Below are 288,358 nucleotides of genomic sequence, written 5' to 3'. Positions count from 1 at the left end.
TAAAATCATCCACATGCATTGCCAGAATACTAATAAAGTTCTCAGATAATTCATGTTAAAGAAACAGTGCATATTCATATGCACTCATAATTCTTTTTGGTTCAGCTAATTCTTGAGTAACTCTCTTGTACCATGAACAAGGCACATCATTCACTCCATAAATACATCTTTTCAACTTCCACACTTAGACTTTGGACATGGTGGTCTGAGAAATACAAAAATGCAGAGGTGAAATCAAGATTCTCCACCTGCCAATTCTTAATGGTGGCTGTTAACATTACAAGACGCATAGCTTCACGGTTGCTTGTTAGAGAGTCTGTTTTTAGGTTGTGTGAATTTTGTTCACATCCACCTGCTACAAGACGAGCCTTCGTTATCTTTTGACAGAATTTTGGGGTTGTCATCAAAATCTGGTTTTTAGGGTAACAAAATAAAGGGCAAAAAAAGGAAAAAATAAACAAGCAAAGTAAAGAAAAATGAGCAAATGAAATAACTACGCAAAATGAATCCAGATTTATTCAAAGAAAATAGTTATGGTTGCTAATATTTTCCTAAGCTCAGGTTTTCAAAACCTGTAAGTAACATATGGAATAAAAAATAAAACAAATACAAAACACAAATCTTACTTGACAGAAAGGCTGAAATAAAAGCACATAAAAAATAGAAAATATTCTTTTTTCAAATTTTCTCAAATTCAGTCAAATTCAACAAAGGTTCTTTTCTCTTTTTTCATGAAAAGAAAAACATGCAAGTTGCAAGGTTCTTCCTAAGTTTTCTTTTTTTCTTCTCTTTCTCTTTTTTTTTAAACAAACAAAACCTTCAAAGGGTTTAAAGGTATAGCTCTCTGAAAAAGGGGGTTATCTTTTCTTCAGATTCTCCAGAAATAATTTTTCCTTTCTCTGAAAGGATAGGATTCTTTTTCTTTCTTTCCTTTTGTTTTCCCCTCTCTCTGAAAAGGTTGAGGTTTCTTTTTCTTCTCCGAAATAATTGTCCTTTTCACTGAAAATTGTAGTCTTGCTATTTCTTCTTAGTGACAAGCTCTGTCACGCTCCTTACGTTGGTCTCCTTTCTCTGAACACCAATTTCAACCTCTCAAAGGCCTTCCACCCTTAAGGACGGTTGTGTATTTTACGTCGATGGGTCCGACGGAATTCCAAAAAACACGACTTCACTGTCCGATGTCTTCTTTGGAACTGATTAGAAAAGGTTCTCACAAAGTTGATTGGAATTATCCAGCCAATCAGCGTTAAGCAATGCTGATGGCTACCCAAAAAAAGGGAAAGGCATTAACAGAGAGAGGGGTAGAGAAAAATGTGAGGACTTAAATGAAAATGACATAAAAGGGAGGGAATGAGAGAGAGAGAGAGAGTGTGTGTGTATGTGAGTGAGTGACAGAGACGCACCCACCTTCACCCGCTGAAAGGTCCTTCAGTTCACTGACTGCTAGAGGCGGTCAAGATGAGGAGAAGGGAGGGGTTAAGTGAATTTTACAAGTAGGTTAAAATGCTGACACTCTCACCCTTTCCCTTTGCACTGTTAATTGCGAAAAAATAAAATTCCAACACTCTCCCGACAAGAAAAAAAAAAAAATTCCTGCAACAAAAATGTCTTTAAATCTAGATCAAGTTAAAATTTAAAGGGGCTTAATTTTTTACTTCTTTTATTTTAACTAAGGATGGTTGAAATTTAATCAAAGATTTAATAAAAAAAACCCTTAAAATTTCGAAAATTATTCATTTTCTATTTGTTTTTAGGGAGGTTTTAAATTTGAGAACCATGGCAGGCATGCTGGCGTTATTTCACGAAGCCATAACAAGCCAGTCATATTTACTCCATAAACAGGAGCACAATAAAAGTAGTCTGTCAATATGTAAATCGACAGTGTATTTCCTGCATAAACTGCACAGGGAAAATGTAACATTAAATGTCTGTCGAGCTTGATGTGTGCACACATCAAGCTCGACAAACTAAGACTGACAAGTCTTTTACAAACACCCAAGTTCTTGGTGCTAAGAGACTGTTCAGAAATCTCCTGGGTAAAATCCAAAGTTTCAGGTTCCAGCATCAGGAACTTCACCTCACACTTATAAAATCTTCCTAAAAACATTACTTTTGCTCCGGGGGAAGAATCCAGTAGCAAAATAAATTGGGCTATAAAAACCCAAATAATGTTGCAAGAAGCAACGTAGAGGCATATCCTCAAATACTCCATGAGGCATGAAATAGCTTTAATTAAAACAGTAAAGGTCATCCTGAAAGGAGAAACTTCATCTTCATACCGACAAAATTCTACAGAAGGCTGCTGCAGAACAAAATATGCACCCTCACAGATCTTCGGAGGGGCTGCACTACACATCATGTAGCTAACAAATATTTCAGATCTTACTGCCGAGTAACACTCGACAGTAAATATCCAGTCAAGCTTAGGATTGGCAAAGTCTCGCTTGAATAATTTCCCCTTGATCCCAACATGAAGACAGGTGATAAAGGACCAGAAGTCCTGAAACTTTTGGAGTGACATTCGCTCCGAAGGTGCATGCTTGCACCGAATGCAGTATTTACAGTAAGTACTTTAAAAGTACTAGTGTCTTCCAGTACTTGTTCTGGAAAGGAGATGCAACAAGCTAAACTCCAGTTCCTCTTCGGAATAACATGCGCATCAAGGCATGCAGATACCATGGCCTTGCCATCTAGGATACTGCCCAAATTCAAACAGTCTCCCTGACTATCATTGGATTGCTTCGAAAACTGCCTTCCATTATCAATAGGCACAATGCCTCTATCCACCTCACACCTAAATTTTCCAATAAATTCCAACAAATTCCAGTTGTCTACATTCAACAAATCCGGGACAAGACTGGAATCCCTACAGACGCCTAACAAATGCAATTGTTTCTTAACAATACTGACAGCAAGCTGCCATTTATGAAAATCAAACTTAACCCTAATCGACACTTTCACTAAGCCAAGCTTTCCAGTACTTAGTTGATAGGTCTCAACAATCTGATCTACTGGCTCAGGAACAGTAACCTTCACAGGCATAACCTGAGAGGTCTTAAAGGATACTGGGATGTCATAGCAATTGCCAGGCTTACCACTGGTTAAAAAGGTTAGACATTTCATAACACCTGCTACAAAAACTCTTACATTAGCAGAGTCCTCTTTCATAAAAGGAGGGTCTGCGTTCTTAGCCGAGAAGCAACCATAAATCTGGTCGGATAGAACCGAAACAGAAGTAAACCATTCATTAATCTTTGGTTTCATGCCATGGAACATAGGCCTTAGTCTCAGACTTCAACGTGGTTAGCACGAGGACAATGTTGTCAATAGCAAGCTGTCTCAAAGTCACAAGCATGCTGAATGATGACACGCCTGACATGATGAAGCTTCTTAAAATTTCAGCTAAAAGGAATTAAGCCAACTAATGGCAAAGAACATCACAGAGCAGTGCTTGCCAAAACTGCTAACCAACTAGGTCACACAGCAAACTACTTAAATATGCGTGAAAACTAATGTTTGCACTTGACAAAAATTTTAAAATTAGTCAATAAATTAAATATTATCTACTTGTCCACCCACGAGACACACTAGGCCGTATTGATGTAGGAGAGAATCCAGTTCCTAAAGTAACACTCTAGATTGGACAAATGAACTATATCACAGAAAAATTTATCATTCAAGACTAAGGACAAATATATTTATCTAATAAATTATCTAAAACCAAAAAGCTACATGAGAATTTATCTTTCCCCGACTACAAGCAGAATTTTTCTACTCTGAAAACTACAAAAATAATTAATCTTTCTCTGACTGAGGACTGAAGAAATATTTCTTTACACAAAAAGAAAAAAAATGCAGCATAAATATTTTTTTTAACTACGGAACCAATGTTAGGTAAAACTAAAATAATTAAATACCAACCTTAATTTCCTCGTTGGGAAAAATAAACTAACCTCAAGTCCGGGGGTGCGACTATCCCATATGGAGGACCGAAATATAGTTTTAAGTTCTAACCGAAAAGATGTAGAAGAATTTATTTATTTTTCTTCTCACCAAAACAAAAAACTATTAATAAAATTTTCCTTCAATAAATAGAACAGAAGGACAAATATGAATTAACAAGTTATAAATAAATTCCTTGTTAATTCTAAATATAAATGTGCCGGGTAAAGTATCTTATAGTAAACCTATTTACCCTCTAACTTACATTCAAGTTATAAGGCATTAACTTATAGTTGGGGTACAATAAAGAATTCGAAATTTTAAACAAAATTACCAGGATGAAAATTATCTCCCGAGAAACTCACAATTTAGACCTAACGGAGATAATGTTTTTAATTCTCGTTCAACTTACAAGGCAAAAGAGGTAATATAATTTTTCTGTATATCTGGGCTTCTTCAGAATAACAATAAATAAATAACGTATGCACTCTCAACGGACGCAATAAGTAGAGAATATTGATAAATTATTCAATATCCTATTTATTTATAATGATATCAAATAAAATTAATTCCAAAAATAGGTAAATTATTTGATAGAAATGAAAAACTAATATTTGGGGAATATTAATTTACGGTAGAATGTCGGAATTTATCCTGCTTCCAGATAAACTCGACGCTAAAATAACTAAGCTAAAAAAAAAAGCATGAAACAAAAGAGGGGGAGGGGGTAAAGAATAAAATATAAATGTCTTGCTTTGAAATGAAGAAGAAACTTTATTTACAATAAGTTGCAAATTTTTCCCTTTGCAGGCATTAAACTTAAGAAACGCCAAGGTAACATGTAATGAAAAGAACAACAACACTGGTTCTTATAAAGAAGTTGTGTGTATCCATTAACGAATACAATAATAAAATACAAAATGGTATCTCCTAATCACACTCGCATATGAAATTAATTTTAGGAGCGTACTCACAATTGAAAGCCTGTCAGGCAATTGCCTTTTTCCTTTTTTTTGTTTAAAGTTCTTTTAGAATTTTCTTCCCCTCCATGTTGCATGCAAACCGTAGACACACAAGTGAATTTCAGGAGCAAGACCTCGTCGCTTGTCCAGATAGGAAATTCCAAAATTCCTTGTCACGTAAAAAGATATTTTCTTTAAAACAATTTCACTCCCTGTAAAATACGTGCAACACTGTAGCCACATAGTTAATTTCCAGAAGTACGTCTCGTCACATAACAGGGCATTAATTTCTTGCCGGGTTTTCTTCTTTGAAGGAGGGTTCGTCAAAATTCCATTTTCAGCGCCGGGCAATTAACAACACGTTCACTCTCCATGTCAGCAGAATTTCAAAAGAGGACGAAATATGCGCTGGGCTCGTGACGTCATCACAGAGCTAGCATTTCCCTTTTCTCCAAATTAAAGGAAGTTTCGTACAAACCCAAAATATACGAAACTAAAAATCATAATGGATACAAAATACAAAAAATCATATAAAAAAAATTCCAACATTCTCCCCCAACAAGAAATGGCAGTCAACCTACAGTTGGATGACACCTGTAAAATTTATAATACAAAAATTTTTTCTTTATATATACATATACCTCAATGTATGGTCAGAAGAACTCCAGGAAACACATATTAGAACAAAAAGCAGAAAAATTCAAATAGTCTTTTTTTATACAAATTCACATGAAAACCTTCATGTTTTAGGTTAGAACAGAGGAGTACATAACCAAATTCATAAATTTAAAACTAATGCTACGATGCTAGGTTGCAACAGAAGTTTGAACTGAGAATATTATGCCAGGTAATTTACTATTTGCATATAAAAGCATAAAGATTTGAGAAGTTCACTTACCATCCAACCTCCTCATCCTTCTATTATCTCTGGTGAACACCAAAATATCTCAGCTCTCTCGTAACCACAAGGGCCCAGTGAGATCAACACCGGTGCTACAAGAGGGACGAATCCAATCAACCCTATGCTTTGATAAGTTCTTCAACTTGGTGGAACGAAGTAAAACTGAATCCCTCATCCTGCACAAATTATGCAAGACAATTGCAGTTTTAAACGTTTGAATAGCTATATACATATAGCTAAACAAACAAAGTTGAGTATAGGTGTCAGAAACACCTAAGTAGCTGGAGATGTAATACTTATGGAAGACTCCTATCAAGGAGAGATCCAATCTTCTTGTGTTCAGCACTGAAACAAACATCTCAGCATTAGAAAAATCACTTCTAACTAAGTATAGGATGGTTCTGAGCGCCTCAGAAACACCCCTGGACAAATCAAGCTTGACTTCGATAGCTCTTGCAATACTGCAGTAAGCTACGTCAAGGCAGATCATCACAAAATATTCAAAAACAAAAACACCTGCATGTGACTCCCAAGCAGATCATCACAAAATATTCAAAAACTCCCAAGCAGGAATCGTTCTACTTAAAGGAGCGACTTCATAGAATGAGAGTTCTGCAAGTGATCTCTGCACAACATATCCTACATTCTCGTAGGAACTCAGAGAAGCTGAACTACACACCATGTAGTCAGCAAATTCAACATGATCCATCGTGGGATTCTTCATGGAGTTACACTCAACCTGAATCTGGACGCCCCAGTCCAACTTGAGTTCCCGTAACTCTTCAAAAACCATTCTCCTCTTGGTTTTTACACATTCACAGGTGGATATAGTGCTTTCTACCCTATACCCTTGATGGAGAATTTCTCTCCCAGTGCTAACATTAGCACTTAAAGAAGTGCACAAAGCTTGTACTTCCACACAGGATAGACCCCTGTCCTTTAACCACTGACCATTGTCAGAACCACATGACCGGAGTAATATCCCACCATCATGATTAAGTTCCTCGGTATTCTGACAAGGCTGTGGAAAATAACCACACATGCGAGTTTTTGAACTCACATGGTTAGAGGGCAAAACAATTCCAACATCCCATGGAAATCCCTCCATAAATTTCATGATATTCATGCCCACACTTACCAAGTCGTGGACACGAGTGGTATCATTCATGATACCTGGGAATCTCATTCCCAATACCTTTTTCTTTAGAATACTACAGGCAAACTGCCCATCAGAACAATCAAACTTCAGCACCTGACTACGCAGATCCTCTGAAGTGGCACTTGTAACACTGCCTTCAGACCATGATGCAACATCTTCCAAGCCAAACTTGCCAGCACTCAGCAAACAGTTTTCAGAGTTTGGACATTCGGGCTTAGTAGTTGGTAACTCGCTAAGCATCTCCCTAGGGGTTTCAAATATCTCAGGGTTGCACAAGGAATCACACTCTACACCATCTGCCAACCTCGAAAGAATGAATCGAACCTGGGACAAGAACACTACAACATTAACAGCATCCGCTTCTACTAACGAACAGTCCACGTCCTCACGTAAGGAACGATCACCCAACAACTCAGTTATATCATCCACCGATGCTAACCATTCATCAGCATCGGCCTTCATCGTTATAAAATAAGGCTTAGGTAATTCCTCCTGCAACCGCAACAAATCCAAGACGGCGATAATTTTCCCTAAATAAAACTTTCGTTTCCTTACAAGGAATCCGGAAGAACGAGTGACCAACATCGTGCAGCGTTTTTTTTCTTTCAAAAATATGGAATAAATCCAAACAAATACAAAAAATAGGCGTTCAAGAATTATACACAAAAAATGCACACACAAAGGTCACAAGGGTATTTGCATAAAATTCCTTCCTCATAGCACAAACAAAACAAGACCTATATAGCATATGGAGCTGTGAAAATATCAAGGGATACAATCCCCAGTTACAAATTAAAAGAGTCACTATGATTCAAAATTAAAATTAAGTGAATTTAAAGTTCCCTCACTAGGGAGCCAAGACAATTCCTTCATGGACAGCAAACACTCTTATAGCAATATTCTCACTGAAATACGACCTAGGGAAAGAGTGGGAATAGTTTAAATATACAACTACGTCGGGCACATGCCACTATGTCACATGTGTATCTTCAAAGGAATCCAAATAACCAAATGCAAATACGGGCTAAGAAAGAAAGGGGGGGGGCTTGTCTTTTCACAAACTCTTAGAATAACACAGTCCGCAAAGCAAATGGGTATAAACTCGCTATAGAAAATTATAATAAATATCTTCAACGAATAATATAATATTTCTAATAATGTTGTCCGGTTAATTCACAATCCGGAAACATTTAACACATGTGAGAGAACGCAACGCACGTGTTCATTAAATCAAAATAATGGCGTATATACTTATTCCTTTTTTTCTAATATATTGAGGAAAAATATCAACATATAACTAACACCGGTTTCGGACACAGCGTCTCTATTTACTAGTCTCCCCATGAGGGTATAGTTAGATAAAAAGTCGCCTCTTAAAGTGAGGAAAATCCAGCTTCCAAAAAATATCGAACACGCTGGATTGGGACGAAAAATAAAATTACCTCAGTCTAGTAGGATTTCTTATTCGCTGACTAGGGACAGAAAATGCTATAGTTTCTCCCAACGTAAATCGCAATACCCGTGGAAATTCAACTAAAAGTAAAATGTAAATTATTTCGAAGGAGGGTTACGAAAGTTACAACTTCAATTCTAAAGGATAGAAAAAAGGAAAGTGTATACTTATCGCTTAATCTTTTTATTAAGAAAAATATTTATGAAGTTAGTCAGATATAAATAAAGACACTAGACATACATAAATGCTAAATTCAGGAATTTTTATGAAGCGAAAGTCGAATGCGCTAAGTTACAAGTGGGAAGGGAAAGCAGGTAAAGGAATTAATTAGACAGTCGTTGTAGACGAGGAAGTAACAGAAACGTGTCTCGAAATAGAAAGGGGGGGTCACGCTTCGTATCATACAAGGCGTATAGTACCTATTAACTATGCCTCCCCACGAGACAGAGTTAGACACCAGGGTCGTTTTTTAACGTGGAGATAAGGTACAAAAATAAAAATTGTCTCAGTAGTGAAGGATTTCTCCTCCACCGAAAGAGAACAAGAAATAGAAGTGCAGCATCTGAAGAACAGATACTACACTTTGAGATATTAAATCTTTTATTCATGTTAAAAAAAAATACAGAAAAAAAATCAACGATGAACAAAAAACTTAGGCACATGGCCAACTCAAAAGGGGGGATTTTGGGGGTCGTTGGTCATCCTTGTCACTCCAGAACTAAACAAAGTCGAAAGTTTCTCCCAGCTAGTATCTTCTTTCACCATAATACCGCATTCACCCTTTCATATTGGGGGACGTCCTAGTAACTCCCAATTTTTAAAACATTTTTTTTTTTTTTTTATTGACGTGTAAAAACAAAAAAGATAACAATAAAATGGTAACAATAATTCATTTGTGTCGAGGGAGGGGGAAGAAAAAACAAAAGGTGATTAGTAGGACCCTCCCAACCCCGTCTAGTTGATAGACTGCCCGTTCCACTAGGTTTGTAAAAGGAACCTCGCTTCTGCGGGTCAGTCTCTAGGTGGGGATGCCCTCTAGATGGGGGTGAATGGAGAAAAGAAAATTTTGTGGGTAAGGGATGGAGGTTAGTTTGTATTTCTTTTTCTCCAACATGGGTAAAATTTAGAGGAAGGGGTGAAAACAAAAATTGCAGGTAAGAGGGGATGGGGATCTTGGAGGCTTCCTAATCGGGGAGGGATGGAACACACACTCAGCTAGCTGAGAGACTACTTGTTTAATTTAACTTTACAGAACTGCGCGTTCCACACCTAGGCGGGGAACACGTATTCAAATTTGGCTCCTCTTCGTACACACAGACTTGCCACATGTATCCATCTTCTGTCAAATGCCGCGCGATGCAGCCTTCTTCTATCACATCTGATCTTCACCCGTGGTTGGTGTTTAAAGAACGCGATCAGATCTTGATCAGAAAAAGACAACACCCCCCCGGCAACCTTGCAGACGCGACGTCCAAATCACCATTCTCGCCACGGCCAGAATCGTAACGTAGACCATTTGTCTTTCCCGGTCCCACGGCGGCCTCACGTTGTCCACAACATTGGATACAGTAATTGGGCGAGGATGCTCAGGATCGATGCGAGCCGTCACCCCACTGACATACGACCAGTACTGGTGGAGTTCGCGGCAATCGAAGAAAGCGTGATCCGTAGTTTCCACAGCCGTTGTCCCACAACGGGGACAATCAGGCGACTCCAGAAACCCAGAACTGCATTGTATGTTGTTGAGTGGAAGTGCATTTCGGGCCAATCGCCAGGTCAGAGAGAACTCCGAATTGTTCAGATGACTCGAACCTGGCGCCCAGCTCCACGCGGAGCGGATCTCACTCTGCTGCCACCCCAAACGCGCGCATAGCGGGTCGTCAGCGGCCCCCTTCACTAGATCCCTACGGGTAGCAGTCACAAGGTCACTGGACCTTGGTAGTCGTTTTAGCGCGGCTCGGCACTCTTTCATGTAGGCAGATTCTCCCCGCGGCCTGCGACGGCTCTCGATGGAAGGGTCGAGAACGAGGTCGGGGAAGGCGGCAGTAACCACGGGGTGCCACGGTTGGTCCTCCTGCATATAGTGGCTCAGGAAGGCCAGCCTCTCAGCATCTCGATGACACTTCAAGTCCGGCATTCCCAAGCCTCCCTCACACGGACGTTGAATACAGACCTGTCTGCTCACCCAGTGTCTTCCTCTGTCCCAAAGGAGTGAGGACAAGAGTTCGACAAGAGCTTTTAGGTGTTGTGCAGGCAGGGGAAGTACGGCCAGTCGGTAAAGGATGAGAGGAAAGACGTAAGTGGCGCACGCCTCAGCTCTACCCTTTAAGGAAAGTTTCCTAGGAAGCCACGAATTGACTGCAGCCTCCACCTTTGACCGTACCTCCAACCAATTCTTGTCAAGCTGGAGACCCGGTCCGAACCACACGCCGAGGATCCGGACCGGGCCATCTGTCCAGCTGAAGGGCGCAGGGAGGTTTGCGTTGCCACTCCATGCGCCCAACCGCAGTCCTACCGACTTGTTGCGGTTTATCTTGGCCCCTGTAATTCTTTCGTACTGTGTGAGTGCCTCCGACACGACCTCAATGTCTCTGAAGCCCGACACGAAGATCGTGACATCATCGGCGAACACGGATACCTTGGCAGCTGAGCCGCCAGGCAGAGCCATTCCGCGCAGGGCCGAATTTGCCTCCCCATGTCTCAGCTTGCGGAGAAGAGGCTCCAAAGCCAGGACATAGAGCAGGGGCGACAGCGGACAACCCTGACGAACCGACCGAGAGATAACAAAGGGTTTCGAGCGCTTTCCGTTGACTTGCACGACAGCCATGGGCTGTCGATACATTATGGAGATCCACTTGCAAAAGTCCGGTTTAAAACCGGCGGCCTCTAAGACAGATGCCAGGAAACGATGGTCGACCCTATCGAAAGCTTTGGACTGATCTAAGTTTATCAGCGCGGCTTCCGTGTCGTCATCTATTCCCCCCTCTAGGATCATGCGGATCAGGTGCAAGTTGTTCTGAATCGATCTCCCACAGCGTAGTTCTGTTCCGGTTCAACCAACTCGTCGATAACAACCTGCAGCCGATTCGACAGGACCTTGGCCAAAATCTTCAACTCTGTGTTTAGCAGAGTTATGGGCCTGTAGTCGTCTAACTCTTCCCCTCCATGCCCGTCACCTTTCTTCAGCAATGTGATCACTCCCTTGGTCACCTGCCCTGGGATGTATCCCTGAGCAAACCAATGGTTGAACATATCCGTCAGAAGAGGCAGAAACATGGGCGACAGCCTCAAGTACAATTCGTATGGCAGACCATCAAGTCCTGGCGATCTGTCACAGCTGACCTGCTTCAGCGCAGTAAAGACCTCCTGCTCCGTCACCCGGCCCTTGCAACCAGCCGCTCTAGCCGCCTCGAGGCGGGGAGAGTCGGCCAAATAGTCGCTAAACTCAAGGACCGGAAGATCGGGCTGCTGCGTAAAACGCTCCTCGAAATGTTCTCGAAACCCCTCGCAGATCTTCCGAGTCGATTCCAGGGTGCGTCCATTCGGATGTTTGATTTTTGCAATGTATTTGTCCGAGCCACGCCTAGAAACCTCACGGCGCACGTCTGCATCAGAATTGACTGCTTCGTTGCCTATCTTTCTAAGCCTAGCTCTAACTACTTGGCCTTCATAACGCTCGCTAGTCTCGCGTAGAAGGTCCTGCTTAGCTAGTTCCTGACTAACCCTATCACCCTCCCCCGTAGCCTGGGCTAGTTTCTGCTCTAGCTTCTTCTTCGTCTTGGCCTTATCTAGTGCGAGGCGCTGGGCATACTTGACGGAGAAGCTTCTGATCTTGGCTTTGAGACCTAACCACCACTTACTCCCGGTAACCGCCCCCACTAGTGCCTTTTTAATCAATTCTCTTAACTGATCTTGGAAGTCTTGTATCTCCAGAAGGGAGGTGTTTAACTTCCAGTACCCCGCTAACTTAGGCCTATTTCCTAGCTTCAGCCGGGCCATAACTAATTTATGGTCCGTCTGGCCTAGCCAAATGAACGTGGGACAAGATAAGAAGTCTACTTCGCCTCTCCTAACTAACATCCTGTCCAAATAAGTATTTGGATAGGAGGAAACACTATTGGTCCACGTCCACATCTCCCGCCCTGGATGCTCGAACCGAAACCTGTCGACCAGACCGCATCTAGCCATCAGATCAGCATGGCTGGACTCGCACCTCTCCGATCCTCTAGCTCCGCCTCCTACCTTATCTATGTCGGGGTCTAAGATGGAATTCCAATCCCCCATTAGCACTACCCGCTTCCGACAATCTACAAACGCGTCAAGCTGACTTAAGAATGAGACCCTCTCACGAGCGGTGCTGGGCGCATGAACCGCAATCACCCGAAACACAGAATCTTTTACGGCAACATCGGCCACAACCAGCCTACCCACCGCATCTCTATGGACAACGTCGACCGTCGCCGACAGGGTACGTTTAACCAACACGGAAACTCCCTTCCCCCGCGGGCTGCCATATGCTGAGAAAACCTCAAAGTCTCGGGCCAGCACCTGACAGTCCACAGAGGAAACGAAATGCGTCTCCTGAATCGCAGCAACATCCATTCCCAGGGACAAGAGGTCGTGCCGGAGGCGAGCCGCCCGGCCCGATGATCTCAAGCCCCTCGCATTCAGACTAGCCAAATTCAAAGCCATGGTACCTACCTTAAGGTGTGTTACACTCAGCTCCGAAGTCAGCCGGGGAAAGGACACCGACGTTGTGTGCAATGCTCAAGGTGGTCAGGTTTTTCATGTCCTGACCTTCTCTCACAATGCCGCCGACATCCAAAGGGTAAGTCAATTTAAGGGCCCTATAGAGTGACGGATGGACCAACACTGGGACCCTTCCCTTGCATTGTTTTGCGAGTTCCTCAAGGGAAGGGTCATTTTTCCTAATCAGTTCAATTCCCGGACCAGCCCCTTCAGCGGCTTCCAGCATTGTCCACACGTTGGTTTTGCAGGCCTCAGGAAGCCTGACGAAAGTTGTTAGCCGTGGGGCGTCCGGGAAATTAGAGGGGACATTAACGTCTTTTCCCCCTATCTGTTGAAAGTCCAGCAGAGGTTTTAAATTTTTTCTCTGCCGGTGTGGTAAGCCCATTGCCACAGACAGGGGGTCTACAAAACAAAGTTCCTCTCTCGTTTCGAGGGCGAGAGTCCCTGTTGGAGTGAGTCCGTAAGTGGGAGAATCTGAAGGGTCTCTCCCCCTCCCGGGTTCATTCTTTTCTTTCTGGGATGGCGGCTCAATTTGCATTGGTGTGGGGATGAGTGTCTGTGTGGTGTCTGGTGTTGGTGTTGGTGCGGTGTCTGGTGTTGGTGTGGTGTCTGGTGTTGGTGTTGGTGTTGGTGCGGTGTCTGGTGTTGGTGTGGTGTCTGGTGTTGGTGTTGGTGCGGTGTCTGGTGTTGGTGTTGGTGCAGTTTCTGGTGTTGGTGCAGTGTCTGGTGTTGGTGCGGTGTCTGATGTTGGTGTTGGTGTTAGTGCGGTGTCTAGTGTTGGTGCAGTATGTGGTATAGGGGTGGAAGTGGGTTGTGTTGTTGTTAGAGGTGATGTATGCTCACAGGGAGTGGGGGCTGCCTTTTCTTCCCCTTTCCTTTTCTTTTTTATTCTTTTGAATGAACTGGGGAGTGGTGAGGTTGAGTTCCTCTCCCTCTCACTAGCAGATTCATCCTCAGAGGAGCAGTGTTTTCTTCGCTTGATCCCCGTCTCAATTGGTGTGGGGACCGTTGGTTGTTGCTGCTCCTCTAGTTGTTGTTTCTCCGGTTGGTGCTGTTGCTTTTCTGGTTGCTGCAGCCGTTTTTGTTGTTGCTGCTGCTGTTCTGGCTGTTGCTGCTGCTGCTGTTTTTGTTGTTGCCGCTGTTTTCGTGGCATTGGTTGTGGCATTGGCCGCGGCAGCTGATGTTGTTGCTGCAGCTGGTTCAATGGCTGGTTTGGCTGCTGCTGCTGTGTCTGCTGCCATGGCTGTTGCTGCGGCTGTTGTGGAGGCTGCTGTTGTTGTTGCTGCCTCAGTTGTTGGGTTGGTTGTGGGACGGTGGCAGATGGGATTGTGGGCTTCCATTTCCGCCTCATTACCGTGATCCATTCCTCCCCTTTGGCCTCCTGCACAGTTTTGGGTTTCCTCGGTGCTGGGGTTGGTGCTCCGGTTGCAGGAGTTGTGACAGCCTGTTTGGACACTGGTGCTGTCTCAGAGGTTGGGACCGCCTTTAGTGTCACTTGAGTAGGAGTTGACCTTTGAGGCCAGCTCTTGGCCATGTGACCCTGTTTTTGGCAGAACCAGCAGTGCGGACGACGCCCCTCCACTACTACTGTCATAGTTGCCTCCTTAAATGTCAGCTGTGCTAGTATCGCCTGGAAGCCTTCTTTCTTTAGCCTCATGGCCACAGTGTAGCTGCCCAAGTGCATGCCGGTTTTCGACCGCACTGGGGTTATTTTTTCCACCTCGCCGAACTGTGTGAAGAAGGATCCCAGGATTTCTGCTGATATTTGCATAGGTACATTGAATACCTGCACCCGGGTCCTTGTCCTGCCCTGGTATTCGGGCTTTAGTTTTATTCTCCCATACTTAATTTCCTGTAGGGAGAGTCTCTCCGCATCTTCCTTGGTGGGTAGGAGGATGTCCCACATGGCGTAGCTCCTCTGGTACAGGTATAATACCGGGATGTTTAGCTTGTGTAGGAGCCCTGCCATATCTTCCTTTTTCATCCCTAGGAGGCGGTTTTCCGGCATATCCGAGATGATGAGGGAGAGCACTCTGTCTTCGATTGCCTCCCAAGCGCCTGGCACTGGTTTAATTTCTGCCCCCTCTATGTATTGTCTGTACTTGGTCAAGTACAAGTCTCTATACTCTTGAGGGGACAGTTGCTTCTCTACAGTCTTCCCCCATGCCGACCCTCTTGTTGGTGTTGGATCTTTGGTGAGGTTGGACTGTTTTTGCTGTTCCTTTGCGGAAGGGTTGCTATTTTGAGGGGCATTTCCCTTTCCGCTTTCCTTTGGGACCGACTCTCCCTGCTCTATACTTCTTCCAGGAAATACTTCCCTTTTTGGGGAGTCGGCCTCCTGGGGAGCATTGTCCTCTTTATTGTCCTTGGGAGCTTTTGCCCCTTTTGTTTTGGGGAGGTTTAGGCTGTATGCCCCCTCGTTTTCTTGATTTGCTCCCCTTTTCGGGCAGTAGCCCTCCTGGGGAGCACTGTCTCTCTTATCGTCCTTTGGGGCTACTGCCTCTTGATTTTTGTTGTCAGAGCGGGATGCCCTGTCCAACATTGTTTTTTCTCCCCTTTGTGGGGAGTCGCCCTCTTGGGGAGCACTGTCTCCCTTATCGTCCTTTGGGGCTACTGCCTCTTGATTTTTGTTGTCGGAACGGGATGCCCCGTCCAACATTGTTTTTTCTCCCCTTTGTGGGGAGTCGCCCTCTTGGGGAGCTGCTGGTGAGTTTTCTCCCTTCTGGGGGGCGTCCTTCGGTTTAGTGTCCGGGCGGTATGCCCCGTTGCTTTTTGCTTCCCCTGTTGGGGAGTCGTCCTCTTGGGGAGCAGTTTTTCTTGTGGTAGCCCCCTGGCTAGGGGTATCGGTATTGGTGGTCCCCGGGCTGGGGGTGTCCATTTTTGAAAAAAGCTCTCTCTTCCCTGTATAATTCACCAAAATGAGTGACGTGGAGTCGGCGTCCAAAGTGGGAGCCGACTTTGGCGCCAAAAAGAAGTGGCGCCAAAGGCGGCAAGAGGGGAGATAGAACTGAGAGAGGGAGTGGGAAGTTAGTGGAGGGAAGAGAGAAAGTGTTTCCGACCCTCCCTCGCGGGAAGGTCGTAAATTATCAGCTCGGATTCCCCCGTGAGGGGGGAGAGCAGAGAAAGACAGACCAAGTGGGGGTGCGGACAGAACGCTACCCAACAAGCTCGCCGGGCACGAGAATGTGTCGCCAGAACAACACTGCCTATCGCTGTGTATGTATCAGAGAACAGATACTACACTTTGATCTTGTCCCGAAGGCGTATAGTAACTTAGTTCGCTAAATTATTTGAAATAACGGACCATTTAATTTGAAAAGTATTCTGAAATAAGGGAACACGAATTCACAAAATGCCTTCAAATAAAAGCAGTAAACTTACAAAATGCTTCTAAATAAGGGAAAATAAATTAGGAAAATGCCTTTAACTAATGCAAGAAATTCACGGTAGTTGAACGAATCTAAGTGACGTTGATAGTTTCAGGTAGCGGAGTTAACAGAAATTTAAAGAGGTTAAATTCAATCCTAACTTGAAAGAAAATGAATTAAAGCATATCTCGATGAAAAGGGTATATACTTTACTTTCAAAGCGTTCCGAAAAAAGGGAATAATAAATTTGCCTAATGCATTTAATATGGGACAAAATTTGCCTAATGCTTTCAAATAAAAGCAGAAATTTTCCAATTACCTTTACATAAACGGGAGAAATTTGCAAAATGTCGGAAAACAATTTGCAAAATGCCCACAAATAAAAGCAGAAATTTCCCAAACTACTTTTAAACAAAGAAAAATTTGCAAATGTCGGAAAACAATTTGCAAAATGCCCACAAATAAAAGCAGAAGTTTCCCAAACTACTTTTAAATAAACGGAAAAATTTGCAAAATGTCGGAATTTATCCTGCTTCCAGATAAATTCGACGCTAAAATAACTAAGCTAAAAAAAAAAGTATGAAACAAAAGAGATGGAGGGAGTAATAAATAAAATATAAATGTCTTGCTTTGAAACGAAGAAGAAACTTTATTTAAATAAGTTGCAAATTTTCCCCTTTGCAGGCATTAAACTTAAGAAACGCCAAGGTAACATGTAATGAAAAGAACAACAACACTGGTTCTTATAAAGAAGTTGTGTGTATCCATTAACGAATACAATAATAAAATACAAAATGGTATCTCCTAATCACACTCGCATATGAAATTAATTTTAGGAGCGTACTCACAATTGAAAGCCTGTCAGGCAATTGCCTTTTTCCTTTTTTTTGTTTAAAGTTCTTTTAGAATTTTCTTCCCCTCCATGTTGCATGCAAACCGTAGACACACAGATGAATTTCAGGAGCAAGACCTCGTCGCTTGTCCAGATAAGAAATTCCAAAATTCCTTGTCACGTAAAAGGGTATTTTCTTTAAAACAATTTCACTCCCTGTAAAATATGTGCAACACCGTAGCCACGTAGTTAACTTCCAGAAGTACGTCTCGTCACGTAACAGGGCATTAATTTCTTGCCGGGTTTTCTTCTTTGAAGGAGGGTTCGTCAAAATTCCATTTTCAGCGCCGGGCAATTAACAACACGTTCACTCTCCATGTCAGCAGAATTTCAAAAGAGGACGAAATATGCGCTGGGCTCGTGACGTCATCACAGAGCTAGCATTTCCCTTTTCTCCAAATTAAAGGGAGTTTCGTACAAACCCAAAATATACGAAACTAAAATTCATAATGGATACAAAATACAAAAAATCATATATAAGAACCAGATAAACAATAATAAATGTAAACAGGGGGGATGCACTATTATTGGTACAAAAAAAAAAATCCAACAAGAAGAATAAATTTACCGGGAATTTAAAACTGTCTGGGAGAAAATGTCTTTCAAGAAACCTACAGTTTAAACGAAGCTAACTGACGGTTAATAAAAAATTTTAAATCTCGTAAAACGCACGTGCTATAAACCAATATACGTATTCACTTAAATACGGAAATGTTATGTATATTTAACGAACCCAAAATATGTTAAAATTAATAATAAAATAATATTCTAACATAAGCAATAGTTACAAAATAAACTTAATTCAATTTTAAAATTAAATTAAAAATATATTGAAGCGAGGTGCTCGCTGGGCAAACAACGAACAGTGCACTTACGATTAATTTTTCAAAACATTAATACGAAAGTAAGTATCTGGAAAAATCAATTAAAAACAAATCATCAGACTTAGCTCTTTATAATATATGTGAATTTATTTGCCTGGTGTATCTCACTCGTGTTATTTTTAGTCCGAAGATAAAGAAGAAGAAATCCTTCCCGACTGGTCTAATGTTTTTGACGTTATGTTGGGAATTAATTCTTTTAGAAAATTTGTCGAGTAAGGAGCGGAGGGAATAGATAAGAATGTTTTTCTTTCTTTTTGTGTGTTGTTTCACCAATGGAATCGGCACAGGGTGTGTCGCGCACGAGCAACAGAGCATGGCAGTAACGCGTCTTACCTTTTTGGGTGCGCGAGCAAAAAGAGAGCGAGAGAGTCCTTGAATTTGGCGCCACGACTTTTTTGTCTTTTTTTCTGGAGCTCTCCGGAAACGGTGAATGTTCAATGTCCTGCCAAAATAAATTCCCGGGTAGACGCTACATACCCCCCTACTAGACAGTATGTTGAACAAAAGAAAGTGGAAAAGTCACTGGGTATACACAGCAAATCGGTGAGGACGTTGCACTAATCTGCCCGATTTGGTAGAAGTTGTAATTACTGGTGAATCGAAGTTTCCGTTCTGAACTGCAGTGTTTTGTGTCCGTTTGCATGCTAGCACATCGTCATCCAGAATAGCTTTCTTCAGGCGATCAACACTGACTGAATCTCGTCTTCCGTCAATGTCGGTAACGAAAAACTTTGAGTAGCATTTCAATACCTTAAAGGGACCGGAATACAGTGTTTGCAGTCGAGCTGTGCCTCCATCGTTCCGAACAAACACATGAGTCCACGATTGTATGTCTTTGGGGATGTGAGTGCATGTGTTCTGTGTTCTCGGGGCAACGTTAAAAGGTTTCGCCAAGTATTCCCTCACACGAGAGGTATAACTTGTTGTAGGAGTGGTCGGTGCGACCATCTGTCCAGGGAGAGTCAGCGTTGTTCCGTAAATCATTTCGGCAGGCGTAAAGCCAATATCTGCTTTTATGGTGGATCTGATGCCTAATAGAATGAAGGGGAGGTACTCTGTCCACCTGTTAGGGTCGGAATGCGCTCTAATAGCTGCTTTCAACTGACGGTGCAGACGCTCGATCATGCTGTTTGCCGCCGGGTGGTACGAGGTAGTCCTTATGTGTTTGATTCCCAGTAGGCGAGACAACTCAGAAAAAAGATAGGAATCGAATTGTCTGCCCCTATCGGTTGTGATGGTGTGAGGCACACCATAACGCGATATCCAATGTGTAACCAGGGCTCGGGCAACAGTTTCTGCAGAAATATCTGCGATGGGGATGGCTTCAGGCCATCTAGAAAATCTGTCGATGCAAGTCAATAAGTATGTACAGTTTCTCGAATGTGGGAGTGGACCCACTAAATCTATGTGAACATGTTGAAATCGTGCCTCAGGGGTTGCGAAGGTAGCAAGGGGACTTTTAATATGCCTCTGTACTTTCGATTTCTGGCAAGGGACGCAACTCTTGGTCCATTTGCGAACGTCTCGGTTAATGGCTGTCCAGATGAAACGAGAATCACCAGCTTCTGTGTGGAACGAATGCCAGGATGTGACAAGTTGTGTAATTGAAAGAAGACAGCTTGCCTATGCTTAAGGGGTACATAGGGGCGTTCATGATCGTTCGAAACATCGCACCATATTGTCTCGTTGGAACAAGGTACTAGGACTTGCTTGAAAGTTAGATTTTCGGAGTGACGTAAGCGATTTAGTTCTTCATCATCCTGTTGATTGATGGCGATCTGGTGGAGGTTGATCTCGTCAATCGCTTGAATGGCATCGATGTGCATTCTCGACAATGCATCTGCAACTACGTTCTCCTTCCCTCTGATATACTTGATATCCGCAGTAAATTGTGATATGAAATCCAAATGGCGAGCTTCCCTGGGTGAGTGTTTTCCGGGCTTGGCAAGCAAAGCAAACGATAACGGCTTCTGATCCGTAAAAAGTGTGAAAGTGGATCCTTCCAACATATAACGAAAGTGTTTAACTGCGCAGTATGCGGCCAAAAGTTCCCTGCTGAAAGTGCTGTATTTGGTTTCAGCGTACTGAAGACACCTTGAGAAAAAAGAAAAGTGGTTGCCAAGTATTATCCACTAATTGTTGCAGTACACCTCCAATGCCAACGTCGGATGCATCGACGAATAAAGCTAGGGGTGCATCTGGACGGGGAAAAACCAACATTGTCGCTTCTGTTAATCCCTGCTTGACCCTATCGAAGGAACATAATTCCGTTTTGCTTAATGTAATCGTCTCATGTTTTTTGTTTTTATTTCTGAGTACGTCAGTTAATGGCTGAGCGATTTCAGCACAATGGGGCACGAAACGTCGATAGAAATTAATTAAACCGAGGAACTCTCGAAGTTTACGAAGTGAAGTGGGAGCTTGGTAATCGACTATAGATTGGACTTTCTCTGGAAGGGGACGGATACCTTCTTTGTCGATTAAATGGCCGAGAAACGAAAGTGAGAAAACTTCAAACTCGCATTTTTGGGGGTTAATAATAACGCCATAATCTGTCAATCTGTGAAATAACTGCTGCAGATGCTGTAAGTGTTCACGTTCTGGAACACTTGTCACAAGGAGATCGTCGATATATGCATAGACGAACGGTAGTCCTCGCAAAACTGCGTCGATAAAGCGTTGAAAAGATTGCCTTGCATTACGTAATCCAAAGGGCATGCGCAAGAATTCGAAAAGGCCGAAAGGAGTTGTGATCGCAGTCTTAGAAATATCCTCTGGGTGTATGGAAATCTGGTTGTACGCGCGAACAAGGTCGATTTTGGAGAACACTGTTTTTCCATGAAGCGAGTTAGAAAAGTCTTGCAAATGTGGAATAGGGTAATTGTCCGGAGTAGTGCGACTGTTAAGTGCGCAGTAATCCCCACAAGGGCGCCATTCGCCGGCTGATTTTTTTGGCACCATGTGGAGTGGCAATGACCAGTTGCTATTAGAGGGTCGAATAATGCCTAAATCCAACATGTGCTGAAATTCTTGTTTAGCCGCCCTTAAACGATCGGGTTTAAGTCTGCGCGGGCGCGCGCTCACAGGCGGTCCCCTTGTTTGGATATGATGAGTGACATCGTGTTTAACTTTGTCACCGTTAAATGTAGGACGAGTTAATTCCGGGAAACCTCGCAGCAAATCTGTATACGGATCCGTGGTGTCTTTACGTATAACTGGGCTGATCTCGGTCGACCCACTGATTATGCCTTGCACGGAATGTCCAGTGTTATTATCAATGAGTTTGCCGCATTTGACATCTACAAGGATGCCGAAATGGTGCAGAAAATCCGCCCCTAAAATCGGAACGGGTAGCTTTGCGACGATGAAGACCCAACATAGTGCGCGCTGTAATCCAAATTTAATGTTATCGATGTCTCTCCGTAAGTAGGAATGGAGGAGTGATTCACTGTGTGTAGAAATAAGTTTGATTGAGGACGCTTCTCTTTCACGAACTTCTTAGGGATGATACTGACTTCCGCACCAGTATCAACGAGAAATCGTATACCAGTGGTCCTATCAATCACGTACAGGGTGCGACGAATGTTGTTCTTGCCAGGAGTGTCTGCCGCTCCTACTGCCTGGCCTGGGCGTTTCCCGAGAGACGTTTCTCCGTATATGAACATGGCTGGTGGCATCGGTAAGCTCTTTCACCGAAACGCGCGTGGTATTTGCAGAGCCCACCGCTGTTCTGAGTGCTGCTAAATCGCCGGGAACGGACTCGCTCAGCGGGGTGCTTATGCATTTTTGGTTTGAGCTTGAGGTCACATAACTGTTCACTCAGGTCGTGAATCATTTGAGCCTGTCGCTCTAGTTCCTCGCGTATATCCGTGGAGGGGTTTGCGACGTTAGGCAGGGCATCATTGCTATATTCCGGCAATGGCAGTAATTTTCAGTTGATTTTGGTTGTGCCATCCTTTATAATTTTGTCTTCTATAATAAACAAATTTTGTCTTCTATAATAAAACAAATTTTGTCTTCTTTAATAAACAAATTTTGTCTTCTATAATAAAATAAATTTTGTCTGCTATAATAAACAAATTTTGTCTTCTATAATAAAACAAATTTTGTCTTCTATAATAAAACAAATTTTGTCTTCTTTAATAAACAAATTTTGTCTTCTATAATAAAACAAATTTTGTCTTCTTTAATAAACAAATTTTGTCTTCTATAATAAAATAAATTTTGTCTTCTTTAATAAACAAATTTTGTCTTCTTTAATAAACAAATTTTGTCTTCTATAATAAAATAAATTTTGTCTTCTTTAATAAACAAATTTTGTCTTCTTTAATAAACAAATTTTGTCTTCTTTAATAAACAAATTTTGTCTTCTATAATAAAACAAATTTTGTCTTCTTTAATAAACAAATTTTGTCTTCTATAATAAAATAAATTTTGTCTTCTTTAATTAACAAATTTTGTCTTCTATAATAAAACAAATTTTGTCTTCTTTAATAAACAAATTTTGTCTTCTATAATAAAACAAATTTTGTCTTCTTTAATAAACAAATTTTGTCTTCTATAATAAAATAAATTTTGTCTGCTATAATAAACAAATTTTGTCTTCTATAATAAATAAATTTTGTCTTCTAAAATAAACAAATTTTGTCTTCTATAATAAAACAAATTTTGTCTTCTTTAATAAACAAATTTTGTCTTCTATAATAAAACAAATTTTGTCTTCTTTAATAAAATAAATTTTGTCTTCTTTAATAAACAAATTTTGTCTTCTATAATAAAACAAATTTTGTCTTCTTTAATAAACAAATTTTGTCTTCTATAATAAAACAAATTTTGTCTTCTTTAATAAACAAATTTTGTCTTCTTTAATAAACAAATTTTGTCTTCTTTAATAAACAAATTTTGTCTTCTATAATAAAACAAATTTTGTCTTCTTTAATAAACAAATTTTGTCTTCTTTAATAAACAAATTTTGTCTTCTATAATAAAATAAATTTTGTCTTCTTTAATAAAACAAATTTTGTCTTCTTTAATAAACAAATTTTGTCTTCTTTAATAAAATAAATTTTGTCTTCTTTAATAAACAAATTTTGTCTTCTTTAATAAAATAAATTTTGTCTTCTTTAATAAACAAATTTTGTCTTCTTTAATAAAACAAATTTTGTCTTCTTTAATAAACAAATTTTTTCTTGTTTAATAAAACAAATTTTGTCTTCTTTAATAAACAAATTTTGTCTTCTATAATAAAATAAATTTTGTCTGCTATAATAAACAAATTTTGTCTTCTATAATAAAACAAATTTTGTCTTCTATAATAAAATAAATTTTGTCTTCTTTAATAAAATAAATTTTGTCTTCTATAATAAAATAAATTTTGTCTTCTATAATAAACAAATTTTTTCTTCTATAATAAAATAAATTTTGTCTTCTATAATAAAATAAATTTTGTCTTCTATAATAAATAAATTTTGTCTTCTATAATAAATAAATTTTTTCTTCTATAATAAAATAAATTTTGTCTTCTATAATAAAATAAATTTTGTCTTCTATAATAAACAAATTTTTTCTTCTATAATGCAATAAATTTTTTCTTCTATAATAAAATAAATTTTGTCTTCTATAATAAAATAAATGTTGTCTTCTATAATAAAATAAATTTTGTCTTCTATAATAAACAAATTTTGTCTTCTATAATAAAATAAATTTTGTCTTCTATAATAAAATAAATTTTGTCTTCTATAATAAACAAATTTTTTCTTCTATAATGAAATAAATTTTGTCTTCTATAATAAAATAAATTTTGTCTTCTATAATAAACAAATTTTTTCTTCTATAATGAAATAAATTTTGTCTTCTATAATAAACAAATTTTGTCTTCTATAATAAACAAAGTTTTTCTTCTATAATGAAATAAATTTTGTCTTCTATAATAAACAAATTTTTTCTTCTATAATAAAATAAATTTTGTCTTCTATAATAAAAAAATTTTGTCTTCTATAATAAACAAATTTTGTCTTCTATAATAAAATAAATTTTGTCTTCTATAATAAACAAATTTTATCTTCTATAATGAAACAAATTTTGTCTTCTATAATAAACAAATTTTGTCTTCTATAATAAAATAAATTTTGTCTTCTATAATAAAATAAATTTTGTCTTCTATAATGAAATAAATTTTTTCTTCTATAATGAAATAAATTTTGTCTTCTATAATAAACAAATTTTGTCTTCTATAATAAACAAAAAACAAATTTTGTCTTCTTTAATAAACAAATTTTGTCTTCTATAATAAACAAAAAACAAATTTTGTCTTCTTTAATAAACAAATTTTGTCTTCTATAATAAAATAAATTTTGTCTTCTATAATAAAATAAATTTTGTCTTCTATAATAAAACAAATTTTTTCTTCTATAATGAAATAAATTTTGTCTTCTATAATAAAATAAATTTTGTCTTCTATAATAAAATAAATTTTGTCTTCTATAATGAAATAAATTTTGTCTTCTATAATAAAAAAAATTTTGTCTTCTATAATAAAATAAATTTTGTCTTCTATAATGAAATAAATTTTTTCTTCTATAATGAAATAAATTTTGTCTTCTATAATAAACAAATTTTGTCTTCTATAATAAACAAAAAACAAATTTTGTCTTCTTTAATAAACAAATTTTGTCTTCTATAATAAACAAAAAACAAATTTTGTCTTCTTTAATAAACAAATTTTGTCTTCTATAATAAAATAAATTTTGTCTTCTATAATAAAATAAATTTTGTCTTCTATAATAAAACAAATTTTTTCTTCTATAATGAAATAAATTTTGTCTTCTATAATAAACAAATTTTGTCTTCTATAATAAACAAAAAACAAATTTTGTCTTCTTTAATAAACAAATTTTGTCTTCTATAATAAACAAAAAACTAATTTTGTCTTCTTTAATAAACAAATTTTGTCTTTTATAATAAACAAAAAACAAATTTTGTCTTCTTTAATAAACAAATTTTGTCTTCTATAATAAACAAAAAACAAATTTTGTCTTCTTTAATAAACAAATTTTGTCTTCTATAATAAACAAAAAACAAATTTTGTCTTCTATAATAAACAAATTTTGTCTTCTATAATAAACAAATTTTGTCTTCTATAATAAAATAAATTTTGTCTTCTATAATAAAATAAATTTTGTCTTCTATAATAAAATAAATTTTGTCTTCTATAATAAAATAAATTTTGTCTTCTATAATAAAATAAATTTTGTCTTCTATAATAAACAAATTTTTTCTTCTATAATAAAATAAATTTTGTCTTCTATAATAAACAAATTTTGTCTTCTATAATAAACAAAAAACAAATTTTGTCTTCTTTAATGAACAAATTTTGTCTTCTATAATAAAACAAATTTTGTCTTCTATAATAAAATAAATGTTGTCTTCTATAATAAACAAAGTTTTTCTTCTATAATAAAATAAATTTTGTCTTCTATAATAAACAAATTTTGTCTTCTATAATAAAATAAATTTTGTCTTCTATAATAAAATAAATTTTGTCTTCTATAATAAACAAATTTTTTCTTCTATAATAAAATAAATTTTGTCTTCTATAATAAAATAAATTTTGTCTTCTATAATAAACAAATTTTGTCTTCTATAATAAACAAAGTTTGTCTTCTATAATAAAATAAATTTTGTCTTCTATAATAAACAAATTTTGTCTTCTATAATAAAATAAATTTTGTCTTCTATAATAAAATAAATTTTGTCTTCTATAATAAAATAAGTTTTGTCTTCTATAATAAAATAAATTTTTTCTTCGATAATAAAGAAATTTTGTCTCCTATAATAAACAAATTTTTCATCTGCATAATGTCTTATATTAAATCGCAGTGCTCTCTGAATTTTCTCACTTGATTCAGCCTCCATAAACGTTTTTCTCACAAAATGTAAAGCATTTAAATTGATTCTAACAATATGACTGGTTGTTGCAGTATCTAATGCGGGTAACTAGTCTATTAAAACTGGTGGCGTATTTATATTAGATCCCAAAACAAGCTCATTTGGGCTATGTCCAAAATAATTTTGAAGAGCACTTTTGGCACTAACAGCGCAAGCCAAAGCTATTTCTGGTTCACATTTCCCATCTTCCAATGTTTTTCTATTGCTGCAATCAACATTAAATTATGACGTTCCACAGTGCATTACAAAATGGACTTTCAGCGGCTGTTGTGCAAGTTTTGATATTCATTTTTTCGTTCACCTCTCTACAACCATCATTATTGAATTTTCCTCCAGTATCAGTCAAGAAGCGTTAGGAACTCAAAAATATGCTATCCGCATTAAAAATGTTGCGAATAATTTCTTCACTCTTCTTGGTTTTAATCAGCCTGGCAGCAGAGTACCTTGTGGGTGTGTCAATTAAGTGTAAAATCCAACATTGGTAATGTCCGAATTCTTTTAAGTCCATACATACAGCGTCATTAAACCGGTTTCCAAGAGCCAATCTCACTACCAGATGAAGAGGGGGGGGGGGCTTTCTAAGCCTTAAACAAACTGAACATAAATCACAGACATCCTTAATAAGAGTCAGAAACTCCTAATCTTTAAAGGCCTTACTGCCTCTCACCAATGATACCAATTTCTCTTTTGATGCATGAGCAAACTCTTTATGTAATTTCTCAACATTCGTTCTTTTCTCCATTCTCGAGCATTTTTTTAAGGCTTCATTGATTTATGACTTAGTAACAAGCGTAAATCCAACGTCAGCCTCTATGTATGCTCTGACACCTTTTACGCCGCCCATAGTTACCGGAAATTTAAGTGCTTTAATTGCCTTTACCTCCTCTCTATCACTAAAACAAAATGTCCTTTGGATTTAAAAGTCTTCACTAACCACTTATCTCGGTCATTAAACCAAAGTTCAGTAACAGTTCTAGAACGGACAGAATCGAACCCAGTGTCTCTTTTACAAGATTGTATATTTTTTATATTGGAATCATTTATCGATGTTTGATAACAGGACTCGGAATTAATTAATGAAAGATGTACGTGGTCTGAATCCATAACAGTGTTAACGTTTCTAGGACTAAAACCAGTACAGTCTTTGGCAAAATGCCTAATAGAACCACATTTAAAACAACGCAATGTCCTACCTTGTCTGTCCATCGGATTTGTTTTATTTCCTCGATAGAATTTTTGTTCTCTTTTACTTCTGTTCCGATTGAAATTTATAGTTTCAATTTCTTCCTTGATAGCGGGAACTGTTTTGCATTCCAATGAAGAAATATCAAAAAATAATTTTTTTAAAGTATTCTTTATGGCTGTGTAAGTTAAACTTCCACGTGTTGTCCTCACTAATTTTTCGTTTTCTCCCTGCATTTAAAATAAAAAATGCTTGGATTTCTTCCGGCAGAAAAATTTGGTATTTACATAATTTCTGGTACAAGAATTCATAATGCAGTAAAAAGTCGTTAATGTAATGTTTTTGTAAGAGTATAATTCCTTGAATGACATGTATGCCATTGTGTTTTCGTCCCTTAAATATATTTCGTCCAACTTGTCTAATTATTTTTAATCCACCAGTCCGGCAGATATCTGTGATGTCTAAGTGTTGAACGCATTCTTGTATGTTTTGTGGCAACGACAAAAATTCTGCTGGGCCCCGTTTTTCCTTAGGTAAATCCATGAAAATCGACCATATACTTATGTCTTGTTTCCACTCGGTGCACATTTCTTCACTCTGCAAAATAGGTGGCTGTTTCGTAAATGACGCCATCTTTCTTTCAATTGTGTTTCAACATAAGTTGAACAGATATGATATCTGTCATACGAAAAAATCACAATCTGCTACCAATGTTAGTTCACTTAGTGCATCCCACGACATTGGATGAACATATGTTACTGATAGCCGGACGCCATATTGAAAATACACTCAAGACGAGGGAAATAACCAAATATATAGAAGAAGGCCACAAAATTCGATAACTAACTTTAACAATAAGGTCATTTGATATAAAGTTGTTTAAAAATGGTAAAACATGTATAGTAATGTGCTTAAAAAAAATTGGAGGGGGGGGGTCAGGAGATTTTACAGATTTTAAGTGAAAAATAAAAGTAAGGATTTTGGTGTTTGCGAAAAAGGATTGCAACTTCATCAGTGAACCATTTACACTGACTTTAACAACGCTTTGAAATCTGAAACAGATGCGTCTAGACCTATTTTCTGTGATATGAAACCTAAAATTAATGCATCGTTTTCTTCTGTTTCGGTTCTATCCAATCAGATTTAGGATTGCTTCGTTGCTGAGAACGCAGGCCCTTCTTTTATGATGAGGACTCTGCTAATGTAAGTGTATTCGTGACAGGAGTTTTGGGTTGTTTAGCCTTTTTAAATAGTGCTAAGCCAGCCAATTATTACGACATCCCTGTAGCCTTTGGACCTCTGGAATTTTAGGCAATTTATCAAGGGATTTTGGGAATCTGATAGAAGCATTGTGCCTATTATTAATGGGAGACAGCTAGAGGTTTTGAAGCAGTCCACCTGTTTAGATTTGGATAGTTGCCAAGATGGCAAAGCCCTGTTTTCTGCATGCGTTGCTACGCATATTAATTCTAATGGGTACCGACCATTTAACGTACCCTTATCAAACTGATAATAGTTTCGGGCCAGATGTAAGCCCATTGCACCGAGAAAATAGTTCTGAAAAAGGTCAGTGGAAGGACAAGAGTTTGAAATGTTACAACTCCTTTCAAGGAAAAGTACTGCATTCAGTACTTCATTCGGTGCAAGTATGCACCTTAGGACGGAAAGTCTCTCCAAAGTTTTCAGGATCTCGGGTCCTATATCCCTTGTCTCCATGTGAGGGTCATTGAGAGAGCATTCAAGCGAGAGTTTAGCAAACAAGCTTGGCTGGATATTTACAGGAGAATGTCACCTGGCTGTAAAATCTGGAGTGTTTATTGGCTGTGAGGGTGCAGATTATGTTCTGCAGAAGCCTTCTGCTGAATCATGTCTGTATGTGATTGAAACTTCTCCTTTCCGGTTAACCTTTCCAGCATTGTAGTTAGTTACAGTAATTAAGGCCTTTTCATACCTTAAGTATTTGAGGATATGCCTCAACATTGTCTTCTGTTGTATTGATAGCCCAATTGCTTCTTGGAGCAAAATTGCAATTAAAAGTGAGATGAAGTCGCCAACACTAGAACCTGAAGCTTTGGATCTCACCCTGGAGATTTTTGAAGGACCTTTAAGCACCAGCGGCTTGGGTGTTTTTAACAAATTTGTCAATCTTAGTTTGTCGAGCTTGATGTGCACTGTTTATGCAGGATATATACTTTACCTTTATGTGGATCGAGAGCCTGTGGTAGTTTCCTCAATCAAAAGAAAAGCTATGTTCGTCCCACTCCGATTTTTGGAATAAATATGATCAGCTTGTTATGGATACGCGAAATAGTTTGAACTTTCAATTAAAAATTCAGAATTAGTTTATGAATAAAATGAATGATTTTCAATTCCATAATTGTATATTTAAAATTTCTTAATTATAAACAAAACTTTAGCCTATCTTAAGATTCATTATATTTTTTTATTTTCTTGTTAGAAAAGTGTCGGAAATTTATTTATTTTTAATCCTACAGCCAGCAAGCGGTGTCGGGAGGCGAGGTGGGACGCGACTCCTTTTCACTTTTGTTAAGTGGAGCGCCTGTACTTCTTGACCTAGAGTGACCTGGCATCATCATCATCATCATTATCTTTTTTAGCAGTCACCTCCTCTGCCCCTTTCAGCAGCGGGGACAGGGTGAGGGAGAAAGTCTTCAGTTTCGAGTTAGCCGGCGTTGGCAGGAGACTCCGTTGAAAACCCTTTTTTTTTTTTTTTCCTTTTTTTTACGTTAAACATAACACTGATGTTACAGTTTAATTTCCAGTTAATTAAAAAGCAACAAGGTTTTATCATCTGGGAAATTATTAATTTCAAAAAATCACGGAAAAAGCAGTGGGTTTGAGATATTTTTCTGTAAGTAAAAAGAGGAAATTTGAATTTGCCAGCTTAGAAAACAACGCCGCAAATGTTTTTCAAGAAAGGAATTAACTGAAATTCTCCTCTTCAGGATATTTTTATTAAAAAATTTTAGTTACACATAGATTCGAAAAAGTTGTCAAAAAACAAATATATAACAAATAAATGTTATCAAAGGCAAGATAAGTTACTTTTCTACCAAACTGGATATATTTTTCGTGTTTTTATTCAATGTAACATGTTTATTCAGCTCGAAAAGCATACAGTGTTTACCGATGTATTGGAAAATTCAAAATGGCGCCCGACTCTCTCTTTAACACGGTAAGTTTGGGAAAAGATGTTATAAATAATAAACTAGACAAAATACTGTTAGAAACACGCTCAATATATGTTACCGTAACATAGATTGATATATATTCCGTGGTTTTTTTCTTACATTCTCTTTTTGTTGCAAAATGACAAAAAAAAAAATAATAATTCTCTTTTGTGCAAACGTTTAGATTCTCATTTTTTTGTTTGTTTTTTTTTTTTGTAAAGCGTAATATCATTTTAGTTATAATTTGTGTAAACTCTTGTTTTAAGACGAGCAGAATTTCTTTTCATAATTTGAGCAGATTAAAAAATAAAATATCTTTCTGTTTCGTTGATCAGAAATGTGTTGCGGACCAGGATATAAATATCCTAACTCGCTACAAAAGAAAATAATGAAACGAATGGAATGAAGGAAACAAAAACTCAATTGCTGGATAAAATAAACGTGTCGTTTATTTTCTGTTGAAAAGTGTTCATATCCGCGTTCGGGTGTCACCATCGTTGGTTGCGGGACTGGTGGTATAGAGAGAAAAGGAAATGCGTGTTCATCTCACGTTTGGGTCACCATCGTTTGTTCGCACATGGCAAGAAAAGGAAATCGAGTAGAGAAACGAGAAATTGCAGTCCGGCATGTAGAAAGAGAAAGAGACAGGGTTGACATCAGTAAAGTTGCACGCCATGTTAGCAGTCAGCTACTCGGAGATGTTCTCAGGCACGAGTTGTCTGGTTGATGGACCAAAGCAAAAGGGAAAAAAGAGTGAGAAAGTCAATCCAGTTCATGGAGAGAGAAAGCGTATAAAGTGTACGTACTGTCTGTTAGCTTTTGCCCTACATAGTAGCAGGTGGCGTGAGGCGTGCGTGCGCCACAAGGGAGGCGACTGGTCCGCCGACCACTCGGCTCGGAAGGCGAGTCGGAAAAGGGCAGGAAACAGCTTGTCTCTTGCTTTTTTGTTGTTTCCAGTGGTCTTTTGCGCATGTGTGGATTTCCTTTGAAAGGGGAAGTGACGTTGCCCATGTGTGCATACGTGTGTGCATATGTGGGTACCTGTGTGTACGTTAGCGTGTGTATACACGTGAATGTGAGTGTATATACGCGAACGTGAATATATGTACGTGTGTGGACGTGTGCGCGTATGTTTGTGTGAGCGTATGCATATGACAAGTAATATAGCTTGAGATGTGAATGTGTGTTTTTGTGTGAGACTAGAAAAGGCTCGCGCAAATGTAATTATTTCGTTAATGTAACTTATGTCGCAAAAACTAAGAAGACTTAGTAAGTTTTGATTGACGATATGTTTGCACTCTTAAATAAAAAAAATAAAAAAATAAGTAAAGAAAATTTGGAATTCTTCTTAGGTTTAAAATTGCGTTAGATAATAATTTAATTCGACCTTGAAATTGGGGTCGTAAGTTACTAGCATATTATAGTTGCATTTTTTCGAATTAAGATCCCACGTGGATCATTTGTACGTGACTAAATTGAGAAAAAAAAAACGAACTCTGGTTCAAATTCTGTAGACGTAAAAACAAAGAATAGGAAGTAAGAAACCGTTAATGATTTTTTTTTTTTTTTTTTTTGCAATTTAAATGTTAATTGTAAAAGTCACACTTTGAATGTGTTTATTGCATGCATTAAATATTAATTTAATTTTAAATCATTGATTAATTTAAACTGAGATTAATCGCTAGCGGCCATTTCGTTAGCGTGTTTAAATTGAGATTGCTAATGTTGATTGTAATTGTGATGCCATGTTTTAATGTTTCATTTTATTTTGTGCTGCTGTTGTCAGTTTTCAGAAATGTGAGTTGAAACTTTATTTAAAAAATAGTGGGAAAGGGAAAGTGTTTAATTCCCCCCCCCCCCAAGTATTTTCAGGTATCATTGATAGCTCGGGAATTTCGAATTCGGTTATAAATGTGTAACTCGATCATATTCGTTAGAGCGTTGCCCAAATTTAGCTTTATTAATCGCTCGCGGCCATTTCATTAGCGTGTTTATTTGTGATTACATAATTCCGTTTTGGAATAATATTGGCGGTTTTCGCAACCTTAATAGTTGGAGATAATTATATCTCTGTTTTTTTTTTATTAATTGTACTCTCAGGTGACACGTCCTTCTGAAAATACCTTCCCGTTGGATATTACAAGGTATTCCAGCTTATCTAAGGCAATCAGCGTCTTAGAAAAAGTGTTGAAATTTTATGATTTGTTACGTCACCGTAGTGCTGACAATTTTAATAGGGCCAAATTATTCTATTTGCTAACATGCAAATGGAGGCCTTCTCTCATGAACTAGGTTACTTGAAACAACCATCCGGGAAAATGCCTCCCCCTAGGGTAACTGCCTTAGGGTTATTCCTTGATAAATATGGGTTAATTAGAACCAAAGATAGGATACAGAATTCTGATATTCTGCCCTTCAAGGTCAAGTTTCCCCTTTTGTTGGGAAAAAATCATTATTTAACAAAACTAGCAATTAAGGAAGCTCATTTTAACTGTTGCCACATGGGGGTTAAATTCAACCCTCAGTAAGTTAAGGCTGTCTGAAGTTTGGATCCCTCAGGGGAGACAAGCCATAAAAGCCTTCGTGCGTACTTGCACCGTACGTAAAAAAATAAATGCTCTGCCTTGTAAGGCACCCGCAGAGTCATTATTGCCTGCTCATAGGATGAACTTTGTTCGCCCATTCAAACAAATCAGTGTGGATTTCCTTGGTCAATTTTCCATAAAAGTTAGACGAGTAGAAGTTAAAATGTACATATACTCTTTACATGCATGAGTTTGCATGCAATTAACTTGGAATTATTGCCGGATATGAGCACCCGCTCTTTTATGCTGGCCTTTGTTAGGTTTACCAACTTATTTGGTATCCCTACACATGTATATTCCGATAACGCAAAATCTTTTGTTGCGTCCGGAATATTGTTATTGGATGTGTTGAAGGAACAATTTAAATCCATACTCTGCCTGGGGAAGACTATGTTTGAGGAAACTGTTGGGCAGAAGAAAGTTGGATTATTTTGAATTTCTGACTGCACTTTCTGTTTCTGATGTGCAAAAGGCAATGAATGACAGACCGCTCACTTATATTGTTTCTGCCGACAAAGACTTTAGTATTTTAACTCCAAATCATTTTCTTCAAACAGGATATCAGCCTCGTTTGCTTATTAATAATTATGATTCTGAATTATGTCCTGACCCTCCAAATAGGACTTCCTTATTACATTCCCTCAAAATGAGGAATGAATTTGTTGAAAAATTCAATCGTATCTGACATAATGATTACCTCTTGTCATTAAGAGAAGTTGATGCCAAAATCAGAAACAATTATGCGTTCAAGTTATCTGTTGGAGAGATAGTACTTATTAAGACTCCCAACAAAACCAGACAATTTTGAAATCTTGGTAAAATAATCAAATTAATTACTGGAAGCAACAATAATGTTCGTTCCGCGGTTGTTCTTAAGGATGAGTGCGAACAGGTCCATTCCTTAAAAAACCTTGTGCCCTTGGAAATTAAGAGTAATGATGATTTTTTTTTTTTTTTTTTTTACAAAGGCATCACCACATTATCAAGGCCTAGAGGCCACTCAAGGATAAGGGTTAAAGAGTGTACAGTAGAAATTGGTCAATATAGTAATCATTAGTAATGAAAATTTGGTAAATTTGATAACTTATATGGAACGGCTCATCAAGAACTTATTTACTTTAGACTTGAACACAACCATATTGTAGTCAGCCGGAAAGCAGGAAAATGGAAGACAATTCCACAGGCGTGCAGTTCTAAGAAAGAAGCTTTGTTCATGGAATCTACGTTTAGGTTTAGGCACAGATAAAGAGTGGGGGAAATTATTGATAGTGTTTACAGCTAGACGAGTGTTTCTTGTGAAAGTTTGGCAAGGGGGGACCATAGATTGAAGCTCAGTCGAACACTTTCCATGAAAATAACGATACATCAGAGACAAACTCGCAACATCTCTTCTGTGAGATAGAGGTTGCAAGGAGGAGAAAAGGACATCTCCTACGAGGCTACGAAGTCTATTTTGAACTCTATCAAAGCAGGACAAGTCCTTTCTAGCAGCTCCTGCCCAGATGTGGCAACAGTATTCCATCCTTGAACGTACCTAGCTCTTATATAGATAGAGAATAGCATCAGCAGTGAGATATCTACCGGATCGATAGAAAGATCCCACCATTTTTCCAGCGGCCTTGGCAACAGATTTGATATACGTGTTCCATTTAAGATCAGGAGTAATGGTCAAGCCAAGAAGCTTGTCAAAACTAGAGGCCTCCTGAAGACGAGAGCCATTCATTTCAATTGATGACAAATGTGGATTAGAATGTTGATGATGTAAAGAGAGAAGCTTGGTTTTAGATGCATTAAAAGTAACCAGCCACTCCTTTCCCCATTGTACTACGTGATCAAGATCAGAGGAGAGAGAATTGGAGAGAACTTGGTCGTTTACTGTCTTAGATGTGGTACCATAAATGGTAGTGTCGTCAGCATAAATGTCTACAAATGATGTAAGGATATGATTTGGAAGATCGTTAATGTAGATCAGGAAAAGAGTTGGGCCCAGGATGGATCCCTGAGGGACACCGGCATTAATACTGTGAGCTTCTGATTTTTGCCTCTCAACTACTACTCTTATGAACCTATCAGAAAGAAATGATTTAATAATTGAGAAGACTTTTCCAGCTATACCATAGCTAGCGATCTTATGAAGTAAACCTTTATGCCATACCCTATCAAAGGCTTTAGATATGTCAAGAGCAATTGCCCTAGAAAGATTGCCACCGTCGAGAGATTTGCTAATCCTATGCGATATAACTGTAAGGACATCTGCTGTAGATCTAGCAGAACGGAAACCATATTGAGTGTCACTAAGAAGGTTATTTTTGTTGAGATGGTTGATTACTTCTGTATTTAACACAGATTCTAGCAACTTACTCATGACGCACAGGAGACTTATTGGCCTGTACTGAGAGGGGGATGAGCGATCACCTGAATTCTTAAATACAGGGCATACTGATGAGATTTTCCAGGGAGATGGGAAACTATTCTCCTTAAGACAACGTTTAAACAGTTTTGTAAGTATGGGCGCTAGTTCAGCTTGAAGTTTTTTGAGTACTATAATTGGAATACCATCAGGGCCAGTTGCTTTACTGGAATCAAGGTTTTTGATTAGCTTGGCAACATCACGTACAGATATACGTATATCAGATAGCATGTTTTCTGATACAGGAGGAAATATTGGGGGTTGGCGGTCTTGGTTGCAAAGGGTAGAATTAGCTGCAAAGTTCTTGACAAAGAGTTTGGCTTTGTCTGATGCTGACGAGATTTCCTCAGGTCCATTGATAATAGTTGGGATGGAGCACACGCTTCTGTTCAGGATTCTGTTTGCTATTTGCCAAAACTGGTGGGAACCAAGCCGCTGCTCAGCTACTTTGGACTTAACAAATTGAGCATACAACTCTCTTGCGTTCCTTATTACTTTCTTACAATGGTTGCTGGCAGTCCTGAAAACGGCTTTAGTTTCCATACATCTATTACGTTTGAAGCAGTGGAAAAAGTGATATCTGTGCGCAATGGCAGCAGCACATTCTGGAGAGAACCATGGCTGGCTGTTAGGTTTTTGCTGAAACTTTTTAGAGGGTATGAAATGGTCAATACCTACAATTAACCATTCAGTCAGGTCTAATACTATAAAGGACACATCCTTTTTAAACATGGAATGCAGAGGTAGATCAGATATAAATGTACGGAAGCTATCTCAGTCAGCCTTAGTGTATCGATATACTGTATGATGAAGAGGTACGTCTGGGGACTTATTACATTTCATTTTTATCTTAATTGATACAACAGAGTGGTCGGAAGATCCAAGAGGCGACAGAACAGAAACTGAACATAGTTCAGGGCAAGTTGTGAGAAAAAGGTCTAGTAGGCTCGCATACTGGCCATCATTGTCGGGCACACGGGTAGGTTCCTGAACAATCTGAGTGAGGTCATAGGCAATGGAGAAATCATGACAGAACCTCCCCTCATCATCGGTCTTGTTTGAGTGGGTCAACCATTCGACATTGTGAACATTGAAGTCTCCACATACGTGAATGTTAGCTGAAGGATAAGTAGAAAGGACTTGGTCAATTTTCTCAGATATGCTTTGAAAGATAGTAACTCCGCTGTTGTGGGGGCGATAGAGAGTAAATATAAATGCAGTAGTGTGAGCTAAAGCAACCCGGAAGCACATATAGGGTAAGTTAGGATCTTCCCTGGAGATGTCCCTCCCACATGGAAAGCTATCTTTAATATAGGCACATATTCCATGCCCATGGCGATCTTGGGGGTCAGATTTAGAAGTTAAGTTAGAGTATCCTGTAATTGCAAACTCATCTAGGGAAATAGCCTGTCCAATGCCAGTTTCACTTAAAAATAAAAGGTCTGGTTTAGTCTCCTGTAATTGGGTTTCAACCTCTGGAAGGTTAGAACGAAGACCCCTGATGTTGGAGAAGGAGACATGGTAGTAGGGGTCTACGTTGGAAGTTGGAGAACCGGGTTTAATCGTGTATTTTTTCTTGAAACTTGTCATGATGAAATTTTGGAATTTGTGGACTAGGTCGTCAGATTTACTTAGAGCAGGACAGAGAGGGGAAATTAAGAGAGAAAAAGAAACAAAGAATTTTTTTTTTTTTTTTTTTGTAGCACATGATAAGGTAAATCCGTAACAATTACCCACAAGTATGGCATCGAGAGGCCCCACCAGAAGCTACTGCATGGTCCAGATTCCATTCACCAAATGGCAATACAGCAGCCCCAGTACTTTGCACCTGCTGATAGGACAGCCTCCTTAGTGGTTAATTCAAGGTTCGGGTCCCTGACTATCAGGCGGATAACGTCAGCCCAGACAAAACGTTTACCTCCAGCACCCTTACTAGTGACATGGCTACAAGGATAGACATAGAAACAGAAAATTTCGACCAACTCTGCCAACTGTTCGCGCAAAATACTGCCAACCTAGAAAACAGCTTTTTCTTCTCCCTTTGTCAGAAAAATCACTCATTACAAAATGAGGACTGAGGGACAAATAAGAAGAAGATATTGCATCAACTGAGTTTATAGAAGAAGGAGGTCTCTTTTTCTGTCCAACCTGTTCTGTTCCTAATGATGGAACATCACCCATGGTGTGCTGCGATTCCTGTGACAGCTGGTACTATTTCAGCTGCGTAGGAGTTAATCAGCAAGATACCTTAGGGGAGTGGCTTTGTTCTAATTGTAAGGATGAAGCTCCTCAGGTCAGTCCATATAGTGGAAATTAGCTAATGTCTGGATGCATGAGAATTTTGAAGTTTAAACTGAAAATTAACAGCAGACAGTAGCACACATATATTAATATTAAAAAAGTTTAATTGAATTAAAGTTGTAATTAACTTGTATTGTGAAAAAGTAATGATAATCCATTACTTTTTCCTCTCCTCCGTGGCAGTGTAATATTAAGAAAGTTTAACTGAATTAAGTTATAATTATTAAAGCTCAATTTTGAATTGTCAACAAATAACCATATTAAAGTTAAGAAATTTAACTGAATTAAAACATTGAAATTATAAAATTGTCCAAGTTAAGACTTATGTTTATTGGATTAACTTGCTATCCGTTATTTATCCAACCGTTTTATAAATTAATTGCATTGGGAGAAAAGTAATGATTATCCATTACTTTTTCCTCTCCTCCTTGGCAGTCTGTGAGGAATTTTCCACGTACAACCGCCATATTGTTTTTCGCCGGCCATACTGTTCTAGTAGCCAGTCTGTGATTGGTTTAAATTTGAATGTGTCAGGTGATTTGACTTGGCGCCTTTTTTGTATTTATGCGTTTATTTTTCAGTCTGAGAAAGAACACATAACGATACAGACTCAAACTAGCAGTTCCCTCACTAGGGAGCCAAGACAATTCCTTCATGGACACGAAACTGTCGGTGAATGAAGGACATATCTCTACAAGCAAAGACAACTTATTTTGCTGAATCTATTCAAATCAAGGAAGACATTCTACTACTGTTCGGCATGTTATTATCCGATCATTGGATTTTATCTTATTTCTTCTTGAGTCCCAAGGGGCTCACATTATGCCTGATTATAGGCGCCATCATTCCCGCCATGTTCTCCATGATTTTCATGGATCCTTCCAAAGGAACAATGAACTAACATTCCAACAATAGGAATTCATACTAAAGGCTCCATGCGTATGATAGCCAATCGATCCACCATTTTGCAAAAGGACTTACCAGATCCAAAGAACTTTCATTGCTGTTATTTGTGAATTAATTTTAAGTTTAAAGGTATGGCTTTTGTTTGTGGAATTCATTTGTTTCTGCAGGGAGGAAATTGAGTGTGTAGAAAAGAAATTTCTTACATAATTTCTGAATTTAGTTTCTCCTTTTTGTATGTTCTCCTTTTTTTATCTTTGCAAATTATTTCTTTTTGTATTTTAAATGTTTTGATTTTATGTTCTCTAAGGGTTTTTTTAAACCCTTAGGGAACATTGCCGTAAAATTTACTTTGTATGTTTTTTTTTTTAGCTTTGGAAAACAAAATCAACCCATAATTTTCGTTTTCTTAATAAAATTTGGATCATTTTAATTACATTTCGGGTCTATCATTTATTTGCCATTTTTTTAATCTCCCATTGCCGTAAAATTTGCTTTGTATGTTTTTTTTTTCCCTTTTTTTTCTTTCAATTTGTTACCAAGGAAAACGAATTTTAATAACGACTCCAAAATTCCGTTAAAGAGTGTTGACTGTATGGAGAGGCTATGTGATAAGCAATCATGGCTGTCATGTGCCTGTTGTAAAGAGGCAAACTTGTTGGATTTCAAGAATGGTTGAAGTCATGTAAAGTAGTCTGCATTTTCAATAGTCAAGAAAAAAAATGCAACATTATTAGTGTTGTTCGTGTTTCATTCTGTTGACAAGTTTTGTTTAGCATCATTTTTTTATTGCAAAGTAATGTCTTGTTTTATCTGGTGCATTATTAGGTGCATCAGAATTTGTGTAGGAATTTTGACACCCCTAACACAAAACTGCGAATAAAATATTAAAAAAATCGTAATTTCTCTTTTTAAAATGGGTTGTTTATTTTCTTTATGGAATATACTTCCAAAATAAACTATTAAAGTTGTTTAAAAAATAATAGAAATATTATTTTTTATTAAAAAAAAACAGTGTTTACAAAGTGCCGGCGCGCGTTCATGCAGCCAGTTTTTTTTTACGTATGAAATCAATTGAATTTTACGAGTTAAATTTTTTTCAATTTTTAAACTTTAAAAATCTATCAAAATTTTTGTAATGATTCAATTTTTACGATATTTTCAGGGTCAATGTGAAATTTTATGCTATTTTCAATAAACAGAATATAATATTTTAGATGAACTTTTTTTTTATTCACCCTCCCCATTTTGAAATGTCTATGACAATTTTTTCTATTTCATTCAATGTTTTCTTTTTTTAGATATTTAAAAAAAATTCACTCGCACAGTGAAAAACATCTGAGTTCGCATTTTTTTTTTTAATTCTTGTTTAAAAAAGTATTTTATTTAAAAAGGACATGGAATATGATTATAAATATGGATAAATTCTTTACAATGAAAATATGGATAAATATGGATAAATATGAAAATATGGATAAATGAAAATAAATATGAAAATATGGATAAATGAAAATGTGGATAAATATGGATAAATATGAAAATATGGATAAATATGGATACAATTCTTTACAATGAAAATATGGATAAATTCTTTACAATAAAGTACCCATTTAATAGTATTTTTATAGGTAAGTGATTTTTTGGAATATATATATATATTTTATAATCAAAGTAAGTAAAATTTAGTTGATTTTCTTTAAATCTTTTTTAAAGAAAACCGATTAAAAAAACAACTATAGCAAAATTTGCTATTAAACCTGTTATTTTTTTAAAAATTTGATCTTTACTCCTTTAATTGAAAAAAAATTAGGGTTTGAATTACATTTTTCAAGTAGTTATAAGCTTCGAAAAATAGTAAGTTGAATTATTCAAGTTCTTATCACGCATATTTAATGGTGGCTTCCAATACACCTGCTGGTGTATGTACCACAACAAAATTTGGGGGGAATTTTTGACACCCCTAGCACAAAACTGCGAATAAAATATAAAAAAGCTTGTAATTTCTCTTTTTAAACTGATTTGTTTATTTTCTTTATGGAATATACTTCCAAAATAAAGTTGTTTAAAAAATAATAGAAATATTATTTAAAAAAAAAAAATGTTTACAAAGTGCCTGCGTTCATGCAGCTATTTCTTTTACGTAATGAAATCAATTTAATTTTATGGGTTAAATATTTTTCAGTTTTTAAACTTTAAAAATCTATCAAAATTAACTCGTAAAATTCAATTGATTTCATACATAAAAAAACTGGCTGCATGAACGCACGCCGGCACTTTGTAAACACTGTTTTTTTTTAAATAAAAAATAATATTTCTATTATTTTTTAAACAACTAATAAACAAATAGTTTATTTTGGAAGTATATTCCATAAAGAAAATAAACAACTCACTTTAAAAAGAGAAATTACGAGTTTTTCTAATGGTTCAATTTTTACGATATTTTCAAGTTCAATGTGAAATTTCATGCTCTTTCCAATGAACTAAATATAATATTCTAGACAAGCGTTTTTTTTTTAATTCAACCCCATTTTGAAATGTCTATTAAAATGAAAATAATTAATTTTTTCACCTCAAATTTATATATCACAAATTGAAGATAAAAGATCAATAAATAAAATAAGCTAATTTAAAACAAGAAAAAGAAGAGTTTTATTTGCAAATTTACTTGTAAAGTCCAGTTTAAAACCTTTTTTTAAACCATGTTGAATTTTTTTTTTTTTTTTTTTTAAATCTTGTTATATTGTCCAGAAAAGTTCGTACAATTACGACAATTTTTTCTATTTCATTCAATGGGTTTTTTTTTTAGATATTTAAAAAAAAAAAAAAATTCACTCCATAAAAAAGAAATAAAATATATTACATCAAAAACTCATGCATTTCTTTGAGAGAAGAAAATCGAAAAGTTTAAAAGGTAAAATCTGATAAGTAAAATTCTTAAGCTACGGTGACATTTTTCTCGCACGAGGCTTCACGGCTTACGCGTATGTGCGCAAGACTTTTCTAGTCTCACACAAAAACGCATGTTCATATTTCAAGCTATATTACTTGTCACACACATACGCGCCCACGTCCACACACGAACATATACTCACATTCACGTGTATACACACACATGCTAACGCACACACATGTACTCACATACGCGCACACGTACGCACACAAGGACAACATCACTTCCCCTTTCAAAGGAAATCCACACATGCGCAAAAGACCACTATAAAAGGAAGAGACAAGCTGTTTCCAACTCTTTTCGACTTAGTTCTCGAGCTGAGCGGTCGTTGGACCATTCGGCCCCCTTTTGGGGTGCCCGCGCACATCACACCCTCTAGAAGTGTAAGCCATTTTGAGTTTCAGATGGTTCACTGTTACACACAAGTCCTGAGAGGTGACTTGTTTGTAGTAGACAGTTCCACAGAACAAAACATTCTTACCGTGTCGAAACCCGGGAAAAGAACATGTGAAATTGCTCCAGAAAAGGTTTAATATTTATGAAGCAATTCTGGTTTCTGATTGGTTGGTAGCAGAACGTGAATTAATTTGATTCGTCAGTTCTTAGCAGCATCGTTTATAAATAGAATCGTCCGACTGTGTGGGATAATACCCCATTAAAAACATTACTAGCGGCTTCGGCTGCAGGGAGACAGGGTAGTACATGTCAAGGATTCCTCACTTGACACTCAGCCCAACAGGTGAGGGGCCGGGAACCGGCCCAGCACCTGTTGGACTGAGGTACACCGCCTGGGTAATACCTAGGAGATCCACCCTCCCAGGCCTTGCCACCGAGCTTTCCGGTGGGACAAGTTTATTGCTTGCTGCCTGAGGCGCCCCGACCGGGGAATGCCGACGGGGTTACTCAGGCAATTTTTAAAATTGCAGGAGTGCCCCTCCTTTAGGGGAGCCTGTGGGGTTCCCACTTTCCAGGCCTTGTGCCAAATATTGCCGATGTGGGCGGCAATTAAATAGCTACCTCATTAAAAACACCAAAATATTGCAACATCCTCCCTATTTTTGTAATGGGGAAGTCCCTTGTGTTTGTTCTGCTCAAAAATAAATATATATTTTTATATTCACTTAGACATAACAAAAATTAGAAATCATTTGGATCTTAGAATTTTAGCATTTAAAAAGACGCCATTTTTAATTGTGTTTAAATGTCAAAAAGGAAAATTACAAAGATTTTTTTTTTTTTTTTTTAAGCAAAAGTATTAGTTACACAGTAGTAGGTTAAAGTGTTAATGCAAATAAAATGGATACAGTTTAACGTCTTGTCCAGGACTATTTTTTTTTTTTTGATATATAGAAATCTATATACTCTGAGCATTACCCCTAGGGTTTTCCGCTGATATTCATGCAAAAAAGTAAGAGCCTTCTCATAAGTGGAACTTCGCTGGTCTGTATTTTTAATATATAGAAATCTATATACATACAGGGTAGTGAAAGAAAAAAAAAATTATTCAGTCGAATTCCCCAACAAGTTTTGAGAAAAAATGTTGCAGCTTTATCCTTGTCGCGGGTTTCGTAAATACATCAGCGATATTTTGTTCTGATGATATGTAATTCAAAATAATGGATTCCTTTTTATTTCGTTTTTTATGAAATGGTATTTTATATCTATATGCTTAGATCTTTCGTTGATTATCGTGTTCTGTGCCAAGACTATACTGGCTTGATTATCACAATTAATTACTACGGGGCTTGTAATCAATTCTGGCTCTAAAATAGTCTTTAGGATATTTTTAAGGTAGAGTGCTTCCTGGGTCGTGTGTGTGATCGCGATAAATTCTGCTTCACATGTAGAGAGAGATACAATCTGTTGCTTTTTAGATTTCCATGAAATAATAGGTCCATTTTCTGAGAGTCTGAAACAATATCCAGATACATTCTTGCGATCTTCGTCGTTTGCCCAGTCTGAATCCGAAAAACCTTCTAATTTTAGGGGATTTCTTGATTTTCTAAATACTAACTTCTGTTCTTTAGTTCCTTTTAAATAACATAGGACTTGTTTAGCTCTGTTTAAATCCTTCATTGTCGGTCGTGATAATTTTTGTGACAGTTTTGTTACTCTATAGCATATGTCGGGCCTTGTTGCAGTCATACAAGACTACCTATAATTTCGCGATATTGTGTGTCATTTATTATTTCAGATTATGTGTGTATATTTTTATTAATATCATTTTCGACCGGTGTAGAGCGTTTCTTGCACTCTCCCATTCCAAATTTTAATAGTATTTTGTCGATGTATCTCGATTGATTCATCGTAACAAGTCCTTTGTTTTGAGTAAATTCTATCCCCAGAAACCAGGATATTTTGCCAAGATCGGTCATTTTGAATCTTTTACTTAATTTGTTCTTAACATCAGTTAACATTATGTCACAATTTAATGCGATTAAAATATCATCGACCCACAAAACCAAAATCAGTAGTTTATCGTCTTTGTGTTGGGTCTACAGCGCATTGTCTAAATTGTTGTTTAATAATATAATCATGAAATACTGTATTCCAACACTGAGCACTTTGCTTTAGACCATACAATGACTTGTTAAGTCGCCACACGCTATTTTTATTTTTCATTATAAATCCCTCTGGAGGGGTAATATAAATTTCACAGTCTATTGGGGCATTCAAATAAGCATTTTTTACGTCCATTTGATGGATGTTTAGGTCATATTGTGATGTGACTTGCAGTAAAATTCTGATTGTCGTTGGGTTTGTGGTCGGTGAAAACGTAGAAAAGTATTCTTTACCGTAAATCTGAGAGTACCCCTTAGCAACAAATCTTGCTTCTACGCCTGATGCTGCACTCTTTTTTGTAAAGACCCATCTTGTAGAAATAACATGTTTATCTCTTGGAAGAGGCACTACCGTATAGGTATCATTTTCGGTTAAGGCATCTATTTCTTTTTTCATGGCAATTTTCCATTCATCACAATGTTCTGAATTAATTGCTTCGTTGAAGCTTTTTGGCGCATTTTCCATTGAATAGCAATAGTCGATTTGATAATCTTTTATATTGTCGACCACAAAAAAATCGGGTCGTCTTCTATTTTTTGGGGGGATATCTTTCGACTTTATCATCATCATCATCATGGACACTCTCGTCTCCGTCATTTTTATTGTTTTCGTTTGTTCTAATTATTTGAGGTAATATAATTTCATCCTCTTCATATGACGGTCTGTAAAATTAAACGTGTCCGTGAATTTTACACACCGGATTCTTTTTATTTTATTTTTTTCGGGAAAGAATATTAAATTGGCTGGACTGTTTTTATCGTATCCAAGAAATATACCTCTGTCGGCTTTAATATTCAATTTACTCTTTTTCTCTATATATGCGAAGCAAGTTGAACCAAATATATGCATTCTGCTTAAATTTGTTTTTTTATCGCAGAAAGACTCATATGGAGTTTTAGATAGTGTTTTGTTAAAGCACTTGTTGCGTATATAGGCTGCGGCCGTAAGTGCATACATCCAGAGGTTTTTAGGGAGTTTTGATTCAATGAGTAGGCATCTTGCCATTTCAAAAAGTGTCCGCCACGCTCGTTCAGCAGTCCCGTTTTGGTGTGGCAATCTAGAAGCTGATGTTTCATGCCTGATATGATGGTTAATTAGTAAAAGTTCAAAGTCTTTATTGGTGAATTCCGTACCATTGTCAGAGCGAATACATTTGATTTCACCATAGGGGGCCATGTCGGCTAGATATTTCTTAGTTGCTAGCAGGGTATCAGATTTGTTCTTTAAAAAGCAAACCATTACCAAACCTGAACGGTCATCTACGAAATTCAACACATATCTATAATGTTCTCTGGCCATCGGTTCTACGGGACCGTTCAAGTCACAATGCACCATTGATAGGATTTTTTGGCCTTCTTGTCTGGTATCTTGTTTTGATAGTTTGTCATTTTCCCTTGCGTACAGACGTCGCAGTTGAAGGTTTTTGATGTTTGTATTTGCATTCTATCAACTACAGTCGGCAACTTTTTGATATCAGGAATATTGCAGTGTCCAAGAATTTTATGCCATGTCTGTAGATCATGGCAGGCGGTTTTTGATGGGACTACGCTATGTAAATAATATAGTCTTCCATTTTTTTTAATGTCGAATACAGTTCCATTCGGGTATACCAGTTTTGATTTATTGGGGCTAAAGTTTATATTTGCACATTGTTTTGTGGCAGCTTGTACAGAATATATTTTGTTTAAATTTTGGGATTAGAAGAGCGTTTTCTAGAATACAGAAACACAGTTCACCTTTATTGTTCTTTAGCGAGATTTTCGCATTGCCTCTTTTCAAAACGATATTTACTCGACTCCCGTCAGCTAGTTCTACAACATGATTTTGTGGATTAAAGTTGGGATCAAAATAGATAAAATCAGATTCCTTTGTAATCACATGTGCCGTGGCACCACAATCGACAAGAAAATTATTATTGTTTGTTGAAGCATCAAATGTACACGAAAATAAAAATGTATGTTCGCTAACAGAGCTCTCTACATTTTTAATGTAGTCGCCATTTTGAGTCCTGTATCTACATTGGAAACTCTTGTGATTAGGTCGTCCAGCAAATAATTTTTGTACTTTTCTTAGGAAAAAACTTGCTTTTGGCAAAGTTGCGTTTTTTATTCCTGGCATGGGTATAATTTGATTTTGGTGTTTTATCTGTGTATTTTTAAATTTCATGATATTTGTGGATTCGTTTTTTTCTGTGATCATTTTTTCAGTTTCTTCGTAACTTTTGAGTGCTACCTTGAATTGGCTAAAAGTCATGGGTTTTTCTTTCTGGGTTATCACGGTGGTAAATGGCTTGAAATCACTCGGTAATCCCTTAAGGACCATGGAAATTAACAGACTGTCACTTATAACTTCACCAGACATTTTTAAAGAATTTGCAGTTGTCTCGGCTCTTATAATATAATCATAATAGTTTTGGCTTCCATTCGTTTTAGAGAAGTCAGTTCAGTGTATAAAGAAAGAATTTTGGGTTTTCCTTTCGATAAATAATGCTCTCTCAATATGTTTAATGCTCTGCAGCCGTCGTCCAGGGCTTCTCTCATTACCAGTGATAGACTGTATTAATTCCGCAAAGACAGTTGCGTTCTTTTCAATGAAGTCGGGGTCGTTTCTGTTTTCAGGTTGTGTTTCTAGTACTTTGTGTAGCTTTTGGATTCGTAGATATCCTAAAAATTTAACTTGCCACAATTCGAATTTTGATTCGGATCCATCGAAATAAAGACGCACGCTGGGCCCATAACCTCTAGAAGTGTAAGCCATTTTTAGTTTCAGAACAGTTTCAGATGGTTCGCTGTTACACACAAGTCCTGGGAGGTGACTTGTTTGTAGTAGACAGTTCCACAGAACAAAATATTCTTACCATGTCGAGACGGAAAAGATCATGTGAAATTGCTCCAGAAAAGGTTTAATATTTATGAAGCAATTCTGGTTTCTGATTGGTTGATAGCAGAATGTGAATTAATTTGATTCGTCAGTTCTTAGCAGCATCGTTTATAAATAGAATCGTCCGACTGTGTGGAATAATACCCCATTAAAAACATTACTGTTTTGGTGAAGATCGTTGTTACGGCCGCTTCTGACTAGGATCAAGGTGTGGTACCTGTCATTAGTGCTTGCTGCGATCTGTGCCGGAATTGTTTTGCTTGCCACTGCAAGGACCAGCCCCTTCTTTGGAGATAGGACCAGCTGGGACCTATTTGTTATTTTTGTGATTGTTTTCGTTATTGCCCTCGGGCAACTTAACTAATGATTTTTGTTTTAATTTTTGTTGCAGATAGTCCGGGGTCCAGCTAGTGCTTAAGCAGCCAGCAGGACCAAGGGAAACCGATGTGCCTTTTTAGGCGAAGGTCCCCTTGGTTTCCGAATCGGCGGGCTCTAGTTGGGCTCAGGACCATTAACGTAGATGGAGCAGGCCGCTGCTCCAGCCACCTTGGGGGACGCCCCAGGTGTAGGTGCCGAGAAGTGTTTAGGGGGTGCTGTCCCGAAAGGCACCCCCATGTCAAGAAGGGTCTCGGGGGTCGCCACCCCCAGTACGGAAGGGTCGCGGTCGGTTTCGGGGGTTGCCACTCCAAAAGGCACCCCTAGTGCAGCAGCGTCCAGCAGGCTAGCGGACGCTGGGATGGCCTCCCAGAAAGACATCCCCAGATCGGTAGATGCAGGAAGGCCTTGGGTCACACCTGCCACAAGAACGGCATCGTCCAGGGAGGAGGAAGTACAGGCCTGGAAAAAATTTGTTGAGGAAACCCCAGGCGGACCATGGAAGGCGGCGAAAAAGAGGCGTTCTTCTAAGTGTTGGTGGGGGGCGGGACGATAAGGAGACACCGACAGCGTCACAATCAGAAAGAAACAGTCCAAGGAAGTCAGCAGGGGAAAGTCTGCGAAGAGTTAAATCCATGGAGGTCTTTATAGTAGATGGGTGCTCCCCGGGTGTGGGGGGATCGGAGATGGTGGAGCCGGCAAAGGAGGAGTGGCCAGCCCTCGCAATCACAGATTCCCCGGTTCCGGCAGCACAAAGGACCCCAGCAACAACGGTAGTGGTGGAGGTAACAGCTAGAGAGGAGGCCAGAGACAAACGGCAGAGTCGGGGCTCGAAGCAACCATCATCAACAAGGCCCCCAGAGTACTACAAAAGGATATTCGAGGAAGAGTATAAAAGCCTGGTGAATGGAAATCAGATAGAGGTGGGTCCGGAGACGCTGGTCAAGATAAGGGATGCCACCGGAAAGGGCCTTCTGGGGGTGCCAAAGGACCGGATGATGGAGCTGCTGGGGGAACTGAGGATCCCCGCACAGTATGCCATGAAGAGGTTTAACGCCATGTCCTCTTGCCGATAAAGGAGGATGCGGAGAAGCTGGCAAGAGGGGATCTCACATGGAAGAACATTAAAGTGGGGCCGGAGTACCTCTCGAAAAGGAGAACCCTGGTCACGGTCACGGGTGTGCCATGCTTTCTCATGGAAGAACAGCTGGGGGCCATCATGTCCCAATATGGAGAGGTAGAGGGGATCGAGGCCATAAAGGGCCCCCGGAACATCATGACAGGAGAATACAGGCTGAGAATGAGGTTATCTCGCAAAGAGTTCCATAGGATCCCCGCCCAGTTCAACTGCGAGGGCTGGTCAATGGCCGTAATTGTGGAGGGCAGAAGACCCCAGTGTTGGCAGTGCCAAAAAACGGGCCACGTGGCGAGGTTCTGCCCTCAAAGGCAAGCGGGAACAACAGAGACCACTAAATCAGCGGAGACGAAAAGGCCAATAGAGACGAGGAAGGAAAAAGCAGCCCCCAGAAAGGACAAATGGAGCGTAGTAGCAGCAAAAAAGGGGGTGAAGAAGGCAGAGCCGGCTCCACAACCAGTAGGCAGAGCGGTGGCAACGGCCACTAAGAGAAAAGCAAGGGGTAGTTCCTTGGGCTCCGACAGTGAAGGGGGCGAGGAAAAGCAGAAGGAGAAGAGGGAAAAGAAGAGTGACCCGGAGATAGACCAGATTACTGATCTTCAGCCACAAACCCCCCAGGAAGAAGAGCAGCTAACCCCTCCCCTATTCACCACTCCTAACAAGGAAACGGAGCAGATGGAAGTTCCTGTAGAAACAACAAAAAAGCCAGACGTCTAAGAAGTGGAAGATAAGGAAAAAGAGCAGGATCTGAAGTCGGCGGCCCCGAGGGAGGGGAAAACTAGAAAGTTCCCTTTCTTGCCCGGGGATCAGATTTGCAAGGCCGACCTAAGTAATGTGGTCAGTGATCTGAATGGGAGACAGAGGCGGCATCTAAAAGAGTTCGAGAGCCTCCGAAAGGTAGATGGAAAAGAGGTCACTGACCCCAGGAACTTCCAGGATGCTTCATCCATAATAAATTTCGTCCGGGTGAATAGGGGAGGAAGGGCGAAAGCGCTGTGTCGCATGTTGGAGGCAACAAAGACGGCCTTCGAGGGCCTCAAGATCATAGACGGGGAGCATCCATCACTCGGTAAAATAACAACTCAATGTGAGGGGAGGGTCCCTCTTTATGTTCACCACTCCCTCTATTGGGCTTTAAAAATACCGTTCCCCTTGGACATGGGGGGCCTGGCTCGAGACGGACGGCTTACGTTCGACCTGCTCATGGGCAGTCTCAGTCAAGCCTTTGACGTACTGACCCCCGAGGACTTCAGACCCCTAGTAGACGAATACTACTAGTTAGGGAAACATGGCCTTGAACCTAGCTAGTTTGAATGCATGAGATCTCGAAGCAAGGCTGCTCACGTGCTGAGGAATCTCGTGGCCCTTGAGGTAGATGTAGCTGCACTACAGGAGACCCACTTTGTTGGGGCTGGGGACTGTGATGTGCTGGTAAACGATTTTGATGTTTACTCAGCATATGGCAACTTTCAGAGCCGGGGGGTTTCTGTGCTAGTGAGTCGCACTCTGTCTGCGATGGTTACCGTTGTCCACGCGGACGCTCATGGGAGGCTGGTCGTGGTTGATGTTGCCGTTAAAAGTGGCGTGTTTCGGATCGTGGCAGTTTATGCGCCCAACATCCACAGCGAGAGGGTTTCCTTTTTTCGGCGGGTGGAGGTGTTTCTCTCTTCGGGTCCAAAGTGGGTAGTTTTAATGGGGGACTGGAATGCCATCCTGGACCCCAATATAGATAAGGTCGGGGGGTTTAGAGGGTCGGGGCAGGGTGACAACAGCCTGTCTGACCTAATGACCTCGTGTGATCTGGTCGACAGGTTCCGTCTGGATCACCCCGGGAGGGAGATGTGGACGTGGCAGGCTAGTTCGGCCGCCTGTTCGAGTACATGCTTGGACAGGATGTTAATTAGAAGGGGCGACACAGATTTCCTATCTTGTCCCACGTTCCACTGACTAGGTCATTCGGACCACAAACTCGTGTTGGCCCGTCTGAAATTAGGTAATAAGCCTAGGTTGGCTGGCTACTGGAAGTTGAACGTCTCCTTGTTGGAATCGAACAACTTCCGGGAGCAGCTGACATCACTAATTCAGAGGGAGTTAGTGGGGGCGGTTACCGGGAGTAGCTGGTGGGTTAAGCTTAAGGTCACCATTAGGCACTTTTGTGTCCAATACAGCCAAAGCCTCGCATTAACTAGGGCTCGGACCAAAAGGCACTTAGATGATAGACTGACCCGGGCGGTGGCAGGGGGGGATTCCCTAGAACTAGCTCTAGTTAAGGGGGACCTGGATCACTTGGCTAGTGAGCGATACGCAGGTCAGGTAGTTAGAGCTAGGTTAAACAGAATCTCAAACGAAGCCGTGAACGTTGATGCTGTTGAGCGAAAGGCCGCCCTAAGACGTGGCTCGGATGGGTACATTCGGGAGGTGAAAAACCTGGCAGGGCGCTCTCTCATGTCGGCACGGGAGATCTGCAATGTGTTTCGGCAACATTTGGAGGAGCGCTTCACCCAACTACCCAGACTCTGCGGCCAGGAGTTTGGCAGCTATTTAGCTGGCTCGCCCCGCCTTACTGCGGCCCGAGCGGCTAGCTGCGAGGGGATGGTTACGGAGCGTGAGGTCATTACTGCGTTGAAGCAGGTTGGCCGCAACAAATCTCCGGGGCTCGATGGTTTGCCCTACGAACTGTTCTTGAGGCTGTCGCCCATGTTTGTCCCCCTTCTGACGGGCGTGTTTAACCACTGGTTTGCCCAGGGCTCGATCCCGAGGCAGGTTACCAAAGGAGTGATCACGCTTCTGAAGAAGGGGGATCAACATGGAGGGGGGAATCTAGACGACTATAGGCCCATAACTCTGCTTAATGCAGATTTCAAGATTTTGTCCCGCGTTCTTGCGAACCGACTGCAGGTTGATATCTGTGACTTGATCGAACCGGATCAGAACTACGCTGTGAAGGGTCGATCGATTCAGAACAATTTGCACTTGGTTCGCACGATCATAGAGGGGTTAGAAGACAACACTGAAGCCACACTGATCTCTTTCTTCGCAAATTAAGGGACGAAACAGCAAGACCAGTCCTGCGCGGCATAGCTCTACCTGATGGCAAATTTGCCAGGGTGTCCGCATACGCTGATGACGTCACTATGTTCGCTGCAAGGCGTAGCGATATTAGAGCGATGATAGAGGCGATCGCTGAGTACGAAGTTGTCACAGGGGCCGTGATCAATCACAGCATGTCCGTTGGCCTGCGGTTGGGTGCCTGGACCGGGGTAAACTCGCTTCCAGGTGTGTTCGGCTGGACTGATGGCCCGGTAAAGATCCTTGGAGTGTGGTTTGTGCCGGATCTCCAGCTGGACAAGAATTAGTCGGAAGTACAGACGAAGGTCGAGTCGTCAGTAGGGACTTGGATTCATAGGGGATTGTCCTTGAAGGGTCGTGCGGAGGCATGTGCTACATACGTGTTTCCGTTGATCCTTCACCGCTTGTCTGTACTTCCCCTGCCTGCGGATCGCTGTAAGGCTTTAGAGCGCCTTCTTTTCAAACTTCTTTGGATGGGAGGAAAGCCGTATGTCCGCAGACAGGTCTGTACGCAGAAGCTTAGCGAGGGAAGCTTGGGAATGCCGGACTTGAAATGTCACAAGCACGCAGAAAGACTGGTGTTCCTGAGTCGGACACTGATGGAGGAAATGCACTGGGTACCAATCGTGGAATGAGCTTTTCCGCGGCTTTTATCCTGCCGCTGAAGGTCGCAGACGACCAGCGGGGGAACAGTGTTTTCTGACCGAATGCTGAGCCACCCTTGGGGCATTGCCGGGGTCCAGGGACCTCGCACGGCCTAGGAGGAGGCTCTATGAGGAGTTAGTGGTGGGTACCGCAAAAGATCCGCTGGTGGAGCGGCTACATCTGTCGAGGGGGGAAGTTCTCTTGCTGTGGAGTTGGGCACCTGCCAGTAGCTTTATAAATAATGCGGAATATTCCATAACATGGAGGCTAGTCCGGGACGCGCTGCCACTCTTTGGCAGACTAGCCAGGGATTTCAGGGATAGTGAACATTATTATCCCCCGTGCCCACGCTGCAATGACGAAGAGGAGGAGGAGACGAAAGAACACGTGTTCTTTCTTTGCAGCGGGGTGTGGAGTCTCTGGGAGTATGTCGGAGAGGTAACGCCTCGCATCGACCCTGAGCGGTCGGTGCCACTTGATTTAGCGTATGTTGTTGACAATGTGGACCCACTGTTTGACAGGGAGAAATGGGCGGTGTTTCTAGCGATCCTAGCGGTAGCTCGGTTAGTGACGTGGGTTCCACGTCTGGGCATTGTCTATGAGGGGCGATCTGTTTCAGATCAGGATCTGGTCGTTTATTTTAAGCATCAACTTAAAATAAAGATCAGATGTGATTGGAAAAGATTGCACCGCATAGACTTTGATAGGAGATGGGTGCACAACACTAGTTTGTGCATCCGACGAGGCACTAGGTTCGAGTTCGTGTTTCCACCCTAGTGGTATAGGTCCTAAGGTGCTGAGGCTTCATAATTTTCTCGGAACCCAGCCCTTTATGAGTTTAATATAAGGTTCACCTTATAAGATGGGTAGGAGTAGGCTAGATAGGAAAGTAACCACCCAGAGTGGATAGTTTTGTGCTTTATTAGGGCCTAGACTAGGGTAGTATGCGTGTTGATCCTGTTCCTATAGTCTTTTATTTTTTTCGATAGTTGGCAATAGGAGAGCTTCCAAAGATGCCCAATCCACTTGCTTTGTTTTGTCCCGGCCCTGTTTTTGCCCATTATGAAGTTTATCTTGGAAGACGCCATCCATCCCTGTGGACCCCAACCCCAAGTTATTTTTCACACAGTCCCTTACGTCCTCCACTCCCCTCTAGGGAACGACCTCCTTGCTTTCACCTCTTCCTCCCGGGGGGGAGAGGACGGGAAGACAGTGGGCGTTTCACATGACAGACCAGCTGTTAGGTAGGGAGGGCCCCCTTACTAATCCGGCCCCATAGGCATTTTGTTTATTTGTTTTCTTTTTCTTTCTTTTTGGGTGTTTTCTAGTTTGCCCCCCTCCCCATCATCTCACCCCCATTATAAAAAAAAAAAAAAAAATTCTTTAAGTTTGTAAATATGTTTTTCCTTTTTGTTTTGTAAATATGTTATTTTTCTCTTTTTATATAACAGCGTGAATGTCGCCCGCCATCCCGTAAGCTGGGGAGCTGTTATTTTAAGTAGGTCCTGGTAAGAATGTAGGCGGTTTAGTGTGATAGAAACTCTAGTATAAGTTTATTAATAAAGTACTTGCTATCTAACGCAAGTCTAACCTAAGAACATTAGCAAAGACCCCTATTTTTCCCCAGTTCCCCTACTGGCCCTGATGCCTAAGTTGTTTCGGACCCCAAATGAGGCCTTGGCAGTAGATAATGCCAAGGCCGGGGCCGAAACGGCTAAATATCTTAAAAACATTACTGTTTTGATGGGATGTGTCTCCTAGCGGCTTTGGCTGCAGGGAGACAGGGTAGTACACGTCAAGGATTCGTCACTTGACACTCAGTCCAACAGGTGAGGGGCCGGGAACCGGCCCAGTACCTGTTGGACTGAGGTACACCGCCTGGGTAATACCTAGGAGATCCACCCTCCCAGGCCTTGCCACCGGGCTTTCTGGTGGGGCAAGTTTATTGCTTTCTGCCTGAGGCGCCCCGACCGAGGAATGCCGACGGGGTTACTCAGGCAATTTTTTAAATTGCAGGAGTGCCCCTCCTTTAGGGGAGCCTGCGGGGTTCCCACTTTCCAGGCCTTGTGCCAAATATTGCCGATGTGGGCGGCAATTAAATAACTACCCCATTAAAAACACCAAAATATTGACTGCGACTATATATTGGGCACGAGCTAACAAACAGTATGTACACTTTATACGTTTTCTCTCTCCATGGCCTGGATTGACTTTTTCTCATTCTCACTCTTTCTCTCTCTATCTACTACTTGTGCCAGAGAACACCACGCGTAGCTGACGGCTAACATGGCACACAGTCAACCCTCTATCCTTTTCTTTGTCCAGACGATGGACTGCCATTTCTCGTTCCACTACATTACTCATTTCTCTTCCCACGCGCGAACAAACGACAGTGACCTGAACGTGAGATGAAAACACATTTGCTTTTTCCTTCTATGATACCAATCCCACAATAAACGATGGTTACACCCGTGCGGACATGAACACATGTTATATCTAAAACATTCATTCTTTCAACAGTAAATAAACGACACGTTTATCTATTCCAGCAATCGAGTCTTTGTTTCCTTCATTCCATTCGTTTCATTATTTTTCTTTTGTAACAGGATTAGGATTTATGTATCCTAGTCCTCTACATATGTGTTGTTTTTATGTTTTATAGCCCTTTTATCCTCCGTATTTCAAACAGGAAGAAACACAAGAAAACACCAGCTTGCTAACACCGGCTAATGCTTACGTAATGGCGGTCTTTTCAAATGGATGTTTAAAAAAATCTTTTATTTAAAAAATACATGGAATATAAAATATAAATATGGACAAATTCTCATAAATAAAGAATAGAATAGTTGGCCGTTGACCCCGAAAAAGGGTTCATTCGCCCTTTGGAAGGTCTTGTTTTTAATTCTGTATAAAAAAAGTTAAAAGCCAGGCCGTTTATGATTTGACCACTGAGTACTCCAAAAACTGGGGGGGGGGGGGCAGGCAAGTACTTTTTGACGGACCGTCTTTTTAAAAATCTACCAAAAATCAGGTAATTATCCAATCAATACGAAATTTTCAGCGATTATTAAGAGAAGAATGAACTTTATAACAGTGTACTTATTTTTCATAAACGATATTTATATATATATATTTTTTTTTTGCTTACAACCCCCCCCCTTGTTTTGAAGTGGGAACAAATATGTTTAAAATAATCATCTGAAACTAAACAAAGCATATTCCGTTGTTGTAAGGGACAGGATTATAGATTTTAAAAAAAAAACAAACAAAAAAAAAAAACACTTGTTTACATACCTTATTTTGACGTCTGAATATCAGAACTTTGATTGTGTTTAATTTAGGCACCGCCAAAAATGGCTGCAAAATCAAGTTGTTGTTGTTTTTTAAAACTAAATTACATTTATTAAAATCCATTATTTCTGAGTAACTTTTTTTTTTCCAGAAAGATAAACCCCTGAATTTTATCATATAGAAAACAGAATAATGTAAAACTTTTTCTACTATTTTTAATTAAATTTTAAATGTTAAATTTTCCCAAAAAGTTAACAATTGACATTTTTTGTCTTGCACAAAAAACGTACTTATATATTTAAAAAAAAAGGTTTTTGAAATAATTAATTTATTTATTTATTGTCTAACTAAGATTTAGGATGATTTTCTAAGAGAATATGCAAAAATATTATAATATAAGTTCCTGAATTTCAAATAATTCCACTTATTCATATAGGTAACCAGATATTTCGCGTCGATGTAGAGTCTAGATCGACTCTGTTTACGTTTGCGTTTGATAAGGAGAAAACAATGGAAGACCAAACAGGCCAAAAAAACTTATTTTTCAGTGACGAAAATTTCAATGTATTATTAAGCTGAGGCTGGCCAGTACCAGATGGGTGACCATTTGTATGAGTTTGGTTTTTAATGTGTATGTGTGTGGGGGCCAGGCTCCCCAAAATGGGGGGGGGGGAATTTAAAGCAGAATAAAAAAAAATTATTTCAGCGCGTTTGGTCCACCGTAGTCGAAAAGCGGCAAACGTTTTCAAAAAAATGATGCTATTTTTAACACAAAGGGCACAATATTTATCGAATTTTTTTTTTTTTTTTTTGTATCGATTATTCAAAGCATGCCCTTTTTAATAATGGTCATGCATTATTCGGCTCGCTAAAAAAAAATTGTTAATTTATTTATCAAAAATTTTAAAATGGCTTTTTTCGTATAAATATTAAAAAAAAATTTTTTTTGTTGTGCTTAACTTAAATTAATTATTTTACTTAACATATTCACCGAATTTCACACTTCAAAACTCAAAAGCGGGATAATTAAACACAATCGAAGTTCTGATATTCAGACGTCAAAATAAAGTATGCAAACAAGTTTTTTTTTCTTTTTTTAATCTATAATTCTGTCCCTTACAACAACATAATATGTTTTGTTCAGTTTCAGATGATTATTTTAAGCATATTTGTTCCCACTTCAAAACAAGGGGGGGTTGTAAGCAAAAAAAATATATATATATAAATATCGTTTATGAAAAATAAGTACTCTGTTATAAAGTACATTCTTCTAATAATCGCTGAAAATTTCGTATTGATCGGATAATTATCTGATTTTTGGTAGATTTTTAAAAAGACGGTCCGTCAAAAAGTACTGACGACCTGCCCCCCCCCCCCCAGTTTTGGCGGTGCCTAGTTTAATTATTCCGCTTTTGACTTTTGGAGTGTGAAATTCGGTGAATATGTTAAGTAAAATAATTAATTTAAGTTAAGCAAAAAAAAAGCCATTTTAGAATCTTTGATAAATAAATTAATAATTTTTTTTTTAGCGAGCCGAATAATGCATGACCATTATTAAACAGGGAATTCTTTGAAGAATCAATACAAAAAAAAATCGATAAATATTGTGCCCTTTGTGTTAAAAAATATCATCAGTTTTTCGATCCCATTTGATAACGTTTGCCGCCTTTCGACTACGGTGGACCATACGCGCTGAAATAATTTTGTTGAATCTCCATGAGTCATGGAGTCCGACTGCCAAAACCGGTGCAAGCGTGAATTAGTACAATTTATGTTGGTCAACAGTAACACTCACATAGAAACGAGACGTTTCTCTTTTCATTGCGAGACAAAATTATGGATGGTAAATAAAAATTTATTATTTTTATTATTACACGTGTTTATTTTTATTTTACCGAAACTATAGCGGACATTTGTTCGTCCGTCTGCCATAAACGAAACTTTATAGTGAAAAATTTATTTTAAACTAGAAACAGTACTTTTTTTATATACTGCGAAAAATACGCACCGTAAAAAAATGGTTAAACCTTAGGTGAAAGTGCAGAATAGTTGAACCCCCCCCCATGTTAAGAATGGCATTCTAAATAAAGTTATTATTTTAGTATGGCCCGTACACTTGCAGTGACAAAATTACACAAAAGGAAGCTTAGAATAAATTCTTGTCAAATTGCCGATGTTGTCCAACTCCAACGGAACACTTGTTTTTCTAAAGTTGATTTAAATTGGTTTTCGGGTGTGTTATGACTGAATATCACACTTAAAATTGTGAATTATGCGTGAATCTCTTGAAAAACCTGTCAGAAAGAACCCCCCCCCCATTTTGGGGAGCCTGAGCCCCCCACACGCGTACACATTAAAAAGCAAACTCATCAAAATGGTCACCCATCTGGTACTGGCTAGCCTCAGGGTTGCTTATGTAGTTTAGTTTAATTTTTATTCTGCTTTGAATTCCCCCCCCCCATTTGGGGGAGCCTGACCCCCCACACACATACACATTAAAAACCAAACTCATCAAAATGGTCACCCATCTGGTACTGGCCAGCCTCGGGGTGGCTTATGTAGTCAAAAAATCCTACAGTTCTTCCTCGTTCAATGAAGGAGAAATCCTTCTAGACTGGGTCAATTTTAATTTTTATTCTGCTTTACCCCCCCCCACACACACACACATACACATTAAAAACCAAGCTCATCAAAATGGTCACCCATCTGGTACTGGCCAGCCTCAGCGTTAATAATACATTGAAATTTTCGTCACTGAAAAATAAGTTTTTTTTTGGCCTGTTTGGTCCTCCATAGTTTGCTTTTTATTAAACACAAACGTAAATATTCTCGATCTGGAGAAACATAAAATAACGAAAAAGGAAAATAATAAATAAAATAAAAACATTGTTTTTTGTATGCGCATATTTTAGTCGCACACTTGTGCATACAAAAATCAGTGTTTTATTTTGTTCATTATTTTCCTCTTTTTTTTTTCATTTATTTTTAATTCCGCTGTCTTGTAATTTCATTACGTCGTCCCTCCTCCCGTTTCTACATGTGATATAAACAAATATGGCCGCCACTTTACATAGCGACATAACATGTGGAAAACTATGTTTGCAATATCGTGAAAACTAGTTGCCGGCCTCAATTTTAAAGGCGATATTCGTTTTCAACACACCCAAATACCAAATACCCTATAAAACAAGTTTTTACATGTAGGTTGTGTGTTGGTCTACCAGACCACATTTACTAAAAATTAATTCAATTTATCGTGTTATTTTATGTTTCAAATTTAATCCCCCCTCCACAAAAAAACACTCTAAATATTTATCGCTATTTTATGTTTCAAATATAATATCCTTATCTTCACACACACAAAAAAAAATTGACTTTGTCATGTTGTGGGACCCGCTTTGCTTATGAAATTGTTATTTGAAAGTACAGAATGGCCTCATAAATAAAAAATAAATAAATTTATCGTGTTATTTTATGTTTCAAATTTAATCCCCACTCTCCACAAAAAATTTTAATTGATCAAGGTTTCCCCCTTCCCACATCCCCCCTCAATCGCCAAACTTGAAAAAATACTAGGGGTGATATGTCTCATTGAATGCTAGGTGGCCAAAAAGTGGGTGCTCATTTTACGTTAAATAGTCTCCATCCACCCTAAACCTACACCAATCAAAGCTAAAAACAATTATAAGGAATGATAGACAAATATAGGAAGAGGGTATAACCGACAATGACGTAATTCAATTTTGGCGCCCAAAAGACCCAGCAAACACAGCCTCTAACAAGAAAGATAAGATGGTAACGCAAAAGCCTGCCAAACCTAGATCGCTAGCTATGGTATAGCTGGAAAAGTCTTCTCAATTATTAAATCATTTCTTTCTGATAGGTTCATAAGAGTAGTAGTTGAGGGGCAAAAATCAGAAGCTCACAGTATTAATGCCGGTGTCCCTCAGGGATCCATCCTGGGCCCAACTCTTTTCCTGATCTACATTAATGATCTTCCAAATCACATCCTTACATCATTTGTAGACATTTATGCTGACGACATTACCATTTATGGTACCACATCTAAGACAGTAAACGACCAAGTTCTCTCCAATTCTCTCTCCTCTGATCTGGAGCACGTAGTACAATGGGGAAAGGAGTGGCTGGTTACTTTTAATGCATCTAAAACCAAGCTTCTCTCTTTACATCATCAACATTCTAATTCACATTTGTCTTCAATTGAAATGAATGGCTCTCGTCTTCAGGAGGCCTCAAGTTTTGACAAGCTTCTGGGCTTGACCATTACTCCTGATCTTAAATGGAACACGTATATCAAATCTGTTGCCAAGGCCACTGGAAAAATGGTGGGATCTTTCTATCGATCCAGTAGATATCTCACTGCTGATGCTATTCTCTACCTATATAAGAGCCAGGTACGTCCAAGGATGGAATACTGTTGCCACATCTGGGCAGGAGCTGCTAGAAAGGACTTGTCCTGCCTTGATAGAGTTCAAAATAGACTTCGTAGCCTCGTAGGAGATGTCCTTTTCTCCTCCTTGCAACCTCTATCTCACAGAAGAGATGTTGCGAGTTTGTCTCTGATGTATCGTTATTTTCATGGAAAGTGTTCAACTGAGCTTCAATCTATGGTCCCCCCTCGCCAAACTTTCACAAGAAACACTCGTCTAGCTGTAAACACTATCAATAATTTCCCCCACTCTTTATCTGTGCCTAAACCTAAACGTAGATTCCATGAACAAAGCTTCTTTCTTAGAACTGCACGCCTGTGGAATTGTCTTCCGTTTTCCTGCTTTCCGGCTGACTACAATATGGTTGTGTTCAAGTCTAACGTAAATAAGTTCTTGATGAGCCGTTCCATATAAGTTATCAAATTTACCAAATTTTCATTACTAATGATTACTATATTGTCCAATTTCTACTGTACACTCTTTAACCCTTATCCTTGAGTGGCCTCTGGGCCTTGATAATGTGGTGATGCCTTTGTAAAAAAAAAAAAAAAAAAAAAAAAACCTAAACTGAGCAAGAAGACAAGATTGCGACACAAAAAAAGAAAAGCTAGAGAGAAAGAGAGAAGACAGCAGTTACAGAGAGAACGAAAATACACATTCCATACAGAATGCCTGCACAGAATAGTTCCTCAAATTTTATTCCAACAAAGAGCAATTCTACTGACCAAGTTCTCAAGCAGCAGTCGTAGAGGAATGATTCTATTGAAATTCTTTATTCAAGACAGGATTTAAACCATTCAGGTTAGAATTCCACCAGAGTAATGACATCTAGTAGAAATCCATAACTAAATTTAACAGAAAATTTTCCTCTATGTCCAACGACGGTTATCTGCAGGTCATAATTGCCAAGGTACTTAAAAAAATGTAACAATAAAAACAAGAAAGAAACAAGAAATGACCGTCTATAATACAAAATAATTTATTGGAAAAATAAAAGAGTTAAAAAAATAGTAAAATGTTCACTCGTGTCTGTAAGTGCTAAATTTGTCCCTTTAGAAAGGTTAAACAGATGTAAAGTAACTATTAAATATGACCTTCACCTTCACCGAGGTGCACGACTTATATAATCTTCACCGAGGTGCGCGACTTGACACACAAAAAAGCAAAAAAAAAAAAACAGCCTCTTAATCACCTGCTAACGCACGCGTCACTGTAACGTCCAATGACAACAACAACAACCTTCTCACTCGACCTGCCTTTTATACCACTATCTTAATCCCTTCTCTTGCGCATGCGCCTGTAGATTCCTGACAACCTCGAGACTTCTGCTTATAAAACCCCAAGTTTTGTTGTCGCGCATGCCTATACAAGGCACGTGGGTGTTTGTTTTGTTGGTAAGTACTACACTCCCTCCTGATCTGATGATCACATAGAGTGCACTCCGGTGGTAGCCTCTTAGTTCGTTGGCTTCTGCGAAGGGTGGTATTTACAATCTCGGATTCAGGTCCTGGTTCTGGTTCTGGGTGTGGTTCTGGTTCTGGTTCTGATTCTGCCTGATCAGACGAACTACAACTACCACTCTCTTGCTCAGTGACCTCACTCATCAGCAGCTCATCATCTGATGATTCATCGCTCTCTGTAGTTGTGGGATGTACTTCACTAGCTGGGCGAAGATCGCGCACATGGCATGGGGTTCCATCAACAAGGACCGACTGCTGGCTGACCACTCCAGATATTCGTCCTCGCTTGAACTTGGTGGTGCACCGGTTTCCAGGGGGTCTAACCCAAACTGGATCCCCTACCTTGTATTTGTCATGACTGTCCTCGTCGATTGGTTGGACAGTGTCAATGCCCTTTATCCTAACACGGTATTTGTGTATGGCATTGGCCGGTGCTGTTGTTAGTGTCTTCCTATCATTTGGTGTGATGTTATACCAATACGTGGCCTCCGTAATGGTACATTGCTTTCTGGCAGCAATTCTCTTGATGCTGCGATGGCTCCTCTCAGCAATGCCATTTCCTGATGGCACATGAGCACATCGCAGTCGTAGTCGGACACCCCACTCATTCAACAACTGCCGAACTTGGTGGCTACAAAAAGCAGCATTGTTGTCCGTCAATATCTCTTCCGGCGCACCTAGCTCAGAAAAGATAGATGACAGTTGGCGGACAACATTCGCTGAGTCCTGCCTGGTCATTTGCTGCCACACCGCAAAACGAGTGGGTCCACAGTCGATAAGGGTTAGAAAGGGCTTACACTGTAATGGGTAATATCCATCGCTAATCGTTGCCACACATGCTCATGGATTCGTTGTATTTGGCATGAGCTAATTGCGCCAACTGCGCAAGATCGAGCAGCGAACTCCACGCCTGTCTTCACAGCTTCATACCATTTGTGAGGCACATGGGTTAGTTGGTCTGCACGATTACAGTGTGATGCCACGAGCGTTACACTCACCGACAGGTCATACTCTGATACCAGACTCTTCAGGGTGTTTAGCCTCTGCCGGATTAACATCTCACTGGCTGCCTTAGTGCGGACTCTCGTTCGTCCCGAAAGAGTGTCGGACACCCAGTGGTAGATGCAGAGAGAATCCGTGTACAAGTGTAACTTCTTTGACTGCCATTGCAGTGCCAGATTTAAACCCTTCACAACAGCATCCAGTTCCGCCAGGTTGATGTGTTGAGCATCATTCACGGGTCGCAGCCAGCATGCGTCTTCAATTACATTTCCACATTGCTCCAATAACACTCCCAATGCCAAAGAACTAGCGTCAGCCCACACATTCACAGTGTCCCCATCGACACACCATTCTCCATGGGCAGGGTCCTTCTTGTTAACTCTCTCTAGGGTTTCTGTCGTCATCAGAGTTAGAAGAGCATCATCAGATACATCATTCCAACCTGTAGTTACTAAACTTGCCCTGCGTTTGATGACGCCCACAGCTGCTCGGAGCCAGCCACACGCTGGTAAGTGACCAATAAGTTTCCCATACAAGGAAAAAATAGTCCGCCACATAATAACATCAGGGATGTTTGGAATCTCACTACCACGCCTCCATCATAAGGTACCGTCTTTCCCGCAAACGTCCAATCCTAATACCCGTGCTCCATCCTTCAGACGTTCGGGATCCTTGCACTCCAACCCGAATTGAGCTAACTTTTCTTTGACGTGCGACTCAGATTGTACGTCTTCATTGACGTACACATCGTCAATATAGGCCGATGTTGCGTCCTCAGTGGTCTTTTCCTGGAACAACACTGCATTTACGATGGTCTTCATGATTTGCGGTGCCACATTCAGCCCAAAGCCAAGTCGAGTAAGGCAGTATCTCTGACCCCGGAACCACACTGTCTGGAACGGCCACAATGTCTCATCCACTCGCACCTGCAAATAAGCCTTCCGCAAGTCTACTATAGACACATTGGAGCCCTTCTGGCGCCATTCTCTCAGCTTGCTGGCGCACACGTCAGCATCGGCAGTGTACGTCTCAATGTATCTATTGAGTTCATGATAGTCCAGCACCGGACAAACTTTTGATTTGTTATGCTGGACTACCGCCATTAAGGGAATCAGACCCTTCGGTGGTCCCAGCTTGTTGGGGTAGGGGATCAGCCATCCATCCTGGATCCTTGCCTCAAGTTCCTTCTCGTATTCATTACGGGCCTTGTCGGGTATCGAGTACTCTGCAATGCTATTCTTGAGTTCGGTTGGCGCCCTTCCTTCTGTCCACTTCCACGATGCAGTCCATGCTTTTTGGTGAGGGTCGTAGTCCACCTTAAAATCAGGCCGATCAATGTGAACTGCAGCACACACTGGGGTTTCCAAAAATCGCAGTCCCATCTCTTCCGATAACCACTCCCCCCAGTGCCTTAATAGCATCATATCCCAACAGTACATCGAATCCCAGCAAATCTCGCATCACCAGCACATTAATATCTGCGGCCACACCAGAGTCTGTGTGGACTTTGACAGTTCCGGCTCCACAGCAAGCTTGCGTATTGCCACCTATTGTGGTTACTTTGATGTTCTGCTTTGTCCAGTTTCGACACAACTTGGCACTCATGATGGTGTGTGAGCACCCGGAGTCAAGAAGAGCTGAACAAGGCACTTGGTCCACGTACACATTTATTGTCGGTTGCGCCTCAATTAAATCTTGTCCGGGGAACAGGGCGGCGCTGACGTCCTGCCCCCTGATGCATTTCCCGCACAATTTTGGGATAAATGTCCATAACTACCACATTAGAAACAGCGTGGGTGCCCTCGCCCCTTGTTAGTACAATTTCTTGCGAAATGGCCTCGCTGGCCGCAGCAGAAACATCTCCCATTGGTCGTGGGTCCCAAACTGGGACTCTTTTCAGCATTAGTCTTGGCTGTCTGCGCCATCATTACAACCGGTTCCCTCAGGTCCTCCTCATCTCTGATAATGGCTCGAGCGCGTTCTAACAAATGTTCCATGGGCGTTACAGATACGCTGGTGGAAGCCCTCAACAGTTGCTTAACATGGGTGGGAAGGCCGGCCACAAACGCATACGCCAGTGTTTGCTCTGAAACTCCATTGCCAAATAGAACTGCAAGTTTCTTCAGCTCTACGAAGAAGACGTCCATGGTTTCTCCTGGCATAGAGGCAAATGTTTCATAGGCCGTGCAGGGATCCATGGCAAATGCCTTGTACAAAGCATTTTTTATACAGGTAACATCAGCTTTCTCCACGGCACTAAGTTGCTGATATACACTTAGGGCGCCTCCAGCCAATCTCAGGGGAATCACGGTATGCACCCCCTTTACTTCACAGAGGTTGCAGGTCAGCTCAACCCTTTTGACCCAGTCGACAACAGAAGTGGATCCGTCGAATTCGGGTATCAGTTTTAAATCAAACTTTGCCCCAGCCATAGTTGTCCAGGAAAAGAGACAAAACGAAATGGCTGAAATAGCTTATGACCTTCACCTTCACCGAGGTGCACGACTTATATGATCTTCACCGAGGTGGGCGACTTGACACACAAAAAAAACAAACAAAAAACCAGCCTCTTAATCACCTGCTAACGCACGCGTCACTGTAACGTTCAATGACAACAACAACAACCTTCTCACTCGACCTGCCTTTTATACCACTATCTCAATCCCTTCTCTTGCGCATGCGCCTGTAGATTCCTGACAACCTCGAGACTTCCACTTATAAAAACCCAAGTTTTGTTGTCACGCATGCCTATACAAGGCACGTGGGTGTTTGTTTTGTTGGTAAGTACTACATTAAAAACAATAGAGAGAGAGAGAGAGAGAGAGAGAGAGTTTGTGGAATAGAAGGAGGAAAGAGAGAGAGATAGAAAAAAAACACTGAAATACTTTTTACAATGGTTGACCATTTTATCTTTTTAAGTGTGTACGAAAATAAGCCAACAAAAGTAGCTTCCCCTTAACTGTCCTCGGTATCTCTTTTTTTATAAGGGCAAAAAAATTTGTGCAAGTTCTTTGCAGATGACTAAAATGTCCACAAATGTTCATTTGAAGTTTTTTTGGTAATTCTTGTAGATTTGTCTCTTCGACAGTTAAGTCTTCTCCATCGGCGTAATTTTCTTCCTTTCTTGTTCACACCAAAACCGACTCTCCTTTTGTAATCCAGCTATACTTATCCATGCAGCATTATGACCTCGTGTTAGGCCATAACTAATTTCTCCATTGCTAGAAGAAATGTCCTCTCTTTATCTTCCTATACCGGAATATTTCGGATTTTTATGTCTTTACTGACATGTTCTTTGACGTGTTTATAGTCGAGTCACGACATCAGAATAAAACATAATCTTCACTTGTTTTGCTTCTCCAAACTTCCTGATTTCCAACTGTTTTAAAGTCCAGTTAAGACTGTTCTAAGTTTTACATCTTTATTGATGGAGACAAAGTTCACACATCCACACCATCAGACACCGAATCCCCAACTGAAAAAAATAACAAAAATCTTCAAAAAACAAACGGGTACTTCATAAACCAATCAGCAAGTACAATTCAGTCACGTGATATAACAATCATCATCATCATCATCATTAGAAATAGATAAAATGAAGTAAGAAAGAAGAAGTGAAAAAAGAGAGGAAGAAAGAGTAAGCAAGAATAAATTCCAACATATTATCAAGACTTCAAAGACATAAGTGTCCAGTAGCGGTCATTTTTAAAACGTTTTCAAGTGACTAAAAGCAGCAGAGTAACGTGGCTCTTGATAAAATTTATTTGTTAAATAAAATCGACTGTTAATTTTTTTTTTTTTTTTTTGCATTAAAAAGAATTTATTGCATAGCCTAGCCACAATATTTTATTTGTTTTATTCAACTTCGTGTTTGCATACGTAAGTGTCAAGTAGCGGCCATTTTTAAAAAATTTAAAAATGAGTAAAAACACTAAAAACTTATTCAGATAGGTATAGGAGTAACTTCTCTGGCCTTTGATAACATTTATTTGTTATATATAGCGTTTTTTTTTTACACAGGCCTCACCACATTATTAAGGCCAAGAGGCCACTCGAGGATAAGGGTTAAAGAGTGTACAGTAGAAATTGGACATTATAGTAATCATTAGTAATAGAAATTCGGTAAATTTGTTAACTTATATGGAACGGCTCATCAAGAACTTGTTTACGTTTAAAGACAACCATATTGTCCTCAGCCAGAAAGCAGGAAAATGGAAGACAATTCTACAGGCGAGCAGTTCTAAGAAAGAAGTTTTGTTCATGGAATCTACATTTAGGTTTAGGCACAGATAAAGAGTGGGGGAAATTATTGATAGTGTTTTCAGCTAGACGAGTATTTCTTGTGAAAATTTGGCGAGGGGGGACCATAGATTGAAGCTCAGTTGAACACTTTCCATGAAAATAACGATACATCAGAGACAAACTCGCAACATCTCTTCTATGAGATAGAGGTTGCAGGGAAGAGAAAAGGACATCTTCTATGAGGCTACGAAGTCTATTTTGAATTCTATCAAGGCAGGACAAGTCCTTTCTAGCAGTTCCTGCCCAGATGTGGCAACAGTATTCCATCCTTGGACGTACCTGGCTCTTATATAGATAGAGAATTGCATCAGCATCGATAGAAAGATCCCACCATTTTTCCAGCGGCCTTGGCAACAAATTTGATGTACGTGTTCCATTTAAGATCAGGAGTAAAGGTCAAGCCCAGAAGCTTGTCAAAACTTGAGGACTCCTGAAGACGAGAGCCATTCATTTCAATTGATGCCAAATGTGGATCAGAATGTTGATGATGTAAAGAGAGAAGCTTGGTTTTAGATGTATTAAAAGTAACCAGCCACTCCTTTACCAGAGAGAGAGAATTGGAGAGAACTTGGTCGTTTACTGGCGTAGATGTGCTACCATAAATGGTAGTATCATTAGCATAAATGTCTACAAATGATGTAAGGATGTGATTTGGAAGACCATTAATGTAGATCAGGAAAAGAGTTGGGCCCAGGATGGACCCCTGAGGGACACCAGCATTAATACTGTGAGCTTCTGATTTTTGCCCCTCAACTACTACTCTTATGAACCTATCAGAAAGAAATGATTTAATATGTGAGAAGACATTTCCAGCTATATCATAGCTAGAGATCTTGTGAAGTAAACCTTTATGCCATACCCTATCAAAGGCCTTAGATATGTCAAGAGCAATTGCCCTAGAAAGGTTGCCTCCATCGAGAGATTTGCTAATCCTATGCGATATAACTGTAAGCACATCTGCTGTAGATCTAGCAGAACAGAAACCATATTGAGTGTCACTAAGAAGGTTATTTTTGCTGAGATGGTTGATTACTTCTGTATTTAACACAGATTCTAGCAACTTACTCATGACGCACAGGAGACTTATTGGCCTGTACTGAGAGGGGGATGAGCGATCACCTGAATTCTTAAATACAGGGCATACTGATGAGATTTTCCAGGGTGATGGGAAGCTATTCTCCTTAAGGCAATGTTTAAACAGTTTTGTAAGTATGGGCGCTAGTTCTGGTTGAAGTTTTTGAGTACTATAATTGGAATACCGTCCGGGACGGTTGCTTTACTGGAATCAAGGTTTTTGATTAGCTTGGCAACATCACGTACAAATATATGCATATCACATAGTGTGTTTTCTGATACAGGAGGAAATATTGGGGGTTGGTGGCCTTGATCACAAAGGGTAGAATTAGCTGCAAAGTTCTTGGCAAAGAGTTTGGCTTTGTCTGATGCTGACGAGATTACCTCAGGTCCATTGATGATAGTTGGGATAGAGCACACGCTTCTGTTCAGGATTCTGTTTGCTATTTGCTAAAACTGGTGGGAACCAAGCCACTGCTCAGCTACTTTGGACTTGACGGACTGAGCATGCAACTCTCTTGCGTTCTTTATTATTTTCTTACAATGGTTGCTGGCAGTCCTGAAAGCGGCTTTAGTTTCCATACATCTATTACGCTGAAAACAGTGGGAAAAGTGATTTCTGTGCACAATGGCAGCAGCACATTCTGGAGAGAACCATGGCTGGCTGTTAGGTTTTTGCTGAAACTTTTTCGAGGGTATGAAACAGTCAATACCTACAATTAACCATTCCATCAGGTCTAATACTATAGAGGACACATCCTTTTTAAACATGGAATGCAGATGTAGATCAGATATAAATGTACGGAAGCTATCCCAGTCAGCCTTAGTGTATCGATATACTGTACGATGGAGAGGTACGTCTGGGGACTTATTACATTTCATTTTTATCTTAATTGATACAACAGAGTAGTTGGAAGATCCAAGAGGCGACAGAACAGAAACTGAACATAGTTCAGGGCAAGTTGTGAGAAAAAGGTCTAGTAGGCTCGCATACTGGCCATCATTGTCGGGCACACGGGTGGGTTCCTGAACAATCTGAGTGAGGTCATACGCAATGGAGAAATCATGACAGAACCTCCCCCTCATCATCGGTCATGGGTTAACCATTCGACGTTGTGAACATTGAAGTCTCCACATACGTGAATGTTAGCTGAAGGATAAGCAGATAGGAATTGGTCAATTTTCTCAGATATGCTTTTAAAGATAGTAACTCTGCTATTGTGGGGGCGATAGAGAGTAAATATAAATGCAGTAGTGTGAGCAAGTGCAACCCGGAAGCACATATAGAGTAAGTTAGGATCTTCTCTGGAGATGTCCCTACCACATGGAAAGCCATCTTTAATATAGGCACATATTCCATGCCTATGGCGATCTTGGGGGTCAGATTAAGAAGTTAAGTTAGAGTATCCTTTGATTGCGAACTCTTCTAGGGAAATAGCCTGTCCAATGCCAGTTTCTCTTAAAAATAAAAGGTCTGGTTTAGTCTCCTGTAATTGGGTTTCAACATCTGGAAGGTTAGAACGTAGACCCCTGATGTTGGAGAAGGAGACATGGTAATAGGGGTCTACGTTGGAAGTTGGAGAACCGGGTTTAATCGTGTATTTTTTCTTGAAACTTGTCATGATGGAATTTTGGAATTTGTGGACTGGGTCGTCAGATTTGCTTAGAGCAGGACAGAAAGAGAAAAAGAAACAAAGAATTTTTTTTTTTTTTTGTAGAACATGATAAGGTAAATCCGTAACAATTACCCACTAATATAGCATCGAGAGGCCCCACCAGAAACTACTGCATGGTCCAGAATCCATTCACCAAATGGCAATACTACAGCCCCAGTACTTTGCACCTGCTGATAGGACAGCCTCCTTAGTGGTTAATCCAAGGTTCGGTTTCCTGACTATCAGGCAGATAACGTCAGCCCAGATAAAACGTTTACCTCCAGCACCCTTACTAGTGACATGGCTACAAGGATAGACATAGAAACAGAAAATTTCCGCCATCTGTGCCAGCTGTTCGCGCAAAATACTGCCAACCTAGAAAACAGCTTTTTCTTCTCCCTTTGTCAGAAAAATCACTCATTAAAAAATGAGGACTGAGGGACAAATAAGAAGAAGCGAGAGTAACGGGAGCTGCCGATAACGCATCCACGTTTCTACTCTCCATTTAAAAAAAAAAAAAAATTATTAAGTATTATACTTAATAAAAGTCCAATGGACGTGTTTAAGGGAAAGTATGGTGATAGATTCCCCCCTCACAAACTAAAAATGAATACAATTACCTAATCTATTTTTGCAATCAACTTGGTAGATAAATAAACATTTATGGACAAGAAAACGCTAGCATTTAATAAAACAGAAATACATAAATTAAATACTGAAATGAAATATAGTTATTAATATTTGAATCTAAAGATAAAATGTAGGATTAATATAGAAGTCACTTATCTCGAAAAAACACTTCCGTTTCCAAAATGCAAACTGTAGAAAAGAATTTTAGTTTTAATAACATCAGCGTTCAAAAGACTTTTTTTTTAAATTAACCGTTAAAAGAAAAGTGCGATCTTATTCTGGACTTTAGCTAGTCACGTTTTAAGAAACTTGTGATATAAAAGAAAAGCGGTGGGGGGGGGGTCTTCTGAAAGTTAGTTAGTGACGTTATAAGTAATTGCGAGATAAAATGAAAGCAGGATTGAGGGGTGAGTACAGAAAGGATAATATAATGGATTGAGTCCATGCAATATTTAAGATCAACTTGGTAGATAAATAAACATTTATGGACGAGAAAAACGCTAGCATTTAATAAAACAGAAATACATAAATTAAATACTGAAATGAAATGTAGTTATTAATATTTGAATCTAATGATAAAAAGTAGGATTAATATAGAAGTCACTTATCTCGGAAAAACGCTTCCGTCTCTGAAATGCAAACTGTAGGGACATAATTTTAAATGCTGATTTATCATAATTTTTTTGTAGGTTTCTGACTACTTTTTAGATTAGTCGTGCTTTGATGTTACTAATTATGCACGACTAAAAATTAAATACAAGTTTATGTATGTCTAAAAGACTGAGACAATTATTTGGCACACTGTATTGGAAAAAATAATTCTCAGTCGTTAAGGCTCATGAGAAATTCTACAATTATAAGCAGGCCCCTCATTGGTCACCTACTGTCTTTATTTAGACCAATCAGATTGGTCAAGATTTTAACTGCCTAGCGACGGGCTTGGCGGGCTTTTGAATGCCTTTTCTTTTTTCAGGCAGTTCCAGACAAGCAGCTGGAGAAGGAACATGGAACTCAACTTTCTCTGGAATTAAGGTATTTGGGCGCCTCTACCCTTTGTCTTCTTGAGTGTAACAGTGTAAATTCATAATTCGTTTAGTTAGTTTTAATTTTATAGTAAGATAATTACTTTTTTAAAATTTGCCTATTAATAGCAAAAAAAAAAGAAGAAAGTGTTAAACTTAGTGGCTTATCGCACCATTTTTGAAATAACCTCAATTTGAATACAATATTTACTTAATTTAAAATTTGTTCAAAGAAAAAAAATCACAACAAAAAGAAGAGGCAATTTTCCAGATTAAAATTGTAGTTCTCGTTACAAACTAGGATATATTCCTACTGTGGTTAATTTAATTTAATATTAGTTCTTTGGCGAAACATGTTTGATAAAACTTCGTTTTAAGTCAACATCAGAATTTTTATTCCATCTTGTGGCTTTAAGTGCCATCTTGAAATTTGAGATTTTCCTTATTCGCAGACATTTACTGTGATTTGAATATTTGGAGAAAAGGGATTATTTTCTCTTAAAAAACAAAAGAAAATATTTGTTTTTTTGTTTTATTTTTCAATTATTAATTAATAGCCTTGCTTATTTGAAATTGAAATAATTGTTCATTTCAGGGGGATTAAATTTTATTCCCTCCTTTAATTTTCTTGTTTGTTGTATCTTGCTTATTGTTTGTTATATCTTGCTTATTGTCTGTTATATCTTGCTCATTGTTTGTTATATCTTGCTTATTGTTTGTTATATCTTGCTTATTGTTTGTTATATCTTGCTCATTGTTTGTTATATCTTGCTCATTGTTTGTTATATCTTGCTCATTGTTTGTTATATCTTGCTTATTGTTTGTTATATCTTGCTTATTGTTTGTTATATCTTGCTTATTGTTTGTTATATCTTGCTCATTGTTTGTTATATCTTGCTTATTGTTTGTTATATCTTGCTTATTGTTTGTTATATCTTGCTCATTGTTTGTTATATCTTGCTCATTGTTTGTTATATCTTGCTCATTGTTTGTTATATCTTGCTTATTGTTTGTTATATCTTGCTCATTGTTTGTTATATCTTGCTTATTGTTTGTTATATCTTGCTTATTGTTTGTTATATCTTGCTCATTGTTTGTTATATCTTGCTTATTGTTTGTTATATCTTGCTTATTGTTTGTTATATCTTGCTCATTGTTTGTTATATCTTGCTTATTGTTTGTTATATCTTGCTTATTGTTTGTTATATCTTGCTCATTGTTTGTTATATCTTGCTTATTGTTTGTTATATCTTGCTCATTGTTTGTTATATCTTGCTTATTGTTTGTTATATCTTGCTCATTGTTTGTTATATCTTGCTTATTGTTTGTTATATCTTGCTCATTGTTTGTTATATCTTGCTTATTGTTTGTTATATCTTGCTTATTGTTTGTTATATCTTGCTTATTGTTTGTTATATCTTGCTCATTGTTTGTTATATCTTGCTCATTGTTTGTTATATCTTGCTCATTGTTTGTTATATCTTGCTTATTGTTTGTTATATCTTGCTTATTGTTTGTTATATCTTGCTTATTGTTTGTTATATCTTGCTCATTGTTTGTTATATCTTGCTTATTGTTTGTTATATCTTGCTTATTGTTTGTTATATCTTGCTTATTGTTTGTTATATCTTGCTCATTGTTTGTTATATCTTGCTTATTGTTTGTTATATCTTGCTCATTGTTTGTTATATCTTGCTTATTGTTTGTTATATCTTGCTTATTGTTTGTTATATCTTGCTCATTGTTTGTTATATCTTGCTAATTGTTTGTTATATCTTGCTTATTGTTTGTTATATCTTGCTTATTGTTTGTTATATCTTGCTTATTGTTTGTTATATCTTGCTTATTGTTTGTTATATCTTGCTCATTGTTTGTTATATCTTGCTTATTGTTTGTTATATCTTGCTCATTGTTTGTTATATCTTGCTCATTGTTTGTTATATCTTGCTTATTGTTTGTTATATCTTGCTTATTGTTTGTTATATCTTGCTTATTGTTTGTTATATCTTGCTTATTGTTTGTTATATCTTGCTTATTTTTTGTTATATCTTGCTTATTGTTTGTTATATCTTGCTTATTGTTTGTTATATCTTGCTCATTGTTTGTTATATCTTGCTTATTGTTTTTTATATCTTGCTCATTGTTTGTTATATCTTGCTCATTGTTTGCTATATCTTGCTTATTGTTTGTTATATCTTGCTTATTGTTTGTTATATCTTGCTTATTGTTTGTTATATCTTGCTTATTGTTTGTTATATCTTGCTTATTGTTTGTTATATCTTGCTTATTGTTTGTTATATCTTGCTCATTGTTTGTTATATCTTGCTCATTGTTTGTTATATCTTGCTCATTGTTTGTTATATCTTGCTTATTGTTTGTTATATCTTGCTTATTGTTTGTTATATCTTGCTCATTGTTTGTTATATCTTGCTCATTGTTTGTTATATCTTGCTCATTGTTTGTTATATCTTGCTTATTGTTTGTTATATCTTGCTTATTGTTTGTTATATCTTGCTTATTGTTTGTTATATCTTGCTCATTGTTTGTTATATCTTGCTTATTGTTTGTTATATCTTGCTTATTGTTTGTTATATCTTGCTCATTGTTTGTTATATCTTGCTCATTGTTTGTTATATCTTGCTCATTGTTTGTTATATCTTGCTTATTGTTTGTTATATCTTGCTCATTGTTTGTTATATCTTGCTCATTGTTTGTTATATCTTGCTTATTGTTTGTTATATCTTGCTCATTGTTTGTTATATCTTGCTTATTGTTTGTTATATCTTGCTTATTGTTTGTTATATCTTGCTCATTGTTTGTTATATCTTGCTCATTGTTTGTTATATCTTGCTTATTGTTTGTTATATCTTGCTTATTGTTTGTTATATCTTGCTCATTGTTTGTTATATCTTGCTTATTGTTTGTTATATCTTGCTCATTGTTTGTTATATCTTGCTTATTGTTTGTTATATCTTGCTCATTGTTTGTTATATCTTGCTTATTGTTTGTTATATCTTGCTCATTGTTTGTTATATCTTGCTTATTGTTTGTTATATCTTGCTTATTGTTTGTTATATCTTGCTTATTGTTTGTTATATCTTGCTCATTGTTTGTTATATCTTGCTTATTGTTTGTTATATCTTGCTTATTGTTTGTTATATCTTGCTCATTGTTTGTTATATCTTGCTTATTGTTTGTTATATCTTGCTCATTGTTTGTTATATCTTGCTTATTGTTTGTTATATCTTGATAATTGTTTGTTATATCTTGCTTATTGTTTGTTATATCTTGCTTATTGTTTGTTATATCTTGCTCATTGTTTGTTATATCTTGCTCATTGTTTGTTATATCTTGCTCATTGTTTGTTATATCTTGCTTATTGTTTGTTATATCTTGCTTATTGTTTGTTATATCTTGCTTATTGTTTGTTATATCTTGCTTATTGTTTGTTATATCTTGCTCATTGTTTGTTATATCTTGCTTATTGTTTGTTATATCTTGCTCATTGTTTGTTATATCTTGCTTATTGTTTGTTATATCTTGCTTATTGTTTGTTATATCTTGCTCATTGTTTGTTATATCTTGCTCATTGTTTGTTATATCTTGCTCATTGTTTGTTATATCTTGCTTATTGTTTGTTATATCTTGCTTATTGTTTGTTATATCTTGCTTATTGTTTGTTATATCTTGCTTATTGTTTGTTATATCTTGCTTATTGTTTGTTATATCTTGCTTATTGTTTGTTATATCTTGCTTATTGTTTGTTATATCTTGCTTATTGTTTGTTATATCTTGCTTATTGTTTGTTATATCTTGCTCATTGTTTGTTATATCTTGCTCATTGTTTGTTATATCTTGCTCATTGTTTGTTATATCTTGCTCATTGTTTGTTATATCTTGCTTATTGTTTGTTATATCTTGCTTATTGTTTGTTATATCTTGCTTATTGTTTGTTATATCTTGCTTATTGTTTGTTATATCTTGCTTATTGTTTGTTATATCTTGCTCATTGTTTGTTATATCTTGCTTATTGTTTGTTATATCTTGCTCATTGTTTGTTATATCTTGCTCATTGTTTGTTATATCTTGCTTATTGTTTGTTATATCTTGCTTATTGTTTGTTATATCTTGCTTATTGTTTGTTATATCTTGCTCATTGTTTGTTATATCTTGCTTATTGTTTGTTATATCTTGCTCATTGTTTGTTATATCTTGCTCATTGTTTGTTATATCTTGCTTATTGTTTGTTATATCTTGCTTATTGTTTGTTATATCTTGCTTATTGTTTGTTATATCTTGCTTATTGTTTGTTATATCTTGCTTATTGTTTGTTATATCTTGCTTATTGTTTGTTATATCTTGCTTATTGTTTGTTATATCTTGCTCATTGTTTGTTATATCTTGCTTATTGCTTGTTATATCTTGCTCATTGTTTGTTATATATTGCTTATTGTTTGTTATATCTTGCTTATTGTTTGTTATATCTTGCTTATTGTTTGTTATATCTTGCTTATTGTTTGTTATATCTTGCTTATTGTTTGTTATATCTTGCTTATTGTTTGTTATATCTTGCTTATTGTTTGTTATATCTTGCTCATTGTTTGTTATATCTTGCTCATTGTTTGTTATATCTTGCTCATTGTTTGTTATATCTTGCTTATTGTTTGTTATATCTTGCTTATTGTTTGTTATATCTTGCTCATTGTTTGTTATATCTTGCTCATTGTTTGTTATATCTTGCTCATTGTTTGTTATATCTTGCGTATTGTTTGTTATATCTTGCTTATTGTTTGTTATATCTTGCTTATTGTTTGTTATATCTTGCTTATTGTTTGTTATATCTTGCTTATTGTTTGTTATATCTTGCTTATTGTTTGTTATATCTTGCTTATTGTTTGTTATATCTTGCTTATTGTTTGTTATATCTTGCTCATTGTTTGTTATATCTTGCTCATTGTTTGTTATATCTTGCTCATTGTTTGTTATATCTTGCTTATTGTTTGTTATATCTTGCTTATTGTTTGTTATATCTTGCTCATTGTTTGTTATATCTTGTTTATTGTTTGTTATATCTTGCTCATTGTTTGTTATATCTTGCTTATTGTTTGTTATATCTTGCTCATTGTTTGTTATATCTTGCTCATTGTTTGTTATATCTTGTTTATTGTTTGTTATATCTTGCTCATTGTTTGTTATATCTTGCTCATTGTTTGTTATATCTTGCTCATTGTTTGTTATATCTTGCTTATTGTTTGTTATATCTTGCTCATTGTTTGTTATATCTTGCTTATTGTTTGTTATATCTTGCTCATTGTTTGTTATATCTTGCTCATTGTTTGTTATATCTTGCTTATTGTTTGTTATATCTTGCTTATTGTTTGTTATATCTTGCTTATTGTTTGTTATATCTTGCTCATTGTTTGTTATATCTTGCTTATTGTTTGTTATATCTTGCTCATTGTTTGTTATATCTTGCTCATTGTTTGTTATATCTTGCTTATTGTTTGTTATATCTTGCTTATTGTTTGTTATATCTTGCTTATTGTTTGTTATATCTTGCTTATTGTTTGTTATATCTTGCTTATTGTTTGTTATATCTTGCTTATTGTTTGTTATATCTTGCTTATTGTTTGTTATATCTTGCTCATTGTTTGTTATATCTTGCTTATTGCTTGTTATATCTTGCTCATTGTTTGTTATATATTGCTTATTGTTTGTTATATCTTGCTTATTGTTTGTTATATCTTGCTTATTGTTTGTTATATCTTGCTTATTGTTTGTTATATCTTGCTTATTGTTTGTTATATCTTGCTTATTGTTTGTTATATCTTGCTTATTGTTTGTTATATCTTGCTCATTGTTTGTTATATCTTGCTCATTGTTTGTTATATCTTGCTCATTGTTTGTTATATCTTGCTTATTGTTTGTTATATCTTGCTTATTGTTTGTTATATCTTGCTCATTGTTTGTTATATCTTGCTCATTGTTTGTTATATCTTGCTCATTGTTTGTTATATCTTGCTTATTGTTTGTTATATCTTGCTTATTGTTTGTTATATCTTGCTTATTGTTTGTTATATCTTGCTTATTGTTTGTTATATCTTGCTTATTGTTTGTTATATCTTGCTTATTGTTTGTTATATCTTGCTTATTGTTTGTTATATCTTGCTTATTGTTTGTTATATCTTGCTCATTGTTTGTTATATCTTGCTCATTGTTTGTTATATCTTGCTCATTGTTTGTTATATCTTGCTTATTGTTTGTTATATCTTGCTTATTGTTTGTTATATCTTGCTCATTGTTTGTTATATCTTGTTTATTGTTTGTTATATCTTGCTCATTGTTTGTTATATCTTGCTTATTGTTTGTTATATCTTGCTCATTGTTTGTTATATCTTGCTCATTGTTTGTTATATCTTGTTTATTGTTTGTTATATCTTGCTCATTGTTTGTTATATCTTGCTCATTGTTTGTTATATCTTGCTCATTGTTTGTTATATCTTGCTCATTGTTTGTTATATCTTGCTTATTGTTTGTTATATCTTGCTTATTGTTTGTTATATCTTGCTCATTGTTTGTTATATCTTGCTCATTGTTTGTTATATCTTGCTCATTGTTTGTTATATCTTGTTTATTGTTTGTTATATCTTGCTCATTGTTTGTTATATCTTGCTTATTGTTTGTTATATCTTGCTTATTGTTTGTTATATCTTGTTTATTGTTTGTTATATCTTGCTCATTGTTTGTTATATCTTGCTCATTGTTTGTTATATCTTGTTTATTGTTTGTTATATCTTGCTCATTGTTTGTTATATCTTGTTTATTGTTTGTTATATCTTGCTCATTGTTTGTTATATCTTGCTCATTGTTTGTTATATCTTGTTTATTGTTTGTTATATCTTGCTCATTGTTTGTTATATCTTGTTTATTGTTTGTTATATCTTGCTTATTGTTTGTTATATCTTGCTTATTGTTTGTTATATCTTGCTCATTGTTTGTTATATCTTGTTTATTGTATGTTATATCTTGCTTATTGTTTGTTATATCTTGCTTATTGTTTGTTATATCTTGTTTATTGTTTGTTATATCTTGCTCATTGTTTGTTATATCTTGTTTATTGTTTGTTATATCTTGCTTATTGTTTGTTATATCTTGCTTATTGTTTGTTATATCTTGCTCATTGTTTGTTATATCTTGTTTATTGTTTGTTATATCTTGCTCATTGTTTGTTATATCTTGCTTATTGTTTGTTATATCTTGCTTATTGTTTGTTATATCTTGTTTATTGTTTGTTATATCTTGCTCATTGTTTGTTATATCTTGCTCATTGTTTGTTATATCTTGTTTATTGTTTGTTATATCTTGCTCATTGTTTGTTATATCTTGTTTATTGTTTGTTATATCTTGCTCATTGTTTGTTATATCTTGCTCATTTTTTGTTATATCTTGTTTATTGTTTGTTATATCTTGCTCATTGTTTGTTATATCTTGTTTATTGTTTGTTATATCTTGCTCATTGTTTGTTATATCTTGCTCATTGTTTGTTATATCTTGCTCATTGTTTGTTATATCTTGCTCATTGTTTGTTATATCTTGCTTATTGTTTGTTATATCTTGCTCATTGTTTGTTATATCTTGCTTATTGTTTGTTATATCTTGCTTATTGTTTGTTATATCTTGCTCATTGTTTGTTATATCTTGCTTATTGTTTGTTATATCTTGCTTATTGTTTGTTATATCTTGCTTATTGTTTGTTATATCTTGCTTATTGTTTGTTATATCTTGCTTATTGTTTGTTATATCTTGCTTATTGTTTGTTATATCTTGCTTATTGTTTGTTATATCTTGCTCATTGTTTGTTATATCTTGCTCATTGTTTGTTATATCTTGCTTATTGTTTGTTATATCTTGCTTATTGTTTGTTATATCTTGCTCATTGTTTGTTATATCTTGCTCATTGTTTGTTATATCTTGTTTATTGTTTGTTATATCTTGCTTATTGTTTGTTATATCTTGCTTATTGTTTGTTATATCTTGCTCATTGTTTGTTATATCTTGCTCATTGTTTGTTATATCTTGTTTATTGTTTGTTATATCTTGCTCATTGTTTGTTATATCTTGCTCATTGTTTGTTATATCTTGCTCATTGTTTGTTATATCTTGCTCATTGTTTGTTATATCTTGTTTATTGTTTGTTATATCTTGCTTATTGTTTGTTATATCTTGCTTATTGTTTGTTATATCTTGTTTATTGTTTGTTATATCTTGCTCATTGTTTGTTATATCTTGCTTATTGTTTGTTATATCTTGCTCATTGTTTGTTATATCTTGCTTATTGTTTGTTATATCTTGCTTATTGTTTGTTATATCTTGCTCATTGTTTGTTATATCTTGTTTATTGTTTGTTATATCTTGTTTATTGTTTGTTATATCTTGCTTATTGTTTGTTATATCTTGTTTATTGTTTGTTATATCTTGCTCATTGTTTGTTATATCTTGCTCATTGTTTGTTATATCTTGCTCATTGTTTGTTATATCTTGTTTATTGTTTGTTATATCTTGCTCATTGTTTGTTATATCTTGCTCATTGTTTGTTATATCTTGCTCATTGTTTGTTATATCTTGCTCATTGTTTGTTATATCTTGCTTATTGTTTGTTATATCTTGCTCATTGTTTGTTATATCTTGCTCATTGTTTGTTATATCTTGCTCATTGTTTGTTATATCTTCTTTATTGTTTGTTATATCTTGCTCATTGTTTGTTATATCTTGTTTATTGTTTGTTATATCTTGCTCATTGTTTGTTATATCTTGCTCATTGTTTGTTATATCTTGCTCATTGTTTGTTATATCTTGCTCATTGTTTGTTATATCTTGCTTATTGTTTGTTATATCTTGCTCATTGTTTGTTATATCTTGCTTATTGTTTGTTATATCTTGCTTATTGTTTGTTATATCTTGCTCATTGTTTGTTATATCTTGCTTATTGTTTGTTATATCTTGCTTATTGTTTGTTATATCTTGCTTATTGTTTGTTATATCTTGCTTATTGTTTGTTATATCTTGCTTATTGTTTGTTATATCTTGCTTATTGTTTGTTATATCTTGCTTATTGTTTGTTATATCTTGCTTATTGTTTGTTATATCTTGCTTATTGTTTGTTATATCTTGCTCATTGTTTGTTATATCTTGCTTATTGTTTGTTATATCTTGCTTATTGTTTGTTATATCTTGCTTATTGTTTGTTATATCTTGCTCATTGTTTGTTATATCTTGTTTATTGTTTGTTATATCTTGCTTATTGTTTGTTATATCTTGCTTATTGTTTGTTATATCTTGCTTATTGTTTGTTATATCTTGTTTATTGTTTGTTATATCTTGCTTATTGTTTGTTATATCTTGCTTATTGTTTGTTATATCTTGGTTATTGTTTGTTATATCTTGCTTATTGTTTGTTATATCTTGCTTATTGTTTGTTATATCTTGCTTATTGTTTGTTATATCTTGCTTATTGATGTGTTTTGTTTCATGAAGTTCCTTTTATTACCCTTATTCCTTTAACATTAATTTAGTTGTCGGTAATTTGCATTTGTTCTCAGCCTATGTGACATTTTTAATTTCACAATGGCAGCCTCTATGGACTTATTGACCAAAATAGAGGCCAAGAAATATCATATTTTGAACACAGTGATGTGGTTGAAAGACATCCTTCTCTGACTGATATCAGGTCGAGTCCAACGAATGTAGAAAAATTGCTAAATGAATTGGACGACTTTCTTGACCAGTTTATTTTAAAATCCTCCTAGGAGGAAAAACTCATAATTTGTCATGATTCCGCACAATATTAGGGAAGAATTGCACGAACTGAAGTCTGGTTGTAAGGTTAAAAAAACAGTATCTCTTCAGCTTTTAAGGTTGAATTTGGAATGGCCAAGCTTTAGTGGGTTTCCATCAGTTGACAAATTTGAATTTAGAACCTTCCTCAGAAGATTTGAATTCTGCACCTCTACCTTAAGGGAAGCGGATAAATTGCTTCTCCTTAAATCTAAGTTGAAGGGGAAAGCCCATGACTTAATCTCAAATATGGACGTTTCCTCGGACAATTATATTGTGGCATTGGATTGAAAAAATATATAAAAAATGAATAAAAGCTAAAAAAAAAAAAAATCTGAAATTTTATACCGAAATGGTTGTAAAAAAATCTGAACTTTTGGAGTTATCAGAATCGGAAAAATGTGTCTCTAATTTACAATTCCAAAACCGATTGTTTTAAATTGTTAATTTAATTTTTTGTTATTGGCACTACTGATAAATATTTATTATTTTTAAATTACCACTTAAAACGAAAATGATAATAATATCAAAATACAGTGTCAATTTATTTTATTTGTAAAACAAAGTTTTAAAAAAGTTACATAAATTCTCTAGGTAACCTTTCAAAGAAAGCAGTTGATTTACATGTTCCAAAAAATGTTGAAAAATTAAACAAAACATTTTTGTCAAGAAAAATACTTCCAAACATCACTGATAATTAAATGATACAACGGAAAATTAGCAACACGTAATTTTGGAACTGTAGAAACATTAAGCAAGTACGGAATAAAAATCGACTGGAAACAGATATTATGATCGTCATATCAGGGGATATAATTTTAAATGGGAACTAAGAGCTACACCTCAAATACTATTTAAGTGGCTTTCTATTTGATAGTTTAAATACTGCAGAATTTCTGTCAAGTTTCGAACAATCATGGAGTAATTGATTTTTTTCAAACTATTAATAAAACTTTATAATCACTGACGTATTTATGATTAAACCGAAATTTATTATGATGAATTAATTCTGGTAGTAGGATTTTAATTATTCTTTGGGGATTGATTTACAATACAGAGAGCTTCGAAAAAATGGTAAAAAAAATCAAATATACAACAAATAAATGTTCCCGTTTGGTTATAAAAGTTACTTTGCAACCTACCTGAATCATTTATTAGCATTTTAAAGTAGTTTTAAATGCTCTTTATATCACTTTGAATATCAACTTTTCAAGAGTCGTAAGAATTCAAAAAGGCGAAACATGCCCCCCTCTTCATCTTCGTGAGGTATGAGCGAGGAGCTTCATTTTCAGATTTGTTTTCACGCACATGTTTGAAAACTGAACTGCTCCAAAATAGAAAATAAAATACTAAACAGAATAGGAAAGTGGTCAAAAACATATATAAAATTTAAAATAGAAAATAAAATGAAAGACTCTTTCCCCGTAAGTTTCTTGTTTTAGCGGGGGGAAGAGTAGTGACAGTCTCTCTCTCTATATGTATATGTATATATATGCTTTTAGGGTTGAACATCTCAGAAAAATGATTTTATGTAGGGATATCTCACCTTTTGTGGTACTAGTATGGAACAACACAAGATGATGCTTATGCAGAGAAATGCCGTGCTATTATTAAAAATAGAATTTTAAATTTTTTTCAGAATATTTGCATGAATTTTCAAAGAAAATACCATAATGAAGAGAATGAAGGAGAGTGGTGCAGCATTCCGTAAAAAGCGAAAAGCAAAAGAAGAGGAAAAAAAAAGAAGAATAAAGGCTGTTGAAATTCAGGGAAAAAACTTCGATGGCTGAAACAAAAGTTGAAATTTATGCTGAAACCGAAGATTAACTTGATATTACTAACATTGATACTGTTACTTTGGAAATTGACATTGACAGTGTTGATACATCAAAAACTGTCAATGATGATAATGATGATGATGATGCGCCTGAAATTGAAGAACTGAAATTGAACTAGTTGGCAGGAAAACATACATTTCAACCGATTTTACAGATGTTGGTTTATGGCCAGTTGAGATTAATCGTAAAATTCGTGCTATGCTTGTTCGGTAGGGATCTGCCGCTGTGCAGCACCTTGATCCTGAATTCAAGGAAGTAGTCCGACCAGAAACAAAAACAAAAAGCGACATAAGACAGCTAACTAAAAATGGTTCTATCGGGAATTGTGCAACGATAAGAAAATTTTGAGATGGTGTATTCTCCTTCCAGAGAAGCCTTATTTTGCTTCTGCTGCAGACTGTTTTCAACTGGACTGTCGAGTTTTTCTGCTGATGTGGGTTTTACAAATTGGTGGAAATTAAACCCAAAAGTATGAAGCTAGCATATCTCATGCTTCAAGCGTTTCTCAACTGGAAGGATCTAGAGATCCAACTTGCTGAAGGAAAGGTAGTTGACAAAGTAGAGTAACATCTTATTAAGAAGGAAACTAAAAAGTGGTGGAAAATTCTAGCTAGATTGCTGGACATCATCAGGTTTCTCGCCAAGCAGAATCTGGCACTACGGGATCACTGGGAAGACATCCATAATGATGAAAGCGGTCAAGAAAATAAAGGGAATTTTTTAGAATTGGTAAAGTTATTGGCCAAATATGACTCTGTGCTCCGTGAACATTTGGTGAAAGTTAACCTGGGAAAGAAAACTGCTACTTCTTATCTGCTACCAGAAATTCAAAATGAATTTGTGAGCATTTTGGCAAAGCAGGTGAGAAAGAAAATCATTGATCAGATCAAGGAAATCAAATACTTTTACATAATTTTTGATAGCACTCCTGATGTATCTCACAAAATACCAAATGAGTGAGATGTTGCACTACATAAAAATTGATGAAAATAAAGTGACAGTGGAGGAGTCGTTTCTCTGCTTCATTGAGACAAAAGGTAAAAGCACGGAGAACATTTCAAACTGATTTTGAGAGAACTGGAGATGGGATTCGGATTGGTGATGGTATTGGCCAGACAATGCTGCTATTATGGCAGGCTACCGATTGGGTGTGCAAAAACAAATCTCCGAAACCAACCCAAAAGTTCTATTTGTGCCATGCACTAACCATTCATTAAATTTGGCTTGTTTACATGCCGCTGCTGTAGCAGTTCACTCTGTTACATTTTTTTTGGCATACTGGACCAGAAGAAGGAGAAAATGCAACCACAAGATCAGATGCATCTTTAATTCTCAACTCGGTATTGTTGTTTCTGTTTATTTTGTTTCTGAGCCTTTGGAAAACCATTCTCCCAGAAATCAATGATGCCTAGAAGTATCTTCAAAAAAGGGGCTGGATCTGCAACAAAATTCTGTCAGACTGATGGCGTTGAGAGATTGCCTTCTTCAGAATAGAGAAAAGATAGTGGACACTGCAATGGATAAGTAAAAAAAAACTCTGCTCTGAAATGCAGATAACATGGAGCATCGTATCCGCAAAAAGAAACGAATGGGTGGTGACCGATTGATTGATGCAGCACTGGGGTTTGATACTGAGTTGAGCCAAGAAATGCTGTTTGTTATAGACAAGTTGACGGAAGAAATATCTTGCAGATTTCCACAAGTTCACAATCTTGCAAGTAAATACACTTTTCTTACACCATCAAATCTACTTGATGATAATTATGATTGTCAGCTTGGTGAAGTTGACGAAGATATAGATAAAGATAAATTTTTTGCCGAAAGGAAGAGATTACAGTATTTTGTGAAAGCTTCAGGAAAAGATAAAATCAATGAAACTTTTACAGAGATACCACCTTGAGGTTTCCGTCCCTAATATTGTGATCTTGCTGCACTTACCCGGGCCATTAGCGTTGCCAGCTGTAAATGCTCTTTCTCAAAACTGAAGTTCATGAAAACTATCTTCGATCAAAAATGAGCCAGACAAGGCTTACAGACTTGGCAATCCCCTCCATAGAAAGGGAACTTGTCGATAGAGTGAATTTTGATAGAATTATTGATAACTTTGCCCAAAAAAAAGCGCAAAAAGTATGTTTGTAAATTTTCAAATGATTTGATGCCTTGCGATAGTTCTCTCACAAAAAATAAATTTATAGCCTTACTTTCAATTCATAAATACATTTATTGAAAAAAGATTTAGACTATTTTAAAAACATTATTAACAACAAAATTTAGACTATTTTAAAAATATTATTAACAACAACAAATTTCCTAAATTTCGCACTTAAATCGAGTGACTACACACACGGATTTCAAAAAGCACAGATACAAGATGTCTATTTCTCTTCAGGAAGCTCGACCTCTTAATAATAACATTGATTAAAAAGAAAAGAAAACTACATCAGACTATCCTCTCCTTGATGCATTCATGTTTTTTGTGTGAAAATTCGGAAATAACAACAATAAAAAAGTGTTTTCATGCTTTTAAATGTTCTCATTTAAATTTATAAATTCAAATTTCAAATATTCTCATTTAAATTTGTAAAAAAAATGTTTTCTAAAATGTGTGACTTTCCATTTCTTAAATTGTGTGCTTACACCAAACGATTACACACAAGGATTTCAAAAAGTGCTGATACAAAACGTTTTTTTCTTTTCGAGAGGCCCGACCTCTTAATAATAACATTATGAAGAAAAAGAAAAGAAAACTACATCGGACTATCCTCTCTTTGATACAGCCATGTTATTCGGACTTTAACAAAAACAAAAAAGTAAATAAAAATGATTTTATTATTTCATAACATTTTCAGGTGTCCAAATGTTCTCATTTAAATTTACTATTATATTTGTTTGTGTAGCCAATTAATTTAATTTAACATTTTTTTATAATTTGAGTTTTGTTTTGAAAAAATATTTGGTTTCATTTGCTTCATATTAACGTTTACATAATTCCTTTCAGATTAATGTTTAGATACTTATTATTATTCAAATTATTGAAAAGAATTGTTAAATTAAATTAAAATTTAAAAAAAGGGAAATTGTGTAAACATTAATCTAAAAGGAATTGTAAATAAATATTTTCAGAGCTTTTTGGAATTTTGAAGGTTTTAACAGGTTGTCATATCCCAGCAGTGAGGGGGGGGGGCGGCAAAACAGGTAATCATATGCCAGCAGAGGTGGGGGGGGGCAAGACATGTAATTATATGCCACGGAGCGAGGAAAAACAGGTAATTATATGCCAGTGGGGGAAGGGCAAAATAGGTAATTATATGCCCTCGGGCCTGGGCAGCAAAAACTGATGCTACACCATTGCATGAACCCCTCCAAACTTCTTAATAATACTGGTAATCAGTATAAAACTTGTAAATTATGTAAATTAGCAGACCATACTATTAAGGACTGCTACCAATATTCTTCCTATGACTCAAAAGATTTCAATTATGTATTAATTATCTTGGCAGTTACTCGGATCAAGAATGTAAAGGGAATGTGTTGCCTGTGGGTAAAGGGCTCATTTTTCTGTAATGTGCCCCAAAACATTAAAATCCTTTGTAGGAAGGACTACCTTATCTGATGGGGATAATTGTATATTTCCTGCTATCATAGTGTCCTTGAAAGGAAAAGAACCCCCTAGTGTTTTTCTATTGCATTTTGGACACTGGGAGTCAAAAACCTTTTTTTTCCCCAGACTATTTTACAGGAACTGAAATCTAGGGAAAATTAGTACCTAGACCTGTTATAATGCCTGTTAATACATTTATTCAAACGAGGTCCATGGCCTTCCATAAAATTGTGTTCTTAGAAACTCTTTCTTTTTCCTGCCCCTTTCACAGTCTTAACTTGAAATTTCAAGTTGACAAGATTACATCTAACATAACTGAGGCAAGTTTTTGTCTCTGTCATGGATTTAAATGGCAAAATGCTGCATGGTCTTGTCGGTCTGGATTTAATCCAGTGAATAAAAAATTTCCCTGTGGTTAAATGTCTTGATGAGACAGCTTGGAAAATTTTGAATAGAATTATCGCATTTGGGGATGGGCGTAATTTTTTGAAGGCCAAATCATATAAGGAAACTCAGATTGAGTTGCCTCCCCTTGATTAAGTTTGCTGATCATTATCTGCTTGTTCTTCATATTTGGTGGAAAGTGTATTACATATTATGCCCTCTTTTTTGGACACTCTTGGTCCATTTTGAAGAATTTTCTGTAGAACGCAGTACAGAGAATTTTCTTTTTCTTGATTTTCTTGGAATCAATGAAAATGCTAAACTGTATGATGAAGCGATAAAAGCTAAATTAAAAAAAATCAAGATGGGAAATATTATGTGGATCTGCTCTGAGACTTTGAAAAGTTGGCTTAGGTAGATTCTAATTATGTGCCTTCCCTTAAGATTATGCAAAGATTGACAGTTTCTTTAGAGAAACAAGGTTTATACAACGAATATTTACAAGTATTCTTAGATTATAAACAAATGGGTATCATTGAATCTTTCTCTGTAACTCCTGGAGAGTAGAATAAATATTGTTGGATTTCTGATAAACTTGTTATTAAGGAGGGCCTCAGAGTTACCACAAAAATTTGTTCCGTTTTTAATTGTTCTTTGAAAAGGCGGGGGAGAGGTTTCATTAATGACACAGCGTATGCAGGTGTGAACACAGCTGCTTGATCTTCTGTTGGCCTTTAGAAAAAATAACTGTCTTTTTGTGAGACCTCTGTAAGGCTTTCTTACAAATACACCTGCAAACTGAGCAGGATAAAAACCACCACTGGTCGTGAATACGACTTGATCCTTTGTGTTTATAATACCGTCTGTGACAGCTGGATTCAAACTTCGGTCCTGTAACTCCAACTGTACAGACTTGCAGAACAGGATGATTAAAGATGGGCCTATTACTTCCCCTCTTTTGACCTTGAAAAGATCCTGGGGTACCGTTATTCCCCTAGTCTAGATACGGTTAAACTGGCCCCTACCATAATAGACTCTAAAGTCAACACAAAGCATGGGCTTCTTTCTCAAATTTCTAGTATATATGATCCTTTATCTTTATTGTTCCCAGTTACCATTCAAGGTAAGATCCTTGTTAGCCAACTCTGGAAAAGCAAACTGTCCTGGGATCAAGAGATTTCTGAAAATGTTACTGCCTCTTGGCAAACTCTTGCAAAAGAGTTAAATAAATTAAGTGATTTTGAGTTCCCCTGATGTGTGATGATGGAGGACACCCGGTGGAGTTTATATGCTTCTGTGATGCATCTAAACTTGCATAATTATGTAAAACAAGGAACACAATGCTCCCTGTTATTCACTAAGGCAAAGGTAGCGTCGATTGAATGAAAGACTCTTCCTACCTTAGAACTTATGACTATCTATCTGGCTCTTAAAGTTGTTTCTAATGTGCTGAAGGCTTTGGAGCCTATCAATATTCATTCCATTTTTCTTGTATCTGACGCCTAAGTAGCCCTATCTTGGGTGTTAAATGGAAAAGGGACTAAGAACCGTGTACTGGACATTAAAAAAATGCTGGATGATTTTAATCCAAAATTCAAAATTCTCCCTCAGTTCAAATATGTTCCTTCGTCCGAAAATCCTCTAAGTTTGAGCAATTATACAATTCTTGGGTACATGGCCTCGATTGGTTAAATCAACATATCATACACTGGCCCTATGTCTCCTTTACCTTGTCTTAATGACGCGAGTAAGAAAATCATATTGTGTATGTTCTGCAATTGTTCTTGTACCGATGAGAATGGCTTACTTATAAATATCGCTGAATTTCCATCTTTGATTAAGGCAAACACCTTGAAAAGGTGCTAAGGTTTTATGATAAGTTGAAGCACTGGAACACAGATACGAATCATAGAGCTAAATTTTTGCTCTTTTCTTTTATGCAAAGAGAAGAATTTCCTTATCAGTTGGAATACTTGAGCCAATCCACTAATATGGCTGTTCCTTCAAAGGTATCAGCTCTTGGTTTGTTTATCAATCGAACTAAAGGATGTATACAAAATTCTAACATCCACCCCTTTGATGTTAAATTTCCTATACTGTTAGGGAAACATCATCGTTTAACCGAACTGGCAATTAAAGAGTCACATTTAAATTGTTGCCATTTAGAAACCAATTCAACTCTTTCCAAGTTGAAGTTACCTGGGTTTGGGATTTCCAAGGGAGGCAATCGATGAAAAAAATTTGATACTATTGTAAAAAAAATAGTTTCATGCCGTATAAAGCCCCCTCGGGTTCTCAACTGCTCACTCATCGGGCAAATTTTGTTCACCCATTTCAACAAGTGGGTATTGACTTTACTGGTGATTTTTTGATAAAATACAACAATGAAGACATGAAAATGTACATATCGTTGTTCACCTGCATGAGTCTACATGCTGCATATATGGAGCTATTACCAGATATGGATTTACTAATCTGTTTGGTGTCCCTACACATGATTATTCGGACAATGCAAAGACCTATCTTGTTATCTTAGTTTCAGATGAATTCAAAGAAAAATTCAGGTCAACTTCCATTACTCATCTCTTTATTTGGCTTGGCATGAAGGTGCATGATAGAGGATGATAAAAACAATCAAACAATGTTTGAAAAAATTAATAGGTAGAAAGAAAATCAACTATTTTGACTTCTTAACTATCTTTTTCGATGTGGAAAAAGTGTTGCGGTGCGCTTACATAATGGTTCGTATTTTTGCTATGCCAGCCATTTTTTCATTTGTGAACAATCTTATATATGCCGCCTGGCAGTAAATAACACTTTCTCATGTTGAACTGAGGTGAAAGAAATCCAAGTTCAACTCTTTCTCCATGAAAATGAATAGTAGAGACTTTGATTCCGAGCTGAATTGAACAAAAACACAATCGATTTACGCGTGGAATTCTTTTGAGTGTATTCGATTCAGCAGAGAATTAATTCTATTTATTTGTTTTCTTTCTAAGACCGGCACTTGTTGTAATAATACCTTCTCATAAATATAATGTGTTAGTAGCCAGCCCGTTCAAGCAGGTGAAGGAGCAGGAAGTCTCCTGAGATGCAACTTTGACCTTCCTAGGCAGGTCGACCCCAGCAGCCAAAGAGTCTTCAGCAGTAGCAGTAATTCAAACACCCCTTCTCAGGGCTACTTTTTTCCACATTAATATGCAATTCTCAAACCATTCTTATGCGATTCTCAAACCATTCTTATGCGATTCTCAAACCATTCTTATGCGATTCTCAAACCATTCTTATGCGACTACTACTACTTGTCTGCTTCCTGACTCTAACCCTAACCTCCCCTCTTCAACCAGCGGCCCCCAGCTCACTCCTGCAGTCATCCAGCACCTGCCGCATCCTCCTGTACACTTCCAGCCCCTGCCGCATCCTCCTTAACTCTTCCAGCCCCTGCCACATCCTCCTGCACTCTTCCAGCGTCAGCTGCACCTTCCTACAGCCTTCCAGCATCACTTGCAACCCTCAGCAGGTTACTTTTCTTACCTCGTTTTTGTAAATAAAGGCGATTCATCATCTTTAAACTGACTTCAGCCTTTTTATCATTCTTCCTTTTGCTTTGCTGTTTTTTCTTTTTGCCTCTTTTTACAGTCTGGTTAATCACTGGTTGCTCCTCTCTGCAACAAAAGTAATCAATGATCATCCGCTTACATATATTACTGCTTCTGAAAGGAGTCTCAATATTTTAACCACTAATCATTTTTTACAGACTGGTTATAATCCATGATGATCAATAATTATGGATTAGACAATTTTTCTCCTGATCCTCCCAGCTGAACAAAACTTGTGCAATCTCTGGAATTGAGACACAGATATATTGAAAAATTCCAAAATATATGGCGCAATGATTACTTTTTGTCCTTGAGAGAGGTTATTGCCCTCAGAAGGTGGGAGAAATCGTCCTAATTAAATCTCCAAAGAAAACTCGACCTTTTTGGAGTCTAGGCAAAGTACTTAGACTCATCAATGGGAACAATGGTAAAGTTCGCTCAACCTGTGTATTAAGGGACAGCTGCAAACAGATTCATTCTTTTAAACGTTTATTTCCCCTGAAGTTAAAGGCAGTTTATGCGCCACCTTCACCAGAATTTGTGGAGGAAGGTGGCCCCCTTGTCTGTCTGACTTGTTCTATCGCAAATAACGGATCATCTCCTATGGTGTGCTGTGGAGTCTGTGACAGTTGGCACGATTTTGACTGTGTTGGGTGAATCAGCAGGATACTCTCGGGGAGTGGAATTGTCCAAATTGTTTTTTTTGGGGTTTTTTTTTTTACACAGGTATCACCACATTATCAAGGCCAAGAGGCCACTCAAGGATAAGGGTTAAAGAGTGTACAGTAGAAATTGGACATTATAGTAATCATTAGTAATGAAAATTCGGTGAATTTGTTAACTTATATGGAACGGTTCATCAAGAACTTATTTACGTTAGACTTGAAGACAACCATATTGTACTCAGCCGGAAAGCAGGAAAACGGAAGACAATTCCACAGGCATGCAGTTCTAAGAAAGAAGCTTTGTTCATGGAATCTACGTTTAGGTTTAGGCACAGATAAAAAGTGGGGGAATTATTGATAGCGTTTTCAGCTAGACGAGTGTTTCTTGTGAAAGTTTGGCGAGGGGGGGACCATAGACTGAAGCTCAGTTGAACATTTTCCATAAAAATAACGATACATCAGAGACAAACTCGCAACATCTCTTCTGTGAGATAGAGGTTGCAAGGAAGAGTAAAGGACATCTCCTACGAGGCTACGAAGTCTATTTTGAACTCTATCAAGGCAGGACAAGTCCTTTCTAGCAGCTCCTGCCCAGATGTGGCAACAGTATTCCATCCTTGGACGTACCTGGCTCTTATATAGATAGAGAATTGCATCGGCAGTGAGATATCTACTGGATCGATAGAAAGATCCCACCATTTTTCCAACGGCCCTGGCAACAGATTTGATGCACGTGAAGATCAGGAATAATTGTCAAGCCCAGAAGCTTGTCAAAACTTGAGGACTCCTGAAGACAAGAGCCATTCATTTCATTTCAATTGATGTCAGATGTGGATCAGAATGTTGATGATGTAAAGAGAGAAGCTTGGTTTTAGATGCATTAAAAGTAACCAGCCACTCCTTTCCCCATTGTACCACGTGCTGAAGATCAGAGGAGAGAGAATCAGAGAGAACTTGGTCGTTTACTGTCTTAGATGTGCTACCATAAATGGTAGTGTCATCAGCATAAATGTCTACAAATAATGTAAGGATGTGATTTGGAAGACCATTAATGTAGATCAGGAAAAGAGTTGGGGCCAGGATGGACCCCTGAGGGACACCAGCATTAATACTGTGATCTTCTGATTTTTGCCCCTCAACTACTACTCTTATGAACCTATCAGAAAGAAATGATTTGATATTTGAGAAGACATTTCCAGCTATACCATAGCTAGCGATCTTATGAAGTAAACCTTTATGCCATACCCTGTCAAAGGCCTTAGATATGTCAAGAGCAATTACCCTAGAAAGGTTGCCTCCATCGAGAGATTTGCTAATCCTATGAGATATAACTGTAAGCACATCTGCTGTAGATCTAGCCAAACGGAAACCATATTGAAAAAGTTTTGGAAAAAGTAAAACACTAAACTCTTCTCATTCATTCTTTTTTTGTTTTTTTGTTTTTTATTACATTTTCTCCCCAAACAAGGCACATTGCCACTTTGGTGTAGGGGGCTACTATCAGGGGCAACAACTACTGGGGTACTATGTAGGGATTTGGGCAGCAAGATGTCGGTTCACGTTGCACTTGAACTTCTGCAAGTCAGTACAGTTGGAATTCCAAAGTCTAGCGGTTCTGGGGAAGAAACTATTGGAGTAGAAAGATCTTTTACATCTAGGGATCTCTACAGTGTGGGGGTGGAATGCAGCACCTGTCGGGTTTGTCGAGGGTGTTCATGTGGTGGAGGCACAAATGCTTGCAGTTCGTCAGAGCATTCACCATTAAAATACTTGTAGAACAGGCAGAGGGATGCAATGTTTCGTCGATGGGACAGAGGCTGAAGTTTAGATGCCAGTTCAGGGCCTATCAGATTGGCGACTCTCTTTTGAACCTTGTCAAGAAGCGAGAGACTAGTAGCAGATGCACCAGCCCAAATATGACAGCAATACTCCATACATGGGCAAATGGTGGCCTTATAGAGGTACAAGATACTTTCGGGTGTTAGTAGTTTTCTAGCACAGTAGAGAGAACCCACTTTCCTTGCAGCGGCCCTGGCGATGCCTTCAATGTAATTGTTCCAACTCATGTTTCCTGTGAACGTTAAGCCAAGGAGTCTGAAAGATGTACTCTCAGATAAAGAGTCGTTGGCCATTGCTATAGGTGGTAGAGAAGGTTTCTTGTAATTATTGAATGAAACTAGTTTAGTCTTGGCGGCATTGAACGTGACCATCCATTTTTGTCCCCATTCCACTACAGATTGGAGGTCATCTTCCAGTGTTTCTGCTATTTCTATAGATATGTGTTCATATTTTTCCTGTCGTGCCTGTTATAGAGTGTGGTGTCATCAGCATATATACCCATCTCAGAGGAAATTTTGTGGGGGAGGTCATTATGAATATCAGGAACAGTAGAGGTCCAAGAATAGACCCCTGGGGCACTCCCGCATTTATATCATGTTGTTTAGATGTATGGCCGTCGAGGACAACCTAGATTTTTCTCTTATCTAAGAAGGATTTAATTATGTTAAGTATTCTACCAGTAATACCATATGATCTAATTTTCCTGAGGAGACCCTCTTGCCATACCCTGTCAAAAGCCTTAGATATATCTAGAGTTACCGCTCTGCCCTCCCCCGCTTTGTCCAGTGAATGGTATATACATTCAGAGATTACAGTTAGGATGTCTACTGTGGAACGGGCTTGTCTAAATCCATATTGTTGATCATCTGTAAGGTGATAGACTAGAGCATGGTTAATTAAGGTCTCAAATATTTTGGCAAAAAGTGGGAGGAGGCTAATGGGGCGATAATTTAATGGGTCAGTTCTTTCACCAGAATTGTTGAATATTGGTATCGCAGAAGCAGTTTTCCAACAGCCCGGAAAGCAAGATTCATTAAGGCATTTGTTGTAGAGTTTGGAGACAACTGGAGCTACTTCGGCTGAGCACTTTTTTAATAGCACAGCTGGTATGAGATCGGGTCCACATGCTTTTGAAGTGTCAAGGTTTTTTAAGATCTTTAAACTCAGAATTTATTAAGCTGACTTATGTTCAAGTTATCGTTCTTGTTATTATTAATATATTGGTAATCTAGACAAGAATTTATAACCAATAAATCTAGTTATCATAAACATAGTTACTGTAAAATAAAATAAAAAAAATAATAAAACTTACGATGTTTCTGACAAATAGAATTATTTACTTGTCATTTAATTGACAGCCTAATACATAATCACCTTGTATTCAATATTTGGAAAAAAGTAATGGATACCAATTACCTTTTTCTTTCCTCTTTTGGCAGTGTGTGAGAAATTGCATAACTTGAAATGTGAATATTCATTGGTTGATATGAATTGATGTCTTGTTTATTACAGCCTTTCTGATTGGTTTCTGATTCCCTGTGTGTGCATGGGGTTAAAATTTAAAATTTAAAATTTTAACCCCATGCACACGCAAGGAATTCAAACAGACAAAATGTCAGTTCCTGACTAGCTTCCTAACATGATGGACGTTAGTTTGTGTTTTTCGTCAAAGCTTTTTGGACTCATTAATTTAAGGGTGAATTAATCCCTACTTGTCTCAGCACCATGAGACAAATTAACGTAACTCATTAGGTTTTCCTTCCAGATGAAATATCGTCTTTTAAATCTGCAACTATGCTGACATTGGGATTCACACTTCTATGAAATATCGGCGCCTTGAAAGAACGTGGGAATTTTGAGCTCTAAATTTCTCACACTTTTTAGTGTAGTATCTTAAAAAGATATTTGCCATTAATTACCTCTCGAAACTTCTGAGTAAATTCATTTTATTGTTTATTACAAGATTGTTTTACGATATTTTATGTTGACGGACTCAACCAATCGCCTGTGTTGAAGTTGTTTTAATCAGCAGGAACGGCAATTGATCGAACATAATTTTTAGTCATACATTTTTAGTAAAACTACTAATTTATCGTTCGTTTTAAAAATTATTGTTGGTTTTGATTTAAAAAATATTGTCGTCTGTTTTGATTTTGTAGCAACCGATATGCCCGGCAGGAACATTTCACAGCAATCACCACTTTGATACACCCTCATGTATGAAGAATTGCATAGGAATGGCATTGTGATGCGACCACCGCACACATAAAACAAAAGGAACTATGCTATGCTCCCTCATGTAGAAATACAGTGAACAGGCTGGAATGTTCGAAAAGGCCTGTGTATAAAGATTTGCCAGCCAAAAATCAAATCAGTTTTCTCTTTGATTTCTCAAGTGTCAACACATGTTCGAGTAAACTCCGTCTCGGGAGACGTACAAACACCCCTTATGATTTTGCATGCGACAGGAAATGCGACATGGAAACTTGAGCGAGGACATAAATTTTCTTTTAAACAATTTTATTTCAAACTACTGTTCTTATGATATGAACACACACAGACACCCATGTATTCAGTTACATGATTTATGGACTGTTCGTAACGACTGCTACAAATGACCGAAATAAATCTTCAATGGGAACATTTTCATAGCGATCACACATGCATATGAAGAACGTGTGATAGTGGTAATTTTCCATGATGAAAATTAAGGTTCATGTACATGGTGCACAAATTCCAGACAGGGGATTTTAATGCCTCCCAGTGGCAGGGCTATCCTGACATCCAGTCTTGGGGAAGACAAGAGAAAAACTGGAATAAACTGCTTTGATTTTGTGGTATTCTTGGCGATGCTGTTTATGTCTAAATAGATGGAGTTCGGCATATGTGATAAGCACAGACAGCAGTGGTAGTTACTTGTAGAAATGCATTCTGGACTGTTTGAATTTTAGCAGTTAAATAGAGATGTTCTTGAAGGTTCCAGCCAGTTTGCTGTATCTCTACATGGGGAAACATAACAGAGATCCTTTGTTCCATGTGCGGGTGGTTATATCACGAGGTTGTGTGCTTGCACATTCTTCATATGTATGTGTTGAATCCGGCATGATTTCGCATGACTTCCACCAGAGCACACCTTTTAAAACTATAGGCACCATCTTGATTTCTCTCTTTCTCTTTCGCCCAACCTTAGCCGACACACACGCGGTAAGACCTCTGTTCGTTTGATCTGTTTTTCCCTTTCTTTTTCTCCTTTCCTTCTGCTAACTTTAAACAACATGCTTCCCTGATCTCTAGATCACACTTCGTAATCCCTCATCCACTGTGATGGTCGTCTTTCCCTACTTGGTCTCTGGGGTGTCTCGCCATCCTCCCGCTGCACATCGCTTTCCACCATTTCATTTTCCACTGGCCTGATATCAAGAATATGTCTCGGTACTCCATCTACCACAACGTTGTTGCTGGTATTATTCCCAGTTATGCACCCTCTGCTCCACTGTGTGGTACATCGCACCCCTGGGAGCTTCACCCATACTTCATCACCGAGTTTGATGGTTCCTGTTGTCTCTGTCTCCCTGCTTGCTGGCTCAACCCTAGGATGGCTCTAGGAGTATTTGAATATTGACAGGTGTGGAACTGTCCCTTGTTGTTGCTCCGATCTAGGCGACATGTTGTACCAATAGACCGCTTGCTCAGACGAGGTGTTCCCTCTCTCTGCCACTGCCTTTATTGTCCGGTAGTTTCTTTCTACAATCCCATTGCCACTGGGTCTATAGGCAGCTCTAAAGAATTGATGGACATTCCATTTCTTTAGAACATCCGCAACTGCTGCCAATCTAAAAGCAGTACCATTGTCGGTCAGAAGCTCTTCCACCAGACCACGCTCTAGAAACACCACGTCAAGGGCTGCTGTTATTTCACTGCCTGCTTCACCTCGCAGCTTTTTCCATAGGGCAAAGTGCCCAGGGCCACAGTTGATCATTGTCATGTAAAGCTCACCCCTGTAATGGGTGACATCAACTGCGAGTCTTTCCCAGGTTTCAGTCACACCAGCTTCATGCACCCTTGGGAGCAGGGTTAATTGACTGACACTTGTCACAAGTCCTAACCACTTGTTCCTTTGAGATACTCGGATCGCTTTTTTCCCCAGGTACAATGTCCTCTCTACCCCCCTATGGTGCAGATTGTGCAACTCTCGCTCCCCAGAGGTATCCAGATGAGTTACTGCAGCAATATGCTCTTTTGTTGGCACAAGCAAGATTTTTCTAACTCTTGTGAGAGCATCTGCATTCTTCTTCTTAGAGGCAACCATGATTACGCGCAGCTTCAAAGAAAACTCCTGCATCAGCTCAGCCAGCATCCCGAGCCTACGCTTCACTAGCATCTCTGCTGCCCCGTTTGTACTTATCCTTTTGTCATGAGAAATTATAGATTTCAGCCAAACAAACACAGTGGCAGAGTCTGTTTTCACACAGATGTTGCGTAGTCCCCATTTTAAGGCCAGATTAACTCCTTTAGTAACTGCATCCAGTTCTGCTACATTGATGTGGCTAGCATCATCCTTCTTCTATAGCCAGGCCACATACTCTGCAACCACTCCACCCATTGATGTAGCTGCATGCTGGTCTAAGCCAGCCGGCAATAGGGTAATGCCCAATCAGCCTGCCGCATATCAAAAAAAGCTCCTGCTTGTTGACGAAATGCGTTGGATGGCCTAGAATTTCGAAGGAGAAATGAGATCCCACAAATGAAAGAAACTTTCATTTGTGGGATCTCATTTCCCCTTCGAAATTCTAGGCCACCCGATGCATTTCGTTTCAGCTTTAGTCCCAAAGCCGCTCCCCACATCCAATTCTTCCGGTGCCTTGGCGACCAACCCAAACTTCTTCAAGTGAACCACGACCTCCCCTACAGTCACCAGAGGATGTCCCTGATATATGAGCTCAAGCGCCATCTCCCTTCCCCATTTTTTCTAGAATCTTCCTTAGAATGGTTGACATGATCTTGGGTGCCAAGTTCAGCTCAAACCCCACCCTCGTAATGCAGTAGGTTCTACCTTTATAACTGGTACTTCCAGAGTTTCTTGACAACTTGGAGTTGCAAATAGGAAGATTTTAGATTGACCAACTTGGAGGCATCGTTCATTTGCCTCCATTCTCTGATGGACTCACTGCATATATCTGTAGTGTCCCCCCCCCCAGTATGGCACTCGATGTGTCGGTTCAATTCTCAGAAATCTAGTACTGATCTGACCTTTCCTTTTGTTGGCTGCAGAATGGCAAGATGCCCAATTCGACGTAATTTGTCCACGGCTACAGTATTCCCTCCTCGATCCGTCTGTCCACTTCTCATTCAAAATCCTTTCTTGCTCCTCCTTTGAGCGAGTTATTGTAAAATGCTACCCTGTTTGTTAATGTCGGTGGTTCATTCTTCCATGCCCACTCCACTGTCGACTGATTCCCATCGAATTCCACTCTAAAATCCGGATCACTGATTGATATCCATTTCTTTTGTCCAATTTGTTTGATTCCTTCGTTGACCTGCTCTGTTACTGCGCATCCAGCTGGTTCAAACCACACGCCATTGCTGTCGACTGTGACATCTCCAAGTCGGCATATTACGTCCATTCCGACAATCGCTTGGATGCTAGGCACCAGATGATCAGTGACAACCGCATGGACTCTCATCCGGTGATTCTCGATTTCAACTGTGACAGTCCTCCTCCCTCAATATTTCCCACATGACCCATCGAATGCCACTACTTCACCCTCTTTCCATCCTTTGATAAGGCTAGTGTGCACGATGGTAGTGGTACAGCCAGTATCAATCAGGACCACAGCTTCTTGTCCTTCCACCAAGATTTCACGCTTGGGCATCTGCTGTGAACACGCTGTTATAAAACAGAAATACAAATCTCAGGCGATTTACGCGCAATTCCGCAGGCATTGGCAAAATAACATTTATATTTTTCGGCCAATGACAATGCCTCCCGCCTAAATTAAACACAGGCTTTCTCGAGCCACTTTTTCATCGCACCTCGATATAAAAAAGGGGCAGCATGTTCAAATCGGCAGTTAGACAGACCGACCAGTCAAACACATCACGTTTCGCGTTCGTTGCTGCCTCCGCCGTCTTCGTCACCGACGCCGTCATCTTCGCCTCGAACGCTGTCAACATCAGCACCTTCCTCTTCTCTGATGCCGTCTTAATCGTCGTTTTCACCGTCGCCATACTGCTACTTCACCGACGCACCAGTCAACATCAGCACCTTCCTCTTCTCCGACGCCGTCTTAATCGTCGTCTTCACCGTCGCCACGACTGCTACTTCACCGACGCACCAGCCAAACATCAACCACCTCTCTTCTCACCAACGTCGCCACAGCCGATACCTTATCGTCATCCCAGTCAACTTCGAGTAAATACTAACGATCCTTTCTTTTTTTTTTTTTTCTTCTAACATCTCGTTTGTCGAGAATAAATATATGCATATATATGTATATACACAATCTCCGTGTTCATGTTTTTCTTGCTACCATACGCTTGTCTTAATTACAACATTGGTGTCAGAGCGTGCAGCAAGGAAAATATGAACAAATATTCAGACTTCACACGAGCTGAACTTTTTACCCTTATCCGGGAACAGAAAGCACTGATGTTCAACATAAAAACCACAGACATACAACCATCGGAACATACCCTCCGCGAGTTACAGGAGGACATCGACGAAATGTTGTCGGCTATGAGGCTATCAACCTCAACAACACCCCACGCAAACCGATCGGAAGGCGACTACAGTCTGGTTATATCGCAGCAGACGATACGGGACATTATGAGGCAGCAAAAGTCCTTCCGACCGGGTAACGATGTCAACCAGTTTATCACAGCGCTGTCCAAGGCTTACGCCATCCACGTCGCACCAGAATTAGACAACTACTCCAGTCTAGAGGGCGAGTTTGTCAACTCTGCGAAGGATCTCCTCGACCAGGGAATCTTTCAACAAATAGTCGATTTGAAGGCTGACACATTCACGTTCAACGCGTTGAAAGACTACCTACAGGCAGCACACGGCAGCCAGATGACGAATTTTCAACACCTTAGCCATGCCTGGGACCTGGAGCGACTGGATGGCGAGAGACTACCGGACTTCGCATCTCGCCTAGAAAGCACCCTCGGAGATGCGGCCGTCCATATTAAAAACAAGTTTAAAAAAGATAAAAACATCAAACTAACAGTGGATGGCCTTGTTTCCATCATAGGCGCGATGCTGATGAGCGAGAAGGTGAAGGCTTGGAACCCAAGTCTTTACCCCCACTTGGTCAAAACTATGGACTCCCACTACAACGCGATCGGCATAACTTGCGAGGCCCAAAGGTACCTCGATCGCGGTATAAAATCTGATCTCACACACGCGACTGCCCAGGAATCATTTTACACTCAAAGACCATGGCAGTCAAATCGGGAGAATGCGCCACCCAAGTCGAACCTATCACCCCGATCTAGTAGGCAGCCACACCCTCAACAAACCGGCCCAATCAACCAACAACAAAGACAGGACCGCCCTCAATACCACAAGAAGCGCCAGCATAGACCGCCATTGTGTCAGAATTAACTCGGAGGTCGACCCTGCTTCCGTGGGCGTAACTGCCCATTTTGTCACCCACCTCATACCCAAGCTCAAGCCCACGTCGCCACGACAGATGATGACCCATCAGCCGATAGACCCATATCGCCGCAACAATCCACAAACCTCCAGGATTTTCACTTCGGGCAGGACGAGATGCGATGGCTCGTTCGCCCTACCCCCACATCAACCATCACATGTTCAATCATCAAGGACCTGACCACCAGTCACCACTCGTCCAGTCTGTTTTCAGAATCGAAGATATTTATTTCTCTGCCATCGCGATGCTAGACTCGGGATGCTCTACATGCATCATCCCTTTATGTCAGCTTCCGAAAGAAGCTAAGAAACACATTGCCCACACTGACGTTCGAGTGAAAGGCATCAACGGCAGCATCACCGCCTTCGGCGAATTAACCAGTGACGTCACTATTGGCAGTTTTGACTCCCCCACTTTTAGAGGGGTGAACGTACTCGTAACAACCCAAAACACTCCAATTCTGATCGGCCAAAATATCCTGCGCCATAACACGCTCAACTCATACGTAATTGACAACCAGAACTCTACCGTAGAATTCAGACGTATACTTCCCTCGGGACACCTAACACACTCAGCGCCCATCACACTGCCGGCTTCGTTAACCCACATTTCGGCATTTAAACCCCAAACCGCTGTCTTCCGAAGTCACTTAACTATGAAACTCCAGCCCAACAACCGGACACTAGAGGAAAAACTTACCTGGCTGAAGCAAAACACTGGACTGTCATTACCAAGCCACCCTCGTCGTGAAGAATTGGGGGCTACAGCTGACCTACTCATTAGATATGCAGACATCATTGGTACAAATAACAGTGAAAAGGGGACATTCATCCGACCCGTCCGCATACCAACCAACGGTCAGTCCCGCAGTCAAAAGCAACACCCGATCGCCCAGGCCTTAGAAGCGGATGTCGACGCGGAAATCAATCGCATGGCAAATGAAGGCGTCATTGAAAAATGCACCGACTCCAAAGGCTTCAATAGCCCAGTCTTCGCCGTGCGCAAGAAAAACGGTTCGGTCCGCGTAGTAGCCAATTTCAAAAGGACACTGAACAAAGTCTTGGTTGATCTAGACCCTTACCCAATACCGAGAATTGACCAGTTATTCAACAAGATCGGCAAAGGCAACACATACTTTGCTTCCCTAAATCTACGCAGCGGATATTGGCAAATCGAAATCGATCAGCAAGACCGACACAAAACCGCATTCACGTGGAAAGACCAGTGCTACCAATACATTCGTTTGGCTTTCGGTCTTACTTCGGCCGGACAGATCTTTTTCCGCTGTGTAGCAGAAGCTCTGGCTACAGTCACATCACGTGATAACATCTCGTCCTACATCGACGACAATTTGGTTCACGCAAGAACTTTTGACGTATACTTACTCGCTCTAGAACAACTTTTCACCGTCCTCTGAAATTTTGGACTCAAACTAAACCCTGACAAGTGCTCATTCCTCACAACCGAGGCAAAATTCCTGGGTTGCATTATAACCAAGGAAGGCTTCAAGCTTGACCCCGAATACGTTCGAGCTATCCGAGAAATGAAGCCCCCAACATCAAAGAAGGAGTTACAAAGCCTCATCGGCCGACTGGTATGGATCAGACAGTTCCTTGAGATGCGCCTGCAGGAACAAATCAGGTTGGGCACATTCTCAAAACTCATGTCTCCCATACATGATCTTAACAAGATCAATAAACCCTTCATATGGACAGAGAGCGCCGACAAAGCCTTAAAAAAAATTAAAGAACCACTCTGTTCAGCACCCATCATTTCATTTCCGGATTTTTCCAAGCTGTTTACACTCACCACCGACGCTAGCGACGTGGCACGTGGTGCGATACTAATGCAAGAGACTGACAACGGGAAGAAAAATATCGTCGCTGTTGCCTCCCATACTTTTAACTCCACAGAACAGAACTGGTCCACGACGGAACGGGAGGCCTACGCTGTCAAGTGGGTGATAATCAAATTCGATTATTTCCTCCGAAGCCGCCCTTTTGTTCTCTTCACCGACCATCGATCATTAACATATTTGGATCAACGAGAATTCAATAACGCCAAAATACGAAGATGGCAGGAAGAAATTTCATGCTATAAATTTGTCCTGGAATACATCGAGGGTGAATCCAACATTTGGGCCGACATGCTCAGCAGAGGTAATGGACAAAGAAAAATCAAAACTCCACACGACCCGACCCCAGCAGGCCAGACTTTCGAGCTTATACATCCCATCTTGGTGCCTCAATGACTCACACAGTCTACAACTCATTCCCAAGACACACACAACATGGGACGCCCACGCCCAAGAACATATCAGCAATGCATTCTTCGCATACCACTCATCTCCCATCCCTACGGAGAAAATCTGCAACCACCTAGGCGTTGCAAACGAACAACAGAAGGATGAAACCTTAGCAAAGATCATCAGTGCCCTCCAGTGAACCACATTTTGATCCTAGCGATCACCGAGCTACGCTCTTCAAACATCACTCCCAACAATTTTTTCTGGAACCGGGTACCGCCGTGCTGATGATGAGGGACTGATGATGACCTCCCCCACAAAATTGCCTCTGAGATGGGTATATATGCTGATGACACCACACTCTATAGCAGGCACGACAGGAAAACAAATGAACATATATCTAAAGTAATGGCAGAAACACTAGAGGATGACCTCCAATCAGTAGTGGAATGGGGACAAAAATGGATGGTAACGTTCAATGCCACCAAGACAAAACTGGTTTCATTCAATAATTACAAGAAACCTTCTCTACCACCTATAGCAATGGCCAACGACTCTTTATCTGAGAGTACGTCTCTCAAGCTCCTTGGCCTAACATTCACAGGAAACATGAGTTGGAACAATTACATCGAGGGCATTGCCAGGGCCGCTGCAAGGAAGGTGGGCTCTCTCTACCGTGCTAGAAAACTTCTAACACCCGAAAGTCTCCTGTACCTCTATAAGGCCACTATTTGCCCATGTATGGAGTATTGCTGTCATATTTGGGCCGGTGCATCGGCTACTAGTCTCTTGCTCCTTGACAGGGTTCAAAAGAGAGTCGCAAATCTGATAGGCCCTAAACTGGCATCTAAACTTCAGCCTCTGTCCCATCGTCGAAACGTTGCATCCCTCTGCCTGTTCTACAAGTATTATAATGGTGAATGCTCTGAAGAACTGCAAGCACTTGTGCCCCCACGACGTGAACACCCTCGACAGACCCGACAAGCTGCAAAATCCCACCCCCACACTGTAGAGATCCCTAGATGTAAAAGATCTTTCTACTCCAGTAGTTTCTTCCCCAGAACTGCTAGACTTTGGAATTCCATTCCAGGTCCCTGCTTCCCCAACAGTACTGACATGCATAAGTTCAAGTGCAACGTGAACCAACATCTCGCTGCCCTAATCCCTACATAGTACCCCAGTAGATGTTTCCCCTGATAGTAGCCCCCTACACCAAAGTGGCAATGTACCTTGTTTGGGGTGAAAATGTAATAAAAAAAAAAAATAAAAAAATAACTCCCCCAAACTGGTTGTGCCATATAAACTTCATCCCAGATACCTCTTCCAGGCCCACGAGGGCAGCAACCACTCAGGCATCACTCGCATGCGAGAACTCTTGTCCGGCTACTGGTGGGAGTTCAAGAACCCCGACATTAAGGCCTATGTCGACTCTTGCGAAACTTGCGCAAAATGCAAAGGGAACTATGGTAAACGCACCCACTGGCCGATGGGTCACTGCAAACGTGGAAAAAGGCCATTCGAGCTGGTCTTTGTCGACTTTGTAACAATGCCAAATTCGAAAGGAAAACGGTACATACTGACGATTTTGGACAGCTTTAGTCGGTATTTCACGGCGATACCATGTGCAAGGGACCGTGCCATTGACGCGGCCCGCGGGCTGTTTCAGTTTTTTCTTCGGCACAGGGAAATTCCAAGAATAGTTTCCTCTGATCGGGGCACACACTTCACGGGAGAAGTCTATAGACAATTCTGTGACCTGGCGTCCACAAAGCTCGGGGAACATTGAGCGGCAACATCGGACAATGAAAAATGCCCTATACATGCTATGCGAGGAGAGGAATTGTGAATGGACTGACGTCCTCGAATCGGTAGTCTCATCCATGAACGCCACGACTAATAGCGCTACCGGTGTCTCCCCTCATTATGCAATCACCGGTCGTCACCCCAACATTGGTTTGCCTACGCTTCATAATAAACAAATTAAAAGCGATGACCCGGGAGCATATGGCATGCAAATCAACGCTTTGCTAAGACAGGTCCACCACCATGTCACCCTGGCCAACGACGAGGCCGATCACAAACTTGAGAAAGGCACCCATCACCTTACCTGTCGAGACCCGATACAAGTAGGTGATAAAGTTTTACTCCATCGGCCACAATCAGCAACGGCACAATCATCTCATCTACCATGGGTAGGTGACTTCACAATCATAAAAACAAATGACATGATGTCTCAGGTGCGAAATGAAAAGGGCGATACAGCCTGGATCCACCGCGCACATATCAGACGCTTGGCCCCTCGCCCACCGCATTTGTGCAAAACAAACCCCCTGCCCCCACCTTGCAACACCAACCAGCTTCACGCCACACAACATTTTCCAAATAACCCCCAACAAAATCAAAACATGAATCCCTCAACATCATCACCACACGACAATAACACTATCCCGACCCTACCCCCGGTGAGAACAACAAGAGGGAACCTCCCCACCCGCTTCAGGGACTTTGTCATGATCTAAACACTACACTAATAAACACACCCACAAATTGTAAATCTGTCTGAGATCTGGGGGAGCTTTGTTATAAAACAGAAATACAAATCTCAGGCGATTTACGCACAATTCTGCAGGCATTGGCAAAATAACATTTATATTTTTCGGCCAATGACAATGCCTCACGCCTAAATTAAACACAGGCTTTCTCGAGCCACTTTTTCATCGCGCCTCGATATAAAAAAGGGGCAGCATGTTCAAATCGGCAGTTAGACAGACCGACCAGTCAAACACATCACGCTTCGCGTTCGTTGTTGCCTCCGCCGTCTTCGTCACCGACGCCGTCATCTTCGCCTCGAACGCTGTCAACATCAGCACCTTCCTCTTCTCTGATGCCGTCTTAATCGTCGTTTTCACCGTCGCCATACTGCTACTTCACCGACGCACCAGTCAACATCAGCACCTTCCTCTTCTCTGACGCCGTCTTAATCGTCGTCTTCACCGTCGCCACGACTGCTACTTCACCGACGCACCAGCCAAACATCAACCACCTCTCTTCTCACCAACGTTGCCACGGCCGATACCTTATCGTCGTCCCAGTCAACTTCGAGTAAATACTAACGATCCTTTCTTTTTTTTTTTTTTTTCTTCTAACATCTCGTTTGTCGAGAATAAATATATGCATATATATGTATATACACAATCTCCGTGTTCACGTTTTTCTTGCTACCATATGCTTGTCTTAATTACAACAGCGCCATTATTCCCAAGTCGGGGCAGCTGCTGACACTTCGGCTCACCCTTGACAGTTTCCTGGACTCTTGCAGTTAACTGCCATGTGACCACTCTGATTACACCTGTAGCACACAGTTCTTTCTAAGAATTTCCTGCAGTATCTCTGCAGGTGCAGACCCCCACATTCAAAACATGCATCTTGCGGTCTTGGGCGGCTTTTGCTTTCATCCTTCTGTTGCCACCGCTCCTACAGCCCCAGAGGGTTGGGTGCTCACTAATATTCTTGCAGTTGGGAGCAGATCACTCACCTCCAAAGTCTCGATACCTGGGACCTGCTGCAGCCTCTTGGAAATCTCCTCCAGGAATCCGGTAACGAATGCTATCTTTGCTACATGATTCGCTACCTGTCTCCGAATTCCTGCCAGTTCCACCAATCTTTTGACTTCATTTGCATACACATCGACGGATTACCCCGTCCACCTCTTCTCTTTTAATTTGTTGTACGCCTCAAACGGACCTTCCACAAATGTTTGGATCAATCTGGCTATGATCGTCTCAGAATCCTCCTGTTCAAATATAGGGCTAGCGCGTCACCCTCTAGTAACAATGGTATCACTGTGGCAACGTCGCCTATCTTTTGGAGCTTTGCCACTAGGTTCACTTTCTTTAACCAAGCCACCACATTGCCTTCGCCACTGAATGGCTTTATCATGTTTTTCAGGCCGGTAGCCATCGCTGAAATAGCTTGAAGTGTTCCTGGTTTAGAACAACAAAATTAAAGAAATAAAAAAAAAGAATTTGTCTTTGCAAGTCAACAACCACTGGGTTTGAGATCACCACTGTCACCAACCTTTGTCTGCTTACCTCTCTCCGACCTAACTTGTCACCTCCTTTTATACATGTCTCCCATGTGATTTCCACCAGAGCACACTTTTTAAACTATGGGCGCCATCTTGATTTCTCTCTCTCTCTTTCGCTCAACTTCACCCGACACACACACGCAGTAAGACCTCTGTTCGTTTGATCTGTTTTTCCCTTTCTTTTTCTCCTTTCCTTCTGATAACTTTAAACAACAGAATCATTCATAGTCTTAAGGACTTAATATGTATTTTTTACATAGAATCAGAACTTAAGTAAAAGAACTGTAACAGATGAAAAGAGAAAACCTTCTCCAACTGAGGAAATCATGTTTTTTTTAGATAAAATATTTCTTTCTTTTTTTTTTTTTACAAAAGAAATTAAAATTTGTTACATTAGTTTAGTATTGTGATAATTTTGCTCCATAAATGTGTCCGAGGTGACAAAGGGTTATTTTTTGGAGAATTAATCCAGTGAGGTTCATAGTGCGTGGCATCAATGTTAGTGATCTTCAAGAAGTTAGTGATCTTCAAGAAGACGGAGTCGAAACAGCGCATTGTTCATTCGTAGGACTGCATCCTAAACTGAACTGAATGGAAATCTGACTCACCTTATTTGGATTTCACATGGAGTGCCTTTTATACACTTCTGGGTGGCTCAGAAAAAGATTTTAGAAAGTGTTTTCTTTGAGTGTTGATTGGGCAGAAAATGGACACTGTCACATGGGTAGTTAAATCATTAAATGATTTACGAGATTACCTATGTCTACGCGAAGAGGCGCAGTTTACTTTATACTTCCACAGAATTTGTGTGGGTGGATACAACAAATGTACGCGTAACTGAAATGTTCATTATCCATCCATTCTTGTCGATAGGGAAGCAAAAGACTGTTACTGTGTATAGGTAGCGAATCAGTTAGAATGCCTGATGCGTCCACCCGATCTAGTGGAAAGTGTCACGTTGGGTGATTCAGCTTCACTAAAATGAACTGTAGGTGTAGGATACATTGGTTTCTGTGTGGTGATATCATTGTGAACTTTGTTGTCAAAAATCGTTTTCAGGTGATCGACACTGATTTGTGTCTGCCGTTGATCTCAATCACAAAGAATTCTTCAGTACCTTGTAAGGGGCTGAGTAAGGTGTCTGAAGCTTATCAGGCACTTTGCCATTCCGGGCAAATACATGAATCCATGTGTTAATATCTTGAGAAACGTGGCATTTTGTGCTCTTGGTTTAACATTCAGAGGTTTCAACATGTATTCCTTCATGCAAGAGGTGTAGCTCATTGGGTTTGGCATGTTCTGAGGGGTAGTCGGTGCGACCATCTGTCCAGGCATAAACCATTTCAGTGGGAGACAAGCCGATGTCCATTTTAACAGTGGATCGAATACTGAGAAGCGTGAAAGGAAAGCATTCTATCCATCTTAGGGTCGGAGTAAGCTTCTATTTGCTGCTGGGTGATAAGACATAGTGCGTATGCCTACATCCAAGCAGGTGAAAGAGCTCAGAAAAAGATATGAGTCAAACTGTCTACCTCTGTCAGTTGTAATGATATTAGGCATGCCAAAACGAGATATCCAATGTGTAACGAGTGCTTTGATGACAGTTTTAGCAGAAGTATCTCTAATGGGGATGGCTTCAGGCACAGCACATTGGACAACTCACCCACCAACTGGATTCTGTCTGAATCGACATCAGTGGTAACTATCGATGCCTGTTTATTTTTGAACTTGAGTAAAAGAACTGTAACAACAGATGAAAAGAGAAAACCTTCTCTGACTGGGGAAATCATGTTTTTTTTAAGTACAAGATACAATCAAGAATGATGCTCTGTTTATCAACCACTATGCTGTCATGACCACCCATGCTGTATTGAAGGTCCCGCCATTTTAGATGCGGGACCCAACAGTGTGGTTGCCCACGTGGAGGCACAATTTTTCACACAAAGAATCCACAGTGAGTTGACGAAGCTCAACCACCTGGTGACTTGACTAATGCATGAGATTAGCAGACATCAGCAAAACCCACAAGATTATTCTTCACCCCAGCTAACAAACAGGACCATCCCTGTCGATGAATCAACAGCCACCATGATAGCCGTCGATGAATCAACAGCCACCATGATAGCCGAAGTCCATTTCAGCAAAAAAGCTTTCAACTACCATAAGCCTTGCATATTCATGAAACCCGTTGACATGGCAATAAGGGTAAAAGCGATTTGCAGCAGAATGACAAGGAATCAAATAACTTACACTATTCCGGCAATTTAACATTCAAGTAATTTCCTTCACGTAATTAATTTGTTGTCATACTTCAGCTGAACGCAAACTGCACAAACACAGGTGAGCTGTTTCTTTTTCAAAATTGCACCATTTGTCACATCAAGGCATCTGTGCAACACAAAAGTTGGTGACATCACATTCTATTTGGATTGCCATCAACAAAAATGTATACAGTTGGACACAGAGTTGTATCCCTTGCCAGAAGTCCAAGTTTTATTGACACAATAAGAGTCCTCCAATGTATTCAACAACTACAGTCATAATATTATTTTATTATTATTATTATTATTATTATTTTGTACGGGACAACTTACTCCTCACTCCTCAACCACTTTTTCTGCTATTCTGACCCCCCCCCCACTTGTCTGTATCCATTTCTTTTATGTACCCCTAATAATTAGTATTAACAGTATTTTCTTTATTATTATTATTGGTAGTAGTGGTGGTGATGTTGGAGATAGTAGTAGAAGTACTGTTACTGCTACTTTTATTATTATCATTATTATTACTGCTTTCTTTTTAACGCTTTTACTATTCTTATTATTATTGTTTTTATCATTATTATTATTATAATCATCATTATAATTGTTGTTATTATTATTATCCCCATTATTATCCCCGTCATTGCTACCATAACTGCTACCATTATCACTATTAACATTAATTTTGAATTTATTTCTATCACAACTATTGGTAATATTATCTTTAATGTTTATCTTTAATGCTTACCTTTAAGTTTGTCTTTATTTCATCTTTATTTTTATCTTCAATTTTACTTCTATTTTATTTTCAGCTTTATTATTACTATTATTATTATAATTATAATCTTCATTACTATTATCTTTCATACTATTGTAATAACCATACTATCATTTGATATATTTTTACCACTCTCATAAGTAGTAATGGTTTTCTTACTCCCCCACTTCGACATCAATAGGTATACTTAACCTTTTACATCAAGTTAAACACACTCGTAGTCATTGCCACCCTAATTCCGACCGCCCCCTTATGATCATACTCCCTATATCATAACAGTAGAAACTTATATATATATATTGCCGCATATTACCTTCTTTCAGTTTTAACCCCCCCCCCATTAGAAGCGAATTTATAGCCGCCATTTGCCGTTTAGGTGGCACCAATCAAAATCAAAATAACCCACTCCATAGAAAATAGACACCCCACAAACCGTTAAAATAAATTACCACGCAGCAACAATACACCCCCTATTTAGCCATAATACATATACCCCTGAATCTCAATACAATGTTAAAAACCATATATAATCTTATACATCATACTGTATATAATAAGCTTCTCCTTATTTATTTAGAATTCAATACAGCTTCCCCCAATATTCTATAATTCCTCTTAATCTCTTTCGTCCCTAATGAACCTTACGCTAGATGCCGCATCTTCCCCATGCTACCTAGCACCTTCTCTACTCTTCTGATGAGAAGCATTAGGCTTCGAAATGCCCTGGCATAAAGAGTCCCTTCTATCCCCCAAATTTTGCCTGTATTCCATTATTAAATAAATGATGTATTCTATATCTACCAATTTTTGTGTCTTCATTTCATACTCTTGTTGTCCTACTATATATATATATATATATATATATATATATATATATATATATATATATACTAGCGGGGGTACCCGGCGTTGCCCAAGTGTTTGTTTCCGGGACGGGGGGGGGGAATTTAAAAAATGTTATGGTAGGTAAGTAGGAAGGATCAAACCCGGAGTCATGAGTAAAAGTAGGAAAATAAAGTGTGAAAAAAAAAAAAAAAAAAAACATCTGCAACATTAACAGTTCGGCCACCAAGAAAAGTCCATTCCAGTTGTTTAGGAAAAAAAAAAAAAAAAAAAAAAAACGACTACGGTAGGTCGGCGCAAACGTGAAAATATAATGTGAATTGTCCAGCACGCTAACCACTACGCCACAGAGCACTGCAGCTTAGTTTAGTGATTTTAAATAACTTCACATGAAAGAACTACGAAGCCAAACCGGTGTTCTCTTCTCAACTGTTCCTTGTGAACGATCCCCAAACGGTGTTAAGTGGTGGCAGGGGGAGGAGGAATTTATTAGAGAGAAAATATTTTACCACTTCCATTGATCTTAACCGATTTTGGCCGTGACTTCTCAGCAGAAAAAGTATAGAAATCTAAGATTATCGAGGAATTTGAGAAATAATAAGCCTATAACACACGTCAGATATTGTTCTGCCGTTTGTGCATATTATATTTGCATGAAATATCTTGATTTTTAATCCTATTAATGTCAAAATCAGATAGGAAAAAATGAGTTCATTTTATTTATATAGAGATATGTACATATATATATGTACATATATATATATATACAGTTTATATATATATATATAAACTAACATAAAAAAAACCTAACCTAGATTTAAAACAGGTCAAGAAACTAGATATCCAGGCTAAATAGAGCACGCACAGGTCAACCAGAGGTCAAATAGGCCTTTGTCCGGTAAGCGCATTCCATTGGCTGATAGGAAGGGCGCGGTGGATACTAGAAAGCTGATTGATTAACTAAAATCTCAATAGAAGGTGCTTATATAAAAACGACAGACAACCACAAAATTCGCGCATCAGCCTGAAGAGTCCATGAAACGCGGAATATTCAGTGTAGCTTAATCGCCATATATATTTTATAACTTACTATATATATATATATATATATATATACATATAGTCATCCACATACAGTACTGTTTCACAGCTCATGAGTACGGCTAGACAGGCAACTGTCTCAAGCTAGGAGTGAAACTCGACTGCCCAAATAACAGTCAAAGCTTCTCACCATTGCGCTATACGGCTGCTGCTGTATGGGTAATGAATTTACGGTGTTTTGTAATAGCCTTGGTTCATTAGCATACTGTGTACAATCGTGAATCGAGTTGGCCTACAATTTTAAAAATGTCCGACAATTTTAAAGATGTCCAACAATTTTAAAGATGTCCAACAATTTTAAAGATGTCTGACAATTTAAAAAATGTCCAACAATTTTAAAGATGTCCAACAATTTGTAAGATGTCCGACAATTTCACCTGGGGTTGCTCGCTTATCTCAGAATTAAAAAAAATTCCTTATCTGACGGGAAACCACTCCCGGACTTAGGATTAATGGTATATCAGCTTTTGTTAAAAATTGTGAGAAATTCTGCAGAAATAAGCAGTTTGTCCGCCCACGATTTTGTTTGAACAATTCAGATTGCTTGTTATTTACTAACTGCCGAGGGTGTGTTTGGCACTAAATTTATTTTTTCAGATCACTAAATTCGACACAGACACTGGTTGAAGAGGATGTTCGAATTCTCACTCGAGGCTTGTAGCCTCAAATTACTTTGTCTCTTTGAGACATTTTAATGTGGGGCGAAATGTTATCATTTGCAAACACCAATGCCCTTACGTTGGATTAATTATTATATTATCACACGCTGTTGCTGTGCTCAGTGAATCGATTGACTTTCTTCTTTTCAAATTAATGTCTGTCAGAGACGAAATTAAGGTCTACAGTAGTTTCACCTGTCATTTGTCTGCCATTTGGGCAGTCATCTACAGTGGACTCCTCGAGGCTACCCGACTTGGAAGATATCACTCAACCTGTCCAGCAACTCCAGCATTCTTCGTCGGCAGAGTTTTGTACCCAGCTTTTATCAAAGATAAACTATTACCCCTTTGGGGTATTACCAGCCCATCACGGCAGATAGCTGAAGATGATGCATCTTTTACAACTTGGGTTTTTTTGCTTTAATAAAATTTACATTGAAGTTTAATGGGTGAGCCTGTTGTAATTCTGATTGTTTTTTTCATTCTGCCAGGGGTAAAACCTATGTGAGAAATTCCCACAAAATAGCCCAAATAGTTTTCAAAAGTTTAAGGTTGTTTTTTGTTTTTTTTTGTCTATTTTCAGCCCCAACCCCGTTTTTCTTTCTTTTTATTTACTATACTACACCATCATCAATGCTTTTCTCCATTTTTAATTTTTGTGATCTCCCTTTGTCTTGCAACTTAAATGCAGTACTGTCTACTTCCGCAATAACATTCATCAATGAATAAATAAAAAAAATTAAATAATGCCAAAGAAATTTTAATTAAACTCAAACGGAAATCGCCATGTTATAAAATATATATGGCGATAAATTGGTATACTCTGATTTTTACATTTTCTTTTAGATTATTTTATTTATTTATTTTTTTTTTTTCTTAGCTTACTATTTAATGAGGAAGTGAATTCGGCCTGTTTACCTATTCATTTTGTTATCACTCCACCTGCGCTGATAAGCTCCTCCCATTTATTTATTTTTTTCGGACATTCAACAACTTTACACGATGGCGTGTACACTTCTCCATGCAAGCCGGTCAGTCACATTTTCACTTAATTCTATCATTTCTTTTATTGTATAATAATCCATTAGTTTTACACACCATTTTAAGAGAGAACCTTTTTTTTTTTTTTTTTTTTTACCCTTCTGTAAAAAAGATTTTTAATTCTCCTTGTGTTCGATTTTAATTTTGCACTTAAAAAATTACTTTTTAAATTGTTATAAAATGAGGATTCTTTTTTTTGAAATGGTGTCAAAATTATGGATTTACAAAATGCAGCTGTTTTCTTTACAGCGTGAAGTAAATAAGTGTTTGTTTTTAAACTAAGTTTAAGCAACGTGGTAGAAGTTAAAATAGCGATACGAAATGCCTTTAACTTGGGCGCTTTTTTTTTCTCCACAAAATCTATACAACTTTCTTCGTGTGAGATTTCTTTAAATTAAATCTTTATTGCTCGCAGTTTTGATCTAGTATCATCGAGATCATTTCATTTTGGTTACTCCGAATACCCGCTTATTAGTTTAATAATTTAAAACTTCAATCATTCAATGGAAAATCGAAAACAAAAACGAGTTTTGTGGCATCTCGCAAAAAAAAAAAAAAAAATTAATTCAAAGTTTAAGAATTGTCTGAAATTTCGAAAGTACAATAAAGTTTCATACATTGTTTTGTTTTTCCTAAAATAAAATAAAGTATTTTAAAGATTACGTAATTTTTCCACGCTTCATTGGACAATTTATTTTCATTTCAGTCTAAAACAAAAGGTAGTTTGATCTATATGGATTTACAATTAAAATTTTCAATTTAATTGTAAAAAATAATAGTACTTTCGACTTTAAACGAAAAAAAAAAAACGGGTACTTGAAACCCTGTCTTTCCTAAATTTTATGTTTAGTTTGACAAAATGTTCGGTTCAAATTTCTATAGGATCACAAAAAATTACATTCACTGTAAAAAGTAAAAGATTTGAGAAATCTTCTCTTTCGCTAATTGTTAAAAATCAAATTAGCTACAGAAATCCAATTCATAATTCACTCTAAATAATTTATTGATCCGTGCTGAAATAATAACGTTATTTAAAAAGCCATTCTTAACATGGGGAGGGGAGGGTGTTTTGTACCTAATTGCCTTACAATTGAATAAAAAACAAAACTTTAATTAAACTTGGAAATACGATTTAAAAAATAGCGCGGATCAGTAAGAGCACCAAGTTAGGTGACTGAAATAGGATAAAAAAAACAAAACTTTTTTTTTCTTTGTTTTTTAAACAAAGATGATTTATTTACCCACCTGAATGGAGATATATATATATATATATATATATATATATATATATATATATATATATAATGTACTTGTCGGTAGTAGTATTTGTTTTCATCCATCCAAATTTCTCTCTATAAAAATTGAAAAGCTTTCTTTAGATAAAACTTTATCACTTTTGTGTGTGCCTGAGGTTTGTTACGTTAGAGAAGCATCTTTAATCCCGCTGTGAAAAAAAAAAAAAAAAAAAAAACTTTTTAAATTCAATTTTTTTAGCACAGGGTATTTCGTTAATCTATATTTTCATAATTTCTCTAACTTAAAAAAAATTATTTTTAATAAATGGTTAAATTTCTATAATAGTCACCAAATTGTTCACCGTGAACTCGAAACCATTTTTGGCGGACTTGTACTAAAGTGCTCATCCCCTTTAGATGCATGTTTTCCGATGATTAGCATAGATTACAGACTATTGACAGAAAAAATTTAAATAAATTTAATGAAGGGGGTTCACTTTCTCCTTATAACGTTGTACTTTATTGCTACCTGATTTCTTTACCGACGTGTCACGTGATTAAATTTTTTTTTTTCTTTTTTTTCTTCCAATTTTGTTTTCTCCTAATATGATGGATAATGTCACGATAATTGTCGGGGGGCATACTTATTGATCTGTGCTGAAATAATAACGTTATTATTTAAATTGGGAGGGGAGGGTGTTTTGTAACTATTCTATACTTTAATCTTACAATTGAATTAAAAAAAAAAAAAACTTTAATTAAACTTGGAAATACGATTTAAAAAATAGCGCGGATCAGTAAGTGCATTAGCACCAAAAAGTGAAAAACACCAATTTTTAGGGGGTGGCCACTCTCGAACAGGTCCGCCCAATTTTTTTTTCTTTAAATTTATTAACAAAAATATTAAGTTTCATTGTGCCCATGAAACGCTGAAATGAAAGTTCAACCCCTCCCCCATATAATCATGTTAAATTCATAATTTCTAGTTAAAAGACGGCAAACCCTTTTCTTTTTTTTTTTTTTTTTTTTTTTTAATTAGTTGACACTGAGTTACCAACTGTCTTAACTGGAAAATTATAAACGTCCCTGAACTTTATATTTTCTCACGGCTTTTCATTTCGGTCTTCCACGTGTACTTACTTCGTAGTTTTAATGTTATATTTTTATTGAATTATAATCCATGTTACCGCGTTGAAATAATATTTAAGTCGGGTAATCGTGAAGAAAGAGAGAGCCTGTTTCCTCGGTTTGACTATAGGTGGCGTTCGTTACTGTCTGTCCACCCCGTTACGGAAGCACAAAATGTATATAATGCCACCCTTGAAATAAAAATGTTTTGGTTATATTTTAATTTTAAACGTTTTTTTTTGTTGTTTTTTTTTTTTTTTTTGCAAACATATTTAAGTTTTATTTTTTTTTTTTTCAAACATGTTTACGTTTTTTTTGTTTTTGCAAACATATAAGTTTTATTTTTTTTTCAAACATTTACGTTTTGATGATTGTTTATTTTCAAACATTTACGTTTTTTTTTGTTTTTTTTTTGCAAGCATAAACTAAATGTTTTTGCTATATTTTTCTTTTAAACATATTTACAACCGTTTTTCCGCGAGTATTTTTTACGCTCTTATGATTAAAAAAAAAAAAAAAAAAAAAATCAACGTTTTTTTAAATCTTTTTTTATGGACCCCTCCCTTTTTTTTCTTACTTTTCTGCACTTATTTTACCTTTTCCGCGAGTAGTTATATATATATATATATATATATATATTTGAAAAAGGATATTGTAAAACCTGAATCTTACTTGAAACTACAATTTAAAAATAGCGCGGTACAATAAGTGCATAAGCAAACTTTTCAAAAAGAAAAATATTTCAAAAATATTTAGTTTATGCTTGCAAAAAAAAAAAAAAAAAAAAAAAAAAAACTTAAATGTTTGAAAAAAAAAAAACAAGCCACGTAAATGTTTGGAAAAATAAAACTTAAATATGTTTGCAAAAACAAAAAAAAAAAACGTAAATATGTTTGAGGAAAAAACCCCAAACTTTGCAAAAAGAAAAAAAAAAAACATGTTTAAAATTAAAATATAACAAAAACATTTATTTTTATTTCACGGGTGGCACATTTTGTGCTTCCGTAGCTGGGTGGACAGACAGTAACGCCACCTATAGTCAAACGGAGGAAACAGGCTCTGTCTTTCTTCACGATTACCAAGTTTTGTAAGTATTTTGCACTTTCACTTAATTTAATAAAAATATCGTAAAAATTGAATTTAATTCGAAAATACTATTTAAAAAGTAGAGCGGTAACATTGATGCATAAGCACCTAATTTAAAAAAAATTATTTTTAAAATATTAAAAGTAAAACTAGTCTTTACTTAAAAATGATTTCTTGGGTTTGTATTATCATACAGATTCGAAAAAGTTGTCAAATAAATGTTATCAAAGGAAAGATGAGTTACTTTTCTACCTAACTGGATAATTTTTAGTGTTTTTTATTTAATGTAACATGTTTATTCATCTCGAAAAACAGTGTTTACCGATGTATAGAAAAATTTAAAATGGCGCCGAACTCTCTGCTGAACACGGTAACTTTGGGGAAATGAGTTAAAAATATACAAAATACTGTTATGTCAACCTATGTCACATATATTGAGCGAGTTTCGGTGCTTCTACACTTTATCGCCGAAACTGGAGGCGCCATTTTATTTCGAGCACCTGTCGATTAGCATCAAAAGGAGAAATTAGTATTTTAAACTATGGCCGATGTTATGGATGCCTTTACCTTTTAAAACTATTAAAGCTAAGAAGACTAACGTCTATTTGATACTACATGAAACAAGCTTTTCAAATATTCAGTTAGAATGAGAAAATACACTACTAAAAGGTTACACAATAAAAAAAACGAGTTTATTAATCCAATGTATCAGATAATTCATCATGCATCAGTCAAAAAGTACAATGAAGACTCGTATTAACTGCTGCAACCATGAATTGCAGTTTTAAGCTGCTCACAACTTCTAATGACGTTGTAATGTCTGCAGTTTAAACGTTCTCTTGTCTTCATAACAATGGGATCACTCTTGTCCCAGAGTCTGTTAATACCAATAAATTGTCAAATTGGTTTGTCTTTCAAGACTTGTTTATCTGATACTGACATAGGAACTTATTTGCCTCAATGCCAGATTCTGTACAGTTGAGCAAACCAATGTTGCCATTTTCTGCAATTAACTCAGCACTGTGCGCTAAAACAACATGAGCACTTGGAGTGATATCAATCCATGGAATTGAACCAACATCGAAACATGTAGCGTGATAAAATTCTTTGAACTTGTCAATTTTCATTTTCCTATCTGAGTTAATGATTAAAATGACAGCCATGTGCAGTACCAGTTGATCAATCTTGGCTCTTAATTCACTATTGATTCTTTGGGTGAGCAGTTTTCGGTTGGATCTCGCTGAGGTTGTAGAATGTGGGCAATTGAAGTGAAGCAGAAAATTGGGCAGACATAAGTTACAAGCACTGAATGTAATGGTACTTCACATCACTGTACGGAGTTGCAAGTTTTTGTACTATTGGCCTCCGCTCCTTAAATTTCAACAGTTTATCATACGATGGAAGAACATCAGCTCCAGTATCTTTCAGGAGTAAACGAATGTCTGTGTAAATCTGTTTGGTTATTTTGTCACTTTCGTAGATGGCCGATGCAACCTCCAATGAAACGTGTCAGTCTGGGATGGACTCATTGCGTAGGATAGAGTATCCCGCTTTAGCAACCTTTGTTTTGAAGGTATTTATTCTTTAGACCGAAGGCAAACATTTTGGTGGGGGGGGGGTTCTGTGCTTGAGCAGTAGCTTTGGTCGAATCCATATAGTCGCTCAGTCGTCGGCGTTGTTGATTGTCAGTGACTTCCTTGAGAGGACACTTTGCCTTCGGTAGACAGATGTGGCGTTGGAGCACTACCTTCTCATCAAATAATCTGGATGAACTGAGCACTGAACGATTCTTGTTTTATTGTTGCTGAAAGTCTTTGAACACAACTTTGATGTCAGAAGTTTATCACTAGCTTGGAGGAGACCTGTTTCACAAATTCATCGAAGTCTGGCTCTTTGTCGAATCAAGATCTCTTGCAGTTCTTGAAAATCTCAATGAGAGCAATGTTTGTGCTGTCATTCATTATGATTGTGTATCGAAAATAAAATAAAATGTGAGATGTTGAAAAATTGAAAATAAGAAAAATGGAAATATTCAATTACTAGCATGGGTGCCTGGGTGTTTGGAGGTGTGTGTTGAGCAAAAAAAAAAAAAAAAGTGGTAGTAAGAAGGCAAGCTCGAACCCATACCATGGAAGAGGAAAAGAATGTGAAAAAAAGCGTGACGTCTTTCCTGTTACGACCACTGCCAAACCAGAAGTGATTAAGGCTAGACAATCAAAGAGGGGATGACTTTCAAAAACATTGGCGAAAAAAGTGACCCCCTCCCTGTAGAAAAGAGCCCAGTTGAGTGAAGAAATTGTTTTTAGCCAATTTTTTGGTATCTGTCATCTGAAGGGTCAAGCTTACAAACGATACTGATCTTGTGAAAATCCGTCGCCTCTGTCGAAAGTTTTAGGCAGACATGCAAATATACATAAATTTATATATTGGTAGCTCAAATTTTCGATCGAAACCGATTAATAAGTTTGCCCTCTCTCTGAATACCCTTTATGTAAAATTTCAAATGTTTAGACCAGAAATTGTCTGAGTAATTTGGTAGACCGCAGAGGTAAAATTTTAACTTTGACCCCTATTATGACCCCTTAACATTTGTTTTGGGCTCAAATAAAGTTAGGTTCCTTGTACATGGATCTAACTTGTGTCTAAAATTTCAAGTGTTTAGACCTAAAATTGGTGGAGTTTGGTAGATTTCTCAAAGGTCAAATCGTTGAACTTTGACCCCTTAACAGCCAAATTTCTGGCCGAAAACCGATTAGAAAGATTTTCCAAAATCTCACTACGCCGTATATCAAATTTTGAGTCTGTAGATTGAAAATTGACAGTTATTGTGTAGGGAAATGTACACACACACTTTCACTTTTATAGATATACTAGCATGGGTGCCCGGTGTTGCCCGGGTGTTTGGAGGTGTATGCTGAGCAAAAAAAAAAACAAAAAAAAAAAACGGTCAATTTTTTTAACTTTGACCCCCTATTATGACCCCTTTAACATTTGTTTTGGGCTCAAATCAAGTTAAGTTAGATCCATATCCAAGGAACCTATATCTAAAATTTCTAAGTATTTAGACCTAAAATTGTCAGGAGTTTGGTAGAATTCTCAAAGGTCAAATCGTCGAACTTTGACCCCTTAACAGTCAAATTTCTAGCCAAAAACCGATCGCATAGATTTTCCCAAATCTCAGTACACTGTATGACAAATTTTGAGTCTGTAGACTAAAAATCGACAGTTATTGCATAGGGAAATGTACACACACAGACTGACACACTTTTATAGATAATGGATAAATTTTTCTTTAAAAATCAAGAATTTTTTCTGGTTTATGGCCAATATTTAACTGAATATAGCTTTAAAAAAAGGTAAAAATTAGGATTTTTCAGAAAACAGTGCAGTTTCATGGTTTTCTGATGCCAGATTTGGATTCTGCACTCTAAAATACGTAGGAAAAATGGCCTGGATGATGAAATTTGAGTAAGAATGACAATTATCTGGATTTATGGTTTAAATGGTCATATCTATGGCACATAATTGGAGCCATCATTTCAGATGTGAGGTAGAAACTTTGCCACATAATTCATAAATCCTCCCAATCATTGCACTCCCTTTGTCTTTTGGACAGGGAATATCCCTTATGGCCTTTACTTTCAGGGTTAGGACATAACCTGCTCACTGGTTATCATGTGCCTCAGGAATGATGTAGATGTTTGTCACATCCCATGTTCACATCTCACCCAGTTCCTCCTTAAATACATCTTTAAATTTTATGATGCTTCCCGTATGCTGGCTGCTGACTTCATCCAGGTGAGATACTTTAGCAACCCTCTTGAACCCTCCTTTATATATACAAACTTTATTTCATATTTCTGTCCAGTTTTGGGGTTTATCATTTTCACCTGGTGCTTCCCTAATGGCTTCATTTCTGCCCCGTTCCACACAAGTCTTTGAGTGTTCAAGTATTTCTTCCTTCACATGCTTCTCGTTCAATATATTAACTGATGCTCCACTATCAAGCTGGAAAACAATTTATTTTCCTTTCACCATCATCTCTGCCTTTATAACCTCTGGTCATACAGAACTTTTTTTTTCTTTTGTTGTGACTATGTCTACATGTCCGTAGTTTGAACCACTACTATTGTCATCTTGTTTCGATTGCACAGATATTCTCTCACGGATCTGCATTTAATAGCAAAGTGGTTCTTCCCATTGCATTTAAAACCTGTCTTTCCAAATGCAGGACATAATTCTCTGCTCGGTTCATGACGCAATGTGCATACCCTACACTCCCTGTCACTTGGGGGTCAATGTTTTTTTTTTTTTTTTTTTTTTTTCTTAGTTTTACAATGAACTCTGTTCACTTCCTTGGCCCTCAGGATTTTGGACTGTAGCGTAGCATTTTATATCTATGCATTTTTGTAAATCTGTCTCATTTTTCGTAATTCCACTTGTGTACGAGGATTGTGTATTCCAAGAGTTATTTGATCTTGTAATATCGACGTAACTTTCACAAAAATTATGTACTTTTCAACAGTTTCTGATTCTCCCATTTTCCTTGTATGGAAGACGTAACGTTCATGTTTCATTTGTTTGCCCTATAGTGTATTTATCGAACACCTGAATTCTTTCATGGGGGTGTTCTTTCCAGTTCAGGAGTAAAAAAATTGAAATCCACCATACATTCAATCAACGCTTCATCTGCCAGCATGTGCAGCAACAGTGCTGTTTGATATTTTATTGGGTGCTTCCCCAGATATGTAATAAATGGCATAATTTTGCCATTTCATCATAAAAAGCCTCCAATTTACCAAATTCCCTTCCATAGAAAGTGATGGTGATCTTTTTCCTTGCAACAGGATCTTTTGTTTCTTCCATGCCGCCTTCAGCCATTTTTTTTTTTTTTTTTTTTTTTTTTCTTTTTACTCCGTATACACACTAACAAAATTAAATATTACTTATCTGCATTTGTCCTCTTAAAATCCATTCTCCATTACATCCTTCAAATTTTTTATTAATAACAATGTTTAGGATATTTCTCCTGTATATATAACTCAATTTTTAATTGGGTTTTCACATGTCATGATTTCGATCATATCTGAAAGTGATGGATCAATTTAGTAGAACGTTATAATTAAAGTGATCCCCAATGTAAAGTCATTAAAATACTTAAAAAAAAAAAATTTTTTAATTTGAAAATGAAGTCTAAGATCAGTGATGATTTTCAGGAAAAATTGAGAAATAGTGAAAAGGAAATAATTCGTAGAAAGCTCATTCAGGTCCACCAATTCTGTTAAAAAAGTAACCTTGAGTATTTATTTTAAATTCACTTTCATTTTAACATAATAAATGACACGCAAGTTTTCATATTTTTTTTTTTAACATCAATCTATAAAAGTGAAAATGTCTGTACATCTCCCTACCAAATAACTCTGTCAATTTTCCGTCTACAGACTCGAAATTTGACATATGGGGTATTGAGATTTGGGAAAATCTTTTTAATCAGTTTTTAGCCAGAAATTTCTTTAAGGGGTCAAAGTTCAACGATTGACCTTTCAAAACTCTACCAAACTCCTCTGCCAATTTTGGGTTTAAACACTTGAAATGGACATGGATCTAACTTTATAATTTGATTTGAGCCCAAAACAATAAATGCTAAGGGGTCATAATTGGTATCAAAGTTGAAAAAAATTGACCTCTGTGGTCTCTACCGAATTACTCAGCCAGTTGTTAGTATAAACATTTGAAATTTGACAAAGTGTATTCAGACATAGGGCAAGTGAATCAGTTTTTGCCCGAAAAGTTGGCTGCCAAGGAGTCAAATTTCAAGATTTGACCTTTGCGATCTCTAGCAAACTATAAAGCCAATTTTGGGTTTAAATATCTGAAATTTTACATAAAGGGTATTCAGACATGTAGCAAGCTTTTTAATCAGTTTTTGGGAAAATTTATGCTGGCAAAGTCAGTTGAAAGAGTTGACCTTTGCAAACTCTACCAAACTCCTCTGCCAATTTCGGGTCTAAACACTTTAAATTTTAAATGTAGGTTACTTGGACATGGTTCAACCATTTTAATTTGATTTGAGCACTTTTCTGGTAATTTTGGCAATAGATTTGATATAGATCTTCTATTTTAGGTCAAAAGTGAAATTCAGACCAACAAGCTTGTCGAAGAAGGGAGCTTCTTTGAGACGAGAGCCATTTTTATCAATTGGGGCCAAGTAAGCAGAGCATTTATGAAGCTTGGTTTTTGATGTATTAAAATTAACCACCTTTTTTCCCCATTGCACTAAGTGCTCAAGGTCAGGGGAGATAAACTCTGATCTTGGTCGCTGTTGGTCTTTGAAGTGTTGCTATATTGACAAAGGAACTATGCGATTTGGGAAATCATTGAAAATAGTTTGGCCGAGCGTTAATGCTTTTTCGAACCTCTGCCCATTGACGACTACTTATAAAAACCTATCAAAGAGAAAAGTTCAATGGTTGGAGACATTTCTAGATATTTCCTTGCTAGAAAATCTGTGTAATAGGGTAAAAATGGTAAAAGTGAATAAATAGATAAAATGACATTTTGACAACAGAAAATTGGGATTGTTTGAGAAGTGTGGACTAAGCACCCATCCCCCTAGTTTCAAATAGGACTACCCCCCTCCCCACAAAAAATTCCAAAACTTAAGAATCAATCACCCTAACCACCAAAAAAGGTTGCAAAGAAAAATTTGACAATAAAATACCAAACACAGACTACAAGCTTCAAATTTAAAAAAAATGATCCAAAAATGGCAAGAGGAATGGAATTAATGTGTAAACAATAAAGTACAAAATATTGAACCAATCATTGGAGAATGGCATACAAAAATAATTTTAACAGAAAAGCACTAAATCGATTATACATAGGCCGCACTCGTGTCTACTGGAAGGTGCCGAAATCCCATTGTGCATAGCATAAAAGTAGAAACTCAAACATATTACTAGAGTGTGTTGACTTTATTTGATATCGAAATTCTATCATGAGTCCAACTTTAAAGATCTCTTCAACAAAATAGAACCAACCAAAATAATAGACTTTTTAAAAGAAATAAATTTATTCAGCAAAATAAAACAAACTCCCAAAGTTGGTGCACACAACAGCACACCAAAATTCATAAATTCTGCATGACCTTAAATGACCACAGAAAGGTTGATAGGTCATTAAGTACAAATTAATAGACTTAAGCTGAATATTATGATTTTCAGCAAGTTAATTTTCTTTGTATCATTTTCTCTATTACAATTCAAGATTACTTTCTGCTATAAACTGTTTCATTATTTTTAATATTGGAGGATGAGTCTTCTTCCTGCTTTGATTGCTTGGAGTCTGAATAGAAAGCACCAGTCAAGAATCTGTTCTTGACAATCAGCTCTACAAGTTTGGGGTCAGGAACTAGACCAGTACCTGTCGGATTGAGATATACAGTCTGGGTATTATCTAGGAGGTCCACCCTTCCAGGCCTTGCCACTCGGCTTTCGGGTGGGGCAAATTTATTACTTGTTTATTTGGTATCATTGTGTTCTGCAAATAATAATGTTTTGGGGCATTTTTAACAAGAGTTAAAAAAAAAAAAAATAAAGACACATATACAAAAAATAAGTGTTACCAAAGGCAAGATAATTTACTTTTCTACCTACTGTATAAGAAGTATCAATCTATACATATTCCATTTGATTCCTTTACTTGTAACCCGTCCAGTAAAGAGTAACAGTTGATTTTAAAATTAAGAAACATCTTTTGTTGCTTAGCAACTCATGTTTTCTTGATTAAATCCCATGATAAATAACTTGACATCAGTAAAAGTTAAAACACTGATTACAATAAATATTATATCCTAAAATCACTTTATATATGCAATTTAGTTTATATAGTTTGACTAACAGGGGTGCCCGGCGTTGCTCGGGTGTTTGGAGGTGTATGCTGTGCAAAAAAACAAAAAAAAATGGTTAATTTTTTAAAACTTTGACCCCTATTATGACCCCTTAAAATTTATTGTTTCGGGCTCAAATCACTTTATTAAGTTAGATCCAGGTTCAAGGAACCTATATCTAAAATTTCAAGTGTCTAGACCCAAAATTGTCGGAGGAGTTTGGTAGAGTTCTTAAAGGTCAAATCGTTGAAATTTGACCCCTTAACAGCCAAATTTCTGGCTGACACCCGCCACATCGATTTTCCCAAATCTCAGTACCCGGTATTTCAAATTTCGAGTCTATAGACTAAAAATTGACAGTTATTGCGTAGGGAAATGTACACAGACAGACAGACAGACAGACACGTTCACTTTTATAGATATATAGATTAAAAATCAAATGTTACAACTATCAAGAAAAAAAAAAAAAAAAAAAAAAACTCTTATATTTTTTATTGTCCCTCTCATATATGGTCTTGGAAGTTTTTTGACCTTTAAAACCATAAGTCCTTCACTGAAAAATCATTTTGCTAGTAAGTCAATGAATCTCTCCTGCAATCACTGTATTAATTTGCTTTCAAGAATCTACATGTCCTAATATTATTTTACATATATATATTTCTACATCTATAAAATAATGAGTATTTAAAAAAAAAAAATTTTTGTGTGCAATTTGAAAATTTTGGGTAAATTTCAAACCAAATTTTACTTTTTTTTTTTATTTTTTTATTTTTTTTTTTTTAAATAAAATTCCTGTGTAGCTTATCAACACTTGATAAAATATTTTTGACTTGACCTATTTTAATCCCTTATCAAATTATTGAGAATTTGTGGAAGAGTGTACGATTTATGTTATGACCTCTATCACAATGAAAATGTCAACAAGCCTCATATAATAAACTTGGTGTTTTTTGCGTAGCAGAATAAATATAAGTTTACACAATCAAAACTTATTTACAAATTCTTTTTTTTGGGGGGGGGGTCACAATTGGATTAAAAATGAGTTTTATAAAATCTGAAGTAATCAAAATAGACTTTTGGACTTTTGTAATAACATCAAACAATTTGTCATTATTGTAAATAAAAACTGTCATCATTGGATATTTTTATGCAAATATGAGGTTTGATAATTGTGATTATGAATTAAAATTATAAAATTCTAATTGTGAGACAAGCTTAGGATGAAAAGGAATAACCTACAGCACCCTCCAAACGTTTACCTTTCACATGTATTTGCTGCATTATAAATATGAACATAGAAACTAAAGAAAATGAAATAATTATTCCCCACCCTCCCAAAAAATAAGGAAAGAGCATATGTATTACTGATTGTATTGCTAAGTATAAGTGGAGACTAATACACCATGGAAATAAAAAAATAAAAATAAAAAAATTATTTTGATTATCGTGTTCAATAACACCTTTCCCAAGATTCCAAACTTTAAACTTTTCCATTGACATTCTCAGATAATAGAATAAGTACACAGAAGATGTTGTCAATTTTGCTGCAAAGATAGGCTCCTACTAGCATCCTATATCTTTATAAAGCCACTATTCGCCCGTACATGGAGTATTGTTGCCACATCTGGACTGGTATACCAACCATTAGCCTGTCTGTTTTAGACAAGATGCAAAAAGAACTTCTAACCTAATAGATCTCACACTGGCTGCCATGCTCCAGCTCCTGTGCAGTGTTGCATCCTTGTACTTGTACCCCCTCAACATAAAGCAAAAATGTAAATGTGAACAAGCATCTTGTTACTCAACTCCCCATGTATGTTGCTTCCCATAAATCTGGCCCTTATCTCAGTAGCTCCTTGCACTTCATGGGCAATGTTTTGTTTGAGGAGAATACGTTTTAAAATTTTTTAAATATAAACAAAATTACAAATATATTTATTTCATAAATTAATAAAAATATTAAACTGTGCTAATGACAGCGAAATACTTTTTATATATACTAATATATATATGTCATTAGCACAGTTTAATATTTTTCTTTTTGTCAAGAAACTAGTATAATCAGATCCAAGTTATGACTGGATACAGTTGAGGGAATTTGAATTTCATTGGAATTATTTCACACTTGTAGTTCACAAGATGTAGGAAATGGTCTTACTATCAGCTGTTTATTTCTTCAACTAAGTTCGACTAAGCCTTCTCTGAAGTCTGATGTTGTATGTTCATGTCTGGCTCTTCATTCTCTATTTTGCACAGTGAGTAGGAAATCTCTTTATTGGATTGAATTCCTGACATGTACAGTCCATCTACCTTTTGATATGGTTGGACAATTATTAAATATTCCATGATTGTATTGAAGGATATTATTTCACCTTCTCTAAGTACAAGGTGACAAGCTATAGATTCAGAGATAAATCCATTTTAACTAAAATTTAAATTTCTCAAAATTCATATGTCCTGCATAACATTTGCAGCACTCCGAGTCGCATTTCGCTTTTTTTTTTTTTTACAAATGTTTTGGTAAATGATCTTGGCTTTTGTCTAGAATTTTCCTTATTTTAAGAAAACAATAATTTGTATGATGTACTTACCCATGGCGCTACAAAAATATCGTATTCTAAAAATCATGTAAATTGATAAAGTAATCAATCAAATTTTGAGTATCTGAGGTGACTATTTAGCCCACCACTTTGAAATTAAAAAAGTCTAACAAAAGGCGATAACAATAATTCATGCTTGGTAAATTTTTGTAATGCTTATGAATTCCCATTAATCGCTTAAAAATTTTCTTTATAAAAATAAAACTATTTGGTTAATTTATATATTTTTGGAAGATAATATTTTTGCTTTGTTCCTGGTATGTACATCAGATTTTATTTTTTTTTATATAAGACTTAAAATTTCTACTTGAAAATAAATCTCTTTTACTTCTTACAAGGTCAGTTTCTAATGTGTGGAAAAATTCAGCTCAATGAAAATGGACAAAAATTTTTTTAAATGGACAATTCAAAAATTGATAATTCAAAAATTGATAAAAAATTTAAATCATTTCAGGCTACAAATAAAGTATATCTTTAAACCATTTGGTCTTAACACGGAATGGCAAACAGCCTGACAGTGTTTCTCTTTGCAAATGGTAAGCCACTTAAATGAGATGCAAGTTGTGTCACAACTTTTGCTCTCATCATTGACAAAATCGGCAACAAATCTTGGCTATACGGTAGTGGAAGCACAAGCAATCAAAATATGCCAGCCATCTTGACTTTAGACAAGTCGTGCAATAGACTGCGCTACATACTTCTTAAACAGTCAGTTTGTTAATGACCTATCCTGGGAACCATTGTGATTTGACTTTACGAGCTCCTCTCCATTGCTACTTTTTGTGGAAACATTTAACTTTGTCTTGACCTGCCAAGCAGGACATATGACATTTCCTGATACTTGCATGTCAATTTCAGAAGGATTATTTTATTTGCTTCCTCATTTTTCTTATTTTTTTATAGTAAACTATTATTATCCCTGAAATGTTATTGGCATTTTCTCCATTTTGATTAATAATTCTTTTCCTGGTTTCTTATATTAAAACTATTTTCATTACTATATAAAATAGTGCAACATTACAATATGAGTAGCTGGGGAGGGGAGTCCAGTACAAAATTGTGGAAATCTATGAAATACATTTGTTTCATGTCGATTCAACCAGCTATTTTTATATTTGCGTGATGATTGCTGCATATTAATGACAAATTTGTCTTGCTTCAATAGGTTTAATAGTTTCTAAGGTGTCACTTGCAAGTAATCAAAAGGTTTTCACAAAAATTCAGAAAGGTCATTCTGATACTATTTTAAAGGTGTCCTACAACTTTTATTCTATGCAAAATATCTTTAATCTTGAGATCATTTGATGTAGAAATCAATTTTTGTGAACTTTTCCAATAACATGTATAGAAAATTGTTAAAAAAAAAACAAAAAAACTTAAATATATTTTAGGTTACAAATTTTTATGCAAGCACAACTTTGCCATTTTCTTAATTTTGCAATTCCGTTGAAACCATTGTGGCACAAGCCAGAAAAATGCACCAGATAAAACAAGACACTACTTTGCAATAAAAAAATAATGATAAACAAAACTTGTTAACAGAACGAACCGCAAACAACACTAATGTTGAATTTTTTTTTCTTGACTATTGAAAATGCAGACTACTTTGCATAGCCACATGACTTCAACCATTCTTGGAATCCAACAAGTTTGCCTCTTTACAACAGGCACATGACAGCCATGATTGCTTATCGCATGGCCTCTCCATAGTCACCAGTCTTATAGTAATTTTTCTTGTGCAATTTAATAAGAATTGCTGATATTACACTCAACATTAAGTGATGCTAGATCCATGTTACGAGAAGGGGGGTGTAAAAAGGATAAGTTAATGTAAAGAAATGTATAATATCTAGTTACAATATTGGGTAATTACAAACAGTTCAAACTATGGCAAATATAAGTCTGAACCTGGATTGAGCAGTGCAAGTAGCCTCAACTTGCCATATTCCCACCATAAAAGGGTCTTTGTCTTGCATGTAGTTTAAAAATTAAAATGTTGAAAGCCTAGGTTACTAATAAAGATTGAACTCCCGATATAGGATAAATGGAACAATTGGTTATTGCACTTCAACCCCCAAAAAGAAAAATTGAAGCCACAAATTAGCTGTATTCTCATTGGTTAACAATAATTTACTGAGATTATTTAATATCTGAAATATGTTGACTAGATGAAAAAAGCAGAAAGGGCAGAAGTTTGAGAAAATATTCAACGATTATGAACCTGTGGCAACAAGTCCATTATTATTTTCATACTTATCCAGTGGAATTGAGTTTTAAGTATCCTGTTTATGGTCCACTGAAGTTGCTATCCTTTTTCACAAACACCAAAATTCTTACATTTTCTTTTTCACTTAAAATCTGTCAAATTTCCCGACCCCCCCCCTCCCCATTTTTTTAAGCACATTACTATACATGTTTTACCATTTTTAAACAACTTTATGGGTCATTCCCTGTCAAATCATCCAGATCTGGCTGTAATTTGCACTGCAGATAGATAATATAGGAACTAAGAAATCCTGAAATTTTGAGCACATAACTCCAAGTGGTTTCTTAGAGCATTTTTTTGTTTTGGTGTTAGTCACATAAGGTGACATTAAAGGATACAATTTTGTGATGTCATTTTCTTTGAATATTTTCTGATTGAAAGATCATATAGCTCTAAAAATTCATCCAGATAAGTTTTTTTTTTTTTTTTTTTTTTTTTTTTTTTTACCCAAGGAATCCAAAAATTGTCAGATTTTCAAAAATGAAGCCTTATATATTAATGGTTTTTGGATTTTTTCACTTGTGCTCCAAAATCAAATAAAAACAGGGTGTGGCTGGCATGGTAACCTTTTTCATATCTTTTTTTTTACACACAATAAATTGTCTTTGGAGCAAATATGGTTAAGTTTTTGTTTCGTTCACTCAGTTTCTATTAAAAGTCTGGTATATTTTTAATAATAATGAAAAATATTCCCTCCTCCTATTGGATGTGATAATCAATTTAGACATGTGTTAAATTTATGTTACACCTTAATTTGGGAGTAAGCCAGATACTCAAACAGTTAAGTTCTGGTAACAATTTTAATGACCTAGCAGTCTTCAAGATTAGTTGAAAGTTGGAAACATCAAGCCATGATAAAAGTATGCTTTTTTTTTTCACTCTGATTTTCTATATAGTTTCCTGAATATTTCTAACCTATTATAAAGTGTCAAATCGAATTTACAAAATAATTTTTCTTCAGGAGTGATCCTATCAAATTTTTCGGAAATTCTAAAATAAGTGACCTAAAATGATCAAAATACAAAACTTTATTACTTTTCATGATGCGATACTTAAAACTGTGGAATCTGAAAACACAATGTTGATTATAGTAGCAAAACTTGATACCCCCCCCCCCCGGTTTTCCTGAAAATCAGCATTTTTCTTAAAATCACAAGTTGCTGCACATCAACAAAATGCAAAGCACGGCTAATTTTTGTTATGTGATCTAAGGTTAAGGAATGCAAAGGATATAAAATTGTTTCAATTTCTTTGATTTGTGGGGTGTATACACATTTTAAAATTCTGGGCGAAGTTGCTCCCCCCACCCCAGTTCAGTGCATTCCGGAAAAAACCCATGGTTTTGCGAGAGTTAAGAAACAAATCCTACATTACCTTATTGGCTCCTGTAAAAATGTGAAACTGGTATATTTGTACCAGAAAGCCCCAAATATTCACACCTACAGTGTTTACCTTACAAAATGTCCTTAAACTACATTTCCAGAGTAGTTGACAAATTTAATTAAGAAACTTTTAGTATCAAAAATTAAGAAACTTCTTGTACTAGGAGGCCAACTCATGTTTCTTATAAAAAAGCATGGAAGCAAAATGTAGTGCAACTAGTTTCTAATTCTTTTTTACCTTTCTTCAGAAAACTGAATTACTTACGAGGCTTGCTCGATTGTTGTTCAACTCAATTTAAGTGTCACAAGTTTGACTATAATTGATTCAAGAGAATCTATCAGACTTGGAGCAAGGAATTGTTGAGACATTGTTGTAGAGAGCTGGACTGAAAGAAAATGAAGGTGAATTATCAACCATTTGCTTCCATCACAAACAATATTTCCAAAATATTGTTTGTGATGGAGCAAAGACCACAAAGTGTTGTGGTGGATTTTTACAACACAAGAGGACAAAGGTGAACGACTGATATCTTTGCAGATGGCAAATCGTTTGGAGGCAAGAGGGTATAATGTAACACCAGGTCATTTTCTTTGTCGTCAGTGCACAAAGAAATATGTGAATCTAACAATTGATGACACAATGGATTTAGACTACGAACCCATGAGTTCTGTGAAAACTTCACAAAAAACCTTGAATGCAAGACTGGTATCCATGGATGTTTCCTCTGTAGTTCTGCACAGTGTTGCTTCTCATAGTCGTGTTCATAGTGTGAAAAGGAAGTTAGAACAAACTGTTGAAACATTCAAAAGTGATAAAGTTGGTGTTAGTGAACTGACTGTGCATAATTAATACCCAGTGAAACAGACATCAAAGAAAAAGCAGCAGAATTGGATCGATTACATTATCTGATGAAAGAAGTTAGAGCGCTTCAACTCCTGATAAAATCCAAATCATGACACTTGCTCCTGAATTCTGGTCTTGTTGTGAATACAACTCCAAATTCTTCAAGGTGTCTGAATATGTTGTTCGAACTGCCAGAGAACTGACAAATAGTATTTTGTCAAAATCTAACTCGATTTTTTTTTTTTTCCTGGAGACAGTCGACATAATAATATAAATGTATGAGAATGATGAATACAGCTGCCAAATACCAGGCAAAAATGACTTTGTTAGGAAAAGGTGTTCATAAACAAAAATGCTTGATAGTGTGTAATTTGCATGAACTGTATATTGCTTTTAAATAGAAGTATCCCAATGTCAAAGTGGGGTTTCCAAATTTGCGGAAATGTGTCCAAAGTGGTGTGTTTTAGCTGGATCTGCGGGTACACATTCTGTTCTGTGACATACATCAGAATGCAAAACTTCTTGTTGATGCCATGAAGTGGAACATCACTTACAAAGATTTGATTTCAAAGTTAGTTTGTGATTCTTCTAACAAAGAGTATATGATGCATCACTCTGAAAATTGCCCTCGTAGAGAAGCATTGCAGAAATTCTTTGAGGTGCTGTATGATATGAAGCCTGATGACGAGTTTCATTTTAGTCGATGGGACACATCCAGCCATGCAACATTAACATACGCAGAATATAAAGATCTGTTGATTGACACCATTGATAATCTTACTACACAATCATATCTAGCAAAATGCCAAGCCAGATACTTGAATCAAAAGGAAGAGAACCTTCGTTCCAATGAGGTCCTTGTTCTGGAAGACTTTGCAGAAAACTTTCAATTTTTAATACAAAACAAAATTCAAAGTTATCATTGGAGCAAGTGATATTGCATCCTGCACTTAGTGGTGATTTACTACCGAGATTCTGATCAACAGCTAAAGCACATTTCATTGTTTCATTTCTCATCACAAAACCCATGACATTGCATTTGTATATCAAACTCAGACACTGACTGTTCACTTAATCCAGACCTTATTACCACACTTGAACAAATTATGGCTGCAGGGCTCAATATAAAAGCTTCAAGAATTTCATCAATTTATGCTTGCATAAGGAGGACTTTGGTATCGAAAGTGAGTAGGGTTTCTTTGCCACCAGAATTGATGGTTCAGTGAAATGCCATGTAGTTAAGTGGTCATTCTAACGCCCTCTTAATAATCAAATCTTTGATTATAAAGCCATGCTTGCTATCTACCAGATGTCTGCCATCTATTTCTTTGAACAGTAAAGAAACCATGGAGAAGGTGAGAAAATCACTTGAAGCAAGGTTTTCCAGTGCCAGGAACCAGAGCTAGTCACCTTTTTGTACCATTATCAACATCACAGATTGGCCATAAGTTGTCCAGTGTGGATGAACTATATATTCATATTGATGACTAACTTGCCACCATCAATTCTTTATATCTCTGACATCACACCAATCCAATGTATAACCTGTATTTATAACTCTTTCTGGTGGGTTGGTATCGTGAATGAAATAAATGCAGAGGAAGGTGATATCACTGTCAAGTTCATGCATCCCCATGGACTACACAAGACATTCAGTTGGCTGCAGATTGATGATACATGGTTTGTTCCATCAAGAAAATTCTTTGTGTTGTATCCCCAACATGTACCAAAGGACATACATAAGGTGACTAATGCCAAAACAAAAAATGCTCTAAAATCGGGGAACCGCTTTGAGTTATGCGCTCAAATTTTCAGGTTTTCTTAGTTCCTATATTATCTATCTGCAGTGCAAACTAAAGCCAAATCTATGGATATGGGTGTCAAGCCCTGGCTGATTTGACACAGAATAACCCTTATATCAAATGACCTTATTACGATCAAATTAAAGGTCAACTTGTAGGATATCTTGTCTCTTAAATTGGAATCAGAATGAATTTCTTTCTTTCCTTTATGGTCTATAAAGTACAATTTGAAGGGAAATCTGAGAGGATTACAAAAGAAAAAAAAAAGAGGCTGAATTTAATGAGTTGTTATTCAGCACCTTTACACTATCAACTATTACAATGTTTTAAAATAATGTTAATGATGTAAGACACATCCAGTCCAGTTTGATAAATGAATGATCTGAATATTTTATAGTTTTAAAGGTAAATTTTTACTTTAACTTCACTCACCTTTTAAATTGACAACTTTCTTTGTTTTTAGGTTGGCTGAAAATGAATATGACATTCAAATTTGGGGCAGATAAGTATTTTCTGGATATTAAGACAGTTTTTTCCAATGTATTATTTAATGAATTTCAGTGGCTGTTAGCATTCTTAACATAGGGACAGGAGTGTTTTGTAACACATGCACATTAGTACTTTTTCAGTTGAGAAAAAACATGGCTGCTAATGAAAACAAGTGATAATATTGGATAATAATGGTCTTAATATCCAGAAAATTAATTGTCTGCCCCAAATATTAATATTAGTTTTCAGCATACTCAAAAACCTAAAAAAAGGCATCAATTTAATGGTGAATGTAGAGTTGCAGTTCAATTATAAATTGAAAAGAATCAATTTTAAACATTAACATTTTATTGAAATTGTGTAGTTGTATTTTTGTGTTTGTATAATAAGATTGCAAAATAAAAAACTGTACACACAAATGCAATACTTGTTATCCATAAATTATTGTTCAAAGATTTTTTGGCAACAAAATCATTTCAAACTGATTGTAATTATCCGATTTGTCTTGAGTCTAGTTTATTCACATCTTTTATCTCTTAATAATTTCTGCCTAAGATAAAGGAAGTGATGTCAGTCAGTGTTGTTTTATGAGAATTTTTTTAGTTAGAAAGATATACCTATCAACAGTATAGGGGAAATCTGGCTCTACTTTATCAGATTATTGGTATACATATATTTCTTTCCTTGACTTTTGCTCTTTTCATACTTTAGTGACTTTAATCACTTCAAAATCCACCCTTGCATTTTTAGTTCTCCTTTTTTATTCTCAATTTACTTCATCTTGTTTTTATATTTTTTTGAATAAGATTTTTGAATTCTCATTTTTTTGAATAAGATTTTTGAATTCTCATTTTTTTGAATAAGATTTTTGAATTCTCATTTTTTTTAATAAGATTTTTGAATTCTCATTTTTTTGAATAAGATTTTTGAATTCTCATTTTTTTGAATAAGATTTTTGAATTCTCATTTTTTTGAATAAGATTTTTGAATTCTCATTTTTTTGAATAAGATTTTTGAATTCTCATTTTTTATCTTCATTTGCTGTTAAATTTTATTATGAAAACAAAATTATCTGTCTAGTTTTGTTGACACTTCCTTACGAATGAGGAAGCCATGAGTGACAGGCAGTAACCCCTAACTGCAAGAGAAGGTGTTCATGCATGGGAGGATGGTATTCTAAAACTTAACATACTGCCCTTTGATTCTAGCCGAAAGGTTCCTATGTTTTTATGCTAACCAATTTGTCAGTTCTTATCACAATTTTCCAGTGGGCAAAACTTGATCATGTTTTGCAAAGCTAAAAATAACAATTGTGCCCCCCCCCCCCCATCTTTCTTCCCTACTTCCCTGTCTGAAGATACTGGCTTCCTGACTTTTGAAAACAAACTTTTCAGGAAAGTGACAATATTTTACTTTGAAAACCATAACAAATGGATGAAGAGAAAATATTGTTCTAAACTACTTTTACAATCAAGTTTTTAAAAAAGTTTCTGGTCTTAAATGATATGCAAGGTTGATAGGTCATTAAACACAACCAATCAACTCTCCAATGAAGGTGTGAAACATGAACCCTGTACAATTGCCACGGCAAAGTCTTTAGGAGAGAGGGGGGGGGTCGATCTTCCATATGAAATGCCTCCCATGCAACGTGAGGATAACGTGGCATAACTATATGGAAATATTCTAAATGGCTGAGTGTGTTGCTAATCTTGTGAGTTTCATGTGACCTTAATAGATTCAATGTTTTTCTACTTGTGAGTGAACAGCTGAATCAAGCTGTGATAATAGTTAGATTAAGGAAGACTTTTGCCGAAAATTCATTTCGATGTGTACAAACAAAGGGTGAATTGAACTGGATCTGTAATGGTATTCAAAGGTTGGCTGAATGTATAGGGAAGCAGCTTAAGATGAAACTAGCATTTGTCACCGGTTTCTAAATTAAAATAACTTTTATATTAAACAATGTGTATTAAGTGTGTGAAAGTAATTTTAACGCTTAATTTTTTAATATATTAAAGTGTATTTTCTTTTTTTTCTTTTTCAGTCTGTCATGTAGAAATGGGCTATCTTTGTTTCGGCAAAGTACACTTTTGTTGCGACCTTTGTCCATACAGAAATATCATGTTATCTATGGTGATATTAACAAATTGGCGCCTACGGTGAAATCTTTTGTTGAAGAAACTGCAAAGGTCACTCAGCCTGATAATATTCATATTTGTGATGGCTCGGATAAAGAAAATGAATTATTACTTTATCTTTTACAGAGAGACAATGTTATCACAAAATTAAATAAATATGAAAATTGGTAAGCTCATTTCATTCATTCAAGTTTCTAATAACAATGCATGGAAAAGAATTTTTTTTTCTGTATGAGTTTTATTAATGGAGGCAATCTAGTTTAAAACTGCCATGATCTTGTTACAATTGGAGTAAATCATTGAAATTATTTCTTGTCCTTCAAATTGAATAAAAAATATCGGAAGGTTAAAGAACAAGTATAAAAATTCTCCACTTTTTTTTTTTTTATTTATTTATTTATTTTTTTTCCTCTTTGTCTTTTCTCTTGAATTTGTAAAAAAAACTATTTCAAATTTTGAAAAGAAAATTGAATGAAGGAATGGGTGTTAAATCTTAAAAAAAAATTTTTTTAATTTTAATTATTATGGTATAGTTTGGTTATTAAATTATTAATTAAACCATAATTAAAATTGAAAAAGGATCTACTTTCTTATCGAGAAAAAGTTAAACAAATACTAAATTCATTGGCTAAAAACTTGGAATTCGTTTCAGCAGATCATTCAGAGTGTGAATCCATTATTCTCAGATTGCTGGGTTATGAATAAAAAAAAAAAGCAGATAGCTTGCTTATGTTGGCATGTTTATAAAATCAGTCATTGAGCTGATAAAGTGTTAAAAAAAGGTGGGGGGGGGGACTTTTTTCTGTCAGTCTGGTGTATGAACGAATGAGAGGATAGCATTTTCTGGAAGAATAAATGCATTCTGGTCGATTTAAAACAAAAAATATTAAGCTATTGTACTTTTGATTTTAATAAATGTTTAATAGCAAATAAAATTCAATGTTAGTCATATGAGTATTAGAAACCTATGAAGTTGCCTCTTGATTTTATTAATAGATTGTTTACTTTAAAAATTAACACCAGTAATTTAATATAAAATGTTCATTGTTAACATGATTGTAAGAGTTGCTTTAAAAAGTAGTAGCAACAGTATTACTTTTTTAAAAGTCAAAGTGTAATTGGAATTTTTTAAAAATTTAACTAATTGTACTTTTCCACTGTTGCCTGCGACTATTTTACTTCCAATTTTGAAATTTAAATTAACTAAAATTATGGTTATTTATATAAATAAAATAGATGCATGTGCGTGTGTGTAAATATTTAACTGATAAACTCTTAAACACAAAACTGAAATTAACAGGGAATAGTAATCATACACCAAGGATGGTTCATAATCAGTCATGGCCAAATCAATTCATTTCTTTAAATCATATATATCTATAATATAAAGCTGAACATGTGTGTGTGTGTGTCTGGTTACGAATAGGCTCCTATATGGTTGACTATTATAGAAAAGTGATCACATATAATGATAGAAGATGTATCGAGACACAGGAATAGGTATGTTTGATCTGGCATAATGATGATTCATTAAAATTGTGGGGTCTGCGTACGTGCCTGGTCCACAAAGTATAGAAATAAAAAATTTAAAAATTAAAAAAAAAAAACGTTTACAAGTGTTTTTGATATAGATGTACATAATACTTTGATAAGTATGTTTTAACTTAAATAGGGATGGTATAATAAAATTGTAGGGTCTGCTTTCGCGCCTGGCCTCCATAGAATGGAAATAGGCACAAACTTTAAAGACTTTTCATATCTATCTGCGTAAGTATACTTTGATAATTATGTTTCAGTTTGAAGAAATATGGTATAATAAAATTATGGTGTTCGTTCGCACCTAACCTCCATAGAATGGAAATATGTCATAAAGTTTAAGAAGGTTTTGTAATATAGATCCACAGAATATTATAAGTGTTTCAACGTAGACCCCTACTACCATGTCTCCTTCTCCAACATCAGGGGTCTACGTTCTAACCTTCCAGAGGTTGAAACCCAATTACAGGAGACTAAACCAGACCTTTTATTTTTAAGTGAAACTGGCATTGGACAGGCTATTTCCCTAGATGAGTTTGCAATTACAGGATACTCTAACTTAACTTCTAAATCTGACCCCCAAGATCGCCATGGGCATGGAATATGTGCCTATATTAAAGATAGCTTTCCATGTGGGAGGGACATCTCCTGGGAAGATCCTAACTTACCCTATATGTGCTTCCGGGTTGCTTTAGCTCACACTACTGCATTTATATTTACTCTCTATCGCCCCCACAACAGCGGAGTTACTATCTTTCAAAGCATATCTGAGAAAATTGACCAAGTCCTTTCTACTTATCCTTTAGCTAACATTCACGTATGTGGAGACTTCAATGTTCACAACGTCGAATGGTTGACCCACTCAAACAAGACCGATGATGAGGGGAGGTTCTGTCATGATTTCTCCATTGCGTATGACCTCACTCAGATTGTTCAGGAACCCACCCGTGTGCCCGACAATGATGGCCAGTATGCGAGCCTACTAGACCTTTTTCTCACAACTTGCCCTGAACTATGTTCAGTTTCTGTTCTGTCGCCTCTTGGATCTTCCGACCACTCTGTTGTATCAATTAAGATAAAAATGAAATGTAATAAGTCCCCAGACGTACCTCTTCATCGTACAGTATATCGATACACTAAGGCTGACTGGGATAGCTTCCGTACATTTATATCTGATCTACCTCTGCATTCCATGTTTAAAAAGGATGTGTCCTCTATAGTATTAGACCTAACTGAATGGTTAATTGTAGGTATTGACCATTTCATACCCTCTAAAAAGTTTCAGCAAAAACCTAACAGCCAGCCATGGTTCTCTCCAGAATGTGCTGCTGCCATTGCGCACAGAAATCACTTTTTCCACTGCTTCAAACGTAATAGATGTATGGAAACTAAAGCCGTTTTCAGGACTGCCAGCAACCATTGTAAGAAAGTAATAAGGAACGCAAGAGAGTTGTATGCTCAATCTGTTAAGTCCAAAGTAGCTGAGCAGCGGCTTGGTTCCCACCAGTTTTGGCAAATAGCAAACAGAATCCTGAACAGAAGCGTGTGCTCCATCCCAACTATTATCAATGGACCTGAGGTAATCTCGTCAGCATCAGACAAAGCCAAACTCTTTGTCAAGAACTTTGCAGCTAATTCTACCCTTTGCGACCAAGACCGCCAACCCCCAATATTTCCTCCTGTATCAGAAAACACGCTATGTGATATACGTATATCTGTACGTGATGTTGCCAAGCTAATCAAAAACCTTGATTCCAGTAAAGCAACTGGCCCTGATGGTATTCCAATTATAGTACTCAAAAAACTTCAACCTGAACTAGCGCCCATACTTACAAAACTGTTTAAACGTTGTCTTAAGGAGAATAGTTTTCCATCTCCCTGGAAAATCTCATCAGTATGCCCTGTATTTAAGAATTCAGGTGATCGCTCATCCCCCTCTCAGTACAGGCCAATAAGTCTCCTGTGCGTCATGAGTAAGTTGCTAGAATCTGTGTTAAATACAGAAGTAATCAAACATCTCAACAAAAATAACCTTAGTGACACTCAATATGGTTTCCGTTCTGCTAGATCTACAGCAGATGTGCTTACAGTTATATCGCATAGGATTAGCAAATCTCTCGGTGGCAATCTTTCTAGGGCAATTGCTCTTGACATATCTAAAGCCTTTGATAGGGTATGGCATAAAGGTTTACTTCATAAGATCGCTAGCTATGGTATAGCTGGAAAAGTCTTCTCAATTATTAAATCATTTCTTTCTGATAGGTTCATAAGAGTAGTAGTTGAGGGGCAAAAATCAGAAGCTCACAGTATTAATGCCGGTGTCCCTCAGGGATCCATCCTGGGCCCAACTCTTTTCCTGATCTACATTAATGATCTTCCAAATCATATCCTTACATCATTTGTAGACATTTATGCTGACGACACTACCATTTATGGTACCACATCTAAGACAGTAAACGAGCAAGTTCTCTCCAATTCTCTCTCCTCTGATCTTGAGCACGTAGTACAATGGGGAAAGGAGTGGCTGGTTACTTTTAATGCATCTAAAACCAAGCTTCTCTCTTTACATCATCAACATTCTAATCCACATTTGTCATCAATTGAAATGAATGGCTCTCGTCTTCAGGAGGCCTCAAGTTTTGACAAGCTTCTGGGCTTGACCATTACTCCTGATCTTAAATGGAACACGTATATCAAATCTGTTGCCAAGGCCGCTGGAAAAATGGTGGGATCTTTCTATCGATCCAGTAGATATCTCACTGCTGATGCTATTCTCTATCTATATAAGAGCCAGGTACGTCCAAGGATGGAATACTGTTGCCACATCTGGGCAGGAGCTCCTAGAAAGGACTTGTCCTGCCTTGATAGAGTTCAAAATAGACTTCGTAGCCTCGTAGGAGATGTCCTTTTCTCCTCCTTGCAACCTCTATCTCACAGAAGAGATGTTGCGAGTTTGTCTCTGATGTATCGTTATTTTCATGGAAAGTGTTCAACTGAGCTGCAATCTATGGTCCCCCCTCGCCAAACTTTCACAAGAAACACTCGTCTAGCTGTAAACACTATCAATAATTTCCCCCACTCTTTATCTGTGCCTAAACCTAAACGTAGATTCCATGAACAAAGCTTCTTTCTTAGAACTGCACGCCTGTGGAATTGTCTTCCGTTTTCCTGCTTTCCGGCTGACTACAATATGGTTGTGTTCAAGTCTAAAGTAAATAAGTTCTTGATGAGCCGTTCCATATAAGTTATTAAATTTACCAAATTTTCATTACTAATGATTACTATATTGACCAATTTCTACTGTACACTCTTTAACCCTTATCCTTGAGTGGCCTCTGGGCCTTGATAATGTGGTGATGCCTTTGTAAAAAAAAAAAAAAAAAAAAGTGTGAACAGGTATGGTATAATAAATTATGGGGTTTATCTATTTTATTTTTACTTTCATCGTATTTTGCTTTGGTTTTGATACCTCCAAATTCGAAGCTCTCTTTACAACCCTTCCTTTTCATAACCTATCATACTTTCATAAATCAGTCAATTTTCTGTAGGCTGTTTTTGAACCCAGTCAACGACTGATACTTTTGCTTGTGTGTGTGTATATATATATATATATATATATATATATATATATAGGCAAAATGTGTGTTAGTGTGTATTTTTTGTGTATATCTGGCAGAGGCTTTTGTAGGAGGGGGGACTCATGGCGGTTACTCTTTCTTAGAACATTTTATATGCTACCTAGATTATAATATTTACGAAACAAAGTCGCATGTATCTTAATTTGGCTGACTTTTACACGCTATTTTTGCGATATTTTTTGCGATATTTTTTACTCTCCGCGTGCAAATTTGTGTTCTCTGCTTTTTTTGTAGCGAGATGTCCAGAAAAGCAATGAGGTTTGATCAATGCGGGGGGGAAACCCCTTACATCAGAAAATTTCTATTCATTTAGGCACTCTCCTTTTATGGGGAGCTGTTTTCCCCAACCTCTTGTGGGGAAATAAACAACATGCACAGAAACTGGCTTGCAGTCAAAGTTAAGTGCGGGATTCCATTCTCCTATGGCGTGATGTTTGACCTCATTAAATTTATGCACCTGTCACTTTTTAATCGTTTTATTTCACCCATTCTCACTTCTCTGCCCGTGTAGCATGGCGGTAAGTTATAAGGCTATTAAAGGGTTCGGGTTCGAGCCTGTCTACCTACCAGAACTTTTTTTTTTTTTTTTTTTTTTCCCCTCTACACACACACACACACACACACACCGACAAACACCCGGGGAACGCCGGGCACCCCCACTAGTCAATAATATAAAAGTTAAAATGGGCACTCACGTTTGTGTATGTCTGCGAAAGGCTTTTTTCGTCTTCTCAACATGGTTACATTTATGGAGAAGTTTCCTTATACTGCCTAGATCATAATATCTCCGATTTGCAGACAGACATCGTCTCTTTGTTTTGATCAACTTTTAAAAAATTCCCTCGTTTCAAGTGTTTGTCTTTTTTGTATAAAAGCGAAACTAATCGAATGCAAAAACGCAAACACCTGGCCTTCCAGGACTTCTTGAAGGCAATTAGCTTTGATCAATGTGGGGGGGAAACTCTTCATATCAGATAATTGCTATTCATTTGGACACTGCCAGAGTTCCCCCTTTTTGGGGGAAGCTGGTTTTCTCCAACATTGTGGACAAACACATACGACAGGAAGCTTAAAGCTTAACTGGCCTACAGCCAGACTTAAGTGCGTGATTTCATTTTGCTATCCACTATGGAATGATGGTTGACATCGCTAAATATGAATGCTTTACACTTCCGGTCGCATCATAGCATAGCGGTAAGATGTCAGGTTTTCTTTCATTTTCTAGTCTGCCTTCACATCGCAGGTTCAAGCTTGCCTGCCTATTACTACTTTTTTTTTTTTTTTTTTTTCTCAACACACACCTCCAAACAACACTGGGCACCCAGCCTAATTTCTTCCTTATCTCTCAATTAAAAAGCAAATGGAAAATTCTATTGGAAAGAGAAAGTAAAAGTTATGTAGCTGAAGTAAAATCTTGGACAAAAATTTGAGTTTGATGAGAAAAGGAAGAGGATTGTTATGATCGGGGGGGGGGGTAAAGTTTATGTAATTTTTTTACAGTGCTGTGATAGAATCAAGAAATAAAACAAGGGGCATTGAGCTTTACTGCTGTAAGATTTTTTTTTTTTGTTTTTTTGTACATAATTGCTACTATAATGGGCGAGCATTCTGGCATGAGGTCTGCGAGCCGTGTGTAGTTCTTAAAATTCGACTCGAAAAATTGAAAGCTTAGGCAAGAGAATTCTTAACCTAACAGAAGTGAGGATTTTTTTTTTTTTTTTTCTACTGTAGAAGACAGAACTTTATTAAGTAGTATACTTAATATCTGCAATTACCATATGCTTGCTTGTATTAATAAAGTGGCCTCCATGATATCCATACAAAACCACTGAACATAGCTTATAATTTAACTTTCACTATATTTGTAACTGAAATATACAGTATCTTAGCTGTGATACTAAGATTATTTTACTGAGTAGATGCAATGCTCTGTGCTTGACCTTAATGTCTGCCTATAAATACAGAATACGAATTCTGAATCACCATGAACTAGTTGTTCTTCTTATAACTAGAAAAAAACACCTAACAGATAGCTACGAAATCCCAATATACATTTTACCTCCAAGACGACTATCTCTGTCTAACCTGCATGCCAAAAAAAAAAAAAAATTTTTTTTTTTTTTTCTTCAAACTAAAACCTTACCTGAAACTCTAAATCCTAATGGAGATCTACTGCTATTTGTAAGTAAATAAGCCCTGTCTCTTGAACGCTAACAATCTGCTCCTTCCCACCAAGCCACCACACAACTCCTACATTGCACAGCATTTGTAGTGGAATCTTTAACTTCCAGCCCCTAACCTTCACGTGCTAACTGCTTAGTCATCACTAAACATCTTTACATTTCTACCTCTTAGACATGCATTAGAGTTCATTCCTATTCAATTAGGTATTTAACAGCCAAAATATGTACTCTGAAGCAAAGCGATCTGCATTACATAACTGTCTCCTCCTTGATAGTTTTGCAACGATTAATACGAAACTGAACCGATACTCCTTATGCTAAATGTCCATGACTCTTACTTGAAAGCTGAAATTATCTTCCCTCAATAATAGAAACGCACTTTATACCTACAACTTCAAATTTATTCGCACCTACTGAAAACCTGCCCATATATCTATTCACCTAATTACACATGACTCAAAACTTACCTACTGTTTTATCCGTACTATATTGCAAGGGAAAGGGACCCTGCACTCATCCCCGGTGGGCTTTCCTGGGGCCACAATCCTAATTGAAGAAAGGTCAGCTGATGGTCTACTTGTGATGCATGTCTGATGCTCTGCATAATCTCTTGTTCAGCTCCCCCTTACCTAAACTGAAACTCTTTAAAAAAAATATGACGACAGTACAATCTAAAAATAAGCTTAAACCAGGCTTAGGGTCAAACAAATCCAACTTGCCTCCTCCCTTGAGGCTCGCATTCACAAATATCCGTGGGCTTAGAACTAATTTAGCTGATGTTGAAGCATTTCTCTTAACAAATACCCCGGATAGTAGGTTAACCTACACTCCTCCATCCCCTCTAACTACTTTAACATACCTGGATATCTCCTACTCTGTCGTAAGGACTCCAGACACATGCACAAGCTTGGAGTTTACATTCGTAATACCCTTCCCATAACTAGAAAAACAAACCTAGAATCGGATGATCAAGCCTTTATATGCTTTAGACTAAACATGCAACACAACATTAGTTACTTCTCTACCGCTCTCCCTCGACCCAGGACTGCACCATAATAAACAAAGTCTCTGCCAGCATAGACACAGCACTCTCCCTCGACCCTAGCGCACAAGTACATGTATTTGGTGATTTTAATGTCCACCACAAAAACTGACTTGGATTCTCTACTTACACAGATGCAGCGGGCAGCACAACTGATAGTTACGTTTCCAACCCATTTCTCTGACCAGAAAGAACGACATGCATCACTTCTAAATCTGTTTTTGACCAGTTCCCGATGATTATATAACAAATACCGACAGCCCACTTGGGAACGCTGATCTTGCAGTGATAATGGTTGAAATCGCCCTAAACTCTAGAGCCAAAACTGAAGAGCCAGTGCTCAAAACAACGAGATATTATAAAAAGGCTGACTGGGAAGCCATCAGAGATGCCCTATGGGGAAATATTTTTCTCTTCCTGCTGAACAGTGCGCAAACGAGACCACTGAATGGTTCAAAACTGCAATCGAAGCGCATGTTCCCATGCGGAAATTTTATAGCAAGCCCCACTCTCCCCAATGGTTTATTTTGACTTGCGCAACTGTCATTGCTCAAAAGCAGCATGCATACCGCAGATTTAACCAACATAATTCCAGTTCAGACAGAAGTACATAAAAGCTAGAAGTAACATAAGAAATGGTGACAGTTAAGAGAGAATTTACGGAAACCACTAAAAAACACATCGAAGCACAAAAACTAGGAATTCGTGACTTCTGGAAAATCTACAACAGTGTAGTAAATAATGGGCAATCAACAATTCCCCCACTAACCAACAATCACGAGGTTGTTTGCTCAGCAATCGAGAAGGCTAACATGCTTGCCAGTTGGTTTGCCTTAACCTCCACACTGGACCCTTCCAACCAACCCCTACCTGAATTTCCTATGCGGACAGACGCCACACTAGACGATCTGAAAATCACCCTCACTCAGGTGCATGCTATCATAAGAAAGCTTGACACTTCAAAAGCATGTGGACCCGATCTCATCCCAGCTGTGCTATTAAAAAGTGCTCAGCCGAAATAGTTCCAGTTCTCTCCAAACTCTACAACAAGTGCCTTAATGACTCATGCTTTCCGGGCAGTTGGAAAACTGCTTCTGTGGTACCAGTATTCAAGAATTCTGGCGAAAGAACTGACCCATTAAATTATCGCCCCCATTAGTCTCCTCCCACTTTTTGCCAAAATATTTGAGACCATAATTAACCATGCTTTAGTCCATCACCTTACAGATGCTAAACTTCTGACTGACCAACAATATGGATTTAGACAAGCCCGTTCCACAGCAGACATCCTAACTGTAATCTCTGAACGTATATACCATTTACTGGACAAAGTGGGCGAGGGCAGAGCGGTAGCTCTAGATATATCTAAGGCTTTTGACAGGGTATGGCATGAGGGTCTCCTCAGGAAAATTAGATCATACAGTATCACTGATAGAATACTTAACATAATTAAATCCTTCATGGAGAAGAGAAAAATCCAGGTTGTCCTCTACGGTCGTACATCTAAACAATGATATAATGTGGGAGTACCCCAGGGATCTATCCTACTATTCCTGATATTCATAAATGACCTCCCCGACAAAATTGCCTCTGATATGGATATATATGCTGATGACACCACACTCTATAACAGGCACGACAGGAAAACAAATGAAGAGGATGACCTCCAATCTGTAGTGGAATGGGGACAAAAATGGATGGTCACGTTCAATGCCGCCAAGACTAAACATTCAATAATTACAAGAAACCTTCTCTACTACCTATAGCAATGGCCAACGACTCTTTATCTGAGAGTACATCTTTCAAATTCTTTGGCCTAACGTTCACAGGAAACATGAGTTGGAACAATTACATTGAAGGCATTGCCAGGGCTGCTGCAAGGAAAGTGGGCTCTCTCTACCATGCTAGAAAACTACTAACATCTGAAAGTATCCTGTACCTCTATAAGGCCACCATTCGCCCATGTATGGAGTATTGTTGTCATATTTGGGCTGGTGCATCTGCTACTAGTCTCCCGCTCCTTAACAAGGTTCAAAAGAGTCGCCAATCTGATAGGCCCTGAACTAGCATCTAAGCTTCAGCCTCTGCCCCATCAACAAAACGTTGTATCCGTCTGCCTGTTCTACAAGTATTTTAATGGTGAATGCTCTGATGAACTGGAAGCACTTGTGCCCCCACGACGTGAACACCCTTGACAAACCTGACATGCTGCTAAATCCCACCCCCACACTATAGAGATCCCTAGATGTAAAAGATCTTTTTATTCCAGTAGTTTCTTCCCTCAGAACCGCTAGACTTTGGAATTCCATTCCAGGTCCCTGTTTCCCCAACTGTACTGACGTGCAGCGTGAACTGACATCTTGCATCCCAAGTCCCTACATAGTACCCAGTAGTTGTTGCCCTCTACACCAAAGTGGCAATGTGCCTTGTTTGGGGTGAAAATGTTAAAAATAAAAAAATAAGGTGAGAGGAGAAAGATGGAAGCTTTGACTGCAACATCACCACTGTGACTCCAGAAACATAACCAGTGAGTTCTGCCAACAAAGTGACTGGTGATCCAAGGACACCATCTATTACATTACAACCTCTACTGCAAAATGTTACAAGTGTGAAATATTGACAAAAATTAAATGAACCTATATCTTTTTTTATCCAAACAAAACTTAATTTAATGTTTAATTTTCAGACAACACCAGCATTTGGTGATATTTTTTTACTTTTGTTTACGTATCTCTTCATAGATTTTATGCCGTGTAGATTTGATGTATCCTATCTAATTCTGGTCATAGAACCATTTTTAGTTAATGTTAAAATTTTGATTCATCTTAGATCTAAAATTTTTAGATGCATACTTTTTTTTTTTTCCTTGGCCGGTTGGTCTATCAGGCTTTGTAAGTTTGAAATAGCATTTTCTTTGGGGTTTTTTTTACTCACATATCTAGTTTTTTCTTTGCTAGGTTTTTGTATTAAAAATTTTTCACAATTAGTTTATTTTTTCTGATCATGAAACTTCATTTTCGATTAATGTTAACACAACCAATAGCAATGATTTAATTTCATTTTATCTATAGAAAGATTTTATAGGACATGATAATTGGCTAAAATTATCTTAAATGATTTTTTTCACTGCGTTTAAATCTCCTCCAAAAATGTTTTTTGGAAATGACCTTTTTAAACTTTTTTTTTTTTTTTTTTTATCTTAGCTAAGTTGTTTTTGTTATTCACACTAAACATGATTGAACATGCCAAATTAGGTCACAAAGTATTTATGTTAAGTCAGATACATCCAAGATGAATACTACTGCTACATTGAGGCGCCATATCTCATGACAGTACCCTTTCTTATTTTCACAAAATTGACTTTGGCTGTTTCTATATTAAATCTCATTCTCATGCAGGGTGCTCACAGCAAGAACTCTAGTGACCACAACAAAAGGAAATGGATGTCAGATAACTGATCTGATCCATTTCATTTTGTATTAAGATGTAATTGCTTACACACGGGCATGTTAAAACTTGTATAGCGACATGAGCTCTTAAAACAGTGTGCCTGTCTACCTTTCAACCAGCTTTTGCTTAGCTCTATTTGTCATGCAAATATAAACCATTCCAGTTAAGATGTTGATCTAAGACGTTTCCTGACTTGTCTCTCATGACTAAGACGAGAAGTAAACCTCGAGATCAAAGCCTATGCCAACAGACTTGGATTTCCATTTATCTTAATGCATTGCATCTAAGTCAACGTTTTTTATATCTTTTGTTACTAATGCCTTTTAGTTCTTATTCTTGTTTGATAAAACTCTTAAATAAAATAAAATTGATTTAATTGTAGAAAAGATGTTAGTATTTTTAACTGTAACCGATCCTTTGTTTCTGGGGCAAGCTCAGTTGGATAAATACAGATGGCTATTTCCAATCTCCAACAAGATTATAAAACTTCAATGCTTTTACAAAGGTTTCCTCTTCATGTGGCTAGCATCAGATGGAATTTCTATCGACAGAGCAAGGTCTTCTTATCCATAGAACACATTGCCGTGGGTTGGCTTCCCTGCTAATTACATTTTGATAATCTTCACATTCAACGTCAATGAATTCTGCCCAAAACTAATGAAATGTTGTTCATCAATGTTAGTGCACACATGGTATTCCTTATTTGATAGTTGGCATTCATTTTCAGTTTTTAACAAATCTGATCAACAAAGTACTTAAAATGTTATGCAAATAGCAAAGGTACCAACTCTACAGCAAACTTCAACCAACACCTAGTCATTGTCTGTCGTCACAGATATACCACTGTTGCTTTCATTTCAACAGGAAAAGCGGCATTCTTTGTTCGGGTTTCTGCTCCTTGGAACATTCTCCCAAAAGAATTCATTATGATGCCTACCATATCCAAGTTTAAAGTTGTCTTCGACAAACATTCAGATGGTATATAGATGTCAATAAAATTGCTTGATCAAGATTGAGGATCAAATTTAATATGAACCAATTCAAAATACTAATGCCACCTACCTATGACACACACAAGCAACAAGTTTAGTTTAAACATGAAAAAGAAATGAGAAAATTAATTTATTTGAATGGCACATGGATTCGTCTTTAAGAGATCTTTTCTATAAAATGTCAATCTCGTACGAATTCATATTCAATGCTAGCAGGATTACCCAGCAATGCCTTGGTTGGAGAGGGTAGGTTTTTTTTTTTTTTGGGGGGGGGGGGGTTTACATGGTGGTCACCACTTATCAAGGCCCGGAAGCCACTTAGGGATAAGGGTTATTGCAAGTGTACAGTACGTTAGTGTGGATATTTGAAGTGTTTACTTAAGGGGGCGGTTCATTAGGAATTTAACGTTGGACTTGAAGACATCCAAGTTGTAGACGGCAGACGGAACAGTTCCACAGGTGTGCAGTTCTAAGGTAAGCTTACATACGATTTAGTAAGGATTAAGTAGCTGTTATGTTTACTATCTCCTATTGCTGTCGCATCTTATCTACTCTATTACAATGTAAACTAATACCTGTTCTGGGGGTGGATAGGCTGTGACTAAATTCTAATCAGTTTGACAGATTTTGGCATTCTGATGTGAAAAATGTGTGGACAACCAGCAACACTAAGTACAAGATCTTCCAAAGGGCAGATGAGCTCCAATTTTTTTTTTTTTTTTTTTTTTTTTTTTTTTTTAAGACAAAAAAAATATATTTTACAAACTGAGACAGTATATATCAGCATACAATATATATAAACTGTCAATTGCTTTATTGCAAATTAGTTAAAATATCAATATTTCACTAAATATAGGTCACAAAAAATTAAAATTGTATCAAAGGACTGTTTTAAAGTTAAGTAATTTCCTAAAATGTTATTCAAATTCCTGCAATATTAAGTTATGACATTTTATTCTTTATCAAATTTCCACAGTTCATTGCAGGTTTCTTAAAATGTTGTTTTAGGGCAAAAATACAATGTCTAATCATGAAAGCTTTATTTTTTATATTTTTCTGTCAAAGAATAATAAACAAAAGCATATCCCAGATGCTGAGCCTCAAATAAATGAATTAACGTATCCAGCCTTTTTTAAAAAATGCAGGTCTAATTTATAACTGACCAATACACACATAAACCCTTTTTCACCTCCCTTTCCCCTTTTCTTTTTTCTCCATCTTCAGTGTACATTGTTTTTTTTTTTTTGTTTTTTTTTCTCCAGTTTCTCCTCTCTAGTATACTTGGATAAACCTTTTCGTATACAAAGAATTTAATATACTAGTTTGGTCTGAATCCACAGTATCTCTGAAAAGAGGCAATGCAGATCACTGAAGTTAAGTAACGTTTGGTTTGGAAAGTACTAAAATGGGTGACCATTTGGAGAATTCCAAGTGTTGTGATGTGCTCTCCACTTGACATTGTTTCCAGTCAGTCTTGGGCCTCTCCTTGTCACTGGAGCCAAGCAGCGTCAGTTCAGGAGAGGTGTAGTTGGAGATTTTAATCCTTGTTTCACAATTTTTTTTAATTTTAATTTTTTTTTTTATTACATTTTCACCCCAAACAAGGCAAATTGCCACTTTGGTGTGGGGGGGGCTACTATCAGGGGCAACAACTACTGGGGTACTATGTAGGGATTTGGGCAGCAAGATGTCGGTTCACGTTGCACTTGAACTTCTGCACGTCAGTACTGTTGGGGAAGCAGGGACCTGGAATGGAATTCCAGAGTCTAGCAGTTCTGGGGAAGAAACTATTGGAGTAAAAAGATCTTTTACATCTAGGGATCTCTACAGTGTGGGGGTGGGATTTTGCAGCCTGTCAGGTTTGTCGAGGGTGCTCACGTATTGGGGGCACAAGTGATTGCAGTTCATCAGAGCATTCACCACTAAAATACTTGTAGAAAAGGCAGAGAGATGCAACATTTCGTCGATGGGACAGAGGCTGAAACTTAGATGCCAGTTCAGGGCCTATCAGGTTTGCGACTCTTTTGAACCTTGTCAAGGAGCGAGAGACTAGTAGCAGATGCACCAGTAATACTCCATACATGAGCGAATGGTGGCCTTATAGAGGTACAGGATACTTTTGGGTGTTAGTAGTTGTCTAGCACGGTAGAGAGAGCCCACCTTTCTTGCAGATACCATTACATGGACTGTCCATTGTCTCTTGACACTGAATGGAGACATGGAAATATATTGTAAGATCAGTGAGAGAGAACCCCAGCAGACTGCTTGATTATTGAGAAAGATAAAAAAGAAAATGTAATATCTATTTATACATGTATTAGCAAAGTCTTCTGATACACAGGTTGCTTTGTTTTTGCTTCGACTTTGTGTTCCAACCCCAATGCTTTTCCATTCTTCAGTTTTTTCCAAGCATCAGAACTAAAGCTATAGGCGGTCAGAGGCTATTGTAACCTTGGTTTAAATTTATAGATTGAGCAAGAAAAATTTTCTTTTTTTCAACTCTCAAAATATACTAATATAAACCTCAAACCAGAAAAAAAAATAAGGATAGATATTGTTAGCTCACACGGCAAGCTACAATGCCGACAGTCATATGCTATTTGTCAGATTTGAAACCGACGGTACTAATGGTGTTCTGATCTATATTCTGATGTAATGTATGTAGATGTGTGTGTGTGTTTATGTATATTTAAGCACAAGTTTCCTTGAATCAAGTCGGAAGATCTTTGTAAGCATTCCTAGCAGTTTGTTTTTGTTTTTTTTTCCCAACGATATTTATCTACTTAGTCTGCTGTCCATTTATTAGTAATTTTCATTATTAGAAAAAAGATTTCATTATTGATACATTGCCATAAATCCTTATCAGTTCCACATGGTTAACGAAGCAAATGTTACCAATGTATTAGACTGCTCTCATTAACGTTATCTCTGAACTTTTATTAATCAACAAAAAAATTATTTTAGCTTATAACTTCCACATTATTCCAGAAAATATATTGGATTAGACCTTTATAATTAAAAAATATCAAACCAAAAACTTCTTGCAAAAATGACCACAGTGTTAATTTGTCATTTTCCAGACAAAATCTACAACAGCTTTATTTGTTAATTACTTGATTTAAAACTGATGGTACCAATGTTCTGATTTTCTTGGATATATATATATATATATATATATATATATATATATATATGAGAGAGAGAGAGATCCTTGTATTGTAGTTTTTTAGATGTAAATCCATTGAAACTCTGGTGTTTATCAAAAACTGCTCAATGACAAGCAAAGCATAATTATAGTTTATTTATAGTATTTACAGTATATTTACACAAAATTTATTGGCTATATATATGCATACATGTTTCTGCTGCAACTCCAAATCTTCTGATGGCCTAAATACGCTTCTTCTCTAAATGAGTTGCAGCAGAAACATGTATGCACATATGTAGCCAATAATGTTTGGCTAAATAAATATGCTGTGTGTGTATGTATATATGGACTTTCCTGGTGTATGAGGTTTGGGCAATTAAGTTGTCTGAAATCTACACAAATGATTTGGTAATAGTAGTGAAGGCTTTGTGCAGAACTAACCACACTTTTTGAAACAACTGCTAATCTCAGTGCAAATGATTGCCACAAGACGGAGCAGACAGTAAACCTAAGGTTTTACATCAGTTTTCCTTCAATATGCATGTCTTCACGAAGACCAAGAGTGTATCTGTCCCAGTGGTTTTAAACCCACTTCCAGATACTAACCTGGAAATTTGTCCCAGCAAAATACATATAGTGCCTAGTATTTCCAAATAGCCATTCATCTGGTACTGGCTAGGCTTGTCGTTGTTTAACTTTGCTGATCTTACAAAAACTGGTGTTAACGTGATTATGCTGTGTGTGTGTGTGTGTATGTCTGTCTGTGTATATATATATATATATATATATATATATATATATATATCTCGGCATTTAAAAAGAAAAAATAACTACCGCCCCACATTTTAAATTAAAACAAATTTTAGTTAATAGCATGAAAGCAATACATAATTTAAAATAATTAAAAATATTCAAATTTGTTAAAACCTACAATAAAAAAAAAATTACATATGAAACAACTAACAATATTTTAAAATGCTTAACATAATGCAATTTTATTGCGTGCTCATCCTGGCATCCTCTAATTTTAATTGTAAGCATTCTTTTGGAACTGCACCGGTTTGTTCTTTCGATACCTGATTTCACATGAGCATTCTTGGCTGCTTTTTGAAATTCTCTTTTCTGTAGCTTTTTTGTTTTTGTCATGTGAAAATGCATTAACAGAGAATTGAAAATGCTAATGCTATTTCTGGAACATTCATTATTTAAAAAAAAAAAAAGTTATGTTAAATGCTATAATTGTGAGGACCATTAGTTTTCTATAATTTCCTTATTTCATTACTAAAAATTGTATTCATTTAAATTTGTTAGTTGGTTGGCACGGACAGATCCAGCTGATGTGGCCAGAGTAGAAAGACGAACTGTGATTGCTACTGAAGATCAAAGAGACACGATTCCCATTCCAAAGACAGGGGTCAAAGGTCAACTTGGTTACTGGATGGACAAAGAGGATATGGACACTGAACTGAACATGAGGTTTCCTGGCTGCATGAGAGGTATTTATTTTCAAAATTCTATTTTTGTAGCTAAATTAAAAAAATTTTATTATTTGCCAATTTAAGCTTTGGTCTCAATTGAATGGAACCATTTCTACTATTAATGGAGAAAACTGTCTTACAAGTAAAATAGTAACTTAATAGACCACCATAGTTATGGAGTTCTAGACAACGTTTATTTAGAAATCTAATGAAAATGTTGCTCGTATATAAAGGGGGGAACCACTTATTGTAGATTCTCCTCTTCTCTCTCCAGTTATTTTTCCTTTATTATAATAGATATTGTGCAAGATATTTTTTATTTTATTAATGATTTAAATGGTCTAGTAGAAAATAAGATATTTTCCATCAAACTGGGTTCCATTTATGAAGTATTATTGTTGGATGGGTTGCTTGTTGTTGACAAATGGATTTGACTTATGCACTGAGCTCATGGAAATTGTGCCCCATGACCGTCTGTTTTTTATGAAGTTCTTATATGTACGAAAGTACAGATTTGGATCAAATGGATTTTCCTGGTGCTACCAGATCAGGCTGTCTATTGGCTTCCTGAGACGAAATGCACGTACATTGATGTTTCCTTTTTGTTTTTCTATTCTCTTTTGTAAAACTTAATTGTGTTCTACAAAAACAAAAACAACAGCCCTTTTCCCTTCCTTCCCCGCCTTTTTTTTCTTCCCCTACTTCCCAACCGGCCCTGTCGGTGGGGCATTAGAATACACCGACTGCCCCCCTGCAGAGAGTAAAAGTCTCTCAATGGGGCCACCTGTTGACCGTGGGTGGCAGCCTGTAATGCCTAAGGACAGGATCCTGGTGGTTGAGCAGATCATGTTCAAGGTCCTATTAGGACATGAGGTGCAACACACCACTTTGGCCCTTACTTGGGTTAAGACAGGAGGTTGGATAGGCCCGATCCAATCAATCGGTTGGTTATGACTAGCACTAAATCAGACAAACACAAGAAAATACGCTCACTCCCCCACATTAGGCAAAACCTGATTTAGTAAGCGGTGGCTGGAGGGGCAATCAACTTGTTGAAGAATGGATAAAACACGGCTGGAAAACCAACATCTTTTCTAGAAATGAGGCCATTAGAAAGGACGAAGGAAACGAGTCCATCAGCAGGAAGAGTATACTTCTCCTGTATCCTTGTTGTGTTGGGGTGAATGGGTTTCCCCACCAACACTTCCCAAATAGGGCTCCGAGGCGGGTGAGGAGCAGGAGAAATGAAAAATTCAAAATATTTAAATGGCAAATAAAAAGCCTCAGAAAAGAAACCATTGTGAAGTTTCAGATAAATCTAGTTCAGATTCAGAAACAGAATCACAATACCAAAATCTTGTGCAAAATTTACCTTTTTTTTTTTTTTATAATCCTTGAAGCAACCGAAGGAGAACCAATAACAAAAGTGTCCCCCTTCAAAATAGAGAAAATTTTCTTGAGTGTCAAACCAAAAATGGTCAAAAAACTAAATAACGGCACACTACTAGTGGAAGTAGAAAGCCAAAAGCAAATAACAGAAATCTTTAAATGGAGACTTCTTAATAACCAAAAAGTAAAAATCTATCCCCACAAAACTTTGAATACTAGTAAAGGAGTAATCAGGAGTTCAGTAGCAATACACATGAAAAAATTGAAATAGCTTGAAATATTTCAATATTGGTATGCATAGAAAGAGCTTGATGAGCTAAGAAAGAATCTTTTTAAATTTTTTAAATCTGATTAAAATTAAGGAAGTTATGGCTATTTTTGTGCCTTACACATTTGGATATTTTTCCCTCTTTAAGACCATATGCGTTTCGTCACATTTTTTACACTACTTTTTCAGTAAAAATGTCATATCTTTGTTAAAACACAAGACTAAGAAATGAAATTTACCATATAAGTGTATTTTTGTACAAGGAATCAGAATATGCAACTGAAAATCTCCTAAAGTTTATGGTTTCCAAATAATCTGCAGTAAATGTGCATAAATATGCAGCAATTCCTTAAAAATGCCATGTATCCATAAACGGAAAAGAAGTTGGAGAACTTCAAAGAAGCATTCATTAAAAAAGAACATGCAATAGCTGTCTTTTTTGATTTAGAAAAGGCATATGATACAACATGGCAACAGGGTATAATTAAAGACCTTTACAACCTTGGATTAAAGGGCAGACTACCTATACTGATAAAAGATTTTCTATCTGATAGAAGTTTAAAGTAAGAATCAGACCCACCCTATCAGACACAAAAATACAGGAAGGAGTCCCACAAGGATGCATTGTCTCAGTTATGCTATTTAATATAAAGATTAATATCGTAAATTGTCTAAACAATGGGATAAATGGCTCCTAATATGTGGATGACCTTGTAATCTGCCATAGATCCAAAAATATTCATACTTCAGAACGCCAACTACAAATGTGCACAAACAAACTAACACAATGGACGACAGAAAATGGCTTTAAATTTTCAACAACTAAAACTAAATGTGTCCATTTATGTAATCATAGAAAAATGCACAGTGACCCTGTTCTCAATCTAAAAGGATCACAAATTGAAATAGCTGATCAACAAAAATTTTTGGGACTTATTTTTGATAAAAAAAACTCTCCTTCATCCCTCACTTAAAATATTTAAAACAAAAATGTTTCAAGACTCTACAACTATTAAGGGTTATAGCAAATACTGAGTGGGAATCAGATTGCTCATCACTCTTAAAATTATATAGAACTCTGATAAGAACCAGACTAGATTATGGAAGCTTCATATATGGTTAACCAGAAAAAGTTACCTTAAAACTCTAGATTCTATCCATCACACAGGATTAAGACTTGCCCTGGGCGCATTCAAAACCTCTCCGACAGAAAGCTTATATGCTGAAGCCTATGAACCTCCACTAAAATTGAGACGTGAAAAATTAGGCTTACAATATTATCTAAAACTCAAATCAAACCCCAAAAATTCTGCCTATTAATGCACTTTCAATCCCAGCTACACACATCTATTCAAACAAAAAAAAAATGCAATTAAACCCTTTGGTCTCTACATGGAAGAAACAATAAAACCACTTACAGACAACTCAATAGATCAAACCAGCATCCACGAGGAAAATCTCCCAGAACTCCCACCCTGGCTGTTAAATCAACCCAAAGTCATACTAGACTTGACAATATATCCTAAATCCAATACTCACCCTGCAGACTATAGAGAAAAACTAAGCAACATTCTGGATACTTACCCAAATTGGACACACATTTACACTGATGGTTCCAAAGATCAAAACAAAGTGGGATGTGCTGCTATTTCAGAAAACACTATTCAGCAGAAAAGGTTACCAAATAACTCCTCTATCTATAGTGCAGAAATTACAGCCATAAACCTGGCTCTAGATATTATCATCAACCAAAACTCAAAAAAATTTATAATATTAGTAAACTCATTATCAGTATTAGAAGCAATAAAAAATCAAAAATTAAACAACCCCCTACTCATCAAACTGTTACAAAAGATCCATTCTATCCTGCAACACAAAACTTTCTTCTTTTGTTGGATTCCCAGTCACTACGGTTTCCGTGGAAATGATGAAGCTGACATGGTGGCCAAAAATTCCTTAAAGCTACAAATAAACGACATAAAGGTCCCATATACGGATTACAAACATTCAATAAACTTTTTTATCACAAAGAAATGGCAAGAAAATTGGAACAATTGCCAAAAAAAAAAAAAAAAAAAGTTTAAAAATGTTTTTTTTTTATATTGAAAAGCATAATCAAAATTTGCGATGCAAAGTTATAAAAGTTTTTATTCCTTCAAATTGTAAATGACTCATTTTTTTCTTTAAGGTTATTAGTAATTTTTTTTTTAAATAAAACTCTGCGAAGGTATAGTTAGAAAAGTGCATATTGTTTTGTTTGATCCGCCCAGAAGTAAAAAAATTTTTCAAATCCATTGTCCTTTTGATTGTTGCTCTTTTTGGGGTGAAATTTTTTTTTTTTTTTTTCTACACTCATAATACCAAAGTTCAATGTTTGCATACAAAAACTGAAGTTTTGTCAAAAACTGAAGTTTTGTCAAAAACAACAATAATGGTTGTACACAAGCAACGTTGTTAGTCCATGGATTTGTGGTTCCTAATCAAACTTCTTGTTTGCCACAACAGATTTTGATGTTGACACATTGATTTTCACGCGAACCCTGTAAGCCAGATAAGTACCAAGTTGTTACTACCTCTTCCATGATAAGAAAAGGGTGGACTGAAGAGGGAGAGGAGACATTGCATTTATTCAGTTAGTGTAAACAAAATATGAATTACGTTTTTTTTTTATCTTATCTGATAGAATAGATTTTTTTTGTTAATCAAATTTCAAATTTAACCTCATTGTCCATAGAGCAAACTATTTGGGATTTGTTATCTATTATAAAGATAAAGCAGGTTACCCTAGCATAACTGGGTGTGGATGACACCTTGGTGCCTTGTGGGGTGGGGGGTTGTTTGTTTGGAAAAAGTTGGGTTCTTAATTATGAAGTTGATCAGATTTTGTCAGATTTGGTGATTATTTTTTTGACTGACAGTAATGGAAAATGGTGTTTTTAGTGAAAGTTCTATTGAAAAATGTCTCACGTTTTGTAATTGGAATTTTTACCTCCAAACAAGACATATTATTACCACTTGAATGTAAGGGGCTACTATTTAGGATCATGTCTAACAGGGGACGGTGAGGAGTTAAGCAGAGATGTCTGTTCACATTACAATTAAATTTCTGAAGTACAGTCATGGAAGTAGGAGACGGGGAGGAAAGACTCTATTAGAGTAGACTTTCTGGCATCTAAGGACCTTAACTGTGAAAGGGGTAGGATTTTGCTGCTTGTTAGGTGAGTCTGAGAACACTAGTGTTATGAGTTCATCAGAGCACATTCCATTCCATCAGTATTTTTAAGCATCTTGGAGTCGAAAACTTGGGTTAATATCAACCAATATCACAAGGTGATTGGTATTCCCAAGCGAACTATTGGAATTTGCTACACAATCTTTGGGTACTGTAGTTAGGAATAGATGTAGAAATGAGGCTGGGTGATCTACGTGATCTGGGAGGGGAGTTAGGAATGTGAGTGTTTGTGTTCAGGAGCTATGTGTGCTGCTATCAGCTTAGTCTCTAACTTCAAACGAAGCCAACTACTGTGGTGGACATAAAAATCTGCAAATACATGTACCTGCGCATTAGTATCTAAGGAGAATGCTGCATTTATACTGTCCATCAACATGGTCGATTAAAGTACAGTCCTGATTTGAGGAAGAACAATAGAGAAAATATAAGTAATGCAGGGTTGTAAAAAGTAATCTAAACCTGATGAAGGCCAGTCCATTTGATTCTAGACTGTTTTCTCGTCAAGGGAAGGGCCCTACGAATATAGACTGTCTGTGCATGTATCTATCAGTCCTTGTGGCAGAGAGATTTTCTGTCCTGTTAGAGGATTGAAGAGTGTAGATTAATGCTAGAATATCCACAGAGTTTACTAGTAGAAAAGATTGTGCATCAGTTATTTTTAAGTCCACAGACTAGCCTCAAGTGAGGAGAGGAATTGGTTTTGTTTAAATTATCAGATTTAAACATGTTTTTTGCTTTATATATCATTTGATTTTTTTTTTTTTTTTTTTTTAAAGTTTGAGGATAGATTTGGTTGGGCCAAATGGGTCGGTTTGATGCCAAATACGCACACTCAATTCGAATATTAGTCTAATCTTTAGATGGCAATGGCCTCAACAACGCTCACTGAAGATAACTGCAGAGTACCTTTCTATGCATGACATCACTACAATCATTCCAATATTATACAACTGATGGTAGAGTAGCAGCCCTAAACAATACAATATTACAATGAAATATTACAATATTACAATAAAATATTACAATAAAATATTACAATAAAATATTACAATAAAATAAAATGACAACAAATCGAGCTCATAACTGCATCTTCAATCCTAAATACCAACAATTATTCGACCAAAAAGAAAAATCTATAGATATCCCAATTTCCAGCATCCATGAGAACATACAACTAAGCACTCCACCTTGGCTACTAAATCTACCTCTAATTATACTTGAACTAACTTAACTCCGCCATTAACTTACTAAGAACGACTACTTAACATTTATGAGACATACCCAAACCATCTTCATATCTACAGATAGGTCCAAAGACAATAAAACTGGATGCAGAGTAATTTAAAAAAAAAAAATTTTTTAATTACATTTTCATCCCGAACAAGGCACATTGCCACTTTGATGTAGGGAGCTACTATCAGGAACATAGGCTACAGGGGTACTATGGGCAGCAAGATGCCTGTTCACGTTACACTTGAACTTCTGCATGTCAGTACAGTTGGGAAGCAGGAACCCGGAAGAGAATTCCAAAGTCTAGCGGTTCTGGGGAAGAAACTACTGGAGTAGAAATCTCTTACATCTAGGGACCTTTACTGTGAAGGGGTAGGATTTAGCTGCTTGTCGGGGATATTTACGTCGAGGAGGTACGAGTGCTTGCAGTTCATCGGCGCATTTACCGTTAAAGTACTTGTAGAACAAGCAGAGGGATGCTACATTTCGTCGATGAGGCTGAAGCTTAGATGACAGTTCAGGATCTATCAGGTTGGCGACTCTTTTGAACCTTGTCTAGAAGTGAGACTAGTAGCAGATGCACCAGCCCAAATATGACAACAATACTCCATACATGGGCGAATGGTGGCCTTATAGAGGTACAGGATACTTTCGGGTGTTAGTAGCTTTCTAGCACAGTAGAGAGAACTTACCTTCTTTGCAGCAGTCCTAGCAACACTCTCAATGTAGCAATACACATGAAAAAATTGAAATAGCTTGAAATATTTCAATATTGGTATGCATAGAAAGAGCTTGATGAGCTAAGAAAGAATCTTTTTAAATTTTTTAAATCTGATTAAAATTAAGGAAGTTATGGCTATTTTTGTGCCTCACACGTTTGGATATTTTTCCCTCTTTAAGACCATATGCGTTTCGTCACATTTTTTACACTACTTTTTCAGTAAAAATGTCATATCTTTGTTAAAACACAAGACTAAGAAATGAAATTTACCATATAAGTGTATTTTTGTACAAGGAATCAGAATATGCAACTGAAAATCTCCCAAAGTTTATGGTTTCCAAATAATCTGCAGTAAATGTGCATAAATATGCAGCAATTCCTTAAAAATGCCATGTATCCATAAACAGAAAAGAAGTTGGAGAACTCAAAGTTGAATTGTAATGGGCTTTATGTACAAAAAACTTAAATCTAAACATAAGACCATTTAAAAATGAATATATTGCAATATTTCTTTGGTATTATTGTAGATTAACACCTTCTGTTTAACCCCACTCAACTCCTTCTGACCACCCCTCCAAAATGTGATTCTACCTTTTTAGGAAATTATGTATAAAATGCCATGAAAAACTTTAATGAAAGATAAACAAATTATTTTAGAATTGAATGTAAAATAATTTCCTATTACAGGTCATTCTAGCATTTTAGGGCAGTTAACTGGATAATTTTTTAGTGTTTTTATTTAATGTAACATGTTTATTCAGCTTGAAAACAGTGTTTACCGATGTTTTGGAAAATTTAAAATGGCGCCCGACTCTCTTGAAACGGTAAGTTTGGGGAAAAGAGTTAAAAATAAAAAAGTAGACAAAATACTGCTAGAAACTCGCTCAATATATGTTACCGTGACATAGGCTGACATATATTCGGTGAGTTTTTAACAGTATTTTATATAGTTTTTTTTTATTTTTAACTCCTTTTCTCAAACTTACCGTGTCAAAGAGAGTCGGGCCGGGCGCCATTTTTAATTTTCCACGGTAAACACTGTATTTTTTTCGAGCTGAATAAACATGTTACATTGAATAAAAACACAAAAAAATATATCCAGTTTGGTAGAAAAGTAACTTATCTTGCCTTTGATAACATTTATTTGTTATATATTTGTTTTTTGACAACTTTTTCGAATCTATGTATAAACGAGATTTTGATACTTATTTTGATTTTGAAAAAAAAAACATTTGTGGCTGTTCGCAGTAAAACATTGTTTTAATTCGCTGTTCAAAACTAATTTAAAGAATAAAAGTGCATGCAAGCTATATATCTACAAAAGTTTTTGTTTTTTTAACCATGTTTTTAAATTTGACGAGATTTGTGAGAAATTGCAACAGATTTATAATGCCGAATTGGTTAGGATTGTTGTTATTATATATTCTGAAAACCGAATAGTTCTAAACTAATGTTATTCTGATAACAAAATAGCTCTAATTAAACATAAGAACATTTATATTCATATTTTTATGTTTTTCTTAATTCGTTCTTGAATAAAAATTAAAGAACGCGTGTTTGTTTACAACTGTGCTATCGCTGATTCTACAGGCTGGAGCTGCTGCTGCTGCTTAAACTTCATTTGACCAAATTCGATTAAAAAGAAACAATTTTTTTTTTTCGGGTAGGTCCTTTTAAATTATCAATTACCGCGGTCCTACTCAACATAAAACAATACTTTTAATTGATAAAGATAGTAAAAAGATTGATTTACTTACTACTGGGTGTCCGAAGAATTTTTTTTTTAAATGTTCAATACTCGTCATATTAAAATCTTATTTTTAACACGACAAAAAAAGAAATGGTCAAAAATATTTCGGACACTTGACAGTATTAAGATTAACACCTCTTCTAATTGGTTCCCAAATTTCATGACGAAATTCTTCATACAATCACGGTACGGACCTTTAGAAAACAGGGGGGGTCATTACAAAACCTTACCGAAAACGCCATTTTATGACGTTCACATTTTTATCACTTTATTTGCTTAAAACTCTTAAAATATATAATGTACATTCATATTTATTAATTCATTTGAAAGTATATTCATTTCCGAACAAAACAGTAGTAATTTGAAGACTTGAAGTGCTTTGGTTTAAAAAATATGGCTATTTTAGTAGAACTACCTTGAAATCTGTGATTATCCAAAGCGTTTTTTCGTCCGTGTGTATTACTACTCAATGTAATAGCTCCAACTCCTGCTTGCTGTGAACGTTAGGCCAAGGAGTTTAAAAGATGTACTTTCAGATAGTCTTTGGCCATTGCTATTGGTGGTAGAGAAGGTTTCCTGTAATTATTGAAGGAAACAAGTTTAGTCTTGGCAGCATTGAATGGAACCATCCATTTTTGTCTCCATTCCACTACAGATTGAAGGTCATCCTCTAGTGTTCATTTGTTTTAGAGCGTGATGTCATCAGCATATATACCCATATCACTGACAATTTTGTCAGTGAGGAATAAGAGGTCTAAGGATAGAACCCTGAGGTACTCCCGCATTATATCATATTGTTTAGATATACGACCGTCGAGGACAATCTGAATTTTTCTCTTCTCTAAGAAGGATTTAATTATGTTAAGTATTCTTCCAATGATAACGTATGATCTGATTTTCCTGAGAAGACCTTCATGCCATACCCTATTAAAAAGCCTTAGATATATCTAGAGCTACCGCTCTACCATCCCCTTCTTTGTCCAGTGAATGGTATCCAATAATATTACAAGAGATTACCAGACTACTACTAAATCTTTAGAAGCCACAGCTATAGACTTGGCTCTAAATTTTATCACTGACCTTACCCACAATAAATTCATAATTCTTTCAGACTCCCTATCAGTACTTGAATCCATTAGAAACCAAAATTTAAACAACTCACTAATCATCAACCTACTACAAAAATGCATACCCTCTCTCAAAATAAAAATATTAAATTATACTGGATCCCCAGTCATTTTGGTTTTCAAGGAAATGAAAAAGCAGACATAGCTGCCAAAAACTCACTAAAACTTAATATAATCAATATGAAAATTTCACATACAGATTACAAACAACTCATTAATAATTTCATTACCCAAAAATGTCAAGAACAATGGAACAACCTACAAGATAACAAACTCCACAAAATTAAACCCATTAAAACTGATTTATTTAACCCATTTATTTATTTAAACCCATTAAAACAGATTTCTTTTCACATATGTGAGTATGGATACCAGAAAATCACGCAGGGAGGAACTAGTTCTGTCCCGCATCTGAATGAGGCATACACACATAACTCCTTCCTGCTAAAAAAGGAAAACCCTCCAGAGTATTTGGCATGCCAAGAATCCTTTACAGTGAAACACTTCCTTTTAGATTGTAGTGACCTATCATAGCCGAAAAAAATATTACGTCCATAGCATGGGGGAACTTTTGGAGAAAGTGAATCCAAAGACAATACTGATATTTCTTAAAAAAGCAAACATGTGAAAACTTATCTTTATCTGCAGAATGAGTTTAAATAACTTATAAAAAAAAAATCCAAATCACTGTAATCAGCATCAAAATAATAACAGTTGATATGCCATAAAACAAAACCAAAATTCCTACAAAATTTGAATGACCTTAAATGACCATAGAAAGGTTGATAGATTGTTAAACGTAAACCAATCTAAGCACTATCAAAACATTCGGGCTCCTGTACTGTCAGTCAGAAACAACAGCCAGACAGTGTCAAACATTTGTTGAATCCCAGGTGTCACATCTCCCTACTAGTTATATATAAACATAAAATATAGATAAGTATCTACTTAAACTTACTCGGAAAAAAAAAAAAAAAAAAAAAAAAAAAAGTGCCCCCCCCCCCCGCTCATAATAAGAATTATGTAGATATATAATGTAACAACATTTGTGCGTGTTATTCGTGAAATATCATCTGCGTAATCTAAGTCTGCATTGTCTTATTTTCATTGAAAGTCAAACTTTGGTTTTTATGTTAATGTGGAGATGGAGATCAAAGCTCTAGATGAAGCAACTGAGTTTACGTACCTGGGCAACATGATTACAGAGATATCGAAATTAGCATTTCAAAAGCATGGGCTGCATTGAATAAGTATGAACTTCAAGGCTGAGAAACTGAAGAGGCAATGGTGGAGTCTGTCCTTGTTTGCGGTGCTACAACCATATGCTACGGACATGCTATATCTTCGCAAGATCATCCCACGAAGCGGCAACTTTGCCAACTTACTTCCATATCTACTACTATCAAGGATACTACGATTTGCCAGTCACTGCCAGAGAAACAAGCCAATTACAATGCAGTGGTATCGTCTACTAAAATAAAGTTTTAAGCTTATTGTCATCATGTTTATTGTAATCTCACATTTGCAGTGATGTAACATCTGGCATTGGTAGAGTATCTTTCTGAACTTGAAAATATTATAATTGGAGAATGTATAGTGAATTGAATCTAAATAATCAAATTGATTCAAATCATTAATGCTCATTTCAAATACTCTGGAACTTAAAGATTTTTTTTTTTTTTTACACAGTGGTCACCACTTATCAAGGCCCGGAAGCCACTCGGGAATAAGAGTTATTGCAGTACATTACGTTAGTGCGGAGATTTGATGAAGTGTTTACTTAAGGGGGTGGTTCATTAAGAACTTGCTAACGTTGGACTTGAAGACATCCAAGTTGTAGTCAGGTGGGAAACAGGCAGATGGAACAGTTCTACAGGCGTGCAGTTCTTAGAAAGAAGCTTTGTTCATGGAATCCACGTTTTGATTTAGGCACAGATAAAGAGTGGGGGAAATTTTTCACAGTGGATTCAGCTAGACAGGTGTTTTTCGTGAAAGATTGGCGAGGGGGGGAACAGAGATTGGAGTTCAGACGAGCACCTGCCATGAAAATAACGATAAACAAGGATAGGCTCGCAACATCTCTTCTGTTGGAGAGAGGTTGCAGGGTAGAGAAAAGGGCATCCCCCACTAAGCCACGAAGTCTATTTTGTACTCTGTCAAGGCAGGATAAGCTGTTTTTAGCAGCTCCTGCCCAGATATGGCAGCAGTATTCCATCCTTGGACGTACTTGGCTTTTATATAGATAGAGAATTGCATCAGTAGTGAGATATCTTCTGGAGCGGTAGAAGGATCCCACCATCTTTCCAGCGACCTTGGCAACAGACTTGATGTACGTGTTCCATTTCAGATCAGGAGTAAAGGTCAAACCCAGAAGCTTGTCAAAACACGGGCTCTCTCCCAGACGAGAGCCATCCATCCCAATTGATGCCAGATGGGGATCAGAGCATTGATGATGTAAAGATAGGAGTTTGGTTTTAGATGCATTAAAGGTAACCAGCCACGTCTTCCCCCCCCACTGAACCACGTGTTTAAGATCAGAGGAGAGAGAATCAGAGAGAACTTTGTCATTTACAGCCTTTGATGTGTTGCCGTAGATGGTTGTGTCATCAGCATAGATGTCAACGAATGATTTAAGTATGTGTTTAGGGAGGTCATTGATGTAGATCAGGAAGAGAGTTGGGCCCAGGATTGACCCCTGAGGGACTCCAGCATTAATACTGCAGGCCTCCGATTTTTGTTCACCGACCACTACTCTTATGAACCTATCGGAGGGAAATGATTTAATGATTGAGAAAACATTTCCAGTTATACCGTAGCTGGAAATCTTTTGAAGTAGACCCTTATGCCATACCTTGTCGAAGGCCTTTGATATGTCAAGAGCAATTGCCCTAGAAAGGAAGCCTTTGTCAAGAGATTCACTAATCCTGTGAGATATAACCGTCAGCGCATCTGCGGTAGATCTTGCAGGGCGGAAACCATATTGTGTGTTACTAAGAAGGTTGTTTCTGCTGAGGTGGTTGACTATTTCTCTATTTAATATGGATTCCAGCAACTTACTCATAATACACAGGAGACTTATTGGTCTGTACTGAGAGGGAGATGACTTATCACCTGAATTCTTAAATACAGGGCAAACTGATGAGGTCTTCCAGGGAGTCGGAAAGCACTTCTCCTTAAGGCAGCGCTTAAACAGTTTTATAAGTATGGGAGCAAGTTCTGGTTGAAGCTTTTTAACACTATAATTGGGATGCCGTCAGGGCCAGTTGCTTTACTGGAATCAAGGTTCTTGATTAGCTTGGCGACCTCATGCACGGATATTTGTATGTTACCTAGCTTGTTCTGTGTTATAGGAGGAAATATGGGGAGTTGATGGCCTTCGTCGCATACGTTAGAATTAGCTGCAAAGTTCTTGGGAAATAGTTTGGCCTTGTTTGACGCTGACGAGATGAACTCTGGTCCATTGATAATGGTTGGGATAGAACGCACACTTTTGTTCAGGATCCTATTTGTTATTTGCCAAAACTGGTGGGAACCAAGCCGCTGATCAGCTACTTTGGATTTAACAGACTGGGCATATAGCTCTCTTGCATTTTTTATTACTCTTTTACTGTGGTTGCTGGCAGTCCTGAAAGCAGCTTTAGTCTCAGTGCATCTATTACGTTGCGTTGGTAGCTATGGAAAAAGTGATTTCTGTGCGCGATAGCAGCAACACATTCTGGGGAGAACCATAGCTGGCTGTTTTCAATTTTATTTATATATGTATATAAAAACACAATTTGATCTTTCTAGGTTCCAGCGAATTTGAACTCGCAACCTTCTGCATGTTAAGCACCATTATTATTGTATCTTTAACATTGCTATCTTTCATGTGCATAGAAAAATTTTGTGAACCAAAAATGCAAAATGATCTTTTTTTTTTTTTTTTCTAAAAGATCCATAGTTAAATCAAAATATAAAATATACGTTTCTGACACATTTCCCAGCAGCAAGATCAACAAGCCTCACTTCTAGATCTATTTCTGACCACAGTTCCAAATGATTGTGTAACGAATGCCCATAGCCCATTCGGGAATGCTTATCACGCTGTGATAATGGTAGAAACTGCCCTAAATTCTCAACCCAAAGCTGAAGAGCCATTACTCAAAATGACAAGGTATTATAAGAAGGCTGACTGGGAAGCCATCAGGTATCTCATCAGAGGTGCCCCATGGGGACATATCTTTTCTCTTCCTGCAGAAGTGTGCAAATGAGACCACTGAATGGTTCAAAGCAGCAATTGAAGCACATGTTCCCACACGGAAGTTTTATAACAAACCCCACTCTCCACAAGGGTTTATTTCTACTTGTGCAGTTACCATTGCTCAAAAGCAGCATGCATACCATAGATTTATCCAATATAAGTCCAGTTCGAAGAGACAAAAGTTTATAGAAGCTAGAAGTAAATTGTAAGAAAGAAATAACGCCAGCCAAGAGAGAATAGACCAAAACCATCAGAAAATGCATCGAAGTCTAGCAATTCTGAGGAAGAAACTATTAGAGGAGGCTTTCTTACATATAGATGTAGAAACTCATGATTTCTCAACAACCCCCCCCCCCCACTATTCAACAATTATGAGGTTGTTTGCACTGCAACTGAGAAGGCTAACCTGCTCGTCTGTTTGCTTCAAACTCTACATTGGGCCTAGCAAACACCATACTAGATGATCTGAAAATCACCCCTTCTCAGGTGCATGATATCATAAAAACCCTAGATGGACCCAATCTCATCCTGGCTATACTATTAAGAAAATGCTATGCTGAGGTTGCTCCAGTTGGCTCCAAACTTTACAACAAATGCCTTAAAGAATCTTGCTTTTCTGATTGCTGGAAAACTGCTTCTGTGGTACCAGTTTTCAAGAATTCTGAAAGAACTAACCCATTAAATTATTACTCCCAAATATTTGAATCCATAATTAATGAAGCTCTAGTCCATCACCTTACAGTTGCTAAACTTCTGTCCGACCAACAATGTGGATTTAGGCAAGCTCGTTTTTACAGGAGATATCCTAACTAATCTCTGAACATATATATCATACAGTGAACAAAGCAGGGGAGGGTAGGGCAGAAGCCTTAAATATATCTAAAGCTTTTGACAGGGGATGGCACTGTTGTCTTAAGAAAATTAGATCATATGGTATCACTGGACAAATACTTAACATAATTAAAAAAACTTAAATAAGAATTCAGGTTATTCTCAATGGTCAAACATCTAAACAATATGTAAAGAAAGTCTGGTCGATATTCACCAATGCCTCGTATCACAGCTGTAGCATGAGCATAGATAAATATCTCCCAACTCTTAAAAAAAATTAAAAAATAAAACCAATATGAAGATAAGCTTCAACATTTAATATAGGAATTTATTGAAGGAAACAATTTTTTTCGTATGTATGCATTTGTGCTCTGTCATCGCACAGGAGAAAAAAAATAGTAAATTTTGTTTTTGATTTTGGAATTAAATGAGTTTTTCTGGACAGAGGAAAAAAATGTTCTTTTAAGAAATAGCCAAAAAGGAATTATTTTTCTTAGAATAAATCAGATTTAATTAAGGGTAAATCCTTTCTATGCAAATAGGTCAGAGTACGCTTTTGGGTGGCTCCAGCGATCTGTCAGAAAAAGATTTGAGAAATGTGTTTTGGATGGAAAGTGGATGCCCTGTCACGTGCAATGCGCTCTTTTGCATTCGCACGAAAAAAGTTTTACTTTTTATTTCCACAGAATTTGCATGGGTGGATTCGGCAAATGTGTGTGTAACTGAAATGTTATTTCTTTAAATGTGTCTAGCCTATCGATACAAGTACCTCCCTACTGGACCGAATGTCGATAAGTAGGCAAAAGAATATCTTACGTGTCTGCCGGATTTGGTAAAAGTTGTAGCACTAGTAGCACAGTATTGTTGGGCATGGCAGCTGACTGTTTGAAGGATATATCTTGGTTGATGGCAGTTGAAAAGTGACGTCCCCAACTTGTGTTGTGTGGTTGGTGAGGTAAATGGTGCAATTTCTAAGGAAATGAGCCGCATGTGGTTGCGAGGTACATTGGATGTTTGTATCTAGAGAATCCCACTGTGTTGAGCAAAAGGCAGAATGTTGTAGGTGATAATTCCTCGTCATTCCTTGGTTTGCTGCAATCTATCGTAGATCCATATAAGTCTGCAGAGTCAAAGTACAATTGTGTCTGTACTGGTGTATTGGCATTGTGTAAAAATCCAATGTGCTTGTAATGAGCTCGTTCTGAAGTGTCAAGCGTGGGGGGGGTTAATTTCTGCACATGCGAAAATAGCGGTATCTCAATATGTTCGGCGAGGTGGCTGTGATTGGCGCAAGAACATTTGTCTGCATAGAATTGTGAGCTCCATGGAAAATATTGCATTTAATCGGTATTGATGATCGTTGCTGGCTACAGGAATGTTGATCTGTAAGAGGCCCATGTTTTTGCTACAAATTGACTGTCATCAGTTCGATACATAGAAAAATCATGTTTATTGTTCGATTTATGAGCGATTGTTCGCAAAAATCAGTAGTTTTTCCTTTTCTTTTTTTTCTTTTCTTTCTTTTTTCTTTTTTTTTTTTTTATAGACGAGTGTTGTTATTTCGTAAGGAAGTCCGTGGATACGCGTGTCGTTGATTCACTGACATTGTATTAGATTAATAGGAAAAAAAGATTGGTTTCATTTGTTTTTCTTTTCTTTCTTTCAGCATCTGGTCGTTTCTTTTTTCTTTTCGAAACCAAAGGGTAGAGTAAACTATCCAACAAGGCAGAGTACGGCCTGTGTGGCTGTGGTCGATGTGTCAATCTCCATTGTGAAATAATCAGTCCGCATTCTTGGCTAATTAGTCACCAGTGTGAGGTTGAAAAAGTTATGTGTTTGGCTAATTAACTGACATTAGGTCACCAGTGTAAAGGAGGTTTTTTTTTTGTTTGTTTTTTTTTTTGGGGGGGGGTCGATATTCACTGAATATAAATAAAAATAAAGGTGTCAGTAATTAGCAATAGGAAGACGAGCTTCAACATTTAATATAGAAATTTATTGAAAGAAACAATTTTTTTTTGTATGTATACATTTTTGCTCCATCATCGCACAGGACAAAAAAATAGTAAATTGTTTTGATTTTGAAATTACATGAGTTTTTCTGGACAGAGAAAATAATGTTCTTTTAAGAAATAGTCAAAAAAGGAATTAAATTTCTTAGAATAAATCAGATTTAATTAAGGGTAAATCCTTTCCATGCAAATGTCAGTCGATTGTCCAGAAAATTCTTCTTCTTCTTCTCGGTTTGAAAGACGAGTAATGTTGAGCGGCAAAACCATATTGTTCTTTTTTAGCCGGGTTGTGCATTTTTGCACCATGTTGGTTAGCCTGGAGCCAAAGCGCAAGCAGTTTGCTGCCAGCCACCAGGGAGGAAAAAAGAGTTGATCTTCACACAGCGTTTTTATATGCTTTTGGGTGGTTCCAGCAGTCTGTCAGAAAAAGATTTGAGAAATGTTTTTCTTCGAGCATTGATTGGACGGAAAGTGGACACCTGCCACATGGTATGCGCTCTTTTCAGATGTGTATATTTGACACTACGCTCTATATAACAAGCATGGAGGGTTAATGAATGAATACATATCTAAGGAAATGTCAGAAACACTAGAGGAAGACCTCCAATCTGTAGTGGAATGAGACAAAAATAGATGGTCACATACAATGCTGCCAAGATTAAGCTTGTTTCCTTAAATAATTACAGGAAACCTTCGCATATAATAGCTATGGCTACATTACCTGAAAGTACTTCTTTCAAACCCCTCGGCTTAAACATTCACAGGAAACAGATACATCGAGAGCATTGCCAAGGCTGCTGTGAAGATGCGCTCTAACATGCTAAAAATGGAGTATTGTTATTATATTTGGGCTGGTGCTTCTGCTACTAGTCTCTTACTGTTGGACAGGAGTGTGAGAATTGCCATCCTGAACCGTCATCTAGGCTTCAACCTCTGCACCACCAACGAAATGTTGCATCCCTCTGCCTGTTTTACAAGTATTTTAATGATGGATGCTCCGATGAACTACAAACCCTTATACTCCTGTCACCTAACCCTAACCTGTCACAACTGACAAGCAGCAAAGTTCCACCCTTCTACTCTAATAGTTTCTTCTCTAGAACTGTTAGACTCTGGAACTCCCTTACGGGTTCTTGTTTTCCCAACTGTACTGACATGCCGAATTTCAAGTGTAATGTGAACATCTTGCTGCTCAACTCCCTACATAGTATCCCTGCAACTTATGTCCCTGATAGTAGCTCCTACATCAAAGTGGCACTGTCTTGTTTGGGGTGAAAATGTAATTAAATAAATAAAAAAATAAATAAAAAAATAATTAAATCTTGAATGAATAAAAAACCAAAAAAAAAAAAAAAAAAAAACGTGAAGAGTATTATTACTATGTATTCATTAACTATTTGGCGAGTAAATTTAAAAAAAATTTTTTTTATTATTATCTAAAGTATATCTGAAGCCTTATTACGGAATAGTAGTCATCGCAAGTGAACTTAGCTTCGATACATTTTGTTGAGTATTGTAGTTCCTGGGTTGACTAATATGGCAAGAGCTAGGTAAACATACTTTATTTCAGACGCCATTACATGAAGAAGGGCAGTAACTCTTCCCTACTTCAGAGTTACAACAAGGGTCATAACTGTCACAAACTCAAATCATTAATTTTAAATTAAATCTGTTTGAATAGAGGGTCATTTTTGATACTAACAAATTTGTGATTGGTATATATCATTGCCTTCAAGTTTATACATTTTAATCTGTTTTGGTGGTTGGAGGGTGAATGAAAATATGAAACGGGAGATAACTTTCTAGTAACAGAAAAATAAAGTGTATCTCGGTATAAGAGCGATGGATACTGTGTTGATTGGAGATTAACTTGAAACATTCGCAGGATGATGATACTTTCATACATTTCTCACTAACCCGTCGGAAAGACCCAGATGTAATTTAATGAGGAGGATATGGAATCACTCAGGAGATAATGATTCTCTTTGTTGATAATTTGTACAGTTGCTCTACATTTTTTTGTTTTTTTTTGTTTTAAGAAACGTTTTGTTTGGAAATCATCTTTTCATATTACGCAAATTTTAGATAAAATATATTCAGTTCTTTTGAGTAGACAGCAAATAAGATGCTTAAACTAAAATTTACATTTTTAAAATCCTCCTCCTCCTGCCTTTTGTGAAATTGAGGTTTCATAGAAATGGGAAATTTTGATCAGGCTATTACACCCGTCCAAAAATAATTTTAGTTTAACTTTTTCTTTTTTTTCTTTTTTTTTAAGGACGCACGATGTATGTCATTCCATTTAGTATGGGTGCTGTTGGAGGACCTTTATCAAAGATTGGCATTCAGCTGACAGATTCTGCTTATGTGGTGGCCAGTATGCGGATTATGGCTCGGATGGGACAGCAGGCATTAGATGCACTGGGAACAGATTCTTTTGTGAAATGTCTTCATTCAGTTGGACAGCCTCTTCCAGGTAAAAATCATTTTTCTCTTTATTTTAATAATCAAAACATTTGAATCATTTCAGGTGATGAAAAAAAAATTTTCTTTTTTTAACAAATTTATTGAGGTTTCTCGCTTAGACATTTTATAGTTAAAAAAAATGTTGAATATCAGCAACTGGAAATATTGGGAATGTTTTAAGATATGGAAAATTTGAATTTTTAATTCTGAAAAATATCTTTTTCTCACGCTAAAGAATTACTCGATGCAGATAATTCTGATTTATGATGAATTTGATTTCAAAAGGTTAGTAACTTATTTGTTACTATATTTTCACAAACTAATTGTCAATTGCAGTAACATTATATTGTTTAATTTATTATAACTATTATTAAATGCTTAAAGTTTAAATATAGAAATAGTGGCTTTCCTTGCAGCATTTTTAATTTGGAAAGTGGAATTAAAATAAATATTGGAAAAAAAATTTTTTTTTTTTTCTATTACAAAAGTTTAAGGGTTGTATTAAAAATTACTTTAAAAACTTGACATTTTAGCCCAGGCAAAAGTTATAGCCTGGGCTTTAACTTTGAATGCTAAATTGATGGTTGAATTTGTGCTCATTTTTGCATTAAATACTAATCCTTATTAATCCTTAACTGCATCGAATGGATACCTGCAACTTATGTCCCTGATAGTAGCTCCTACATCAAAGTGGCACTGTCTTGTTTGGGGTGAAAATGTAATTAAATAAATAAAAAAATGCTAAATCGTTTTGATAAGGTGCAGCAAACTAAAGTCCATACAAAATTTTAGCCAGATCAGACCAATAGTTTCCAAGAAAAAGTGGAATGGACAAAGAAATATAGATGTTGAACTCCCAAATAATTTGAAGAAATCAATCTACTGCCATGATTGGACATTGAAAATAGAAAACAGGATTGGCATTTTGGAAGAGAAAAGAAAAAGAATGTGTGCAGGTAATTCACACAAAGTGATAGAAAATTCATTACTCTTCACACTACAAGAATAAAATCTTCCTTAAAGATTGACACACTGTTCAGCATCCATGGAAATAATGATAGAGTAGAAAACATTTTAGGAGACAATCATCTCTTACAAGATTGCAAAGTTGACTTTATACAATTTAGTTTAAAATGTTTTAAACTCCTGCTTCAAGAGATACAGGGCCATATTTACATCCCCTTCAAAGAATCTATAGGTAGGAAATCGTTCATACAAAATTCCATGTTCTTAGGTGCAATATTTAGTATAGTCATAAAATGAGCATCTGTCTCTCATAAGTATATATAAGTCTTTTTCTTTTTTTTTTTTTTTTTTACACAGTGATCACCACTTATCAAGGCCCGGAAGCCACTCAGGGATAAGGGTTATTGCAAGTACATTACGTTAGTGTGGAGATTTGATGAAGTGTTTACTTAAGGGGGCGGTTCAATAGGAATTTGTTAACGTTGGACTTGAAGACATCCAAGTTGTAGTCCGGTGGGAAGCAGGCAGATGGAACAGGGTTCCACAGGCGTGCAGTTCCACGAAAGAAGCCCTGTTCATGGAATCCGCGTTTTGATTTAGGCACAGATATAGAGTGGGGGAAATTTTTCACAGTGGATTCAGCTAGACAGGTGTTTTTCGTGAAAGATTGGCGAGGGGGGGGAACAGAGATTGGAGTTCAGACGAGCACCTGCCATGAAAATAACGATAAAACAAGGATAGGCTCGCAACATCTCTTCTGTTGGAGAGAGGTTACATCCCCCACTAAGCCACGAAGTCTATTTTGTGCTCTGTCAAGGCAGGATAGGCTGTTTTTAGCAGCTCCTGCCCAGATATGGCAACAGTATTCCATCCTTGGATGTACTTGGCTTTTATATATAGAGAATTGCATCAGTAGTGAGATATCTTCTGGAGTGGTAGAAGGATCCCACCATCTTTCCAGCGACCTTGGCAACAGACTTGATGTACGTATTCCATTTCAGATCAGGAGTAAAGGTCAAACCCAGAAGCTTGTCAAAACACGGGGCCTCACCCGGACGAGAGCCATCCATTACAATTGATGCCAGATGGGGATCAGAGCATTGATGATGTAAAGATAGGAGTTTGGTTTTAGATGCATTAAAGGTAACCAGCCACATCTTCCCTCACTGAACCACGCGCTCGAGATCAGAGGAGAGAGAATCAGAGAGAACTTTGTCATTTACAGCCTTTGATGTGTTGCCGTAGATGGTTGTGTCATCAGCATAGATGTCAACAAATGATTTAAGTATGTGTTTAGGGAGGTCATTGATGTAGATCAGGAAGAGAGTTGGGCCCAGGATTGACCCCTGAGGGACTCCAGCATTTATATTGCAGGCCTCCGATTTTTGTTCATCTACCACTACTCTTATGAGCCTATCGGAGAGAAATAGAAGTTGTAAAATTTTGTACAAAAAGGTTTCACAGAATTTGTTTTTCTTTGTCTACAACTTGATACAAAAGCAATTTCATCATCACTAACTGGTGAAATTATTTGATTTGCTTTTTCAGGCAGCAATCCATCACACTGGCCTTGTAATCCGAAACTTACTTTAATTGCTCATATCCCAGATAGAAATGAGATTTGTTCATTTGGAAGTGGCTATGGTGGCAATTCCTTGTTAGGAAAGAAGTGTTTTGCTTTACGATTAGGTTCTATCATGGCCCAACGTGAAGGATGGTTGGCTGAGCATATGTTGGTAAGAAAAAAATCTTTGCCTTTTTAGAAAACATTTTCAGTATCACTTTTGAGAATTTTATAACTTTCAATTTAAAATACTTTAGTTTTTGAGATGATGATAAAGACATCATCCATGTTAAGATCTATGATGATTGATAATTCTCTGCAATTTAAATGTAGATTATAATAAAAACTTGCTTTTCATTAATTTTGACACCATCTCTATGCCCCGGTTGGTGATCAAGAATGTCTGGATCAGGTGTTGGGGTTTTAAATTTGAATCATATATAGGAATTGGATCAGCATTATTAATAAGAGTAGTTGATAGATTATTGATTATGATTTAGTAGATTGATAAAGTGATCTCTCGAGCAGATGAGATATTGAAATTGATAATTTGTCTGCCATTCTGGTTTAAGATCGTTTGATTATCATTCTGGCATATCTTTGTGCTGAACAGGCTGTAACTTTTATGAGAATCCCTAACAGCTGAGGCAATTTTTATATCTTCTGCTTTCATCTAGAATATATTTGGATCAGCACAAGCAGAAGGGGTAGTTGTCTGAAAGCATTAGGTTTGTTGCATCAAGCTCATTTTGCTTTTTCAGTAATTTCAGTTGTGTGACCCAAGGTCCAATCTTAGTCTTTTAGGTTAGCTGTTTTGTGTATTAAAAAAAACTCACAAATTGGATATTGTTTAACATTTCATCACACTTCATCTGAAGCATGTTCAGATTGATGTACTTTGAAACGATTGAATCATTCTATACCGAATATATTATTGGTTTACTTACTTTTTAGTTTTGAATACCAAAGGTCATTTTGCCAAAACAGAGTTGTAAAATATTTGATATAAGAGTTTGTAACAAAACATTAAAATAATTTTGAGAAATATGAGCGATAAAAAAAAAAAAAAAAAAAGAATTAAACTCTTAATAAAAAGTCATAATGTTTGTAAATGTTTATCAGATTTTAGGTATTGAAAATCCAAGAGGTGAGAAGAAATACATAGCTGCTGCTTTCCCAAGTGCTTGTGGTAAGACAAATCTTGCGATGATGAATCCGACCTTGCCCGGTTACAAAATTACTTGTGTTGGTGATGACATTGCTTGGATGAAATTTGATAGTCAAGGAAGGCTTAGAGCCATCAATCCTGAAGCTGGATTTTTTGGAGTTGCTCCTGGTAAGAAAGACATGATTCAAATAAAATTTAAGATAAATTATTAATTAATCTTAATTAATTTTTAACTAGCAAAGAAGCATATTTAAAAAATTTAAAAAAAAAACAAAAAAAAACGAATTTTTTATTATAAAGAAAAAATAAAATGAATTTTCTAGTTTGACTAATAGGCACCCCAAGTTTTTCCTGGGAATTTCTATTATCACCCTCAATCTAATATTTTTTTTTTTTTTTTTCTATAATTTCTAATTTATGGATAAAATGATGAACACTTTGACACTTTGTTCAGGCACAAACTACACAATATTATTGAACCCCTCCCCAACACACGAAATTATTAACCCCATTGGATTTCTCATAAAATTTTAGTCAGAAAGTAGTTTTGGTATAGATTTTTTTCAATTCCATCCATAGACACCACAAATATAGAATTTGTTATTTAGTTATAACATGTCAATGTTTTGTAATGTATTATATTTATTTACTCCAAAAGTGGAGAGAAAATTTTATCTAATTGTTGTGCTGCAGTTAAAATTGAATAGAATAATTATAAATAATTCCTCATTTCATTTTGTACATTCAAAATGCACTAATTACAGCATGTCTTCCTGGTATTTCTCCAAACCAACCACTTTGATTCTATCAGAATGAACAAAAAGTTCTAAAACTCACTGATATAATTGAACAACGTAAATACGAATACGTATTCCATTTCCAAAACATGAACTGCAGCATAAAATAGTCAATTGTTTCATTTTAGATTTCAGCCATGTTCATTTGCGTAACAATTTAAATAATGTGATTGGAAGAAATGCAAGTTCATTCCAATGTAATTTGCTATGTGAACCAACTAAAAGGATACCTGTACCCAATTAATTCTCCAAACAGTTTTGCACCACCTTTTGTCTTAGGAAAATTAAAATTGGTATATAATAATATGTCTAAAATCCTTATTTTAATTTTTATCCAAATTCATTTCATAACTTTGATTCTAGAAAATGTCCAAAATCCAAAGTTTAACCTGAAAGGGTCATAAGAAATTGAAATTCAAAGAATATTGTTCCATTGCTGTCTAATGGATCAAATTTAATGAAAATCTGAAATATTTTAATTTTCAAGTGGGGAGTTGTGCTCATATTGTGCCTCCTAAAAACACTTTAAAATACATCAAACCAAAATTTTGGGAATATTTATTAATTGATGTTTAATAACTATTGTCAAAATTCTGCAAAAATCAGACATATCTGAATATCAGAGCTTTCACCCTTTTTTTTTTTTTTTAAACACACACACACATATATATATATATATATATATATAGCCCACATCTGAACCCCTTATGTTCCAAAATTCATGATCAGTTAATTAATTTAGGAGTTAATCTTGTACATACAAAGATATAAACATATCTAATTTTATAACAAATTTTTATTTTGTATTTTTTGAATTTCAGGAACATCATATAAAACAAATCCAAATGCTATGGAAACAATAAAACGGAACACTATTTTCACCAATGTTGCATCAACGAGTGATGGTGGCTTTTTCTGGGAAGGTTTAGAGGATGAAATATCCAAAGATGTTGAGATATCTTCTTGGCTTGGAATCAACCAGTGGTCACCAGAAAGTGGACGAACAGCAGCTCATCCTAATTCCCGGTAATTTTTCCAATATTTTTTTTAATCTTGAGTTTTTAATTTAGAAAACTTTTTTTTTTTTTTTTTTAATATTGTCTTCCAGGTAGCGCTGGATTACCCAACACAGGTGTTCTGGTTTGTTACAATGTTGTTGAAATAAAGGTTTTCAATGGCAGAGGAATGTTATTGAAATGAGATTTGAAACAACAATATTGACAGGGTTCTGTGATAATAAGACTTGAATTTAGTTAAGATCAGTTGTTCATGTTTGCATGAACAAAAGTTAAGGTGTCTAACAATAACAAGGATGACCTTGACATGAGACCAACATGGTTAACTAACAAAGAAACAAGTTAATCATACACTAGCAAAGATATCCGCGTGGGTACTTTAACGTACCGCAAAGTCCCAACATTTGACCATGACTTTGAAAAATAGTATGCACAATCCCTCGGTCTGAGATCGTCATGATCGGTTCAGTGGTTTGGGCTGTAGGAGAGTTTTACACACACATGAATGCTATTACTTATATATATATATATATATATATTCACAAAACACAGATCAGCGTTAGTTTTAGTTGTCAGTTGGCTAGCAGACATGGATGGAGTTGAGACTGAAGTTGTCAGTTTTGAAAGGATTTAGTCTCAGTCTATGGAAGCATCCAGTGGGCACAACGAGAGAAAATGTAGAAATTAAGATAAACGTCTGCAAACTCCAAGGGAAGCATGAAGAAAGGTATCTGAATTACAACTTTGTATTTGGCATTCCTTCAGAGGGAGACCTCTGTTACAGGACTTCAAAGATAAAAAACCAACTGCCAGACAGCAGTGACTATGAAGAAGATATGTACTTTTTTGTCTACGCCATGCAGATGGGAACATGCACCCTCACAGAAGTATACAGAATATACATACATTAAAAGAAACGCTAGATGATATGGCTCAGTGACACATAGATATCCAAATATTTAAAAAGGTTTTTTGTGGTACAAAATTTTATTAGTTTTTAAAAAGAATAAGTGGAATCATTAGAATTTTGCAGGGAGAAAAAAAGACACTAAAAATAGTCAAAAGACTATTCAACTAAAAAAAAAAAGAAAAGAAAACCTTGAGGTACCCTTCGTCCGACCCTTATCAAGAGATCACGTCGGCAGCAATTAAAATAAAACAATTTACACAATTGAAAAATGGAGGCGAAGAGCAGTGAAACAAAAAAAAAATTATAAAACTACACGGGGTGAATTAAATGAATGAATAACCGGTGATATATCCTCCATATTTCAGAACCTGGGACAAAATATCCACATATACATACACAACATAAACACAATCTATGTAGATACTCATGATTTCTAGGGACATGTATACACACTTATGCTACATTTTATAAATTTCTTTGGCAGAATGGTTGTTATAAGTGTAATGAAAATAAAAAAAAATCTCTGTAGGATTCCTACCCTCTTAGAAAAGCACGATTCTTCACAAGTCAGTATTTATCAAATTTATCAAACACTTGTTCAGGTGATCCTTTAAGATGAGACGTGGCCGATGAGATCTGTATGTCTCAAAAGGTTGATAGCCCTATTCTGTTTTCGCCAAATTGTGCACATTCGCTAACACCATTTTGTCTTCAATACAGAAATCTGAACACAAAGCAGGATCATCCCTCTTAACCAAATGCCTTTAGAATGGAGACTTTGTTGGTTTGGCCACATTGCACACCACAACACAGATTACATTCGCAATGCAAGAGCTTCAGAACCAAGATTGACAAAGACACCCAGGAGGCTAGTTGAAGACATGGCTACATACCATTGAAGTTGATCTTGAACCTTCGGTCCTCAAGTCTATAGTGTCTGCCACTAGTCTTGAGACTGGCTGCCCATAACTATCAGTTTTTAAAAGGATAAGTGGAGTCATTAGAATTTTGGAAGGTCGATGCAGGGAGAAAAAAAATACACTAAAAATAGTCAAAAGACTATTCGACTAAAAAAAAAACCTTGAGATACCTTTCGCTGTGGACTCTTGCATTCATTCAAAATGCTGTGTTATATGGTAGGTAAATGCTGTCAAGTTGAAGTTATGACAAAGATCATGTGCATACATATAGCGTGTTTGATGATAAAACAGATTCTTGTTGTAAAAGAGGTTTACAGTTAGTAGTATTTTCTGGTTCAGAAATATTATCTGACAGTGTTGACAGTTCTAGCAACTAAATAGAAAAACGAGCGTTGCTTAATGTTAATGATTTCTTTGGCTTTAATTCTAGTCATCGTGCATATGAAGATGGTCACCTTTTCTCTATCATATAGGATTTAAATCTTTTGTTTTACAACCAACAAACGAATCGTTAATTATGCACCTCAAAAATTTCAATACTTACAAAACTTGTTTTTGTACAAAGCCTCCAGATGAAATAAGAAAATTTTGAAGCTGATAGATGAGAACAAGTCCCTTGACAGGTCTCGGGTTCCTCGATTAGCATCTGGACTTCCAGTTGACCTTGCAATTGGATTTTCAACATTGCTCAAATTACACTGTTCAGTTGGAATATAAAACCAGCCATTGGGCAACATATACAAAAATTGCTAGCAAATTTCAGTCTAATTTTTTGAAGCAAAGTTTTGAATTCTCATTTTAGTAATGTAAAAATAAACATTTTAAATGAAATTAATCTACACTATATTTCAAAATTTAAACAAAATAAATTGATAAAAATATAGCTTTTGCATATGCTAAAAACTAAAAAGCCTCATTGAATTAGTTTTTTTTTTATTTTATAAAAACATTCAATTTACAGGCGTTTTCATGCAAAGTTAAATTAAAAATATTTTCATTACAACCCATCTTTTTCAGCTTACTCCTTATTTTATAATTGGAAATTTTACCTTGAACATTATTTAATAATTCTTTGATCTGAAACAAACACGCTTAGACAATACACCTCACTTTTCATGATACAAATGCTGCAAATTGAACTTTTCACTTTGATAAATACTGGTAAATATATTTTCAATATTAAAATTACTACAATTAGTAATTGTTAATATTATTTTTCAATTTGATCAAGAACTTTAATTTCATTTTCTACAATTGGAAATATGTAAATTTTTTAGAAATGTTTATCGGCTACTTGTTTTAGCTTTAGGAGAAATTATCTTTGTCAGTGAGAAATGACTTTGCAATCGTAATGAGACAATGAAATTAACGTTTTGATGCTGCTTATCTTCCCTTGATTTCAATACGGGGGGGGGGGTTATCAGTTTTGAAATTGAATTTTACTAACACGAATATAGCATTTATTTACAGCTTCCGTTTTCTTTTCTTTTAATCTAAACTCAAACTAGATTAATTTTTATTTCGGACTATTATTTTCATCTTTATTAGTTGTTTTTCATCTTTTATTGGTTTGTTTATTCACGTTTCGGCCAACTATTCCTCTGGCCTTCGTCAGGTGGTAACCGTGACGGATAGGAACTTTGAATCTCCTAACTGCATTCTCAGCCATCACTGCCATCTGTAGTTGTTGTCGTCTCACCACATTTTTGGCCAAGTAAACCTCTGGCCTTTCAATCCCACACAAAGCGTGGCCGAATAGTTGGCCGAAACGTTGTGAATAAACAAACCAATAAAAGATGAAAAACAACTAATAAAGATGAGGCTAATAGTCCGAAATAAAAATAAATTAATATATATAATTCTCATCTCAAAAAATGAATTCCAATTAAGGAATAATATATATCAAACTAGATTTCTTATATATTATGAAGATTTGATTAGATAAACAGTAAAAGTTGGAAAGATCTGGATAGATAACATGTTTTTCTCCAATCAAAAGTTGAGTATCTTAAAACGGTAAAAGAATTTTAAAACCATGCACACCTCAGTCAAAGAAATATATGCAAACATATTCAGAATTCTCCTCAATACTAAGAATGAAAAACGAATTGATGAATATTTGGTAGGGATGAATATTTGATATGTGGGGAAAAAAAATAATGAAAATGATTTTGAAAAAAGGACACTGTTGCAGTGTGCACCATTTTGTAAAATTTTGTATACAAAAGCGGTCATATAGTAAAAACAAAGCTTATTCCATGTGTGTAAAGAAAAATGTGTGTATCTAAGAAAACATGGCCGATACAAAAAATTATGAACATCGAACATGATTCTGACCAAGAAGCAGAAGTTGCGTATGTGCATATCATGAACACGTGTTGGAAGTAAAAAAAAAATAAAGTATTGAAAATAAATATGTAGTTGCTATAATAAAAAGAAAAAAAATAGAAATATGCTATACAAACTGTATCTCCATAATGTTGATAAAAATACAAGTAACATATGAAAACTAATCAAACTACTCTATGGATAGTAAATTACACTAACAGCTCAACATTAAATGTCCACACTGACAGTAACCAGTAAGACATTGGTGAATAATGATTTCTATGTGACAGTCATCTGGGGTTCAAGGTTCAATCTTTACTACAGATGAGAATAAGAATAAAAAAAACCTTTCCACTTGTGGATGATATGAGAATAAACTATCTTGATGGATTAAAAGGTTCAATTAAAAAAAATGCATCTAAGATTCATTGGCCAAAATATTAACAATAGTAATCGAAATAATACCAATTGTCAATCCTTGTCTAAAAAAGTTCTCAAATAAAAACCAAGAAAATGTTTAATTTTTCTTTTTGTCCCCCCTCTTCTCTAATCTCTCAGAAGGAGGAAAATTGGTAAGTTTATTTTCAGTGTCATACCTTGAGTTCATTATTAGACAGCAATGTCATACTTTCAGCGGACAATTTTTACAGTAAAAAAAAAAAAAAAAATTATCACTGCTAGCATTCATTAACTTTTAAACTAATCTAACTTTAACTTGTATTTATCCCATTTTTAAAAAATTCATTTTTATTTCTTCCATGTTTTTGTTGGCCATCCTCTGTAAACCGAGCCTCATATCTCAACTGTTCTACATCTGACCCATGAAATCTCATCCATTCTTTTAATGTCTCATATCATCAAAGTCTCCCTATATTGTGTACACGTCTCCCTATATTGTACAGATTTAATTCACTCTTAGTTTATTTTCAAGACTCACATCATACATCCATTGAATTGTTTTCATATTGTTTCTTTCTGATTGGTAGTAAGAATTGGATTGACCCTTTCAGACACAAAAATACAGGAGGAAGTTCTACATTGATGTATTTTGTCAGTCATGTTCTTCAATATAAAAATCAATGTTATAAATTGTCTAAACAAAGAGCTAAATGGCTCCTTATGCATGAACTTAGATAAAAAAAATTAATCTCAGAATGCCAATTACAGATGTGCATAAATCTCAGAATGCCAATTACAAATGTGCATAAACAAATTAACACAGTGGACCACAGAAGATGGCTTTAAATTTTCAACAACTCAAACTAAATGTGTCCATTTCTGTAATCGTAGAAAGATGCACAATGGCCCTACTTTCAATCTCTGGTGCTACCAGATCAGGCTGTCTATTGGCTTCCTGAGACGAAATGCACCTACATCGATTTTCTGTTTTTGTTTTCTATTCTCTTTTGTAAAACTTATATTCTACAAAAACAGCCCCCTTCCCCTCCTCCTTTTTTTTTTTTTTTTTTTTTTTTTTTTCTTTTTGTCATTCCACCCCTACTTCCCTACTGGTTTCCTAACTTAAAAATACCAACCAAAATAATAAAACCAAACTAAAATCCATAAATAAATATTCAAAGAAACAAACAATTGGAGATAAAGTTTTCCAATCAATCAGATTCCACTAGACCCTGTCGGCAGGGCATCAGAATATGCTGACTGCCCCCCTGCAGAGAGTAGCAGTCCCTGTTAGCCGTAGGTAGCGACCCGTAATACCATTAGGACGGGATCCTGGTGGTTGAAAGACTTGGAGATCAGGTTTTAGTACCCCCCACTTCCCAACACACCACTTTGCCCCTTATTAGGCTAGATGAGCGGTCGGAAGAGTCTGATCTGATCAATCGGCTGGTCACGTCAAGCCCCACCATATATTGCCCACCCCATAAACCTATCATTAACACAATAGGCCTTCCCTTCCTCAAAAATAACATCTACTTCCTAATATATGGTGGAAATTGGTGGCTGAGGGTCAATCGACGAAGTGAAATATCTATGACATGGCTGCAAACCCTTTAAATTACTAGAGTAACATCAAAGGAAAACAGGTGCTCATGAATAAATCACGTAAATAGAGTATATAATCTTTGTATCCTTGTTGAGCTTGGGTGAATGGGTTTTCCCCCAGGCACTTCCCATATAGGGCTCGGAGGTGGGTTGGGAGCAAAGATGATGAAAAAAAACAATCTGATTTGATTATGGCTTTTATTACCCCCCCCCCCCCAAAAAAAAAAAGCTTTTCAGATGTTTCCAACATTTCAAGTTCAGAGGACGAACAGAAATGCTCAAAGAAAACTCAATATTTTTAGTAATGGAAACACTTGAAAAAAATGAAATAAAATTTCACCTTTTACAATGAAAAAAATTTTCTCAAAAAATAAAACCCAAAATGATAAAACGACTACAAAATAACACCATACTTATTGAATTGAAACAAAAAACACAAACTAAAGAAATTCTCAAATGGCAAACCTTTAACAATATCAAAATTAAAACTTATCCCCACCCATACCTAAACTCCTCAAAAGGAGTCATTAGATGCAGTGAACTATCAAATTGCTCAACTGAGGAAATTTTATCTAATCTATCATCCCAAAGTGTTACAGAATTAAAAAGAATAAGAATAAAACGAAATGGAGAAACTATATTGACAAATGCATATATACTCTCCTTTGACTCCACAAATCCCCCAAGTGAGATTAAAATTGGATACCTAAAAGTGAACGTTGAAAAATACATCCCAAACCCTCTAAGGTGCTACAATTGTCATCAATTTGGACATCACCAATCCAAATGCACCAAATCACCAATCTGTGTAAGATGTGGTGAAAACTCAAAACATAGTGACTGCAAAAAAGACCCCAAATGCTCAAACTGTAGTGAAAACCATTCAGCTGACTTCAAAGGATGCAAAACATGGCTAAAAACAAAAAAAACAGTACACAAAAATATAACCTTCCCGGAAGCCAGGAAAATTATGAATGCAAGATACTCAAAAGTAACCAAGAATGCTAAAATAAACACAAATCAAAGTTGTAAAAGCTATACAAAAAATCCTCCAGAAATAAAAACTGAAGAACTATCTCAACTAATAAGAGATGAAAGACCTAATGAAAGAAATTAAAACACTAATCCTGAACTCCGGAAATAATAAGTCTACAAAAGAGTACAAAATAAAAAAAAAAATTTAAAAAAAAAAAGGTCAAATTAAATCAAAAAAAGAAAAAATTCACCAAATGAAAACAACATCATCACCCAATAAGATGAAAACTAAAGAAAAAAAAATTAACAAACCAAGATTTAGATCCCAATCAACCTCAAGAGGAAACAAAATAGGAACACTGGAGGAGATGGAGGTAGAAGACGAATAAAATGACAGAACACAAAAAAGCTCAACTATCATTCAATGGAACTGTAGAGAACTTAAGGCAAACATGAACAAATTACTATTGTTAATATCTAAACTACGACCTGCTATCATCTGCCTCCAGGAAACATTTCTGAAGGCACACGCTAACATCACTATAAAAAAACTACACCCAATACAACTTTATACACAATACTGGACAGAAAGCCTCCAGAGGTGTATTGATTCTAGTTAGAAATGACATCCCTCAGAGCGAAATAACTCTAGATACCACATTACAATTAATTGCTGTGAAAACCACTTTACATAAAACCATCAACATTTGCTCCATGTATATCCCACCACATGACTCCATAAATGAAGCTGAAGTCAACAAAATAATAGAACAACTTCCTAAACCATACATCCTATTAGGAGACTTCAACAGCCACAACATCATATGGGGAAGCAATAAAACGGACGCAAAAGGTAAAAAACTAGAAAATATCAATAACATTCTGTCCCTCATGAACCAAATCTCCAATACATACCTCCACCCTGCCTCGGGTACATACTCAGCCATTGATTTGTCGCTATGCGACCCAGCCACTTCAATGAACTACACTTGGCAAGTGTATGATGACTCATATGGTAGCAATGACTTTCCCTTAAACTCGATCCCGACTGAAGATAACTCTCTCCCCCCCCCCCAGATGTTAGCTAAACAAAGCTAACTGGAAAGAATATAAAACCCAATGCAATGCAAAACTAATAGACAAAGATGAACTGGAGAACTCTATGGAACACTTCACTGATACGTTGATGTCAATAGCTGTGGAATGTATACCCAAAGGTGCCAAATTAAAAAAATATAAGACCTTGGTTTAATGAAGATTGCCAAAAGGCAGTAAGATTACGTAAAGCTGCACTGTGAAAATTTAAGTCTTCCCACTACCCACAATCTAGACCAATTCAAACAAAACCGAGCAAAAGCCCGTAGAACAATTAAGGAGACCAAAAGAATGTCATGGAGAGTCTATATCAGCAAACTGAACTCTAACACTAAAACAAAACAAATCTGGAATATGGTTAGAAAATCAACCAACTAAAACACCTGTCAAAAGATAATACAAAAATAACCAGCAAAAAAGATATAGCAAATGTACTCACAGAAACCTTCTCAAAAAAACTCCTAGCGAAAATTATAAACCACAATTCACAAAAATCAAACTAGATGCTGAAAGGAACAAACTCAGACAATGTAGAAGACTACAAACCTTTCACCCTATCTGAATTAACCGACACCATAAACAGTTCACACAATACTGCAACAGGGCCAGATGAGATCCACTGAGTTCTTGAAACAACTACCTCAAAAATCCTTAATTTACCTCCAAAACATCTTTAACGACATTTGAATTAGGGGTGAACTCCCTGACATATGGAAACAAGCAACAGTGATCCCCATCCCAAAACCCGATAAAGTTAAGTCTGATCCCAAAAGCTACCGACCCATAGCATTAACAAGTTGCATATGTAAAACATTCGAAAGAATAGTGAACAAAAGACTAACTTGGTACCTTGAATCTAATGGCCTGATTACAAACCTCCAAAGTGGGTTCCGAAATAAGAAGCACCATTGATAACCTGGAACGCTTAGAAACCTTTATCAGAGAGGGATTCATAAAAAAGGAACATACAACGACCATTTTCTTTGACTTAGAAAAGGCCTATGATACAATGTGGAGATATGGTATCATGAAAGCCCAACACAATCTCTGACTAAAGGGCAGACTACCCAAATTAATGATATTTTTGTCTGACAGAAACTTTAAGGTCCGTGTGGGATCCACCCTTTCTGACCTCGAAAACTAGGAAGGGGTCCCACAAGGAAGCATACTATCAGTTACTTTATTTAATATAAAGATTAACAATATTACCAAATGCCTAAGTCCTGGAACCAACTGCTCCTTATATGTCGATGATTTCTTAATCTGTTATAGATCCAAAAATGTCCAAACAATAGAGCGACAGTTGCAGCTGAACCTAAACAAAATAAACCAGTCGGCCACAGAAAATGGGCTTAAATTTTCCGAGTCAAAAACGAAGTGCATGCACTTCTGCAATATTAAAAAAATGCACAATGATCCAACCCTCAAACTTGATGGCCAAAAAATTGATATTACTGATCAATATAAATAACTAGAGATAATTTTTGACAAAACTGAATTTTATTCCCCATCTGAGATATTTAAAGCAGAAATATCACAAAGCACTACAATTAAGAGTTGTCAACACAGACTCCTAAAACTATACAGGACTCTAATTCGTTCGAAACTGGATTATGGCTGTTTCATTTATGGGTCAGCAAGGTCTTCCTACATAAATATCCTTGACTCCATTCACCATGAGGGACTAAGACTAATCTTGGGAGCATATAGATCATCCCCCAAAGAAAGTCTATATGCAGAAGCCCACGAAACACCCTTAAAGCTCAGATGGGAAAAATTTGGCTTACAATATTACTTGAAACTAAAGCCTTGCCCAACAAACCCTGCTTATCAACGTACTTTTGACCTTAAATATAGAAACCTATTTAACAGAAAAGAAAAAGCTTCGGACTTTGAATCTCAAATTCCAATAACAAATATCCACCATTCTATAATATCTGAAAGTTCACCATGGACCGAGACAACCAGATGTAATGCTCAACTTAAATGAAAAAAAAACAAAAAAACAAATCTTGCCATATTTCAAGAAAAACTTAAAAATATCAAGCTATGCTACTCTGACTATACATACATATACACAGATGGCTCGAAGGATAACAATAGAGTTGGGTGTGCAACACCTACAACAATTAGCAAACGACTTCCGAACGAAGCCTCTATATTTAGTGCTGAAACCAGAGCCATAAATTTAGCACTGGATATCATTGCTGAGAAAAATTCAGAAAAATTAATTATATTCTGACTCTTTATCCATTTTAACAGCTATAAAAAAAATAGAAAACAGGAGAACCCCATAATTATCAAACTGCTAAACAAAATAAATCTCATTACCGACCAAAAGAAAATAATATTCATCTGGATCCTTAGCCACATGGGAATCAGGGGCAGTGAAAGAGCCGATGCTATGGCTAAGAAGGCAATGAAGTTGAACCTTGATGGGCACGGGATCCCATACACGGATATTGAACCCCTGATCAACAGCCATATACTTGGGAATGGCAAAGTCAATGGAATAAAAATACAAATAACAAATTATGCATTATAAAACCCACACTTGGAGAGTGGAGGCGGGATCATCAAAAACAAAACAAAATGTCATTTTAACAAAACTTAGAATAGGTCACACACACCTAACACATTCTTACCTCCTAAAAGGAGAAACTCAACCTCAATGCATTCCCTGTCAAGCACCACTTACTGTAAAACATCTACTAACTGAATGCATAGATCTTTCACAAATTACAAAAAAAAAACACTACAAAGAAATAAATCTTCAAAAAGGACAACACCGGAAAAATCTTATCTTGCATTAAAGAAATAGGACTCTTCCCAAAAATATAACCCCCAAAAACCTTATATTCCGTAAAAACAACCTGCCTTTTCCCACTTTTCCATCCTTCTATTTTCGCCTTCCTTTTCTATCCCCCCCCCACATGTACCGATCACCATTTTTCCCCCTCTTATTGCAAAACCCAACTATATTCTGCAAGACAGAACAAAAATGATAAAATCCACTATAAAACAACCAAACCGAAAGCTACAAACTAACGATTGAAAATGCAAAGAGCTTGAAGAATAAAAACTTCCTATAAAATAACTGGATACAACATCGAATACTATTCCCAAAATAACTGGATTCAGCATTAAATAATTCAGAAAGGGTTGATATGCCGTAAAACAAAAACAACCAACCAACATATTTACAATTGGAAAGGAACAAAAAGCAAAATAGCTAATCAACATAAATTTTAGAGAATTATTTTCGATAAAAACCTCTCTTCTCTTAAAGCAAAACTATTTCAGAACCTTACAACTATTAAGCATTATAGCAAACACGGAATTGGGGATCGAACAGCACATCACTACTAAAATTATAAAGAGCCCTGATAAGATCCAAACTGGACTATAGAAGTTTTATATACAATTTGACCAGAAAATCTTAAAACTGTGGACCCCATTCATCATACTGGCCTTGGATGCTTTAGAAACTTAAAGTTTATATGTCAGTCTGTGACAACCCCCCCCAAAAAAAAAATTCAGATGTGAAAAACTGGCTTACTATATTATCTTGAATCATTAAAAAAAAAAAAATATTTTAAAAATCTTTTACTGATCGAACTTGTACAAAGAATCCATTCTATTTAACAATACAAAACTGGATTCCTAGTTATTATGGATTCCACGAAATGTAAAAGCTGACATAATGCAAAAAATTCATTAAAACTTGAAATAAGTGACATTAACGTCCCATACGCAGACAACAAACCTTCAATAAACAAACTTATTACTAAGAAATGACAAGAAGCCTAGAATAATTGCCAAAACAACAAGCTATTCAAAACAACAAGCTATTCAAAACAACTATCAGATAAAAAATAAGTTAAAGTAGTCTTATCACATATTTGGATAGGACGCGCATACATAACTCACTCCTTCATACTATAAAAATGGAGAATGTGAATGTGTACAAAGTCGTGAACCTTATATGGTAAAATATCTTACATACATTCATCAACACCATTAGAAGACCAAAAATCTCAAAGATCTTTGAGAAAAACCCTAATACTATCCTAAACTTACTAAAAAGAACAAATCTTTACCACAAGGTAATAAAAAAATAAATAAATAAAAAAGGAAATAAATTCTCTTCAAACATCAAATATTACTCTAAGATACCCCGAAAGCATCTAAATATCCGAAGGCAGCAGACCTAGAAAACTAAAAATTTGAAGAAAATCAATTTGGAAAATAACAAATTAAAAAAAAACTCATATGCAGCATTAAATAACCCAAAGAAAGTTGATATGCTGGCCAGTAAGAACCAATATGATTGGTTGGTTAACCAATCATATTGGTTCTTACTGGCCAGATTTCACTTTTATGCATTATCACATTGCATACACATGCCTGATAGACATTGGTCATGCTCTGTTGGTTAATAATGACAGAATTTCCTTGGAACTCACTCGATTCGTTCCTAATTCATGTAATCACCCTACACCTATTTTAGCTGTCATCCAATACTATCACCAAGGTAACAAAACTTCTGAACAACCTCAACATCTTCGTCATCCAAATATCTTATTTATTTATGAGATATATATCCCTAAATTTCTACAAAATTAAACATGTAAATTTTAAAACCTGTTTTTCTCTTTCTAAATTGTATAGATAAATATTCTTGGAAGTTTCTGTTATTTTAAAAATGAAAATCAAAATGACCAGAAGTTTACTTTTTTGGATGAATTCATATTTTGTAGGTTTTGTACTCCTGCTAGCCAATGTCCAAATATGGACGAACAGTGGGAAAATGCTGAAGGTGTTCCAATTGATGCTATCATATTTGGTGGACGCAGACCTGAAGGTAAAAAAAAATTCAATTAAGCTGGATTATTCAAATATCTAGTGAAGGAAATGGTATTGCTCATCTGTTAGATTCTTCTCTTATATTCAAAAGTAAAACATACGTTTTATACATGTTTTAAAAAAAACCTGGATAAATAAAAAACACGAGTTGTCCTGAAATGTCAAAATGATAGAAAATGTTTCCTTTCATCAAGAAAAAAAAAAAAAAACGTAAAAAAAGTCTAAAAATTATTAATTTTAGTCTTTCACTATAATTCTATAAATTTTCTTTGAATTATCTTGGTATATAGAAGTATACATGTACAAAACATACATATACTGTATGAAATGAAATTTTCTTGTCCTACATTTTTTTTTTTTTATAACTGAATTGAAATTTTCTACACTGATGTCCATTACAAATCAATGAACTTGTAGAATTGCCCTCCTCTCTCTCTCTCTCTGGCACAGATGTCTTCAAAAATCATTGAATTCTTAAACCTTATTGATCGCATTAATTATTTGACATCCTGTTTAGATATATTTAAATGTGTCCTAAAAGTAAAAACAATATTTTAGGTTTTTTTTTTCTTTTTTTTTTTTCAGCTTGATTAGCTTTACGTATAAAATGTATATTTGACTTTTTACAAAACTTAATATTTAGCAAATCTATTGCCCCATTGCAGGAGTCCCATTGGTCTATGAATCATTCAGTTGGTCTCATGGAGTCATGGTTGGAGCAGCCATGCGATCAGAAGCCACCGCAGCTGCTGAGCATAAAGGTATTTATCTTATTTACAAACCAATCACAAAAACATGCGAGGGGGACACAATTGTTTATTTATCCTAAAATAATGTTAGTAATAGTTTTTTTTTGTTTGTTTTTTTTTTTTTTTATATATATATTTGATGCAAAGAAAATCAAGATGAACATTTGAAAATGAAAAATGTGCAAAATTTCAACTATTTTTGGAGCCAATAAAAATTTTAAAAAGTTAATTTAGCTTACACAGTAGTAAGCATTTAGTAAATGAATTTTAAAAAAATTTAAAACAGATTAATTTTAATGAAATGATCTAAAATCTATTTTCACCTGTTATTTAAAAAAAAAAAAAAAAAAATTCTAAAACGCTTGATCTAGATGGAGAGAAGATTAAAACTTGTTGCTAGAGTTTCAAATGAACTGAAATAACAGCAAGGGGAGAGACTTGATTCCAAATATTTCTCATGTTAGATCTCCCCACTTTTGAAAATAGGGTACGATTATGAATATCTCCAGTATCAAATAATCCTTATACACTGTGAAATTTACTTTGTATGAAAACCAAAGAGGGGAAATATAACATGAGAAATATTTAGAATCAAGTTATTTCAAATCCTTTGAAACCATAGCAGCAAGTTTTAGTCTCCCCTCCACTAAGGCCAGATGTTTGGGGGAAATATCAGATATTTTGTAATTCTTATGCAAAACTAGGAAAACAAATGACTATAATTTAAACATTTTATGACTGTAAAAAGTGCCAAAAATATGCTCTGGATGATCCCCATAATGTGCGACCTTAAGGGCAAATGTCACATAGCTCACTACACAATTCAGGTCATTACCTTTCCAATGAGCCTTCATTTGTTAAATCCTGATCAAGAGTCATGGAGATTTGGAACTTATAAAATTGCCCAAAAAGATGGTATATATATACTGGTAGCCAAATTTAATATTGAAATGTTCATATCTTTGGCTCTGTGACAAAACTACATAAAAATTTGCAGGCTTTTTGAAAATATCGCCCTGTCGGTAGGGCATCAGAATACACCGTCTGCCCCCTGCAGAGAATAAAAGTCCCTCAATTGGGCCACCTGTTTGCCGTGGGTGGCGACCCGTGACACCTTGGAACGGAATCCTGGTGGTTGAGGGTTGTAGAGAATAGATATGAGTTCCTCTCCTTCCCAACACGCCACTTTGGTCCTACCTTGGCTAGACGGGCGGTCGGAGGGGCCCGCTCCGATCAATCGGCTGGTCACGTCAAGCCCTAAATCTGACAAACACAACAAGAAAATACGCCCACACTTCCCACATTATACAAACTGATTTAGCAAGCGGTCTCTGTATAATGGAGAAAACATGACTGTAAATCTGAATTTTTTCCTGAAAACGAGGCCTTCAGAAAAATTGAAGAACCACAGATGCTTAGATCCACCAGCAGGGTGTGTGTACTTTCCCTGTATCGCTGTTGGGTTGGGGGCGAAAGGGTATCCCCCCCCCCCAACACTTCCCAAATAGGACTCTGAAGCGGGTGGGAAGCAGGGAAAATGAAAAAAAAAAAATCCATCTATGAATACAAACAAGCCTCAAAAATAAAAATAAAAAAATACGAGATTTAGTATCAGATTCTTCAAACTCTGAAAACGAACCAATATCAACAAATGAGAATTTCCCAACATTTCTAGTATTGGAATCAACCAGTGAACAACCCATAACCAAAGCTTCTCCATTCAAAATCGAAAAAATACTCTCACAAAGTATTAAACCTCTATCGGTTAAAAAAAACTAAATAATGGCACAATATTAACACAAAGAATAAAAAGCAAGCTGAGGAACTGCTAAAATGGAAAACTTTTGACAACAAAACCATTAAAGTTTATCCTCACAAGACACTAAATTCAAGTAAAGGTGTCATCAAGACCTCTGAACTTGCATTATGTACCATAGATGAAATAAAAGACAACCTTAGATCCCAAAACGTCACAGACGTACAAAGAATCCAAATAAGGAAAAATTCCCAAACTATACTCGCCAACACATACATTCTTACATTCAACACCCCAATAATCCCACAAAAAAATCAAAATTGGTTACCTAACAGTCAACACTGAGCCATACATCCCAAACCCCCTAATATGCCATAACTGCCAAAAATATGGACACCATCGCGACCGATGTTCATGGCCACCAACATGCATAAGATGTGGTGAAAAAGACTTCCACGAGGATTGCCCCCCCCCCCCCAAAAAAAAACCCAAATGTGCAAACTGCCAGGAAAACCACTACGCAAACTCAAAAACCTGCCCAATCTGGAAACAAGAAAGAGCAATACTCAAAACAAAGTACACAACATTTCATTTAACGAAAGAAAATCATAGAAAGTTCCAACTACGCAGATATAACAACAAAAAAATATACAGTACTTCAATAACTCAAACCAACATTCAATAGCATCAAACTCCAACAATATCAATATTGACATTATCACAAAGCTCTTAAACGAAACAAAAAGTTTACTTGAAGAATTTAAAAAAAATAATGACCATTCAATGTAATACAATAAACAATACCTCAACAATAAACCAAAACACAACTATAAACTCACAAACAAAACCCCAACCAAAAAGTAAAGAAATAACCACAAATAAAAAACAAAACACAACAAACGAACACTCAAAATAGATTTCAATCACTGAGAAAAGTTTAGGATGAAAACACCAATAAAAATGTTGGTGAGAAAAATAATAAAACTAAGAAGTTGGAAGAGCCCAGAACGCCAGAAGTTATACCAAAATCAAAGCCAGGATCTAGATCAAATTCAATATCCAGATCTAGATAAAATACAAAAAGGAAAAGACCCTTTACAAAACTCTCAAGTGACAGATAAATCTATGGACTCCCTGGAAATGGCAGTCGAAGAAGGGAGAAACGAAGCAACCCCCCCCCCCCCAAAAAAAAACAACACCAATCACTGTCCAAAATACAAAAAAAAAATAAACCAACACCAATCATTGTCCAAACAAAAAACAAAAAAAAACACAACACCAATCACTGTCCAAACAAAAGGAAAAAAAACAAACAAAACAAAACGGATACACGGTCCCGAACAAACTCCAGTTCCCGAACTTCTAACAGTAGAAATGAAGAGCCAAGCGAAGCAGCACCATCATCGCCCAATAAAGCAGGAACTAGGGAAGGACCAGGATCCAGATCACAATCTACCTCAAGAGAAGGAAACAAAGAAACATTGGAGAAAATGGAAGTAAAAAACAAAACGCCCCTAGACAAATAAAATAGAACAAAATAAAAGAACTCAAAATATAACAGCCATACAATGGAACTGTAGAGGATTGAAATCCAACTATGAAGAATTAAAACGATTAATTAAAGATCACAACCCAAATATCGTATGTCTACAGGAAACTCTAATGAAGGAAAACTCAGACCTCTCCCTTAGAGACTATGAAGTATATAAAAAAATCAACCTATCACATATAGACCATAGACCAACAGGTGGTACAACCATCATGTTAAAGAAAACAATACCCCATGAAAAACTCATTTTAAATACAGAACTACAAGCCATAGCAGTAAGAGCTACCTTACACCAAAATACAAATTAAAAAAAATTCAAATAAATCAAATAATCGAACAGCTTCCTGCACCATCATTAATTCTAGGGGATTTCAATGCGCACAGCAACCTTTGGGGAGACAGACAACCAAATCATAATGGAAATATAATAGAATCCATACTAGAAACCACAAACGTGTATACTGAACAACGGCAAACACACCTACATCCATCTACAGGAACAACCTCAGCTATAGACCTGACACTCAGCTCTCCGACTATCTACATGGACTTTAATTGGGATATCCATGAAGAACAGTGTGGTAGTGACCACTACCCAATTTTCATTAAAACAAATAAACCCACAATAGAAGACATAGTACCAAAATGGCAACTAAAGAGAGCTGACTGGTCCACATTCAGAAATCTCTGCCAAACACAAATAACGAAATACTCCAGGAACCTGACCCAATAGCAACATTTACACAAAGATAGCAGAAGAAACAATCCCTAAAACTTCAAAGAAAAACAGCAAGCACAAACCATGGTTCACAAGAGTGTAAAGAAGCAATTAAGAAAAGGAAAAAAGCCCTAAAAAAATTCAGATTAAACCCAACCTCAATAAACTTAGAGCTCTACCGCCAAGCTCGTGCAAAAGCACGATAAATAACCAAAAAAGCTGAACGAGAAACCTGGCAAGATTATGTATCTAAATTAAATAATAAAACACCTAGCAAGAAAGTATGGGACATGGTGAGGAAGATAAATGGGAAGCAAACCCAACACCCCACTATACACCTAAAAAAACCCGGATGGTGGAAAATGCACTGGAAAAAAGGACATGGCAAACTTACTTGCTGAACCACTAAACAAAAACATTGCAAAACACCACAGCTTAACATTCCAAAACTACAAAAAAGAAGCAGAAGAAAGAAAACTGAACTTCAACTCAAACAATACAGAAAAATACAATTTACCGTTCACAATATCTGAACTTAAAAACGCTCTGGATAGAAGCAAAGATACTGCTACTGGACCAGATGAGATACACTACCAATTTCTGAAACAACTACTAGAAACCTCATTAAACACTTTCCTGAATATACTAAATAATATCTGGCTCTTAGGCTACTTTCCTAACGCTTGGCGAGAGTCCACGATCATACAAATCCCAAAACCTGATAAAGATCACACAAATCCAACAAACTACCGCCCTATCTCTCTAACTAGCTGTATCTGTAAAACCATGGAGAGAATGATAAACGATCGACTCGTATGGATATTAGAAAAAAATAAAATATTTGACAAATATCAATGTGGTTTCAGAAAAGAAAGGAACACAATGGACCAATTGGTCAAAATGGAATCTTACATTAAAGACGGTCTTATTAGAAACCACCATGTGGTGTCAGTATTCTTTGATTTAGAAAAAGCATACGACACTACATGGAAATACGGCATTATGAGGGACATACATAACCTTGGAATCAGAGGAAGGATGCCAATATTCATACAAAACTTTCTCAGGGGTCGCTCATTTAGGGTACGCCTCGGGGGAGAGAGGTCTGAGGTATACGGACAGGAGATGGGAGTGCCCCAGGGAAGCATAATATCAGTTACACTCTTCCTCCTAAAAATCAACAACATCAGCAAAGCATTGACTACAGACATTGACAAAGCCCTCTTTGTAGACGATTTTGCAATCAGCTACTCATCTCCTAACATGCAAACAATAGAAAGGAAATTGCAGGAGTGCCTTGATAAAATTGAAAAATGGACAAATGAAAATGGGTTTATCCTCTCCAAAACTAAAACAGTATGCATACACTTTTGCAAAAAGAGAGGCTATCACCATGGCCCACAACTGAAAATAAATAACAACACAATACCAGTGGCACAGCAAACCAAATACCTGGGAATGATCCTGGACAATGAACTCAATTTCAAGCCACATATAGATGCATTAAAAAAAATGCCAGAAAGCATTAAACATATTAAAAATAATATCCCACACAAACTGGGGAGCAGACAGTAAAACCATGCTCCTATTATTATATAGAGCAATCATAAGACTAAAGCTGGGCTATGGTTGTATTATATACAGTTCAACAAGGAAATCATACCTAGAAAAATTGAAACCAATACAAAATCAAGCACTCAGACTCTGCCTAGGAGCCTTCCAAACATCACCTATTCTAAGCCTACACACAGAAGCTAATGAACTCCCCCTTCACCTGAGATGGGAAAAACTCTCAGTCCAATATACATTGAAACTTAAAAGTGTATCAAAAAATCCTGCTCACGAAAAAGTATATACGTCAATGTATGAACATTTCTATCCAGCAGAACTACAGCTGCTCAACCTTTGAGATATCGCCTTAAAAAGGCTATTATAGAAGGATACGAAGAACCAAAAAAAACATACAAACTTACACAATTAATAATACTCCACCATGGACAATCACAGAACCATACATTGACATATCAAAACGGCCAAAAAACAGACTAGCAATCAAACCTATCAAAACAAATTCCTAGAACTCAGGGATGAATACTCCACATACAAAACCATCTATACAGATGGCTCCAAAATAACTGGAAAAGTAGGAGCAGCAGCAAAAATGCATAATGCACACAAGCAAATCCGATTACCAGATGGTGCCTCTATATACACCGCAGAGTTACAGGCTATTAAGATGGCTCTTGAACTGGTCCAGGAGTCTAGTGAAAACAAATTCCTTATCTACAGTGACTCCATGTCCAGCTTAATTGCATTGAAAGGAGGTAAAATAAACCACCCGTACATCCTGGAAATTATAGAAACATACCAACACCAAATAAAGAATAATAAAACAATAGTACTAGCATGGATACCGAGTCATGTCGGCATAAGAGGAAATACAGAAGCTGGCAAACTAGCTAAAGAAGCAACAAAGCTGATGCCTTCAAACAGAAAAATCCCATACACGGATAGGAAAAATAAAATAAACTACTACATAAAAACGAAATGGCAAAAACTATGGGACGAACAACTAAACAACAAACTTAAAGAAATACACCCAAATGAGAACCATAATACCAATACGAAAAGTAGACACTATATTCACCAGAATCCGAATTGGTCATTCAAGACTAACACATGAATACCTTCTGAAAGCAGAAAGTATCGCTCAATGCAGAATCTGCCAACAACCACTAACCATTAAACACATACTAATGAAATGTAAAAAATATGAAAATATTCGTACAAAATATTTCAAGGAACAAAACCTTAAAACAATATTTGAAAAAAAACACCTTACAAAATATTAGATTTCCTGAGAAAAATTAAACTTTTGGAACTTATTTGAAAATAAAGCAAACCACTGGCCAAAGTCTCAAATGAAGAATATTCTCTTCACCTTTTATGGCATGAAATGACCTATAGGGTTGATGTGCCGTTAAACAAAAACTTACCTATTTTTAAAATAATATTCTATAGTTAAAATTTTATGAGAATAAGTAAAAAAAAAAAAATTTTTTCAAACCAATAAAATATGCCTACATTTGTATATATAGTGTCCTGTAGGCCAGCTTCAGTTCTCTCTCTCCTATGGCCTCACCAGGCTACATATTTTTTTTTTTTTTTTTTTTATTAGTTCATTTTTTTTTGATTGAACGTTATTTGAAAGAAAAGCTTAGGACAATATTGCTGAAGATGCTTTTTTTTATATTTGCATTTTAAATTATTTCGTTCATGCAAATTTGAGTTTTTGAAATCTAGAATAATATCAACTTATATAAGCTGGCTGCCTGGCATTGCCCAGTTGTAAAATGCGCTTAAATATATTTTGATTAATGCAGATTTCGTATTTATATTATATTGGACCCAATATATAGTAATGATTTAAAAAGTTTTAAAAAAAAAAAAAAAAAAAAAAAAAACTGCTATCACCAAGAATCGAAACCAAAATGTTTAGCTTACAATTTACTTTTTCCTTTGACATTTACGCCTGAGCTATGAAGACATGTTTGCGGCAAGGAAATGTGAACCAATAGCTATTACGTTGTGCATACATCTTCGTAATGCCATCGTTCGACCGTCATCTGGCAAATTCCACTTTTTTATTTATTTTTTTTTTATTTTAATTAATTTTCATACTTTTGCACCGATTTTGCATGGGTTCGAATAACCTATATATTAAGTTTCATGTTTGTAAACCAAAAACTGACAGTTTGGTAGGTTGTGTTTACTATACGCTTTTTAAACAAATATTACAAGAGTATAAATCATGTAGAATATCTACATCAATATAATTACACATAATAATCATAATATTTAACTAAAGATGATCATCTCTTAAGACCGAAAAAAACTAATAGAGAATTGAAATGAATATGCAAATTAGCTAGAGCTTTTGCAGATGAATGCAATTCCAAGACCCATATATAATAAAGTTGTATTTTCTTTTTAAATAAATAGAAAAATAAAGGGGGGGGGGGTGATTTGAATATCAATACACAATGAAAACTTTTTTTTTTTTTGTATAGAAACAATAAAATAGCAACCAAATGGAAATGGGGGGGGGCAATTTTTGTAACTTTTACTATATTTTATTCTCTGGATTTTTCAGTTTTCATAGCATAAAAACTTGAATGTGTCTCCAAGTTTTTCAACATAAAACAAAATTTCCAGTTTTGAGGAACTTCTACAACTATCATCAATGTGGTTCATTTTTTATCATTTGTGAGAAAACATTCTGTAACTGAGATTAACATGAAGACCTTAACTTTCCATGTTATATAAATAGTTAATTCTTTAAATAATTTAACTTTTTGAAAAAACAAGGAAAATAATTAAATGATTTAAATGCTGTGTATAAAAAGTTTTTTATTTTAGAAACTTTTAGAATTTAACTGAATGATTTCCTCAATTTTCATAATATCAGTTAAGATTTTGTGATAATACATTTTTGTAACTATCTTGACATTTTAAATTGTATTAAATTTTTTTTTTTTTTTTTTTTTTTTTTTTTTTTAGCTAAAGTTATCATGCATGACCCATTTGCAATGCGTCCATTCTTTGGCTACAACTTTGGCAAATATATGAAACATTGGCTGAGTATGCAAGATCGTGCAAATGTGAAGTTGCCAAAAATCTTTCATGTCAATTGGTTCCGAAAAAATGAAAGTGGCAAATTCATGTGGCCTGGATTTGGTGAAAACTGTCGTGTTCTTGACTGGATTTGTCGTCGAATTGAAAATGACGAGACCTGTATGAGGACGTCTGCGATTGGAATTGTTCCAAAATTAGATAGCATTCCTTTGGAAGGATTAGAGAGCCCTGTAGATATGGAAGCAATCTTCCATTTGCCCAAAGAGTTTTGGCAGCAGGAAGTTAAAGATGTTCGTAAATATCTTTTTCGTCAGGTGAATGATGATGTACCAGCAGAGATCTGGAAAGAACTTGATAAATTGGAAGAACGAGTTGAAACTCTACTTTAATGAAGGACATTTATTAAAGGATAATCTAAGTATAACCTGTTAAACAAACAAAAGGTTCTTGGTATATGTGTAAATTCTGAGAGCTCCCTATTTAAGGATAATATATTTAGAAGGTTCAATTAGTATAGAAATTGATTCCTGATTATATATCAATCAAAATTTAAAAAATTTTTGTGAAACAATTTGGGAATAACAATTTGGGATCTGTGTGCCTTTTCAGTTTTAGGATAACATTAAGAAACAAAAATGACTAAAGAACGGTTAAGAGAATTTTATATTTTTAAAATGTATATATAAATGGTGTAAATGTTTTTAAAACCGTTACTATTTTGTTCAAAATGAGTCATTTTATTCAACGATTTTTATACATCCTGTTCATTTAAGATTCAAATTATTTTATGATTTGAAAATTAATAAACGTTTGGGACCAATCAGAAATATGATTGTTAAACTGCAGAAATATGATTGTTAAACTTATATCCCAATAAATATCAAATGCATTTACAATCCTATGCTAAATTGTCACACATAAAATTTAAATGATTTTTTTGATAAAAAATAAACAAATGAGAACTTGTCTGTCATGGTTTACATTCCAATCTGTTATTCTGTAAACTGATACGAATAAAAAAAAAAAATAATAATGATAAAGTTAAACTTTTTGCAATTTTATTATTCTTTTCAAGTTTTTAACAGACAGAAGAGGAAACTAATACAACATGCAAATTAATATTGAAAAGTTAAACTAAATATCATTTTGCTTAATCCGAGTCTCAAAGAATTTGAGTATCATTGCAATCAGCTCAGTTATGAACTGCTTTCCAACAATTTTCAACTTTAATTCTTTTATTGAACAATCTTGTGAAGAAAAGGATTGATTGCTCGTGAGAGAGTGGGGTGGGTCTGTGTGCACTTACCTTGGTTACTGCCTTATCAGCAGTTTTAAAGACTTTTCCGCAGATCAAGTGATGATTAATCACATGATCCTTCAGTTATATAAGGGGTATTCTCTCACCTGTTTTTGCTTGTTTTTCTGCTCGCTGGGAAATTACACTTGATATTCCACTTTCTTTGCCTGGTATTAAAACCGTCACATCACAGAAGAGGGTAATTCTTCCGCAACCTATGATAAGTAGATGTTCCTTCCCTTTCTTGACCAGAGCATTTTTTTTGGGGGGGGGGGGGTTGATTTTTTTTCTGCAATCTGTTCAACTCCTTATTTTATAAGATTTGATGGTTGTGAAAACATTGCCAGATAGTCCATAGATGGAAATCTTGTGAAGTAAACCTTTATGCCAAACCCCTATCAAATACCTTTGATATGTCAAGAGGTATAGCTCTTGAAAGGAAACCTTCATTGATAGATTCACTAATCCTATGCAAGATTAGTCAGTACATCAGCTGTAGATCTTGCAGGACAAAAAACCATATTGCTTGTCACGGAGTAGGTTTTTGCTGAGGTAATTAACAATTTCTTTATCATGAATTCAAGAAATTTACGACACATAGAAGACTAATTAGTCTGCACTGAAACGCAGTAAATTCATCTCCAGTATTTTTTAATACTGGACAAACTAATTTCAAGGTGTTGGGAAGCATTTCTCTTATAGGCATAGACTGAACAGCCTTACAAGAACAGGTGCTAGTTCCGGTTGCAACTTTTGAGTACCATAATTGGAATATTGTCAAGACCAGTTGCTTTGCTGTCAGAATTTGAGTGTGGCAACATCACGACTAGATGTGTGGATATAGCTTTGATTATTTTCGATCTTAAGAAATTTGGGAAATAAATGGTCCTGATCACATACAGTTGAATTTGATGCAAAGCTCTTGGCAAAAAGTTTAGCTTTGTCAGATGCTGACAAAATCACGTCAGGATAGAGGATACTCCTGTTCAGAACCTTGTTATTCACCAAAACTCATGGGAACCAAACCTGTTCTACTTTGAATTTGATTGACTGAACATACAACTCTCACATAATTCTTTTTCAGTGATTGCTGGCAGTTCCAGAGGCGACTTTGGTTTCAAAACATCTATTACATTTAAAGCAATAGAAGTAGTTGTTTCTAGGAGCAATGGCTGCAACATATTTATGGGTCTACTACAGATGGCTGTTCAGTTTTATAATTTCTTGGAAGGTATCAAGTTAACTGATTGGTTAACTGTCAGTATTAAGTTTGCTGCTATAGCAAATGTTTTCTTTTTAAACAATAGTTCCGATATGAATTTTCAAAAACTGTCCCAGTCAGCCATTGAGTATCGATGCACTGTTCGATGGAGATGTATATTTAGGGTTTTGTTTTACTTGTTTCCGTAAACATAAAAACGGTGAGAACTAGTGGAAAGAGAACTGGGGATGAGCATAGTTAAGGACACATTAGAAAAAAAATCTAGAAGACTTGTAAACTGTTTGTCAGCATTAGATATCTTGGTGGGTTTATTCACAATCTGTTCAGCCCTTCGTCATCTGTTTTGTTTCACACAATTCTTTGAGAGGTACCGGAACTATTATCTAAATGCGGCAATTAAAAAGAAACATTTCATTTATGGGAGATTTATCAAGAGGAATGATAGAATTTGCCACAAAGTTTTTTTAATATTTTGACAGCAGTTTTTGAAAAAAAGACTTTTCATTGTTTACTTATTTGTATAAGAAATAAGTGAACATTTATTGCCTGTACGGAGTTACCTGCAGCAATCATCTTGATGTAGTTTTGAGGTAAATAGGCCAGTGATAGCAGTCTAAGAATACAACTTGTTAGAGTATTTCTAGTGCATATACAAGTTCTTTTCCACGAGTTGGAGATTCGAGTCATACAAACCAAATGTTCTGTTGCTGATTCTTTCAACTCTGACTGAAAAAAAAAATCTCCAAAGATGCACGTTGCCTCTTTTTTTGCAAAGAGCAACTAATTGTTTTAGTTCCTTTTCAGCATTACCAAAATAAAATGCATTTTGCATAAACCTTAAATGTCATCTGCTTATACTCAAGATGGATATTACTTTACTTCACCCTATTCAACATAAACTTTGAATTATAGAAGATCTCCTTTATGTTTGTTTTTTATAAATTAATATTTTTTCAATAAAATTATTAATTTGGATTTTGTTGAAGGAGAGAATTATGATTCATTCAAATTTTCATATCAAATTTTGTTCAGTTTTACACATTTACGTACTTATCCAAATCAGTAAAATCTAGCAAGACCAATCTAAAATAAAATTTTAAATAAAAACATTGTTGCATTTTCTTGTCCTTCCTGGGAGTTCTGGAAGAAATGCTTACCACAGGTATCCAAATAAATGTTTTTAGCCCATGACAATAAAATAAAAAGTTACATACATGCTATGCCATACATTACAAGGCATTCTAGATCTTCAGTGGTTATGACATCTCAGACAAGGAATGTAACAAAACTAAATATAGCCAGTTCCAAAAGTTAACCTACATTTTACCATTTCATACTTTTAATTTCTTATCAATGAAGTTAGATTCTCCTTGTTTAAATTTTTTTTTTCCACACAGAAAAGAAATAAATTGACAAAAAAATGGTCTTATCAATGGAATTTTGTCACAAACTACTTTTCACATGCCACACCATATCTAATGCAATGTTTTTGCCACTCTTTATCCCATAGACTTATCCAACAATATTGTTTTTAAATACTGATCTTTGGATCAATATTTTAACAATTGAAATTCTTTTAAATACTGACCTATCACTTAATGACTTTAGTTCTTTTATGGTTAAAATACATGCAACAGCTTTTATTAAACCATTTTTTTATCAATGGCAAAACATGGCAGTCACATACTCTTGTTCTAGTGTCATGTTTTCACAAAGAGATGGGCTCTTTCATGGCAGCAGTAAAACTAGTTCAACATTTAAACAAAGTTGGACACAAATCAAATTTTATAGTCATAAGGGTCAACAATTCTTGTTGAATTCGTTTTAACATGGCAGCATTTTTCAGTGGTTTGGATTTCTTTTGTGTGCATTTTTTTTTCTTTTTGTTCAAATTGGGTAAAGCCATGGCTACCGAGAGAGAGAAGGAGGCCAGTGAACATTACAGTGTGACATCATTGCCAGATCGACATGTAGGTAAAGGGTGCTAAAAGTTCCGTGTTCAACCATGTGGCCACATTAATAGGCATAAAAAATATTTTTCATTGCCTTAGAGAATGGCTGTGGTAATTTTATGAAGGCAGTCCAAATGTGCATGTATTTTTTTTCTAAAGAGAAAGAACAATTTCCATTTGGATCATTATCCCAATGCGCAATTATTGTAATTGCACATTGGGATAATTTTAATTTTATTGATAATTTTTAATTCGAGAATTTTTTTTTTTTTTTTTTTTTTTTTTTTTTAGATAAAAAAAATAGCAGTAAGTGAACTTGTTTTTAAACTTTTCTTATGTCTATCAAAGAAAGTCGAATATTTCATTTTATTTTTTTTAAACTGCAAAATAATTTTTTTCTATAAGAATATTTTTCAGTCCATTCTTTAAATAAAACTTTTCATTGAGTATTTCCAAATATTTTAAAGTTTGGAAGCATTTTTCATGACTTTTTAACTAAAACGATCAATGAATTCAATATTTTAGCACCGGTCGTAATTTATTTCTTTGAAATATATTTAAAATTTCAAGTTTATTTATCTCTATATAAATAAAATGAACTCATTTTTTCCCGTCGGATTTTGACCTTAATAGGATTAAAAATCAAGATATTTCATGCAAATATAATATGCACAAACGGCAGAACAATATCTGACGTGTGTTATAGGCTTATTATTTCTCAAATTCCTCGATAATCTTAGATTTCTATACTTTTTCTACTGAGAAGTGACGGCCAAAATCGGTTAAGATCAATGGAAGTGGTAAAATATTTTCTCTCTAATAAATTCCTCCCCCCCCCCCTTCCACCACTTAACACCGTTTGGGGATCGTTCACAAAGAACAGTTGAGAAGAGAACACCGGTTTGGCTTCGTAGTTCTTTCATGTGAAGTTATTTAAAATCACTAAACTAAGCTGCAGTGCTCTGTGGCGTAGTGGTTAGTGTGCTGGACAATTCACATTATATTTTCACGTTCGCGCCGACCTACCGTAGTCGTTTTTTTTTTTTTTTTTCTCCTAAACAACTGGAATGGACTTTTCTTGGTGGCCGAACTGTTAACGTTGCAGATGTTTTTTGTTTTTTTTCACACTTTATTTTCCTACTTTTACTCACGACTCCGGGTTTGATCCTTCCTACTTACCTACCATAACATTTTTTAAAACTCCCCCCCCCCCCGGTCCCGGAAACAAACACTCGGGCAACGCCGGGTACCCCCGCTAGTTAAAATATAAAACAAACAATTTACATGACTTAAATGGGAAATGAAATAGGAAATTCTCTATTCTCTCACGAGGCATACAAACACAAATTCATCTTAAAAATCAGTTTTAAAGTTTTGATATAAATTAAAAATAAATACATTAAATTTTAGTTCCATTTTCTTGTTTTATAAAGAAATGTTTGGTACTTGTGCCATGTACGTACAGTGCTGAAATAACATTTAGAAATGTCAATGTTGTGGGGGTTCTAACTATTCTGCACCCAATAATTTAATTTAACTTGGAAATACTAAAATATAGCATGGTGCGTACACTGCCCAAGCATCATTATTATCATCATCGTTATAATAAAAAAACTGGTGTAGGTGACATCAACTGGCACCACACCAACTAGTTGTGAAGGGTCAGGGAGGATGGAAAGACCAAGGTGGGAGAGTACTAACTAAATCTCCACTGGAAGTGTGCAGTTCAAATCTGGTATCCCAGGAAACACCAATGGCCGATGCCAATGAGAAATCAATGGCAAACAGCTGTTGCAATAACGTGCAATATTTTGCATGAATGGTCAAGAGGTTGAGAACACTGGAAATCTGGGGAGACTTGCTGTCACTCGGTCTCCAGGGAACACCAGTGATCACTGATGGACATAAACCAGAAAACCACAAATTTAAATATAATTTCTGTATTAAAATTAAGTTATTTAAATGTTTCAACATATAATCATGTGGGGGAAATCCACCAGCTTCTCAATAAGGGGCACTCTGGATAGGAACAAAAATTAAGATTTGTGCAGTCATGAAAGATTTCTCCATCGACCAAGGACAGAAAAGGTGAAGTGTAGCATCAGAACAGATACTACACTGTGATCTTGTCCTAAAGGCCAAGAATTGTGTTTAACAAGTTTAATTGTTTCTTTAAATTCATCATTAGATTGTATATGGCTTTAAAATTACGTAATTTTACATATATAATTTGATTGCAGAAATTTTCTCTGAAACAAAATACTGTAAGTTTAGAACAGATGCCACATACAAATTTATGTCTAGACTATTAGCCAATATCTAATGTAACTATAGAATGACATTTTAAACACATTAATTCCTTAAAAACCTAAATTTAATCCTAGGAGTGACATCATCACTATCAAAGATTTATAAGGGAAATAGGTGTTTTTAAAAAAAATTTTTTAAAGGGAAAAATAAGTACTAATCCCGCTCTTACTGATGACCGGCTAAATATATACACAGTACAACTATATTGTCTTGTCACCCTTATTAACTGATAGACTTAAAGTACCTGTACACTTCCCTATTCAAAAATGATTTCTCCCCACTTACATTCCGGGTATTCTCATTGGCTGAAAACGTAAAAAATTGTTATTCCGGATTACACATTGATACTAAAAACGCTGCGAATCAATATCTTTCTGAATGTTAAAGCAAATAAAAATATGCTAGAATTCTCATAATCATAATTATATGAAGTTACACTCCCACATTTAACTACATGTTATCACAGCACTTTTTTTTTTTGCACAAAAAAAAAAAAAAAAAAAAAAAACTTTCCTATTGTCATATTTTCATGAAGGTAAATACAATTACATTTTCTTCCCCCCCCCCCCAAATATTTGTCTTTCTGATTGTTAAAGCAAATAAAAAATATTCTAGAACTCTCATAACTATACACCCTCGCATTTAACTACATACACACATTGTTTGCAAAAATAAACAAAAATTTCCTATCATCATATTGACGAGAATTGACAAATGGATTTGAGGCACCCCAGAATAAGCAACAAATATGCTTGTTAAAACAATTTTTACTTTTGACTTCTATTTTTATCACTTATGATAAATTTTTGCTTTATTAATTACCTTGTGTCATGTTATGCCCTCTTGCTACTCTATGCTAGACTATATTATCCAAACAAAAATCCCTTGTTTGTATGATGGTGAGCACCTGAATTTGGCATCTTACAGTGGCAAGTTGCTTTCGTAGTAGTCACCCCATGTTTAATTGGTGTATTTACATCAGAAAAGGCATTCAGTCATAAGACAAGGCATCAAACAAAATCAGGACTAAAAACCTAAAAAAGAGGGTGATAAGAATCTATGAGTAAGGTAAAAGAAAAATAACGCTTAATCTTGGAGGGGGGGGGAACTAGTGGTGGGACGATTAATCGGAATCGTAAGAATCGTGTATTTTGGGAGGTATCGGAATCGGAATCGCATCGTTAAAAAATACCTTAATTTTCCGATTCCTTCATTACGATTCTTTTAGTCTGATGTTGAAAAAAAGAAAAAAATTTCCTGATATTTCTAACCGCAAGAGAGAAATAAAAAGAAACCAAAGAAATTCATTATTAACAGGGCAATGCTTAGTGCCCCTCCCTTACAAGGTTCATTCATTCAGATCTATTATAATCAAAACTACAAAAGAGTTAACTTGAAAAGAAATATGCAGGGCTCTACATTGCGAGTAAAAATAAAAAAAACGCTTATCTTTTTGGCGATTGTTTTTTTTTTTACTGACAAATCTTCTAATACTGAATGAAAATGCTTTTTCAACTTATATTTTCTTAAAATAAAACGAGCAAAGTCAAATTATTTAAACAGTAAAAGGTTTAATAGAACAATATACTTTTTTTTTCTTTTTTTAAAAGAAGGCTTTTGAAAGAAATATCTCTAAAATGAAATTGATCACGTATTATTTCGCAAAGTTTTGACAGTAGTCGGTTTCTTTTGAAGTTTCAAAAAAATCGACCGCATACCTATCTCTTCCAAACCTAAAGTTATTAAATAACCCCTTCGTTAATTTAAGGGTAATTAATTCAATTCAGTCAAGTTTTTTTTTTTTAATTTCATTGAAATAAAATCCATTATTTTTTTTTTCTCCAGAAAGATAAAACCCTGAATTTGATTATATTAAAAGCAGAATAATATAGTCTTTTTTCTAGAATTTTAAATTGAAAATTAAAAGTGTTTTGCGCAGTTTTTTGCCGAATGAAAAAGAAATTAATATATATATTTTTAAAAGGTTTTGTAATCAATTAATTTTTATGGCTAAATAATATTTACGATTAATTAAATAATTTCATTTTAAAAAGTATTTATAAATAGAATTTTACTAAGGACTTATAGTTTAGCAATATTAAACTGCATCAACGATGTGTGAATTGAACACAGTCAACCAAAAAAAAAAATTCAAAAGAAAATGCGGGTTTGTAGTACACAGATTCGAAAAAGTTGTCAAAAGGCAAGATAAGTTATTTTTCTACCTAACTGGATATATTTTTCGGGTTTTTATTCAATGTAACATGTTTATTCAGCTCGAAAACCATACAGTGTTTACCGATGTATTGGAAAATTCAAAATGGCGCCCGACACTCTCTTTAACACGGTAAGTTCAGGAAAAGATGTTATAAATAATAAACTATACAAAATACTGCTAGAAACTCGCTCAATATATGTCACCGTGACATATTGACATATATTCGGTGTTTTTTTAATAGTATTTTGTCTAGTTTATTATTTATAACACCTTTTCTCGAACTTACCATGTTAAAGAGAGTGTCGGGCGCCATTTTGAATTTTCCAATACATCGGTAAACACTATGTTTTTCGAGCTCAATAAACATGTTACATTGAATAAAAACAAAATAAATTACCCAGTTTGGTAGAAAAGTAACTTATCTTGCCTTTGATAATATTTGTTTGTTATATATTTGTTTTTTGACAACTTTTTCGAATCTATGTGTACAGTAATACAAACCCGAAAATGCATATTTGCATTTCATTATGTAAACTTTTATACATTGGTTTCAAAAATTAAATTCTATAAGTTTTTTTTGTTAACTACCGGTTACTACAATTTACCGCCCCATCCCTTTATATTTTTTTTCTTTTTGTCTTTTTTAGCGGATTATTTTCAATTAATTATCCAAATAAGTGACTAGCTTTAAAACAAAATTTAATAGTAAATTATTTGTTTACAGATAAACTGAAGGCCCAAAGTCCAAAAAAAAGTCTTTTTGAAGATGATGAGTTGAAAGCCATTTGCAAAGTCTGTCAAACTAACATGACCACAACCAACATGTTAAAACATTTAACTATGAAGCATCCAAATAAATTGGAGGAGCAAAATAAAAAAGAAAAGGAACAAAAAATTACCAACTAGTCACTCAGAGCAGTTTTATTAGTGAGGGTCGAAATCGCAGTGTCTTTTTTTTTTTTTTTTTTTGCCTACGTCACCATCTAGGTGTCACCATTTTTTTTTTTAACCCTCCTTAACTTCAAAGAGTAAATACAATATATACAACTAAAAAAATAATTTTTAAAAATGCTGATCCTATTCATGAAAAATTCTTTTAACTAGAAATTAAAACTTAGGTAAAGATAGCTGACTGACAGCAACAGGAGCACTGGTTAACTACTGAACCACGTGGAAAGGTGTGGGGGGGGGGGAGGAAAAAAAGGAAATTAAATGATAATAAATTATGATAACCGTCTTTGAAAGGCACTAAACTCCTAAAATTTACTTCTTTAAAATTTTAGGCGGCACTCCCCGGCGATTTTAAAGCACTCTCTCTCTCTCTCAAAAAAAAAAAAAAAAAAAAAAAAAAAAAAATTTAATTTTTAAGTTTGGGAAAGATATTTATAACCAAATTCCTGTATGAAGACTGGATCTACTTTATTGGACGTTAATTTGTGAGATAAGTAATTTTTCAATGTTTAATATGTTTTTAAAGTTTCAATTATCAATTAAATTTTTTTTAATTGCATTTATTTTTCAATTTATTTAAAAAAAAAACAGGGTTTTAAATGTATTTTTCAAGGTAACAAGCTTCGAAAGAAGTCTAATAAAAAAAAAAAAATCACTTAATTTTTAATTTCGACAACCCTGAGAATTTAATTATTAAAAAAATATTGAAATGTGACATTTTTTTATTTAACATTTCTATTAGTTCAATTAATTTTCTTTCAATAATTCATTTCACTCAACAAACTTCACCATTTTTTGTTTGTTTTTTATCTTTTTCTGTAATTTTGGTAATTATGTTTGCTCAATTTTATCTAGTATTTCATTTGTTTTTTATAGTGGTATCATTTTTATGTGTTCCTTTGATATACCCTATTTCAAAATTAGTTTGGCTAAACTTATTCTTCACGTTAGAAACGTGTAAAAGCAATGAAAAAGTAAGAAAAAATAATAGGTGTTAACTACTCCTTGTGAATTATGGAGGTCTGAAGAACTGCCGTCACAAATACAACTATCAATAGCTAAACAAAAAATCGTTTTTGAAATTCCTTTAATTGTAACTTTTCGCTATACCTACCTTTTGGTATAAAACACAAAAACTTTCGATTAATGATATTTCTCATATATGGTCGTTAATTTTGGAAAGGTTATTTTGTATCTACGGCGCCATGTCACGTGGTATATTGTTTTTTTTTCATTACGCACGTTCATTTATAAATTATTAAATCAAATATTTATCTTTTTTATATTTAATTAGTATATATTTTCTTTCTCTTCCGCTATATTTTTTTTATTTAATTCATTAAATCTGTTAATTATGAGGACCAAAATAATGAATCGTGTGTATTTATTCTCTAATTTTCTTGTTTTTGTTCTGTTATATAAATTCTATTTTATTTGTTTTTGCTCTGAAGGATAAATTCTATTTTCTTGGAGTTTTTTTTTTCTGTATTCCAATTAAGTAAAATAAATTTTCTCTAAAATAAATTTTGCTAATTTTTCCGTTTAGTTTACTATATAATAATTTTATTTAAACCAAAACACGATGGTGTAGACATAAAATATCTCTTCCAAAGTTAGGGAACATATTTGGGAACTACCGACCATAAGTATAAAACTACCTGGTATATTTCAAAACAATAAATTCCCTAGGAATCGGAATCGTACTTGGTATCGGAATCGTTAATCAATATTTTCCTGGAATCGGAATCGTATAAAAATTAGGAATCGTCCCAACACTAGGGGAAACATTTGTAAGTAATGCATAATCAACATTTTCATCCAAGAAACAAGATATCATGGAAACAGTGATAAAGTTGTTGATCTAGTCGCATCGAAGATCATGCGACTGAAGTTGGTATCATAGTATGCAAACATTGAGGTTATAAGATATAGAAACTGAATTATTAAAGTCTCCCTTGTTAAACAAATTAAATGTTATTTCAATTTATGGCAACAGCCTGATCGTCGGCATGCTAAGAAAGATGCTTAAGCTTAAGGATGTGATAGCCAAGATGCTATACCTTGTAATAGTAACTTGAATCCACACATAGCGACTCAAATAACAAGTTTGAGAATATTATACCCATCTCCATCATGGGTTTCGTATGAGTAACATGAACGGATTAGATGTACTAATTCTGTGTTTCAACCATGATCCGAATCTGCAATACTCTCTTCAAGTAAAATGATGTGGAAAAGTGGAAACTCAGACTGACCTAATACTGATCAGATCAAGGGCCAATTTTCAAATCACTTACAAAGTTATACCAGAATGAATCTTGCATTCCCCAGCAAAAAGAACTGATATGCAAAAACCAATATTGTCTATTTTAGAGATGAAATGATAGAAACAAAAGTTTATACAAATTGAAACAAACAAGATTAAGTTTTTTTATGAAAATTTTTACTGGACAAAGAAAGAAAAACAGCATGAAGAAAAGCAAGCCTTCCTGTGGCACAGATTTTGTATTTCCTGAAAAAAAAAAAAAAGGGGGGGGGTAGTTCATCTTTAAATGTTTTGAGAATAAAATTACAATTTCAAATTAAATTTCACTCAGTTTAAGTCAGTCTTTCAAAAATAGAAAACATTAGAAAAGTTAAAATTGAGTCAGTTTACAAGACTTATTCAATTAAACATTAAAATTGGAATAATTAATTAGAAAAGATGAATGCCTTCTCATTCATGCGTAAGTAAATCAAAATTATTAGTTTTAATTTCTAAAAACATTGAGCAGCAGACAAACATTTTCTGATTAAAAAAAAAAACAATCTTAAATTGGAACTTGCCATCTTAAAATGTGTTTATTATCCAATAAAATTAATAACCACCAAATGTAAGATGATGTTAGCGAAGATGAAATCTGCCAAAGCTCGTTCTGGGCTGATACTTGTGAAGTCGCCTTTATTTTGTGGATTCACTTGTAGCCGCAAACAAACTGGAAGAAACAAAGATTTATAATTAACAGCAGATAAAAAAAAACTTTTCACAAGCTTATTTCGGTCAGCTTTTAAAATTTGGGTGTCGAGTTTGTTTAGCATGTTGCAAAGTGATAGATAAAAGGTTGTTCTTGCAAGTCATAGTCCCAGAACAATTCAGGAATTTGCAAAATATAACTAGTTTGTTTTGCCAAGAAATAGATTTGAAAATGGTTTGTTCAGTTATTGGCAGCAATGTTAATGTTGAGTAACAGGTTGACTTACTTCTCAATGGTTTAAGCATTGCCTGTTGTCAGGAAAAAAAAAAAAAAAAAAAAATCAGACTAGTAATTTAATATTGTGTCAGGGCAAAGGATACAAGTCCAATACATCCGAAATATGATCAAAACATTTACTAGGCGTTTGAATAGAGAGGGGGTCACTGTCAATATTTTTCTGTTGCTGAATTTGTGCTTTTACTAGTCCGAGTACATTTGAACAGAAAAAGGCTAAGCCAATATTTGATTTGTTACGAAGAAAATAACAATTGTAAACAGCTTACGATAAGTGTGAACGTCAAAACTTCTAAGCAATAATTCTTTGCTTTAGAGATTTTATTTTTAAGTAGTTGTTTTGAGGCGATTTAAAATGAAGAAAAAGAAAATTGGAAAGTTTCAACAGATGACTTACCAAAAGCAATAAAATGTTACTTCCCTATTTTTGCTTTAAAGCGCTTTTATTTACATTTTTTTATCCTTGCATTTGATGGAGTCAAATTTAACTTGAAAATCGAAACTTTCAACCAAGTGGTAACAGTTATTAGATAAGTTTCTATCAGTACTTTGTTTAATTTTTGATTGATTATCGAGGCTCGATTATGGATTTAATTAGATCATTTTTTGTTCGAATTCAACATCCTTGTTTTTAAGTAAATAAAAAGAAAAAAAATCTTTAAAATAAGTTAAACACAAGTAAGCAGCTTATCTTTGATAATATTGTTTATTTCTTTTTTCACTATACCACAATACCAGACACCATAGCATTCAGTGCTGGACAAGGCACACTGCTACTTAATTTAACACTCATAGTCTTTAAATCAGTAATAAGTACATTTCTCATACGTCCATCAAAATAAAACTTATATAACTGGATTCACAATAAAATTTACTTTGAAATGGTATTTTAATATTTTTGTTGTGATTTGTATATTTTAAGAAATCGCTATTTAAATCCGACTATTAAAGACAAAACCTGTCGGCATAATATGCCCACTGGTGGTAGATCACTTTTTGCAAATAAGCAGTCGGGGTGTGTTCACATAAATACTTGAAGCAGAAGTCGTACCTGTCGATGACGTTTCTAGTTTGTTTTAGCTAATCAGGAAAAAAAAATTGTCTTTGCTACAGAATTTGACAATTTCCAGTCACCAGTCAAAAATTAGAATATCCCAAAGTTGACGTTTGAACACAGTTTCTATCTTTACTTATCTTTATAAGTAAAGATAGAAACTGTGTTCAAACGCTATTTAATAGCAAATATTAATTTTATCCTAAAATTTGAAAATAATTGGATAAAAACTTATGCACAAGTTGATAGTAGCTATAACCGCATATAAACATGCAAATTTTTGTGTGCTGTGGCAAGCACAAAAATTCTGTAAACAAAGAGTTTGTCAACTAATTTACAAAATATTCATTTTTATTAAGTTTTTAACTATGGCAAGGAAAAGAACATTAAAAAAATAAAAAAAAAAAAGTCCTTGAAAAAGAATAACCAACAATGACCATGCTTTTAAAGGAGTTAAAATACACAAACCAGTTATCCAAGCAAAAGAATAACTTTTAGGTTTGTTTTACAATCCACACAGGTATGAAAAAGTGGTCAAAAAACAAATATTAACAAAGGCAAGTTACTCTTCTATCTACCTCAATAAATTTTTGGTGTTGTAAATGTTTATTCTGTTTAAAAAACAAGTAGTGTCGAGCATTACTTGCGAACAAAAAAAAAAAAAAAAGTCTGCAATGTCTAAATCTCCACAATGATTTAAAAATAAAGAATTATACAAAATGGTCTTAGAAACTCGCATAATTGTCACATTGAATTGAAGCCATTAAAATGAAATTTAATTATGCTAATTAGTTTAATGAACTTGAAAACAATTGTAATCTGTACAAAATTTCATATGTTACAAGCCATATTTTGTTAATAAATAGCAGTTAAGCCCGGCTTTGCTCGGGCCCTATGTACTGTTCATAACGTTATGTGCACACATATGTTAAAAAGTTTGACTTATTTCCAAGTAACCTACATCTAAAATATCAAGTGTTTAGACCCAAAATTGGCGGAGCAGTTTGGTAGAGTCTGTAAAGGTCAACTTTTTTCAACTTTGACCTTTCACTCCAAAACTGATTTAAAAGCTTGCTGCATGTCTGAATACACTATGCAAAATTTCAAATGTTTAGACCCAAAAGTGGCCGAATATTTTGCTAGAGACTGCAAAGGTCAAATCTTTTGAACCTTGACAGCAAAATTTTCGGCCAAAAACCAATTAAGCTTTTTTTTTTTTTTTTTTTTTTTTTTTTTTACATAGGAGTCACCACTTATCAAAGCCCAGAGGCCACTCGAGGATAAGGGTTAACGAGTGTACAGTATCAGAATCATAGTAATCGTTAGTAGCAGAGATTCTGTAAATTTGTTAACTCATGTGGGACAGCTCATTAAGAACTTGTTTGCATTGGACTTGAAGACGGCCATATTGTAGTCAGCTGGAAAGCTTGCTCTATTTCTGAATACACTTTATGTAAAATTTCAAATGTTTAGACCAAAAATTGGCCGAGTAATTTGATAGACTGCAGAGGTCAAATTTTTTTAACTTTGATCCCAATTTTGACCCCTTAACATTTGTTTTGGGCTCAAATCAAATTAAAAAGTTTGATCCAAGTAACCTACATCTAAAATTTCCAGTGTTTAGACCCTAAATTGGCAGAGGAGTTTAATAGAGTTTTCAAAAGGTCAAATCGTTGAACTTTGACCTCTTGAAAGTCCAATTTTTGGCCAAAAACCGATTAAGATTTTCCCAGGGAAACCCGACGTCTTTGCTGTTACAACCACTGCCAAACCGGAAGTGACATAAGTTTTAATTAATGCTAGACAATTGAAAGGAGAGGATGACTTTCAAAAATATTGGAGGAAAAAAGCGACCCACCCCCACCTCGTAGAAAAGTGCCCAGTTGAAGGTGAAAATATTAATGTTTTTAGCCAATTTTTCGATATTTGGCATCTGAAAGCTTTGGCTTCAAAACGATACTGATCTTGTAAAAATCCATCGCCTCTGTCGAAAGTTTTAGGCGGACATGCAAACATACATAACTCAAATTTTCGACCCAAACTGATTAAAAAGTTTGTCCTATCTCTGAATACTCTATGTAAAATTTCAAATGTTTAGATCAGAAATTGTCTGAGTAATTTGGTAGAGACCGAAGCGGTCAAGTTTTTTTAAAACTTTGACCCCTATTATGACCCCTTAACATTTGTCTTGAGCTCAAATCAAGTTATTAAGTTAGATCCATGTCCAAGAAACCTATATCTAAAATTTCAAGTGTTTAGACCCAAAATTGGTGGAGGAGTTTGGTAGAGTTTTCAATAGTCAAATCGTTGAACTTTGACCCCTTAACAGACAAATTTCTGGCTGAAAACCGATCACAGATTTTCCCAAATCTCAGTACCCTGTATATCAAATTCTGTAGACTAAAAATTGACAGAGTTATTGCATAGGGAAATGTACACAGACACACAGCCAGACAGACACGTTCACTTTTATAGATATATAGATAGATTTCTTTGAATCATTTCCTGGTTGCCATCTTGGATTTTACATGGTGTAATGATGACAAATGATAATGTCCATCAGAATAATACTTCCTATGATAAAGCCTTACTTACCATTTTTCTTAGCTGATTTTTTTTTTTGTTTCTACTTAAAGCCATTAAAATGAAACTGAAATATGCTAATTAGTCCAAGTTACCAAGTGAGATGGTTGTAAATAAAGCAACTAAACCTTCATGGTATTATATGTTCAAAATTTCATCATAAGATGGGTTAGTCTGTAAATTGTGCAAATTTCCTACTATTTTCAGTCACAAGCTTATATGTATTTGAATAGGACTGACTTAAGGTAAAATTTCCAGTAAACCACACGTTTTGATACTTTGAATGGTCTAATGGGCAGATTTAAAAAAAAAACTGAAATATTTCTTTGTTTTTTTATGCTCTTTTCGATAATGCTTGATTTGAGTTTATATAATCTAAAAGAAAAATGGTGTGGTATTGGTAATTTATTGGCTATTCTAATAAATGCCAAACTTTTCTAAAGATGTTGATACAAGAATTAACAATTAATGTACATGTAGTTATATTAGCAAATAAAAAAGAATGTTATGAATGGGTCACCAGTTAGAGCTAACTCAATATGAATTTTGAATTTTTGAATTGAAGCGAGAAAACATGAATTAACGAACAATATATATATATATATATATATATATATATATATATATATCTCAAAGTTTGAGAAATTTTAATGTTTTTGAATAAGAAGTAGACAAGTGTCAGAAAGTTTGTTTTAAAATTTTGTTGCGTATATGTGCAAGTTTATCTTCTGGGTGGCAGAGTTCACTGAAAATATAGCAGCAGGCTTAAAGAAATTTCAGTGTGGGGATATATTCCAGTCTTCTAGGATGGGTATTATTTAAAAAAAATTTTTTTATCATGTTATCACCTCCAAAGAAGGCATACTGCCATTTGCAAAGAGTTGAGGCACGTTATCCAGAAGAACTCATTTGTTGACTAGGTGTTATAGGATTTTCTAAGCTCGCATTGGCTAATTTTGAAACGATTTTCATTGGTTTTAACCAATACTTTAATATGTTCCTGCGAAACTTACTTGCATTGTAACAAAGCAAGCAAATCGAAATAAAGCAGAGAAAAGATAGTAGCAATTAGATTCATTCATTTTTAGCAACATCTTTCGGATTTTTCTTTGTTGCTTGTCTATAAATCTTGCCCTCAAAAAAAAAAACGTACGTAATCATAACAGAAAGAAAATATTGTACAATAAAAAAAATAAAAAATCATGTAAAGTGATGAAATAGTTTTATTAAAAAAAAAAAAAAAAAAAAAAAAAAAAAAACTATTTTTCAGCAGAATGGCTCTCACAAAAGTTTGAATTATTTGAAATTATCTAGTCCTGCAAAACTTATGTCAAAAGATTCACGACTGCCATTTTTCTATTTTATTATCAGTCACAAGTATGTATTTGGAGTGTCCCTATGGGGGGGGGGGGGGGTCACCAGTTTTGGAAAATTTCTTTAAGGGTTTTGTATTTGGGTGATGGTAATTTTGGAATGAGCCAGTTTCAGATAAATATTTTCAATGAAAAATGTTTAGGTTTTATAATTAAATGTGAAAAAACATGAAACAAAGACATGAACAATCAGAGGCATATAATCACTAAGACATGTTTCATATATATTTCAAATCTGTAGAAATAGGAAAAACAGGATATTTGTGAATATTTTAGAGTCTTTGTAAAACAAGGATAGCTTGGTATCAAAGAAATCTGAGTTGATAGTTTAATCAAAACTTCTCTGCTCAATTAAAAGTTATGGTGCTTATTCAGAATTGCACTTATGGCAGAAATTAAAAGTAAAGCAAACACAAAAAGTTTGTATAGTGTACGCACTTTATCAATTTTGGGATTATATATATCTTTGTACCGTGACAAATACATACGTCATAAAGTTTTCTGTATTTTTAGGTTTGTTTTACAATCCACAGACGAACAAAAAAGTTATCAAAAAATAAATATTATCAAAGATAGAAAAGTAACTTATCTTGGATATCTGGATAAGTTTTTATGTAAAATGTTTATACAGTTCAAAAAACGAGTAATGTTCAATGCTAACAAAGAAGAACAAGAAAAAAAAATGTCCACAATGTCTGAAGACTATAATCACTTCAAAATACTTCAAGATGTTTATAAAAAAAATTTTTTTTAAACTATACTGTACATACTCGTTATAGAATTAAGTTACGCTAAAAAAATTTTCACTTAATTTGATGAAGTATTTTTTTTCCAGTGGAAAATTAAATTTTAATGAGATCGATTGAGTCGTGGCCATCTTGCTTATTTAGCAGACAAGGAGGGGGAGTGCCAGGAGAGATAACTACAATTATCATTTAAAGTTTTTCAAAATTCGATGAGATTATTTTTAATCATGGGCAGAAAAAATACCTAGATTGATGAATATTTTAGTTTTTTTACTTATTTTACAGAGTTTCAGCATCTTTTTGTTTTTTTTAATATCTTTTCATTTAAAACAACCCGTCGTCCGTGAAATAGGCAAGATGGCTGCAATTCAATTGGTCTTTCCTCTGCAAAAAAACACATTCTAAACAAAATAATATAAAGCAAATTTTTTTCATAAACTTTACACGTAAACACAAATATTTTTTTAATATTTCCATTTTTTTAATGTCTTAAACTAAGCAAGTACCAAAATAACAAAACAAAATGTTCATGACATCTATTCGGTGGGTTTCTACCACCATAAATGCATCTGATTTTGAAAGGTTTTTTTTATTAATTCAGGCGAGTGTATGTCAAGCTACATGGGCAGAAATGAGTTTAAGTATACATCTTAACTCTATGTCATTGGTTACCTTTGGAATTCCCTTCCTACTGCCTGCTTCCCTGGCTGTACTGATATGCAGAAGTTTAAATGTAACAAAAAAATATTTTGTTAATCTTTCCTAGACGTCCAAGTGGTGATATACTTTGTAAGGGATGAACATAAGTTAAAAAAAAAATTTTAAAAGTGAAAGATTTTTGGTGAATTTTTAAGTAAAGAGAGAGGTCAAAATGTTTATTTAAGAAATAGCTGTATTTTTTGGAATGAATGTAGTTGGATTTGTTTTATATACGTAGCAAAATCACGTTGACACAGCGTATCTCGTAAAATTGTTGAAATTAAACAACATTGAACCTAATTAGTACCAGTTGTGTGACCATTTTGGGGAATACCAAAATTTATGTAGAAAGTTGGCGACAATTTTGAAAAAAAAAAAAAAAAAGTGCTTATTCACATATTACCATGTTATTTTTAAATAGTTTTTTAGGTTAAATTCAAGTTTCACAATATCTTTTTTTTTTTTTATTAAATTGTTAGGTGGAAGCACAGAATAGTTACAAAACACCCTTCCCATGTTAAGAAAAAAAGTCTACTTTTATAGTCAAAACTCGTCTTCTGGCAAGCATTCTATTTTGCCGGCTATAACAACAAAAAAAAAAAATTTTGTGCTTATGTACTTGTGTTACAGTGCTATTTTCCTTTATTAGCACGGTAACATAAGTGCTTAAGAACAAAATAATCCACCAGAAAAGTGCAAATTTCAAGCAAAATTCTAAGAAAAAAAAAAAAAAAAAAAAAAAAAACCGCTAAATTCAAAATTTTGCCAAAAAACGTTGAGTGGTTCCAAAATGGGTTTGTATTAGAAACTGCGCACTAGGCATCTCCAAACCATTGTGTAAAATGTCACCATTGTACACATTAACAGCAAAGTCATCATTTTGTGTGTTTACAGTCAATTTCTATGGAAGAGCATTGGCGCTACAATGGGTAATCAAAGTAACGTTTACATTTTTAAAATTGTCCTGAAAAGATTGAACACCTACAATTTTTTCTGCTTCAATGTTTTTTTTTTTTAATCTAAGAAAAAAAAAAAAAAAAAAAAAAAAGAAATCACTCCATAAAAAAGAAATAAAATATATTAAATCAAAAACTTTTTTTTAAGAGAATAAAAAATGGAAAATTGGTCAAGTGAAATTTTTTTAAACGGCAAAAACTGATAAGTGAAATGTGATCATTTTTCAAGTACGGTTGCCCATATTGACTAACTTTTGTTTACAGCAAACACATGACAGAAATAGAAAGGGGAGATTTATTTTTGGCCACCGAAGTTTTCAACTGGAAGAAAGGGAGGCGTTTGTCCCCTCTTTTCTTCCAGTTGTGACCATCTGATATCATGGTATTTTTGAATCCTTGCTTAAAATTATTTTATTTAAAAAGTACATGGAATATAAAATATAAATATGGATAAATTCTTAACAATTGACATTGATTAGTATTTTTTATAGGTAAGTGAATTTTTGGAATTTATATATATTATATTCAAAGTTAGTTAAAATTTGATTTTCTTGAAATCTTTTAAAGAAAACTGATTAAAAAAAAAAAAAAAAATATATTGCATATTTTGTTATTAAACCTGTTATTTTAAAATTTGGTCTTTGCTCCTAATAACAGGAGCAAAGACCAAATTTTAAAAAAAAGTTAGGGTTTCAATTACATTTTAAGTAGTTATAAGCTCCAAAAGATAGTGTCTAATTATTCAAGTTTTTATCACGCATTTTTAATGGCGATTTCTGACACTGCTCCTACTGAGCACACACAATACAAATCTTTACATTTTTTTTTACTGCATTAATTCGTACTAATTAAAGAAATGCATGCGATTATCAAAAATTTGATGAAAGTGCACTGGAAGACCACGCAAAGACGTTGATTATGGGGAGACTGAAAATAAAATGCATGTAATGTATTCCCCATGTTAAGAACGGCTTTCGGAATGAACACCTTTTGGAGGTTGGACAACCAGTGCACATTGACCAAAAATTCTTAAAAAATAAAATAGTATGGCAAAATCCATTTAGAAACATGAAATAACACAGCATGGCGCATTCGACCGTGGTTCGACAGTGTAGCCGTAGGTGTATCAGAATTTTTGGGCAAGTCGCCATTGCAAACATTTGATTAAATAGACTCCAAGTCTACAAACTTATAACAATATGAAAATGTAATTTCAAACCCTAATTTTTATTTCAATAAAATGAGCAAAGATCAAATTTTAAAATCATAAAAGGTTTAATCATTCTTCATGTATAAGAATTTGTCCATATTTATATATTATATGCCATGTATTTTTTAAATAAAAGGAATTTTTTAACCAAGAGTCCCGGAAAACTGTCTTTTTTTTTTTTTTTTTACATAGGCGTCACCACTTACCAAGGCCGATAGGCCACTCAAGGATAAGGGTTAAAGAGTGTAGAGTAGTCAAAAGGACAATATAGTAATCGATAGTAATGGAAGTTCGGTAAATTTGTTAACTTAAGTGGAACGGCTCATCAGAAACTTGTTCACGTTGGACTTGAAAACAACCATATTATAGACAGCTGGAAAGCAGGAAAACTGAAGACAATTCCACAGGCGTGCAGTTCTAAGAAAGAAGCTTTGATCATGGAATCTATGTTTAGGTTTAGGCACAGATAAAGAGTGGGGAAAATTATTGATAATGTTTTCAGCTAGTCTAGTGTTTGTGAAAGTTTGGCGAGGGGGGACCATAGATTGAAGCTCAGTCGAACACTTTCCATGAAAATAACGATAAAGCAGAGACAAACTCGCAACATCTCTTCTGTGAGATAGAGGTTGCAGCGAAGAGAAAAGGACATCTCCCACCAGGCCACAAAGTCTATTTTGAACCCTATCAAGGCAGGACAAGTCTTTTCTAGCAGCTCCTGCCCATATGTGGCAACAGTATTCCATCCTTGGACCTACCTGGCTCTTATATAGATAGAGAATTGCATCAGCAGTGAGATATCTACTGGATTCCCACCATTTTTCCAGCGGCCTTGGCAACAGATTTGATGTACGTATTCCATCAGGAGTAAAGGTCAAGCCCAGAAGCCTGTCAAAACTTGAGGCCTCCCCAAGAGGAGAGCCATTCATTTTAATTGATGCCAGATGGGGATCAGAACGTTGATGATGTAAAGAGAGAAGCTTGGTTTTAGATGCATTAAAAGTAACCAGCCACTCCTTTCCCCATTGTACAATGTGATCAAGATCAGAGGAGAGAGAATCGGAGAGAACTTGGTCGTTTACTGTCTTAGATGTGCTACCATAGATGGTAGTGTCGTCAGCAAAAATGTCTACGAATGATGTAAGGATGTGATTTAGAACATCATTAATGTAGATCAGGAAAAGAGTTGGGCCCAGGATGGACCCCTGATATATACTGTGAGCTTCTGCATCAACTACCACTCTTATGAACCTATCAGAGAGAAATGATTTAATAATTGAGAAGACATTTCCAGCTATACCATAGCTGGAGATCTTGTGAAGTAAACCTTTATGCCATACCCTATCAAAGGCCTTTGATATGTCAAGAGCAATTGCCCTAGAAAGGTTGCCTCTGTCGAGAGATTCGCTAATCCTATGAGATATAACTGTAAGCAAATCTGCTGTAGATCTAGCAGAATGGAAACCATATTGCATGTCACATAGGAGGTTATTTTTGCTGAGATGGTTGATTACTTCTCTATTTAACACAGATTCCAGCAACTTACTCATGACGCACAGGAGACTTATTGGCCTGTACTGAGAGGGGGATGAGCGATCACCTGAATTCTTAAATACAGGGCATACTGATGAGATTTTCCAGGGTGATGGGAAGCAATTCTCCTTAAGACAACGTTTAAACAGTTTTGTAAGTATGGGTGCTAGTTCTGGTTGAAGTTTTTTTGAGTATTGGAATTGGAATACCGTCAGGGCCGGTTGCTTTACTGGAATCAAGGTTTTTGATTAGCTTTCTTTGTTCTGTAGCTTCTTTATGATTATATCTCTTCGGAGTGACATTGCTTGCAAAACATAGTTGTCACTTCAGTAAGAACTTTTTTCTAGAAATTTAATGACCGTTTCCATAGACTTTTCTGTATCATCCCATAATATTGCTTCCTCAGAGTGTTCTTGGTTATTTACATTAGTGTCAAGAGAATGGGAGCTGTCGCTATTTTCATCACCATTACTTCCTTGAGGATATTGATCAGTCGTTTCCTCATCTTGTTGCACCCACATTTCAACATCATTTGCATTAAGTGATTTAAGAACAGCGTGGTTGGTCGGTAACTGTTTGGTTTCAAGAATTTTTTCTAGATCAGATGTATTTTGATTTTTTTCAGTTCAGAAGCCTTTGGCACTGGGCATAATTTACCCCATGCTTTTGTTAACATGCACTTGCAAGAGAAAATATGGCATCTTTGATAGTAAAATGGCGCTGAAAACTGCTTATACTCACGGTACTATTTATCATATTCATCATGAAATCATTTCTGTAGAAACATTTTAAGTTCCAAATAATCACTTGATCCATAGGTTGGATGAGAGAAGTCACATTAGGGGGTAAGTAGCACACAAAAATATTCCCGCAAAATGACACTAGTTCTGACTCAGGAGGATGTGCTCTACAATTGTCCAACAGAAGCAAGCACTTTGAATCAGGTTTACCTAATTCAAGAAAACGCCTCTGGACAACTGGCAAAAATTCTTGCAAAAACCATTTTTTAAACAACTGTTGATTCATCCATCCATTTCGTGAAGAATAATAGGATACTGGCAAAGGCGAAACTCCTTTCAATGCTCGGGGACACTTTGATTTGCCGATGACAAGAAGCTTAAGTTTATGAGTTCCAGAAGCATTAGCGCATACCATCACTGTTAGTCTTTATTTAATTTGAATCCTTTTATTTTCTGCTCCTCGGATCCGGCTAATGTTTTTGTAGGTAAGCACTTCCAATTTACGCCACTTATCAGCATTGTAAACATCCTCTGTTGCTAAACCATAATCGGCAATTATCGTCTTGAATTTGTCACAATAATTTGATGCTGCGTGTGTATCAGCAGACCGTTTTCACCTGATATTGTTGTCTTATACCAGGTCTACTCTTAAAGCTCCTAAGCCAGCCTTCACTGAATTTCATATCTTCTGCGATATTCAACTCTTCCTTAAGAGATTTTGCTTTAGCAATTAACATGGGCCCAGATATTGCTACACCTTCATTCCGTTTTGCTACAAACCACTCATGCAATATTCAATCGAATTCAACTTGCTTTGGTCTGCGAAGAGTCCTTTTGACTCAGTTTAAAGCGCCGACACTCCCTCCCTGTCTTTAATACTATCTTTTCTTAAGAATCGAAATATGACTACCGACGGTAGTCACTACAGTTTGTTCGGTATCATAAATTGTTTTTTTTTTTTTTGTAAATTCTTACAACGTGCCCCAGCATATTATAAACACCCCAACTTCCCGGTAGATTTGCTGTTTAATTGTACAAATAACCTCGAATCCTGTTATAAAAAATTTTTTTTAAAAAGACACGGATCGAAACCAGTGGAATAAACAGAATTTGTTTATATTAACGTGACTATTGAAAATGTAATCCTGTGATTAAAATTCAATTAAAATTAACCACATTGTTTTACAAATAAAGAAATAATGCAAGATAAAGTTTTAGGTACTCGTGCACTTATAGGTCTGTGCTGAAATAACATTATTATTTAAAAAGCCATTCTTAACATGGGGAGAGGGGTGTTTTGTACCTATTCTGTACCTTACAATTGAATAAAAAAAGCATATCAAAACTTTAAACTTGGAAATACAGATCAATAAGTGTATTAGCACCAAAAATAAGAACAAATATAAAAATGTAAAATCAAACTCTTATTTGTATTGTTCAAGGTTTTAAAATTTTAAAATCATAAAATAAAACATTTAATCATTTTAAAATTTCGGTAGAAATGAAATATGAAATTTTGGTACTTGTACAGTTTAGTCAAGACATTAAAAAAATTAAAATATCGAAAAAAAAAAAAAAAAAAGTTATATTGTACGCATCTATTTTGGACTGAAGATCTCTGAAAAAAGTTTCATTTAATTTGATCAAGTAGGTTTTTTTTTTAAAAAACATGTTCTTATGAGAGTGCTTTGAAGTCAGCTATTGTGAAATTTGCTGAACAAGCCATGGGAAGATAACTCCATGTAAAGCGCCAATACTCCCTCCCCATCTTTAATACTAGCTTTTCTTCCTTAAAAAAAAAAAAAAAAAAAAATATATACTTGATGAAATTAAGTGAAATTTTTTTTCAGAGAATTTCAGAGAAATAAAGGATACGTGCAATATGACCTTTTTATGATATTTTCATTTTTTTAATGTCTTGACTAAACTGTACAAGTACCAAAATTTCATATTTCATTTCTTATTTGTTAAAACAACATATAATACTTAATTAAATGTATATTAATATATACTATTATTAAATAATATATATGTATAATACATATTGGTACTAGTGCACTTATTGATCTGTGCTGAAATAAGGTTTTTTAAAAAGCCATTCCTAACATGGGGTGAGAAGGGTGTTTTGTACCTATTCTCTACCTTACAATTGAATAAAAAAAATTAAAAAATAAAATAAAAAAAATCTTTTTTTTAAACTTTAAACTTGGAAATACAATTTAAAAAATAGCGCGGTTCAGTAAGTGCACTAGCACCTACATATTAATTAATATGTATTGTTTAATGTTTTAACGTTTTAATTATACAATAAAACTTTTAAATTATAAAAAACACATTTAATCATTTTAAATGTTATACAATGTGGTTCACTGGTTAATCTAAAATAAATTATACTTTAACAAACAAACAAAATATATCGGTGACGACACAATGTGTCCCTTTTTTCCATAACAGGGTTGGAGGCTATTTGTTCAACTAAACGGCAAATCTGCCAACTTTTCCGTGTTAACGGCTTTCGGAATAAACACCCAACCTCGGAAGCGGTTCTTAACATGGGGATGGGGGCGGGCAAAATCTGTTCTTAACATGGAGTGGTTGGGGTGTTTATATTACGCTGGGGCAGTAGCAGTGTCAGAAATCGTCAGTAAAAATTCGTGGTAAAAACTGGAACATTTAGACTTACTGTCTTTCGGAGCTTATAACTTCTTGAAAAATGTAATTCAAACCCTAATTCTTTTTTTAATTAAAGGAGCAAAGACTAAAAATTTTTTAAAATAACAGGTTTAATAGCAACTTATGCAATATTTGTTTTTTTTTAAATCGGTTTTCTTTAAAAAGATTTAAAGAAAAATCAACAATTTTACTTCGATTATAAAAATTATTAAAAAAAAAAAAAAAAAAAAAATCAATCACTTACCTATAAAAACTACTATTCGATGAGTACTTCAATTGTTAAGGATCTATCCATATTTATACTTATATTCCATGTCCATTTTAAATAAAATACTTTAAACAAGGATAAAAAAAAAAAAAAAAACGCAAGCTCAGATTTTTTTTTAACTGTTCAAATAAAGGGAGACAAGTCTGATCTTATTTGCCTTTATATTCCGGTGGCTTTAAAGGGACATAATATCTCTTTATTTCGTGCTGTAAACCAAAATTAATATTTTGGTGCCTCCGTAGTTAAAAACTGAACACATTCACTTAAGTTTTTGCCGTTAAACAAAAAAAAAAAAGTCGACCGATTTTTTTATTCTTTTTTTATTATCTGAATGAAATACATGAGTTTTTGATTGATATATTTATCGAGTGAATTTTTTTAATATCTAAAAAAAGAAAAAAAAACAAAAACAAAAAAACATTGAATGAAACAGAAAAAAAATTGTCGTAAGCGTCCGATATTTACTTGACATTCTAAGCATAACATAAGCTTCCACTACAAAAAAAAAAAAAAAAAAAAAAAAAAAAAACTTTGGACTTTACGGTAAAATTTCCCAAAAAATACCTTTGTTTTAAATTAGAAAATTTTATTTATTGATCTTTTATCTTCAATTTGTGATATATAAAACTTTGGTGAGTAAATTAATTATTAAAATTTTAATAGTATATTTCAAAATGGGGGGGGGTAATTGTTTTTTTTTTAAGTTTGTCTAAAATATTATATTTGGTTTATTGGAAAGAGCATAAAATTTCACATTGACCCTGAAAATATTGTAAAAATTGATCAAATTAGAAAAAAATTGATACGTTTTTAAAGTTTAAAAATTGAAAAAAAAAATTTAACTCGTAAAATTCAATTGATTTCATTACGTTAAAAAAAAAAAAAAAAAAAAAAAAAAAAAGGCTGTTGAAGGCGTGCCGGCACTTTGTAAACACTTTAAAAAAATAAATATTTCTATTATTTTTTTTAAACAACTTTAATAGTTTATTTTGGAAGTATATTCCATAAAGAAAATAGACCCACTTTAAAAAGAGAAATTACAAATTTTTTATACTTTATTCGCAGTTTTGTGTTAGGGGTGTCAAAAATTCCCCCAAAATTCTTATACACCTACTGGGACAGGTCGTAAAAAAAAAAAAAGGGGGGGGGTTGTATTACTATACACAGATTCGAAAAAGTTGTCAAAAAACAATAGGTACCTCCACGGCGATGTGTAAAACGTCAGTAGTACACATTTTATGACGTCAGCATTTCGTGTTTGTGTTAATTTCTATGGATAAGCATTCGCGTTATAATTATATATGGAAGTTTTTTGTTTTTTTTGCTATGGATAAAAAAATAATATAAAACTTACCTTTTGTAAAACAAATACATTTTTATTAATGAACTACACAGACTAGAGTTAATAAAATAAAATTAATTTTAATGTATTCTGTTGACACATATATTTAAAAATAATATTCTTTAAAAGCCTCCGTACACTTTTGAAAAAAAGCGCCAAACATAAGGACCACTCTTTATCAATTTAAATAAAATCAAAACGAATTTTTTTAAAGTTGATTTTGGATTTACAATTTTTATTATCTCAATAATCTTATATTCTTTTATATGAATATATTTTTTATTATTGGAAACCTGTTATTAAACTTCATATCGCGTAATATTTAAATTTAATATCATATAAAGCTTTTTAAATCTAATTTTTTAGAATTGTTTTTTTTTTGTAATTCGATTACCGAGAAAAAAATTATCCAGAAAGTTTTTTTTTTTTTGTTGTTTTAACATAATATTGAATTTATGTATAATTTTATTTGAGGTAAGTGAAATAAATAACAGGAGATATATATATATATATATATATATATATATATAAAATTACTATTTTTTTAATTATTTGATCTTTTCAGCTTTAAAAAAATGTTGAAACTTTTATCAACCCACATTTATTTTGCTTAGTTTTCGGTCCATGAAATATAGGGGGGAGGTAAAACACCTAAAAAAAATATATATATATTTCTGCTAATATATTTAACGAAAACCTACTTTTAATATGCAAGTTTATTTAATAATGATTGAATATTGAAAATTTAAGGAAAATATGATTATTATTTGATTTTTACTAGATTTTTAAAACATGGTGTGTGTGAACTGAACGGCTTAAAAAAAAACGTCACTACATAGGAACGTTGTTTTAAAGCGTCGATAATGTAAACACGATTTTTGTCTCACATTTTCATAATGTTTGTATGCTGTAAAAAATTTTTTTAGCAATTTATTTGAAGCTTTTCCTATTAAATGGTAAAAAAGTTAGGATGATAATATAAAATTAAATTACAATTACATCATGTTACATATAGGAAGAGGGGGTTAAACCTGTGGTGCGCGCGTTGGAGGTACCTAAAAAACAAATATGTAACAAATGTTATCAAAGACAAGATAAGTTACTTTTCCAGCTAACTGGATACTTTTTTAGTGTTTTACTTAATGTAACATGTTTATTTAGCTAAAAAAAAAAAAAAAAAAAAAAAAAAAAAAAAACAGTGTTTGACGCTGTTTTACACAAGTTGTCACTGTGCAGTGGGAGACAACTCCTTTTACTAATAACGTTCATTTTTTTTCATCTCAATACTACTCGTTACTAATAACGATATTTTTTTTTCATCTCAATACTACTCGTTACTAATAACAATATTTTTTTTCATCTCAATACTACTCGCTACTAATAACAATATTTTTATCAAATTAAAACAAGAGCTGCGACGAATTTTTATTTTAATCTAGCAAAGTTTATAACATTAATAATACAAAATGTAGTCTTTACGCGATTATTATGAGAATCGTTTTTGTTTTCATGTCATAGTTGTTTTTTTTTTTTTTACATTACAAAAAATGAAAATGCACCGATAATTGTAGAGGAATTATTTTTTCATCTCATAATTTAGGACGAGAAAACCAACGATGGGTTTGTATTACTGTACACAGATTCGAAAAAGTTGTCAAAAAACAAATATATAACAAATAAATGTTATCAAAGGTAAGATAAGTTACTTTTCTACCTCTGGATATATTTTTTGTGTTTTTATTCAATGTAAGATGTTTATTCAGCTCGATAAACATGCAGTGTTTACCGATGTATTGGAAAATTCAAAATACATACATTTTCGCTTTTATATTTATAGACTAGCGGGGGTACCCGGCGTTGCCCGGGTATGACGAGATCCCTGGCGACACCAGATGATCTTGCTTTTCAAATAGAGGAAGAGAAGATGGGAGAGGATGAGGTATGGTTAGGGGGGGGCATGCTGACACTTGGTCAAGGAAAAACAGATGTTTGAGATTTCTATCCACAATGAAAAGAAAATATAAAATCTGATAATAGGATTCGTGGAACAAGAGATTGTTTTTCTAGTTGGATTTGGTAAAAATGAATTTTAGCTGCTAATTGAGTGAGACAGGTACAATGACTTGGGTTCAAAAGGTCTGCTTTGGGGTCTGGGAGATGTTATTTGGATCCACCTGTTGTATTTAACTACCAAGCCACCAAGCCAGTGATAAGTTGAACAGATAAATAAATAAAATTGAACCTAGGGAGAGATATGGTCACGAAAGACGAAGAAGGCGTTCACAAGAAAAGAGGAAATGAAAAGAATATAAAATAAGGGGATAGAGAAAGGAGCTTATGAGAGAAGAAAAAGAATAAGATTAATAGGGAACGAAGAGAAAGAGAGAAAGGGAAGAGAAAAGAAAGAACTCCAAAAGGGTGGAAGGAGGGACTTCTGATTTGATAAAAACGATTGGCTTTTTAGAGTTAGTGGCCCTTTTCACTGCCTGGCATTCGAGGCGTCCACATCGCTCTCATCCCGCCTGGGGGGGGGGGGTCGAACCCTCATAAGAGCTAAGTTGAAAAGCTCTTGTTCTTAGCTGGAAAATTGATTAGTGGAACTTAAGTATACAACCTGCATCATGAAGCTTGAATCAAAGAACTCGACTAAACAAGTGTAAAACGATTTATGAATAATTATTTTGTTTCGTTATATAAAAATGTCCCAGAGTTTTTCCTTGTTTCTCGATTTGCCAGCCTGAATGAAAATGCAGTTTATTTCAGGTATGCCCTGACGCCAGATAATGAAGGAGACAGACTGGATCCAGCACGAAGCCAGAGTGACGACCGAAATCGACAATGTTGCCACACGGACTTAGGGTCATGCACATTTCGCGTGCCCTGAGCAGCAGAAGATATTTTCCAGTGACCAGTGAGAGTCTGGTCACCCTTGAGGGGTCCACCACTAGATAAGTAAGAATGTAGCCCTGCTGGGTTGCATCTATGGTCCTGTGAGCTGGGAGCGACGAACACGGCCAGAAGTACATCACAAGTATGCTCCCGTGAACTAGGATAGCTACGGATGCAGCCCGGCCCTCTGAGAAGGGGGGGTTAGGGTTATACGGGTGTTGGTAAGTGTGTGTGGTGTTAAATAAATAAGAACTCGGAGGGGGGGGGGGTTAGGATCGAACCCGAAGCCCTGATGCGAAGTTTGAAAATAAAATCGGCCAGCCAGAATGAGTTAGTGAAAGATGTTTGAATTTATTTAAGAACGAAATTGACAGGTGCGTGGCCGGAAGTCGTCGAGCATAACGACGAAGGTTTGTTTGTTATAAGCGAAGTAAAAAAAGAAAACGTTAACACTTAAGTGGGAAAAAAAAACACACAAAAAAAAAAACTAACGTAAGGCAAACGAACGATGAAAACAGAAAACGAACACATGAAAAATGGCTTAAATAAGCCTGTTTCGATATTAAAATTTAAAAAAATCGGTGGGTACCCGGGTGTTTTTTGGGTGTCGCTAAGAATAAGCGAAGTAAAAAACAAAAACAAAAAAAAACAGAAAAACCAGCGTTACGTGAAAAATGGCTTAAATAACACTGATTTAATATTTAAAAAAAAAAAAAAAAAAATCTCACACCATGATTCAAACCCAAAACTTTCAGATAATGAACCAAGGCCTTAAGCAACTGAGCTAAAACGACGTACATGAAGTTTGTTCGGTTTTTCAACTATTTAAAGTAAATCAGGTCACGACGTCATCTGATGCATGCGTAGAATCGATCATTGTCACGAGAGGACCGTTTTTGTTGACCTCCCCCCGTCGAAAATTGTCGATTTCGAGGCGAAAGTTAACGTTTTTGGCCAATTTTTCGATATTTTTCGAGCAAAGGATGGAGCTTCGATGTGATACCGAGTTTGTGAATTTTCGTTGCGTCTGTTGAAAGTTTTTAGCAGATATCCAAACATACATTTTCGTTTTTAATATATATAGAGGGGTACCCGGCATTGCCCGGGTGTTTTTTTTTTCTTGGGGGGGGGGGGGGGGTAAAAAAAAAAAAGTAAGTATGAGGATCGAACCTGAAACCTTGAAGTTGTAAATTAAAGTGTGTGAAAAAAAAAACAAAAAAAAAAACGTGCGATGTCACCCATTGCTCCACCACAAGATGCTAACGGAAACACGTTTGAATTTATTTAATTACTTGGATTTAGCAGGTGCCCGTTTTAAATGAGGTCAAGTTTTGACTGCGGGATAGTATTCATTTACTGCTGAACGCATTTCTCCCCCCCCCCGAAGATGTTATAGGAAAAAGACTAAGCCACATGCGGCGAGCGACAAATACAGGTTTTCGGGATCGCTGACAACGAATCTGATATTCAAACCCGTCGCAAATTTACCGTTTGTATGGTATTAACCCCTGAATCCTCGCACTATTTTGTGTCATCTCATCTTCGTTTATGCTATTTTTACATGATGCATGCACGCGCGTAGTAAAATGACTTGTCACATCTCAGAAGAATTTTTTAGTAAACATTTGAAATAACCAGAAAGTTTTCAAAAACAGAAATGTGGTTCATTTTTCTGTGTTACGTAGTTTTTGATGCTTTTTAACTGATCTAAACAAAAAAAAAATTTAAATAAAGTTTTCACAAGCGGTTTATTTTTAGTTTTATTCATTTTTTTTTTTTTAGGGGGAGGGATATTCAATTATAGAACTTGTACAAAATTTAACAGGTGCTTATGCAGTTTAATTTACCGTAGGTAAGGCGCCCCCTCCCCCATTTATCGTTTTTCCCTAAGTAACGCGCCAACATAAACCGAGGAGAAGAACCGTTTAATTTTTCACAAAAATTCTGTTTACATGGGAAGGGGGGGGGGCAGGGGGGGCAGGTGGGGTGCTGTCATTTAAAATATCCGCCATGTATCCATAAGCACCGTGTGAAAGATCACATGACTACGCGCATGTGCATTTCAATAAGAACTGCGCACGCATAGCATTAACGAATACGGTGATATGGCGCAAAATAGTGCAAGTGTCCAAGGGTTAATACCATGCAAACGGTAAATTTGCGACAGGTTTGAATATCAGATTCGTTGTCAGTGACCCCGAAAACCTAATAACAAATTTTATTGGTCAGTGTTCTGTTGTAGTTAAAATAAACATTTACCAAATGGTAAAAAATTCAACTGGAAATTAGGAAGATAGAAAAGGAACAGCAGTCGTCTGACACCGGTTGAAAGAATGCAATTTGATTGGATAGAGAAATTATGACGTCATTACGATGAACTATTGATAAAATTGAAATTGTTGAAAAAGAATTGGAAAAGAATTTAATAACTAAGTATTTAATAATTAATAGTATTTTTAGAATTAAAAAAAAATTTTTTAAGTTAAGATAGAATTTAAGAATTGAAATTATTGTAAAAGAATTTAATAAGCATTTAATAATAGTATAAAAATAATTAATGTAGAAGCATTTTTAAAAGTTAGTCATTTAAGTAACAATTCGATCGCTGATTTATAGTGAACTATTTTACTTTTATTTTAAATTTAAAAAACGTTAATTAGTTCTCCAGTTAAAAGAATTTTTTAAAGTTCAGATAGAATTTAAGAATTGAAAGCATTGTAAATAAGTATTTAATAATAAAAATAATTAATGTAGAAGCAATTCGATCGCTGACTTATAGTGAACTATTTTACTTTTATTTTAAACTATATTTTATATTAAATTAAATATTTCCGCGTATAATATGTATCAGAGAACAAACAATATCAGTTATAATTATCTTTGGTTGGTTAAAAAAACCCTGTTTTATACTAAATAAAAAAAAGTACTTTTTTATCATGCATGTATTTATTTATTTCTAAAACTATCATTCATTTAAAAAAAAATTGTTTTCTAATACTGTCAATTTCAATATTGTATCTTTTTATCGTTTCTAATTAATTAAAATTACGCGTAAAAAATTAAGAAATTGTTTATTTATAAAATGACGTCATAATTTCTCTATCAATTCAATGGCATTATCTTGCCTAAAGGGCAAGAGGGCCAAAAATTACTGGTTTATTTTGCCCTTTTAAATCGTACAAAAGTTACACTGATAATATTAATTTATAATAAAGTTACATCGGGGTAATTCTGTGGTGAATTTTGGCAGTCCTTACTGTACAAGTACCCAGATTCGTTGTCAGCGACCTCGAATACCCCTAAAAAACAAATGAGAGTGGTCGGTGTTCTGTTGTGGCGTAAGGTAACATGTGGGGGGTGGGGGTATTACTTTAAAAATAACAAATAAATGGATACACATGCACTTATTGATCCGTGCTGAAATAATAACGTTATTTAAAAAGCCATTCTTAACATGGGGAGAGGTGGGTGATTTGTACTAGTGTACAATTGAATTTAAAAAAAAAAACAAAAAAAAAAACATACAAACCTTTAATTAAACTTGGAAATATGATTTAAAAAAAGTCTTCTCAATTATTAAATCATTTTTTCTGATAGGTTCATAAGAGTAGTAGTTGAGGGGCAAAAATCAGAAGCTCACAGTATTAATGCCGGTGTCCCTCAGGGGTCCATCCTGGGCCCAACTCTTTTCCTGATCTACATTAATGATCTTCCAAATCACATCCTTACATCATTTGTAGACATTTATGCTGACGACACTACCATTTATGGTAGCACATCTAAGACAGTAAACGACCAAGTTCTCTCCAATTCTCTCTCCTCTGATCTTGAGCACATAGTACAATGGGGAAAAGAGTGGCTGGTTACTTTTAATGCATCTAAAACCAGGCTTCTCTCTTTACATCAACGTTCTGATCCACATCTGACATCAATTGAAATGAATGGCTCTCGTCTTCAGGAGGCCTCAAGTTTTGACAAGCTTCTGGGCTTGACCATTACTCCTGATCTTAAATGGAACACATGCATCAAACCTGTTGCCAAGGCCACTGGAAAAATGGTGGAATCTTTCTATCGATCCGGTAGATCGATCACTGCTGACGCTATTCTCTATATAAGAGCCAGGTACGTCTAAGGATGGAATACTGTTGCCACATATGGGCAGGAGCTGCTAGAAAGGACTTGTTCAAAATAGATTTCGTAGCCTTGTAGGAGATGCTCTTTTCTCTTCCTTGCAACCTCTATCTCACAGAAGAGATGTTGCCAGTTTGTCTGATGTATCGTTATTTTCATGGAAAGTGTTTGACTGAGCTTCAATCTATGGTCCCCCCTCGCCAAACTTTCACAAGAAACACTCGTCTAGCTGTAAACACTATCAATAATTCCCCCCACTCTTTATCTGTGCCTAAACCTAAACGTAGATTCCATGAACAAAGCTTCTTTCTTAGAATTGCACGCCTGTGGAATTGTCTTCCGTTTTCCTGCTTTCCGGCTGACTACAATATGGTTGTCTTCAAGCCTAACGTAAATAAGTTCTTGATGAGCCGTTCCATATAAGTTATCAAATTTACCAAATTTTCATTACTAATGATTACTATATTGTCCAATTTCTACTGTACACTCTTTAACCCATCTCCTTGAGTGGCCTATTGGCCTTGATAATGTGGTGATCTGATGCCTATGTAAAAAAAAAAAAAAAAAAAAAAGGAAAAGGATCAGTAAGTAAATGGTAAATATACTACAGAACACCGACCACTCTAATTTGTTTTTTTTATAGGTAATTGAGGTCGCTGACAACGAATCTGATAGTCAAACTTGGGGCAAATTTACCGTTTGCATGGTATTTACCCCTGAACCCACGAACTACTTTCCACCATTTTGCAGCTTCTTGCTACGCGCATGCACGCTGTAAACGACGGCTTCACCAAGCAAACTACGTTGGGGGGGGGGGATTTTTTTTTTTTTTACCCAGGACATAGAATTTTTTAATTTTCAAAAATACATTATAGCACTTTCTGGGTGGAAAATTTAAAATTAGCTGAAAAAGAAATAAAATAAGAAAAGGAAAGCACTCCAAGTTTGAGTAGGGGGGGGGTAATTTATCTGTTTTGTTTTTTTTTACCTGGAACAATGGAACATAGAAATTTTCAAAAAGTAACGCACCGACATTTACCAATTAGAACACCATTTAACATTTTCCGAAGATTTTACTGTGTACATTGAGGGCACGAGCGGGGGGGGGGCGGATGTGATGTTGGGGCGCGCGTAGCATAAACGGAAGCTGCAAAATGGTGAAAAGTAGTTCGTGGGTTCAGGGGTAAATTTGCCCCAAGTTTGACTATCAGATTCGTTGTCAGCGACCTCAATTACCTATAAAAAAACAAATTAGAGTGGTCGGTGTTCTGTAGTAGCGTATCTGGATATTTACCGCACCCGCACCAATAAATGCTATGGTAAGATTTTTTTTTTTTTTCTCGAAAATAAAGGATGGAAGAGGAAATTGTGATTTAGTACTGCTTTGGCGTTGAAGAACTCCATAGTCCATCATCGCTCTCGCTCTACCCCCAATGTAAACAGAATTTTTGTGAAAAATTAAACAGTTCTTCTGCTTGGTGTATGTCGGCGCGTTACTTACGGAAAAACGGTAAATTAAACTGCAGAAACACCTGTTAAAGTTTTATAATTTAACCCCTCCCAAAAAAAATAAATAAATAAACGAATAAAAATGCTTTGGTGCAAGTCTATAAATGGTCCACAAGTAATCTTTTTTACTATAAAAATCTGAAAAAAATCTTTATAATGTACGTACTTGTCACTGTAGAAAATGTCATTCCAAAAATCACGTAAATCGATCAAGTAGTTTGTTCTTTTAATTTAAGAAAATCAAATAGGAGACATTTTATCGAAGAAAAACTTCCCACCATCTTGTTTTTGAATGATACACTGCTAGCGACACCTATTGGGAATGGGAATATAAGATCGGCAAGGGGGGCAGACAATCGACTTTCCACACTATAGAAAAAAAAAAAAAACTTAGAAAATTAAGACATAAGTTTTTGAGGATGTTGAAAACGAAAATAATGAATAAAGATGAAGAAAATGAACGAATCTCTTAGTAAAATGGAGTCGTCTCCCTCTGCACAGTGACCTTGTGTAAAACAGCGCCGACTTTTAGATACTTGTAGTGTACAAGTATAAAAAAGTCATCAATCATATTCCTAGACAGAGATATGTCACTAGGGATCGCTTGTGCATTCTATTTTGCCTACAAGGAAAATAGTAACAAAGCCTCCCCATGCTAAGAAGGGCTTTCTAAATTTTCACTGGAAGGTTAAAAAATGAACGCATTTAATATTCTCTAGAAACTTCTGTACTTATGCAAAATACGGACTATGCTTCTTCCCCCCCCCCCATTTGATTTTTACGGTATCTTTTGTTTATTGTTAGGTGAAAGTATAGAATACTTCCAAAACGCCTCTTGTGTTAGGAATGGATTTCTAAATAATAACATTATTTCAGCACGATCCGTATTCTACATAAGTATCGAAACTTCTTCGTTATAGGAGGAAACCAACTCAAGTCACATACCGTGGTAAGCAGGGTTTGTTTTCGTAGTTTTACGTTTATATAAATATCTTAATTCAGAAATAAATCGGAAACAAAAAGCACGTTTAAAATGAAATCGGTAAATCATGTCATAAATCAATAATAAAAAATAAAAATTACCTGCTAAGACGAAAGAACCAACACTAGAAATGAAACCGGACAAAAAGGAATTAAATGGAAATGTGCCGACCACCAAAATATAGAGAAACTGCATCACTCCAGTTAAAAACACATAAAGTAAATAAGAATCTACAATTTTCAGCTTCTTCGGAGTATTCGACATATACTCATCATAAAATTTGTTAAGCACATTTAATATTTTCTCCGTCATCTTTGCTGGTTTTAAGAAGAGCAAACTGAAGCACGGGCAATTCAGAATGTTATTTGGATTCAAAAGACGACGTGGCAAATTTATGACGTGACACGAAACGAGAACACAACGAGATTTACTGAACGTTGTCAAAAAATATGGCGTCTGCTAAACAAAGACTGTTTTTAGCTAATGTATATTGTTTTTTAGGCGTTTTTTTTATTATCAATAATATAATATTTAAAAGAAAAAAAATCTCAGAAATTGTGCATCTACAAATCAAGTTCTCTTAAATATTTCATCAGTTTGTATCCGAATTTGAACTTTTTCCATATAAAATCAGTCGACAGAGTCTCTATCAATTTTTGGGAAGACTTCTCTGTCAATCTGAGGAATAAGTCCACTTTTCCAGGCTTTGCCTTATCACCCTTTGGAGAAAGACTTAGTTTATTGCTAATCGCCTGAGGTTCCCCACCCGGGGAATGCTGATATGACGGCCAAAGAAATTTGTGTTTGGCCAGAGTGCTCTTCTTTTCTGGTGTTAGTTTCAAATTCCACTTTGCTGATCTTTGAGTCACATTTTCCCACCATGGGAGATAAATAAACCAACGTCCTTGTAACCCACAAAAATAAAAGACAAGAAAATAAAAAGATGTGTGTAGGGGTTAGAAATAACAACTAAAATGGTCTTGTTTTAAAACAAAAAATATAATCTATTTTACAAAGAAATTCCCAAGGGATGGGAAGGAATATATTTGTGGTGTGGTACCTGGCTTTGGTAGGGCCATTCTGGCTGATGATAGTGTCTTTGAGTATTGCCAATAATTAATATAAATTGTCTATGAAGCTATAATATGGTGAAAAAAGGAAGCACATTAAACATGCATGCATATTAAAATGGAAATAAATAAACATTGAAGAACATCAGGATAATCAGAGAGCAAATGCTCAAAACAATGAGGTATTATAAAAAGGCTGACTGGGAAGAAGCCATCAAGGATCTCATCAGAGATACCCCCGGGGGAGATATCTTTTCTCTTCCCATTGAACAGTGTACAAATGAGACTACTGAATGGTTCAAAACTGCAATTGAAGCACATGTTCCTACGCGTAAATTCTATAAGCAAGCCCCACTCTCCCTAATGGTTTACTTCTACTTGTGCAGCTGCCATTGCTCAAAAGCAGCATGTGTACCACAGATTTAACTGACATAAGTCCAGTTCAAACAGACAGAAGTTTATAGAAGCTAGAAGTAATTGTAAGAGCAAAATAACGACAGCTAAGAAAGAATATAATGAAACCACCAGAAAACACATGGAAGCACAGAAATTAGGAATCTGTGACTTTTGGAAATTCTTCAACAGTGTAGTAAATAATGGGCAGTCAATAATTCCCCCACTATCAAGCATACATGAGGTTGTTTGCATGGCAATCGGGAAGGTTAACATGCTTGCCAGTCGGTTTACCTCAAACTCCACACTGGACCCAGTAAACCACTCCCTCCTGACTTTCCTTTGTGGACAGATGCCATACTAGATGAAAATCACTTGAAAGCATGTGGATCCGATCTCATCCTGGCTATATTATTTAAAAAAAATGCTCCACTGAGGTTGCTCAAGTTCTCTCTAAACTTTACAACAAATGCCTTAATGAATCTTGCTTTCCTGACTGCTGGAAAACTGCTTCTGTGGTACCAGTTTTCAAGAATTTTAGCAAAAGAACTGACCCATTAAATTATCACCCCATTAGCTTCCTCCCGCTTTTTGCCAAAATATTTGAGTCCATAATTAATCAAGCCCTAGTCCATCATCTTACAGCTGCTAAACTTCTGATCGACCAACAATATGGATTTAGGCAAGCCCGTTCCACAGCCGATATCCTAACTGTAATCTCTAATAATATATACCATTCACTAGACAAAGTAGAGAAGGGAAGAGCGGTAGCCCTAGATATATCTAAGGTTTTTAATAGGGTATGGCACAATGTTCTTCTCAGGAATATCAGATCATATGGTATTACTGGAAGAATACATAATGTAATTAAATCCTTCTTAAGTAAGAGAAGAATCCAAGTTGTCCACAACGGTCGTACATCTAAACAATATGATATAAATGTGGGAATACCTCAGGGATCTATCCTTGGATTGGACCTTTACTATTCCTAATATTCATAAATGACCTCCATGATAAAATTGTCTCTGAGATGGGTATATTTGTTGATGACACCATGCTCTATAACAGGCACTAGGAGAAACCAAATGAACACATATCTAAGGAAATGGCAAAAACACTAGAGGAGAGCCTCCAATCTGTAATGGAATGGGGACAAAAATAGATGGTCATATTCAATGCTGACAAGACTAAGTTTGTTTCCTTCAATAATTACAAGAAACCTTCTTTACCACCATTAGCAATGGTCAAAAACACATTACCTGGAAATACTTCTTTTAAACTCCTCGGCCTAACGTTCACAGGAAACATGTGTTGGAACAGATACATTGAGAGCACTGCCAAGACTACTGCAAAGAAGGTGGGCTCTCTTTGCCGTTCTAGAAAACTACCCATGCCTTAAATTATCCTGTACCTTTATAAAGCCACCATTCGCCCATGTATGGAATACTGTTGTCACATTTGGGCTGGTGCATCTGCTACTAGTCTCTTATTCCTGAGCAGGGTTCCAAAGAGTGTCACAGCCTGATAGGTCCTGAACTGTCATCTAAGCTTCAGCCTCTATCCCATCGACGAAATGTTGCATCCGTCTGCCTGTTTTACAAGTATTTTAATGGTGAATGCTCTAATGAACTACAAGCACTTGTGCTCCCTTCAACATAAATACCACCGACAAGCAGTTACACAGTAGAGATCCCTAGGTGTAAGAAAGCCTTCTACTCTAATAGTTTCTTCCCTAGAACTGCTAGGCTTTGGAACACCCTTCCGGGATTCTGCACTTCTCAACTGTACTGACATGCAGAAGTTCAAGTATAATGTGAACAGAGATCTTGCTGCTCAACTCTCTACATAATATCCCTGCAACTTATGTCCCTGATAGTAGTCCCCTACTTCAAGTGGCACTGTGCCTTGTTTGGGGTGAAAATTGAATAAACAAACATTCAAATGAATAGTCTTCAGTAAATGAAAACTTAAGAAAACATGATAACAAAATATTCATGTATGAATCTGTGAATTATTTAAAGTTAGAAATGTTAATTAACAATTTTTTATGTAATTAGCTTTTTTGGTACAAAAATATTCGATGAATACCAAATCAAAGGGGTTGGGATATGTCTATACATTTGTTAGTGTGAATTATGTGAGTACTAGGCAGCTGGCACTGTGTGTGTGCATGATGATTTACCCTGTTCTGTTAGAATCGGGGTAGAGGTCCAAAAAGTTATGCAATTAATATATGTCTTGAAGCGTTCCGTCAAAAGTCACACAGGTGGGAGGAAGCGGGATCTTTGCATTTACCTGCTGGAAAATCCTCAGAAGAAAATTGTTTTATATGTTTCTAGGTTTGCATCAGCTTGTTTGATTTAAAATTACTTATTGTTTTATTTAAAATTACTTATTTTTGATTTAAAATTACTTATTGTTTGATTTAGAATTACTTATTGCTTGATTTAAAATTACTTATTGTTTGATTTAAAATTACTTATTGTTTGATTTAAAATTATGTATTGTTTGATTTAAAATTATTTATTGTTTGATTTAAAATTATTTATTGTTTGATTTAAAATTATTTATTGTTTGATTTAAAATTACTTATTGTTTGATTTAAAATTATTTATTGTTTGATTGAAAATTATTTATTGTTTTATTTATAATTATTTATTGTTTGATTTACAATTACTTATTGTTTGATTTAAAATTATTTATTGTTTGATTTAAAATTATTTATTGTTTGATTTAAAATTACTTATTGTTTGATTTAAAATTATTTATTGTTTGATTTAAAATTATTTATTGTTTGATTTAAAATTAATTATTGTTTGATTTAAAATTATTTATTGTTTGATTTAAAATTATTTATTGTTTGATTTAAAATTACTTATTGTTTTATTTAGAATTACTTATTGTTTGATTTAAAATTATTTATTGTTTGATTTAAAATTACTTATTGTTTGATTTAAAATTACTTATTGTGTGATTTAAAATTATTTATTGTTTGATTTAAAATTATTTATTGTTTGATTTAAAATTACTTATTGTTTGATTTAAAATTACTTATTGTTTGATTTAAAATTACTTATTGTTTGATTTAAAATTACTTATTGTTTGATTTAAAATTACTTATTGTTTGATTTAAAATTACTTATTGTTTGATTTAAAATTACTTATTGTTTGATTTAAAATTACTTATTGTTTGATTTAGAATTACTTATTGTTTGATTTAAAATTACTTATTGTTTGATTTAGAATTATTTATTGTTTGATTTAAAATTACTTATTGTTTGATTTAAAATTATTTATTGTTTGATTTAAAATTACTTATTGTTTGATTTATAATTACTTATTGTTTGATTTAGAATTACTTATTGTTTGATTTAAAATTATTTATTGTTTGATTTCAAATTACTTATTGTTTGATTTAAAATTATTTATTGCTTGATTTTAAATTACTTATTGTTTGATTTAAAATTACTTATTGTTTGATTTAAAATTATTTAATGTTTGATTTAAAATTACTTATTGTTTGATTTAAAATTATTTATTGTTTGATTTAAAATTACTTATTGTTTGATTTAAAATTACTTATTGTTTGATTTAGAATTACTTATTGTTTGATTTAGAATTACTTATTGTTTGATTTAATATTACTTATTGTTTGATTTAAAATTACTTATTGTTTGATTTAGAATTATTTATTGTTTGATTTAAAATTATTTATTGTTTGATTTAGAATTACTTATTGTTTGATTTAGAATTACTTATTGTTTGATTTAAAATTACTTATTGTTTGATTTAAAATTATTTATTGTTTGATTTAGAATTACTTATTGTTTGATTTAGAATTACTTATTGTTTGATTTAAAATTATTTATTGTTTGATTTAAAATTACTTATTGTTTGATTTAAAATTATTTATTGTTTGATTTAAAATTATTTATTGTTTGATTTAAAATTAATTATTGTTTGATTTAAAATTACTTATTGTTTGATTTAAAATTACTTATTTTTGATTTAAAATTATTTATTGTTTGATTTAAAATTACTTATTGTTTGATTTAAAATTACTTATTGTGTGAGTTAAAATTATTTATTGTTTGATTTAAAATTATTTATTGTTTGATTTAAAATTAATTATTGTTTGATTTAAAATTACTTATTGTTTGATTTAAAATTACTTATTTTTGATTTAAAATTATTTATTGTTTGATTTAAAATTACTTATTGTTTGATTTAGAATAACTTATTGTTTGATTTAAAAGTACTTATTGTTTGATTTAAAATTACTTATTGTTTGATTTAAAATTACTTATTGTTTGATTTAAAATTACTTATTGTTTGATTTAAAATTATTTATTGTTTGATTTAAAATTACTTATTGTTTGATTTAAAATTACATATTGTTTGATTTAAAATTACTTATTGTTTGATTTAAAATTATTTATTGTTTGATTTAAAATTATTTATTGTTTGATTAAAAATTACTTATTTTTTGATTTAAAATTATTTATTGTTTGATTTAAAATTATTTATTGTTTGATTTAAAATTACTTATTGTTTGATTTAAAATTACTTATTGTTTGATTTAGAATTACTTATTGTTAGATTTAGAATTACTTATTGTTTGATTTAAAATTACTTATTGTTTGATTTAAAATTATTTATTGTTTGATTAAAAATTACTTATTGTTTGATTTAAAATTACTTATTGTTTGATTTAAAATTACTTATTGTTTGATTTAAAATTACTTATTGTTTGATTTAAAATTACTTATTGTTTGATTTTAAATTACTTATTGTTCGATTTAGAATTACTTATTCTTTGATTTAAAATTACTTATTGTTTGATTTAAAATTATTTATTGTTTGATTTAGAATTACTTATTGTTTGATTTAGAATTACTTATTGTTTGATTTAAAATTATTTATTGTTTGATTTAAAATTACTTATTGTTTGATTTAGAATTACTTATTGTTTGATTTAAAATTACTTATTGTTTGATTTGAAATTATTTATTGTTTGATTTAAAATTACTTATTGTTTGATTTATAATTACTTATTGTTTGATTTAAAATTACTTATTGTTTGATTTAAAATTATTTATTTTTTGATTTAAAATTACTTATTGTTTGATTTAGAAGTACTTATTGTTTGATTAAAAATTATTCATTGTTTGATTTAAAATTACTTATTGTTTGATTTAAAATTACTTATTGTTTGATTTAAAATTACTTTTTTTTGATTTAAAATTACTTAGTGTTTGATTTAGAATTACTTATTGTTTGATTTAGAATTACTTATTTTTTGATTTAGAATTACTTATTGTTTGATTTAGAATTACTTATTGTTTGATTTAAAATTACTTATTGTTTGATTTAAAATTACTTATTGTTTGATTTACAATTACTTATTGTTTGATTTAGAATTACTTATTGTTTGATTTAGAATTAATTATTGTTTGATTTAAAATTACTTATTGTTTGATTGTAAATTACTTATTGTTTGATTTAAAATTACTTATTGTTTGATTTAAAATTACTTTTTTTTGATTTAAAATTACTTATTGTTTGATTTAAAATTACTTATTGTTTGATTTAAAATTACTTATTGTTTGATTTAGAATAACTTATTGTTTGATTTAAAAGTACTTATTGTTTGATTTAAAATTACTTATTGTTTGATTTAAAATTAATTATTGTTTGATTTAAAATTACTTAGTGTTTGATTTAAAATTAATTATTGTTTGATTTAAAATTACTTATTGTTTGATTTAAAATTAATAATTGTTTGATTTAAAATTACTTATTGTTTTATTTAAAATTACTTATTGTTTGATTTAGAATAACTTATTGTTTGATTTAAAAGTACTTATTGTTTGATTTAAAATTACTTATTGTTTGATTTAAAATTACTTATTGTTTGATTTAAAATTAATTATTGTTTGATTTAAAATTACTTAGTGTTTGATTTAAAATTAATTATTGTTTGATTTAAAATTATTTATTGTTTGATTTAAAATTACTTATTGTTTGATTTAAAATTACTTATTGTTTGATTAAAAATTACTTATTGTTTGATTTAAAATTATTTATTGTTTGATTTAAAATTATTTATTGTTTGATTTAAAATTACTTATTGTTTGATTTAAAATTATTTATTGTTTGATTTAGAATTACTTATTGTTTGATTTAGAATTACTTATTGTTTGATTTAAAATTACTTATTGTTTTATTTAGAATTACTTATTGTTTTTATTTAAAATTACTTATTGTTTGATTTAGAATTACTTATTGTTTGATTTAAAATTATTTAGTGTTTGATTAAAAATTACTTATTGTTTGATTTTAAATTACTTATTGTTTGATTTAGAATTACTTATTGTTTGATTTAAAATTATTTATTGTTTGATTTCAAATTACTTATTGTTTGATTTAAAATTATTTATTGTTTGATTTAAAATTAATTATTGTTTGATTTAAAATTACTTATTGTTTGATTTAAAATTATTTATTGTTTGATTTAAAATTACTTATTGTTTGATTTAAAATCACTTATTGTTTGATTTAAAATTACTTATTGTTTGATTTAAAATTATTTATTGTTTGATTTAAAATTATTTATTGTTTGATTTAAAATTACTTATTTTTTGATTTAAAATTATTTATTGTTTGATTTAAAATTATTTATTGTTTGATTTAAAATTACTTATTGTTTGATTTAAAATTACTTATTGTTTGATTTAGAATTACTTATTGTTAGATTTAGAATTACTTATTGTTTGATTTAAAATTACTTATTGTTTGATTTAAAATTATTTATTGTTTGATTAAAAAATACTTATTGTTTGATTTAAAATTACTTATTGTTTGATTTAAAATTACTTATTGTTTGATTTAAAATTACTTATTGTTTGATTTAAAATTACTTATTGTTTGATTTTAAATTACTTATTGTTTGATTTAGAATTACTTATTCTTTGATTTAAAATTACTTATTGTTTGATTTAAAATTATTTATTGTTTGATTTAGAATTACTTATTGTTTGATTTAGAATTACTTATTGTTTGATTTAAAATTATTTATTGTTTGATTTAAAATTACTTATTGTTTGATTTAGAATTACTTATTGTTTGATTTAAAATTACTTATTGTTTGATTTGAAATTATTTATTGTTTGATTTAAAATTACTTATTGTTTGATTTATAATTACTTATTGTTTGATTTAAAATTACTTATTGTTTGATTTAAAATTATTTATTTTTTTATTTAAAATTATTTATTGTTTGATTTAGAATTACTTATTGTTTGATTTAACATTACTTATTGTTTGATTAAAAATTACTTATTGTTTGATTTTAAATTACTTATTGTTTGATTTAGAATTACTTATTGTTTGATTTAAAATTATTTATTGTTTGATTTCAAATTACTTATTGTTTGATTTAAAATTATTTATTGTTTGATTTTAAATTACTTATTGTTTGATTTAAAATTATTTATTGTTTGATTTAAAATTACTTATTGTTTGATTTAAAATTACTTATTGTTTGATTTACAATTACTTATTGTTTGATTTAAAATTATTTATTGTTTGATTTAGAATTAGTTATTGTTTGATTTAAAATTATTTATTGTTTGATTTAAAATTATTTATTGTTTGATTTAGAATTACTTATTGTTTGATTTAACATTACTTATTGTTTGATTAAAAATTACTTATTGTTTGATTTAAAATTACTTATTGTTTGATTTAGACTTACTTATTGTTTGATTTAAAATTATTTATTGTTTGATTTAGAATTAATTATTGTTTGATTTGAAATTATTTATTGTTTGATTTAACATTACTTATTGTTTGATTTAAAATTACTTATTGTTTGATTTAGAATTATTTATTGTTTGATTTAAAATTATTTATTGTTTGATTTAATATTACTTATTGTTTGATTTAAAATTACTTATTGTTTGATTTAAAATTACTTATTGTTTTATTTAAAATTACTTATTGTTTGATTTAGAATTACTTATTGTTTGATTTAAAATTATTTATTGTTTGATTTAGAATTACTTATTGTTTGATTTAGAATTACTTATTGTTTGATTTAAAATTACTTATTGTTTGATTTAAAATTATTTATTGTTTGATTTAGAATTACTTATTGTTTGATTTAGAATTACTTATTGTTTGATTTAAAATTATTTATTGTTTGATTTAAAATTACTTATTGTTTGATTTAAAATTATTTATTGTTTGATTTAAAATTATTTATTGTTTGATTTAAAATTATTTATTGTTTGATTTAAAATTATTTATTGTTTGATTTAAAATTACTTATTGTTTGATTTAGAATAACTTATTGTTTGATTTAAAAGTACTTATTGTTTGATTTAAAATTACTTATTGTTTGATTTAAAATTAATTATTGTTTTATTTAAAATTACTTAGTGTTTGATTTAAAATTAATTATTGTTTGATTTAAAATTACTTATTGTTTGATTTAAAATTAATAATTGTTTGATTTAAAATTACTTATTGTTTGATTTAAAATTACTTATTGTTTGATTTAGAATAACTTATTGTTTGATTTAAAAGTACTTATTGTTTGATTTAAAATTACTTATTGTTTGATTTAAAATTACTTATTGTTTGATTTAAAATTACTTATTGTTTGATTTAAAATTACTTAGTGTTTGATTTAAAATTAATTATTGTTTGATTTAAAATTATGTATTGTTTGATTTAAAATTACTTATTGTTTGATTGTAAATTACTTATTGTTTGATTTAAAATTACTTATTGTTTGATTTAAAATTACTTATTGTTTGATTTAAAATTACTTATTGTTTGATTTAAAATTACTTATTGTTTGATTTAAAATTACTTATTGTTTGATTTAGAATAACTTATTGTTTGATTTAAAAGTACTTATTGTTTGATTTAAAATTACTTATTGTTTGATTTAAAATTACTTATTGTTTGATTTAAAATTACTTAGTGTTTTATTTAAAATTAATTATTGTTTGATTTAAAATTACTTATTGTTTGATTTAAAATTAATAATTGTTTGATTTAAAATTACTTATTGTTTGATTTAAAATTACTTATTGTTTGATTTAGAATAACTTATTGTTTGATTTAAAAGTACTTATTGTTTGATTTAAAATTACTTATTGTTTGATTTAAAATTACTTATTGTTTGATTTAAAATTAATTATTGTGTGATTTAAAATTACTTAGTGTTTGATTTAAAATTAATTATTGTTTGATTTAAAATTATTTATTGTTTGATTTAAAATTACTTATTGTTTAATTAAAAATTACTTATTGTTTGATTTAAAATTATTTATTGTTTGATTTAAAATTATTTATTGTTTGATTTAAAATTATTTATTGTTTGATTTAAAATTACTTATTGTTTGATTTAGAATTACTTATTGTTTGATTTAAAATTACTTATTGTTTTATTTAGAATTACTTATTGTTTTTATTTAAAATTACTTATTGTTTGATTTAGAATTACTTATTGTTTGATTTAAAATTACTTATTGTTTGATTAAAAATTACTTATTGTTTGATTTTAAATTACTTATTGTTTGATTTAGAATTACTTATTGTTTGATTTAAAATTATTTATTGTTTGATTTCAAATTACTTATTGTTTGATTTAAAATTATTTATTGTTTTATTTTAAATTACTTATTGTTTGATTTAAAATTATTTATTGTTTGATTTAAAATTACTTATTGTTTGATTTAAAATTACTTATTGTTTGATTTAAAATTACTTATTGTTTGATTTAAAATTATTTATTGTTTGATTTAGAATTAGTTATTGTTTGATTTAAAATTATTTATTGTTTGATTTAAAATTATTTATTGTTTGATTTAGAATTACTTATTGTTTGATTTAACATTACTTATTGTTTGATTAAAAATTACTTATTGTTTGATTTAAAATTACTTATTGTTTGATTTAGACTTACTTATTGTTTGATTTAAAATTATTTATTGTTTGATTTAGAATTAATTATTGTTTGATTTGAAATTATTTATTGTTTGATTTAACATTACTTATTGTTTGATTAAAATTACTTATTGTTTGATTTAGAATTATTTATTGTTTGATTTAAAATTATTTATTGTTTGATTTAATATTACTTATTGTTTGATTTAAAATTACTTATTGTTTGATTTAATATTACTTATTGTTTGATTTAAAATTACTTATTGTTTGATTTAGAATTACTTATTGTTTGATTTAAAATTATTTATTGTTTGATTTAGAATTACTTATTGTTTGATTTAGAATTACTTATTGTTTGATTTAAAATTACTTATTGTTTGATTTAAAATTATTTATTGTTTGATTTAGAATTACTTATTGTTTGATTTAGAATTACTTATTGTTTGATTTAAAATTATTTATTGTTTGATTTAAAATTACTTATTGTTTGATTTAAAATTATTTATTGTTTGATTTAAAATTATTTATTGTTTGATTTAAAATTATTTATTGTTTGATTTAAAATTATTTATTGTTTGATTTAAAATTACTTATTGTTTGATTTAGAATAACTTATTGTTTGATTTAAAAGTACTTATTGTTTGATTTAAAATTACTTATTGTTTGATTTAAAATTAATTATTGTTTTATTTAAAATTACTTAGTGTTTGATTTAAAATTAATTATTGTTTGATTTAAAATTACTTATTGTTTGATTTAAAATTAATAATTGTTTGATTTAAAATTACTTATTGTTTGATTTAAAATTACTTATTGTTTGATTTAGAATAACTTATTGTTTGATTTAAAAGTACTTATTGTTTGATTTAAAATTACTTATTGTTTGATTTAAAATTACTTATTGTTTGATTTAGAATTACTTATTGTTTGATTTAAAATTACTTATTGTTTTATTTAGAATTACTTATTGTTTTTATTTAAAATTACTTATTGTTTGATTTAGAATTACTTATTGTTTGATTTAAAATTACTTATTGTTTGATTAAAAATTACTTACTGTTTGATTTTAAATTACTTATTGTTTGATTTAGAATTACTTATTGTTTGATTTAAAATTATTTATTGTTTGATTTCAAATTACTTATTGTTTGATTTAAAATTATTTATTGTTTGATTTTAAATTACTTATTGTTTGATTTAAAATTACTTATTGTTTGATTTAAAATTATTTATTGTTTGATTTAAAATTACTTATTGTTTGATTTAAAATTATTTATTGTTTGATTTAAAATTACTTATTGTTTGATTTAAAATTACTTATTGTTTGATTTAAAATTACTTATTGTTTGATTTAAAATTAATTATTGTTTGATTTAGAATTACTTATTGTTTGATTTAACATTATTTATTGTTTGATTTAGAATTACTTATTGTTTGATTTAGAATTACTTATTGTTTGATTTAAAATTACTTATTGTTTGATTTAAAATTATTTATTGTTTGATTTAGAATTACTTATTGTTTGATTTAGAATTACTTATTGTTTGATTTAAAATTATTTATTGTTTGATTTAAAATTACTTATTGTTTGATTTAAAATTATTTATTGTTTGATTTAAAATTATTTATTGTTTGATTTAGAATTACTTATTGTTTGATTTAGAATTACTTATTGTTTGATTTAAAATTACTTATTGTTTGATTTAAAATTATTTATTGTTTGATTTACAATTACTTATTGTTTGATTTAAAATTACTTATTGTTTGATTTAAAATTACTTATTGTTTGATTTAAAATTACTTATTGTTTGATTTTAAATTACTTATTGTTTGATTTAGAATTACTTATTCTTTGATTTAAAATTACTTATTGTTTGATTTAAAATTATTTATTGTTTGATTTAGAATTACTTATTGTTTGATTTAGAATTACTTATTGTTTGATTTAAAATTATTTATTGTTTGATTTAAAATTACTTATTGTTTGATTTAGAATTACTTATTGTTTGATTTAAAATTACTTATTGTTTGATTTGAAATTATTTATTGTTTGATTTAAAATTACTTATTGTTTGATTTATAATTACTTATTGTTTGATTTAAAATTACTTATTGTTAAATTTAAAATTATTTATTTTTTTATTTAAAATTACTTATTGTTTGATTTAGAAGTACTTAGTGTTTGATTAAAAATTATTCATTGTTTGATTTAAAATTACTTATTGTTTGATTTAAAATTACTTATTGTTTGATTTGAAATTACTTTTTTTTGATTTAAAATTACTTAGTGTTTGATTTACAATTACTTATTGTTTGATTTAGAATTACTTATTGTTTGATTTAGAATTACTTATTGTTTGATTTAGAATTACTTATTGTTTGATTAAAAATTACTTATTGTTTGATTTAGAATTACTTATTGTTAGATTTAGAATTACTTATTGTTTGATTTAAAATTACTTATTGTTTGATTTAAAATTATTTATTGTTTGATTAAAAAATACTTATTGTTTGATTTAAAATTACTTATTGTTTGATTTAAAATTACTTATTGTTTGATTTAAAGTTACTTATTGTTTGATTTAAAATTACTTATTGTTTGATTTTAAATTACTTATTGTTTGATTTAGAATTACTTATTCTTTGATTTAAAATTACTTATTGTTTGATTTAAAATTATTTATTGTTTGATTTAGAATTACTTATTGTTTGATTTAGAATTACTTATTGTTTGATTTAAAATTATTTATTGTTTGATTTAAAATTACTTATTGTTTGATTTAGAATTACTTATTGTTTGATTTAGAATTACTTATTGTTTGATTTGAAATTATTTATTGTTTGATTTAAAATTACTTATTGTTTGATTTATAATTACTTATTGTTTGATTTAAAATTACTTATTGTTTGATTTAAAATTATTTATTTTTTTATTTAAAATTACTTATTGTTTGATTTAGAAGTACTTAGTGTTTGATTAAAAATTATTCATTGTTTGATTTAAAATTACTTATTGTTTGATTTAAAATTACTTATTGTTTGATTTAAAATTACTTTTTTTTGATTTAAAATTACTTAGTGTTTGATTTAGAATTACTTATTGTTTGATTTAGAATTACTTATTGTTTGATTTAGAATTACTTATTGTTTGATTTAGAATTACTTATTGTTTGATTTAAAATTACTTATTGTTTGATTTAAAATTACTTATTGTTTGATTTACAATTACTTATTGTTTGATTTAGAATTAATTATTGTTTGATTTAGAATTAATTATTGTTTGATTTAAAATTACTTATTGTTTGATTGTAAATTACTTATTGTTTGATTTAAAATTACTTATTGTTTGATTTAAAATTACTTATTGTTTGATTTAAAATTACTTATTGTTTGATTTAAAATTACTTATTGTTTGATTTAAAATTACTTATTGTTTGATTTAGAATAACTTATTGTTTGATTTAAAAGTACTTATTGTTTGATTTAAAATTACTTATTGTTTGATTTAAAATTACTTATTGTTTGATTTAAAATTACTTAGTGTTTTATTTAAAATTAATTATTGTTTGATTTAAAATTACTTATTGTTTGATTTAAAATTAATAATTGTTTGATTTAAAATTACTTATTGTTTGATTTAAAATTACTTATTGTTTGATTTAGAATAACTTATTGTTTGATTTAAAAGTACTTATTGTTTGATTTAAAATTACTTATTGTTTGATTTAAAATTACTTATTGTTTGATTTAAAATTAATTATTGTTTGATTTAAAATTACTTAGTGTTTGATTTAAAATTAATTATTGTTTGATTTAAAATTATTTATTGTTTGATTTAAAATTACTTATTGTTTGATTTAAAATTACTTATTGTTTAATTAAAAATTACTTATTGTTTGATTTAAAATTATTTATTGTTTGATTTAAAATTATTTATTGTTTGATTTAAAATTATTTATTGTTTGATTTAAAATTACTTATTGTTTGATTTAGAATTACTTATTGTTTGATTTAAAATTACTTATTGTTTTATTTAGAATTACTTATTGTTTTTATTTAAAATTACTTATTGTTTGATTTAGAATTACTTATTGTTTGATTTAAAATTACTTATTGTTTGATTAAAAATTACTTATTGTTTGATTTTAAATTACTTATTGTTTGATTTAGAATTACTTATTGTTTGATTTAAAATTATTTATTGTTTGATTTCAAATTACTTATTGTTTGATTTAAAATTATTTATTGTTTGATTTTAAATTACTTATTGTTTGATTTAAAATTATTTATTGTTTGATTTAAAATTACTTATTGTTTGATTTAAAATTACTTATTGTTTGATTTAAAATTACTTATTGTTTGATTTAAAATTATTTATTGTTTGATTTAGAATTAGTTATTGTTTGATTTAAAATTATTTATTGTTTGATTTAAAATTATTTATTGTTTGATTTAGAATTACTTATTGTTTGATTTAACATTACTTATTGTTTGATTTAAAATTACTTATTGTTTGATTTAAAATTACTTATTGTTTGATTTAGACTTACTTATTGTTTGATTTAAAATTATTTATTGTTTGATTTAGAATTAATTATTGTTTGATTTGAAATTATTTATTGTTTGATTTAACATTACTTATTGTTTGATTTAAAATTACTTATTGTTTGATTTAGAATTACTTATTGTTTGATTTAATATTACTTATTGTTTGATTTAAAATTACTTATTGTTTGATTTAGAATTACTTATTGTTTGATTTAAAATTATTTATTGTTTGATTTAGAATTACTTATTGTTTGATTTAGAATTACTTATTGTTTGATTTAAAATTACTTATTGTTTGATTTAAAATTATTTATTGTTTGATTTAGAATTACTTATTGTTTGATTTAGAATTACTTATTGTTTGATTAAAAATTATTTATTGTTTGATTTAAAATTACTTATTGTTTGATTTAAAATTATTTATTGTTTGATTTAAAATTATTTATTGTTTGATTTAAAATTATTTATTGTTTGATTTAAAATTACTTATTGTTTGATTTAGAATAACTTATTGTTTGATTTAAAAGTACTTATTGTTTGATTTAAAATTACTTATTGTTTGATTTAAAATTAATTATTGTTTGATTTAAAATTACTTAGTGTTTGATTTAAAATTAATTATTGTTTGATTTAAAATTACTTATTGTTTGATTTAAAATTAATAATTGTTTGATTTAAAATTACTTATTGTTTGATTTAAAATTACTTATTGTTTGATTTAGAATAACTTATTGTTTGATTTAAAAGTACTTATTGTTTGATTTAAAATTACTTATTGTTTGATTTAGAATTACTTATTGTTTGATTTAAAATTACTTATTGTTTTATTTAGAATTACTTATTGTTATTATTTAAAATTACTTATTGTTTGATTTAGAATTACTTATTGTTTGATTTAAAATTACTTATTGTTTGATTAAAAATTACTTACTGTTTGATTTTAAATTACTTATTGTTTGATTTAGAATTACTTATTGTTTGATTTAAAATTATTTATTGTTTGATTTAAAATTACTTATTGTTTGATTTAAAATTATTTATTGTTTGATTTAAAATTACTTATTGTTTGATTTAAAATTACTTATTGTTTGATTTAAAATTACTTATTGTTTGATTTAAAATTAATTATTGTTTGATTTAGAATTACTTATTGTTTGATTTAAAATTATTTATTGTTTGATTTAGAATTACTTATTGTTTGATTTAGAATTACTTATTGTTTGATTTAAAATTACTTATTGTTTGATTTAAAATTATTTATTGTTTGATTTAGAATTACTTATTGTTTGATTTAGAATTACTTATTGTTTGATTTAAAATTATTTATTGTTTGATTTAAAATTACTTATTGTTTGATTTAAAATTATTTATTGTTTGATTTAAAATTATTTATTGTTTGATTTAGAATTACTTATTGTTTGATTTAGAATTACTTATTGTTTGATTTAAAATTATTTATTGTTTGATTTAAAATTACTTATTGTTTGATTTAAAATAATTTATCGTTTGATTTAAAATTACTTATTGTTTGATTTAAAATTACTTATTGTTTGATTTTAAATTACTTATTGTTTGATTTAGAATTACTTATTCTTTGATTTAAAATTACTTATTGTTTGATTTAAAATATTTTATTGTTTGATTTAGAATTACTTATTGTTTGATTTAGAATTACTTATTGTTTGATTTAAAATTATTTATTGTTTGATTTAAAATTACTTATTGTTTGATTTAGAATTACTTATTGTTTGATTTAAAATTACTTATTGTTTGATTTGAAATTATTTATTGTTTGATTTAAAATTACTTATTGTTTGATTTATAATTACTTATTGTTTGATTTAAAATTACTTATTGTTTGATTTAAAATTATTTATTGTTTGATTTAAAATTACTTATTGTTTGATTTAAAATTACTTATTGTTTGATTTAAAATTACTTATTGTTTGATTTAAAATTACTTATTGTTTGATTTAGAATTACTTATTGTTTGATTTAGAATTACTTATTGTTTGATTTAATATTACTTATTGTTTGATTTAAAATTACTTATTGTTTGATTTAGAATTACTTATTGTTTGATTTAAAATTATTTATTGTTTGATTTAGAATTACTTATTGTTTGATTTAGAATTACTTATTGTTTGATTTAAAATTACTTATTGTTTGATTTAAAATTATTTATTGTTTGATTTAGAATTACTTATTGTTTGATTTAGAATTATTTATTGTTTGATTTAAAATTATTTATTGTTTGATTTAAAATTACTTATTGTTTGATTTAAAATTATTTATTGTTTGATTTAAAATTATTTATTGTTTGATTTAAAATTATTTATTGTTTGATTTAAAATTATTTATTGTTTGATTTAAAATTACTTATTGTTTGATTTAAAATTACTTATTGTTTGATTTAAAATTATTTATTGTTTGATTTACAATTACTTATTGTTTGATTTAAAATTACTTATTGTGTGAGTTAAAATTATTTATTGTTTGATTTAAAATTATTTATTGTTTGATTTAAAATTACTTATTGTTTGATTTTAAATTACTTATTGTTTGATTTAGAATTACTTATTCTTTGATTTAAAATTACTTATTGTTTGATTACAAATATTTTATTGTTTGATTTAGAATTACTTATTGTTTGATTTAGAATTACTTATTGTTTGATTTAAAATTATTTATTGTTTGATTTAAAATTACTTATTGTTTGATTTAGAATTACTTATTGTTTGATTTAAAATTACTTATTGTTTGATTTGAAATTATTTATTGTTTGATTTAAAATTACTTATTGTTTGATTTATAATTACTTATTGTTTGATTTAAAATTACTTATTGTTTGATTTAAAATTATTTATTGTTTGATTTAAAATTACTTATTGTTTGATTTAAAATTACTTTTTGTTTGATTTAAAATTACTTAGTGTTTGATTTAGAATTACTTATTGTTTGATTTAGAATTACTTGTTGTTTGATTTAGAATTACTTATTGTTTGATTTAGAATTACTTATTGTTTGATTTAGAATTACTTATTGTTTGATTTAAAATTACTTATTGTTTGATTTAAACTTACTTATTGTTTGATTTACAATTACTTATTGTTTGATTTAGAATTACTTATTGTTTTATTTAGAATTACTTATTGTTTTTATTTAAAATTACTTATTGTTTGATTTAGAATTACTTATTGTTTGATTTAAAATTACTTATTGTTTGATTAAAAATTACTTATTGTTTGATTTTAAATTACTTATTGTTTGATTTAGAATTACTTATTGTTTGATTTAAAATTATTTATTGTTTGATTTCAAATTACTTATTGTTTGATTTAAAATTATTTATTGTTTGATTTTAAATTACTTATTGTTTGATTTAAAATTACTTATTGTTTGATTTAAAATTAATTATTGTTTGATTTAAAATTACTTATTGTTTGATTTAAAATTATTTATTGTTTGATTTAAAATTACTTATTGTTTGATTTAAAATTACTTATTGTTTGATTTAAAATTACTTATTGTTTGATTTAAAATTATTTATTGTTTGATTTAGAATTAATTATTGTTTGATTTGAAATTATTTATTGTTTGATTTAAAATTATTTATTGTTTGATTTAAAATTATTTATCGTTTGATTTAAAATTACTTATTGTTTGATTTAGAATTACTTATTGTTTGATTTAAAATTATTTATTGTTTGATTTCAAATTACTTATTGTTTGATTTAAAATTATTTATTGTTTGATTTTAAATTACTTATTGTTTGATTTAAAATTACTTATTGTTTGATTTAAAATTACTTATTGTTTGATTTAAAATTACTTATTGTTTGATTTAGAATTACTTATTGTTTGATTTAGAATTACTTATTGTTTGATTTAATATTACTTATTGTTTGATTTAAAATTACTTATTGTTTGATTTAGAATTACTTATTGTTTGATTTAAAATTATTTATTGTTTGATTTAGAATTACTTATTGTTTGATTTAGAATTACTTATTGTTTGATTTAAAATTACTTATTGTTTAATTAAAAATTATTTATTGTTTGATTTAGAATTACTTATTGTTTGATTTAGAATTACTTATTGTTTGATTTAAAATTATTTATTGTTTGATTTAAAATTACTTATTGTTTGATTTAAAATTATTTATTGTTTGATTTAAAATTATTTATTGTTTGATTTAAAATTATTTATTGTTTGATTTAAAATTATTTATTGTTTGATTTAAAATTACTTATTGTTTGATTTAAAATTACTTATTGTTTGATTTAAAATTATTTTTTGTTTGATTTACAATTACTTATTGTTTGATTTAAAATTACTTATTGTGTGAGTTAAAATTATTTATTGTTTGATTTAAAATTATTTATTGTTTGATTTAAAATTAATTATTGTTTGATTTAAAATTACTTATTGTTTGATTTAAAATTATTTATTGTTTGATTTAAAATTACTTATTGTTTGATTTAAAATTACTTATTGTTTGATTAAAAATTACTTATTGTTTGATTTAAAATTATTTATTGTTTGATTTAAAATTACTTATTGTTTGATTTAAAATTACTTATTGTTTGATTTTAAATTACTTATTGTTTGATTTAGAATTACTTATTCTTTGATTTAAAATTACTTATTGTTTGATTTAAAATTACTTTTTGTTTGATTTAAAATTACTTAGTGTTTGATTTAGAATTACTTATTGTTTGATTTAGAATTACTTATTGTTTGATTTAGAATTACTTATTGTTTGATTTAGAATTACTTATTGTTTGATTTAGAATTACTTATTGTTTGATTTAAAATTACTTATTGTTTGCTTTAAACTTACTTATTGTTTGATTTACAATTACTTATTGTTTGATTTAGAATTACTTATTGTTTGATTTAGAATTACTTATTGTTTGATTTAAAATTACTTATTGTTTGATTGTAAATTACTTATTTTTTTATTTAAAATTACTTATTGTTTGATTTAAAATTACATATTGTTTGATTTAAAATTACTTATTGTTTGATTTAAAATTACTTATTGTTTGATTTAAAATTAATTATTGTTTGATTTAAAATTACTTATTGTTTGATTTAAAATTACTTATTGTTTGATTTAGAATAACTTATTGTTTGATTTAAAAGTACTTATTGTTTGATTTAAAATTACTTATTGTTTGATTTAAAATTAATTATTGTTTGATTTAAAATTACTTAGTGTTTGATTAAAAATTAATTATTGTTTGATTTAAAATTACTTATTGTTTGATTTAAAATTAATAATTGTTTGATTTAAAATTACTTATTGTTTGATTTAAAATTACTTATTGTTTGATTTAGAATAACTTATTGTTTTATTTAAAAGTACTTATTGTTTGATTTAAAATTACTTACGGTTTGATTTAAAATTACTTATTGTTTGATTTAAAATTACTTATTGTTTGATTTAAAATTACTTATTGTTTGATTTAGAATAACTTATTGTTTGATTTAAAAGTACTTATTGTTTGATTAAAAATTACTTATTGTTTGATTTAAAATTAATTATTGTTTGATTTAAAATTACTTAGTGTTTGATTTGAAATTAATTATTGTTTGATTTAAAATTATTTATTGTTTGATTTAAAATTACTTATTGTTTGATTTAAAATTACTTATTGTTTGATTAAAAATTACTTATTGTTTGATTTAAAATTATTTATTGTTTGATTTAAAATTATTTATTGTTTGATTTAAAATTAATTATTGTTTGATTTAAAATTACTTAGTGTTTGATTTAAAATTACTTATTGTTTGATTTAAAATTATTTATTGTTTGATTTAAAATTACTTATTGTTTTATTTAGAATTACTTATTGTTTGATTAAAAATTATTTATTGTTTGATTTAAAATTACTTATTGTTTGATTTAAAATTACTTATTGTGTGATTTAAAATTATTTTTTGTTTGATTTAAAATTATTTATTGTTTGATTTAAAATTACTTATTGTTTGATTTAAAATTACTTATTGTTTGATTTAAAATTACTTATTGTTTGATTTAAAATTATTTATTGTTTGATTTAAAATTATTTATTGTTTGATTTAAAATTACTTATTGTTTGATTTAAAATTATTTATTGTTTTATTTAAAATTATTTATTGTTTGATTTAAAATTATTTATTGTTTGATTCAAAATTACTTATTGTTTGATTTAGAATTATTTATTGTTTGATTTAAAATTATTTATTGTTCGATTTAAAATTACTTATTGTTTGATTTAAAATTATTTATTGTTTGATTTAAAATTACTTATTGTTTGATTTAAAATTACTTATTGTTTGATTTAGAATTACTTATTGTTTGATTTAGAATTATTTATTGTTTGATTTAAAATTACTTATTGTTTGATTTAAAATTATTTATTGTTTGATTTAAAATTACTTATTGTTTGATTTAAAATTACTTATTGTTTGATTTAGAATTACTTATTGTTTGATTTAAAATTATTTATTGTTTGATTTAAAATTACTTATTGTTTGATTTGAAATTATTTATTGTTTGATTTAAAATTACTTATTGTTTGATTTAAAATTATTTATTGTTTGATTTTAAATTACTTATTGTTTGATTTAAAATTATTTATTGTTTGATTTAAAATTACTTATTGTTTGATTTAAAATTACTTATTGTTTGATTTAGAATTACTTATTGTTGGATTTAGAATTACTTATTGTTTGATTTAATATTACTTATTGTTTGAGTTAAAATTACTTATTGTTTGATTTAGAATTACTTATTGTTTGATTTAAAATTATTTATTGTTTGATTTAGAATTACTTATTGTTTGATTTAGAATTACTTATTGTTTGATTTAAAATTATTTATTGTTTGATTTAAAATTATTTATTGTTTGATTTAGAATTACTTATTGTTTGATTTAGAATTACTTATTGTTTGATTTAAAATTATTTATTGTTTGATTTAAAATTACTTATTGTTTGATTTAAAATTATTTATTGTTTGATTTAAAATTATTTATTGTTTGATTTAAAATTATTTATTGTTTGATTTAAAATTATTTATTGTTTGATTTAAAATTATTTATTGTTTGATTTAAAATTATTTATTGTTTGATTTAAAATTACTTATTGTTTGATTTAAAATTACTTATTGTTTGATTTAAAATTATTTATTGTTTGATTTACAATTACTTATTGTTTGATTTAAAATTACTTATTGTGTGAGTTAAAATTATTTATTGTTTGATTTAAAATTATTTATTGTTTGATTTAAAATTACTTATTGTTTGATTTTAAATTACTTATTGTTTGATTTAGAATTACTTATTCTTTGATTTAAAATTACTTATTGTTTGATTACAAATATTTTATTGTTTGATTTAGAATTACTTATTGTTTGATTTAGAATTACTTATTGTTTGATTTAAAATTATTTATTGTTTGATTTAAAATTACTTATTGTTTGATTTAGAATTACTTATTGTTTGATTTAAAATTACTTATTGTTTGATTTGAAATTATTTATTGTTTGATTTAAAATTACTTATTGTTTGATTTATAATTACTTATTGTTTGATTTAAAATTACTTATTGTTTGATTTAAAATTATTTATTGTTTGATTTAAAATTACTTATTGTTTGATTTAAAATTACTTTTTGTTTGATTTAAAATTACTTAGTGTTTGATTTAGAATTACTTATTGTTTGATTTAGAATTACTTATTGTTTGATTTAGAATTACTTATTGTTTGATTTAGAATTACTTATTGTTTGATTTAGAATTACTTATTGTTTGATTTAAAATTACTTATTGTTTGATTTAAACTTACTTATTCTTTGATTTACAATTACTTATTGTTTGATTTAGAATTACTTATTGTTTTATTTAGAATTACTTATTGTTTTTATTTAAAATTACTTATTGTTTGATTTAGAATTACTTATTGTTTGATTTAAAATTACTTATTGTTTGATTAAAAATTACTTATTGTTTGATTTTAAATTACTTATTGTTTGATTTAGAATTACTTATTGTTTGATTTAAAATTATTTATTGTTTGATTTCAAATTACTTATTGTTTGATTTAAAATTATTTATTGTTTGATTTTAAATTACTTATTGTTTGATTTAAAATTACTTATTGTTTGATTTAAAATTATTTATTGTTTGATTTAAAATTACTTATTGTTTGATTTAAAATTATTTATTGTTTGATTTAAAATTACTTATTGTTTGATTTAAAATTACTTATTGTTTGATTTAAAATTACTTATTGTTTGATTTAAAATTATTTATTGTTTGATTTAGAATTAATTATTGTTTGATTTGAAATTATTTATCGTTTGATTTAAAATTATTTATTGTTTGATTTAAAATTATTTATTGTTTGATTTAAAATTACTTATTGTTTGATTTAGAATTACTTATTGTTTGATTTAAAATTATTTATTGTTTGATTTCAAATTACTTATTGTTTGATTTAAAATTATTTATTGTTTGATTTTAAATTACTTATTGTTTGATTTAAAATTACTTATTGTTTGATTTAAAATTACTTATTGTTTGATTTAAAATTACTTATTGTTTGATTTAGAATTACTTATTGTTTGATTTAGAATTACTTATTGTTTGATTTAATATTACTTATTGTTTGATTTAAAATTACTTATTGTTTGATTTAGAATTACTTATTGTTTGATTTAAAATTATTTATTGTTTGATTTAGAATTACTTATTGTTTGATTTAGAATTACTTATTGTTTGATTTAAAATTACTTATTGTTTGATTTAAAATTATTTATTGTTTGATTTAGAATTACTTATTGTTTGATTTAGAATTACTTATTGTTTGATTTAAAATTATTTATTGTTTGATTTAAAATTACTTATTGTTTGATTTAAAATTATTTATTGTTTGATTTAAAATTATTTATTGTTTGATTTAAAATTATTTATTGTTTGATTTAAAATTATTTATTGTTTGATTTAAAATTACTTATTGTTTGATTTAAAATTACTTATTGTTTGATTTAAAATTATTTTTTGTTTGATTTACAATTACTTATTGTTTGATTTAAAATTACTTATTGTGTGAGTTAAAATTATTTATTGTTTGATTTAAAATTATTTATTGTTTGATTTAAAATTAATTATTGTTTGATTTAAAATTACTTATTGTTTGATTTAAAATTACTTATTGTTTGATTTAAAATTACTTATTGTTTGATTTAAAATTACTTATTGTTTGATTAAAAATTACTTATTGTTTGATTTAAAATTATTTATTGTTTGATTTAAAATTACTTATTGTTTGATTTAAAATTACTTATTGTTTGATTTTAAATTACTTATTGTTTGATTTAGAATTACTTATTCTTTGATTTAAAATTACTTATTGTTTGATTTAAAATTACTTTTTGTTTGATTTAAAATTACTTAGTGTTTGATTTAGAATTACTTATTGTTTGATTTAGAATTACTTATTGTTTGATTTAGAATTACTTATTGTTTGATTTAGAATTACTTATTGTTTGATTTAGAATTACTTATTGTTTGATTTAAAATTACTTATTGTTTGCTTTAAACTTACTTATTGTTTGATTTACAATTACTTATTGTTTGATTTAGAATTACTTATTGTTTGATTTAGAATTACTTATTGTTTGATTTAAAATTACTTATTGTTTGATTGTAAATTACTTATTTTTTTATTTAAAATTACTTATTGTTTGATTTAAAATTACTTTTTGTTTGATTTAAAATTACTTATTGTTTGATTTAAAATTACTTATTGTTTGATTTAAAATTAATTATTGTTTGATTTAAAATTACTTATTGTTTGATTTAAAATTACTTATTGTTTGATTTAGAATAACTTATTGTTTGATTTAAAAGTACTTATTGTTTGATTTAAAATTACTTATTGTTTGATTTAAAATTAATTATTGTTTGATTTAAAATTACTTAGTGTTTGATTAAAAATTAATTATTGTTTGATTTAAAATTACTTATTGTTTGATTTAAAATTAATAATTGTTTGATTTAAAATTACTTATTGTTTGATTTAAAATTACTTATTGTTTGATTTAGAATAACTTATTGTTTTATTTAAAAGTACTTATTGTTTGATTTAAAATTACTTACTGTTTGATTTAAAATTACTTATTGTTTGATTTAAAATTACTTATTGTTTGATTTAAAATTACTTATTGTTTGATTTAGAATAACTTATTGTTTGATTTAAAAGTACTTATTGTTTGATTAAAAATTACTTATTGTTTGATTTAAAATTAATTATTGTTTGATTTAAAATTACTTAGTGTTTGATTTGAAATTAATTATTGTTTGATTTAAAATTATTTATTGTTTGATTTAAAATTACTTATTGTTTGATTTAAAATTACTTATTGTTTGATTAAAAATTACTTATTGTTTGATTTAAAATTATTTATTGTTTGATTTAAAATTATTTATTTTTTGATTTAAAATTAATTATTGTTTGATTTAAAATTACTTAGTGTTTGATTTAAAATTACTTATTGTTTGATTTAAAATTATTTATTGTTTTATTTAAAATTACTTATTGTTTTATTTAGAATTACTTATTGTTTGATTTAAAATTATTTATTGTTTGATTTAAAATTACTTATTGTTTGATTTAAAATTACTTATTGTGTGATTTAAAATTATTTTTTGTTTGATTTAAAATTATTTATTGTTTGATTTAAAATTACTTATTGTTTGATTTAAAATTACTTATTGTTTGATTTAAAATTACTTATTGTTTGATTTAAAATTACTTATTGTTTGATTTAAAATTATTTATTGTTTGATTTAAAATTACTTATTGTTTGATTTAAAATTATTTATTGTTTTATTTAAAATTATTTATTGTTTGATTTAAAATTATTTATTGTTTGATTTAAAATTACTTATTGTTTGATTTAGAATTATTTATTGTTTGATTTAAAATTATTTATTGTTCGATTTAAAATTACTTATTGTTTGATTTAAAATTATTTATTGTTTGATTTAAAATTACTTATTGTTTGATTTAAAATTACTTATTGTTTGATTTAGAATTACTTATTGTTTGATTTAGAATTATTTATTGTTTGATTTAAAATTACTTATTGTTTGATTTAAAATTATTTATTGTTTGATTTAAAATTACTTATTGTTTGATTTAAAATTACTTATTGTTTGATTTAGAATTACTTTTTGTTTGATTTAAAATTATTTATTGTTTGATTTCAAATTACTTATTGTTTGATTTAAAATTATTTATTGCTTGATTTTAAATTATTTATTGTTTGATTTAAAATTATTTATTGTTTGATTTTAAATTACTTATTGTTTGATTTAAAATTATTTATTGTTTGATTTAAAATTACTTATTGTTTGATTTAAAATTACTTATTGTTTGATTTAGAATTACTTATTGTTTGATTTAGAATTACTTATTGTTTGATTTAATATTACTTATTGTTTGAGTTAAAATTACTTATTGTTTGATTTAGAATTATTTATTGTTTGATTTAAAATTATTTATTGTTTGATTTAGAATTACTTATTGTTTGATTTAGAATTACTTATTGTTTGATTTAAAATTATTTATTGTTTGATTTAAAATTATTTATTGTTTGATTTAGAATTACTTATTGTTTGATTTAGAATTACTTATTGTTTGATTTAAAATTATTTATTGTTTGATTTAAAATTACTTATTGTTTGATTTAAAATTATTTATTGTTTGATTTAAAATTATTTATTGTTTGATTTAAAATTATTTATTGTTTGATTTAAAATTATTTATTGTTTGATTTAAAATTACTTATTGTTTGATTTAAAATTACTTATTGTTTGATTTAAAATTATTTATTGTTTGATTTAAAATTACTTATTGTTTGATTTAAAATTACTTATTGTGTGAGTTAAAATTATTTATTGTTTGATTTAAAATTATTTATTGTTTGATTTAAAATTAATTATTGTTTGATTTAAAATTACTTATTGTTTGATTTAAAATTATTTATTGTTTGATTTAAAATTACTTATTGTTTGATTTAAAATTACTTATTGTTTGATTTAAAATTACTTATTGTTTGATTTAAAATTATTTATTGTTTGGTTTAAAATTATTTATTGTTTGATTTAAAATTACTTATTTTTTGATTTAAAATTATTTATTGTTTGATTTAAAATTATTTATTGTTTGATTTAAAATTACTTATTGTTTGATTTAAAATTACTTCTTGTTTGATTTAGAATTACTTATTGTTAGATTTAGAATTACTTATTGTTTGATTTAAAATTACTTATTGTTTGATTTTAAATTACTTATTGTTTGATTAAAAATTACTTATTGTTTGATTTAAAATTACTTATTGTTTGATTTAAAATTACTTATTGTTTGATTTAAAATTACTTATTGTTTGATTTAAAATTACTTATTGTTTGATTTTAAATTACTTATTGTTTGATTTAGAATTACTTATTCTTTGATTTAAAATTACTTATTGTTTGATTTAAAATTACTTTTTGTTTGATTTAAAATTACTTAGTGTTTGATTTAGAATTATTTATTGTTTGATTTAGAATTACTTATTGTTTGATTTAGAATTACTTATTGTTTGATTTAGAATTACTTATTGTTTGATTTAGAATTACTTATTGTTTGATTTAAAATTACTTATTGTTTGATTTAAACTTACTTATTGTTTGATTTAGAATTACTTATTGTTTGATTTAGAATTACTTATTGTTTGATTTAGAATAACTTATTGTTTGATTTAAAATTACTTATTGTTTGATTGTAAATTTCTTATTTTTTTATTTAAAATTACTTATTGTTTGATTTAAAATTACTTTTTGTTTGATTTAAAATTACTTATTGTTTGATTTAAAATTATTTATTGTTTGATTTAAAATTAATTATTGTTTGATTTAAAATTACTTATTGTTTGATTTAAAATTACTTATTGTTTGATTTAGAATAACTTATTGTTTGATTTAAAAGTACTTATTGTTTGATTTAAAATTACTTATTGTTTGATTTAAAATTAATTATTGTTTGATTTAAAATTACTTAGTGTTTGATTTAAAATTAATTATTGTTTGATTTAAAATTACTTATTGTTTGATTTAAAATTAATAATTGTTTGATTTAAAATTACTTATTGTTTGATTTAAAATTACTTATTGTTTGATTTAGAATAACTTATTGTTTGATTTAAAAGTACTTATTGTTTGATTTAAAATTACTTATTGTTTTATTTAAAATTTTTTATTGTTTGATTTAAAATTACTTATTGTTTGATTTAAAATTACTTATTGTTTGATTTAGAATAACTTATTGTTTGATTTAAAAGTACTTATTGTTTGATTAAAAATTACTTATTGTTTGATTTAAAATTAATTATTGTTTGATTTAAAATTACTTAGTGTTTGATTTGAAATTAATTATTGTTTGATTTAAAATTATTTATTGTTTGATTTAAAATTACTTATTGTTTGATTTAAAATTACTTATTGTTTGATTAAAAATTACTTATTGTTTGATTTAAAATTATTTATTGTTTGATTTAAAATTATTTATTGTTTGATTTAAAATTAATTATTGTTTGATTTAAAATTACTTAGTGTTTGATTTAAAATTACTTATTGTTTGATTTAAAATTATTTATTGTTTGATTTAAAATTACTTATTGTTTTATTTAGAATTACTTATTGATTGATTTAAAATTATTTATTGTTTGATTTAAAATAACTTATTGTTTGATTTAAAATTACTTATTGTGTGATTTTAAATTACTTATTGTTTGATTTAAAATTATTTTTTGTTTGATTTAAAATTACTTATTGTTTGATTTAAAATTATTTATTGTTCGATTAAAAATTACTTATTGTTTGATTTAAAATTATTTATTGTTTGATTTAAAATTACTTATTGTTTGATTTAAAATTACTTATTGTTTGATTTAGAATTACTTATTGTTTGATTTAGAATTATTTATTGTTTGATTTAAAATTACTTATTGTTCGATTTAAAATTATCTATTGTTTGATTTAAAATTACTTATTGTTTGATTTAAAATTACTTATTGTTTGATTTAGAATTACTTATTGTTTGATTTAAAATTATTTATTGTTTGATTTCAAATTACTTATTGTTTGATTTAAAATTATTTATTGCTTGATTTTAAATTATTTATTGTTTGATTTAAAATTATTTATTGTTTGATTTTAAATTACTTATTGTTTGATTTAAAATTATTTATTGTTTGATTTAAAATTACTTATTGTTTGATTTAAAATTATTTATTGTTTGATTTAGAATTACTTATTGTTTGATTTAGAATTACTTATTGTTTGATTTAAAATTATTTATTGTTTGATTTAAAATTACTTATTGTTTGATTTAAAATTATTTATTGTTTGATTTAAAATTATTTATTGTTTGATTTAAAATTATTTATTGTTTGATTTAAAATTATTTATTGTTTGATTTAAAATTACTTATTGTTTGATTTAAAATTACTTATTGTTTGATTTAAAATTATTTATTGTTTGATTTAAAATTACTCATTGTTTGATTTAAAATTACTTATTGTGTGAGTTAAAATTATTTATTGTTTGATTTAAAATTATTTATTGTTTGATTTAAAATTAATTATTGTTTGATTTAAAATTACTTATTGTTTGATTTAAAATTATTTATTGTTTGATTTAAAATTACTTATTGTTTGATTTAAAATTACTTATTGTTTGATTTAAAATTACTTATTGTTTGATTTAAAATTACTTATTGTTTGATTTAAAATTATTTATTGTTTGATTTAAAATTACTTATTTTTTGATTTAAAATTATTTATTGTTTGATTTAAAATAATTTATTGTTTGATTTAAAATTACTTATTGTTTGATTTAAAATTACTTATTGTTTGATTTAGAATTACTTATTGTTAGATTTAGAATTACTTATTGTTTGATTTAAAATTACTTATTGTTTGATTTAAAATTATTTATTGTTTGATTAAAAATTACTTATTGTTTGATTTAAAATTACTTATTGTTTGATTTAAAATTACTTATTGTTTGATTTAAAATTACTTATTGTTTGATTTAAAATTACTTATTGTTTGATTTTAAATTACTTATTGTTTGATTTAGAATTACTTATTCTTTGATTTAAAATTACTTATTGTTTGATTTAAAATTATTTATTGTTTGATTTAGAATTACTTATTCTTTGATTTAAAATTACTTATTGTTTGATTTAAAATTACTTATTGTTTGATTTAGAATTACTTATTGTTTGATTTAAAATTACTTATTGTTTTATTTAGAATTACTTATTGTTTTTATTTAAAATTACTTATTGTTTGATTTAGAATTACTTATTGTTTGATTTAAAATTACTTATTGTTTGATTAAAAATTACTTATTGTTTGATTTTAAATTACTTATTGTTTATTTAGAATTACTTATTGTTTGATTTAAAATTATTTATTGTTTGATTTCAAATTACTTATTGTTTGATTTAAAATTATTTATTGTTTGATTTTAAATTACTTATTGTTAGATTTAAAATTACTTATTGTTTGATTTAAAATTATTTATTGTTTGATTTAAAATTACTTATTGTTTGATTTAAAATTATTTATTGTTTGATTTAAAATTACTTATTGTTTGATTTAAAATTACTTAGTGTTTGATTTAAAATAACTTATTGTTTGATTTAAAATTATTTATTGTTTGATTTAAAATTACTTATTGTTTTATTTAGAATTACTTATTGTTTGATTTAAAATTATTTATTGTTTGATTTAAAATTACTTATTGTTTTATTTAAAATTACTTATTGTGTGATTTAAAATTATTTATTGTTTGATTTAAAATTATTTATTGTTTGATTTAAAATTACTTATTGTTTGATTTAAAATTACTTATTGTTTGATTTAAAATTACTTATTGTTTGATTTAAAATTATTTATTGTTTGATTTAAAATTATTTATTGTTTGATTTAAAATTACTTATTGTTTGATTTAAAATTATTTATTGTTTTATTTAAAATTATTTATTGTTTGATTTAAAATTATTTATTGTTTGATTTACAATTACTTATTGTTTGATTTAGAATTATTTATTGTTTGATTTAAAATTATTTATTGTTCGATTTAAAATTACTTATTGTTTGATTTAAAATTATTTATTGTTTGATTTAAAATTACTTATTGTTTGATTTAAAATTACTTATTGTTTGATTTAGAATTACTTATTGTTTGATTTAGAATTATTTTTTGTTTGATTTAAAATTACTTATTGTTTGATTTAAAATAATTTATTGTTTGATTTAAAATTACTTATTGTTTGATTTAAAATTACTTATTGTTTGATTTAGAATTACTTATTGTTTGATTTAAAATTATTTATTGTTTGATTTCAAATTACTTATTGTTTGATTTAAAATTATTTATGGCTTGATTTTAAATTACTTATTGTTTGATTTAAAATTACTTATTGTTTGATTTAAAATTATTTATTGTTTGATTTAAAATTACTTATTGTTTGATTTAAAATTATTTATTGTTTGATTTAAAATTACTTATTGTTTGATTTAAAATTACTTATTGTTTGATTTAGAATTACTTATTGTTTGATTTAGAATTACTTATTGTTTGATTTAATATTACTTATTGTTTGATTTAAAATTACATATTGTTTGATTTAGAATTATTTATTGTTTGATTTAAAATTATTTATTGTTTGATTTAGAATTACTTATTGTTTGATTTAGAATTACTTATTGTTTGATTTAGAATTACTTATTGGTTGATTTAAAATTATTTATTGTTTGATTTAGAATTACTTATTGTTTGATTTAGAATTACTTATTGTTTGATTTAAAATTATTTATTGTTTGATTTAAAATTACTTATTGTTTGATTTAAAATTATTTATTGTTTGATTTAAAATTATTTATTGTTTGATTTAAAATTATTTATTGTTTGATTTAAAATTATTTATTGTTTGATTTAAAATTACTTATTGTTTGATTTAAAATTACTTATTGTTTGATTTAAAATTATTTATTGTTTGATTTAAAATTACTTATTGTTTGATTTAAAATTACTTATTGTGTGAGTTAAAATTATTTATTGTTTGATTTAAAATTATTTATTGTTTGATTTAAAATTAATTATTGTTTGATTTAAAATTACTTATTGTTTGATTTAAAATTATTTATTGTTTGATTTAAAATTACTGATTGTTTGATTTAAAATTACTTATTGTTTGATTTAAAATTACTTATTGTTTGATTTAAAATTATTTATTGTTTGATTTAAAATTATTTATTGTTTGATTTAAAATTACTTATTTTTTGATTTAAAATTATTTATTGTTTGATTTAAAATTATTTATTGTTTGATTTAAAATTACTTATTGTTTGATTTAAAATTACTTATTGTTTGATTTAGAATTACTTATTGTTAGATTTAGAATTACTTATTGTTTGATTTAAAATTACTTATTGTTTGATTTAAAATTATTTATTGTTTGATTAAAAATTACTTATTGTTTGATTTAAAATTACTTATTGTTTGATTTAAAAGTACTTATTGTTTGATTTAAAATTACTTATTGTTTGATTTTAAATTACTTATTGTTTGATTTAGAATTATTTATTGTTTGATTTAAAATTATTTATTGTTTGATTTAGAATTACTTATTGTTTGATTTAGAATTACTTATTGTTTGATTTAAAATTACTTATTGTTTGATTTAAAATTATGTATTGTTTGATTTAGAATTACTTATTGTTTGATTTAGAATTACTTATTGTTTGATGTAAAATTATTTATTGTTTGATTTAAAATTACTTATTGTTTGATTTAAAATTAATTATTGTTTGATTTAAAATTATTTATTGTTTGATTTAAAATTATTTATTGTTTGATTTAAAATTATTTATTGTTTGATTTAAAATTACTTATTTTTTGATTTAAAATTACTTATTGTTTGATTTAAAATTATTTATTGTTTGATTTAAAATTACTTATTGTTTGATTTAAAATTACTTATTGTGTGAGTTAAAATTATTTATTGTTTGATTTAAAATTATTTATTGTTTGATTTAAAATTATTTATTGTTTGATTTAAAATTACTTATTGTTTGATTTAAAATTACTTATTGTTTGATTTAAAATTATTTATTGTTTGATTTAAAATTACTTATTGTTTGATTTAAAATTACTTATTGTGTGAGTTAAAATTATTTATTGTTTGATTTAAAATTATTTATTGTTTGATTTAAAATTAATTATTGTTTGATTTAAAATTACTTATTGTTTGATTTAAAATTACTTATTGTTTGATTTAAAATTACTTATTGTTTGATTTAAAATTACTTATTGTTTGATTTAAAATTACTTATTGTTTGATTTAAAATTATTTATTGTTTGATTTAAAATTATTTATTGTTTGATTTAAAATTACTTATTTTTTGATTTAAAATTATGTATTGTTTGATTTAAAATTATTTATTGTTTGATTTAAAATTACTTATTGTTTGATTTAAAATTACTTATTGTTTGATTTAGAATTACTTATTGTTAGATTTAGAATTACTTATTGTTTGATTTAAAATTACTTATTGTTTGATTTAAAATTATTTATTGTTTGATTAAAAATTACTTATTGTTTGATTTAAAATTACTTATTGTTTGATTTAAAATTACTTATTGTTTGATTTAAAATTACTTATTGTTTGATTTAAAATTACTTATTGTTTGATTTTAAATTACTTATTGTTTGATTTAGAATTATTTATTGTTTGATTTAAAATTATTTATTGTTTGATTTAGAATTACTTATTGTTTGATTTAGAATTACTTATTGTTTGATTTAAAATTACTTATTGTTTGATTTAAAATTATTTATTGTTTGATTTAGAATTACTTATTGTTTGATTTAGAATTACTTATTGTTTGATTTAAAATTATTTATTGTTTGATTTAAAATTACTTATTGTTTGATTTAAAATTATTTATTGTTTGATTTAAAATTATTTATTGTTTGATTTAAAATTATTTATTGTTTGATTTAAAATTATTTATTGTTTGATTTAAAATTACTTATTGTTTGATTTAAAATTACTTATTGTTTGATTTAAAATTATTTATTGTTTGATTTAAAATTACTTATTGTTTGATTTAAAATTACTTATTGTGTGAGTTAAAATTATTTATTGTTTGATTTAAAATTATTTATTGTTTGATTTAAAATTAATTATTGTTTGATTTAAAATTACTTATTGTTTGATTTAAAATTATTTATTGTTTGATTTAAAATTACATATTGTTTGATTTAAAATTACTTATTGTTTGATTTAAAATTATTTATTGTTTGATTTAAAATTATTTATTGTTTGATTTAAAATTATTTATTGTTTGATTTAAAATTACTTATTTTTTGATTTAAAATTATTTATTGTTTGATTTAAAATGATTTATTGTTTGATTTAAAATTACTTATTGTTTGATTTAAAATTACTTATTGTTTGATTTAGAATTACTTATTGTTAGATTTAGAATTACTTATTGTTTGATTTAAAATTACTTATTGTTTGATTTAAAATTATTTATTGTTTGATTAAAAATTACTTATTGTTTGATTTAAAATTACTTATTGTTTGATTTAAAATTACTTATTGTTTGATTTAAAATTACTTATTGTTTGATTTAAAATTACTTATTGTTTGATTTTAAATTACTTATTGTTTGATTTAGAATTACTTATTCTTTGATTTAAAATTACTTATTGTTTGATTTAAAATTATTTATTGTTTGATTTAGAATTACTTATTGTTTGATTTAGAATTACTTATTGTTTGATTTAAAATTATTTATTGTTTGATTTAAAATTACTTATTGTTTGATTTAGAATTACTTATTGTTTGATTTAAAATTACTTATTGTTTGATTTGAAATTATTTATTGTTTGATTTAAAATTACTTATTGTTTGATTTATAATTACTTATTGTTTGATTTAAAATTACTTATTGTTTGATTTAAAATTATTTATTGTTTGATTTAAAATTACTTATTGTTTGATTTAGAAGTACTTATTGTTTGATTAAAAATTATTCATTGTTTGATTTAAAATTACTTATTGTTTGATTTAAAATTACTTATTGTTTTATTTAAAATTACTTTTTTTTGATTTAAAATTACTTAGTGTTTGATTTAGAATTACTTATTGTTTGATTTAGAATTACTTATTGTTTGATTTAGAATTACTTATTGTTTGATTTAGAATTACTTATTGTTTGATTTAAAATTACTTATTGTTTGATTTAAAATTACTTATTGTTTGATTTACAATTACTTATTGTTTGATTTAGAATTACTTATTGTTTGATTTAGAATTAATTATTGTTTGATTTAAAATTACTTATTGTTTGATTGTAAATTACTTATTGTTTGATTTAAAATTACTTATTGTTTGATTTAAAATTACTTATTGTTTGATTTAAAATTACTTATTGTTTGATTTAAAATTACTTATTGTTTGATTTAAAATTACTTATTGTTAGATTTAGAATAACTTATTGTTTGATTTAAAAGTACTTATTGTTTTATTTAAAATTACTTATTGTTTGATTGAAAATTACTTATTGTTTGATTTAAAATTACTTAGTGTTTGATTTAAAATTAATTATTGTTTGATTTAAAATTACTTATTGTTTGATTTAAAATTAATAATTGTTTGATTTAAAATTACTTATTGTTTGATTCAAAATTACTTATTGTTTGATTTAGAATAACTTATTGATTGATTTAAAAGTACTTATTGTTTGATTTAAAATTACTTATTGTTTGATTTAGAATTACTTATTGTTTGATTTAGAATTACTTATTGTTTGATTTAAAATTATTTATTGTTTGATTTAAAATTACTTATTGTTTGATTTAAAATTATTTATTGTTTGATTTAAAATTAGTTATTGTTTGATTTAAAATTATTTATTGTTTGATTTAAAATTACTTATTGTTTGATTTAAAATTACTTATTGTTTGATTTAAAATTATTTATTGTTTGATTTAAAATTACTTATTGTTTGATTTAAAATTACTTATTGTGTGAGTTAAAATTATTTATTGTTTGATTTAAAATTATTTATTGTTTGATTTAAAATTAATTATTGTTTGATTTAAAATTACTTATTGTTTGATTTAAAATTACTTATTGTTTGATTTAAAATTATTTATTGTTTGATTTAAAATTACTTATTGTTTGATTTAAAATTACTTATTGTGTGAGTTAAAATTATTTATTGTTTGATTTAAAATTATTTATTGTTTGATTTAAAATTAATTATTGTTTGATTTAAAATTACTTATTGTTTGATTTAAAATTATTTATTGTTTGATTTAAAATTACTTATTGTTTGATTTAAAATTACTTATTGTTTGATTTAAAATTACTTATTGTTTGATTTAAAATTATTTATTGTTTGATTTAAAATTATTTATTGTTTGATTTAAAATTACTTATTTTTTGATTTAAAATTATTTATTGTTTGATTTAAAATTATTTATTGTTTGATTTAAAATTACTTATTGTTTGATTTAAAATTACTTATTGTTTGATTTAGAATTACTTATTGTTAGATTTAGAATTACTTATTGTTTGATTTAAAATTACTTATTGTTTGATTTAAAATTATTTATTGTTTGATTAAAAATTACTTATTGTTTGATTTAAAATTACTTATTGTTTGATTTAAAATTACTTATTGTTTGATTTAAAATTACTTATTGTTTGATTTAAAATTACTTATTGTTTGATTTTAAATTACTTATTGTTTGATTTAGAATTATTTATTGTTTGATTTAAAATTATTTATTGTTTGATTTAGAATTACTTATTGTTTGATTTAGAATTACTTATTGTTTGATTTAAAATTACTTATTGTTTGATTTAAAATTATTTATTGTTTGATTTAGAATTACTTATTATTTGATTTAGAATTACTTATTGTTTGATTTAAAATTATTTATTGTTTGATTTAAAATTACTTATTGTTTGATTTAAAATTATTTATTGTTTGATTTAAAATTATTTATTGTTTGATTTAAAATTATTTATTGTTTGATTTAAAATTATTTATTGTTTGATTTAAAATTACTTATTGTTTGATTTAAAATTACTTATTGTTTGATTTAAAATTATTTATTGTTTGATTTAAAATTACTTATTGTTTGATTTAAAATTACTTATTGTGTGAGTTAAAATTATTTATTGTTTGATTTAAAATTATTTATTGTTTGATTTAAAATTAATTATTGTTTGATTTAAAATTACTTATTGTTTGATTTAAAATTATTTATTGTTTGATTTAAAATTACTTATTGTTTGATTTAAAATTACTTATTGTTTGATTTAAAATTATTTATTGTTTGATTTAAAATTATTTATTGTTTGATTTAAAATTATTTATTGTTTGATTTAAAATTACTTATTTTTTGATTTAAAATTATTTATTGTTTGATTTAAAATGATTTATTGTTTGATTTAAAATTACTTATTGTTTGATTTAAAATTACTTATTGTTTGATTTAGAATTACTTATTGTTAGATTTAGAATTACTTATTGTTTGATTTAAAATTACTTATTGTTTGATTTAAAATTATTTATTGTTTGATTAAAAATTACTTATTGTTTGATTTAAAATTACTTATTGTTTGATTTTGAATTACTTATTGTTTGATTTAAAATTACTTATTGTTTGATTTAAAATTACTTATTGTTTGATTTTAAATTACTTATTGTTTGATTTAGAATTACTTATTCTTTGATTTAAAATTACTTATTGTTTGATTTAAAATTATTTATTGTTTGATTTAGAATTACTTATTCTTTGATTTAAAATTACTTATTGTTTGATTTAAAATTACTTATTGTTTGATTTAGAATTACTTATTGTTTGATTTAAAATTACTTATTGTTTTATTTAGAATTACTCTATTGTTTTTATTTAAAATTACTTATTGTTTGATTTAGAATTACTTATTGTTTGATTTAAAATTACTTATTGTTTGATTAAAAATTACTTATTGTTTGATTTTAAATTACTTATTGTTTGATTTAGAATAACTTATTGTTGGATTTAAAATTATTTATTGTTTGATTTCAAATTACTTATTGTTTGATTTAAAATTATTTATTGTTTGATTTTAAATTACTTATTGTTTGATTTAAAATTACTTATTGTTTGATTTAAAATTATTTATTGTTTGATTTAAAATTACTTATTGTTTGATTTAAAATTATTTATTGTTTGATTTAAAATTACTTATTGTTTGATTTAAAATTACTTAGTGTTTGATTTAAAATAACTTATTGTTTGATTTAAAATTATTTATTGTTTGATTTAAAATTACTTATTGTTTTATTTAGAATTACTTATTGTTTGATTTAAAATTATTTATTGTTTGATTTAAAATTACTTATTGTTTTATTTAAAATTACTTATTGTGTGATTTAAAATTATTTATTGTTTGATTTAAAATTATTTATTGTTTGATTTAAAATTACTTATTGTTTGATTTAAAATTACTTATTGTTTGATTTAAAATTACTTATTGTTTGATTTAAAATTATTTATTGTTTGATTTAAAATTACTTATTGTTTGATTTAAAATTACTTATTGTTTGATTTAAAATTATTTATTGTTTTATTTAAAATTATTTATTGTTTGATTTAAAATTATTTATTGTTTGATTTAAAATTACTTATTGTTTGATTTAGAATTATTTATTGTTTGATTTAAAATTATTTATTGTTCGATTTAAAATTACTTATTGTTTGATTTAAAATTATTTATTGTTTGATTTAAAATTACTTATTGTTTGATTTAAAATTACTTATTGTTTGATTTAGAATTACTTATTGTTTGATTTAGAATTATTTATTGTTTGATTTAAAATTACTTATTGTTTGATTTAAAATTATTTATTGTTTGATTTAAAATTACTTATTGTTTGATTTAAAATTACTTATTGTTTGATTTAGAATTACTTATTGTTTGATTTAAAATTATTTATTGTTTGATTTCAAATTACTTATTGTTTGATTTAAAATTATTTATTACTTGATTTTAAATTACTTATTGTTTGATTTAAAATTACTTATTGTTTGATTTAAAATTATTTATTGTTTGATTTAAAATTACTTATTGTTTGATTTAAAATTACTTATTGTTTGATTTAAAATTACTTATTGTTTGATTTAAAATTACTTATTGTTTGATTTAGAATTACTTATTGTTTGATTTAGAATTACTTATTGTTTGATTTAATATTACTTATTGTTTGATTTAAAATTACTTATTGTTTGATTTAGAATTATTTATTGTTTGATTTAAAATTATTTATTGTTTGATTTAGAATTACTTATAGTTTGATTTAGAATTACTTATTGTTTGATTTAGAATTACTTATTGGTTGATTTTAAATTATTTATTGTTTGATTTAGAATTACTTATTGTTTGATTTAGAATTACTTATTGTTTGATTTAAAATTATTTATTGTTTGATTTAAAATTACTTATTGTTTGATTTAAAATTATTTATTGTTTGATTTAAAATTATTTATTGTTTGATTTAAAATTATTTATTGTTTGATTTAAAATTATTTATTGTTTGATTTAAAATTACTTATTGTTTGATTTAAAATTACTTATTGTTTGATTTAAAATTATTTATTGTTTGATTTAAAATTACTTATTGTTTGATTTAAAATTACTTATTGTGTGAGTTTAAATTATTTATTGTTTGATTTAAAATTATTTATTGTTTGATTTAAAATTAATTATTGTTTGATTTAAAATTACTTATTGTTTGATTTAAAATTATTTATTGTTTGATTTAAAATTACTTATTGTTTGATTTAAAATTATTTATTGTTTGATTTAAAATTATTTATTGTTTGATTTAAAATTACTTATTTTTTGATTTATAATTACTTATTGTTTGATTTAAAATTATTTATTGTTTGATTTAAAATTACTTATTGTTTGATTTAAAATTACTTATTGTTTGATTTAGAATTACTTATTGTTAGATTTAGAATTACTTATTGTTTGATTTAAAATTACTTATTGTTTGATTTAAAATTACTTATTGTTTGATTTAAAAGTACTTATTGTTTGATTTAAAATTACTTATTGTTTGATTTAAAATTACTTATTGTTTGATTTAGAATTATTTATTGTTTGATTTAAAATTATTTATTGTTTGATTTAGAATTACTTATTGTTTGATTTAGAATTACTTATTGTTTGATTTAAAATTATTTATTGTTTGATTTAAAATTACTTATTGTTTGATTTAAAATTATTTATTGTTTGATTTAAAATTATTTATTGTTTGATTTAAAATTATTTATTGTTTGATTTAAAATTATTTATTGTTTGATTTAAAATTACTTATTGTTTGATTTAAAATTACTTATTGTTTGATTTAAAATTATTTATTGTTTGATTTAAAATTACTTATTGTTTGATTTAAAATTACTTATTGTGTGAGTTAAAATTATTTATTGTTTGATTTAAAATTATTTATTGTTTGATTTAAAATTAATTATTGTTTGATTTAAAATTACTTATTGTTTGATTTAAAATTATTTATTGTTTGATTTAAAATTACTTATTGTTTGATTTAAAATTACTTATTGTTTGATTTAAAATTATTTATTGTTTGATTTAAAATTATTTATTGTTTGATTTAAAATTATTTATTGTTTGATTTAAAATTACTTATTTTTTGATTTAAAATTATTTATTGTTTGATTTAAAATGATTTATTGTTTGATTTAAAATTACTTATTGTTTGATTTAAAATTACTTATTGTTTGATTTAGAATTACTTATTGTTAGATTTAGAATTACTTATTGTTTGATTTAAAATTACTTATTGTTTGATTTAAAATTATTTATTGTTTGATTAAAAATTACTTATTGTTTGATTTAAAATTACTTATTGTTTGATTTAAAATTACTTATTGTTTGATTTAAAATTACTTATTGTTTGATTTTAAATTACTTATTGTTTGATTTAGAATTACTTATTCTTTGATTTAAAATTACTTATTGTTTGATTTAAAATTATTTATTGTTTGATTTAGAATTACTTATTGTTTGATTTAGAATTACTTATTGTTTGATTTAAAATTATTTATTGTTTGATTTAAAATTACTTATTGTTTGATTTAGAATTACTTATTGTTTGATTTAAAATTACTTATTGTTTGATTTGAAATTATTTATTGTTTGATTTAAAATTACTTATTGTTTGATTTATAATTACTTATTGTTTGATTTAAAATTACTTATTGTTTGATTTAAAATTATTTATTGTTTGATTTAAAATTACTTATTGTTTAATTTAGAAGTACTTATTGTTTGATTAAAAATTATTCATTGTTTGATTTAAAATTACTTATTGTTTGATTTAAAATTACTTATTGTTTTATTTAAAATTACTTTTTTTTGATTTAAAATTACTTATTGTTTGATTTAAAATTACTTATTGTTTGATTTACAATTACTTATTGTTTGATTTAGAATTACTTATTGTTTGATTTAGAATTAATTATTGGTTGATTTAAAATTACTTATTGTTTGATTGTAAATTACTTATTGTTTGATTTAAAATTACTTATTGTTTGATTTAAAATTACTTATTGTTTGATTTAAAATTACTTATTGTTTGATTTAAAATTACTTATTGTTTGATTTAAAATTACTTATTGTTTGATTTAGAATAACTTATTGTTTGATTTAAAAGTACTTATTGTTTTATTTAAAATTACTTATTGTTTGATTTAAAATTAATTATTGTTTGATTTAAAATTACTTAGTGTTTGATTTAAAATTAATTATTGTTTGATTTAAAATTACTTATTGTTTGATTTAAAATTAATAATTGTTTGATTTAAAATTACTTATTGTTTGATTCAAAATTACTTATTGTTTGATTCAAAATTACTTATTGTTTGATTTAGAATAACTTATTGATTGATTTAAAAGTACTTATTGTTTGATTTAAAATTACTTATTGTTTGATTTAGAATTACTTATTGTTTGATTTAGAATTACTTATTGTTTGATTTAAAATTATTTATTGTTTGATTTAAAATTACTTATTGTTTGATTTAAAATTATTTATTGTTTGATTTAAAATTATTTATTGTTTGATTTAAAATTATTTATTGTTTGATTTAAAATTATTTATTGTTTGATTTAAAATTACTTATTGTTTGATTTAAAATTACTTATTGTTTGATTTAAAATTATTTATTGTTTGATTTAAAATTACTTATTGTTTGATTTAAAATTACTTATTGTGTGAGTTAAAATTATTTATTGTTTGATTTAAAATTATTTATTGTTTGATTTAAAATTAATTATTGTTTGATTTAAAATTACTTATTGTTTGATTTAAAATTACTTATTGTTTGATTTAAAATTATTTATTGTTTGATTTAAAATTACTTATTGTTTGATTTAAAATTACTTATTGTTTGATTTAAAATTACTTATTGTTTGATTTAAAATTATTTATTGTTTGATTTAAAATTATTTATTGTTTGATTTAAAATTACTTATTTTTTGATTTAAAATTATTTATTGTTTGATTTAAAATTATTTATTGTTTGATTTAAAATTACTTATTGTTTGATTTACAATTACTTATTGTTTGATTTAGAATTACTTATTGTTAGATTTAGAATTACTTATTGTTTGATTTAAAATTACTTATTGTTTGATTTAAAATTATTTATTGTTTGATTAAAAATTACTTATTGTTTGATTTAAAATTACTTATTGTTTGATTTAAAATTACTTATTGTTTGATTTAAAATTACTTATTGTTTGATTTAAAATTACTTATTGTTTGATTTTAAATTATTTATTGTTTGATTTAGAATTATTTATTGTTTGATTTAAAATTATTTATTGTTTGATTTAGAATTACTTATTGTTTGATTTAGAATTACTTATTGTTTGATTTAAAATTACTTATTGTTTGATTTAAAATTATTTATTGTTTGATTTAGAATTACTTATTGTTTGATTTAGAATTACTTATTGTTTGATTTAAAATTATTTATTGTTTGATTTAAAATTACTTATTGTTTGATTTAAAATTATTTATTGTTTGATTTAAAATTATTTATTGTTTGATTTAAAATTATTTATTGTTTGATTTAAAATTATTTATTGTTTGATTTAAAATTACTTATTGTTTGATTTAAAATTACTTATTGTTTGATTTAAAATTATTTATTGTTTGATTTAAAATTACTTATTGTTTGATTTAAAATTACTTATTGTGTGAGTTAAAATTATTTATTGTTTGATTTAAAATTATTTATTGTTTGATTTAAAATTAATTATTGTTTGATTTAAAATTACTTATTGTTTGATTTAAAATTATTTATTGTTTGATTTAAAATTACTTATTGTTTGATTTAAAATTACTTATTGTTTGATTTAAAATTATTTATTGTTTGATTTAAAATTATTTATTGTTTGATTTAAAATTATTTATTGTTTGATTTAAAATTACTTATTTTTTGATTTAAAATTATTTATTGTTTGATTTAAAATGATTTATTGTTTGATTTAAAATTACTTATTGTTTGATTTAAAATTACTTATTGTTTGATTTAGAATTAATTATTGTTAGATTTAGAATTACTTATTGTTTGATTTAAAATTACTTATTGTTTGATTTAAAATTATTTATTGTTTGATTAAAAATTACTTATTGTTTGATTTAAAATTACTTATTGTTTGATTTAAAATTACTTATTGTTTGATTTAAAATTACTTATTGTTTGATTTAAAATTACTTATTGTTTGATTTAGAATAACTTATTGATTGATTTAAAAGTACTTATTGTTTGATTTAAAATTACTTATTGTTTGATTTAGAATTACTTATTGTTTGATTTAGAATTACTTATTGTTTGATTTAAAATTATTTATTGTTTGATTTAAAATTACTTATTGTTTGATTTAAAATTATTTATTGTTTGATTTAAAATTATTTATTGTTTGATTTAAAATTATTTATTGTTTGATTTAAAATTATTTATTGTTTGATTTAAAATTACTTATTGTTTGATTTAAAATTACTTATTGTTTGATTTAAAATTACTTATTGTTTGATTTAGAATAACTTATTGTTTGATTTAAAAGTACTTATTGTTTTATTTAAAATTACTTATTGTTTGATTTAAAATTAATTATTGTTTGATTTAAAATTACTTAGTGTTTGATTTAAAATTAATTATTGTTTGATTTAAAATTACTTATTGTTTGATTTAAAATTAATAATTGTTTGATTTAAAATTACTTATTGTTTGATTCAAAATTACTTATTGTTTGATTCAAAATTACTTATTGTTTGATTTAGAATAACTTATTGATTGATTTAAAAGTACTTATTGTTTGATTTAAAATTACTTATTGTTTGATTTAGAATTACTTATTGTTTGATTTAGAATTACTTATTGTTTGATTTAAAATTATTTATTGTTTGATTTAAAATTACTTATTGTTTGATTTAAAATTATTTATTGTTTGATTTAAAATTATTTATTGTTTGATTTAAAATTATTTATTGTTTGATTTAAAATTATTTATTGTTTGATTTAAAATTACTTATTGTTTGATTTAAAATTACTTATTGTTTGATTTAAAATTATTTATTGTTTGATTTAAAATTACTTATTGTTTGATTTAAAATTACTTATTGTGTGAGTTAAAATTATTTATTGTTTGATTTAAAATTATTTATTGTTTGATTTAAAATTAATTATTGTTTGATTTAAAATTACTTATTGTTTGATTTAAAATTACTTATTGTTTGATTTAAAATTATTTATTGTTTGATTTAAAATTACTTATTGTTTGATTTAAAATTACTTATTGTTTGATTTAAAATTACTTATTGTTTGATTTAAAATTATTTATTGTTTGATTTAAAATTATTTATTGTTTGATTTAAAATTACTTATTTTTTGATTTAAAATTATTTATTGTTTGATTTAAAATTATTTATTGTTTGATTTAAAATTACTTATTGTTTGATTTACAATTACTTATTGTTTGATTTAGAATTACTTATTGTTAGATTTAGAATTACTTATTGTTTGATTTAAAATTACTTATTGTTTGATTTAAAATTATTTATTGTTTGATTAAAAATTACTTATTGTTTGATTTAAAATTACTTATTGTTTGATTTAAAATTACTTATTGTTTGATTTAAAATTACTTATTGTTTGATTTAAAATTACTTATTGTTTGATTTTAAATTATTTATTGTTTGATTTAGAATTATTTATTGTTTGATTTAAAATTATTTATTGTTTGATTTAGAATTACTTATTGTTTGATTTAGAATTACTTATTGTTTGATTTAAAATTACTTATTGTTTGATTTAAAATTATTTATTGTTTGATTTAGAATTACTTATTGTTTGATTTAGAATTACTTATTGTTTGATTTAAAATTATTTATTGTTTGATTTAAAATTACTTATTGTTTGATTTAAAATTATTTATTGTTTGATTTAAAATTATTTATTGTTTGATTTAAAATTATTTATTGTTTGATTTAAAATTATTTATTGTTTGATTTAAAATTACTTATTGTTTGATTTAAAATTACTTATTGTTTGATTTAAAATTATTTATTGTTTGATTTAAAATTACTTATTGTTTGATTTAAAATTACTTATTGTGTGAGTTAAAATTATTTATTGTTTGATTTAAAATTATTTATTGTTTGATTTAAAATTAATTATTGTTTGATTTAAAATTACTTATTGTTTGATTTAAAATTATTTATTGTTTGATTTAAAATTACTTATTGTTTGATTTAAAATTACTTATTGTTTGATTTAAAATTATTTATTGTTTGATTTAAAATTATTTATTGTTTGATTTAAAATTATTTATTGTTTGATTTAAAATTACTTATTTTTTGATTTAAAATTATTTATTGTTTGATTTAAAATGATTTATTGTTTGATTTAAAATTACTTATTGTTTGATTTAAAATTACTTATTGTTTGATTTAGAATTAATTATTGTTAGATTTAGAATTACTTATTGTTTGATTTAAAATTACTTATTGTTTGATTTAAAATTATTTATTGTTTGATTAAAAATTACTTATTGTTTGATTTAAAATTACTTATTGTTTGATTTAAAATTACTTATTGTTTGATTTAAAATTACTTATTGTTTGATTTAAAATTACTTATTGTTTGATTTAGAATAACTTATTGATTGATTTAAAAGTACTTATTGTTTGATTTAAAATTACTTATTGTTTGATTTAGAATTACTTATTGTTTGATTTAGAATTACTTATTGTTTGATTTAAAATTATTTATTGTTTGATTTAAAATTACTTATTGTTTGATTTAAAATTATTTATTGTTTGATTTAAAATTATTTATTGTTTGATTTAAAATTATTTATTGTTTGATTTAAAATTACTTATTGTTTGATTTAAAATTACTTATTGTTTGATTTAAAATTATTTATTGTTTGATTTAAAATTACTTATTGTTTGATTTAAAATTACTTATTGTGTGAGTTAAAATTATTTATTGTTTGATTTAAAATTATTTATTGTTTGATTTAAAATTAATTATTGTTTGATTTAAAATTACTTATTGTTTGATTTAAAATTACTTATTGTTTGATTTAAAATTATTTATTGTTTGATTTAAAATTACTTATTGTTTGATTTAAAATTACTTATTGTTTGATTTAAAATTACTTATTGTTTGATTTAAAATTATTTATTGTTTGATTTAAAATTATTTATTGTTTTATTTAAAATTACTTATTTTTTGATTTAAAATTATTTATTGTTTGATTTAAAATTATTTATTGTTTGATTTAAAATTACTTATTGTTTGATTTAAAATTACTTATTGTTTGATTTAGAATTACTTATTGTTAGATTTAGAATTACTTATTGTTTGATTTAAAATTACTTATTGTTTGATTTAAAATTATTTATTGTTTGATTAAAAATTACTTATTGTTTGATTTAAAATTACTTATTGTTTGATTTAAAATTACTTATTGTTTGATTTAAAATTACTTATTGTTTGACTTAAAATTACTTATTGTTTGATTTTAAATTATTTATTGTTTGATTTAGAATTATTTATTGTTTGATTTAAAATTATTTATTGTTTGATTTAGAATTACTTATTGTTTGATTTAGAATTACTTATTGTTTGATTTAAAATTACTTATTGTTTGATTTAAAATTATTTATTGTTTGATTTAGAATTACTTATTGTTTGATTTAGAATTACTTATTGTTTGATTTAAAATTATTTATTGTTTGATTTAAAATTACTTATTGTTTGATTTAAAATTATTTATTGTTTGATTTAAAATTATTTATTGTTTGATTTAAAATTATTTATTGTTTGATTTAAAATTATTTATTGTTTGATTTAAAATTACTTATTGTTTGATTTAAAATTACTTATTGTTTGATTTAAAATTATTTATTGTTTGATTTAAAATTACTTATTGTTTGATTTAAAATTACTTATTGTGTGAGTTAAAATTATTTATTGTTTGATTTAAAATTATTTATTGTTTGATTTAAAATTAATTATTGTTTGATTTAAAATTACTTATTGTTTGATTTAAAATTATTTATTGTTTGATTTAAAATTACTTATTGTTTGATTTAAAATTACTTATTGTTTGATTTAAAATTATTTATTGTTTGATTTAAAATTATTTATTGTTTGATTTAAAATTATTTATTGTTTGATTTAAAATTACTTATTTTTTTATTTAAAATTATTTATTGTTTGATTTAAAATGATTTATTGTTTGATTTAAAATTACTTATTGTTTGATTTAAAATTACTTATTGTTTGATTTAGAATTACTTATTGTTAGATTTAGAATTACTTATTGTTTGATTTAAAATTACTTATTGTTTGATTTAAAATTATTTATTGTTTGATTAAAAATTACTTATTGTTTGATTTAA

The 288,358-nt window shown here is 32.3% G+C and overlaps 3 protein-coding genes and 1 long non-coding RNA gene across 5 annotated transcripts; 1 reads left to right on the top strand and 3 right to left on the bottom strand.

Annotated features, from left to right (window-relative positions):
• Positions 1 to 18,829: 18,829 nt before the first annotated feature.
• On the bottom strand, positions 18,830 to 19,435 carry LOC145258054 (uncharacterized). The gene has a single exon (XM_080115779.1). The coding sequence runs from the start codon at positions 19,433 to 19,435 to the stop codon at positions 18,830 to 18,832; it is 606 nt and encodes a 201-aa protein (XP_079971905.1).
• A 46,515-nt stretch (positions 19,436 to 65,950) lies between these two features.
• Positions 65,951 to 170,019, bottom strand: LOC145258279 (uncharacterized). Its single transcript, XR_013864088.1, has 2 exons — positions 169,696 to 170,019; positions 65,951 to 66,125 (listed from the first exon to the last, which is right to left on the bottom strand). It is a non-coding gene; the product is annotated as an uncharacterized LOC145258279 (long non-coding RNA).
• LOC145258277 (phosphoenolpyruvate carboxykinase, cytosolic [GTP]-like) lies at positions 113,606 to 202,419 on the top strand. 2 transcript variants are annotated; one of them, XM_080116280.1, is made up of 10 exons: positions 113,606 to 113,756; positions 136,531 to 136,791; positions 153,925 to 154,109; positions 173,170 to 173,367; positions 175,872 to 176,059; positions 177,010 to 177,223; positions 178,674 to 178,878; positions 191,861 to 191,964; positions 192,632 to 192,727; positions 201,299 to 202,419. In XM_080116280.1, exons 1-10 carry the CDS (start codon positions 113,728 to 113,730, stop codon positions 201,760 to 201,762), a joined length of 1,944 nt encoding a protein of 647 aa, XP_079972406.1. In that variant the 5' UTR covers positions 113,606 to 113,727; the 3' UTR covers positions 201,763 to 202,419. The 2 variants fall into 2 exon arrangements, with proteins under 2 accessions (XP_079972406.1, XP_079972407.1); XM_080116281.1 differs by lacking the exon at positions 113,606 to 113,756 and adding an exon at positions 117,197 to 117,216.
• Positions 202,420 to 213,744: 11,325 nt separating this feature from the next.
• LOC145258278 (dolichyl-diphosphooligosaccharide--protein glycosyltransferase subunit dad1-like) lies at positions 213,745 to 239,657 on the bottom strand. Its single transcript, XM_080116283.1, has 3 exons — positions 239,358 to 239,657; positions 214,150 to 214,298; positions 213,745 to 213,835 (listed from the first exon to the last, which is right to left on the bottom strand). The coding sequence occupies exons 1-2, from the start codon at positions 239,566 to 239,568 to the stop codon at positions 214,168 to 214,170; spliced, it is 342 nt and encodes a 113-aa protein (XP_079972409.1). The 5' UTR covers positions 239,569 to 239,657; the 3' UTR covers positions 213,745 to 213,835; positions 214,150 to 214,167.
• Between the last annotated feature and the right edge of the window lie 48,701 nt (positions 239,658 to 288,358).

This window comes from Euprymna scolopes, chromosome 33, assembly GCF_053919585.1.
Source record: "Euprymna scolopes isolate OS-2025 chromosome 33, ASM5391958v1, whole genome shotgun sequence".
Classification (NCBI taxonomy): Eukaryota; Metazoa; Mollusca; class Cephalopoda; order Sepiida; family Sepiolidae; genus Euprymna; species Euprymna scolopes.
Note: the sequence above shows the minus strand (reverse complement) of the source record. Positions and strands in the feature narration are given on the sequence as shown.

Bases quoted from the DNA above. Each gene is read 5' to 3' on its own strand.
- LOC145258054 (XM_080115779.1), bottom strand. From the start codon at position 19,435: ATGATCGAGCGTCTGCACCGTCAGTTGAAAGCAGCTATTAGAGCGCAT.
- LOC145258277 (XM_080116280.1), top strand. From the start codon at position 113,728: ATGGCGTGTACACTTCTCCATGCAAGCCG. The intron at 113,757-136,530 runs GTCAGTCACATT...TTTCTTTTTCAG, and splicing joins ACACTTCTCCATGCAAGCCG to TCTGTCATGTAGAAATGGGC. The intron at 178,879-191,860 runs GTAATTTTTCCA...CATATTTTGTAG, and splicing joins GCAGCTCATCCTAATTCCCG to GTTTTGTACTCCTGCTAGCC.
- LOC145258278 (XM_080116283.1), bottom strand. From the start codon at position 239,568: ATGACGGAGAAAATATTAAATGTGCTTAACAAATTTTATGATGAGTAT. The intron at 214,299-239,357 runs GTAATTTTTATT...TGTTTCTTCCAG, and splicing joins TGGTTCTTTCGTCTTAGCAG to TTTGTTTGCGGCTACAAGTG.